The sequence below is a fragment of the Boleophthalmus pectinirostris genome, unplaced genomic scaffold (genome assembly GCF_026225935.1).
Source record: "Boleophthalmus pectinirostris isolate CB_2022bp ecotype Guang Dong unplaced genomic scaffold, ASM2622593v1 HiC_scaffold_2, whole genome shotgun sequence".
Lineage (NCBI taxonomy): Eukaryota > Metazoa > Chordata > Actinopteri > Gobiiformes > Gobiidae > Boleophthalmus > Boleophthalmus pectinirostris.
Window position 1 is genome coordinate 25,753,249 of NW_026571152.1, and position 254,350 is coordinate 26,007,598.

Below are 254,350 nucleotides of genomic sequence, written 5' to 3' on the forward strand. Positions count from 1 at the left end.
CACCCTGCTGCCCCTGCTGTGAATGTGAGTGGAGGTCTTATGAGTGAAAAAAGATCTGAGGCAAATTGCACTGACAGATGATGAAGGTCAAGGGCTGATGGTTCCCATGTGAAAGCTCAGCACTGTTCGCCCAGAGCCTGTCAGAGCAGCCCTGCGATGTTAACAGCTGCTGGGGTCACACTGGAGTCACTCTGTGGTCACTCTGGGGTCACGCTGAGGTCATGGCTATCCAGACCTTGGACTCGTACATGTGACCCTCAGCAGATACATATTCACTGGAATATTTACATGCACAGTATTGCGTTATATGGTTAATTATGGTTTTGTTCTTATTTAAGGGGAGACATTATTGAGTCATCAATTTAAAAAAATAAAATAAAATTAGAAGGAACATTTACTTGAGAAAAAGTTTTTATTTTATACATTTTCTATGGCAAGGTTATGAAACTTATAAACTCGAGTACTTGAGTTTTACAGTATGTTTTTGCTTTGATTACACTATAAATTACAATAAAACATCCTATAATAAATTTGTATTTCAGAAACTACTAGTATATTTCTCATCCAATTCAATTAGGCTTCAACTGTGACAATAATAAAAACAAAACAAACCAAAAACAAAACACTGCAATAAAAGCGTTATTGTTTCACTGTTGCTTAAGCACAGTTTGAAATCTCTGCAAGAATCTCTGTATTGATCGGTCAATCTGTTGTGTATAGGCCCAGTCTGGAGATTTAGGTCTGTATAGAGTGTCCTGGGATGTGTGTGTTCCTGTGCTTGCGTGCGTGTGTGTGCATGTGTGTGTGTGTGCATGTGTGTGTGTGTGTGTGTGTGTGTGTGTGTGTGTGTGTGTGTGTGTGTGTGTGTGTGTGTGTGTGTGTGTGTGTGTGTGTGTGTGTGTGTGAGTGTGTGGGCGTGTGTATGAGGGCAGGTCAGAGCAGCAGATGGACCGAGCAGCCAGTCCAGATGCTTCATCAGGTTTCACTATTCTATACCCATATCTACAGTGTACACACAGCCTGCATTGTAACAGGTTCTGTCCACTTGTGGGCAAATTCAACAGTTAGGCCTCAAAAATCAGGTCAGATGATATTTCACAATTTTTTGCATTTTGTTTGTTCAGAAGGTGAATTGAGGGTCACACTAATGAAGTGTGTAAGAATGGTTCCAGTGGTGTCTTTACATGGTTCTAACCCTGTGGCTATTTTCTTTGAGTCCAGAACACATGTTTATAATATCATATCAACAGGCCTACAAACTTTTAATTACTTTTAAATAGCCCAATAAATTCTTCCCAAATGTATAATGTTAAGCCAAAGGAAATTATTTGTATTTTATAGACTAGTATTGAGAGGAAGTTGCTCCGATGTGATGATAGTAGAAGGCAGACTTAAGACAAAAAAGTGGTTTAAACAAATTTATTAAAGACAGATTTCCATTGTTAACATAAAAAAAACAGTTAACTCAGGTAAACAGAAAATAAGTAACTTAAATACAATGCAACAACCATGTGCACCCACTCTTCTTTCATTGACTAAACCAACCTGCTTTATAATTCCTAGCAGGAAGAAAGAAAGGACCTTCCTCATGTAAGTATACAATTTCCTTGCAGGTCACAGTTGTGTAAGTACCTGTCTACCTGCCATGTCTAAAGCTAGCTGGTTACACGGGCCTAAGTTCCTTCAAGAGTGTTTCAAACTGACTATAAACACTAACCAAATACACAATGAAACTAATGGAACGTAAACCAGTTCTCCCCTCGACATGGTCCGGCCCTCAACCTCCCCCAGAGGCTTTAATGCTCCCTCTTTGTTTGGACCATGTGGAGATACAAGTATGTTTTTGAATGTATAACTGAAATAAATGTACAAATAAAGTAACAATGCATTGATTGATAATTTAACAACAATAAAAAACAGGGTTGTAGGACAGACTGTTTAGTTCAATATAGAGAAATGAGAAATAAACTGAATGAATGTAAATGGGATGAACTCTCCCACTCTGTCACAAATATAAACATGGAAACAATGTATAATCATGTATAACAATGTAAACCGATGACTAATATATTTGACACAATATATTTAGGGTCTTAGTCTCAATTGATAAAGTCTGTTACTAGACAAACAGTCCAAAGTCAATCCACAGTTTCCAGAAATGCTTTTTAATCTTTACCAGTTTCATCCCATTTGAAAAACAAATACCTCTCTGGCTTGTGTGTAATGCTCCCTGGAGCTTTGTGTCATGATGTTGTGGCCAGTGCATTAGCTGCTCTGTGGCCGGACTTAGAGTCTTACCGGACGCTCCAGGAATGCTACTGCGGTACCATGAAGTCACATCTGATGCCACAAAGAGCTGCTAATGACCAGCTCTTCTGCTCTATCCGTGCATATACAAACTGGAGACACACCGGCCTGCTGACTATTGGGGTTTGTGGTGAGGTTGCATTAGTAAATTAGGGCATTAGTGAGGAGTTAGGATTTAAAAGGCATTTCGGATCTGTGGTTCCATTTACGCAGTTCAATAGACAACAAGTTACTCTGGGTGTGCTAACATAACAACATAATGCACCATGGAGTTGTAAAGGGGGAGATGGAGATAAAATGGCCTCAGATAATCAAGTTGGTAGGGATTGGTTTACGCCTCGCTCTGCACTTTAGTCAGATAAGACCAGAGTCATTTAGGTCTTTATTTGATTAATGACGAAAACACGCCTAAGGTGTTTGGTATGGAGTTTTACAAGAAATAGAAAATTGTATTAGTGGTCAAAAATGGCCTGAGAAAAGTATGCAAGAAAATGGAAAATTTAAACGCTGAGTGAGAGTATCAATACTATACAGATGTTAAAGATGTGACGGTAATGTCTAGCTGCTTTTATTATCATGCCTATATTTGTCTTGCCTTGTTTTTATGTACTGTTTTAATTGTATTCTTCCTACAGCGTCTGTTGTAGAGTGTTTATGAAAAGTGTTGTATGAAAATGTATTATTATTATTATTAGTAGTATCATAAATTTTGAGTAGGATCGACAGCAAAAGAAGAAAATCAATTCTGTTAACTAGATAAAGGTTTTTTGAAGACAATTGCAGCTTTTGTCCAGTTGGTGGTGGTGGTAGATGTGTTACCTGATGAGAAATAAATAAAAGAGAAGTAAAATTGCATGAGAAAGAATGTGTATTGTTGACAGGGACCACTCACTTTTGTTGCCACTATCTACCAGTAACTTTGCACAGTGATGTTGTACGTTTATTTTAAATTGTATGCTCCAAAGTCCCCCAGGTTGTGTCTGTTGATATCTGAGTAAATTGGTTTTCAGAGTGATAGGACTGGTCAGATGTGGCCGACTACTTTCAAAAACGTGGAAGGAACCTTACAACAGATACACACTGAAAACATGGAAAGAGAGACAATGTTGTTTGTGAGAAGATGTTGGGAAAGGCAAATGTTGACTAAGGATTGTTAAAGGGCTCATATTACGATCTTTTCTAATGTTGTTTCTTCATCACAAACACACCTGGAGTTGTGTTTTCTTTCATTCCCACATATTTAACACATAAACCCTGCATTTTTAGGCTGACTTCTTTTCTCGAACAGGAAACACTCCACGTTGTTCCACCTTGTGATGTCATGTAATACAGAAAGTGCTCCCCTGTGTTTTTAAACTCCATACACCTTCACAAGAATCATTTGGATAATTTCACTGCTGGAAGTGTCAATCTCTACTGAACTAAAAGTAAAAGGAGCTGTTAACTTGAAAACTACAGCTACATGACATCACAAGAGACTTTGCTTTAAAGGTGCACTGAGTATTTCTTTTTTCTGATGGAGATTCTGCCACCTGCTTGTCTCCATGTAGATGTAATTGCTTTACCTTGAATGTCATATAGCAAGGGTCACGAAACTTTTTTGTCTAGGGGCCACATTATTGCTCCTGACTGTGATGGGGAGTCAGGGTTGTGTCAGCTGTATAACAGAATTGTATGACCCTGACGATGCAGATTATATTCTTTGAAAACCGCCACACAGCACAGTTGTACATATCAGACAAACTGCATGGTCCTTACACTGAATAAAAAATAATCGATGTTCTTCGAAAACTCAGTTCTCTCAGTAGCCATTTTGCTGTCCTTAACTGCACTACAGTACTCTGCAGTCACTGTTTGATCTTAAGCTTATCAGGTGACAAAAAATTCAGCAGCAAATGTGAATACATAATAATTTAAATATAAATACTTCATATAAATATATTTTTTAAATTGAAAAAAAAAACAACAAAATACAAAATACTGATGTGTTATTATTTGCCAAAAAGTAATTTTAAAAAAGCCAGGGCAACTTTGAGGATTGCCTCATAAGGTCAGTTCAAGTAGTGGGGGCAGAGGGGCTGGAGGCCCCGTCAATGGGGCATGGAAGGCCGGAGTCGGCCCGCGGGCCTTAGTTTAATGACCCCTGTTATACAGTATGGAAATAAATGGTTACTACTGCGTGTACAGGTCCACAGTGGCGACAAGTTACTGTCACATCTATGAAGAAACAAGCCTGCACAAAGTAAAAATTTATGTTTTTCAAGGTTTCAAGATTTAAGATATAAAACACCTGTAATTGAATTCTTGCAAGGCAGATGGGTTTAATGCCATACTGTGGAACATTCCATGCAAGGAAATAACATCTTCATAGAGACAAGCAAGTAGCCGGCCCTTAATCTTAGAAGTTATAAAATGCACCTTTAAGAAATAAGTCTTACGCTCTTAGTACAAAAGATCTGAAGTACATCTCTTGACATGTTTTTTTTTTTTTTGTATTTTTTTTTTCATGTGCAATGTTCTAGAGCAGCAGCCTGAGGGAGGAAGAGGAAGAAGAGGATGAAGGAGCAGACCAGCAGCATCCCGGGACAGTGCAGATTACAGCCATTACCAGGATGGATGGTGCCTTAACAAGAGGAACAGGAGACATTAGGAGATCTGAATGATGAAGACTGGGGTAATTGGACTTGGACCATGGATAAACAGAAGAAATGGTAAATGTATTGTGTGTGCGTGGACAGTGGTCTGGTCCATTAATGGATAAAGGGCCCATGGCTTTTACTGCAGCACACTTCATATACTCGTGTATGTTGTCTTTGATAGGACACAAACCAAAGCTGTTAGTGCCAAATGGACCCAACTCTCTGGAAGGATGGCAAATATAACATGAAATAATCCAATAGTCTGGGTATAAGTATATTTATTTGAGCTGAAAGTGTATTAAAGGGAAGGCAGATATGAGGAGGCCTTATCAGAGCAGGCCTTGTGCAGGTAGATGCACTGAGCCTCGTGGGGCGTATCACCCTCAGTATCTCAAACCTCTTTAAGAGCTGTGCATCACCTTCACATCGGGGACTCCAAAAACTACTGTGTGTACAGGTCCTCAAATACTGTATTTTTTTATAAAGCTTACAGGAAAGGTGTAAACTGTAGTGCAGGTTTATGGAAATATTCAGAATACATCTTATAATATACCAACTAATAATTAAAAAATAATTTAATAGCACAGGTTAACACAGAGAATGTTTTGCTCTTCAAATGAATATTTTCTTTCTTTCCTTTATCATTTCCATAAAATATTTCTCTCTATATATAAATATAAAGACATTTTCATTAAAAAATAAATACAAATAAAATAAAAACATTGATAAACTCCAACAATTAACTGCATAATTACACAAATGTATTCTGTGCATGGGTCTGTGCACTGATGTGTTTTAATTCTTACAAGTATTTAACTGCAAAAATAAGCTTTACCGGAGTTTGTTTTAACAGACCAAACACAACATTGTACCCTACAAATATTGACCCTTAAGGATTAACCTGATCCTAAAACAATGTTAAAGTTTAGCAAACAACACCCTCAGAGTTAAACTCAGGGATTAGAGTGACCAGAGCCTCCCAATAGTTTATGATTTATTTACAAAACAACATTGTAATTTTTTTTTTTTTTTATCAGAATTTTCTTATTGTTTTGTCTGTCTTGGAATAGTTGTTTTCATCTATATGGATTGAATAAAGATTTATCTGTGGTAAGTCTGTGCTAATTTTATCTGATGTGCTGTACATTTGTTTCCCACCATAAACCTGATTACATTAATAGACATTCATGCTTCAGTGAGGTTTGGAACTATACTAAATAATTGCATCACTGACCAGGCCTGTGTAACAAAGGTCCTTTGACAGACCTACATTATATAGATTACATATATTGTTATATACACACTATATTCTTATTATATATATATATATATATATATATATATATTATATATATATATATTATCATTGATCAAATTAAAATTTTACAGTACATTCTTCACATGTTGATGTTCAGCTTTATTTACAAAGCACAACAACAAAAAAACAACTTTTTTTTTCTTTTGTGACAAAACGTGCACTTTATTTTGCAGCAAAAAGCACAAATAAAAATAGTGTTTGACAATTAACAATGACCATTTTTACTGTATATTTTGTTATCACTATGTCTATTTCATGTCAGCAACTACCACAAACCAACTGTGTCTTTGTCTTTTTTTAGTTATGTTTTATATTTTTTTTTACTTTTATATCAACATGTATTTTTGTTTTTGTTTAAAACAGGCTCACGTGTTCTTGTGTCTGTTCCTTGCTCTCACAAACACAGTGTGGTGTGGTCCATAAAAGCCCTGAGTGCTCGTGGGCCCTGATAACCACATAAAGCCTGTGATGGTTTGGCCTGTGTGTGTGGCCTCTGATGTCTTTAGCTCTTTTGCTCAGGCCACAGTGAGGAGCGGACCCTGGACCCTCAGGGCTGAGCGGAGAACGGGACCAGGCAGGAAGCGCATGTTTTACAGCTCTGTTAGGGGGAAATGGACTGACACCACACGGATGTTCACTTATGGTTTTTGAGGTTAGATTTGATATGTTACAATGGACAAATTTATCTCATGTTTAGTTTAATGTGGGATAGTGAATTATAGACCAAACTTTATTGATCCACAAGGGAAATTATTTAGACACAGCTCACACATTACAATATTATAACAAAGAGCAACAATATAAATTGTTATAATAAATTCTAAATAAAAATAGCAACAGACTGGTGTCAAATAAGGCATAATTATACAAATGTATGTGTACAAATAAAATATAGAAATATAGTAATACAAAATATAACTCAGCTATATACAAGAGGCCATCTATCTATTACAAAAGGGTGAGGAGTTGTGCAGTTGTAGGGAGTATTATAGTATGAATGTAGACCTGTATCTCTCACTGTTTGAGCTGGGGTGCAGAAGCTTTTTGGAGAATGAGCTCCTCTGTAACTGAAAATGTGTTTTGCGTTACATTTGGACAGAGTAAGTACATCTTCACTTTACTTGAGGAATCACATTTGAAATAAAAGTTAAATTCAAAGTAAGAATACGACATATATATTTTTGCAAAGTTCAAGGTAGCGTTTCCTCATATTCGATTGTTTTGTTCAAATACATTTCATAAACAATTTGGCTCCAACATGTATCTGAAACATTATTTATAGCAGTATTTCTTAAACATCGTACAATGTAGAACACCAGGGTCACCAGTACAAACTGTTGTAGTCTGAGAGATATTTTACTGGGATTGTAATGGTGTAATAGGCCTCTGTGTACCCACATCTTTGCCTGGTTACATTAGTGAGCCAATATCTGTCCCAACCCAAACCACAGGCCTGTTGGCACCATCAATAAAACATGATGTCCATTAATGAAGACCACAGCGCCTGTCTCTAACCTGCAAAATAAATGTGTCCAGCAAAACATTGCTCCACTTCAGCAGCCGCTGTGTAGAAGGACTTAAAATCAATGTTAATCATAACCGTTTTAAGGATAAAACACATATTATGTTGCAATAATGTACTTAAAGGTGCACTGCACAACTTTTCTGTTACCTGTTTGTCTCCAGAAAAAAAATATTGCTTTGCTTGGAATGCTCCATGATATGGCATTAAACATATCCATCTAGCATTTATTCATTACAGGTGTTTCTAAAATACAATAATCCCTTCTGTGAATAGAGGTGACTCTCCACAGATCTGAACTGTAAGGTAGTGTAGTGCTGTGACCTCCTTTTCTCCCTCTTGAAAGATATAGTCAATGTATGCTGTGGAACATTCTAGACAAAGCAATAACATTTCCATGGAGACAAGCAGGTGGCAGATCCTCGCCTTACTCCTTTAACACATAAAAATAATTGTTCAAGTTAAAGGTGCACTATGTAGCTTTTCTGGTGGAGGGTCTGCCACCTGCTTGACTCCATGTAGATGTTATTGTTTTTTCCTGGAATGTTCTACAGTACAGCATTTAAATTATAATTTTTAACATTAACATTTAAATGGAGCAGGCCAAGTTACTGGTCAGATCTGTGGAGAAGTGGGCCTGCTCACAGTAAGAATGCTTTGCAGTAGCTTTGATAAATAAAAGCACCTGTAATTGAATAAATACAAGATATATTTGTTTAATGCCATACTATGGACATCCCAGGCAAAGCACCATGAGATGAGCAGATGGCAGACCCTCCACCAGGAAAGCTACACATTACAACTTTAAATTATCATGGTTACACTTATAGTTGTGATTTTTGCTTTTTTGCAAGAAGTAAGTGCCTTTTTTGTTCTTCAATATCATATGTGCAGTTATATTTGATTTGAAGAGTCTGCTTTGATCCTGTGTTTGTCTTTGACACTATTGTAATGTTATATTCTTTCTCTCGCTTCATGTACTTGTCATTTGGTTGTTGCTGTCAGAGAAAAAACTGAAGGCACGGTGAGCTGTCAGCCACGCCCCTGCAGCGGTCCGTCATGGTGATGAAGGGGATTCTCAGGTAACACCTTCTGTTGTCATGGTAACCAGGTCTGCACTACGAAGCCGTGAGAGCAGCACTTTAACTGAATCACTGTGTTGCTGTTCACATGTGTGACATGTCCACTGGGATCACACACAACACAATAAATACAAGTCTGTTACAACTCTACCGTCACTGGGGCACTGTTCGTTTTGACAACCAATTTTTAGTCCAATGTTTTGCCTTAAAATATTGTTTTTATTATTATTTATAATTATTTGTTAAAAAAAAATTATTTAGTCAAATAAATATATGATGCAGTGAACCAATTAATATATATATGTATACATTTTTGATTCCAGTACAGCTTGATTAGATGGTAATAAATAAAGTAACAGTTTTTAATATCAGAGGAATATACAGCATAGTACTCCATCATGCATATTTGGCCACAAGAAAAACAGTTCTTGTGGTATGTGCATGTACAGTTTGTCCTTCTGTAGTTAGTGCTGAAACAGTGCAACAAACATGAAGCATAAAGCTGTTTTATTCCTCTGTCTCATCTCACATAATCAATACAATTTAAACTCAATGCCACAAGAGCAACAGATTAAATGGATACTCACAGTAGGTTTATGGTCTTTATGGCAAAACAAAACATCAGCTGGAGATGGGGCTCAGTGTAACTGAAGACAGATGAGCTCATGGGTGTGGCTGGGGCGGGGCATATGGCATCAGGCAGCCCAGGTGCCTCCCTCTCATTCAAACTGAATGCGTTAGTTTAATTGTACTTTTTCATAAAAAGGCCTCAAACATTTGTAATTATTTATTTACAAAAATGATGAGAATCAAATGTTAAATTCTCTGTAATTTTTCTGAAATCCTTTGTATGGAACATAAGACCTTGAAGACTTGGGCTGGTCCGGGTGCCTCCTTTGGGCAACAATACTACACTAGTGAAAAAAAGCCTGGACACACACAGGTCAGTTCTTTGTACTTTTTCTACTTTTTCTACTTTTTCTACTTTTTTTTTTTTTTTTTACCTAGGCCGCTTACATGAGTTTTATTGCTACTTGAGTAGTAATGTTATTTTTACTTAACAATTTGAGTTGCCAACTTGTTAAAATATGATATAAAAACAATTAGAATGTAACACACTGGGTTTTATTTGCATTTGTGATGTGTCTAAAATACATAGGCCTAGCAATTAACCACAAAATGGTTTGCTTTTGTAATAGGTCCTGGATTTTTTAGTTAATGACCTTGATGAAAATGTGATTAAAACCTTAATTTAATATTTCAAATTTGAAATTGATCAACCAGTTTTGTACAACTTAGTTTTAAAAGCATCATCACAGTCAGTCAGTGACAATTGGACTGGATTATCAGAACAAAGAAATAGTGAAAAGAGAATCATATCAGGAGCCATCCATCATGAAACCACAGCCTGATCACACACACTACATTAACTCTCCATTAGGAATCAATGATTCATCCATAATGTATTACGGTCAAAGGTACATTAAAGTCGTGGTTGCTCGCAAAAATATGTCACATGACTGGGCGGGGCCAAAAAAATATAGAGTCCTGCTTCAAAACACATGAATCAATCTTTTTACTATTTGGGGAAATTGGCTGAAATTGTATTCTAATCTATTACTAATTCTAATAAACAAACATCAAAATATAGCCTACTGCAAAATAATTACTTCCAACGGTTTCACAAATAGGATAGGCCACTTAACGTAGGTCTGTGAGTGTATAAAAGGAAAACTTCAAAACAGTATTGAGAAATGAATAGCCTGTTTATAACGTGCCCCTAACGTGTGTCAGTCAGTGCACAATGTGGCCGCTAGGTGGAAATGCTTTGGAGTCTACTTCTCACATTGGAGGAGAGAGAGGCAGCGGAGGAGCAGAGACGTATAGGGATGGATGGGTGACATAAGACACTCACTGAAGAGGAGAGGAGACCGCGTGCACCTGCAGAGGGCTGCGTGGATTTGACACGCAACGTGGATGTGTCACGCCGCTGTTTTGCTGCAGGAGGCTGAGGAAGTGGCATCATTAAATCTAACCTCACGTAGGCACGCATTTCACACCTCACACGCACGCGCACCGGTGCTACCACGCGGATTTGGACATGTAGCCTAGAAGACACTTGAACACGGACACAGGGGCAGTGACCACGCTCTGGACATTACGCACGCGGACGCGGGGCTTCTTAGGGGACAGTTACTGAGTGTGGAGTGGGATTGTCTCGGGACACGCTATGGGGGGCTTCGGGGCGGTGTGGAGCGCCCTGGACGGGACGTGGCGGTGGCCGAGGCTGCTGCTGGTGCTGAGCTTGTTGCTGCAGCGTTACCTGGGCTCTGTGTTGGACTGCCCGCCTACCTGCAGCTGCTCGTCCACCGACATATTCTGCAACAAGTCGGACAACAGCAAGTTCTTCCCGCTGCTGTCCTTTCAGGGCCACAGCTCCAACAGCAGCGGGGGCATCGAGGAGCTCTTTCAGAACATCACCTCCATGTAAGTCACGCACACGCTGGTTTCAGTGTGTCTTTACAGCTACAGGCGCTCAGGCTTTGACTTTGAATTATCGACATCTGTGCTGCCCAATCTTACGCGCAGTAGCCAACATAAACGTGCTAAGACGCCACTCACTGACCAGAAGTTTTTTTATTTTATTTTTTTTTATTCAATTATTTTTTTGTGTTTAACAGTAAAATTAAACTAAAATGTTTGTTTAAACCTCATCTTGGATCTACAGTTGGATCTGATGAGGGTTCACGGCGCGGGGCTTTGTGCACGACGCGTTGGGTAAAGACTTGTGTCATAGTTTGCCATGGTTACCGCGTGGGATACACAGAAAAGAAGAAAATAGGCCTATAAATAATAAGCATCTACGACTATTCTGCATGCATTAGCTAATGTGATTCACGAGAAGGGAATGTATAATTAAACAGAAATAGGCCATTGAAGGAACTGCTGCTTTTCTCTATAGATAGCTACTGTTTGTGAAACTGAAGAAAATGGCTGATTTAGTGAAAAAGCTAAAACTGTATTTGTGAAATAAAAGCAGTCATACAAAAATAAGTAGAGGAGTAGCCTGTTTTGTGTGACTAAATTATCACATTCTCATTGGCTGATGTACATTAAACAATATACTATTATAAGTGGTCTTTGGCTTGAGCAAAATCCGATACTGCAGTTACATTTTAGGCACTGTTGAACTTGAATTCCAAACTTTGTTAAAATAATCATCATAATGGCTTGAATTTATACTGTGCGACAGTAGCATCATTTGCTCTCCACATTGGTAGCCACAGCTGCCCTGGGATTCACTGACGGAAATGAGGCTGCTGATTTGCGGCACCGGCTTTTACAACTCTCTCACAAACTCAGAGTGTTGGGACTGGGGCCTGCAGCTTTAAAAACAAAAAAACAAAACAAAAACAAAACAGCAAAAAACAACAACAATTTGCCCATCTTTTGTTAGTCCAGCATCTTTTATTGCACAATTTTCAATCAATGTATGAACAATTCCAGTGTGTAAAAGGCTACTAATTGATGTACTGTCTGTATACTTGTATACCGTAATGACACTAACATTGAAGTAGATCTAGGTTGGCCTGCCCAATAAATAGGCTACTATATCATTCAGTATATGAAAGCTGGAACAATTATTTTTGCTAATTATGTATTGTAACAATTGCATTATTATACATTTGGAATGATTTTTGTGGTTTAAACCTGCTCTTGGGTTATTGTGTGAGTGGCATGTCGTCTGACAGGTCTAGACATAGGCCTGCATAACTTCCATAGCTTTCATTCTAATAATTACAGCAAAGAATTTATTTAGTCAATAATGTAAGCTGTTTAGTTTAAATTATGGTTTGGGTGGAGTTTAGAGCTTTTTGCCTGAAGCTCATATTTAACATTTAGGGTTTATAAATATCCCAAGGTTTAGTCAAGAAACAGCTCTCTATTGTTCCCTAATCTCATTTAAAACCAAAGGCTGCTTCAACAGGTGACTTCACAAGACTAACTTGACCTTGCAGCTGTAGACAAAGGACACCAAGTGCCGAGCTCGAAGAACATTTGAGAGAATACAGTTAGTACATCCTCCAAATCCTCTTTTTTATGTGACACGCCGTAATAAGCTATGTTGGAAATGGCTTTGTTCTCTCAGTCATAAAAGCAGCCGTGATTCAGGGGCTCATGAGCACAAATGGAAATGTAAATGTCACTTTTCTTGGGATTGAGCCAGTCATCCGGATCTGGCCCTCTTCCCACAGCCCAGCACGCAGCAAACAGCATCACTGAACATATATATGGATTTATGAAGCTGGTCTTTTTTCATTGCTTCAATACTAGAGCCCTGCTTTCAAATGATGACATTAGGCAAAAATGTGCATGTGACAGTTTATTCTAGTTTGACAATTTGTGATTAAGATATACTGGGTCACAGGAATTAAAAGTATGATTTTTGGTCAATATTTCCTTGACAACAAAACAATGGTATACCCTGTTTACTGTTTACTTGTTAATGTTTGTGGATTGGCAAAAAACAATCAGACCAACGCCCGCTTGTAAACAGCTCAGTAGTTGTAGTGTCCTCATCACTAAACTTGCTAATTGTTGACAGCGGGGGGTCACAAGAAGCCCACCTGAGTCTGTCCCACTGACTTTTGGTCTAAATTGGGCAACTTGTAACACATTCAGATCTTTGGTAGTTCTTATTCTGACTCACTTCAGTTTTTTTATCTATTGATTGATTGTGTCTGGCATGGATATTTACAGGAAAATTGGTCTTGACATTTGGTAAGCACTTACTGGAACCCTGCAGCTGGTGGAAATGCATTGCATGTTTATTTTCTGGCTGAAGAAAACACACCACCATAAAAATACTTAGCGTATACTTACAGAGGGATTAGTTACTTCCTTAGGTCTATTGCATGCATAGAGAGAAGACAGGTGATGTGATGTGCTTGGCAACAAATAAACAAACACCATTTTTATTTTGTAACCATGTCACAAAATTAAATGTACAATTCTACCTCTTATTACTACTTGCCTTGGTATGATTATGAAAAAAAAAAACACCCTTCAAAAAATCTAATTAGGTAGCGGAGAATTTCTTGTTCATAGATGTTATACACTTAACATAGTCTTTGGTGTTTTAGTCGTATTTGTGGAGAGGAGAGGGCCTCTGTGTATCTAAATGGCCCTGGTGATTGTGCATGCAGGAGCTGTGCCTGTGCTCCCTGCTGGAGGTCTCAGTGATTTCCCTGTTTACATCTGAACTGTGGCTGCCTCCTTCAAAAGATACACCCCTCCGCATCCAATCAGTTTGCTCTGTTAGTGTCAACTGGGCCTGAGGGGGTAAATAACAGTGTTAATGTCTTTGTAGGATTTACCTCGACTTTAGAAAATAAATTAAGTAATCTGCTCGTGCTCAATGACATGCTTTACAATGGTAAGTCAAAAATAATTTCAATAAAAAACTCAAAATAGCCCTCAGTGTAAATTAAACTCAGTTAATGTGGCCAGTGGTCTTTAGAGTTAAATGATATTATGTTACAATAGTATGGAGTTTTTGCAGTTACATAATTACTTATAACAATTGTATCATATTGGGTGATACAGTGAAATTGAATCATGATCTGTTCTTGTGACGACATACTTTTTTGTGATATCTTTTGATTGAGATCTTTTCTGTATCCCCATCCACTCTTCATTTTTAATGAGTAACAGACAGATAGATAGACAGATTTAATCGGTGATATGCTCTACTTGCTAGTGTGACGTGTAGCTATCTATAGAAGGTGCTGACAACTTCACGGCGCTTTGTTGTGATGACATTTACAGAGATATCAGCTCCCACCGGACACCGCAGTTTTCTAACGCAGAAGTCAACATTCTTGATTCTCTTATTAAGTTTGTGTTTTAGAATATTGTGATTTAAAATGTTCAAATTATAACATATTAATGATCGGGTGTAATTGTTTATAACTGTAGAGCAGACACAAGCACAATATGTGTTCGTTGACCAATCACAGAGAAGTATAAACTTGCAATTGATGATATTTATTGTGACTGAACTGAAATGTACTGATCTGAAATGTTTTAAAGTGATCAGTTTTGATGTATTGTCTGGAAAAGGGAAAAGGGGGCAGATAACATAAGATTATTCTTCTTTTTGCTCATTTTAATTCATTTCTTGTATGTTTGATGCTGTGAAACTGTTAATATCTTTTTATACTTTAAATAAATAATCAAATAAATAAAATAAAAATAAACTCCCAGGAGTGTTAGGTGGCATTAGTTGCTTCTAGTTCTGTCACAGTAATTACTAAATTAACCATTCAATAGGTGACTTTTGTACTAGTTTGGAACTATTTGGTATTTTTCTGTACAAGAATCATATTTGAGCTGTAGAGGGGTGAATTAATAGCTATGGCTCATTATAGATACAAAGCAATCTTTTTAGCAGCTCATTTTCTCATTTAATTTTAACAATATTGTAAATTTAGAATATTTTTAGGAGGACTCATTCTGCTTTAAGGTTATTGTGTCAGTGGCATAAAGTAGTTTGAATATTATTGTCGACTATTATATAGCAATATACTCTACTTGAAAATTTGTGACTTAGTTTGGTGACAGACCGAGTTGCTTTTAATGGCATATTTAAAAAATAGTAACTACATGAATCACAATAAACTGTGTTCTAGATAGGCCTATCACAATAATCACTGTATCGTTTTATCGTTCAAAGCTGGAACAAAATATATAGAGGACTGAAAAAATAACTTCTATTGATGATTATTGATTCATTCTGCTATTTATTTGTTGCAGTTCAAGCCTTTTAATGATATTGTCAATTTAAAAATGTGTTTACTTGGATTATATTGCTTTATTTAAATCTTAATCAGTGGCATAAAATAGTTTCAATACTATCATTTATTGCAATATTTCTCTGTTGCAATATATCATGCCTCAAAATGTGTTACTGTGACAGGTCTAGATCTGTAGGCTCTAGAACATTTTTATATTTTTAGTGTATTTCAGACCCACACATTAGATGCTTTAAAGGTGCACTCTGTAACTTTTCTGGCTGTGGGTCCATCACCTGCTTGTTTGTATGGATATGTCACTGCTCTGCAGGGCTGCTTATCATTAAGAAGCTGCTGATACGTATCATCAAATTAAACAATACAATATATATTGATATTTCAATATTTTTGCACATCCCTACTGCTCTGCCTGAAATGTTCCCCAGTTCTACATCACATTTATTAAATTACAGTGGTTTTATAGCTCAAAAATACCTACAAAAACAGGCATTCTGGCTGTGAGCGGGGTTGCCTCTCCACAGATCTGACCTGTTACTAGGTCTGGTTTGGTCTCCATGAAGATAGAAAGGTTTATTGCCATACTGTGAAACATTCCAGATGAAGCAATAACATTTCTATGGAGAAAAGCACTTGACGGATCCTCCACCAGAAAAGTTACACAATCCACCTTTAAATGACTTTCTCAGGGTAGCATTTGGAGTTGCACCCAAGTCACCCTGGCATCAGTGAATAAAACCCCGTCTATCCCTGTCACTGTCACCTGCCTGGAGCCATTGCAAACAGCACATGCACATTAAACATGTTCAAATATTCAATAACGTTAGGTGCCACTGCCATTATGTCCATGTTGGAGTGACAGGAGGCGTCACAGTGAAGGATAGGGCTGGCTGCTCTTTCACACTGTTGGGCCAGTTATGTGACTAATGTTTGGCTGCATTCCTCCAGGCACTTAGCAAGAAGCAGACTGGAATAATTAAAAGGACATATTTAGAGCTGTTGGATATTTGTAATAAAGAGTGGATACAGAGATCAGGCATGGCCCCCTGAAGTGTGCAAACGAAGATGAGAGGACTGGTGTCTTGTGGCGTATGGGTTCATTAGTTGTATGAAGACTTGTTAATGTGTGATATTTTCCATTGATGTGCAAGAGTACTGACCTCTCAACGTAATGAGCATTGTAGGCTAGACTTGGGGCATATCTGACATCTGGTTTCACATTATCCTTGCCTAAATTTGTTGAAAAATCTGAAAGTTTAAATTATTCCACTTCCACATTAATGGCAGTTTTTCTTTAGATCTTTTACTACAATCAGCACTTCATTTCAGGCGTTCTATAAAGCATGGGGCACTACTGTAATGGTATTTCACACTGATGTATAACTTCATGTTTAACTTTCTTGCTTATTACTTCAAATAACAGTTGTGAGAAAAATGCTATAAGTAAATTTGAAGTAATTCAGATAAGAGGCCAAGATCTGAAAAAGTAAATACTAAATATTCTATTATAAGCTGAAAAATAAAACTTCTAAAGAGTCAATCAGTATTTTAAGCCCTAGTTATTATTACTTGGTTGCTGATTTAGATAACTGCAGAGGCTCTGGTCTCGTAGGGAGCAGTGGTTGTGGATGGCCCCGTGTCTCCTTGCAGGTGATGCAGATGTGCTGCTGAGTGAGCAGGTCAGTGCATTTATGCTCATTAGTGCCACGCAGCGACAGGAGCAAACACACAGCACCTGTCAGTGGGCCGACAATGTGGGATTTTGATAGTCGTGCTGTTAGATAAAGCCTCTCTCAAAATGTGGGGGAAGTACAGATAATTATAAAACAGGTACACAAAGTAACTTTTTTCAATTTTTTTGTTTGTTTTCGCTTCCTTTTTTGCAAGAAGTCCATCAAAGCAAACCAGCTTCATGGTGATTAGCCTGATGTTTAAGCTGGATGCCCTTCCTGTTGATTGGTGGGGTCAATGGGGGACAGATCATTACACCTCTACTGCTTCTTTAGCTTGTTAAAGATGCTTCATTAAAGTAGGCCTGTCATGGTAACAAATTTTGATGTGCGACATATTGCACTGACATATTATTAAGTAAATATAGACGGTACTGAGCCCAAACCATAAAGCAGAATTATCCAAAGTATTCTAATATGATCTGCAATAAATTGTAGTATTAGTTTGTGTCTATAATGAGCCATAAAAGTTCATATTTCAACACTCTACAGCTCAAATCTCAACGTAGTACAGAAAAACAAACAAACCAAAAATGTCCCACTAGTAAAAAGAAAAAGCACCAATGATAAATACTGACCTTCCTAAAATTATTGTTTCATTTAACATTTATTAAATCAATATAGTATTTATTGTGACAGGCCTGCATAAAAGAGGATTTTTTAGCGATTCAAGAACAGTTAAATGACAACCATAACTTGTCAACATCATACAAAACATGCCTTCAGTTCATTCCTATAACCACAAAACTACAAATCCTTTTTATGCTGTTTGTCCGTGGAGCTCATAATGAACAACATTATGACAGATGATCAATAAGTGTGAATCTATGTCGTCAATATTAACATGCTGTCCATTACACTTGCTGTCTCATATCTCATGAAAATGAAAAGACCAAGTCAATACTGTCCTCAGTGTGCATTAACACATTCAAAGAGGTCAATCATGCTCACTGTTATGGATGGGCCCAGGTCAAACAAACGTGCTTCTTTACAAGGACATTGAAGAAACTAGTGCCTTGTTATTGCTTATGTAGCTTATTTTCTATTAGGCTGCATTCACAAATTTGATGTCAGGGGCCAATATAACTCTATAGATAATTTCCTTTGAACAGAATACACAAATATTTATAATATTTTTGCTGGAATTGGACCTCCACGTAAACTGCGTTAAATTGTACCTTTCAACTGACAAAAACCATGTCTGTATGTCTGAATAAAGCTCGGAAACAAAGAGTAAAAACCATAAAATATTACTGATAATATTGCAAGGTCACGCCAGGACTGCTAGGATGGTCAGGAATGCGTGAAAATTCCATGTGAATGATCCTGAGCTTTATATTGCCACCAAATTTAATACAAAAGGGTTAAAAACTGATTTTTGTGGGTTGCCTCTCCCCAGATCTGACCTGTAATTTGGTCAATTGTGGTCTCCATGAAGATAGAAAGATTTAATTCCATGCTGTGAACCATTTCGGATAAAGCAATAAATGAAGAAAAGCATTTGAACGGCCCTAAACCAGAAAAGTTATACAATGCACATTTAAGCTTTCCGAGTATCCTATCCATTATTCACTGTGATGAGTTTATAAGTGCTTTCAGAACTAGATTCAGATAGCACACAGTTTTATTTTGACCTCAAGAACTGCATATATCTGTACTGGAGCAAGATACATGCTCAGATACACGGCTTACAAGGCTTTGTATACCAACTCAATTTTATACTGATCGCAAACATGAACACAATCTGCTCTCCAATAAACAACAATAACTAAGCCACAGTGGCACACAAGGCTCACTCTGATTTCAGCGTATTTTAATAATTTATTTAGTCTTCTTCATTTATAGACCTAGTTTAGATTGCTTGTGTCTTGTTTTTGTCACAGTCTTTTTTTAGACTAGATGAAAGTGAGTAACATGTTCTCCTGGGTTTATGAGTCCAACACGTTGTAATATGCACCATAAACTGTCCAGTAATTGCACTGCCCTTTATAGAGACAGAGACAAGACAAAACAGCACCCTCTACTGGTGATCTCCTGTCCGTCTTTAGACTCCATTTTGATGTTCTAATCCTGCTGAAAACTGGGTATGGTAGACTTTGATAGACTTTGAAGAACCTAGATCTAAAAGTTGGAAAAACTAAAGCTAATCGACTTTAAGAGGAACTGTTCAAACCACAGCACTATACTGTTAATGGGTAGAGGCTGAAATTGTGATATTGTCTTATCTTGTCTCTGTTTGACTTTGAAATGCGTTTATTGTGTTTATTTCAAACCTAATCATCTTCATAGCTTTTATTGTTACTTTATTGAGAGCTTTTAAAACTTTCACTTTTATTGCTGGTTCTGCAAGCTTCTTCTCTTAAAGATAAGAACCGTTTGAACAGCGCTGTGAAGATCAGCTGAAAAATCACAGGTGTGCACATGTCCTGCTTAGACGCCCTGTGGTGGAGGCAGGTGGTCCACAAAGCTAAGAGAATATTAGATGACCCCAATGGCCATATCTTTAAGCAGGAGTTCTCCCTGATGCCCTCTAGGCGGTGCTATCTTGCCCGAGCTGCAAAAGATACTCACACTTCTTTATTCCCACACCCATCACGTTTTTTAATTCAGTGGTCAAACCTTAACCGCTGTAGGACGGAGTAGGTGTTGTTTTTAGGCACATTAAGACCAAAAACTGAAATAAACAGTCATTCATTATTTGTTTCATTTGACAAGAGCGCTTTAACGAAGAGGACGTGAACCTGTCTGTGCTGCTGAACTTGCACTGACTGATGTGACACGGTTTCGTCACTGTTATTGTTTTTTCGATCATTTTTTTCTTCTTAGCAACAGCTCTGAACTGAATTGCCCTTTTAGAATGAATAAAGTTATCCAATTGTGGTTCTGATTCCAGCCTTATTCCCTATAATGGCAGGTTTGCAGGTTTGACCGCACAATAGGGCTTGGTGATTGGTAATAACATTTGACTTATGATCTGATATCCGTGACAATCTTTTTTTTGGTGAAATATGTAATGATTCAGTGCTTTTCTGTTTTTGTGCAGTGAATGACCTGTGCGTTTAACCAATCGTATGAACTCGTAGGAGCAGCCAGTATCTTTAATTGCCTCTTATTGGCATATATAAAACTACAAACTACATGACTTGTGATAAAATCGTAAACAATGTAGGCCTAGGTTCTCTCCCATTGGGATCATTTTTAGACAATGATTTTGAAATTTATTTTTACCATTTCAATGTAGGCTTTAAATAAGAACAATAAACACCCACTGTAAATTATTTATCCAATTTAATTTGTGTCATTTCTGCTGTTTGTGTCCAACAGCCATGTAGAAGTAAATTAACATGAACTGTTAGTTTGACTTCTTGCATCTGTCTAGACTTTGCTCAAACAAAACTGAAGATCAAAAGTTGTTCTCGTGCTTTTACCTCCAAACCTCTTCTTGCCCCTGACTGTCCAGTGTCCGATCGAACCTAAACCTAAACCTAAACATGTCTCTGTCTATACTGGGCCAATGCAGATCCGCTCTGTGTGATGAAGGCCTGGACTGCCTCCTCTCAGTGTGTCATGCTTCTGAATACAAAGTGAGAGCGTCGAGCTACACGGACGCAGAGTGGTCTGTTGCCATAGCGACCAGCCACCGGCCACAATATATATTTATCTGCTGCTTCTTCAGTGGGGGCGCTTGTGTTGCACTAAGGCTGTTCCTTCAAGACTAAGTGGATGTACTGTGGGTTTGTGGGATAAATAAGTAAAAAGGCTACTTCTGATGTAGAACTGCCTCAAATCTGCTTTAAATGAAAACAGCTGTAACACTAATATATCCATACTTTAAAGAGCCCATATTACACGATTTTGTCATCTGTTATAATGCTGTTCATTGTCAAAAACATAGCTGGAATTGTGTTTTGTTTCATTCACACACGTTTAACACACAAACCCTGCATATTTAAGCTAAGTTCTTCTCTCAAATAGAAAATGCTCTGTACCACCTTGTGATGTCATGGGGTAATACAGGAAGTGCTCCACGGTGTTTTTAAATTGTGTTTTTAAACCTTCACTGGAGTCATTTGGGTGATTTCAACTCAACAATTTTTTTGGATTTCCAAACTCTGCTAAACTAAAGGTAAATGGTAGGAGTGTAATGGTATCCAAGTCTCACGATACGGTATCGTCACAGTATGAACTTCACGGTACGATATTTAGTACGATATCATGGGAATGTAACAATATCCAAATCTCTCGGTACAATGTTTTCACAACATACATCTCAAGGTATATTTATTGTGATATTTTGTGGTGGGTAACAATATGGTGGGTTAATATGCTACTTTTTCCTCTTAAAATGCCTTGACAAGACTTAATCCAAAGAACTAAGTGCTTTAAAGTGGTTAGAACTGTTATTTCTTCATGTAGTCTACACTGAAATGGAGCAAAGGATCATGGACTATGTAGTTCCCTTTGTCTTTTTTTTTTAGCTATTACTGCACCATAACTATTCATTTAAGCAAAGAGATTTGTAATTCGATATTTTGTGATGGGCCATGATTATTGTGAGAACTTTGACGATACGATATCATGATATTTCGATTACTGTTACATCCCTAATTAATAGTAGCTGTTAACTTGAAACCTACCAGTTTGTAACATCATAAGGTGGAACAGAGCATTTTGAGCTTTGGAGATGTAGACAAACTAATACTAAAGAATTACTCAAACAAACAAAACACAACTCCAGGTATGTTTTTGAGGTAACAGCATTCTAACCTGACTTAAAGCTCACAAGAATCAATTTTGCATAATATAGGACCTTTTATGATATAGACTTATAGACTGATATACACTGAGAGTAGTAACACACTAAACAGGAGAGAATCACTCATATGAACATAAACACACTACCTCTCTCTCTCTCTCTCTCTCTCTGTTGGCCCTTTAGTAAATGCAGTCACATTAATATTTAATGTGCATGAAACCAAACACTGCAATCAATTGGGGCCTTCACACCTCATAGTGCTACAATCTCAGCTCATAAGACTCACTCCCTGCTCTCTGCATCTCCGCTTCCTTGTCCAACACTCTTCATTTGGGACTCAGTGTAAACACATTGCCATGACTGAATACGTAGGAAGCAGCTATCGTAGTTGAGGTTCAAAATTCATTATATATTGAGACAAAGGTGTGAAAGCATTTACAAGCTAAATTGACGCATATTATGAGCATAGTTAAGTAGAGGGTAAAGGTTACAGGCAGCATAAAATCTAAACACAATATTAAAAGTTGACAACTCTGAATAGTTAAAGCTACATTGCAATAGTGAGCTGACATAACTACCATTTCTAGTTTATTTTAACAGACCCATATTACACTATTTTCTGACCTATGTTACAATGTTGTTTCCTCTTCAAAAACATACCCAGAGTTATATTTTGTTTGACACATGTTTAACACACAAATCCTACATATTTACGCTAAGTTCTTTTCTCAAACAGAAAACACTTTGTAATGTAAGGAGTGCTTCACTGTGTTTTTAAAGTCCATACACCTTTACTAGAACCATGTGGATGCTTTCAACCCTGCTGTTAAGCATTTTGAGTTTTGCGGGATGTAGACAGGGTATAAAGGATTACTGACACGTGTGAATGAAACAAAAACACTCCAGGTCTGTTTTTGATAACAATATTGTAAACTGGCCTAAAACTTACAAGACTCAATTTTACATAACATAGAATGTTTAATAATTGGATCTACTTTAACATGTTCTCAAAATTAATATTTCATATCTTTGGCCAAAAAGGGTCTAATCCATCTCGGGTTTAACTTGATATCTTACCTTGCTATAACGTGCGGTTCGTTTGCAACTTTTCTTCAAATGGATGCATTTTTGCTTTCCCTGGTGTTCCACAGTGTGGCATTAAACTTAGCTCCTTATCTATCTCATAAAGACAAGCAGGTGACATGACCAACTCAAGTTACAAGTCAGTGAGACAGGTGACCCTGCTCACAGTAAGAATACATGTAATTCAAGTTGTTTTTGAGTAAAAAAAAAACCCAAACAAACAATATAATGCCATAATGTGGAAAACTTAGGGAGAACAAAAACATCTCAGTGGAGACAAGCAGGTGGCGCACCATTACACAGAAAAGTTACACGGTGCCCTTTTAAACGAATAGGTTTAATCTTCCAGAAATCCTCCAAAAGCAAACGCATTATTGGTTTTGTTTGTTTTGTCTCCCTAACGTATGACAAGTTTCCATGTCAAAACAACCATCTGCTTTCAAACCAAAACAAAAAAGAAATCGTAAATTATTTATTTAGTCTAACCTTATTTTAATACTTGACAGCAGCTGTAGCGTGTTTGTACAAGCGTCTGAAGTGAAATGTGCTGGGTGTGTGGTTTGTGTGAGGAGACTGCTAACTGGTGTCTAAATGGGTATTTAGATGTCTAATTTGATTGATCTCATTTGATTAGGCTGTAAGTCTGTGGGCCTTGGGGGAAACAGAAGCTGTGTCAGGTAAAAAATAACCCACAATCAATGAGCACGCTCCACTGAGTCTGCTCCGGCGCAGACAGGCTCTCGTCAGCCCATCTGTAATCTACATTCACACTTATGTTTAGAGAAAGGATAGAGGCTTGTTTTACTCACTTCTGTTGCTCATGCCCATTTTCAACATCACCATCGTAAAAGTCAAGCCATTTGAAGAAACATGGAAACTAGGATTGGCTTTCATTTTCAGAAAAGATGAAATGCTGGAAGGTTAATGTTTTTTTGGAAGTGTTGTAGAATTAATTTTAGAGTTGTGTTTTTGAGAATATTGCCTTCTCGATGCAATGACTTTGGCATCCAGTCCATGACCTATGCTATTGTTTGTAGACCTGTCATGATAATTACTATATTGACTTCAATATATGAAAGCCGGAACAATATTTTTTGGGGGTCAATATTTATCATGTGTACATTTTCTTTGCACTATTGAGAAATCTATGCTTGTTTCTTGGCTTTATGATAAGGTTTGGGCCTTAGAAGGTTGAATTACAGATGTAAACTAAATACTAAAGTGTCTCATTCTACTGTTTATTTTATACAGTTCATGTTTTATAGATTGCAAATGGTTTTTATGGTTTAAATCTGCTTTTGAGTTATTGTGACAGTGGCATAAATTAGTTCAGCATTAACATTTATGGTCTATATTTTCTTCCAAATTTGTTTCGTGACAGACCTAATTGACTGTGTAACAATACTGCCAACACCCAGAACTCTTTCCGTTGAAAGTGCATGGTAATTGACAGCCTGTCTGATCCATGTGTTCTCTGTCCACAGATACATAGAGAACTGGACAGGTCTGCAGAATTTGAGAGATGTGGACATGGAGCTGTACACCGGCCTACAGAGACTGTGAGTGATACTGCTTTACAATGTTTACACTGTTAATGTTATGAAAGAATACATTATACATTTTACTAAAACATAGTTAAAGGTGCCACCTACTTCTCCATGATGATGTTCTTGCTTTATCTGTAATATTCCACAGTACGGAATTCAACGTATCCATCTTGTATTCATTCAATTTACCATATCTGTATCACTATTGTTACCATTGTTGGTATGCTTATGTTATACTACCAAGCTACAACAGTTGCTCATTATCCCCACTTGTAAATAGTTCACATAGTTTAATGCAAAACGTCTGAAAAATGCAAATGATAGCTCATTGTTTTAGATTAGAAGAGTGAGGGTGGGATTAAATACATTTTCTTCTTCCCACTCTTTTTGGGCAATTTTTTAGTTGTAGTTATTTTCATTTCTATTATGATTTCACTTATGTTATATGTTTCATTGTATAAGAATATAAACATTTTCTTGCCCAAAATATATATATAAATACAAAAAAAAACAACAATAACAATACATTTTAATTGCCCAAAAATACATGCATTCTTACTGTGAGTGGGGTCGCTCCTCCAGAGACTTAACTTGATGGTGTCACATGGATGTTTTTACGGAAATAGCCAAGTCTAATACCATACTGTGGCACTTTCCAGGCAGAGCAATAACATCTCCTTAGAGACAAGCGATGAGCGGACCCTCAACCAGAAATGTTAGAAATGTCAGAGCATCTTTAACATATTTACAAGATTTTGCTACAAATCTTGTTTAATTGTCTAGTCATTTTGATAATTTTACTTCCTGTTTGGACGGGTAGAGGTAATTTCATAATTACCAAGAAATTATTTTAAACAAGGGCCAAAGCTCATCTAATTTACTTAGTAATTTGTATTTGACTCATAAAAATTTTATTTTTATGTAATTTTTAAACAGTGTTGGGTATTTTGTATACTGATGACATGGATTGATTCCTTTCAGTCCAATTACGTGTTTTTTTTTAACCATTTTTTTTTTTTAACTTTTCTGCACAAATTTGACTCATGTAAAAGGATGATAAGTATTTACGATAGGTATTATTCCACAAAACTAACTAAAAATATAAAAAATATGAAAACCTGCCACGGGTACTTTAATAGTCATCGCATTTGAAAGATTTTCTCATTTGAGTTTGTCGGCTCCTTTTGCCACTATGCTTCTTGTGAGCATTTCCCAATAAACTGCTCCTCATTACAGTTTGAACAGGTTGATTTCACACTGAGCTGTGGTAATCCTGCTGAATTCACACTGGTAGAAAGGCAATAGACACTTACATTTCCCTATTTTTGTTATTAATTACACTCAGACTTAGACAAACTTGATCCACAAGCAAAATGATTTGGACAGTAGCTCACATATCACAATATATTATAATAACTAAGAGTAAAAATATAAATGGTAATAATAAATTCTAAGTAACAAAAATAGCAAGAGGCTGGTGTCAGATTATGCATAATTATATGCATGTATGCGTCCAAGTAAAAATAAAATATAGAAACATAGTAATACAAATATATCTCAGCTGTATACAAGAAGTCATAAGGAGAAACTGTGCAAAAATGGTATAATGATTGACAGGACATTGGGTTATCTGTTACATAAGGGTGAGTTGTTGTACAGTTGTATGGAGTATGGTATAAATGTAGTCCTGTATCTCTCACTTGATTTACATAATGAAATTCTGAATTGTGATTTTTGGGGCAATTGCAGCCAAAAGTATTCTGAGAATCCATAAACTCCATTCACCTGTTATAGTGATGCTTCTGACCTTGTGTTTGTGCCGTAGAACCATCACAAGGAGCAACCTGCATTACCTTCAAGCTCGTGTCTTCTCCAAGAACCCTCAGCTGCGCTACATGTAAGTACTAGAATAAGGGAAGCATTACCACTCCATACATTAGACATTACATTGAGCAAATATACTATGTGAATAATATTACATATCATTTCTTCCCAAATCTAAAAGGTTTCAGGGGGAAATTCTGCATTCAAGCAAAAGGAATATCTCACTTTTCCTATCCAACAAACCTTCACACAGATCAACCGGGCATGCACGACTCTTTCCAGTGAAAATTAACCAGTAGCTTTTTTCTAGAACTGTCTTTTCACAAGTTACATAGCACCTTCACCTGTGGGATGACTAGTAAGGCTCACAAAACAATGTCTACTACTGGACCAAATGTTGTGGGTCAGGAGGTGAAGGGCATTTGTTAACACACCTGAAATACTGTGGGCGATGTTGCAGCAAATGACCCTCTGAGGCGTCTGTATGTGCATTGTGCCTTTGTGATCAGATTGATATTCTACACAGCTACAGTTGTCCTTGTGTTTAATGGGCTCAAGGTGAGGAGGCCTGCAAGAGCTGCAGGAATCAATCAAGAACAATATAATTTGTTTTGATGTTTATTTAAATTACTGAGATTGGTTTTGTTTTGTTTTGTAGCTCTGCTTTCAATTTCATTAAGATTTTAATCTTGAATATGGGGCCCAAATACCATTTCAGGAGTACACCTTGAGCCTCAGCCGAATTAATATTATACATTATTGATGTTTTGAAGAGGATTCTTACAAATAATCTGGGAGATTATACAGTATGAATATGATTCGGCCATAACTTGATGAAAAGCGCACTGAAAACTATTTAGAACTGATGAGCCCTGTGTCACATTCAAAGACCATATTTCTTTTTCTAATAGTTTTGAACTTTAAGGGTTCAGATTGTGGTCAGTCATTCTCTTAGATTTTCACCAGCATCCATCGACAATTAGAAATGTAGAGTCAATATAATGATCAGGTCTATGCTAACCGTGCATTTGGAGAAGTGTCTCCAAGGAGAACCGACCAACCAGGGTCTGAGCCGGCTCCACATGAGGGCGGCCATCTTGTTGCTGCTCCTGCTTCCTGAACAGCAGGAAGTGGGCAGATGGTGTTTGTTTCTCTCTTTGTACACTCTTGTGCTGCACAGTGTTGCTAGGAAACATTTTTCATTCACTCAAACAAGCAAGCGCCTGCAAATGTCTTTTTCAGGTCAGATTAACAAACACAGTTACACACACAGTGAATCAGGTTTAAATCCTCATGCTTACTGTTTTTTACAAATTGTTGATTTTTTAGGATAGCTCATTTTGTTTTGAGTAAGTCCAATTTAATTATATAAATATATACAGCTATGAGGGATGGAATGAGGCACATTTTCTATGAGAAAAGACCTGTCACAAATACGATTTTGATACTATTTTTAAATTGTGCCATTCAATTAATAATTTTTGCTTCACAATTTTTTTTATTTATTTAATGTTTGGTTTTGCTGTCATTGCAGCACTGCCTTTTGGTATTACAGCTTCTTAAGAAGAGTTACTCAGCAAAGTTAATCCAATGCAAAAATACAAGGGAATAAACTCTCACAAGATTTTTCTCATGTGTGTACAGTCTTGTGGCAATTTTGACTCGCAAGATCTTAAAGCACCAGATCTTATCCCTTCCTTACACAAAACTGTCAGGCTAGTTCAGTTCAAAAAGGCAAGACATTCTCGGATTACTTGGTCATAATGTTACGCCTGATTGGCTCAGTGGCGTTTCAGAAAAGTAATTTGACAGGCTTTGGCACCAACATGGATCTAATGTGCTCCTGTCTACAAAAGCATTTAGTCAGTGAGGGTCAAATCTCCATATGCCTGGCACACTTTCTCTGGACTTACTTCAGTGCAACATGGCCGTACATGATAAACGGTTTCTTCTGATGTTTTTTTCAAAGTGGCAGCAGTTGTTGAGAAGGACGGTGCGACGGCAGGTGAAGCCACACACTGACAGATGTAATTACTGACACTCCAGCTCCAGGCCCAGTCACAGAGCTCAGAATAGACAGGACTCATTCTGTTTGCGTGTGTCTGTGCCATTACTGATAATAGAACCACGCAGGGCTTAAAGGGGAGATAAAAATACTCATCAAAACTACCGTGGTGGTGGGAGGGATGTTGTTAGCTATGTATATGTCCAGCCCCAGCAAAGCACTCATCAGTACGATTTAGACGAGGTGATATTTAAAATCATGTTAGTACTTGTGGAGGTGGGAAAACATTTTGAAATATGTACAACAACAAAGTTTCTTTTGGGTCCTACATTATACACAGTGGATTCTTGTGAGCTCTAAACCATGTTACAATGTGATTACCTCCACATACATAACTAGAGCTGTGTTTTGCTTCATTTAGTTTGAGTAATGCTTTTTTATATGTCTGTTCACATCTCCAAAGCTCAAAATTCTCTGTTCCACCTTGTGATGTCATGTAGTGGTAGTTTTCCAGTTTAGAGCTATATTTAAACTTTTTTTCTGTGTAGAGATGGGCAATTCCAGAGCTGAAAGTATAGAAATGAATAATGTGACAGTGTATGGAGTTTAAAAACACAGTGGAGCACTTCCTGTATTACCCCATAATATCACAAAGTGAAATAGACTGTTGTCAGTTTGAGAGAATATGCAGGGTTTGTGTGTTAAACGTGTGAATGAAACAAAATGCAACTCTAGGTATGTTTTTGCTGAGAAAACAGCATTGTAACAAAGATCAGAAAACAGTGTAATTTAGGCCCTTTAAATTGTTTTACTGCTTTTGAATTAAAAGCACAAAGTGATCATAACTAATAAATTGCAAGTAATAAAAGAGCAAGGATTACGACATTGTACTTGATACTCCACTCAGTACTGCTATAAAAACTACAGCGAGGCAAAGCATTACTTATCGATATTTACTTCTCACTGACAATACCATCACTCCTTCTGATACTTTGCAGCCGATGTCCTCAACATTCCCTGGGGATGTGCCGCTAACTGAAAGCACTGCTCTGTTAGAAGCTCTGTTACTCAAGTTAGACCTAGGCTACGTTTATATGATGACAGTCTGAGCAGAAGACACAAAAGTGGCATCTTTTTATTCTGCATTTAGACGAGTGTTTTCAGGAGGAAATCTGCATGCATACTATGACGCAAAAGTGTGTGGAATTTGATTGGGTGTGCATGCCAGGTGGCTAGGTGGTGATGCTAGGTGGTGATGTATGTGACGTAAACGCGTACGCGACGTGAGCAGATCTGACTAGAGTTTTGCATCTTGGGCAGTGTAGACGGAAACGCTATGGCGGAGCGTATTCAACTTTTCCTCTCTGGAGGATGGTTTCAGGTTTTTGCGTTTTTTAGCCCCAAAAATGCTGTCTAAACAAAAGGCACTTCCGATAAAATATTTTGTCGTTTTTACCTGCAAGCATTCTTGTGATCTTTATTCTGACTTGGTCTGAGCTGACTTGGTTGGAGCTATAACAGGTGAGATGATTTGTACTGTGAAACAAGTTTCACACATAAAATTACTGTCACAAGCTAGATAGCAGTCACTCTCACCTTTTTTTGTTGAAAATCAAACTCCTAAACAGGACCATGTATTCATCACAGGCTCCTGAAAATGTGTTGTTTAAATCCATTACACTTTTTATATTGGTTTTAAGTTTTGCTAATGTGTAGATTATGTCACCATGGTAACTGTTGAACATTCCGCCAATAGAGACGAATGTAGAACACACACCGCAAAGTATCAATAGCTGTATTTGTTTATAGCTATTACTTAAAGAAAAATACCTAAAAGTACATAGACTTACAGTTACTTTTGTATTTGAGCGGCACTGGAGCAGACAGGTGTCAAGCACAGATGGTGTTTCGGCTTGGCGTCTTGCACAGGAAGTGAAAGATTTATTCAAGAGGCTCATTTGAATCTTCTTATGATGCATATATTTACATTGATTCCCACCATGATCTCTCTAAGCCCTGTTGGTACAAGCAGCAGACCACAGCAGTGACCAGTGACCGCCCAGATCAAACAGCAAGAGAAAAGAAATGATTTGAGAAATGCGTTCGGTCTTGTGGGTTTGTGCGCTGAGAGGAATACTGATGAAGTAGTCTATGAATAATAAAGACAGTTACATCACACCCTGCAGGAGTCAGCTTCAGATGAGCTGCAATCAGACAGACTCAAGCAAGACCAGGAAGCAGAGAAACAGTTGTACTCATCCATTCATGACAGCTCTGCACTGTATAATACTCAAACAACAAGGAGAGCTCATCCATAACAGACACACACACACACACTCACACATACACACACATTTGCACATGTTTGATTAGTCTGTCTACATCTCCAAAGCTTAAAATACGCTGTTCCACCTTGTGAAGTCATGTAGTGGTAGTTTTCAAGTTATAACCTTTTACCTTTTGCTGAGTAGAGATAGTCAATTCCAGGGCTAAAATTATCTAGTATCCAAATTATTCTAGTGAGTAATGAGTGGTGAATTAAGGATTAAGATTTTCATTTTCGTCATCAATGATATAAAATGGATTTAATGCATGACTGTGCAAGTCTCGGTAAATCAGTGTTGATAGAAATTAGGGTAACTAGACTAGACAGGATTTGTTTTCCTTTCAAAAGATATAATACTAGGCCAAGCTATTTTTAATTATTCATAGTTTTGACAACACTTAGGCCTGTCACATTAACAAACTTTGATGTGCTGCTGAAGTAAATATAGACGACAAATGAAAATATAAAAACTCCTTTCTGGCACTGATGCAATAACCCAAGAGCAGATTTAAACCACAAAAACTACTCTAAATCTACAGTATTGTTAAAAAAAACACACACACACAAGCTGCAATAAATAAACAGAATGAAACACTACTTAGTTTGCATCTATATTCAACCTTTTACAGATTAAATATTATCTTATAGTCAAAAAATAACCAAAATTCCCCACTAGAGCAAAGAAAATGTACACATGATAAATACTGACCTTCCAAAAAATTTGTTTCAGCTTTCACATATTGAACAATAAGTGGACATAGTGATATTGGTATTATTGTGACAGGCCAACAACAACAACAACAGTTCTAATTTCTTATCATTCTGAAACCCATGAATAAGAGAACAAGTCAACTTTCCCCAAAAAAAAAAGAACAATATTAATGGCGTTTTTGTTTATAGGCAAGGCAGTAGCCAGGAGGAGACAAAGGACTCTGTTGTTCCAGGCCCCGAAATTTTACAGCCCAGAACTGGACCCTTTTCTTATTAATTTATATTACAGGGGGCCATGTGAGGCTTCTTGCCCCATGCCCCCAAATTTCTGTAAATATGGCTAGTTCTAAAGATGCTTTGCTCAAAAAGTGTATTGCGCTCAAGTCTGGAGCAGGACTATTCCTTCACTCCTTAGTACAAACAGTATAATTTTGCCAGTATGATGATGCAATGGTGCAGTACCTGTGCTCTAGAGGACAGGAGGCCAATGGGACCCTGACTAATCTGAATGCCATTATTAGCATGACCCTTTTAGCCTGGCAGCACATTAACCATGGAGCTGTGTTAAACATGGCGACACGCTCACAGTGTGATGGAGCAGCTCTCATTAGGTTATAATTAAAGTCATTTCTTTGGCTTGGCGCTGATATCTGACAATCACCATGGAAACGCAGAGACAGCTTGACGAATGGGAGTGTGTATGGAGGATGGAGAGCCTGCTGTCTGCTCACATGTGACTGCTTTGGTTTTATCTACTCTGTTTCACATAGTCCAACTCAGAGATAGCCGTGGTTTGGAAAAGTCTTCGTAAAGTGAAAAATAGCTCATTACAGCTTCAAAAACTCTGTAAAGTTTCTGTCGGTCTCACACTAAACTTGATCACAACTTTCAGTGCCAGCTCCTGTTGAATTAAACACAACTGTGATACATCACCGGCTATATTTTTGTGAGTGAGACAAATGTGTTTGTATATTCTTGCCTCTATCTGAAGTTCTGGTAATAAGTAATATAATAATAAATTTCATTAAACGCATGAGTCTCTCACAGTTAGATAACACTTAGTATATAAATAAATATAGATGATAAACAATAATACTGAAAGTAATTTATGCCACTGACACAAAATCCTAAAGCAGGATTATTCCCCAAAACTTATTCTAAAGCTACAATATTGTTAACAAAATACATTGCTAAATAGATAAATAGAAGAATTAAACACTGTAGTTCTTAGTTTGCCTCTATATGTGGTTTAGTCAACCTTTTACGGCTTAAAGCGTAGCATAACGCCAAAAAATAACCAACTGTTTTCCAGTAATGCAAAGAAAATTTACAATCGATAAATACTGACCCAAAAAATGTTGTTTCAGCTTTTATTTATATATGAATGAGAAGTGTATGTATCTTAATTAGGGTGACAGGCCTAGGACTACCTGTGGTGTGGTTATACAAAAATAATCCACAGCAGCCTTAAAATTCTCTCTGACCATGGTATAAATTGCATTATTCCATACTGTCTTGCTGATGTGTATGCAGTGAAAAGTAGATGCATGTACCCCACACCAGCGACTCACACTTTCATATGGGCCTGTTTGCGTCCAGCCTGTGACCTCCATATGTTCATGAGTAATTTGCTGAGCGCTGATGGGAGAGAGTATAACAGAGGCGCCGTGTGCATGGTTTAAATGTGCATTATTGTAGCCAGGTTGACCTTTGTAAAGGACACATCTGCATGTTCACAGGCATGGACACATCCATACTAATGTGTTTTCATTTAAAAACAGAGGCAGCCCAAACGGAAATAATCTCCACTCTCATTAATGTGGAACAAAAGAGCTACACTTTGTTATTTACACCTGGGCCTGAAATACCTGTGTTTTGTCTCCAACGTGTGGAAATACTAAATATAGTATAGTATAGTATAGTATAGTATAGTATAGTATATATATACTACATATCTTAGTTAACAAAAATTTGCCTACTGTTGAGCTGTTTAACTTCATCCAAGAGCGTTGAAGCAGACTACATGCGCAGTATAATGAAAGCGATTTAGGCTGAAACAAATCTTCTTTGGGACATTAATAAAAATGACACAACAAAGATTACAACAACAAAAAAGAAGTACAACAAAAAGAACTACATTGCAATCATTTTCATTGACACAAGATAAATATCTGTTGTAAAATGTTCAGCTGTGTTCACTTTTCATGTGAAATCCAAATTCTGATTTTACACTGTAAAACTATAATGAAGCTGCCTGGATTCAGCTCCCCTCCAAGGCTTCACGTTGTCATGGAAACACACATGTGTGTTTGTGAGACTCACATCTACGGGAAAACTGAGTCATATCTGACCAGGACAATTATGAAGGAACTGTGAAGCAATGCATACTGTAGTTTTCATCATTTCTCTCATCTCCCCACAGTGTTAAAATAACTTTCTACTCATATTAATTGGCTAATAGATCAAAAGTGGTCATTTTGAACACTTACTGAACTGGAGATATCTGGTTCAGTATTTAAAGATACACTAATCATATATTTCTTGACTGTATTCTCATGTTTTTCTTTCCTCAGAAACTTGTCGAAGAACCCCATGTTGACCACACTGTCCTGGCAGGTCTTTGATCAGCTGCAGCTTTTTGAACTGTAAGTAAGTTCTCCATAACCCATCTGGAGACCCTTGAGTACATTGTATTTAATATGATATATAATATAATAATAATCTTAAATGCTGTAAAGAAATCTGTAACTTTATCTGTGCAAGGTTAAGATTTCTCTTAATGGCCACCTTATGTTGTTAGGTAACAGACTTCATGTGTTTTTGGCTGTGTACTTTTCATTAACTTTCATGCCATACAATTTAGGCTGGAGAGATAAAATGATATATTAAAAGCAGCAATCAACATCTTTGATTTTACCACTTAAATGGAATACATCAAAGAGTTGCCATTGTTTGTAGAGTAGGCTATATAGACTTTTCAAGGTCTAAATATGCTTGAAAAGTACCTGTCTCTTGCCCAATTTATGGTGGAACTAAACACAAAATCAACTTTTTTCACTAATAAACTGTGTATATGGTGTTTTAAAAGCATTGTCTACTGTTAGTATGGCATTTTTGGAAATTTTTGTGCAAACAGGTATACATAAGCAGCAAATACGTACTAAAATGAGTATGTGCTGTCTCTAGTGGCCACTGCAATTTTAAGTGTTGGGTGACATCATGCAAGACTGCCCTGACTACTAAACTGTGTATATGGAGTTATAATAGCACTTTTTTGGTGAATTTTGGTAGGTAAATTTGCAGCTTTGTGGTCAAAATCTAAGTTTATGCTACTTGTAGTTTTCGCTGCAATTTCCAGTTGTTGGTGACATCACAAAAGACTGCCCTGTTTACAACCCAATGTTTCAGATTCCAAACACCTGACTGCAGGGGGCGGAATTTGACGTACCTGTTTGACCAATTGTACTGTTCCTCATATGTCTAGACCACGGCCCTCCTCCTCTCTCTCTCTTCTTTAGACCACTGGCACTGTCCAGTTTAGCAGCTCTATTTAAATGTGGTTGTTGGCAGAGTTTAGGTGAAGATATTGGTGCGGGAACGTGTGCAATTGTGGTCAGGATATGTGATTGACAGCTTTCAGAAGGGGACCACGACAAGAATGCTGTTGGAGTATGTAAGAGCAGGCATAGCTGTTCATTAGGCATACAGAAAAAAATGCTGTTGTGATGAATATATATATATATATTTTTTAATATATATAATCCTTTTAGTTAAATGTGTTGACTTTTTAATATTCATTTGTGAGTGAATAGTAAGCATGATCACTCAACTATATTCATTTTATGTGGATTATTTGGACGGCCATAACTCCCAGCCCAGACAGCGCCCCCTGTTGCATTTATTAATGAGGTCCGTACCCTTGCAGAAACTATGCAGCTGTACAGTGTGATTATTAACATCTGAGCAAGGTGCAATTTGTCACACACTTTCTTCTTCGCTCCTTCTCCGACACACCCGCCGTGAAGTGTGAACCTAGTGTTTTATTATAATTCTGTTAGACTTAAATTAGATTTTTTCTTTTTTTGCCAGACGAAATTATTTTCTTGATATAAAGGTAGATTTCCATGGTATTATTTTGGCTTTACAGCTTGATATTACTTGTGTTTGAGTCCTGTGGGTTTTTCCTTCTGCAGACAAATCCAGTTTGTTCTATTTATCAAACTTGAGGTGGGAGGACTAATAATGCGCCTATTGATCTGGGAGCTTGCCGTATCCGTGTTTATGACCAGTGCACTCATACACAGTGTAGGCTGTAGGAAGCATTCATCACAATATGCCCCAAGGTGCTACACACATGTACTGTTCTGTAAATACCAAACAGCCATTTTTGCACATGTTGTGGACAGCTGCGATCACCAACAAGCAAAAAAAACAAGTACTAGCTACTAACTGGAAGTAACCAAAATAAAATAAGATCTGTTGACTCTTGGTAACCTGATTGAAGAGCATATTATGGAGTGTGCATTTTAGTTGAATTTGCCCTGAAAGAAAAGTCTTCGGATTAAGAAGAAAAAGAAAAAAAAAAGCACATTTGTGAAATTAAAATGAAAAAGTTGTTTGATCCGTTATTTCCATGGATGATTTTCACAATATTACTACAAGCAACTCCTAGAACTCAGATGCTTTATTTTACATATTAAAGATCCTATATTACTGAAATTTTACTCTTGTGAGCTTTAAATCATGTTAGAACATTGTTACTTTTGTTACTTTTGTTTCAGTCTTACATGTTTGTAATCCTTTATTATTAGTCTCTCTACATCTCCAAACTCAAACAATGCTCGGTTCTACCCTGTGATGTTATGAAGCGGTAGTTTTCAAGTTAACAGCTAACTTTGACATTTTATTCAGTAGAGATTTCTGTTCTAGAGATGAAATCATCCAAATGATTCTAGAGAAGGTGTATGGAGTGTTTTCTGACTTCTTCTCTCACCGTTAGAGAGAAGAACTCATCCAAAATATGCAGGGTTTGTGTGTTGAACATGCGTAAATGAAACAAAACACAACTCCAGGTATTTTTTTTAATGAGGAAACAACATTATAGCATAGATCAGAAAATAGCATAACATGGGCCCTTTAAATCCTATGTAATAAGTTTGTTTTTAGGGCAGAGAATGTGTAATAGGATTGGGAATTAGGTTGAGCTTTGTATTGTATTCTGTGACCACATCTATGTGCCCAGTATATTCTGTACCAGTGTGGGCTGATGTATACTGTGTTCCCCTGAGTATATAGTCATCTTCAGTCCGGCCATGCATCACCGTCCTCCTGTCAACAACACGATCATCTTCACATATGAAACCTCTTGTTTGGTGGCAGTAAGAATAATGCAGCTCCTTCCTCGTCCTTCACTTCTCTATAATTCTCAGTGTCACAAACATGTCCACAGCTGCGGATAGTGACATGAGAGGGTCCAGCGGTGGAGATGGCTGTCAGGATGATGGGTGGGACCCCCAAAGCAGAGACACTCGAGAGGAGGCGCTGCTGTGTGCGTATATATCAGCCCAGGACAAAGGCCGTAAATACAACAGTAGTCTATGGAGTAAATGTAGCCATGTTAGCACCGCTGGTAGTTAGGGCTGGATTTATGGGAGTGCTCTGTACCCATGATGTACTGTGGATTATGTTATCCACAAAACCTGAATGGACCTGACTGTGTCATGAAGTTACTGCTCTGCTGCAAATGGTTGTACTTTGTGTGTCGATTTCTATTTTTGATGATCAAATTGAAACTGAAGCTACAATTCGAAGGTCGGAGGATCGATTCCTGCTCAAAATAAACTCTGTTATTGTGTCCTTAAGCAAGACACTTCACCCATCTTGCTCAGTATGAATGTGTAAAATACAATACAAGGGTGAGGCATTGTTTTTAGTAAATTACTTTTGTTCAGCTTTAACATTGTAGCCAGGCTGGCACCACCTAGTGCCTCTGCTCAATTTAATTTCTCTCCAGCGACTAGGTCAAGAATTGTAATACACTAGATGGTTTGCAAGAATCCTGGAAGTGCCAATCAGCAAAGTGTCATACATTCTGTGTTAGCAACTATTCCCTAGATCGAGGATTTAAAGCCAGAACAAAGAGAATATTTGGTGAATTTTATCTAGGGGAAAGATGTTATTGCCCTTCTTTCTACGGGATTTGGGAAAAGCTTAATATACCAGTGTGCCCCGTTAGCGGTGCATTACATACAGCACATCACGACCAAATAGCAGCGATTGGTTAGATAAAAAAAAGTACCAGCCTACCGTTGAGTGGTCAGACGGTTTCCTCCAAGTGAAAGTAGCTGATGAATCAGGCTAGTAACATTGTTCAAATGGAAATTAAAATGTTGTTCATCATTGTCTTTCTAGGTAGCCATTTTATGGGGGCCATTTTGGGACAAAAGTCTGACATAGTCTAGTTATCAGATTTGTTTTAAGCATAGCCTCTTGAAATGCCCAATCTTTAGCTCCACAGATAATCTTGGAAGTTAAAATGAATAGATTTGGTTTAGACCAGGGCCGTAAGTCATGAGGCAGTTAAAAAAGGAAGTCCAACACCTCAGCTCAGTTTTTACACTGTGTTATATGTGGGTGTCTGGTCAAAGGGGATTTAGTGTCTACTTCACACAGGCAATAACTGCTTTAAAATACACAAATAATAGATGTGTAATGAGGCAAAAACAGAGAGATTAACAAATGACAGATATAACTACTACATTATACAGATAACATGATACATTGATTGATTGTCATGTAAAATATTAACTCTGAGCCTATCGTCCAAGCCTGTGCAGCCTGATCCACAAGTTTCAGTCTTTTGGTAGGAGAAATGTGTATTCATTACTTGTACTGAATTGCAGAGTGGTCCATGTCATTCAAAGCAAAGATGAAAACAGCACAACATCAGGTCCTGATCACTGAGCGCCTTGCCTGCGTAATGAATTGTGTTGTCATTTTGATGAGTCTAAACCTGCAGATGTCAATGTTGAACTAATCGAATCACTCGTTGTCTGCAGGCATTTGGAGGACGTGGTGTTTGAATGTGGCTGTGGCATCCGGTGGCTGCAGCTATGGCAACAGAGAGGGGAGGCGGGGCTGGGCAGTCAGGAGCTGTACTGTGAAAACGACTATGGGAAAATGCTACTGCAGGACATGAACATCAGCGGGTGTGGTGAGTTCATACATAAAGCTCATGTGGGGCGGGCTTTTAGTCTATTTCAGGGTTAGTGAGGATATTATGGCCAATGTAGAGAGGCAATAAAGATGATAGTTTTGTTTCTTGTTTTTCTTTTGTAAACTGACCTTTATAATCTATCTACAAGAGATCACAAACCAAAGTTTTATCTGTTCCCAGTTCCATAACGAAAGAAAAGCCCCGCATCAAAGCTATGAAGAATATGATACTTATCTCTTCACAGATAGATTCACACTGATACTGATCTTAAAGGTACACTATGTAACTTTTTGCTTGAGGGTCTGTCACCAGCTTGTATGTATGGATATGTCATTGCTTTGCCTAGAAAGTTCCACAGTATGACATTAAACAACGCTACCTTACATTTATTCAATTACAGGTGGTTTTATAGCTCAAAAATTCTGACTGGGAGTGGGGTCACCTCTTCACAGACCTGACGTGTAACTTGGTCTGGTTTGGTCTCCATGAAGATAAAAAGGTTTAATACCATACTGTGAAATATTCCAGACAAAGCAATAACATTTCCATGAAGGAAAGTGTACCCTCCACCAGAAATGTTACACAATGCACCTTTAAAGTATACAATAATAATACAGAAATGTAGCATTTGTTGTTTGTTTTAATGTCATATTCTACTTTTTAAAGTAGTAAATGTCAAATACTATCCTTGTTTACACCCTTTTTGAAATACATTGTCATCATTTGTATCTGACCTGATCTCGTCTCATCCACAGAGCTGCCAGACATCAGTGTGAGCCACAGTAACCTGACTGTGGTGGAGGGCGACCGTGTCATTGCCACCTGTAATGGGACAGGTTCTCCATTACCTGAGGTGGACTGGCCTGTGCATGGACTTAAGTCGATCATCGGCGCACAAGAGGTACCCCCACACCCTCTCTGCACTGGGCGCTGTGGCTAGTTCATACATTATTTATACATGTGTCTGTTTGCATCAATCATCAAAAGGCTGGTACACTCAAACTAGCCTGCATATCGTGTTAGACTGTGTGATAGTGCTGATTCTAATTCAATTAAAGCCTTGTGGACACTATTTACAGCAACTCCTTAAAGAGCCCATATTACACTATTTTTTATTTATTTTATAATGCTGTTTCCTCATCACAAACATACCTGAGGTTGTGTTTTGTTTCAATCTCACACACATCTTCCATATTTAGGTTTTTCTCTCAAACTGAAAACACCCTGTTCCACTTTGACACTTTGCACATCTTGTTCCACCTTTTAAAAGCAAAAAAATCCACAGAGAGCAATCTAAGTGCAGTTAAAAACTATTAGTTTAGAGTATTCATATAATTGAGGACATACAAATCCATTCAAAAAAGGGGAACTTTAATATACAGGTGACAGGAAGTCAAAAAACTGTTTGGCTCCACTCAACTCCCATGGTGCACCTGTACTTGCCTTAAATAAGGAGCCATAGACCACAAAATAATACAAAAAAAACATTCCTTAAGAAAACTTAATTAACATTAGCAGTAATTAATTGAAAGAAAAAATTTAAATTGATTTTTTAGCAATTAATCAACAAATAATCATGTTAACCATAAAGAATTACCAAAATACCAAAAATCATGCATTTTAAGTAAATAATAAATGAAACAAAATAAGAATAGTTATCTCAGAAATGAAACAAATGAAATGAAAAAAATAAAATGGGTTTAGGCTCCCACACATATCAAGTTTTCGAGATGGTTACTCAAACATGTGTAAATGAAACAAAACACAACTCCAGGTATGTTTTAGAGGAGGTAACGACATTATGACATGGCTTAAAGCTCACAAGAGTCAATTGTGTGTTAATATAGGATCTTTAAATTAAGCTCAGCATGGATCACAAGTAGACTGTTGCTGTGTGTAAATCACGAGAAGCAGCATTTTCCAATTCAACATTTTGCTTTGGTGTTGTTTAAAGTACATTATGATACGTTATGTTCTAGATGCAGAACAAAACACAGCATATATCAGTCAAACCTAAAAGAAAAAGATGCAAGATTATAAAAGAAAACAAAGTTGCGATTGCTGTGAAGGACTGTTTTACCTGACGAGTGCTGTGCTCCTATTGTGTGTGTGAACGCGTGCTATTTGTCTCTGAAGGCCACGTTTTATGAGAACACTCACTCGATCAACATCACTCTGGTGAATGTGAGTCGAGATGACAACAACTTCTTATTGACCTGCATCGCCACTAACATCGTGGGAATGACCAATGCCTCAGTCCAGCTCACTGTGCACTGTGAGTAAACGCATCAGTTATTATGACAACAGTTACATTGGAATATGTTTAGAAGGTTGTTTATATTAGTCTTCCTTTGACAACTGATTTAATTTTAATACCAAAATGTACCCTTACATTACTTTGAGAGGGTAGTACATGAGCTCAGCAGTGAAGTGAAGTGAATTTTCCCTTCATTTTTTGCATAGACTCCTTCAAGAGGTTTTTAATTACTCTCTGGGCCCAATTAACTATTGTTTTATTATTTCTCAAACCCAACCCTATATTTACACGTGACCATATTTGTTCTATATAGATGCTGACCATGGGTGGTTTGAGGGTTCAAAGGTATACAATTTATAAAATAGATTGGATCCTGATGCCTGGACCTGGTTTAGTTTATAAAATGACAAACATATATCTGGAAATGTAGTCACTGTTTTAACATTGTTTTTGTGATGAGTGCGCTTCATGTTTTGGTTATGTCAGCCAACAGATTGGATTGATGATATAATAATGACAATATATAATAGTCAGCAAAATGAACACAGGCTCACATTTGGTTGTGAATTAGGTTTTATATAAATAAGTTCAATGTTTTGTCTGTTTTCAACCCTAAAACGTACATCCCAATCCAATTGAATATATATATGCGTGTTATACAAAATAAACTCAGAAATACTTTTCCCCTGGAGATAATTATGACAAGCAGAGTACATGACAAGATGCAGACCTAAAGCATCTGTTTTCAGACTGAACACAAACCACACTGCAGCATGACTCATCTGACCCCAGGCCTGAATAAAAGATGCTATTTTTACATTGAAAGTGGCATGTTGGCAGACAGGTTAGCGCTCCCCCATCACAAAAGACCATCATTGGTTTCTCTTTTTGTGAATTTAGCCTTGATTTAATGTTTGTGCCAATGGCTGTGTGTGATTCTTGCTATTACACTCAAACTAAAACTAAGGAAAGAAGACGGTGTATTCCTTCGTTCTGGGAGTGATTCAGCGTAGAGAAGAGTTCATCGGTGGTCATCTGGACATTTTGCGATCAAGACTTTTCATCTCCCATCCAGAAGCCATTTTCAATTGATGGCTTGAATCATTGGGAATTTATACTAATCTGAGGGTTGGATATACTAGTAGTTACTCAGAGTAGGATAAAATTCCCAGTGCCTCAAGCCAGCTCCATCAATTGAAAATGGCTTCTGGATGGGAGCTGGAAAATCATGATCACAAAAGTCCAGATGACCACCGATGAACCCTTCTCTATACTTAGTAAAGAACAGTTTGTCACTACCCATGAATCTTACAGGTATCCTAATATGCGCAGTAGACACAATATTTATGTTTCATTTCTGTTTTTAATATGTACTAAACAAGTTTTACTATTAAAAGTACTCCTGCCAGTTTAATGGGACAGTAGCAATTCAGTTGTATTATTAATCTGTTACCATTACCAAGTCAAGTTGTTTAAACACAACTAATACAGGCTAATGAAAAGCAAGTTTTATGGCTCTATAGATTATACCCCGCATAAGAGCAGCTCTGAGCATTACATTTCAGATACAAAAGGGCCAATAGAGAAACAAGTTCATATTTATAGGAGCTGAATTTGTTACACATGACAAGGCCTGTCACTATAACTACTGTACTGACTTATCGTTCAATATATGACAGATGGAACATTATATTTTGGGGTCAATATTTATCAGGGGTACTTTTTCTTAGCACTAGTCGGGAACTTTCTGTTATTGTTCCTGTTAGATTTGAGCTGTGGAGGGCTGAATAAATAACTTCTATGACCCATCATAGATAAAAACTAAAGAAAGTGTTTCAGTTTGTAATTTATTTATATATATTCTAAATGTAGACCTGTTACTATAATAAATTTTAATGTGTGAAAAATTATAGAAAATATAGATGATAAACGATAATACCAAAACTAATTTATACCACTAACACAATAATCCTAAATCATGATTACCTCAATAACCTACAATATTATATCATAAGTTGTAAAAGATAAATAGCAGAATTAAACACTTCAATACACTTTTAGCAGCCAAAACCTCCTTGTCAAAGCCTGATCTCATCAGAAGCTAAACTGTGCCTGGTTAGTACTTGGATGGGAGACAGCTGGGAAAATTAGGTGCCAGTGGCAAAAACTGTTGTTGTATCCTTAGGTAAGCCACTTCACCCAGATTGCCTAGTTTGAAAGTGGTGTTAGTGTGAGTTTTGGTGGTGGTCGAAGTGACTGATGGTGCAGTTTGGGAGCCTTGTTTCCATCAGGTCTGCCCAAAGGCAACTGTGGCTACAGTAGTAGCAGGCCATTTAGTATGGAATTAATGAATAATGCACCAAAATTGTAAAATCACTTTGAGTGCCTGGAAAAGTGCTAGACTAATGCATTATTATTACTGAGTTTGCATCTGTAATGAGTCATAGAATTTATTTAGTCAGCCTTTTACAGCTTAAATCTTATCTTATAGCCAAAAATCTACCTAAAATAGTGCAAAGCAAATGTACGCACAATCAATACTGACCCACAAATATTGTTCCAGCTTTCATATACAGTATTCATATATATTATATATAAGTCAATATAGTAATTATGGTGACAGGCTTGTTGGTATGAAGTCTCTGCCATTGCCTTTCATGGTCTGTTTGTGCATTTCCACTGGGGTTGTTCCTAATGAAGATGAGGCATCTTTGCCTGGTAGACATGAAGCCATAAACGAGGTGCTATTGGGTCAGTGAGCGTGACGGGTGGGCTCTTAGACAAACTTGATCTATGTGTGTACTAAAAATGCCTGTTAAATGAGTGACCCATTAAATGAGGCGTGCTGTAGTATTTACAGATTATCATAAAACAAGGTGATGTGTTTGAACAGATGCTGCAGTGCTATTAAACAGGCCGAGAGTGGGTACACGAGATGGGTGCTTCATGTTATATTAATGTGCAAATAAGTTTTTTTTAGACATTATACATATAAATAACCACATTTTAGACTTGTACAACATGGGGTAGTTTTACGATGCAATTAATAGCAGTATATTGCAAGTAATGAATGAGATGTAGGTATTTGAAACAGTTTGTAGAGTAATACACTGCAGTTACAAAGTCAGAAGATAGTTTTGAGAATGCACAGTCCAAGTTAGGGATTCACTAATCTAGCTTTTTCAATTCCAATACGTATACTTTTCCTTTTGATATCGATCGAGAACTGATATTAATCAATACTAGTGTGGGAGCTAAAAAAGGCATTTTATTTCCATCTGAGCACAGATAACTCAATACAAAATTGATTCAATTATATTATTCATCCAGCAAGTAACAGCTGAACATTTTTGCCTGAATAAAAGTTCAAACATTATGAAGCTTTCTACGCCAACATTTGCCAATAAATAGTCTCATTACATACAATTAATCGCCCAACCACGATATCAGCTAAAAGCAATATCATGGAACCAATACCAACACAGCAAATTTTCCTGGATTGGCGCCAATATTTTGACAAATCATTAACAATAACATTGATGCACTCCTAGTCCAAGTTAGACACAGGTTTAATATCCCAAAATAGACCTTGCTGGCATTGGATGCAATAAGTCATGCATCTGAACTATTTTCACATACAGTGTCACTGCTACACAGGGTTTGTACACATCAAAAAATAATTAGTTGTTACCTGACTCAGCCTTCTGTCAATGGATAAACTGTAGAGTCGTCCAGTCACACCTCTATAATGTGCTTTGATTTAGTGTCAGCAGACTGATTGTGGGTGTCTAAGGAGTAGCCACAGAAACTCGAGGACCCTGTACCAGCAGACCACTGTTTACATGCACACAGGCTTCAACAGAGAAACACTAGAACCCTAGTCACACGCTCACACATAACAAATCAATGTGGTGCTGCTGATGAGAGAAGCGCATTAGGAGAACAACCAATTTCAATGTGTCGTCGGTACTTAAATAGAAAATACAGGCTAAGCTTATTGTGAAGTCTACCAGGAGTTGTGCTTGTCAATAATAAAATAATAAAATAAACAAAATAAACATGTTTGAAAAAAACATTGAAATCTAAAAACTTAAATATCTTACCAATGAGGATGTGCCAGTTCAATAAAACATAGTTAACCCCTTGTCTTTGGCGCCCACGTTCCTGCGCAGGATAGTTGGGCAGAGCTTGTACGCAAAGATAAATGTGGGTGATCATCACAGAAATCAAAATGCAAATCAAAATCAAAATTCTGTGGAAAACTGCATTTAGTTACATCATTAGAAGACAATGTCTTATGCTTTGTAATTTTAAGGTGCACTGAGTAACATTTCTAGAAGAGGGTTTGTCACCTTATGTTGCCATGGAAATGTTGTTGCTATGTCTAGAATTTTCCACAGTATAGATTTAAGCTATCTATCACGAGGGAGATAAGCAAGCAACACTGCGGTACATTACAATTCAGATCTGTGGAGATTTGCCCTTATTCACAGAAAGTATTATTGTGTTTTTGAGTAATAAAAAACACCCGTAATGAATAAATGCTAGATGGAAATGTTTAAAGTCATACCATGGAACATTCCAGGGAAAGCAATAACATCTTCATGGAGGTCCTTGACCAGAAAAGTTACTCTAAGGTTACTCTCGTCTGTTGCAGTTCCTCCAACCATAGTGAGGCTGAGAGAGCCCGAGCGTCGCCATGACACCTGCATAGAGTTCACTGTGCGGGGCTCTCCTCACCCATCCCTGCGCTGGTTTTACAACGGAGAGGTTTGTCCAATGCCCCTATACTACTCACTCTTACTATTATTATCTCAACTTGATATGGGTTTGATTTGTCTTTTGTGTCCTTTGTACAGGAAATCTCTCACTCTGAGTTTGTACGTCCAGACATGGATTTTTTCCAGGATTACATTGAGGGCTGTCTCACTTTTAAAAACCCAACTCACCACAACAACGGCAACTACACCTTAGAAGCCATCAACTATCTGGGCGTGGCCAACAGCACTGTGTATGGGCACTTCCTCTCCCAGCCTTTTGAAGATGGTGAGTAACAAATACAACCAGACCTTTAGACTTTTTATGTTTTAAACGTCCTGTGTTATGAAAAATTTACACTTGTGAGCTTTATGCTATGATGCTGTTACCTTCTCAAAAACATGCCTCAGGTTGTGTTTTGTTTCATTTATGGCTGCTCAATTATTGAAAAAAACATTATCATGATTATTTTGGTCAATATTGAAATCATGATTACTCAAATGATTATTTTTTAGTTACATGATGCATTTATTCAGCAGTTCTCTCTCAAAAAACCCAAAACACTTTGTTATTGATAATTTACGCAAAACAGAGAAATTGAAAATAAATTCAGGCACCTAAAAAGTGTAAAACATAAAATGACTAAAATATACTCTCAACATGAAATAAGACATAGAAAAACATAAATGTATCCAAAATAAACTATCCAGCTGTCCTGCAATCTCTATATTAAAAAAAAAATTAAATATACTATATAATTTACAAACTCAAAATGTATGTTCCACCTTGTCATGTCAGATAATGGTAGTTTTCAAATACACAGCTGTCTTTAGTTCAGCCGAGATTGGCAGTTCCAGGGCTGAAATGCTCCAAATGAGTCTACTGAAGATGTTTGGAGCTTAAAAACACAGTGAGGCACTTCCTGTATTACCATTTTCGGAACAGAGTGTTTTCAGTTTGAGAGAAGAACTCAGCCTAAATATATTTGTGTGTGAAACATGTGAACACAACTCCAGGTATGTTTATGATGAGAAAGAAACATTATGTAAATGTTACTGCAAAGTGCAATATAGCCTTGATATTTTATTACAAAATCAGTGAACATAAAGCAAATACAAAATTCAAAATCTTACTTATATTTAGAAAAGGGAGTTCTAGCTCTGTCAGTGGAATCATCTGATCTGTGAGTTGACACCATGGTTGAATCTGTGTTAAAATGTAAATGAACCCTGAGGTGTTAATAATAAAGTCTTATTTTAGGAGTTTCACACACACCTCATTCTCACTTCGCCAAAAAGGGTAACAGTGTAACCGTACTGTCTCTTTATCTCTCCTTCTCCCACAGAACCAGAAATGGACTATGACTACGGTAAGTGCCTCTTGTCTATAAATAATAAGAGTACATGGTTGAAAAAGATTATGGTTTAATATAATTCACCCAACAATACATAATGCAGCACTTTTCCCCTTGTTCATGTAATACTAAGCTTCTTGTACTTTCAGTTACTCCTACTCCAGAGATTCACAAGCCAGATGACACCTTTGGCGTAAGTAAATTTTAATTGAACCTGATTTCAACATTATGAGCCAACCCCACAAATGTAAATATACAGTATATCTTTCTAAATTTGAACCTTGGATCTGGTAACACTGTGCCTTTACACAGTGGTGGAACCATAGACTGTATTAACAAGTGGACTATGCGAGATCATGTAAGCAGGATTATGTAAACGTGTTAATACAAACATTTTAAGACCAAAATAATGAGGCTTACAGCAGCAGTTATGGAGAGAGGGGAGACAGTTAGGAGTAAGAGTCGGAAGAGCCGCATGTGAACTTCTTACTTGAAACACAGCGGCCACTGCGTAAGCTATGTCCATTTATATATACAGTCTATGGGTGGAACGTAACAAAGTAAAAGTAGTTAAGTACTGTACTTAAGTATACATTTGAGGTATGTGTACTTTACTTAAGTACATTTTAAAGTGGATTTTTATTTTTTTTTTTTTTTTGTTTAAGAGCAACAATATACAAAACAAAAATATACAAAGAAAAACAGCTAGGAAAAAAAATATCAATTTTGATTTCTGTTGAACAAATCAGCAAACATTTTAACAAAAATAAAATAAAATAAAATAAAGCTCTATTAGATCTCAAAATCTGTACAAAATACTTTCACTTTTTATTCTTTAAGTACATTTTAAACTGGTACTTTAATGCTTTTACTTAGGTAGATTATGTTCATATGATACTTTTACTTTGTTCTGGTATCTGTAGTTTTACTTAAGTAACAAAACTGAGTAGCTCTTCCACCACTGTCTTCATAGTTTACTGTGATAAAGAATCCACTAAATACAACAATCCTGAATGCAAACTGACTTAGGCTGAACTCTGTCATTCTAAAATAGTTACCTTCAATTTCAGATAGTCAAAATCAAAAATGTCTTGTCTTGACTTTGGAGTAGTCAGACTGATTGTAGGACTATCTTTATTGTGTAAATGAATGAGTACTTTAATGAAACAATTTAAACACAAGAATCTCCAGTTTAATCCCTGTGTTCTTTCTGCGTTGAGTCTATGGCTGGATTCCCCTGGCGCCTCCGAGCCTCAGAGTCGGCTACAAATGTAATTGAGTTCATCTTTTTGCTGTAATTGACTGAGATATGTGCAGGCCTCTTTAGGGGGGGAATCTGCGTCATTGCATTATTCAGTATAATATGATTGCATGTAAGTTTGTATTCAGAATGTCTACCGTACAGTGCTTTATAACACATATTTGAGGTTTTATTTTAAATTTACGTTCTTGTCCTGAAACCCCCAGTTCAGTTTTGTCAAATAAAATATACGTATTTGGGGTTTTATTTTAAATTTCCGTTCTTGTCCTGAAACCCCCAGGTCAGCTTTGTCAAATATTATTAGTTAATGAGCCATATTATGTTATTTTTGATCTGTGTTAATATTTTTGTATACTCATCACAAACATACTTGGTGTTGTGTTTTGTTTCATTCACACACGTTTAACACACAAATCCTCCCCTCAAACAGAAAACCCTGTTCCACCTTGTGGTGTCATGAAGTGGTAATTCAGAAGTGCTTCACTGTGTGTTTAAACTCCATACACCTTCACTAGAATCATTTGGATAATTTCAGCCCTGGAATTGCCAATAATTGAAGCTACAGCTATTGTTTTAGCCTTTTTAGACTTTCTGTGGCAATCCCAAATGAACAAAGGGTAAAACTAAATATTTTTAAAACAGCTTATGGTTATTATAGTGTATTGAAGAGTAAAGCCTTTTGATTGAGGCTAAAAATAGGAGTTAACGTTGAATTTCCACTTGATGACATCACAAGGTGGAACAGAGCATTCTGAACTTTGGCAATATAGACAGCCAAATGTTAGCTACTTTTCAGTGCTCATGTTTCTGCGCATGTGTGGTAGCTTGTGACCCCCTGTTATCTGCTTTGGTGGGCTGTGCCCGGAGACCTTTCTGTTTGCGTGGTCCTCTAGCTATTAATCTGCTTCTCTCATCTTTCTCCTGTTGACGTCCCAGTACTCCACCTTGGTGGCAGCGGTGCTGCTGTCACCAGCGGACCTGGCGGTGCAGATCGAACATTGCCTTGGAACTTGAGAGCCTGTCTGCCCAAGACGAAGTTGGCTGGCTACGTTAGTGCGCATGTGTGGTGCCTTGTGAGACCCTGTTATGGGCTTTGGCTGACTGGTTTCTGTATAAATAAATGGAGACCTTTGTGTTTGTGCGGTCCTCCAACTATTCTGCCTCTCTCATCTGTCTCCAGTTTGGTACATTACACTAATAATACAGGGTTACTCAAACATGTGTGAATGAAACAAAACACAACTCCAGGTGTGTTTTTGATGAGGTAACAACATTAGTTTATTTTGCGTAATAGAACCTAATAAGGAGAGAACTAGTTTTTAGATAAATCCACAAGGTGACATTTGATTGTAGTTTTGATGCCCTGTCTTTGCAGGTGTCCATTGCCGTGGGTCTGGCCTGTTTTGCCTGTGTGATGCTGGTAGTTCTGTTCCTGCTCATCAACAAATATGGACGCCGATCTAAGTTTGGCATGAAAGGTCAGGCTCATTTTTAACTATTTGTCAGTCTTTTGGAACACAGTGCATTGTGGAACTTTTCTGGTGGATGGTTCATCAAATGCGTTTCTTCATAGAGATGTATGGCATAGAACCTTTTTATCTTCATGGAGGCCAAACCAGGCCAAGTTAGAGGTCAGATCTGTGGAGAGGCAACCCCACTCACAATCAGAATTCCTATTTTTGAGATATAAAACCATCTGTAAATGAATAAGATAGTGATTGTCTATATCATACTGTGGAATATTCCAAGCAGAGCAGTGACGTATGCATAGAAACAAGCAGGCGACCAAACCCCAGCCAAAAAGTTACATAGTGCACCTTTGAAGCTAATAGGTGTACCAAAATAAAGTGTCACTGGTGTTTTAGATCCCTCAGTGTCTAACTGTACTCTTTACTGCAGTTTACACTTCATTACTTCATCATTGCTTTTTTTTGGAAGGGCTTTTTTTTAACCATAACCATGATTCTCGTGAGCATTTCCTTTTTATTAGGCCACTTATGTAATTGCAGTCATCAGAGCATTTCCTATTTCTAGCTAATCAACCAAATTGGGCTTGATTATAAACCACTTGATACACCAGCGTCACACGTTTTTCCTTTGTTTATGCAGTGATATGAACTTGATCTAATGTTGCTATTATAGATAGATATATATCGATTAGCTGATATATCTGTTAGTTTGGGTCGATCTGCTCCCTAAAAAATACACAGAAAGCTTTAACACTTAAATACAACTGCACAAAGTAAGACTACACAGTTTTCTTAAAGATCCAAATCAGCCCTACATATTGATGAAAAAAAAATAATAACATATCGGTCGATCTCTAGTTGCTGTTATACAGTAAAACAGTAAGCTAAAGTAAAGGCCACACACACTACAGAGAACTTGCCTGATTTAGGCTGCAATTTGCTTCTCCCCGACTTCGGGAAGGCGTGACCCGACCTTGTGTCTTTGTGTGCGATTTTGAAGCCGTTGCGCTCCTTGTGTGTGTGTGTGTATTTGTGTGCACTTCTCATGTGTGGTGTCAGTGTGACTCTGAGCTGCTCTGTCAGATCATAACAGGAAAACATCACCACGGCATCAAACAATAAAACATCACGTCAGGGGCAGACTGAGTGATGATCACAGAGATACAAAATCAGCAAAAATAATGAGAAGACTTTATTAATCACCTCTCATGATGCTGTAAAGTTATACTGCAGTATCTCATCCATTTTATCCATAAAAGCATTTGTCCTCCACAAATAATGTGCATTCAAAATCATGTATTTGAAGTATTGTACTACATTTCACAAATAATAATAACACAGTTTTGACTTGCATCTAAACTAAAAGTGCAGTGTTCTGATCTTTTGAACACTTAAAGTGAGTTGTTTTACCCTAGACAGAAAACAACTGACACGAGGTGCACTCACAACTTTTAAGCCATATCCTGCAGCACTTTTTGCACTTTGAGATTTAAAATCTCATACAATTCTCCTCGTGCCTGTGGTGTGCACTATTAGTTGCATGTTTAACAATGATTGAAGACTGAAACATCCTGTAGTGTGGCAGCCTTAAGATAAAGTGTTTTTACAGCTGACATAAAGTTTTATTGACCCACTGGGTTGCAAGACCTAAGAAAAACCAAAAAGAACATTGCTGGTTTATTACCAAACCTCTTTTTCTTGGACAGTTACACCAGATTACGCCATACAAAGTGCCCACAGCGCTGTAGCATTTTTGTGATAGTTGTTGTAACTATGTTCCTAACTCAGACTTGTGTCTTCGAGTGCCTCGGGGCCACTCTGAGCCTCTCCATATCTCCATCTGTGGACCTGCTCCTTCTGCTCATTTAGCCCCAGTCACTGCCCACAGGCCCCACACATGATCACTGCTCTTATGGATGAGGCTCTGTCCAAATGGATGCTTTCTGAATGAGGACGAGATGCTGGATGAGTGATGATCCTATCAGACTCCATTTGTCCCCTGTCTGCTCTGGTAGAAATAACACTGTGTCTGTGCGCACTGGAATATTGTCATCTTTATCTGGGAGGCATCAGATTTTAGCACAAGGCAGGACACACTCAGAGATAGCTGTTTCTGGGGCTCTGAAATATGGCATAAAAGAGCCATATTATGCTAACATTTTACTCAAATATAGAGACCGACTGATATGTTTTTTTTCATTGCAGATGCCAATTGTTTAGAATCCTCAGAAAGCACTGGCTGATAAGCTCTGCCGATTTTGATAGTTTTCCCGAAATTATGTAATGTCAGTTTACTACAAACTCACCCTCAGACCTTTTTTTTTTTTTTTTTTTTACCACAAACTCACAAGAGAGCTGTGTAGTCATGTTTTCTGCAGTTTTCTCTTTGTATTAAAATGTTAAAATAAAGCTGTGTGTCTATTTTTAGGCAGCAAATCGACCAAAACAAAATAGACAGGAGAAATAAATAAATGTACAGGAGATTCAAGGCTGATATCCAAGGTGCTAAAAAGTTCATATATATATATATATATTATACTGGTCTATCTCTACTCCATTCCAACTCTTCTTGCCTTAAGAATTGTCAGGATTTTTTAGGACAGAAAAGTTTTCCTTTATGAAATAACCACTTTTGTCTGTGCTGTGTATTTACATGTTGATTATAGTTATCGAAACTTGGAACTAGTACAAGGGCTACACTGTGACACATGTGTAACTGGAATACTCCGAATACAATGAATAATATTCCCACTGTGGTGGCATGGGCTGGATAAAAACTGACCTTAGAGGTGAAATTGAAAAAGGGCAGTAATTTGACAGGCTGGTGAAGGATGCATGAGCGTGGAGCTAACAGCAGTAATAAGAGGGAGCACAGTGCGTACCAGGCTGGTGCTGAGATGAGTGGATCTGAGAGTGAGAGAGGTACTGGTGCCTCTTATCTGTGTGTCTCAGATCACATCGCCATCTGCTGCAGCTTTTATTAAAATCCAAACTGCTCCTTCAGGCCTCAGCACGGAGCACGCAGCCCAGGGCGGGACGTGACCAGCTCAGTTTCCATTGGCTCACATATTTGCTCAAGATTTATTTGGATTTTTAGATTTCCGTAAAATATAAAGTTAAATATGAGGCAGGCAGTGGTGCTTTTGGTAAGCACTCGCTGCATTGTTCAGTCTCGCCTGAAATGTATATAAATGTTCACCCTAGTCATAATATTTTCACTGAAGATAGCTGATGGACAGAACAAAACATTCTCAATTATCAGTCTTGACTTCGCTTTACTTCAAGTGATTGTATCTCTGTTAGAGGGGTTAGTATATGGAATAACCTGACTGATGATTTGAAAAAGTCTAATACTATAGAAGCCTACTGTAAAAGAGTATAAAGCATTATGTTTTGGAAGATAGAGCTCTGTAATGAACGATTTATGCATTAAATTTTGGTTGTTTTAATTTATATTTTGTCTCTTATATATACAGTAATTGGAAATGTTAACTTGCTGTTCATACACTGTTTTTTTCTTGGAATTCTGTCATTGTTTAATAGGGTTAGGCTTTATAAGAACCTTTTACTTCAGCCTAAACCCTTTCGGTCATGATCTAAGGGAGTGCAGCCTATGTTTTGTTTCATAGTGCAGCAAAATGACCGAATAAACTACTATTACTACTACTTAAACTCATCCTGAAGATTTAGCAGCAGTTGAATCATATTACATTAACAATTCCCATATTGTTTTTTTCCCTGACCATATGTTGGATAAACAGTGTCCATGTGTCTCAGACAGACTGTCAGATCAATATTTCAATAAACTGTGATTACGTAACTTGTACATGTGTTTATGGGGTAAAAAATTCAAATGTGATTCAGTCAGCGTTCATTGCCCTGTAGCGCTGGACAACCCACTCGCCCAAATAGTCTCATGTTGTCATCACATTTTCAACTGTAGCTTATGGCAAAGTGAATCATTTTTAGTTCACATTTAGCATTTGTTTTGTGTCGTCCTGATCGAATCCACCATGAGTCATGTGAAATGAGTTGGAGGCTCTCAGTGTCACCGCAGTAAGAGCCAGTGACTAAAGGGACGAGAGTGGAACAGCAGTATTCAGGCATTCTGTCTCATTTATTTACATTTTTATATCTCAGTTTTTCCTTTGCCTCAAATGTAGACTGTATTAAAAAGTGGACTAAGAAAGTGTGACATCACCATAGCGTTCGGCTCCAGTCAAACAAAGCTCACAAGGCTAGCAGTTTTAAGAACGAAATAGTAAAATAAAAACACCAAGATCATGTTGAGCTGGTTAATACAAACATTTTAAGATCAAAAGAGGAGCTGGACTAGCCTGATTCATCAGCCGGATTCAGTTCCCGAAAACTTTTGCGCAATGGTATGCGGGTACTTTTTTAAAATTTAACCAATCGCTGCTGTTTGGTCGTGACGTATGTAATGCACCGCTAATGGGGATAACTGGTATATTAAGCTTTTCCCAAATCCTGTTGGAAGAAGGGCAATAACTTCTTTCCCCTTGATAAAATTCACCAAACATTCTCTGTGTTCCGGCTTTAAATCCTCGATCTCGGGAATCGTTGCCAACACACAATGTATGGCTCTTTGCTGATTTGCTGGTGCCCGGACTCACACTTGTTCTTGCAAACAGTCTAGTATATTCTGATTCCTGACGTAGTTGCTGGAGAGAAATGAAATTGAGTGGGGGCACTAGGTGGCACCAGCCTGGCTACAGCCAACAGCATTTGCAAAGACAGGGATGACATTTTTTTTTTTTTTTTCAGCACAAAGTGAATTGCAACCAGGGTCATCGGAGCTGGAAGTGTGCCCATGGTCACTTCCTACTTGGGACTCAGCAGCTAGCGGGTTAACTATGTCCATTATATATACCGTTTATGGCCTCAAAGTACATTCACCCAGTGCTTTTTTTTTTTTTTTTTCCTTTTTTGTTTTTGTCCATTTTATTAACCATGTGTCTGTGCAGTTCGTGACTTAAATTTGTAATATGTGTGATGTTGCGTATTTTATAATGTATCCTTTGTGAACATGGATTGCTTGTGTGCTTCTGTCTTCTGTCAGACTTATTCGAGCAGATTGCAAACATTTGTTTTTGGAAAAAAGAAAATCTGGAAATTTTGTTTTCTCCCTCAAAGATTACAAAAGCAAAACAGTATACAAACTTGGGTAAATTGAGATTATAAAGAGCATTAAAATTCGTGTCACAGAATACTAATTATACTACACACTTTTTTCCAACCTCTGGAAGTTAAGAATATTTTGTACTTACTTCTGTACATTAACATTCTTTTAAGTGATTTGAGAAACTATGACGTGCAGTGTTTATTACAGCAAAATGCAACTTAGCAATATGCATAAACACTGACAAGGCTAAGTGAACATTATTGCTGAGTGAATGACTTAAGAGCTTACATTATGGATTATTGACCAAGCTGCTTTTTAAATAAATAAGCAAAACGCTCAGCATGACAGGAACAGGGGGTTGGTCCAAGTCAAACTCTGGTGCTCCCAAAGCCCAAAGCCCAAAGCAATTATGAGGGGGAAGCAGGTTTCCACAGTCTGAGATGAGAGGACTGTGATATTTAGCATCACTGAGGGAGGGACAGTCTGTACATGGACTATGGGGGGTGATACTTCAGCACTACATAATGTACAAAGGTGAAGCTATTTTTAAACATGTATTTTCCATTAATAGGGTTTGTTGATGGGGGAAAGAATGGGGAAAGGTGACAATATGACAATTTTCATGTCAGTTGTATACATGTGGAATTTTTATCCCATTTATTACCAATGTTGTAATAACAAGTATACAAAAAAGACATGATTAAAGGTTATATCATATACTCAGTTTTAATTATTTCAACTGAGTAATTTGTAATCCATTATCATAATCAATAATCAGCTGGAGTCTTTTTAATAGGTTTGTCCACAGCCAAATGTGACTTGGAGCAGGGCCCATATTACGCTATTTTCTGGTCTATGTTATAATGTTTCCTCATCACAAACATACCTGGAGTAATGTTTTGTTTCATTTACATATACACAAACTCTGCATAGCTAAGTTGAGTTTTTATCTCAAACAGAAAATACTCTGATGTCATGTGATAACATAGAAACTCCATACACCTTCATTAGAATCATTTGAATGATTTCAGTCCTGGATATGGTAACCTCTGCTGAAAAGAAGGTAAAATGTAGCTGTTTGATTTGAAATTTGAAAACTACCACTTCATGACATCACACAGTGGAACAGCTCTGGAGATGTACACAGACTAATAATGCAGGATTACGCAAACATGTGTGAATGAAACAAAGAACAACTCTGGGTATGTTTTTGATGCAGTAACATTATAACATGGTTTAAAGCTCACAATACAAAACAAATCTTGTGTAATATAGGACCTTTAAACAAAGACATTTGACACTTTTTATTGGAAATGGGCATTTGTAAAGCCTGAATTATTTATGTTCAGAATATTACTATTTAAAGCTATTTGTTATATGAACACTGAAAATTGTCATCAGATTCGATCATATTTTTGTCATAACGCCCAGCTCTTTGGGTCCTGTTGTTCCATCCAACCAGTTTATGTAACTGTGAAATGTGCCAAATACACAGGTTACCCATTGCACATATAAGGGAGCCATTTTACTTTAAGCCAAAACAACAACCAGTGTGTCCAGCATTACGTAACCATAGTAACATGGGCTGTGAGTGGTGAGAGTGTAGCTTGTGTTGAGCTCTATAAAGGGGAGGGCCTAATGGAACTGACACCACTGAGGCGAAGGGAGCTACAAAAGGTGAAGTAATTATAAGCCATCAATTAGCAACAGTGCACCCGCTCCACTCGGGATAAATGACATGCTATCAATTTACACTGTTAGCCCCAAAGGACGTGTGTTTATTTCTGTATAGACTTAGTGGGAACTCATTTGTTCTTGACACCTCGCAGAAAGGACAGGCTGAACTAATGCTTCCCTCGTGACTCTGGGGGAGCTTTGATTTTCAGGTCAGTTGGCAGAATGTTTTAATTGTTGTTTACAAAGATAATTTTATAAAAGGATCACATGACCAGGCCTGTCACAGTAACGGATTGAACAATATTTTCTGGGGGTCCAATCTATTGTGTGTATATTTTCTTCACACTTGTGGGAAATATTTTTTGTAAGTTTTTTTTTTTTGGCTAGATGACCTGATCTGATCTGTGACTCATTACATATGCAAACTAAGTACTAAAGTGTTTCATTCTGCTGTTTATTTATTGAATTTTTTTATTTATTTTTATTTTTTTAACAATATTGTAGATTTAGAATATTTTCTGTAATTTGTAATATTTTTTGGTTTAAATCAGTGTCAGTGGCATAAATTTGTATCGCTTATCATCTCTATATCACACCTCAAAATTTGTTGAACCATAACACATCATTTCTTAATGTTTTTGGTTCAATTTTGGCTTTTCTTTTTAATCATTTTGTGTAGCACTAATTATATATTTATAATTTATTTCAATTTCACATATGTGGTTAACTATGATGATGTTGTTTTTTTTGTTGGTTTTTTTTGCCTTTCTGTTACTGACTAATGACTATTTCTGTTGTAACGTTTGTAAAGCCCTGTGAAGCAACAAAACCAAAACTAATATTTTGAAAATGAATTGAATTAAATTAATTATAGGCATTTATGAGCCATTGCTGTATCTACTGAATCCATTACTCACATATTCATTCATTGTTTAATTTGGACACACAGCTGAAATAAAAATGATTTATATTACTGACCTGATGTTGCCCCCAATTCAGAAACTTTTAGCCTCTTTGTTATAATCAGTCAAAAAGAGGAGCGATGTGTCCCCAAGCTCTCATCAAACACAAGTCAATGAAAAGACCTTTTGTACTGAATTCTTAATAGATTCTCTTCGGGGATTTTCCAGTGTCTAAAGAGTGACATGACATCTCAATAGGTGATTCTGTGTGATCACATGTTCAAGTTAAAAGTGCATTGTGTAACTTTACTGGTGGCAAATCCGTCAAATGCTTTTCTCCATGGAGATGTTATCACTTTGTCTGGAATATTTCACAGTGTAGTCTTATATAGGGATGTAACATTAACCGAAATATCGTGATATCGTATTGTCAAAGTTCTTGCAATAATATCATGGACCGTCATTATATATCCAATCACGTCTCTTTGCTTAAATTTAGAGTTATGGTGCAGCAATAGCTAAAAAAAAAAAAAAAAAAAAAAAAAAGACAGAGGTTCTTAGTTCTTTGGATTAAGTCTTGTCAAGGCATTTTAAGAGGAAAAAGTTGCATATTAACAGTTTCGTTCACAGTCTCCACAAAATATCATAATAAATATGTATGGATGTATATCGTGAAAATATCGTATCGAGAGATTTAAATATCGTTACATCCCTAATCATGAGCCTCCCCACCATATCGTGAGCTTTTTCACGATATCACAATAAATATCGTAACATGAGGTTCATACCGTGACAATATCTTATTGTGAGACTTGGATATTGTTACACCCCTTGTGTTAAACCTTTCTATCTTCATGGAGACCAAACCAGACCAATTTACAGGTTAGCTCTATGGAGAGGCAACCACACTCAAAGTCAGAAAGCCTGTTTTTCTAGGTATTTTTGAGCTGTAAAACCACCTGTAATTTAATAAATGTAAGACAGGGCTGTTTAATGTCATACTGTGTAACATACCAGCCAGAGCAATGACATATCTATAGGAACAAGAAGGTGATAGACCCCCAACCAAAAAGTTACACAGTGCAGCTTTAATGTATGTAATAAACTGTTGTGTAGATGAAGTGTAAAACTGTGGGCACCCATTGGCCAATAAGGAAAATTGAGTGGGTGGCCTAGCAGTAAACTTACAGCATAAATCTCTGAGACTTGGGCACTTTTTGCTCTGTATGTTGGACAAGTTGATTCTGTGGTAGAGGGGACGTACCATTACACTGTTCCAGGAAAATAGACAGTAATTGGGTACAGATGTCCTTGAAAAGTTCCAATGCTCTGCCAACTGTGTGGTATGGCTCTATCAGATCTAACTGTTATAGCCAGTTAGCTTCAGAACATAACACAAGAGTTGGACAAAGTTGTGTCTTCAGTTACACTATATAAAACTAATGATTTCTCGTCAATTCCTTTCAAAAATATGATGTTTTTGGCAATGTTCAATGTCATATCCATTCAAGTCATCTGTCACTTTCTGTTCCTGTCAAAAAGTTGTATACACTGGTAAATTTATTCAGAGCATTCAACAATTTACTACCAAGCAATCTTCAAAGCTTGTTCAAAATGAGAGAGAGAACTCATAATTTTAGAGGGTATGGAAATTTCAAATTGCCAATGTTCAAACCACCCGTAAAAGTTTCGTAAAAACTCTGGAACAGCCTGGATACACATCTTAAGCAGTGCCAAAATATCCATAAATTCAAGTTGTTATATAAACTTATGGTCTGGTCATAGTATGTAGAGAGTGGGTCTTAATATTTGAACAATACTGCCTCTGTAGTGCTGGTTTATCCTTACCATTGCTGGTTTATACTGTCTGTTACCATTGTCGGTATCCTTATGTATTATTGCAATACAGTTATGTTACCAAACTATAACAGTGACTTTTTGTCTGCACTTGTAAATAGTTCATATAGTTTAATGTAAAATGTCTGAAAAATTCTAAAGAAAGCTTTTTTTGTACAAGATGAGAAGAGTTTAAGAGATTAAATCTGTTTTCTTCTTCCCACTCCTTTTTGGGCCAAGTTTTGTTTATTTATTTATTTATTTATTTATTTATCAAAAACATGCCTGGAGTTGTGTTTTATTTCATTCACACATATTTAACACACAAGCCCTGAATATTTAGGCTACTGAGTTCTCTCAAACAGAAAACACCCTGTTCCACCTTGTGATGTCATGTGGTAATACTCCATTGTGTTTCTCAACTCCATACACCATCACTAGAATCATTTGGATAACTTCAGCCCTGAAATTGCACATTACTTCTGAGCAAAAGATAAAATGTAGCTGTTAACTGGAAAACAACCACTACATGAAATCACAAGGTGGAGCAGAGCATTTTGAGCTTTGGAGATGTAGACAGGCTAATAATAAAGGATTACTCAAATATGTGTGAACGAAACAAAACACAACTCTAGGTATGTTTTGATGAGGGAACAACATTATAACATGGCTTAAAGATTGTCACTTCTGCATAATGCCTTTCACATTCATGCTTGTGTTCATCTCTTATGACCTTTTCTGGACATTTCAGACGTTTTGTATTCGACGCATAGAGAAACAAACCAATCAATCAATCAATAGGCTAACATAACCTTCCTGGCCCATTTCATATTGACTGGTCAAGATGAGCTGCTGTTGATGTTAAAGCCTAAATTATCTTTGAAGCTTCATCTTTGAAATGTCTGCTGCTTGTCAAGTTTCTGTATTCTCCATTTCTCTGTCAGTCTGCCTCACTGCGACCTTTGACCTCTGTACTATAGGAAAACTGTCCACTTCACCGATTCTCATTTATTTTTCATTTTGGCAGTTCACACTGGTTTGTGGTCCACTCCATACCTCTTTGACTGGTCCATCCATTACCAGTGTCATCTCCTCATACGAAGCCTTTTCTATTAACATAAATCTGTCCAGTAACTGACAGTGGTCACAGCCCTGATACCAGCACAAACTGGAATGCCACTCAAAACTGTTCTTCTGATGTGACCTTCAAGAAGAATTATGGTTGACATTTAACGTACTGATTAAGGTTATTTGTCAATGTAAATGATGGGCGATTACATGGAATGAATATAGGAAGGATTTACAAATGATTTCCGTTTGATATACTAATTAATCAGGTCAATATAATAGGAGAAATCTAAATGTTCTAGCTGCTGCACCACCATAGACTGTATATATAAGTGAACATACCCTGCTATATGAAATGAGCATGAGTGCGCTGCAGACTCCATCGACTCTAATTCTTTGTTGCCCCTCTCTTTGTAACTACTGCTATGAGGCGCCTAATTTTGGTCTTAAGATGTTTGTATTAACCCGCTCTACATGATCCTGGCGTTTTTATTTAGCTGTTTTCTACGTAAATCAGTTCCTATTCCTTAACTCAGCGTCAATGAGCTTCATTTGACTCGGACAGACTTGGACAAAAAAAAGGTTTATCACTGTTGAGTTACAATTCCTGAGAAGCCATAGTCCCAAAGAGCAGTGCTATAATGACAGTTAAAATATAAAAATTATGTAAAATGCAATCTTGTTTCATTCTCGTGGATCTAATTTTGTGTCTCATCCCATCCTCCAAATTATCAGATAGTACACAGAACTTTCCATTTGAATGTGTTTTTATCTTGTTAAACCTGTGTCATGAGATGTCCCCACACCAGAAGGCTCCTTGAGCTGTGAAACTGCCCTCTGTCCGAATCATTAACAGCAGGTCCTCACACTTGTATGTACTCGGTAGAGTGCATGTACTGTGTAGAGTCCACCAGGGACCACACTGGAAATCATCCCCATGTGTTGAATTCAATTATAATGGCAGCACCAGAGCAGGATACAACCTACATATGTGAACTGGAACATGCCAAGTAAGACTGTATAAGGATCATATAAGTAAATAAGGATCATATAAGTAAACATAAGAATTTAAAGTTGCCTATTGTTTTGATAGCACCAAGTAATAGTGAAATGTAATATTTTCCATTTTTCTCTCTGTTTGACTGCTTTCTGTAATGGCAAAGTTTCTGATTAATAGAGAACTAGAAAATAAATTGTTAAAGGTCCTATATTATCCAGAGTGGATTCTTGTGAGTTTTAATCCATGTTAGAATGATGTTATCTTATCAAAAACATAAATTAAGTTGTGTTTAGTTTCATTCACATATGTTGGAGTAACCCTTTATTTATATCTACACTGTCTACATTTTGGGAGCTTGATATGCTGTATTCCACCTTGTGATGTAATGTAGTGGTAGTTTTCAAGAGATTTTCAACAGTGACCTCTTACCTTTGGTTCAGCAGAGATGGGCAGTTCCAGGGCTGAAATTATCCAAATAATTCTAAAGGATGTGTATGGAGTTTAAAAGCCCAGTGGAGCACTTCCTGGTGAAACACAATAGAACTCCGGATATGTTTGTGGTGAAGAAACATAGGCCCCTTGTGCAGAAGGAAACACATATTATTCTTGAGGAAATGGTCTTAATGCGGTTTCTGTACTTTGTGTGCGTTTTCAGGTCCTGTTGCAGTTATAAGTGGGGAGGAAGACTCTGCCAGTCCTCTTCATCATGTTAACCATGGCATCATGAGTCCCTGCACACTGGACCCCTCCTCGGACGCAGTGGTGATTGGAATGACCAGGATTCCCGTCATAGAAAACCCACAGTACTTCAGACACGGACACAACTGCAACAAACCCACCACCTGTGAGTATCCAACAAACTGTAAAAAATGCCACAGTAATGCACATCAGTTAAAACGTAAAAAGACATTGTGACGCGGAATAGTTATGGTATTGCTTCTAGACAACAATAATCCTTTGAACAACCTCAGATAAAATGTAAATTGCTGTTGTGTCCCTGGGCAAGACACTTCATTGCCATTTTACTAGCACGCTCATGTCATCAAAGGCATCGGTTATATAGTGTTATGTGACTCTGAGCTGCTCTGTCAGATCATAACCACCAAACATCAGCAACACTACGATAACAGCCAATAAAACAAAATGTCAGGGGCAGATGGAGTGACTGACACAGAGGTGCAACATACAAACTCAGAATATAGCGAAAATAATGAGAAGACATTATTACTCACCTCTCGTAAAGTGGTAGATGTAAAGTGCAGCACCTCATCCACATTATTCATAGAAATTGTCCTCCACTAATAGGGGTGTAAAGATATCCAAGTCTCACGATATGATATCGTCACAGTATCAACCTCACAGTACAATATTTGTTGCGATTTCATGGGAAATCTCATGATATGGTTGGGAGGCTCCCGATTAGCAATGTAACAATATCCAAATCTTTCGGTCTCAGATCTCTCGTTGTACATCTCACGGTACAATATTTATTGCTATATTTTGTGGAGCTAACAAAACTGTTAATATGCTTCTTTTTCCTTTTAAAATGCCTTAACAAGACTTAATCCAAAGAACTAAGACTTAAAAGTGCTTAGAACTGTTATTTCTTCTTATAGTCTACACTGAAATGGAGCAAAGGATCATGGTCTCTGTAGTTCCCTCTGTCTTTTTATAGCTGTTGCTGCACCATAAATACAGTATTCTTTTAATCAAAGAGATTAATTCGATATGTTGTGAGGGTCCACGATATTATTGTGAGAAGTTTGACTATACGATATCACGATATTTCAGTTATTGTTACATCCCTATCTGCTAATAATGACATCCAGTTTGAGGCTTTCTTTGAAAGTAAAAACGCAAGAGTAATTCTTCGCATGTGTCTTTTTACATCCACACAGCGCATGGACCGAGGTGAAGCCGCAGATTAGCGATACTGACTCTACTTCCTGTGTACTTTATTTCCAGTCTTTTATGCTTTAAAAATCATGCATCTGAAGTATTGCACCACATTGACTTGTATCTAAACTAGAAGTGCAGTGCTCTTATCTTTTGAACAGTTAAAAGAGTCTCAACGCGAGTGGCTGACGCGAGGTGCACTCACAGCTTTATAGCCTGTGGTTCGCAGCCATATCCCGTTGCAGCCTTTGCAGTTGGAGATTTTAAGTCTCATAAGATTCACCCCATGTCTGTGGAGTGTGCTTTTTGTTGCACGTTTAAAAATAATTTAAGACCTATAAATCCTGTAGTGTGTGCCAGCCTTTACTTTAAAATCTTCACATGTTTTAATGAGGCGATGTTGACCCCATCCATTCATCATTAATCTACTACCACTTTAAAATGAAAAAAAATATTGGTAATTCTTGTAATGTTACATGTTATTATTGTCTATTTGTGCAACTTTGGCTGTGACTTTTAGTTCCATGACTTTTCCCTGACATGTACATCATTTGGAGGACTTTTGGCCATTCAAGAGATATAATATTTTGTTTTGAATTGTTAATTGCTTTGGCAACGATCTCATTTTTCCATTACTCTGAAAAGCTTGTTTGTGAGGCAGAGAAAGCTTATCCGATAGTTATTAAGTTTTATATAAGCTTTATCAATAGTCATTACTTATAGCACTCCTTGTCTTTCTTTCTTATTCACAAGTCTTTGTACGATAAAGGCTATCACCTTGTCTCTTTTCAGCCATGCCTAGAGAAAATGGCCAAAACAAATCATTCAGGCCTTTATTGCCTCTTTGTACGGAAAACACTACACCACCCCAATGCTGAGAATACAGGAGTCACCTTGTGTCATCATTACTCAGCATAAAATCTTTCCATTGCTAGTTTTCAGATGACCACAACATTCTATAAGCCAATATTATTTAATACAGATGGAGGGCAGCTAAAATTAGTATTGTTAAAATGCAGATTTTTGTTGTAATATAGTGAGTTAATCAGTCTAGTCAATAATAGAAATGATTAGGTCCAAGATTTGTGCATTTACTTTTTAGACATTTCATGGTAACGTACAATGTAATCAAGGGAAAACTTACTCTTCCATCTGGGACTAAAACATCAAATCTGAAAACTACCAATTACTACTGAACTAAAGGTAAATGGTAGCTCTTAAAGGGACACTCTGGAATTTTGGACATAGGGCCTCATTTCCTAGTTAGCCATAGTGTTGGAGATATGTGGAGCTGCTTTAAAATATTCCATCCATTTCTTGTATTTGTAGAGGTCGCTGGTGCTAGGCTAGTGCATGTCAATGGCCATAGTTAGCCTGTCACTAAAAACAGTCTTACCCACTCCACAAAACACCCGAAGGAAGACAATTATTACGCCAGACTGTCGATGTAAATGCCTGTGTCAATAGAATAATTTTAGAATTAAAACCAACCTAGCATTTGAAGGATTTATGTCTGAGCAGCAGCAGCGAGTTGTACTTTCTAATAGAAAGGTTGGCAGTGGCGGACTGAGATCACTTATCTTATCAGCAAAGTAAGATTCCACTACTAAAAAAATAGTCCCTCAACATGCTACAATTCATGTGATGCAAGGTTAGTTTTATTTCAAACTAGTGCTGTCATGCGATAAAAAAAATTGAGAGATTAATTAATTATGATCTGTAATGAATTAATCTAATTAATCTCATTTTAATCTCACCTAAAAATTGCTGAGAAAAGCCTTCAATTTGAGATATTTTCATTTAAATTCATTATTACATTATTGTGGCAGATCAAAAGACTGATATAGATTAAAAAAGTGACTTTATAAAGTCATTTATTGTTTAACAAATCTCTTCAAATTGGCTGTTGAGCCCAAGTCTCCATAAATAAGAAACTGTTTGTTGTAAAGTAGCAAAGACGAGGAAATCTGAACATAATAACTTTTGTCTACTTAAAGACAATAAAAAAGTCCAGTCTTTCCTTAACCATATTAAAAATATTATTGAAAGAGAAATGCTTTATATATGAGATCACTGGTTTTAGTCCTGGTTTAGACCTGCTTTAGTCCCACTTTAGTCCTACAGTAGTTTAGTCTTGGAATGGATTAGTCCTGGTTTTAGTCCTGGTGTTAGTTCTGGTTTAGTCCTGGTTTAGTCCTGGTTTAGACCTGGTTTAGACCTGGTTTTAGTTCTGGTTTTAGTTCTGGTTTAGTCCTGGTTTAGTCCTGGTTTAGACCTGGTTTTAGTTCTGGTTTTAGTTCTGGTTTAGTCCTGGTTTAGTCCTGGTTTAGTCCTGGTTTAGACCTGGTTTAGACCTGGTTTAGACCTGGTTTTAGTTCTGGTTTTAGTTCTGGTTTAGTCCTGGTTTAGTCCTGGTTTAGTCCTGGTTTAGACCTGGTTTTTAGTTCTGGTTTAGTCCTGGTTTAGTCCTGGTTTAGACCTGGTTTAGACCTGGTTTAGACCTGGTTTTAGTTCTGGTTTAGTCCTGGTTTAGTCCTGGTTTAGACCTGGTTTTAGTTCTGGTTTTAGTTCTGGTTTAGTCCTGGTTTAGTCCTGGTTTAGACCTGGTTTAGACTTGGTTTAGACCTGGTTTTAGTTCTGGTTTTAGTCCTGGTTTAGACCTGGTTTAGTCCTGGACTGGATAGTCCTGGTTTTAGTCTTGGTGTTAGTTCTGGTTTAGAGGCGCACAGGAGGAAGCGCGGTTTATGCCGCGTACGCGAGAAAACACGATCCACACGCGGCTCACGGGAGCACGTCGGTGTCCGTCCGCGCAGTGTCTACAGGAAGGAAACGTGGTCCGCGCGTTCTCAGGTTAATGACTATGATGAAGGTGTGTGTTTGTTTGTGTGTGTGTGTGTGTTTGTGTGTGTTTGTGTGCGTGTCCCCTCATGTGGCAGGTCACTATAGGACAGTAGTGCAGACATCATGAGCCTATGCAGGTTGTTTTCACCAGTGATATGTAAGTTGTAGGTGATATTATATTAGTTATTTTCTTTTATATTTCACGTCGGGAGAATAATTTCCAAGACACGAATGTGTTTTTACCTGTGCACTGCTGACTCTGTTCTACTGGCTCTTCGACCTCGTCCATTGTGCGACTGACGCCGCCAACGTTAACATGCCGTTTACATCGCTCTTACTGCGCGCATTCTGTGGGGGTTTCCGGCAATGAGTGGAATTACCGAAATAAAAAAAATTATAAATGTGTTTTTTTTGTGTGTGTGTTGTTGTCCCAACAACACATAAAAACAGGTTTTATAATAAAGCAACTCGCATACAGAAACAGTAAAGTTAGAGATTAAAAATGAGATTAACGCGATTAAAAAACATAACGCGCTAAATATGACTGTAATTAATTAATCGCAATTAACGCGATAATTTGACATCCCTATTTCAAACATTATTCTATGAACACAGACATTTACATCGACAGTCTGGCGTTATAATAGTTTTCCTTCGGGTTCTCTGTGGAGTGGGTAAGACTGTTTTTAGTGGCAGGCTAACTATGGCCATTGACATGCACTAGCCTAGCACCAGCGACCTCTACAAATACAAGGACTGGATGGAATATTTTAAAAAGTGTCTCCACATATCTCCAACACTCTGGCTCACTAGGAAATGAGGTTCCTATGTCCAAAATTCCCTGTGTCCCTTTAACTTGAAAACTACTGCTTCATGACATCACAAAAAGAAACTGAGCATTTTGTGTTTTGGAAATGTTAAATATGTGTGAATGAAACACAACACAACTCCAGGAATGATTGTAATGAGGTAACAACATTCTAATATGTTTTAAAGCTCACAGGAGTCCATTTTGTGTAATATAGGACCTTTAATAACAGAGAAACTTGATCGTGGAACAAAACCCATTTCACCTTGACTAAAAAGGTCATATTAACTATTTGGGTTTTGTTTTAAGTTTTTGCACACTGCAGTCCCCACAAGCAGCTATAGCAGATATAAATTGTATGTAGATGATATGGGTCCCCAAGCTCATTATCTTGGCACTAATTGCAAGCCAATAGCGTAACGGTCATCTCATTCTTTTCCTTGCGTTTTGGAGTGGTGGTGTGGGGGTCTGTGCTGGTGTGGGGGGCACCCATGGTAGCGCTAAAGCCACTGAGCCGTGCACTTACTGCTGACAGCTACTGATTTAGAACAGGCCAAAGTTTAACATTAGAGGTCAAGGCAAATAAATGGACACCAATGGAACGGCATTGAGAGACTCTGTGAGGCTTTAAAAATTGTATGTTTTTGTATGTTTCTTACTAAGACTGTACGATTTTTTTTTCTCATCCCTGAAACACAAAATCCATGCTAAAGTCTGGCTAGTGACCCTTAGGACTTGGTCAGTACCTTATTGGTGGTCTGCAAGAGGGTATAGTATTAGCTTCTATCAGGATTAAACAATGTTGTAACTACTGCTGCATGGTTACTTTTTTTAATGACCAGGCAGAACCACACACTAACAAAACAAAACAACAAAACACAACAATACAAAACTATAAAGACGAGTGGATCTGGACCTGTATCTTGTTTCCCTGATTTCCGAGGGCATGATTGACAGGCAGATTAACCAATCAGAGAGACACATGGTCCCTTCGCAACAACAACAAAACTATGAAACAGAAGAAGCAACAATCAAAGCACTAAACTTTACTTATCTCAGGTAAAAGAAGTTATATGTTTTGTTCCGAATGTTATGAGAATTTTGGAGAGATATCTTCCACATTTGAGAGACACACCTGTATTCAAACAGAATACAGATGGAACTGGCTGGTCTGGAAAGTTTTAATGTGCAGGTCTCCTTCTCATGTGATCCTGTGTCTTTTCAGATGTTCACCATATTAAACGACGGGACATCATTTTGAAGAGGGAACTGGGAGAAGGAGCATTTGGCAAAGTGTTTCTGGCAGAATGTTACAACCTGAGCCCCACTAAAGACAAGATGCTTGTAGCAGTCAAGGTAAGTCTAATACCTCCACTGTTTTAAGATCTATAACACATGTGCTAATGAGTGATTGAAAAAATCTAGTATTAAAGTAACTGTTTAAAAATGCACGTAAACATTAAAAAGGTATTTCATGCAGAGTTTAAGAGGTGATAAAACTTAAAATGTAGTGACTTTGATAAAGATTGGAGCTGATTTTGTTTAACAGAAACAATCAAATATTTTTTCTTAGCTGTTTTTCTTCGTATATTTTGTTTGTTCTAATTATGAACATGTAAAAAATAAACAATCAGCCTTTTCAGCAGGTGTCAAACTATAATAAAAATACTTTTACTTTTCAGTCTGGTTCAAAAATGTAATGAAGTAGAAAGTATAGATACTTGATCAGATGTAATTAAGTAAAAGTAAAATATATCCACTTTAAAACACATTAAAATTAAAAATTAAGTAAAGTAGAAATATCTAATTTGTTTTTACTTAAGTACAGTACTTTGTTACATTGCACCATTGGTCATGGCATTGTTCATTTGTCACATCACAACACAGTCCCTGTTGGTATGATTGCAAATGAATAGAGATTGTGACAGATGTGAAGTTAATCTTGACTGTAAAGTGGCAGTGTGATTAATGTATTCACATGAGGTTACATAGCAGGTTATGCTTTCCACAGCTCTTTTCTGTTTCTCTGTGGATGCTTTCTGCTGACATAAACATGGTAGATTTGACCCCAAAAGGTGGAATGCTCAGATGTTTACATGGTCACACAATGAACACATTAGCAAATATAACCAAAACGGTTTTAAAAGTGCATGGTAAAGGGTCCGTCAATTGCTTTTTCTCCATGGACATGTTATTGTTTTGTCTGGAATGTTTCACAGTATGGCATTACAGCTTTCTATCTTTATAGAGACCAAACCAGACCAAGTTACAGGTCAGATTTGTTGAGAGACAACACCGCTCACAGTCAGAATGTCTATTTTTCTGGGTATTTTTTAGCTTTAAAGCCACCTGTAATTGAATAAATATAAGGTTGAGTGGTTTAATGTCATACTGCGGAACATTCCAGGCAGGGCAATGGCATATCCATAGAAACAAGCAGGTGTTTTACCCTCCTCTGTGATCAATAATAATCAGTAATGTTATATAACAGGGACAGAAAAAGTCATCTCATCTGTAGTTTTAGCTAAGTGAGTTCTTTGTGGTCAGATTGTGTTAAATCAAAGCTCAGATAAAAGTCTAACAAAGCCTCAGACAGAGCAGGGTCTACAGTTAGCATCACACCCCCAGCTGCAAGTATTGACCCCTGATCTCTCTGCCCTGGTGCCTTAAATTAATGTATGTATTATGTGTCTGTGTGATACTTGACCCCCATCAACGAGATTAAAGTTAAAATTTGTCCCCATAGTGAAAACAGAGGGATTACGACATTTAAAGACAAATCCCTGAAGACTTAAATGAAAGCAATAAGAACAGTGAAGTGACCTGGAATTAATTGGAAGTTTCCATGGTGACGGCGTTGTTATAAAGCTATTAACAGTAATGAGAGCACTTAAAGCCATTACTGTCATTCACAAGAAGAGAATGGATCAGCCCAATGTCTGTCTATTGTGGGGCGTGAATGGGTCTGGTCTTTCTGTGGTCCTCCAGAATGAACTAATTTGTCCAATATTATATTTGGTCCACCATTTTACACAAATGGTAAAGAGTAGGCCTACAGAGACAATTATCTGAATGTATTAAACCATGGTAGCTACAGTGAACAATGTGGCTTTATTCAAGGGACATGATTCTCTTGAGCAAAAGTAAACAAAACAAATAAACAACATATACAAACAAAATCTAATGGTGCTCTGTGTAACTTTTCTGGTCAGGTGTCTGTCCCCTGCATGACTCCATGGCAATGTTATTCCCTTGCCCAAAATGTCCCACAATACTTCATGGAAACCGTCTGACCTTGCAGCATTAGGTTTAGTTTGCTCGATGGTAGGCGGGTACTTTTTTCATTTAACCAATCTCTGCTATTTTTGTGACGTATGTAATGCGCCGCTAACAGCTCTAACTGGCATGTTAAGCTTTTCCAAAATCCTGTATAAAGAAAGGCAATAACGTCTTTCTCCTTGATAAAATTCACCTAACATTCTCATTGTTCTGGCTTTAAATAATTGATCTCGGGAATTGTTGTCAGCACAGAATGTATGGCTTTGTCTAGATCCTTCTCAACCGCTTTGTTTACTGTTGTGCTGTGTCACACAGCTCTTCGCTGATTGGCCGGTGTGCGGTCTACAACTTCCAGGGTTCTTGCAAACCGTGTATGGTATTCCGATTCCTGACCTAGTTGCTGGAGAGAAATAAAATTGAAGGTGGCGGCGCTGGTGACCCTGGAGCCAGGTCTGGGGTTGGGTTTCAAAAACAAGCGCCTGGTGGCCGGGCTCAGCCCGAAAGGACGATGTGGGGTCACCCTCCTGTGGGCTCACCGCCCGCAGAGGGTTTCATGGGGGTCAGGTGCAAAGTGAACTAGGCAGCAGTCGGAGTGAGGGGCCTCGGCAGCCTAGTCCACGGGCACAGAACCTGGCTGTAGGGACATGGAACGTCACCTCGCTGAGGGGGGAGGAGCCTGAGCTAGTGCAGGAGTTTGAGAGGTACTAGATATAGTCAGGCTCACCTCCACGCACAGCTTGGGCTCTGGTACCCAGCTTCTTGAGAGGGATTGGACTCTCCACAATTAGCAAGCAAAGAACAAAAAACAAAAATCACATTGGACAACTTTTCTTTTGAGCAATAAAACCACTGTAAATGAATAAAAGATAGAGCTGTTTAATGTCATACTGTGGAATATTCCAGACAGAGCAATGACATCTCCATGGAAACAAGCAGGTGACGGACTCTCAACCAGAAAAGTTACACAATGCACCTGTAAGGCAGTGTTTCCCAAACTTTTTTTCTGCTGACCTATATTTTAAAAATCACAAACCTTTGTGAACCAAGTTAATAGACATTATTTGTTAATCACAAAATAAAGGTGGATTTAACCATTATTGAACATTAATGAGGCTATTTTATTGCTGAGTGACAATGTCTCTCTAAACAATTAGTATTACTCAAGTTTTAAACAATGAAAAACAGTAATTGACCCAGCAATGAAAGGATCCAAAAGAAGTGTATTTGGATATTAAATGTAGCCCATTTCGTTTTCTTTGCAGCATTCAATTGAACTAGCAATACTGGAACAAACTAGTCAATAAAATAATTACAAAATGATTAGAAATGATACAAAACATGTCTTAACATTTCAGCATTTCTAATGAGATAGGTAGGCCTGTCTACATTTTGTAGCACGTTTCAGTCTGGGGTACATATCAGGCGCAGCACAGAAAATCCCAATTCACACAAAAATGTAGTAGTGAAAGGAATAAGCATAGAAGTGCTGTCCTTACTGAAGACAGGATATTCTGACAAAATCCTTACCCAAAATGACGATAAGGTCACAGATCCATGTATACAACTGTATATTGCAGACCTACATGCAGATTGTGACAAGGTGACCCCAAAACCATCTCTTGCGACCCACCTGAGGGCGACAACCCAGTCTTTGGAAAACAATGCGTTAAAGGACTTTGTAATGTAGTGTGAGCGCTTTGTTTATTGTCTTTGTCTGTAAATGATGTTTCCACTGTGATCCTGATGAGCGCCTGACCTGATACTTAATTGACCCACTGAAGCACTCATCTTTCTAATCACGCTCCACCATAAATAATGCACTAATTTCCTCTCTCTCTTTCTTTGTTGACAGACTTTGAAAGATCCAACTCTTGCGGCAAGGAAGGATTTCCAGCGGGAGGCGGAGCTGCTGACCAACCTGCAGCACGAGCACATAGTGAAGTTCTATGGCGTGTGTGTGGACGGGGACCCGCTCATTATGGTCTTTGAGTACATGAAGCATGGAGACCTCAACAAGTTTCTCAGGTCAGTCAAAGTGGCCTAGTTTTAGTTCAAACTCAATGTTGCCTTTTTCTGTTTGGAGTAATAGTTGGCTTTTCAAAGAATTTATATAAAAGGTTCCACTGAAGAAATGTTGTTGAGGTTTATACAGTGGTGGAACGTAATAAAGTAAAAATAGTAAAGTTCTGTACTTAAGTATACATTTTAGGTATCTGTACTTTACTGCAGTAGATATTAAAGTGGATATTTTTACTTTTACTTACTTTGCTACATTTGAAAGCAACTACTCCTACTTTCTACTCCACTACATTTTCAACTAGGCTGAACAGTAAGTATTTTTTTATTATTGTTTGAGATTGTCTGAAAAGGCTTTGTAGTTTGAGCAAACAAAAATATACAAATAAAAACAGCTAGGAAAAAAATTATTCCATTGATTAATTTGATTTAAAAAGTCAGCAGAAATCTTTAACAAAATTACTATATGTGATCCTTTAATAGAGCTCAAAATATACACAAAATACTTACTTTTTACTCTTTAAGTACATTTAAATAGATACTTTACTAATTTTACTTATGTAGATTTTTGCATGTGATACTTTTACTTTTACATGAGTATTTTTTGTTCCGATATCTGTACTTTTAAGTAACAAAACTGAGTACTTCTTCCACCAGTGAGTTTGGTTTTACCTTGGCGAAAAACAAGCTGTAGAATATCTAGTATCCGTCCATCCATCCATTTTCTTCCGCTTATCCAAGGTCGGGTCGCGGGGGCAACAGTCTGAGGAGGGCCTCCCAGACTTCCCTCTCCACACACACTTCCTCCAGCTCTTCCAGGGGGATCCCGAGACGTTCCCAGGCCAGCTGAGAGACATAGTCCCTCCAGTGTGTCCTGGGTCTTCCCCGGGGCCTCCTCCCGGTGGGACATGCCCAGAACACCTCCCGAGGGAGGCGCCCAGGAGGCATCCGGAACAGATGCCCGAGCCACCTCAACTGGCTCCTCTCGACGTGGAGGAGCAGCGGCTCTACTCCGAGCTCCTCCCGTGTGACTGAGCTCCTCACCCTATCTTTAAGGGAGCGCCCAGCCACCCTGCGGAGTAAACCCATTTCAAGCGCTTGTATCCGCGATCTCGTCCTTTCGGTCACTACCCAGAGCTCATGACCATAGGTGAGAGTAGGAACGAAGACTGACCGGTAAATCGAGAGCTTCGCCTTTCGGCTCAGCTCCCTCTTCACCACAACGGTCCGATACAGCGACCGCATCACTGCCGAAGCTGCACCGATCCGCCTGTCAATCTCCCGTTCCGTCCTTCCCTCACTCGTGAACAAGACCCCGAGATACTTGAACTCCTCCACTTGAGGCAAAGATTCCCCACCCACCCGGAGAGGGCAAGCCACCTTTTTCCGGTCGAGAACCATGACCTCAGACTTAGAAGAGCTGATCTGCAAACCGCCCCAGTGCACATTGCAGGTCCTGGTTTGATGGAGCCATCAGGACAACATCATCTGCGAACAGCAGAGATGAGATCCTGTGGTCCCCAAACCGGACCCCCTCCAACCCCTGACTGCACCTAGAAAATCTGTCCATAAACACAATGAACAGAACCGGTGACAAAGGGCAGCCCTGGCGGAGTCCAACATGCACTGGGAGCAGGTCTGACTTACTACCGGCAATGCGAACACAGCTCCTGCTCCAGTCATACAGGGACCGGACAGCCCTTAGCAAAGGGCCACGGACCCCATACTCCCAGAGCACCCCCCACAGGACACCACGAGGGACACGGTCGAATGCCTTCTCCAAGTCCACAAAACACATGTGGACTGGTTGGGCAAACTCCCATGAACCCTCGAGCACCCTATGGAGAGTGTAGAGCTGGTCCAGTGTTCCACGGCCAGGACGAAAACCACACTGCTCCTCCTGAATCCGAGGTTCGACTATCGGCCGGATTCTCCTCTCCAGTACCCTGGCATAGACCTTACCGGGAAGGCTGAGGAGTGTGATTCCCCTATAATTGGAACACACCCTCCGGTCCCCCTTCTTATACAGAGGGACCACCACCCCGGTTTGCCAGTCCAGAGGTACTGTCCCCAACTGCCATGCGATGTTGCAGAGGCGTGTCAACCAAGACAGCCCCACAACATCCAGAGACTTAAGGTACTCAGGACGGATCTCATCCACCCCTGGAGCCTTGCCACCAAGGAGCTTGCCAACCACCTCAGTGACTTCAGCCAGGGTGATTGATGAGTCCACGTCTGAGTCCCCAGCCTCTGCTTCCTCCTCGGAAGACGTGACGGTGGGATTGAGCAGATCCTCAAAGTACTCCTTCCACCGCCCGACAACATCCCCAGTTGAGGTCAACAGCTCTCCCCCCGCACTGTAAACAGTGTTGGTGAAAAACTGCTTCCCCCTCCTGAGGCGCCGGATGGTTTGCCAGAATTTCTTTGAGGCCGTCCGATAGTCCTCCTCCATGGCCTCCCCGAACTCCTCCCAGCTCCGAGTTTTTGCCTCTGCGACCGCACGGGCTGCAGCACGCTTGGCCCGCCGGTACCTGTCAGCTGCCTCAGGAGTCCCATGAGCCAACAAGGCCCGATAGGACTCCTTCTTCAGCCTGACGGCATCCCTTACTTCCGGTGTCCACCACCGGGTTCGGGGATTGCCACCGCCACAGGCACCACAGACTTTACGCCCACAGCTACGGGCGGCCGCATTGACAATGGAGGCTGAGAACATAGCCCACTCGGACTCCATGTCTCCAGCCTCCCCCGGAATCTGGGAGAAGTCCTCCCGGAGGTGTGAGTTGAAGATCCCCCTGACAGAGGGCTCTGCCAGACGTTCCCAACAGACCCTCACAATACGCTTGGGCCTGCCAGGTCCCTCCGGCTTCCTCCTCTGCCAGCGGATCCAACTCACAACCAGGTGGTGATCAGTTGACAGCTCTGCTCCTCTCTTCACCCGAGTGTCCAAGACACGTGGCCGGAGGTCAGATGACACGACGATCATCGACCTCCGACCTAGGGTGTCCTGGTGCCACGTGCACTTATGGACACCCTTGTGCTCGAACATGGTGTTCGTTATGGACAAACTGTGACTAGCACAGAAGTCCAATAACAAAACACTGCTCGGGTTCAGATCGAGGAGGCCGTTCCTCCCGATCACCCCTCTCCAGGTGTCACTGGCATTGCCCACGTGGGCGTTGAAGTCCCCCAGTAGAACAACGGAGTCCCCAGTCGGTGCACTGTCCAGTACCCCTCCCAGGGACTCCAAGAAGGCCGGGTACTCTACACTGCTGTTCGGCCCGTAGGCCGACAGCACAGTGAGAGACCTGTCCCCGACCTGAAGGCGCAGGGACACGACCCTCTCGTTCACCAGGGTGAACTCCAACACGTGGCGGCTGAGCTGTGGGGCTATAAGCAAGCCCACACCAGCTCGCCACCGCTCCCCGTGGGCAACGCCAGAGAAATGGAGGGTCCAACCCCCTTCAAGGAGTTGGGTACCAGAGCCCAAGCTGTGCGTAGAAGTGAGCCCGACTATATCTAGCCGGTATCTCTCAACCTCCCGCACAAGCTCGGGCTCCTTCCCCCCCAGCGAGGTGACATTCCACGTCGCCACAGCCAGATGCTTTGTGTGCAGACCAGGCCGTCGGGACACCCGTCCCCGACCGCCGCCCAGTCCTCTATGCACCCGACCCCTATGAACCCCTCTGCGGGTGGTGAGCCCACAGGAGGGTGGACCCACGTCGTCCTTTCGGGCTGAGCCCGGCCGGGTCCCATGGGCAAAGGCCCGGCCACCAAGCGCTTGCATTCGAGCCCCAACCCCAGGCCTGGCTCCAGGGTGGGGCCCCGGGCGACGTCACGGTCCTCGATATTACACTGTTCATATGGGTTCTATGAACTGCTCTTAGTCTGCCCCGTCACCTAGGGCCTGTTTGCCATGGGAGACTCTACCAGGGGCATAAAGGCCCGGGCAACATAGCTCCTAGGATCATTCGGGTACGCAAACTCCCCCACCACGGTAAGGTGGCAGTTCAAGGGGGAGAATATCTAGTATTTTAGTTACAAATATAGAAGCCTCTTTCTATTCATGAATTCGACATGAAATCACACATTTTCAAAAGCCAAAATCTTTTATTTAGGTTTTCATGGGTGTAAATGTGAAGCAGTATGAGAAGAGTGAGGATTTTCTATGAACTTATAGTGAATGAAAGATGGATGCGGCTGTGGATATTTTATTTAAACTATAGTATGCCACCTCCATCATCCTCACTGGCATCTGTACTTAAAGAATGAATTATAGAGGACGTATTTAAAATGTGAGTGGGTGGTATAGGAAATGACAAATATGGGCCTTTTGCCTCTGAGCAGTGTGGATGTGATTTGGTGGTGGTAAGGCTCTGGTGCTCTCTGGAGTGATGGATGAGGCTGTCTGGGTGAGTGGCAGTTTGACAAAGGTTAGATCAGCAAACACACAAACTGCGACTTTAAAGCAAGTACTACACGACATAGACCTAAATGGAGACAGAGCAAAAGTAATATAATGAAAGTACATGTCATGTCATCAAAAATCTGACAAATTCATCCTAAAACTAATATTGAAACTAGATAATAATCTCATCAGATATCTATACTGCAAAAAACCCTGCATGAACAAAAATAGAGAAAAAGTAATATAATGAAAATACAGTCATGAATAGGGTTGTCAAAAGTAATGAAGGACTGATACTAATCAATACTAAAACTAATATTAAAACTATATACTAATTTGAGCAAGTTTTGATACAGCAAAAACGCATTGGCAGGAGTAGTAAGAGTAATATGATGAAAACACAGTCATGAATAAAACACACACATTTACAGGATAAAACAGAGCAAATGTAATATAATGAAAATACAGTCACTAATAGGATTATCAAAAGTCTGATAGTAATCGATACTAAAACTAATATCGAAACTAGATACTAATCTGTAGCATACAGCAAAAAAATGGCAATACCAGGACAAAATTTGAACTTTCCTCAACAGTTTTAGGGTTTTTTCAAGCTTTATCAGAACAAGTATAAGAAAGTATTATTATTTCGTGCATTACATAACTTTTTTTTTTTAATCTTCATTGTGGTTTCATAATTGGTATTGCGTATTGAGTCAATTCCCTAGTATTAATTCAAGTTTACATTTTTAGTATTGTGACTATTCTAGTCATAAATGTATGTTATTGTGGGTTGGTTTGATAGTGATAAGACTCAGAATACAGAATAATAATAATGAATAAAGGTGTTAATGAGCATAAGTCATTGTTTTTAAGCATGTATAAATTTTTCATTTGAAATAACCCAATAAAGCATGCTAAAAAAAAAAAAAAAAAAAAAGTCTCTCAAATGATACAAGACCTCTTGAGCTTAGCTGAACATAGCCTTGGAAGTAAAATAGTGTAGTGTTCCAGTATTAAAATTAATCCAAAATGCATGTATTTATATTGCTTATTGGAACAAAACATTTTTGTAATAGTACTTGTGATATAAAGGGTAAGCACTAATCTCTGCAGTGTAGTCTGAACCACCCACTAAAAAACACAATGGATAAGCACACACTCTAAAAGCTCTAAATTTGTCCATTGGACTGGTGAACCAATGAGCTGCATTATGACCGCTTTGATTAGATGTTATTTGTTCCCATGATGCTTTGCTCCACAGAATAGAACATTGATGCTTAGTCTGTTGCCAGGAAGTGAAGTCAGCCAACGCTTGTGTCTGAGTTCCACTGAGTCGCCCTGTGCCTCGGATGCTAATTTCAGCTCCCTAATTGTGCTTCCATTAAAATGCTGGCATCAATTCATCCAGGACACAGTGCTAATTTAGCTCCTGCCCACTGCCCTCCAGAAACCACCTCAATCACACGACTCTTCACTGGCACCACATCCTCCAAGAGAGAGGCTTAACGCTCAATGAGGCTGTAAAGACAAATGTATAGGGCCCCATTCCACTGGACTTTATAAGCTAATATCTGCAGCCCTGGATGTAGGGGCACAAGTGGACCGAAAATTGCAATCTCAAACAACACGATTTTGGGATTGTCAAAGCCACATTTTTTTTCAGTGCTTCTAAAGCCCAGTTTATATAGATTTATGGATCTGATTCAATGTCTATGCTGCAAAGTAATTCACCGCCACAATGCGAGGACGCTAGGATTTAAACCTGGTGTTCGTGTAAAGTTTAACATGAACCATCAATACAAAATATAAGCACAGAACATACTTACCATCATCAGCACATCCTCTGTCACAGAAAGAACACTCATATTCCACTGAGTCGTGTCCTTTAGTCTGACAGAAGCTGAACCGCATCAATGCACAAGGAGCGATCTGTTTTTTTTGTTTTTTTTTTGTGCTTACAGTTTATACAAATTAGCCATGTGGTTTTAAGTTTCGTTGCTGTAAAACATAAACAAATGTTCGCAAAGCTGCATTAAACACATTATTATTTAATGTATATTGAAAGAAACGAAAGCAGAATACAGGAAATGTTTGTAAAGCGGTGGTAGAGAGGACCAATCATAGCCCTTATTGTCTGCGTCGCTTCCCCCTGCTGTCTGCGTCATCTGCACATAGTTACGGTCCAGCATCAAATCATTGGTGCAGAACTCTGGTATGATGTAAGTTTCTGTGATGTTTGCAAATGTTCATGTGCACTGAAACTTGATTTGAAAAAAATCGTGGATGAAATCGAAATCTCAATATCTGCCAGAAAAATCGCAGTTTCGTTTTTTCTTAAAATTTATTTATTTATTTATTTGAGACAGGGACAGCGCACAATTTTCACATTAACTGTAACAGGAGAGATGCCAGGTTGTACCAGGTTGTAGCAGCAGTGCTAATTTCCACCTGTAGTTCCTGGGCAGATTCATTGATTGATTGTATTTAACTGACCTTGGCTATCAACGGTTCTTCCTAGAGACCTATGTAACATGTTTTGGGTTGATCGTTCAGCCCTAAGCACAAGTATGCATGGAGAACTCAAAATAGCAAAAACAATGATAAGAATGTCTATATGTTTCTATTTTGTTGGTTTATTCTAGCATTTGCTGTGTTACTGAGAGCAGGCAGTAGGGGGCAAGAGGGTAAAATGGCTCCAATAAATTCTCATTCTGAACTCTGCCTCTTTGAGTGTATTGTACCATATTGCAAACCTATTATGAAAACAAGAATCAAGCGAATCAGTCAAAAAGACAGTATGGTCAGCAGTCTTGTGAGGTACACCCAATTTGAAGGTAATGGACTAAAACATGCAAACCAATGGAATAAGATGGAGCATGTCAGGCTACATTACTTGAGTGTGTTTTTCCTGACTCGGTGCTTCTCTGCAGAGCTCATGGGCCGGATGCCATGATCCTGGTGGACGGGCAGCCGCTGCAGACCAACGGGGAGCTGGGCCTGTCCCAGATGCTGCACATTGCCAGTCAGATCGCTGCAGGGATGATCTACTTAGCATCCCAGCACTTCGTCCACCGAGACTTGGCCACCAGGAACTGTTTGGTGGGCAACGGCCTTCTGGTGAAGATAGGAGACTTTGGCATGTCCCGAGATATATACAGTACAGATTATTATCGGGTAAGTAAAGAATAAAGTCTGTATTCTTCTGTAAAGTTTATACACAGCGGCATCTCTAAAAACAGGCATAAAGTACTTTGAAACGATATTAACTCCTTTTTTGAATATCTTGACAGGACTGGACTTGACTTTTAGTTTGGTTGCCAAGTAGATTTTGTGTAGTTTTGTGTGTGATGAGTGTGGAGAGAGATGGAAGGGTCGTGAGAGGGTTTTGTTTATTTTTTATTTATTTATTTTATTATTTATTTATTTATTTATTTTTTGTCTCTTTTTGTTTATGTTATGTATAATTTCAAAATTGAAAACTAAAAATGTATACATAAAATAAAAGATGCTATTCTCTAAAAGTGATTAAGTGGTAACATATTTTAACATCCAAAACAGTCTATCTTAAATATCCACTAGGAAAAGTAAATAACATTTAAAGAGCCCATATTACGCTCTTTTCTGTCTATGTTATGTTTCCTCATCAAAAACATACCTGGAGTTGGGTTTTGTTTCATTCACACAAGTTTAACACACCAAACCTGCATATAGAGTTCTTCTCTCAAACAGAAAACACTCCTTGCGATGTCATGTAGTAATACAGAAAGTGCTCCGCTATGTTTTTAAACTCCATACACCTTCACTAGAATCATTTAGATGGATGATTTCAATCCTGGAATCTCTCTTTTGGATCTCTACTGAACAAAAGGTAAAAGGAGGTGTTAACTTGAAAACTACAACTTCATGACACCACAAAGTGTAACAGAGCATTTTGCAAATAAAGTTAAATATGGCTTAAAGGCAGAGTAAAAAAAATCCTACATCTCTTTGCGTGACAGCAGAGCCCATTTGATATTCATGCAACCATTTCAGCTTCATAAAAGCTGGTTCGACCTGGTCAAGAATAAGGTGCTGATTTACTTGCATTTTCACCGCACTCACTGACAGCCCGATCATCCTCCTCTGGGCCATTGTTGCCTCCTCCGCCACAGCTCTCCTCCGTCGCACTAGACTTTGGCAGCTGAATAATCCAAGACAACCTGGATTTGAGGGTCAGACAGAGTGCACTCTCTGTCCTGAATCCTGATCTGCTCTGGGATTCAACACAAAAGCCCCCAAAGCATTGTACTCTTCTTCTGCTAAGCCCAGGTCTGGTTGGATCCAGGTTTAGGAGACATAACAATAGAACTGCAAGGAGTTGTGTAGTACGGCCAAAAATCTATCCTGTTTTTCATGTCCAAGGATTTTTAAATTGGAATCAGCTTTCCATCTCAGGACACATAAACTACCAGTCAAAAGTTTGGACAAACCTTCTCATTCAGTTTTTTTTTTTTTTTTTTCTTCATGTTTACTACTTTCTACACACACACACACACACACACACACACACACACACACACACACACACACACACATATATATATATATATATATATATATATATATATATATATATATATATATATATATATATATATATATATATATATATATATATATATATATATATATACACACAGAAGACATTAAATATATGAAGCAAGATATATGGGATTATGTTATTTAAAAAAAAAAAAAAAAAAGTCTAATATATTTTGTTATATTTTAGATTCAAATTCCTCAATAGCCACCTTTTCCTTAGTTGACAGTAAATTCAACTGCTATGGTTTTCAATTTACTAGAATATTTGAATGATTTTAGCCCTGGAATTGCCGCTCTTTACGGAACATAAGCTAAAAGGAAGCTGTACATATATATCATTTTTTATTTGTATACATCCTTTTGATCTCCATAGAACAGAGCTTGTAGATGAAAATAGACAAATAATAAAGGAATACTCAAACATGTGAATGGAACAAAAGACAGCATCAAGCATGTTTTTGGTGAGGTGGCAACATTATAACATGATTTACAGTTTACAAAAGTTAGTTTAGTATAGAACCTTTAAAATTTGTTATCGAGACAGATCTAAGTATACACCAGTATATCTGTTGTCTTGTTTTATTAGGACTGCAAAAGTTCAAATGTCTTTATATTTATGCTTTGTACATTTGTGTCTCAGGATATGTCTGATTTAGAGACCTGGGGTTGTAGGAAGGACAATTATTTAGCAGTGCAACGGAGGACATTCAATTTGAGGTGGTTCTGATCAGGAGACACATATTTGACTGGATTAGTTCAGCTGCAGATGATTTCACAGCAGGACGACATCTCTGATGAAGAATGACTCTGTGTCACCATCAAAGAGCAGAGGAGACGACTGCTTTGTACGCCTGCCCATATCTTTACCATTAGTCATGTTTGATTAAAGCACAGATCCACCAGTGTCACTAACTCACAAGATGGCCGCCCCAAGAGACATAATGATCTGCAGCCGGAGAAGGCCTTAAACAAAGCCACTAATGAGTCTAATAGATTTAATTAGGTTAAGCTGGAGACTGTCATGACGACGCTTAAGCAAAAGTGACAGTACAGTATTACCCACAATTAGCTGCTGGCTTTTTATATAAATTAATAGAATTAATTTGAATGCATATTCATGTGTTGTTAAGATGGTTTAAAGGTGTACTGTGCAACTTTCTCTGGTAAAGCTCTCCATTTACTTGTCACCACAGAGATGTTATTGCTTTATTTCCAATATTCCAAAGTATGACATTAAACTTTTCAATCTCCATAGAAACAAGCAGAACATGCCACCAGGCCACTTTACAGAATTCATGTTTTTAAAGATATTTTTGAGAAATAAAAACACTCTTAACTGAATAAATGCATCTTGGATGAGTTTAATACAGTATTGTGGAACATTACAGGCAAAGCAATAGCAGCAGACCCCTAATCTGAAAAGTTACATAGTGCACCTTTAAAATCAGCAGGTTCCTTTTGCTCAGTCTGTCCCTGAATGTATTTTCTTCTCATGTTCTCAGGTGGGGGGTCACACCATGCTGCCTATTCGATGGATGCCTCCAGAAAGCATCATGTACCGAAAGTTTACCACTGAGAGCGACGTCTGGAGCTTTGGCGTCATTCTGTGGGAGATCTTCACTTACGGCAAACAGCCCTGGTTTCAGCTCGCAAACAACGAGGTACAGACCTTCTGTAATGTCTGCTCCCTTTTATATTGTACTGCCTAGGTGCAGGATCACTATTATTATGTTTCACTGTGTGGATCATTGACACTGAAATTAAATCAATTTAAGGATAAAATTTTAAATGTTCTTTGTTCAGCTGGCTGCTGTAGACTAGTCTTGTTTGTCTGACTTTTGGATATGTGGCCTATGCTCGTGGCACTGGTCTAAAAAAGGTAATAATCAAACTGAACCTGGATTACCAGTGTCTTACCTGCATTTTGATGACACAAATACAAGTTTTGCCCATTCTCAGTATATGGCTGCAGGGTTTTAGTAGGATTCAGATCAGAGAGAGTCATTTTAGGTTTATTTCCAACTGGTTTTAGTAATAGAATCTGGCACCCCAAATGTGAGGCTCATTCTGTTTTGTCATTGGATAACCAGCTGGAGAAGTAAAACATCAAATGAAAACATCAACAGCCTTCATGTCCATGTTTTTGTGATTAAGAATTCATCAGCACAATAATTGTTATCAGTAAAAGCAATGTTTGATGTCTGATGTGTCTAGGGACATACATAGTTTATGTTTATGAATTTTAAATATAAATGATAGTACATTACCTTTCTTTAACCCTGTGGCACCGTTAAAAATATCGTCATAAAATGTGCACAGTACTTGCACATTCAGGAAATTTTTTTCATTATATTATTTAACTTTTTTGGGTTCATTCTTTTCAGACAGCTTTATATTTTGTAAATGCTATTTCTTATCATAAAAAGACCACATTTTGTGTTGGAAAAAGCACAAATTTGATATTTGTCCAATCTGATAAAGGCAAGATGCAGATGATTTTCTGCAGTTTTCTAGCAGCTTGTGCATTCGTAAAACTTGTGTGGTGTGAAATACTCATGCTTGTATCGTTAAACGCATAAAATGTGCATCGAATTTGGACATTCATAAAAAAATGTTTTTCATTATTAAATTCAACTTTCTTTGGACTTTAAATTCCCTTTTTGTTTTGATGAATCGACCCTGATTTTGGTTGAAAATTACAAAAAAAATAAAAATTCAGAAATGTGAAATGCAAAGCAAATTGTTTTGAGCTCTTTTATTGCAGCCTGGGGTAGGTCAATAATTAGCAGCGAATTATTTTTTTTTTTGTGTAATATTAAATGCGCACACTTGTATTGTTGGGTGTCTACAGTAGCCATTGTTCACATCAATGGTGCATCAATTAATGCACCATTGATGCGAAATCCAAAACCTCAGTTTGAATGGGTTTTGTGTAATTTTCAACCAAAATCAGGCTTGATTCAAAACAAAATTTAAAGGGTTAAAATATTAACAACTACAATAATAATTTGTATAAATATTTAGAGCAGAAGTAACTGAAAAGAATGAGCCCAAAGAAAGTTGAATATAATAATGACCAAAAATGTTTGATGGATTTCCAAATTTTGTGCACATTTTTATTACCGTGACAATCTGATGAACACAGTGAACTGATGTCCTGATGTGGTCGATGAGTAGGAAGCCACCACCTAACCACATTTCATGCTATTTGGATGATAGTGGACAAAATAATCAACCAATCAAAAGTTAAAAGCATGAAGTATGCCAGAGGGTTAAAGGCACTAGAAGTTAAATCTCATCTCACTTGTGGGGCCTGATTCTATTCATGATCATTTTCTTGTGACCCACTTTTTACTAAACCCATTTATTTGACTAAATTATTTTACCGTAACCTTGACAGATCTAGTTTAAATTCACTTCCATCCTTTGGTATAACTAAAACAATACTTCAAATAAGGACCCACTTTGGATGTTCTCTTGTTTGTTTTGGGCATTTTTTGTGTTGTTTTTTTTTTTTTTTGTATCCTCTCCTGAAGAGGCTCAAAATTAAATAAACAACTTTATATACAGGATAAATCAGAATGAATGAATGAACTCCTGTGCAGTATTTAATCAGTAAACTATATTATGCAAAATTTACTCTTGAGAACTTCAGCCTATGTTTGAATGTAGTTACTGCATCAAAAAATATACCTGGAGTTGTGTTTTGTTTCATTCACACATGTTTGAGTAACATTTTATTATTAGTCTGTCTACATCTCCAAAGCTCAAAATGCACCTTGTGATGTCATGAACCAATAGTTTACCATGTTAACAGCTAAATTTAACCTTTTATGTAACAGAGATTGGCAATTCCAGGGCTAAAATTGTCTAAATGATTCTAGTGAATGTATATGGAGTTTAAAAACATAGTGAAGAACTCAGCCTAAACATGCAGGATTTGTGTGTTAAACATGTGAATGAAACAAAACACAACTCCAGGTATGTTTGAGATTATTCTAAATATTATAACATAGATCAGAAAGTAGTATGAGCCCTTTAAAACATTTCTGTGATACTTGAAATGATCCTGTCTCTGTACTTTCAGGTGATCGAGTGCATAACTACAGGCAGAGTGCTGGAGCGGCCACGGGTCTGTCCCAAAGAGGTGTATGACATGATGCTGGGCTGTTGGCAAAGAGAGCCCCAGCAAAGGCTCAACATTAAGGACATTCAAAAGATGCTGTTCACTCTCATGAAGGCCACGCCCGTCTACCTGGACATACTGGGATAGACATTGGTATAGACACTGGAAATGACAGTTGTTTTTTTTTGGCTTTCTGGAGTCAGGGTTACTTGGATGCTCACAAGTTTTGGACCAGACTTCAAGAACGGGCAGGTAACTGAAAATGAGACCGATTTCCCTCCAACTTCAGGAGAGAGAGAACTGAAATGGACTCAAGAATCAGGATTACATTGCAAGGATATGCCCATGTGGTACTGTGGTATGATTACTAGTTTGGTTACTAGTATTTTAAGCTATGAAGACATTTTCTAGCATGGACTATTCAGCAGGATTGGGTAAAAATGATTGTCTGACTCTTCTCAACACCTGTTTCCCATACCTATGCATTCATACTTCACTAGTTCACTAGAATGGGTTTTTTTCTTTTCGCAAATTCTGTTATTACTTCACCACCCACAGCAAGTTTACAAAGAACATTTATTGTTTTGATGTCTGAAATTTAGTCAAGCCTCCTCGTGTCCTCGTGTATTTCTCCAGTTAAAGAGCAAAACACTTTTACCCCATATTTTACTTTTTTGGGCTTACTAACTTTGAAGTTTCACCTACTAACTAATACAATACATTTTACTGTTGATGTCATCTTTGATCTGATATAGGTGAAAAAATATTGATTAGAGCAACAAGTTAATTTGAAAGTGATTTGTTTACGTTACAGGTTTACAATATAGTGACACATTTTATATTCAATTAGATTCTTATTGATTGGTTTTGAAAGGTTTTGTTTGTATTTGTTTATTTGGTATTTCCATTTGCAAAGCCATGTTGACATGTGATTCTGAGCAGACCGTGTTGATGTGGGCAGTGGCTCTGTCTGTCGCCATAGACCTAAAAGTGCCTCCTTCTTCTTTCACTGGGGACTCCAACAATAGTCTTTTATGATAAGAGCACCTTTACTGTACATTTTGTTTACCTGCTTCAAATGTACACTAGATGTTTCTTTCTGTCTTTTACAACAAATACTACAACAGGAAAATTACAAAAAAACTTGAAATCTTTGAAAATAACCCAGTAGGGGAGGACAAAAAAGTGCTTTTTCTACTCTTTGCAGCTTAACATATTGTGAAATACCTGAAAGATGAGTTACTTTCTGTTTGTAAAAGTAAATACAGTATATATGTTACATATTTTCTATTTATTTTTTATTTGAATTCAATAAGTGGACCTCTGCCATGCTCCAAAGCCATTTGAATATTTTGCTACAGGCTTTCATTGATAAGCTAGAAATGAATAAATTCATTTACCAGGAAGTATTGACATACTGTATGACCAACACTGTTCACATGACAACCACGCGCAAATAAAGTTTTGTGGCAAGAACAAAAGATTGTTAAAGAACAAAGTTGTGTTGCTTTGATAAAGAATGTATATAGTGTAAATTTCTCTATGTATGGGGTATGTTAACTTATTTTGAGTTAGTTTTGTTCCTTAGTATGTTGTTATAAAAGTATGTACAAACAATATATTTTGATAATCTTCTTTACAAATATGATAACTGTCTCATCATGCCATCGTTGCAGCCATTTTGAGTTTAAAATTTGAAGATAGAGTCAAGGACAAAGGACAAACTTTCATTTGCTTATATATTATAGTTTATGTTTTGGCAAACTTGGATGTGTGTAGTCAAGAGCACTGAGATTATCTGAACATGTAACAAGTAAGCTAAAGTAAGCTAACGTGTGTGAGTGAACTGCTACATGAGCTTGTAGAACACAATACATGGACCGTATGTTGAATGTAAAAACAATGTTGACGGTGAAGTATCTCTGTCACTAAAACCGAACACAAATGTCAGCGTAACCTAAAGCCAGAGTGATTTACTGCTATAGGAGTTAAATTCAGACTATGGTTCTCTGTGTTAGATATTTAGGGTGTGTTGATCACTATGAAAATATTGGCTTGTTTCTAATATGGCAACAAATGTCAACAAAAGCCATAGAAATGACCGCAAACTAATAGATACAAGTTTGCCCTGTGTAATTGCAATAAAAGTACTATTATATTAGTACAACTGGACTTATTGCCATATTACTGAGTGTACAGACTTCAAATGTCACGTATCAGATGTTCCCTTAATAGTTGAAGCATTAGACTTTTCTATTTTATATTATTTGTCATAATTTATTATATGTGATTATATGTAACAAGTAACTCATACATGAAAAGTTCATCTGTAATTATTATTTTAACATGCACCAATTCTCATTTGTTTGCAGTGTTCATGTCACTATATTTCATGAAATCTTTTTCACTGCTCTTGCCCCTCTGCATCTGGATAACATTGTAGCCTGTTTCCATTTAAAACTATGTATTCAAATCCTTTGATAACTCATATAGAGTCCTTTTAAAATGTTGAGATGTGGTGAACTTTTGAGGTGGCTTTGTGTATGAATTTGACTCATTAAAATCTCCATCATTTAACCCAATAACCATTATGTCTTCATTATGTTAACATTATTTAGGGCAGAGGTGTCCAGCTGTTTTTGATTGAGAGACACCAACACATGTGGAGAGTCACAGACTGGTGGTCAGTACAGTGTCATTCAGATGAGTGCGTTTAACATGAAACACCTTTAATAAGGTTTGGAATGATCATTTTAGTGTAAATGTGCAGGGGGAAAAAATCTGTTTATGATCATCTGGGCCAATTCAATGAGATCTGAGGGCCAACAAAATTACTTTGAGGGCTGCAATTGGCCCCTGGGCCTTAGTTTGAACAGTCCTGATTTAAGGTATGAATTACAATATACTATCTTGTTTTGTCCTTAGAAATGTTTTTGCCCTACTGCAGTGGTTTGGACAAGCGCATATGAAAATTGCGCCTCAGAAAATACATTTTGCAGCTTTTTCAAAATTAGACCAACAACATCAAGTTAAGACACAAATGAGCTCATTTAGACTAAGGTTAGATGAATAGTGATCAGAGTTTGTGTTAGGATTAGTCTCCAAGAAATGAATCTAAGTCAATGGACATGTCCCCACAAAGCATGGAAAGCTAAGCTGAGTATGTGCGTGCTGTTCACTCGACAACAGCGGCAGACAGGTGACCTCTGGGAAATGAGGATCTCAGTCAGGGCAGGCGGGCCAATTTGTTCAGAAAAGTGTGAGCAAGTGCCAGAGAGAGACAGCTAAAGATAAACAATGGAGGAAAAGAGGAACGATCTGAGGCTTTCTCCACAAATATTTGGACCAGATGTTACCAGTGTTATGTGGGACAGGTGGATTCTTGGTTTGATGGTCTTGGTCATGTTGGTCATGTTGTCCGTGTAATGGAATAACTAGGATTTAGAAGCAACAATAGCATGTGTATGTAAAAGAAAAATGCAAGGGGGAACTATAGTCAACACAACACAGTGATGCATCAAAAAGTCTCTATATTTATATTAAAGTTGAAGCAAGAAATTGTTACAAATAGTCACTTTCCTCAACTCTAAGATTAAAGGTCCCATATTATGCAAAATTGACTCTTGTGAGGTTTTGTTCCCTCATCAAAAACCTACCCAAAGTTGTGTTTTGCAAAGCTCAAAATGCTCTGTTTTGTTTCATTTGCACATTTTTGACAAATCCTTTATTATTAGTCTGTTTACATCTGCAAAGCTCAAAATGCTCTGTTCCACCTTGTGATGTCATGTAGTGGTAATTTTCAAGGTAACAGCTACTTTTTTAACCTTTTGTTGAATAGAGATCAGCAGTTCCAAGGTTAAAATTATCCAAATGATACTAGAGAAGGAGTGGCATTTAAAAACACAGTGGAGCACTTCCTGTATTCCTGTATGAATAAGTGGTGGTGTGTTCTGTTTTAGAGAAAACCCAGGCTAATTATGCAGGGTTTGTGTGTTAGACGTGTGTGAATGACATAAAACACAGCTCCTGGTAAGTTTGTGATAATAAAACAACAGATTTTATCAACTTTATAACAGATCAGAAAATTGCGTAATTTGGACCTTTAATAAAGGAAATGCTGATATGTGTATTTTTTTCCATGACAATCATCCTTAAACAGAAAACTAGACCTTTAATTATTTACTTAAGTTCATTCACATTTCTATTTGTATCACTTGTACAATTTAAATGCACTGTTAACCACTCGGCCTTACACATTTGAATGTCTATTATAAAAGACACATGTGGCCTGTAATGGATCTTTCTAATCAGTATTCAGATCTGGAGCCCTATCTGTCTCAGTGTAATTAAGAAGGATGTGGAGAGGTGAGACGTCATATGGGCTCTCAGGGGGGATCTGGTGTCATCTCTGAAGACCTCCATGTTTCACTGAGAATGATAACTGCAGCGTCGTATGGCACCACGTACACTTTCTATTGATTAATGTTAAAGTGCCATTGGACAATTTAGCTCTGTTCTGGGTGTAACACTGAAATCTAAATGCAATCTGATCCTATGTTCATTTCACAAGAGTTTTTAGAACAATAAACAAGAATAAAATGTAACTTGATTTAGCACACAGAGAAATCAGCAAAGTGCTTCTCAGCTAAATATGCACCTAATCACTCTTTCTCATTTCTTCATTTAAGACAGCACAGGGAACTTAACTTAAACCAAACTCATGAAGTCAAGCTGTGAAAGCAGATCAGCTTTTTGAGATCAGTTGCAGATACAGTTTGAATGGAAGAGTACAGTAATGGTCCATATTAGATGAACTGCTCCTTTTCTTGTGTCCTGGCCCAAAGCCGCTCATGACCACTGATCCTTAGAAAATGAAGGTGTGAACAGGTGTGGCACTGAATGGATGAAATATAAATATGAAAACAATAAATGCAATTATGGGTTTGAGTTGTTAATGTCTTGTGTAAAACACAAACCTCTTTACTGGTTTATTTCCTGTAAGACATCTCTGCACTGTTGAGCTTTGAAGTGGTCCCTAAATGCCACACAGATCTGAAAATCCATACTGGACCTGAAGAGGCAGAACGATGCTCCATGTGTAGAGTTACTCTCAGTGCAGGGGCCTGACCTCTCAGATACTGTTGCGCTTTAACGACTGCTTGTCAGAGCAGGGGACGGTCCCAGGACAAACGCATCAGTAATGTGCTACCAGACCTGATTTTAAATTGTTTTAAAAAACAGCTGTAGGTTCACTACAGCTAAAGCTTTGTTTACTTTGTTTGCTTGATGATATACAAATACATATCCTAAAATGCACATATATAAATATATATATATCATATGAATTTGTTTTATTTGTGTGTCTACACATATGAATAGTCATGATGACAATTCACTATGGAGATTTCTCATTTTAGATACTATTTTGTTTACTTTAACTGAAATATCAACAATTTTATATTTCCATATCTTACTAAAGACTATTACTTTACTTACTGAAATAAAAGTTTCCACAATATTCTCATTTATTGACGTGCAGTGGTGAAGCCAAAGTTTACCCAGTATCATGTTGTCCTCTGTGTCTGGAAAAACCTCGGCCTCAGATGGCTTTTCAATACTCAACTCAATTTGTGGTTTCTAGAGTTTCATTCAGACATATCCATTTTACTATAACTGTTATTATCCAGTGTGCACATGCTCTGTGAGCCTGAACAGTCTGGCTGGACTATCAAACTGTGTACGCACCACAGGCACAGTGCAGCAGCAGTACATTACACTATTCCTTTGCATACATGTTTAGTAGTGAAATTGTAATTGCATCTGAATGAAATGTTATTCATGAACGTGATCAATATCGCAAGATTTTAAAACAGTGTAGACTTATCAGAAATAATTTCTTAGTTGTTACAACATTTTCCATTTTTGCTAAATAAAAAAGTGATAAAGGCATACACACACATTTGAGGGCAGAATTGCATTATTTATAAAGTGCACCTATGTAAATAGATGCTCTGCATATTAGCAGAGAGGTTGATAACCTTGTGAAGTCTGACTTCATGGGCCTGTTCATATCAATATCTGTGCCTGGGCCCTGGCCTAGGCTGGATTACATTTACATGACTCACAGTGCCCCTGGGCAATAGGCCTTACCGTAGGACCAGAGGCTTTCAGACTACTAAATTATTCACTCATCACAAATCATAGTACACATTTACCACATGCTCCAGTTTCACATTTTGTTTTGGTAAAAACCTGATATTAGAGACTTGGCCTCAGAGGAGTGGCCCCTGAGCCAGGAAATGTGATCCTAAAAACCAAGGCCTAAGGCCAGTGATACATGTTTCTTAATACAAACATATTTAGTATTTTGACCCACATGCTACAGTGATCCCAAAATCAAACACAGGACTTGCTGAATAATAATTTTATGCTTTTTAAAAAGCCACATCAGAATATAATTATTCTCCCATTGAGTACATATTCCCCATTTCAGCTTATTATTGTTTATCCCTGATATCACTGGTATCAAGAAAAACATGCTGTGTTGTGGATGTTAATGTAGGGAGTATTTGGGACTTCAAAGATGTGAAGAGTGTCACTGAAATTGTGTGTACATTTGTGATGACTGCAGCAGCAGCTGTTTTCTGTGGTTTCTCTCATCCCTCTCACACTCTCACACAAACTGAAACCATAGCTGTGCTGAACAGGCCTCTGGGATTGGACAGTTAAACGTCCAATTAACAGAGGCGATCAATAGCTCTCCCTCCTGACTGGGCTAATTAACTGCTACTGTAACAAGAGAACTGCTCCAACACTGCCATGTTTACTCTGTTCTACACAGATAGGTCTTCAGGGGCTACAGGCGTTAACATATTTCTATACAACCATTTTTTAAACACACAAAATGTCCAACCGATCCTACTGAGGGGGGACAGGCTAGTATGTTATATTCAACGGCATTAGCCAGGAAAATCTTGGGTGTGAACATTCTTAACAGTTAAAACAATTTCATTATTTAAGTCACTCACACAAATAACATAAAAAACAGTGGCAGGAATCAGGCCCAACTCTAGTCTGCTGAATTTGAATGAGAAGAAAATTTTGGTGAGAAAATGTATATTTGCCTTAGATAGTAGCTTTGATTGGGCGCTACAGACGGCCCTGACAGGAATATGAACTACAGAAGCACATTCATCAGTATTTATATAAGCACACATTATTTAGTGACTGTTTCATTCACCAAACACAGTCTTACAACATCTCATAATACAGACTGCTATTTTTACTTTGAACCACATGCACCATTCAACCACTTTATTTACAGGAATATTCTACACACTTTTAAACTCTAAACTATTTACAACATTTCATGTTAATAATGAACCTGGTTTCTTACTGACAGACCACACACTCAACCACACTAGCACCTGTAAAACGTAAGAAGCCTCTTACGTAAACATAGATATGTTTTCTATATTTGCATACCCACATAACAATTGAAAATATAATTAATTTTTATTAATTATATTTTAACATAATACGACATCACCAGTCCAACCCATGGTTAAACCACATTGTGTGGACTTTACTTTAAGTCTTCACTGTGTTCACTCTGTCCCGATGGAGGTCTGTGAGATGAGGTGGTAGAGCCTGGTCTTCATGCTGTTCTGGTGAGACGGGCTGAAACTATTCCTCTGGTGCTCTTCCTCACACTCGTCGTCTTCATCGGAGCACTCCATGTTGTTGTTGACGTCTGAGTCTAGGTCAGCTCCTTTTAGAGTGGGACAGTCTTTGAAATATTCAATTTCCTCGACGCATGGAGGCTCATCGTCTTCATAACAGCTGCAGAGAAAGAAGCTTATGGTTGGAATAGGGCAGATTTCATAATTAAGTCAAATTTTTATTTTAATTATAGCATAAAACTAGTTTAGTATGTCTTTTATATCACTTCCAATCCATTGAACAAAATAAAAACATGGTTCAAATATGACTTCCTAAATATAAAATTATGTATCTTTTTCCACACACAATTAAAATAAATTATTGTGAAATTAATTGCTTAATAAAATGTGACAAAATGGTAAGTATTACTCTGAAAAGAATCCAGGGATTAGACCTTGAATAAACGTGTTAGAAATAACGTTGTCACAAGCAACAGGTACCAAATCTGTAATAAATGACTCATTATTTTACAAACTATTTTACATAGTCACCAATCCCCACAATAACTATTATTATTATTTAAGTTATTGTTTAAGATATTAGTTAATTCTGAACTGTATTTAAACTGCACATACACTACACTCCATGTGACCTTGGGCTCCTACAGTTGTAATGATTGACAGGTGACAGTAACGCTCATATCCAGTAATCTGATTAGCCAAAGCCTGTGGGACTGAGAGAGAGGGAAAAAGAGAGAGGAGGAAAGAGGTAGAGAAAAAGAGTGAGAGATGGTGTGGGCGCTCGTCAAAGGGGCATGTACAGACACACCAGGACTCCACTGGGATGGGGTATGTGACACGCACACTGATTCTCATTTTGGAGTGTCTGAGAAGAAGCACAGTGAAAAGGGAGAAGAACGGGGACTGAGAGAGCACCCAGACACGCTCAAAGGCAGCGTGAGGGGCCCTACACAGAATACCAATGTGGAGGGAGATTAGCAGTGGATTCAAGTCTGCCATGGATGTCAGAATACTGGATATAGTCTTTCAAAATCGCCAGAAATAGATAGTAGGGTGGTACTGAGAAAGTGTTTTTCTTCCTAGACATAAAGCTGTCATGGTGCTCATTTTCCTTGAGTTATTTTATTATCCTAAAGACGGTTTTATCTGGTCATTTCTGTAACTGTACATGTGTTTTGAGTTTTACTTCTTGTTGTGTTTATTTGCCCCGCCCTAATGTATCCCACCCATATCTCCTTCATCTGTGTGTGCATATATCAGTGTCATGTCCTGTTTCCATTTTGAATTTTTGTTTTTGGTTTTACTTCTGGTTGTTGTTTATGTTATATTAAAGAACTTTTCAAGAGCAGTCCTGAGTTTTGGGTCCTCCTTCTGTTTAAATTATGACAAAAGTTAGACATAATTTAAAAAAGACACATATAAGTACACAAAAAATAATCATCTCCAAAACAATTAATTTCACTTCTTTCTCCTATGGGGCATTATTTGAATTAAATAAGAAACATACAGATTATTTATTTGGCTCAGGTAAAGTTGCACTTTTTTGTCACTGTAGTTAGCAGTTTTATGTGCCCATTAAAACAGCATTGTTGGTTTGTGTGGTTGTTTGTACAATCATGGTGCACTTTGAGCTTTGTTTTGAGCACATGTTTTTTTTAACTACAAATGGCAAATAAACTAACTTAACCTAACCCAAGCTATAAATTGTACCATGCATTGTCTGTAGAGCTGTAGTCGACTAAATAAATTCTTGGTTGACTACAGACACGCCCTGTACATCGATCTACAAAGAAAAGTGGGCTAGAGTTGAGCTGGCAAAAGCTTTCAAAGTTATTAGGACATGGTGCAAAAACAATTATGTATGCAAGGACGTACTAGTAAACAGCATGTTAAGTGAAAAGGTAGATTAAACTGTCCAGTCATTCACAAAATCACAGCTAACTCACTCGCATGTCATCTCCTGCTGTTGTCCATATAAATCCTTTTAATCCTAATAATATAATTAATTCACAAACAAAAGATATGGCTGACTAAGACACTATAGAGTGATTGTGCTATTTATCCCTATAGCTCCGACTGCACATGTTTCGTATCATGACGGTTACTGAATAAACCCGCTTGAGCTAAATGTGGAGTTATTATTTAGACTAACATAAAAGATCCAGCCCTAAATATCTGACCTGTAAGAGTAAGTGATATTTATAACTTACTCATTGGACGTGTGGTCCAGAGTGTTATGGTCCAGGTCTATGTGATTGATGAGTCTCCTGCTGTAGAGGGTCTTCACGTCTTTGGAAACTGACAGCAAACTGTGGCAGAACTTGAGCCCCATTTCCTGCAGCTCTTTGGTTCCCAACTGTAAGCCCTGGTAACAAGGACAGTGCGATTTATTATAACCCCCAAAAAACATGCACCATAGATACAATCCTCCAGCTAAGCTCCTGAACAAGATTAGCAACAAAATCATGGAGATCAGGAGCACTGTGGTGCCCACTGCTCCTGACAAGTTGCCCCAGCAGAATGGGTCAAATGAAAAGGGCAAATTTCCCTAAGGGGGCAATAAAGTGTATCTTTATATATTCTATAATGTGCAGACAAAGACACTCTTCATGGTCAAGAGTGTCACTTCACAGAGTTACAACTGTTTGCCAGACTGCTGACTCTTTTTTTTTTTTTTTTTTTTTTCTTACAATTTTCTTCCTAATTCAGTTTGCTCTTTTGTATTACCTGAAGAATTAGGAACTGTTTTATCATGCCTTTTTGAGCTATTGTGTCCAACTATTTTCACTTATTCCATACTAAATATATCTAATCTCCATAGAGGCAAAATTACAGGTAAGATCTGTGCAGAGTAGAAATAGAAACAAGCAGGTAGCAACAAAAACAAAAAAATCCTCCAAAACAATACTGTTCTAACCTTGTATATTCCCTGGTCACAGCCGTTGTAGGTGCTCTCCATGGTGTAACTTCTGAGTACACCAATCTCCCTCCAGACCACCACTCTGGCCGTGGCTGAGCGAGATTTCTCCACCTATCACAAATAAACGCCCAGATCCATCAGGGAACTTATTCATATGAAAAATAAAGCATGTTTTCATTTATTTTACCAGGTAGTTGCAGCTGTTGAATGAAAACGCAGGAGCTATACGGTCCAAGGTCTTTGGAATGGTCTGATGAAACAAAGACATAGATGACAGTTCAACATGGCTTCACATCTTTGTATGTGTATTATCTAGAAATACCAAAATACTTTTCTACAACACTAAATAAATAAAGATGTATAGCAGAAGGTAGAGGTGAACAACTTATAGCGCACAATATCAGAATTGTCTTGCAAACTTACAGTATTGTCAAAATTATTTTTTTTTCTTAAAGAGCCAGTATTTTTTTCATCTATGTTATAATGTTGTCTCCTCATCAAAAACATCCTCGGAGTTGTGTTGTTTCATTCACACAAGATTAACCTACAAACCCATATTTAAGATGAGTTCTTCTCTCACACAGAAAACACTTGGTTCCACCTTGTGATGTCATGTGGTAATAGTGGTACGGAAGTGCTCCACTGTGCTTTTAAACTCCACGCACCTTCACTGAAATCCTCTGATTAATTCATGCCCTGGAATTTCCAGGCTCTATTGAAGTAAAGGTAAAAGGTAGCTGTTAACTTGAAAACTACCACTTCAGGACATCACAAGGTGGAACAGAGCATTGTGAGCTTTGTAGATATAGACAGACTAATAATGCAGTGTTACACAAACATGTGTGAATGAAACAAAACAACTCCAGGTATGTTTTTAAGGGGGAATATTATAACACTTAAAGCTCAAGAATAAATTTTGCATAATATACCTTTACATTTTTTGAGGGATTTCATTATTTAGAGAGATGATAAAACAAAATATCACTCAGTCATCACCGAGCTAAATGTATAAAAGCACACAACTCCATTCAACATCTGGTACAAAGAAGATTCAGAGCATGTGTACCCTGTAGCCAGGGTCCTCCTTCACACCCACAGTGTCCACCGCAGACTGCCACAGCGTCTCCTTCACACTGCAGCCGTACAAAAACACATTCTTCTTCCTCGAGTGACCGTGGTAGTCACAGTACACCTGTGTGCAAAACAATCTCTATTTATTTATCTATTTAGTTATTTTGGGACAAATTATGGACATAAGCATTGTCTAAAATTACCAGCCCTACCCTTTTACGGAAGAATAAAATACCTGTAATTGAATGATAAGTTTAATGCCATACTGGGGAAATTTCTGGGGTACCTTAGTAATCTCCTTAATGTCATCTTTGCTCCTCCTCCTAGTTACTTTTCACTGTGCCTCTGTGCTTCACTGAGCTGGGAAAATCTACCGTTTCCTACAGAGCACCATGGTCTTGGAATCATTTACATAAAGATCTTAAACTGGAATCTGTGGTGTCACTTGATAAATGTAAGAAAATTGTAAAAAGTGCGGTGACTGAGATGTGTATGTTTTTCTTGAGAAATGCGAATGGTTTTATAATGTGACATTTTTTGATTTTACTGTTTGTATTATTATTAATCTTTATTAAGGACACAGAAAGCACATATGGTCCATAGTTAAAATTCCCCAATATAGATATATATTGCACATTATTAAAAAGAAACAATATTACATAAAAAAGCGATACATAGAAGCAATATTATAATCTCTATTCCCTTACAGTATACATGAGCCAATAATGCCATATTTTGGAGATAAAGCTCACAGAGCTGACCACAGGACAGACTAAAACATAAATAACAGCATTAGAAGAGTCTAGACCAGGGGTGTCCAAACTTTTTTCATCAAGGGCCACATATCTAAACACAGATGAAGCAGAGGGCTGATCAAGGGCCGTAGACTGGTGCTCAGTTCAGTGAATAATTGAAATATGTGCATGCTTAACATGTTAGTATGAACCATCAGTCTTTATTCATGCTGAAATCCTTATAATCACACACTAAATATGAAATATAAGCTTTATCAAGGTAGATTCTCAAAAAACTTGCAGTAAAAAAATGATTGATTGTGATCAGTTAAATAAAGGTAAAATAAAATACTGTGGAACATTCCAGGCATTTTCAGAAATTTCCTCACAGACAAACAGGTGTAATATCTGACAAATCTAGTCAGATAAGCTATATATTCAAACTAAAAATATTTTCACATAAACCGCTATTGTTAGGTACAAGGTAATTCTTCAGTGTTTTGCTCTGAAAGTGCAGAGGCGTGCAGCTTGTTTTCAGTCTACCGTTCACTTGATGAATTGGACTAAAACACCACATCTCTCTAATCTTAGCCAATTAAAACAGCCAATGAAGGTCAATTCATTATAAGTCTCTCTCATTAACATCTCATTACATTTGCTTCAGCAGGTGCAAAGCACAAACATAGACACACCTTTCACACACCAATTGGGACAATCAGACATTAATTTGATTGTTAATAAACTTTTCATTGATTAGAAAATGTGCTGCTGATGGAATATCTTCTATGGTAAAAATAATCAAGAAATAAAATTGGATTGACTGGTGGTATCAACTCAGGTTAGAGTGAGATTGACTTTATTTATTTTTCCATTTTCTTTATTCAGATAGTCACAGTTTTGAGTTTCCTTTGGGACTGATGTTTCTTATCAGAATACCTTTAGAGCGCCACAGATTACATTAGTAAATAGGTGTGTTTTTGAAAAGAGATTAGTTTTATATTCCATAAAAATTGCCATAGAGAAAATTATTTTTCATTAAAAATCAATTCAGTTTGGAACTTTTCTTTACAAATTGCTGAGGGTTGAAATCTGTTTTAGCAAAATGTTTTTTGCTACATAGTTAAACACATTTAATATAAATAATCAGAGTTTGTTTGCCTGATGAACAACTTATCAGTATAAAAGACACCTGTCCACAACCTCAAACAGTCACTCCAAACTCCACTATGGTCAAGACCAAAGCGCTGTCAAAGGACACCAGAAACTAAACTGTAGACCTGCACCAGGCTGGGAAGAGTAAATCTGCAAAAGGTAAGCAGCTAGGTGTGAAGAAATCAACTGTGGGAGCAATTATTAGATAATGGAAGACATACAAGAACACTGATAATCTCCCTCGATCTGGGGCTCTACACAAGATCTCACCCCGTGGCGTCAAAATTAGAGCTGGGACCAAAGTAACAAAGGCTACCATCAGTATGACACTACACTGCCAGGGAGTCAAATACTGCAGTGCTAGACGTGTCCCCCTGCTCAAGCAAGTACATGTCTAGGCCCGTCTGAAGTTTGCTAGAGAGCATTTGGATGATCCAAAAGAGGATTGGGAGAATGCCCTATGGTCAGATGAAACCAAAACAGAACAGCTCTTTATTTAACAGTCATTTCACTCACTTCATTTATGTTGGTCACCTTATTTATTTTGGCTACTGTTGTGCTGAAAAGACTGAAAAGTGTCTTTTGGATGCATGCACACTAAACGTCATGTTGCAGAAACCGGGATACTGATTATACATGCACCATGACAAAACCGGGATACTCAAAAAACCAAAATGTGGAAAAGTTACCCTCTAGTTCAGTGGTCTCAAACTCACATAAGGGGCTCCGTGACCTGTATAATTCTATAATACAGGAAAATGTGCAACTAAAACAAGAGCTGGCCACCCCCAATGAAGTCACAGAAAAGTCTGATGAAAAAGACTTTGCAAAATTTACTTCTACTCTCCAGAAGAAGTAAAGCAACTACAAGACCTAGTGAAAGCACATAAGGAGATCCGGTACCTGTATAATTCTAAAGTACAGGAGCATGTGCAACTAAGGCAAGAGTTTGCCAACATCAAAAGAGTTAGGGAACAGATGAATGAAAAAGACTTGGAGTTGAAAGAGCTAAAAGCTAACCTCCTGAAAAAAGAGAAAGAGCTGGAAAACCAAGTTCGTGCGTACAAAGAATTAAGATATCAGTACAACAATACAGTGGCAGATGCTGTCCAGCTCAAACAAGAGCTGGCCAACACCAGGAAAGTCAATGAGAAGTTGAAAGAAAAAAATTAAAGAACCTACAATGGAGACTCAAACTACTTTTAATGACGTTGGTGGAGATCAAACCAACAATGAAAATGAAAAACTGTCCAGGAATGTGCAAGAGCTGTCTTCTGAACTCTTTTCAAAATGAGAGGAGCAGCATTTCCTGAAGCTTCATAGTGAACGTGAAAGATTCAGCCGCCCAAAAGGAGCAGCTGTAGTGAAGCAGCAGTGGAGGGAGTATAGGCGTCAACAGCGCTAAAGCACCTCCAAACATGACCCTTTGCATGCATTAATAAAAATAATGACAAAAAATATTTTAAATGTGTGGTTTGGCCTTTATTTAGTTCTTATTCATGTTTTATTGTTTGTTTTTTCTTCACATTGTTTAATTCAAATGCTAGCCACATAGCATACTGCAGTGGCTTGTTTTTTTCATGATAAAAGTCAAAAAAGATTAAAATGTGAATGTTCACTTTTCCCCCTCTAAACTATGATTTATTGCCTGTTGGAATCAAATGTAATGAGAGAGAGAAAGCTACAGCTGAACAGCTTAAACATACTAACATTGCAAATAATCAATAATCACAAAAATAAAAACACAAAAGAAATGAGTTTTTTGATGAGTAGATGCAATAGTTGATTTTATTCACAGTTTTTTTTATTGCTTACTCCTTCAACCCAGTTCGGTCTTAGTACAAGTTTTAATTTTGCTCAACTTATTGAGTTAAAATCAAAATAATGATATCATATAGTTTGCTATACAACATATAGTTATCAAATATCTTTATCTCATATCATGTGGCCCTTATCAAAGGTATCAGACTACACATTGCATTCATGTTTACTCTGTGTGAGACTCCATGATAGTTTGGTGGTCATACAGACGTGGACAAAATTGTTGGTACCCCTCTGGTAATGAAAGGAAAATCAACAATGGTCACTGAACTAACTTGATACTCCTAAAAACGTTTGTAAGTAATTGGACAATAGGGAAATGTTCAACTTAGGTGTGTCCTCTAATCTGCATCACAGGTGTCTTCAAACTTGTCCTCAGTCAGTGTGCCTGTTTAAAGGGGGACATGTGTCACTGTGCTGTTTGGAGACATGATGGATACAACGTTGAACATGGACCAGAGAAAGCGAAGAAGAGAACTATGTCAGGAGACTAGAAAGAAAATGATAGACAAGCAGTTTGATGTTTCTGTGGTTATAGTTATACATGTTATTCAGAAGAAGGTCCACAGCACTGGAGCCAACCTCCCTGGACGTGGCCGCAAGAGGAAAATTTATGACAAATTCAAGAGCTGGATCATACGAATGCTAACCAAAGAGCCCAGAACAACCTCCAAACAAATTAAATGTGAACTTAAAGGGCAAGGTACACTGTGTAGCTTGTGAGTTGGTGGGTCCGTCACTTGCTTGTCTCATAAACTCATAAAAATACAGTAATTCCATCTGTGAACAGGGGCGACACTCCACAGATCTGAATATTAATGTAGCGTAGTACCTGCTTGTCTCCCTCATGATGACAGTGCACCTTTAATATTATTTATTATATTAGTATTTCTACTCTTAGTATTTTCTTCTCTGCTGTAAATATTAATCATGTGCCTACTTGTGTGTAAAGACAGTTCATAAAAGAATCCCATACCAGAGGTGTCCTTCCTATGCTGTTGAGATAATAGAGAAATCCCTTGGTGTGGTAGATGGTTGGACTGAGGACTGGGTCGGGTTTAGACCATTGTCGGTTCAGATCCTCACTGTTCAGATTACAGCGGTTTCTGCGGACATATACAAATGGACACAAATTAAATCAGAAAGGACATAATTACTATACATTATGAGATTTTGCAGACTTTCACAGATTTGTTTAAATGAAAATAAACTTATCTTAAAATCTAATTACCACCACTCATAATTGGACACAGTCATGTTAAGTCATGTTACCGCAACAGTCGTGTTTTGTGTCATTCACACATATTTGAATAATCCTTTTTTATTAGTCTGTCTACATCTCCAAAGCTCAAATGCTTTGTGCCATCTTGTGATGTCATGAAGCAGTAGTTTTCAAGTGAACAACTCCTTTTACCTTTTGTTTGTTAGACTTTGGAACTTCTGGGGATGAAATTATCAAATTAAATTATTTGAATGCAGGTGTATGGACTTAAATACATTGTATTACCACATGACATCACAAGGTGGAACAAAGTTTTCTGTTTGAGAGAAGAACTCAGCCTAAATATGCAGAGTTTGTGTGTTGAACATGTGTGAATGAAACACAACTCCAGTTATATTTTTGATGTGGAAACAACATTATAACAGATCAAAAATACAGTATTATGGGCCCTTTAAGAGAATTGCAGCTACTATGTAAACGCAGGTAAATCAGTATGTTTTTTCAGTGGCTGTACTCACGTGCCGTTGATGACGCCATCCGGGTTCAATATTGGGATGATCTTAAAGACAAACGTTTCCCTTAAACTCTGGGCTACTGGGTCATTACTGCAGAGGAACTCCAGCGTGCCCTTCATAACCCAGCTGGCATTGGACTCACCAGGATGGACCCTTCCAGTCAGCACAATGTAGGTGCGATTACCTGAAGAATCACAACATCTACTCAAAACAAGTCAAAAATGGAAACACAAATTGAGTGTGGGTCAAATGACAAAATAAAAGGAAATTATAAAATGCCCCTCTCACACTCTGGGATCTATATATATTACATTATATTGTAATTTGTGGCATTTCTGTTTAGTGCAGGTCAGTGCTAAAGCAGATATTATGTCTTATTGTTCAACCTCTAAGGGTGAGTGACAGTCAAATTCAACCAATCACAGCGAGATGGGAACTCTTTGAAGAATTTTATAACTCTAATTACCACCTAAAAATAAAGCTACTTCTCAAAACCTTAACTCAGCTAAACCCTATACCCAGAAATACACAAATAAACATGAAGATATTAAACTATTTCATTTAAATGCATGAGTGAAATTAAAGATACACTATGAAAGTTTTCTGCTTGGAGATGGTTTTCCTTTACTTGGAATGTTCCACAATATGACATTAGATTATTAACCTTTTGGACAGGGTGACAGTAGCTCAGTTGGTTAGAGTGTCCACTGAACAGATGGTTGGTGGTTCAAATCCTGCTCTTAACATAAACGTCTCTGGTTGAGCAGTCAGATCCACTGATTCACAGACTGGGTGTATGATTCTAACTCCCACAGATGAATGCTGTCATTGTGTCCTTGGACAAGACACTTAATGCACCTTGCCCCTAGTGTTTGCGTACACTGACGTATAAATGTGTGTGTGAATGGGTGATGGTTCTTTGAAGTAAAGCGCTTTGAGTGTTTTGAAGGTGGAAAAGCTCTATATAAGAATGGGACCATTTACCATGACCATTTGGTGGTAGAAAATGCCAGACAAGTTATCTATTGCACCTTTAAAATACTAACATTCTAAAACATGTTCTGCATTTGACAGCTGGTAATAAACAGCCAGCTCAGATCTGCATCTGTGCCCCTGTGAAACAGAAGCCAGTGTAGTGCTCTATAATAGTTTTCTAATATGGAAATGCAGTAGTGACTCTTGTGTGGGTTTTTTTTCTCAATAAATAATCTCTTCATATTTCCATAAGCACAGGATCACTGAGTTTCAATCTCCCACTGCAAAGTAAACAAAGCGTGGGATATCGGTCTCTGTCAGGATGTGGTTTGCAGTATACAACAGCAGAAACATCTGTGGTCACATAGACGATAAATAAAGTCACAGCACACAGGTAAAGCCATCTCATATTGACTTAATACATAGGATAACTATTCTAATAAATTGTTTCTGTCAGTGGAAATCTCTTTTTCTCCATGCATGATGAACAAGAATTACACTATGAATCGCACTTTTATCCTATTCTTAGACGTATTTTAAATGTCTGTGAGCATACAGTAGGTTCAGTGTTTTGTAGACTATGAACACCAGTACTAGAATTCTGAAATTAATCTGTTAATCTGTAATTGTGGTTTAGAGCAGAGTTTGGAAATTAATATTATTTAAAAAATTTATAAGACAAAACTAAACCAAACAAAAAATTGTGAATGAATAAGAGGTGAATAGGAGGTTTTTGGACATAAATCTAATCTAAGACCAAGCTAAGAAGCAATACATTTAAGTGTTTCAATCAATATGAGCAATAATAATCAAGTAGTATTAAATTTTAATGTATTCAAGAAGGTGGAGGTTTTAATATAAGCCCTTGTTTTGTTTTTTTCTTTCTGCACCTACTTTTTTATCTAGTGTGTCTTTTTATATAGTTATATGTTATATATGTGTCTTCCGTGTACTCAACTTCAAGTGTTATTTATTGCTCTAAAAACACCATTTATTCATTGCTCTAAAAACATCCATTCTTACTGTGAGTGGGGTCACCATCTAACCTGTAATTTAGCTGACAAATATCCATGGAGACTCTTAAATTACGGCCACACTGTGGAACATTCTAGGCACATCGCCACAAAAACAAGCAGGTGAAAGACCCTCCAGCAGACAAGTTACACAGTGCACCTTTAAGTTAAGGATTTTTATATTTTTATTCATGTCTTATAATAAATGTGGGCTTTTCCTTTTCAGCATAAATAGCTGTGTACTTACGTAGCTGATGTAGGTCCTTCCATCCCCGACTGGCCGGACAGGCAGTGATCGTGACCAGTGGACAAGAGTTTTCTGCCAAAGACCCACACAGAGTCTGCTGCCGGAAAAACACTTTGGCAGGATCCACTGACTTTTGCAGCACCTTGAGATGGGCCTGGGACACAGTTTGTACAAGTCAGAAATCATTCTAAACAGATCAGGAATAGTAAAGCTCCTGAAGTACCTTCAGTGCAGAGTATGAGTATGGATAGTGGTAGGCCAGGTAGCACACGTCCTCACTGTGTTTGAACGTGACGCTAAATGTCAGTGTATAAAAATTGGCAGTCTTACTGCCTCGTACAGGGCAAAAGTGGTTTCTGCAGGATACAACAATAGTGGACTAAATTAACATAAAACGCCTACTGAAAAAGGAAAAATAAAAACTCCAAATACTTATGACTTTACAGTATTTGTACCTGTAGTAGCAGATTTCAGTTCCAGTTCGAACCCAGTGAGGTCGACCTTCTAGAGCCTCTCTCACAGAATACAGGACTGGCTGCATGCCTGTGATACAAAGACACACACTTTTTATTTACAATGTACACTACTTTATGAAAAAAAAATTATCCCACCAAGATGAGAATGAGTAGTTGTACATTATTAAATAAGCAAAGAACAAATTTAAAACCTCAAAATCTACCATTATTCTAAACACTACCACCTCTTACTCAATAGTGAAAGTGGGCTAAAGACATACCCCAAGATTATTTAAAGGTGCACTGTGTAACTTTTCTGGTAGAGGGTCAGTCACCTGCTTTTCTCCATGGAGATGTTGCCTGGAGTGTTCCACAGTATGACATTACACTTATTTAGCTTTACAGAGACAGCAGGTGACACCATAGTGTCAAATTACATGTCAGATCTGTGGAGAGGCGAGCCTACTCACAATAAGAATGCAAGTTTTTTTAAGTCAATAAAAACTCATAATTGAGTAAATGCAAAATGGACATGTTTATTGCCATACCAGGACATTGTAGACAAAGTAGTATCTCCATGGAGACAAGCAAATGGCAGACCCTCCACTAGAAAAGTTACGTAGTGCACCTTTATTGTTGATGTATTGCAAATGTACTAAATGTGCACAAAAGATGATTATTAAATAGTTGTTTTGTAATAACAGTGCACAACATTGCAATCTGTTTCATAGAAGCATATTTTGTGATGGCTTTGACGATGGTGGGATATAGTCGCTGCTAACAGAGGGCCCTTTTTTGTTCAACAGCTGGAAAGCCTTTGCTCACCCCCAAACGCATCAACATTCAGAGGTCCAAAATACAGTTGACTTTCTGTCTGTCAGCAAATTACAACCTTTCAGAAGAAAAGTCATTTTCGTAACAATACCTAGGGTCTATTTGGGAAGACAAGCCTTTCTTCTATTCATTCATCCCTTCCTGAGATGAAAATGATTTCCTATGGGACGTTATCAGAGGCTATTTTCTGCTACAAAGGACACTGCATAAATGAGTGTGTGAGGAAGTGTATTTGAAACGAAAGATGCTATGGGAGAAATGCCCTTTTGTAAGTCCATTTGTGCACGCCTTAGAGGTAATAGATGGTGTATTATGGCAGCAGAGATGTCTGTACAAAGCTCCATCAACTGTCACTCAGCGAGAGGTCAAAGGGCAGGGGCCACACCAAACAACTGTCTCCATCTGACAGAAAGCTATAAGAGGCAGTCATTGTTAGCCAGAGGCAGTCTCAGAACAACCCGTCTATTCTGGCAAAGAGACTCAACCATTCATAAAACATGTTATATGTCAAGCATACATAGTTTAAACATACAATATCAGTGTTATTCAATTGTGTTAAATGAGCACAACTTGACTTTTCTGGCTTTCGCTTACCATAGTTGAACTGGCTGTTGGTCTTTTCACAGTTGATGATGTTGAAGCGGTAGGGCACACCTGGTTCCATGTTACTGACCTCAAAGTAAAACCACTGACTGTTCTGACAGCTGTTCACATCAGCGTTCAGAATCAGATCATATTCATATCTGAAGAGGGTAAAATGATCATATAGTCTTTTCATATACTTTAAATTTATTATAGAGCTCAGGATAGCGCTTACCTGCGGACCTGAACAGCTTTCCGGAGGTTTCCACATTCAAACTTGGAGAAGAACTTGAGCGACTCTGTGCTGTCAGATGGGCACTGCAGACTGACAAACAGAACTTTTCCTGAGTCTGGCTCTACAGCATAACATTGTACTGTATAAGCAAAAATACATGTCAGTCACATACCTGCTGTCGTTCACGTCAAAAATAACCTTGTTGATGATGTCATCTTTATTCAGGAAGCGCTGGACATCCTCCAACACTTTCTGCCTAAGAGAGAAGACAGTGTCTCCAGTGAATGACTTGGCAAGTTTAACAATGACAAACTCCAACAACACATGGGGTCCAGTTACTGTGTACTACACTGTAATCTGAACACCTTTAGTAAAGGCAGAATAACAGTACTTTTTTATAGTAACAGTAACAGCCCTTGTTTTTATAGGAGCTCTATGTAACTTTTCTGGTAGAAGTCCCCATGGAAATTGCTTTGCCTTGTCCAACAGTATGGTAATAAACGTACCCATTTCCAAAGAGATGAGCAGGTGATGCCACAGGGGCAGTTTACAGGTCAGATCTGTGGAGTGACAATCTCGCTCTGCTACATTCTGCTAAAAATTTAGAAGGTTTTTCTTAGCAATATAAACAACTATAATAGAGTAAATAAAAAAAAAGGATTAAGTTTAAGTGGAACATCCAGGCAAAGCAATAACATCTCTATGGTAACAGACCACTACCAGAAAACTTACACTTTGCACCTTTGAGAGACAACTTTAAAAATGTTCCTTCCAAAGAAATCCGGCAAGTTATATCTACAGTAGCTGTGGTAGTGACAATACCACCATGCATATTTAGTAAATGTGGTCCAGACATGAGTAACTATGGCAACGCGTTAAAAAAATCCTTTACATCATGTCTAATTTTACATTGCACCTGGGACAATTTTCTCATAATGCCCCCTCAGAAATGGCACTGGCATCCGCTCTGTTAAGGGACTGCAGGCGCCTAAACATGCTCTCTTTAGATGAGCACCAACAAACTGGCAACATAATTAGATTAAGGTCAAAGGGAAATTGCATCTTTAACATTTTTAAATGTCAGCATCTGCCGACCTCTTGAAAATGCTGAGAAAATGTCTCAGAGGAGCCCGGTTGAAAGGCAGTACACACACTTTATGTTCAAGTTCAAATACAAAAACATAAGTAAAACCTTCCATTGTTTTACTCCTGGATTTTAGCATTTAAAGATTATGACTTCTGTTACTATAGAACTAACTATATTTTGAACTAACTAACTATTTTGCAGTGACATTATGCTGGGGGTGTTTTGGCAAAATATCCATCAGTTACCATGGTGAGGCAATGCACACATTAGCAAACACAGCGAAAAAAGTTTTTAGGACCCTGTGATCAATATGAGCATGCTTGTGACTGTAATGTTATTTCAGAGGGACTTGTTCAGCAGTACAAAATCAGCTTACCTTTTGTAGTTCCACTTAAGTCAGTTCTTTTTGGTCAGACTGCGTTAAACTAAAGCACAGGTTAAAGTTTACCAAAGTCTCAGACAGAGCAGTGCCTACAGTTAGCATTGCTCCCCCAGGGAATGTTGATGACATCACTTGCAAAGTATCTAGAGTAACGCGGTAGACATTGTAAACTGGCATCCTCTTGATGTCATGGAGCAACGGCTCTACTCCGAGCTCCTCCTGTGTGGCTGAGCTCCTTACCCTATCTCTAAGGGAGCTCCCCGTCATCCTGCGGAGGAAAATCATTTTGACTGATTGTATCCATGATCTTGTCCTTTCGGTCATTACCCAGAGCTCATGACCATAGGTGAGGGCAGGAATGTGTATTGGCTTTGCATTTCCCTATTCACCACAATGGTCTGATACAGTGACCGCATCACTGCCAACGCTGCACCAATCCGCTTGTGAATCTCATGCTTCATCCTCCCCTCACTCATGAACAAGACCCTGAGATACTTGAACTCCTTCACTTGAGGCAGGGACTCTCCACCCACCCGAAGAGGGCGAGCCACCTTTTTCTGGTCAGAACCATGGATCCACGGATTTGGAACCCAATTCCTTGATTGTTATAAACATTAACCCCCATTTTATATTTTACAAGTGATGAGATGATGATCTGATGATGATGAGGATGAGTTGAATAATTCTAGCTCAAACACCAAAACAACAAGCTCAGACGCTGTACAGTGGTGGAATAAGAGTTATGCATGTACTTCCTTTGTTTACAAGGCCCTGCTGGTGGTGGGGACTTGAAATAAAAAACACTGTGGCACTCACTCTCAGCAACAATCAGCGTAGAGAAGAAGAGGGTTCCGTTGAGAAGCACTGTAGAGTTTTACACACTGCTTTAAACAAACAGTTGTATCTTTTTGGCCTTTGTGTTTGGGTCATCTTCAGGTACAAATATACCCAGGAATGATCCAGCAGGTTTGTATTATAGCCCCCCACTTTAACATCCACTGTTCTGTGTTCCTTTTGCTGTCTATTTAATGCAATTCTTTGCAGCCCTAACAGCAAAAAATATGAAGTTAAAAGAAATGCTAAATCTACCTTCTTCAATGTAATAAGGTCCCAGTCCATAAATTCTCATCCTTCCTTTACACATCTCACTTTTTGCTGTGAGACAGTCACTCTCCTTTTTCATGTGATCTGATCATCTCTAAATGAACTTAATTGAGGCATTTTAACAAAATTAAATTAATCTGATTACATAGCCATATGGCATACTAGTCCCCAAACAAACAAAAATGATTTAATGAGCACAAAGTTAAATAATAATGTTTGTGGTATTCTTCCAGCAGCTAAATCAACAAACATACCATTAATGTTTGTGCAGAGACGAATAGACCACAGTACAATAAAAGTATTAAAGACATATAGATGATGATAATATAACATGGATAGTCATAGATACACTGAGGCCATTGGAGAAGACACAGGCACAGCTATAGAATAAGGCTTTCCTGGCTGTCAGATCAACTGCAGAGCAGAGAAGATGGCGTAATAAAAGAAGAGATGGAGAAATAATGGAATGTGACAGGGAGCCTGAGATATCGGCGGGGTGTGGGAGACGGTAATAAGTGAAGAAAGAAGTGTGTGTGGTGGAGTATGGGACAGGTGCAGGAGGAGAGGACACAGTGATCCTGTTCTGTCCCACTACACGCTCTGTCTGACGGCCGCTCTGTGGGAAATCACATCCAACTGACTCGCGGTTTGTGATTCAGCAAACAGCATCTGAGAGCTTTGTTCTGCACAGTTTGACTCTGGATGTGACTGTCCCACACATTTAGGTCTGCTGTGACACATTATATTTCATACAACAAAATGAAGACACTACACACTTCTGCAACAGATCGCCTCAAAAGACAAACTACCATAAAAACTCCAAGACTGCTAAGGTAAAGCAATTTTTGTTGTATTAGTGAAGAAAGATAGTGCACAAACATTAAAATACATACTTATGATGTGTTTCGATGTTTGGGAATCTGTGGTGTTTATCACAGTAGATCCTTGTTCTCCATATTTACAGAACATCAGTGCAAATGTTCACAGCTGAAAGAGCCTCATGCAACAGTTACTTGATATCTGTGTGTCATCAACATTCACGGGGTGTGTGAAGCTAATTGTCTGCACTGGTCTGTCTGCAGCTCTGTTACTCTGAGTTTAGTTTTAAAACAATCTGACCAGAAAGAACTGACTTACCTGGAACTACAACAGGTGATTTTTACTGTTAAAACAAGTCCCTCTCAAAAAACATTACTGTCACAAGCTAGTTAGCATGAGCCAACAGTTTCCCAGTTAGTCGCTGTCACCTTTTAGTTGAAAATCAAACATTTACACAAGACCATGAACGCTCTTATTGATCACAGACGCCTGAATTCAAATTCATTTGGCATTTTTTCTTGAGTTTTTTTGGTAACTATTGCTACAGGATCATGATAACTTCTGAACATTCTGCCATAGTGAAAACAACAAAGTTAAATAGTACCTCTGCACATTGGGTTTACGTGGAGCCATCGTTTCGTGTCCTTGTGGTGGAAGGTGACCCCAGAAGTCAGGAAAGCCCAGGATGTTGAAGTCAGGAATGGACTTGGTTTTGGAGGCAGCAGAGCGGTACAGCTTGGGGTCGTGGTGAGGGATACATGAGGCATTTCTCTCCAGTAATCGATCTATGATGGTCTGATGGCAGCTCTCATCTCCTGTCTCCTCTTCGTCATTATGACCATGGCCATTTTGATGCAGGAAGTTGTCTCCCCTTTAAAAGAGAGAACAAAAATTAGCACTGACAAATTATCTTTCTGGCTTTAGAGCAGTTTCTGATTGTGCATCATGACAGATATGTCCAGCTCTGTGTTTTAATGAGGAGGGTATGGACCAGACCATACAGAGCATCAGACAATAGCCCATGTGTTTCTCTACCTTTGTAAAGAATGGCAAAAGCATGTGGTCTTTGCTGCCCAGGCAAACATCAAGTGTCTTGGAATGTGCTGTATTTAAAGCTGAGCTAAAGAGAGATCCTTTTTACTGTACCTTGAGTCTTTTGGCGTAGTTCTAAAACTAGGACTGGTGCCAAGGACAGTGGAGCGAATGTGAAAATCACGAGAATCTGATTGTGCAGCACCTGTACAATAAAGAGCAAGAAAAAATATAACTAAATTGTTGTTCAGAATGGTATAGTTTGTAAAAGATGGACTTTGTAGTTAATAGATATTGTATAAAATATAACTAAATAAGCTTCTAAGTCTAGTGCTGCATTATGTAATTCCTCCCACCTTTAGAGTATTTCCCCTGGAATGGATCAGTCCCATGTATTTGAGAGCCGTGAGGTGAAGAGCTGTAGCAGAGCTCATCTTCCTCATCTGATGAAGATGCTGCTGAACTTTTCTCTGTTTCTGAACCCAAATCTAGCTCCTGTGGCAAACAAAAAATTGTAGTATTTTTTTTTTTAGAGTTAGTTACAGTGCCTGTCTATACTGTCATTTTCAACAACCTGGTATTAATAAAAGAGGTTGTCTGAGATGCATAACAGGGATATCCAAACAAACATAATCAAAAGACCTAAGAAGTTAAAATGAATAAGATAATGTTAGCATGTTTACAGTTTCTAAAATAACCTGTAAGTTTAAAACAGTCCTGCAGAATCTCCATTAGTCTAAAAGGAGAACATTAATCAAGAGTTGTGTCAGACCAGATCCTGTGTTGTATGACATGAAATATTACCTCAGACGGAGACACTCATTTATTATCTATTCCACTATTTCTGTGTCTTGATGCATGGGCACATTTATTCTCATTTTAAGATTGTATCTTAAGCACCATGGCATGCATATCAGCATGTAGAAAACAGGTCAACCCCACTTTGCTCCCAAAAAAACAAAAACAATGCCATTCACTCTACAAAAAGGCCCTGAGTTGAGCCAATGTAAGATCTAGTCTGACCTCATAAGCTAAGCATTGTTGGGCCTGGTTAGTACTGGGATGACATACCACTGAGAATACCAGGTGTTGTAGTGGGGCAGCAGCAGTGCCTCTAGAGCAAACTGTTGTTGTGCCTTTAGGCAAGACATTTCACCCACATTGCTTATGTATAAATGTTGAGTGTGAGTGTAGCTGTAGAGTATGGGATAAATCAATAATGCACAAATCTGTACCATGACCTTGAGCATCTGAAAAAGCGCTATATAAGAGAGATATGGAGGGTGAGTTATTACCTGAAAGTCATGGTAGAGCTCAGGGCAAAAAACGTTGTACTGTGCTAGGGCCTCTTTAGGTCTGTCTGGCTCAGGCCGATGGCGTAGTTTATTCAGATCAATCTCCAAATCTTCATCCTTAATAAGACAATTATTACTGTTATAAATGCATAGTATAGTGTTTATGTTGCCATTTTAGTCACTATTTTATCCCAAGATGAACAAATAAAAATACAAATGACTATTTATGAAATCATGAAGATCAGATGAGAATTTTTAAGAGACTGTGGCCACAGAATACACAGGTTTGATGAGGCAGGTTGAGTTGGAGGCTGTGTGCCTGGGAGGAGCAGGGAAAATGTCAAGGATTAGTGGGATCAGAGTGTGCACCTGCTCTGATACAATACACCACAGGGAGCAGTCGCAGCTCAAACTGCAAACGAGTGGTAAAACCATATATAAATAACATAAGATTAATAAATGCAAATAAACAAAGTCTTCTGGTGGCTTAGTTTGTCTAATGATAAAGGGTGTGTAAAAGTCAAAATAAGGCAACTGCACCACCACATTATTGTAAGTAATGGCATTTAGTTTGATCTCTGGGGAATAGACATCTAAATGTTAAGCACCCATTTAAACATAATTTAATATAAAGAGTGATGTGAATTTGCTAAAAGAGCACCTGTCTTGTTAGATAAATACCATGTGGATTTAAAAAGAGTAATGTATTATATATATATTAATAATGTAATATTTTAGCATATATGTCGTCTTCAAATCATGTAACTGTATGCTTGAAGAGATACAGCACTCACAAAGTTATTGTTTTCAGTCTCCTGATTTTTCTCAGGTTCCTCTTCGTCGCTGTCCCCACAGCTGTCACCTACAACAAGAATAAAAAACACATCCCATTCATATCCATATCCATATCATATCCATATTAAGAAATACAGTATACAGGGCACCAGTGTAATTCCAGTGTAATTTGTACCGAATGCAATGTTGACATGAAGGTCAGAGCGGGGTCGTCCTGGTATTGGAAAGGAGTATGCAGACAGATCTGAGGTCAGAGGAAGGCGGGTTTTAGGCAGACATTTTCTCATGAGCTGAACTGAGGGCTCCACGAGACAGGAGAGAGCTTTATTCATCAAACATGTCTGCACAGAGTAAAGAAGTAATAGAAACCATGTAAGCTGTAATAAAAAAAATAATGTAAAGTGATGCTGTCACATTGTTGAGTCATACAGAGACATAAATGTGAGTGGGTCACCTGTGTTGTTTGGTAGATGAGGCGGAGGCCTCCGAGTGAAAAGAATGCCTCTCTGCCTGCAGTACTGTAAGTGACCTTATGAAGGCAACGCAGCAGCGCATGGCGGATTGCTATGGCAACATGATGAGTATCCTTGCAGTGCCAGTCTTCGTAAAGCCGCAAGAGTCCAGAGATGTAGCCTTTAGATACCACCAGGCAGACGTTAGCCTCTGAAGAGAAAGAGGAGAGGAACAGCATTACAACCATATCAAACCTGTGAAACTGAACAGACAGCATTCAAATACAAGTCATTCATGGTTGTCAAGGAACACAGTTATTAGTAACTGTTGGACCATATGTTTAGCCTGAGAATTTGTGTTTTTACAGATAACAGGGGTTATCTAAACACTACCTCAATTAATCACTCCAATACAATTAATCCTCTTTGAAACTTTCCTTAAGGCCAACAACAACTTCAACCGCAATATCAAACTGGCATACAGACTGCTCAAATGCTCTAACAATCTACAATGCAACACTGACCCCTGTGGGACATATATAACAGTTGCATATGAGACATGTCTAAGTCAAATAAACTTACTTGTGCAGAGCACAGCCGCAAAAGCATTAATGGCTGCCCTGAAAAAGAATGATGGTAGTTAGATCATCATCACGTGTGTGCGAATGTCTATATATATATATATATATATATATATATATATATATACTATATATATATATATATATCTATTGTGTAAGCTGTAGTCACAGTGTTATTATCTGAGCTGGTGTTGTAATTGTCACAAATAAACTATGACTGGTCATAGATGATTTTAAATAAAATTGTTTACACTGTGTGGTCTGAAAAGGTGTCTGTCAAGTCAACCCACCACAAGAAATATCCTTTTGCACAAACACGTGCTTCTATGTAGACATGCATTGTACGCATTATATTACACTATTGGTATAATGTTGCTGTCAGTAAGTAAACTGGGCCTCAGTGGCAGGAGCAGGGTCAACAGAGGCCACAAGTTCACACATGGTTCTAAGGAAAGGGCAGTCAGTCTGACCTCAGTGCACTCTAATTCATTCTAACTCATTCATTCACTCTAATTCATTGTGAATTTAAATTTTTGCACACAAAAAAAAATTCTAAAACAAAATAAAAATAATAATAATAATAATAATAAAGTTAAGTGAATAAAATAAAAATAGTGTTTAAAAATATGTAAAATATAATGACTGAATTAAAAAACAGTGTAGATGAGTGTGTGAGAAGACTATATTTCTCGGAAAGGTTTCACAAAGGGTACAATGTCAATCATTTGGGGAGCCCAGAGTAATGAGGGCTGCTGGTGACAGCAGGAAATTGACTTTATCCATAGATTTAGCTGTAGAACATCGGACAGCTTGACTGATATCACTGTTTTAACGTGTGGACAGCAGTCAAGCAGCACATTCAGTGGCACTATGCTGCATAGATCACTCTGACTGACGCATCACACAAATGCCTTGTTTCTCTGGTTACATCAAAGGCATTCCCAGCTCCCAATTAGTCAAAGTCAAAGGAGCTGCACGCGTTGTTATGGAATCTCACAATCTTCCCAATAAGTTAGCTCCTCGTGTCATGTGTGATATGCACAAATGTAAACTTGGGCACTAAAACATTTAATGTCCCATGAAACGACATATTTACGAGGTGCAATAGTGAGTGCATGAATATGGCAGGGAGCCAGACCTCTTGGCTCTAACTTCAGTAAGCTACTTGAGCCAATGCTTCTACTTTTGACATAGATAGATGGGAAGATATCAGATGGACCTTGTCTTCTTATGTAAGAACCATGTTGCACCAAAAGTAAATTCTTCAGTAACATGAGAGTGACCATTTTAACTCAGGGGAATAAGACTTACAACCTACAGGGTGTAAATTCACAATAAACTTTGCATGGGTTCAATAGACACAAATATACAGTATGTGATGTCAGTTTACTGTATATGCTGAACAAGAAAATATAACTGAGTGGCCATCAGTTAAACTTGCAACACATGAAAAAAAAAGTTGTTTTTCACTACTTACAGAGGGACTTATTTGAAACATATTTGAAAGTTATTTCTTGTCATTAACCCTTCAATGGCTGTGCTCTGGACGTGTGAGAAAAGGATCCAGTGTCACACAGGGTCAGTCCTGGGGCATTACACGTGTCATCTATCATTCATAGTTGCTGACACTGCCAGCTACCAGGAGGCGTTGAGTTGACAGAGTGATATTTTTAAGACAACTCTGTACTGTACTGCACTGTTGTTAAAAATACACTGGTCAGAGCCATGCAGAGTCTATTTACAGATTATTGTGTGTTGCACTAGTATCGCCGGTCGAGGTACATACTTGATAGTGTGAAGGTTCTTAGTGGTATAATGCGGGATGAGGCGATATATGACATCTAGTCCACAGTTTTCTCCAATCAGGTTTGCTGTAGACACTGAAACACAGAAATTACTACCTTTCATTACCTTTCATTTGTTCCAACACAGACAACTTGTGGTCATAGTTATTATTAGTTATTATCAAAATGCTCTTTTCCACATTGTGATGTCATGAAGCATTAGTTTTCTAGTTTACCTTTTATCTTTTGGTTCAGTAGAGATTGACAATTCCTGATCTGAAATCATCCAAATGATACTAGTGAAGGTGTATGGAGTTGAAAAACACAGTGGAGCACTTCTTGTATTAGCACGTGACATCACAGAGTGGAGTGTTTTCTATCTGAGAGAAGAACTCAGCCTGAATATGCAGAGTTTGTGTATTAAACATGTGTGAATGAAACAATGATAAAAAAACATTAAAACATAGATCAGAAAATAGCATAATATGGAAACTTTAACTCATGCTGTTTAGAATATATGGGTTAATACAGTATGCATGAAGGAATTGCAGTTGCATGAAAAATGTCCATAGTTTTAATGTTTGCATGTATTCAAATAAAAATAATTAATGGGATAACATTATTTTACCTGAAGAAGCAAACACTTGAATAACCCAGAGGCAGGCAGCAGCTCGTTTGGCATTTTTGAGATTTTGTTTAAGCAGATTTAAAGTCAGGACAACAGCACCAGCATCTTCTGCCTTCATCCCAATCCGGCGATCTAAACGATATACAAATTAATTAGCAAAAATACACAATATTGAGTCCTGTTACAGATCTAGTACCTCTGTGTCCCACTTTGGCCAGCAGATGCAGCAGGGGGAGAAGAATGGTGTAGTTGGGACTGAAGCAGCGGGCTGTGTTGACTAGTGCAGTGAGCAGAGCCTCGCTTCCTCCTTTACTGATCATGTAGTAGATGCGACGATCTGTGCCTAATGACAGATGAAGCTGAGCACATGTACAATCTAAAACACAACATTTAAAGGTGCACTGTGGAACTTTTCTGCTGGAGGTTCTGCTACTTTCTTATATGAGATGGTATTTCCTGGGATAGACTGACAGAGAGGCTGCCCATCCTCACCATCATCCCCCTCCGACCAACACTCATGTTCACAGCTCTTTCATACTTGGCAATGTGGGTGAAGTGTCTTACCTATGGACACAGTGTCAGTATTTGTGCTTCACTGTGGCACCTAGAATTCCCAACGGTCTCCCATCCAAGTACTATCCCAGGCCCTGCCCTGCTTAACTCCTGAGGTGTGACAAGATCTGGCTTTGACAAGGACGTCTGGCCACATAACACATAAGCACATGCTTTATTATATGTAAAGAGATGGACCGATATATATCTTAGTCAATATATCGGGCCAATATTTTCACGTTTTATCGTATTGGCTATCGGCCATAAATCTCCAGCATCAATATTTTCTTTTGGTCAACAAGCCTAAAAGAAATACATAAAGCTTCATTTGAACATATTAGTGAAAAAGGACACTGCACAAAAGGTGACTAGACAACTCTCTTTCAATTGGGTGTAAAACAGGATGTAAGACGAGATTGCAATCAATTAAAAATGTATATTTGGGGAAAAAATATTAGCTAAAAACTATCAGTAGACATTATCGACGACTGGTTTCTTGCCATGAAAAAAAAAACATTTATCAGTTTACCTCTTTTTGAGCAATTGAAATAAATGTAAGATAAATGTAAGACAGATATAATCAATGCCTTTTTTTTCTAGGAAGATTTAGGCAAAAGGTAAACATGAAGACAAGCAGCAAATACCAAACCTTCCAAAGGAAAAGATACATAGTGCACCTTTAATACTTTGCTTTAAAACTTTAATACTGATACTTTTCTGAGAGCTTACCAGCCGACAGAAGCTCATCTAGAACACTGAGAATGTTCAGTGTGCTTTCCACATCTCCAGCATTCTGCACAAAGAAGAAAACAACAATAACATGTATTAAACTGAGAATAGGTTGTATTTTGCATTACGGATATTAGTCCTTGCTAATTTTTGACACAGCAAAAAATACTGAGCATATCCAAAAGAAACTCATTCTTCTATTGCTCTTTTCACTAGAATCACAATGTGGTGGCAGTATTAAATCATAAAAGCATTGTTCTTGTCAAGTGAAAAGGCTTCTAAGTGTTATGCGGTTAGGTTAGATGTTTAGTGTTATAGCAAGTGTCGGCAATAACTTACAAAATGATACTGATCATTTAAAAATTGTAAATTGCAAGAAAATAGAGAAATATTGACTTCAAATGTATGTATTTGTCTGAACAGGAACAGTGGACATTAACAATAATTCTGTAAATGTGCCAATTTTAAATACAAAGATAATTTTCAACTGTAGTCAAGGTGTAGACATGCCAGCAGAAGATTAACCGAAAACACAACACTATAAATTATAACTACACAATTACTTTGATTAATTACATAAGTTTGTAAAAGTTTGTAAGCTGCATAAAATCATCTACAGAATAAAAAACAATATTAGCAGCAGTAAGACAGTGTGGAGCAGTGTAAGAGATTGACAGGTTCTTGCAGCACAGAAAACAGGAAATGAGCATTCACTTTTCATTTAACTCTCAGGACATTTTCTCTGGTGAGTAGAATCAAATCCACTTTATTTGTATAGCGCATTTTATAAACAGACCAAAACTGCTGCAAATGTATAAATGCTCAGATGCTTAATCTTACTTTTTCTAAAAAAAATAAATAAAATCAAATAGGAGCAAACAATAAAATAGCAATAAATGCATAAATAAATTGTTAAGATAAATAAAAGACAGAGGACTACACAATTCATGCGGTGTTAAAAGCCAGAGAATAAAAATAGTCTTAAGATGAGACTTGTGCAGTGTAACTTTTTTAATTGGGGGTCAATCACCTGTTTCTATGAATGTGTCATCATTGCTCTGTCATCAATGTAAACAGCTCTGCCTTACATTTATTCAATTTCAGCTGGTTTCATAGTTTAAAAATACCTAAAAAAAAACCAAAAAAAACAGGCATTTGGACTGTGAGTGGGGTTGTCTCTCCGTAGATCTGACCTGTAACTTGGTCTCCATGATGATAGAAAGGTTTAATGCCATACTGTGAAACATTCCAGGCAAAGCAAATACATCTCCATAGAGACAAGTAAGTAGTGGACCATATACCAGACAAGTTACACAATGCACCTTTAAGTCTCGTCTTAGGCACCACGATTACAACGTTGATTGGTTTGAAGTAAGATTTTAAATCGGTCTTTAAAGTACTATAATCTGAGATAATAAATTATAACATTATCAAATGCAAAATTGTGAACCACTTTGACTGTAAGTATTATAGATAAACCAGATCTGAGCTTTTGGAGGTAAGAAGCACAGAGGGGAAACGCAGACACAGGGAGATCATGCAAACTCCACACAGCAAGACCCTCCAGTTAAAGTGTCAAAATAGGACCTTCTTACACTGAGTGTCCTATCCACTATTTGGTAAATAAAGTAATTCTAAAATCATACAGTGAACAGTACATGTAGGGATGAAAATTTTGGGAAGAATAAAAAACTGCAATTTTTCTGACAAGCATTGCAATTGCAGTTACACTGGCAAATAAGGACTCTTTAAAGTACACATTTTAAAAGTGTCCTGAAGAACTGGCATACTGAAATATGAGGAATTGACAAATTAATACAAGAAACGGGGCTATCAGTTTTCTACGCAGCGTATAACAGGGTATTTTGTTTTTTCTGGAGGAAATAATGGTACTTAAACATGCATTATGTAACTTTTCTGATGGAGGGTCCACCACCTGATTTTCTCCATGGAAATGTCATTGCTTTGTCTGAAATGTTTCACAGTGTGACATTAAATCTTTCTATCATCATTGAAACCTAACCACAGCAAGTTTCAGGTCAAATCTGTGGAGAGGTGACCCTGCTCTTTCAGAATGCAAGTTTTTCTAGGTATTTTAGAGCTATAAAGCCACCTGGTAGGTAGAGCTGTTTAATTGTCATAATGTGGAACATGTGAAGCAAAGAAATGATATCCATGGAAACAAGAAGGTGATGGACCCTCAACCAAAAAGTTACATAGTGAAATCTAGAACACTAGATTGTTTATGATTTGCAGCCAAATTGAGATTTTGATTCGATTATGAGATTTAGAGATACATTTTTTCATTAACATTCAGAATGACCTGCATCTACTCAGAACTTTACCAAAATAAATGCAGGATTAAATTCTGCAGTTTCAACACGGGGTCCTCATTAAAGGTGAATTGAAGGAAAAGCCAACTATGTGTCTGATATTAATACCTGTGTGTGTGAGACAGAAGGGGCCAACAAACTCAGTGTTTACAGACAAACAGTGAGAAGATCTGTTGAGCCACTGTAATAAGAAGCTGGTGCTAAACACAGACAGAGCTCATAGTTATGTAATAGATCCCATTAACCTGCTGCACAAGCCCACTACTTACAGAAGTGGCCAAGTAAAGGGTCAGGCGTTTGGCACAAGTTTACATGGCGCTAATAGGTTGTTCACACGGTTCTATGCACAAGTGGAACAATCAGATGATAAGTAACAGTAGCAAAAGTATGGCCCTGTTTGTTGTCTACATTTTATTTTAGTTAATATTAATATATCATAATATATCATATCATCATCATGTACACCTGATGCCCTTCCTGATGCAACACTGTTCATCCTTTGGGTTTGGAATTGTCTCAGTTCATTTCTAGGCGGTAGGAGGATGTATGTTATGTGTAATTAACGCTGTTTTATTTAATATATTTAGGAATATTTGTATTAGTGAAATACAGTCGGAAATGACAGTTTGGCTTTTATCGGACACAGACATCTGAGTGCATTTGATCATCAGTGTTGATACCTTTGTATGCGTCAAGCGGCCCTAAATGTTTCCTACAGTAATTTAACACTAGCACATGTAGTGTGGAACTTTCAATCACGTAGTTTCCATTTGAAATGGCGATTTCTAAAGATAGTGCCGTTTCAAAGTGTAGAAGTCCATATGGGTTTTAACATGTATAGCCTTACTGATGCAGCTGAGGGCAGTATGGCGGTGATAGTACATTCAGGTTCATTCTCTGGACCTGGTGTTTGAGTTTGCATGTTCTCCCTGTGCCGTGTGATTGCCTCTAGCAGCTTAATTTTCCCTGTAAACATCTACGCCCCCCTGCGTCTTTTCTGGTTAATTAAAGATGCTTTTGTCGAACTAAAACATACAATTGGTACATTAACAATATAAATTCAATATACAGACCAACATACAGTTATATGTCACACTGTTTGTTATTCCTGTGATCTCTGTGTAATGAGCATTTTGATTAGCTCCCAGTTTCTTGAACCAAAACCACTTCACATTTTGGGTGAATGAGCCTCACTCTTACATTTTATTGTGGTCAATTGACACAACTCTGAATTAAAGGGGACATATTATGTAAAATTTACTTTTATGAGATTTTAAACATTACAATGTTCATCATCAGGTCAGATTGCTGAATTCCTCTTAAATGTATAGCCACTTTCGTAAGCACAGCTTGCATCTATATTAGAATTTTTTTTTTTATCTAAAACTATTACGTCTCTTTTATATAAATAATAATTATATTATTTAATATTGAGCTGTTGATTTTTGATTCTGTGTGGAGCACATCTGTAATCTTCTAACACTATCTGACCATCTGTCTATCTGAATGACAACAAAGTTTGTCTTAGTATTGTGATTGTGATTGATTCGTTTGAATTATCCTGTATTATTCTACATTTAGGGGCTGAAGTTACCTGCACACTGCTCAGTTCTTATAACTTACATTTTAAATAAAACAAGTAAAATCAATGAATGAGTAAATGAAAAATCAGCTGCTTGTTCCAATGAAATGAAGAGGTGAACTTCTGCAGTCAACAGGTCAATGGACTTGATTTAATACTAAGACGTTTTATATTATTTATTTAGAATAGCTTTAACTTCTCTGTATGACTGCCTGTTTTCATCTTCCCTGTATTATTTCTTTATTGCTCTTTTGACTGTTTTAATATTTGCTGTGTAAAGCGTTTTTTGAGTGTCCTGAAAAGCGCTATATAAATAAAATGTATTATCATTTTTAATTATTATTAGATTACAATTGTATTGTCATTGCAGAAAATACAATAATTCTTAACTCTCTGAGGCCAATATTACAGCTAAATTCAATTTTAAAAAAATTAAAATCTGATCTATGCATTTAAAAAATAAATAATAAATAAATATAAAATAAAACTAACTGAAAAAGGCATATTATGTCTTCTTTAAGGGCACAGATGGTGGAAACATTTAAGTTCCGTTCTCACCGTACAAAACAAAAATGGTGTGATCTATGATAATACTGAGCTGCTTTGCACTAGAAATACATTTGACTCGTACTTTTAACGATAGAGTTTCACTACTCATCAAAATCAGACCTCATTAAAATTAAATTGATGCAGTTGCATGATGCATCTAAAACCACAGTGTTGACGGGGGCAGGTTGAAAATGTATTTGCCACTTTTGGTCAAGTGTCAACCACAGAAGCCCATCACGAGAACTTGATATTGTACATATACAGAGTGGGTTAGCTTTGATGCACATTCGATACCCTGGACTAAGAATAACATGACATCCTATATCCAAATATTGCACACATGTCATTGTTTTGAATCTAATTCTGGGAGAAAACACACAGAAGTGAGTATAATGAGTTAAGTTTATGTTTAGGAAAATGTTGCTTTTGTTGCTCATTGAGAGACTCTGTGGGTTTAGATTGTAAACTCCTGCAGAGAGTGTGAATGTTAAATCCCAGGCCTTGACCTTGGCAGGGATTAAAGCTGGATGAATTTGCAGAGAGGAAGCAGATTCAATATCAGCTGTCTCGGAGCTTGTTAGTGGTGAAAGCTGCAGGAAAACTTAGCCCCAGTGACATACAGTGTAACCTACAGCTAAGACTGTAAACACACATGTTTAATGGTGCGGGCATCAATGCTATACAAGTTTACATTTTATAAGGAGGATTAATGGGTTATTGGAGAACTTACTGAACACACTCTCCTTTGTGTTAACATATTTGCACTAAAGTCTGCCTGGAAAATCCATTGCTCCAGTGTGGTCAAATGAAGCATGAATATAAATGCTGTTGTTTTGAACAATAAACGAGAAACACTGCAGTTTTTATCATTGAGCATCAATGAAAAATATTTTCATAACTCTCTAATTTGCAAATCATGAATTCCTTAGAAAATATCAAAATAAACTCTCTCTCCTCCAATACACTCATCTTCATGAAATTGATATGTAAAGTTCTCAAACTGTCTTGCATTGCCTGTTCTTGTGTGTTTTTATTATATATCTTTGAACAACAAGCATAAACTTTGACAACAAGCATCACTTTATCCACATTCTCCATAACCATAAAACAACATAATTGTTTTCTATGAAGTAAAAAAAATGTAAATTCAGCAGTAAACAAGCATAAAAATTTTATTAGGAGCATTTACGGACAAAACTGATTTATAAGCTTAAAGCTTACTGCATGTTACAGATGGCATTTTTAATAATATTAGTGTTTTGAAAGCAATGAGTTGAGCAGGAAATTAATGTTTTGGACAGCAGCATTTTTGGTTTTCATTGAAAGTTTTAATTGAAAGTTTTTATTGGAAGTTTTCATTAGAAGTATCATTTTCCAGTATTAAAGTAATAAATAAATAATCTGCACTTAAACAGTTAAAATATAAAGTAATAATTCCCTAATGAATGAAGATATGGTTATTTCATAGTAATAATTTGTACATTCCTACCTGCAGGGTGGACAGCAGGACCTCCAAGCCGCTGGACGAGCTGGGTGAGTCAGTCATTCTGGAGCGGCGTCCCTCTGTGGCAGTGGATACGGGTCAGACACAGACAGAGAAGAGGAACAGTTAAACAGCGGGCACTGGAGTGGACAGGTATGTGGCCGGACAAAATGGATCTGAGTGGAGCGCGTCGTCAATCAGATGTATGAAGACAGCAGCTCTCCACGGCAACAGCTCACCCTAGTGTTTCTGTGGGGCTCACGTCAAACGCCAAGCATCTGTCTCTCGTTTCCCTGTGAATGCCAACCACGACACACGCAGTGCTCACTGTACGGAGGGACACTACCCCCCACGGACCTCATGGGAAAACCCAATAGCACTGGGCATATGAACTACTCCACAATCTGTCCATGTGTGAGCGCATCCATAAAAGTCACGCATTATCAAAACTAAATGCTGGTAGTGAGCTCATATTTGTGGCTCACTGATCAGGGGAGCGGTGAAATTATGTTTTGTGTTACGTTCTTGAGTAATCCTACCCTTGAGAACAAAGTGCTGGAGAAAACATTTGCGCTGTGGTGTTGAGAAGACTGCCTCTATAAAAAGGCCTTGACAAGATCGGCTAGGCAGCTGCATGCCAACTATATACACACAGCTTCAACAAATATGAAAAAAAATAAAAACATCCAGAATAACACACATCATACATGACACAGACTTAAACATGTCTTTGGTCACTAATCATGTAAATGAGGAGGTTTTGAGAAGCTACAGTAACATCATTGAGATGGCTTGCCTCAGGGTAATTTGGCAGAGGGTTTTTTAAAAAAATGTGATTTAAAAGTGCATTGCTCAACTTTTCTGATGGGGGAGGGGTCCGCTACCTGCTTGTATCCATTTGATGATATTGCTTTGTCTGGAATGTTTCACAGTGTGGTATTAATCCTTTCTATCTTCATGGACGTCAAACCATGCCAAATTGCAGGTCAGATCTGTGGAGAGGTACCCTTACTCACAATCAGAATGTCTGTTTTTCTAGATATTTTTGAGCTATAAACCACTTGTAAGTTGATAAATGTAAGCTGGAGTTGTTTATCTACATCTAGAAACAAGTAGGTGAAGGATCCCCAACCAAAAAGTTGCGTAGTTAAAAATTATATTTAAAAAGTTAAACAACTTTTTAAATATAATTTTTAACAGTTTATAACAAAGCAGTGTTATCAGTGTTTATCGGCCTGTATAAATGCGTCCTGGAAGAATGTGCTGGGTTAAGTTCCCCTTTTAAACTTTGCTCTCAACGAAAGCTTAAGCTCAAACCAAACCACACCAGTTTAAATCATCCTAAGTCTTCAGTACATATAATATAGGCCTATGACTGTTATTCTATCGGGTAGTAACTAGGCTCCTGGCTCTATAGATGGTGTCACCCTAACTGGCTCTCCAAGCATGTGTGTTTGAAGACAGTCTAGGTGAAGCTGAAGGTCACTGATTGAGAATACCCTTCCTTAATCCTCACGTTTAGCTGTTGAGCCCACGGACTGCTCTCCAGCCCTCATCGACTTAACAACAGTTCATGCATGCCAAAAATCACAGACGGACACGGGTCTCTCTCTCTCTGTCATGTCCACACTGGCAGTTTGATGAAAAGAGATAGTAGTAACTGATCTGAAGTAAAAACTGAGTGAAAAAGTGAATAGAAACCGGATGCTGCCATTTCAACCTAATACAACTTTTCTTTAAAGGTGGAGGGTCCATCAGTTGCTTTTCTCCATGAAGATGTTATTGCTTTGTCTGGAATGTTTCACAGTATGGCATTAAACCTTTCTATCTTCATGGAGACCAAACCAGATCAAGTTACAGGTCAGCTCTGTGAGAAGCAACCCCACTCACACAAAAATACCTGTTTTTCTAGGTATTTTTGAGCTATAAAACAATCTGTAATTGAATAAATGTAAGGTAGAGCTGTTTAATGTCATACTGTGGAATATTCTAGGAACATCAAGGGCATGTCCATAGAAACAAACAGGTGACGGAGCCCCAACCAAAATGTTACATAGTGCACCTTTCATTCGAGATTTGTTTTTCCTTTTTCTTCAAATATGTAGTGATAAATTTACAGTAATTTACTACTATCTATACTTAGTTGGTTAATACTCCCACTAAAGTGTAAAGTAGTGAGTTGTTTTGGTGTGTGACGTTAACTCTCCACCTGTTGCAGTAGAATCAGATAAACTTGGACAAGGACACAGACAGTTGTACAATTAGTCTAGCTTTAAATGTAGCTTAACTGGGCATTGAAGATATTGAATGACAAGAACAAATGTGACCAAATCGAAAAGTTATGTGAGCGGCCACTTTTGAATCCACTGTCAACAAATCCTGAGTCCTCATTATTCCTAACAGGCCTTTAATCTAGGAAAGCTCACATAGGACAGGATTCCCCGCTACACATACACAAATACACCCTTGCACACACGCACATGCTTCGTGGGGACATTTCCTGGACACTGATCTTAACCACAACCGCAATCAGTAACCTTAACCTAAACCCTAACTTCAAAATAAACTTCCATGAGCTTTAAATCATGTTATAAAGTAGTATTTTTGATTGATTCATGTATGTTTGAGTAGTCCTGTATTGGCATTTGAGGCTTGGGTGCTCAGAAAATGCTTTTAACTAAACCCTCCCATATCTCTGTGCTTAGTTGAGATAAAAAAAACTTTTTTTTTTAAACTTATAAATGACAGTTCAGTGTTTGATCAGGGGAATTAGTCTGACACTAGTTGGGGGGCCTAGGCCTACATTTAGTTCTGTAGTTAGTTTTGAAACACAAAGACACAAAGATCTGGTTTATGATGACCAAAGTATAAAGTAACTAGAAAAGCACTCAGAGAGCGCAGACCTCCGCCAAGGACTACCCCCATTTTTTATATAAATTGCGATAAAATCAGTCTTCTGGATCAGATCCGGATCAGCCTTTGGAATATGAAAGAGGATCCCATTGTCCATCCCTGAGTCAAATTTCATGGGGTTTGGTCAATAATTAACCGAGATATTGAGAAACAAATTTTTTGGCCCCATTTACCACAAAAAACTAAAACTAACTAACTAAAATTTCAAAGTGATCCAGAATCCAGGATTTCTTCCGGATCACCCCCAAAATGAAAACAGTTCTTCCTTTTCACATTTCCAACAAATTCTGAAAATTTCATCAAAATCGGTCCATAACTTTTTGAGTTATGTTGCTAAAAGACAAACAAACAAACAAACAGACAAACGCCGGCAAAAACATAACCTCCTTGGCGGAGGTAATTATCTATGTAAGCAAGTACTCAATATTGAAAACTTCTTCCTATTTGTACTATAGCTTACCTTTAAGTTATTGTTGGTAGCGGTGTTTCCCATTAATAGACAATGGTGACCCAACATAGTCTAAAAACTATCTGAGAAAAAAAGGTTTAAAATATATATATACTTACTTTGCAGTATGATTGTTGTATTATCATAAACATATAAGTATAGAACACATTTTAAACTGTAATCAATGTTTTTTTCAGTTCAGTTGAGGCAATAAGTGAAATTTATACACAGGGGTGTGCAAAAAATATCGAAATATCGCTATATCGTATCATTTAATGTAATGATACAGTATCAGTATTGTGGGCTGCTGTATCGATATATATCACCAAGAGTATTTTTTTGGTTTATTTTACTAAATTATTTTGTTACAGCGCTACAGATTTGTTGCTTGTTCTGAGGAAGGAAACTCATTTATGCGACAAATTTCTATTTTCTCTGTTTATCTTATTTAAAATGTTTGTGTTTCACATTAAATTTTGCACAAGAAATGTTTTAACAAAGACTTTTAGTATCACAGCCATGATTTAGCCATTATTTTCATTTAACCATATTGAATAGATTTTCAATATATCATATTGAATTGAAAGCTCACTCTATCGAGATCTGTATCGTATCATGGTCTGTGTATCGAAGTATGAATCGTATCGGCAACTTGTTAATGATACCCAGCTCTATATATATATATATATGTGTATATATATATATATATATATGTGTGTATGTGTGTGTGTGTGTGTGTGTATGTGTGTGTGTGTGTGTATATATATATATATATATATATATATATATATATATATATATATATATATATATATAGTATTGAATAAATATGGATAGAAAATAATAAAATATGGATCACTTATGCCACCATAGTCTTAGTATAAACCTTTCTAGTATTTTTTTGTGTCCGTCTAGTATTTAAGAATTTAAACTTTGTCCCCAGAAGGAATGCATGCCCCATAAACTGACTGTTCAAAGACTTTAGTCCCCACAGTCTGATGAGTACAGGTCCACACACACTCCCGCACATAGACAGACATTTGGTGGCGTTGAGGGAAGACCTGTGTGTTGTGTCAGCTGTGCTCCTTATCTCTTCTCCTGGTAACTACACACAACAGGCCCAGTGTTACTGTGGGGCATAAAGGAAACATCAACAGCTGAGGGCCACTGACATTTCACTTAACGACTTCATCACAAGAGCATCAGCTGTAACCAGGTTTCCAAAGCAAGTATAATTATCATGGAAAGAGAAGACGGAGATTTAGATCATTTATTTATTCTTATTTGAGGTGGGCGATATGTCAAATGATCAATAACACCGCAAATGTTGTTATAAATACATGAAAAGTTTGAAGATTGGATTCATTAGTTGTTGTAAGTAACAATCTCAAAAGAGAGCTGTGTAACTTTTTGGTTGGGACTCTGTCACCTGCTTGTTTCTATGGATATGTAACTGCTCTGCCTGGAATGTTCCACAGTATGACATTAAGAAAGCTCTACCTTACATTTATTCAATTAGAGGCTTACAGGTTTTATAGCTCAAAAAATACCTAGTAAAAACAGGCATTCTGACTCTGAGCAGAGTTGCCACTCCATGGATCTGACCTGTAAATTGGCCTAGATTGGTCTCCATCATGATAGAAAGGTTTAATCCCGTACTGTGAAACATTCCAGACAAAACAATAATATCGCCATGGAGAAAAGCAGGCAGCGGACCATCCACCAGAAAAGTTGCACAATGCACCTTTAAAGATATGAAATATTAACATTGAACATAAACATTGGATTCATTGTTTATTAGAAGTAACAATCTCAAATGTGGCAAAAGAGAGCTGTTTAAAATGAAAGTGGAAAACTTCACTGGACGTTGATGCCTTTTTTGGACATTTTGACAGAACTGGACTTGACTGACATTTGATGTTTCGTTTACACAGTGGTCTTTGTGTAGTGTTTGTGTAAGTGTTGCGGGTGGAGACAGGTGGGGTGTCTATTCTTGTTTGTGTTGCATTTATTCTTAACAATGAAAAAATAAAATACAATCTGCACTGTCCTTTTCTAATTGACACTTAAAGCTCAACCCAACCTAATACATTTTAAAAAGTTACCTTTTACACAACATCAACAATAAACAGACTACAATAAACAGACTACTAGTGAAAAGTTTGGACACAACCATCTCATTCAATATTTTTTCTATATGTTTGCTACTTTCTACATTTTATATACATATAGAAGACATCAATATATGAAGCAAGAGTCATAGAATTGTTTAGTAAAGAGAAAAGTGAAATAACTAGGGATGTAACAATAACCGAAATATCATGATATGGTATCGTCAAAGTTCTAACAATAATATTGTGGACCATCACAATATATATCGAATTACAAATCTCTTTGCTTAAATTAAGAGATATAGTGCAGCAATAGCTAAAAAAACGACAGAGGGAACTTCATAGACCATGATCCTTTGTTCCATTTCAGCGCAGACTACAAGAAGAAATAACAGTTCTAAGCACTTTTAAGTCTTATTAGTTAGTTTAGATTAGTTCTTTGGATTAAATCTTAAGGCATTTTAAGAGGAAAAAGTAGCATATTAACAGCTTTGTTAGCCTTCACAAAATATCGCAATAAATATCACACTGTGAGATGTATATCGTGAAAATATCTTACAGAGAGATTTGGATATTGTTACATCCCTAATCGTGAGCCTCCCCACTATATCATGAACTTTCCCATTATATCACAATAAATATCGTACCGTGAGGTTCATACCGTGACGATATTGTATTGTGAGACTTGGATATCGTTACCCTCCTAGAAATAACTGAATATCTTTTGAAGGTGTGTAATTTAAAGATTTGGTTCGATTATTTTTTTTTTTTTTTCCCTTGCTACATAAATCCATACATCTTACTCCATATAAATGATGTCTTCTGTAGGCATATCAAAACTAGTAACCATATAGAAAAAAAACATTAAATGACAGGGTGTGTCCAAACATTTGACTGACTGTGTATATGTCGGAATACTCCAAAGAATATCTTAATGTTTTTGGAGAAGGACAGGTCTCTATTTAAAGCATTGCCATTTCTAGCTTTACACGAACAATCTATCTATATCTTTTTAACAGTGTGAATGTTTATGGTCATGGTCATGGTGTCATGGTTCTGGTGACGATACATTTGACCAGGGAAGCTGATGTGTCTTTAATGGATTGCTGTAATATACACAGTAGCCTTTAAGTGTCAGTAGTGAGTCTATATTCTCATCATCATGTAGTTAAGGTTCTTCACTCTCTTCCACAGCAGGCAGGATTCTGTTCTTTTTGCTGTAAAGCCAATGTCACCTCTTAAATAAATCACAGCTATTGAAACCTGAGGCACAGGAGGTCCCCAAGTCAAGTCATAAATCAAAATCCGTGCTGAAAAAAACAGGTGGGCCTCACATTCAGATCACTGTAGCAGACTGTGGCGTCTCTGGTCTCGGATTAAAATTAGCAAAAGATGGTACCTGTGCTAAAAGAGACTAAGAAAACACTAACCTGGACACGCGCCATGGCCAGCTCCACTATCTGCAACCCGAGCCCTGAACAAAATGCTGCCACAATCCTACTTAGCCAATCACTCACATGTCACCTGTGCATGTGAGGCCAATTATCATCATGCCATCTGCAGCGTCCATGATATGTACGACGAATGACAAGTGCAAATGTACATATGGGAGCTATGACAGGAGAACTCGATACAGGAAACCATTATTCCTGGTAAAAGTAGTAGTACTCTGACAACTTTTGGACAACAGTACAGTGGTAAATATATTGTTACAGTGCAAGTTTTAATGTATTATAATTATTACATCATCTATTATGGAGCTCAACAGTGACCGCCCACCCCACAGTTTTGGAACTAAATTTTCCATTCATTTTTCTTATAGAGTTACATTAAAAATAATAATACATAAATCAAAGTTCTAAAGCTTGCTCAGGGATAATCTGCTAAATTTCTGATAAAGTTAACACGTAGCTGGTTTTTGAACTCTTAATATATATATATATATATATATATATATATATATATATATATATATATATATATATATATATATATATATATATATATATATATATATATATATATATATATATATATATATATATTCAGCCTCACATTTTACTATAGGTAGTTTTATGTATTTTAGCATGTAAGTGTGTGTGAGTGTGAGTGTGTGTGTGTGTGTGCGTGTGTGTGTGTGTGTGTGTGCGCGCACGTGTGTGTGTGAGTGTGTGTGTGTGTGTGTGCGTGTGTGCGTGTGTGTGTGTGTGTGTGTGCGCGCGCGCACGTATGTGTGTGTCTGGGTTGTTTGGTTGTGTGGAGTCGGGCAACTATGGAGTTGGGTTGGTGGGTGGGCGGAAGGAAGTGTGGGATTGTTTTTAATCACTGTAAAGCACTTCTTGTTGCATTTTTGTATGAAAAGGGCTTCATAAATAAAGTTTGATTGATTGATTGATATATTTGTTTTTTGAAAAGTGGAAATATGAAAAAAAATTTGCAGAAAATATACTTCTAGAACCAAAGTGAGCAGTCACTGATAAGCTCCATTGTGCCTGTGTTAGATACGAGCCAGTTTTAATCTAGTCAAGAGGCAGTTTGTGAAGAAAATCAGACAGAAATTGGAAATTACAGGATGCAGAGTCATCAGTACACAAAATGCAAGGACAGTTTACAAACAAGGAGCACAATTTTCTGTCCATTTAATCATTCATTTAATAAAGTGTTGTCATATATATTTTATATATATATTGTTGACAGTATGGTTACCAGAGTTATAGAACCGAACAGAAACTCTACTTTGACACTGTTTAAATCCAGTGTATATGACTGAAAGGTTTTTATAAAGGTTTTTATTCTGCATTCTTCTCTTTTAATGTTTTTATTATGATGATTAGTTATGCTTTGATTTGTTTGAATTGGGATTTCAATGTCTTTCTTATTCTGTAAAGCACTTTGAATTACTTTGTGTACGAATTGTGCTAGACAAATACACTTGCCTTGCTGAAGTTACATGTGCTTTGCCTAAATTGTCAAACTAAGAAAAACAAGATTTTTACAAAAATACATATTAAATGTAAATATATTAACTTCCTTATATACAGGTGACTCTGTAAACTATGATCTCTAAATGTATGGCCTCAATAATTAATTTCCATCAGCCTGTTTATTAGAGCTGCGTGACATCGCCATGGAGATGCACAGAAAAGAATGACTCCAGGGTCAGGAGTAAGTAACAGGGTCGGGGTTAAACCACTTTAGATACCAGTCCAGCTGAGGAATGCCAAAATCTGCATAACACACATTTCACTTTTGGCATTTCTAATGTGAAGGTGCAATGAGTAACTTTTCTGCATGGGTGGTCCTCTACCTGCTTGTCTTCATAAAGATGTTATTCCATTGCTTTGAATGTTCCACAGTATGGCTTTATGTATTCATCTTGCATCAATTTCATTACAGGTGTTTTCTTTTTGTTTGTTTTTGTTTGTTTTTTGCTCAAATTAATCATGAAATGCATTCTTTCTTACAGTCATAGATTCGACTGCAACTTGGCCTGTTGGCACCACCTGCTTTTCTAGAGATAAGTTAGATTGATAAGTTTAATGCCATACTATGGAACATTTCAGACAACGCAATAACATCTCCATGAAGAAAATCAGAAGGTGTACCCTTAATCACAAAATTTACATACACCTTTAATAAAAGGCCACTCCATGAGAACATAAACTACCACAAAAGAATAACTTGTATTTGTTATATTACAATATCTGATCTAAATTGAGGTAACCAAGAAAAAAATTTACTAAAATCGTACATTTCTGGGGTACTTGCTTAGCATTTTATTCCAAGAATGACTTCAGGATTTTGTAAAATGCCCATAATTCTAACACTACAGACATAAAACTGCTTCTAATGAGACACTAAACTACCCATGTATAAGTACAGCCATCACTGGTAATACAAACTCTGCACAGTGTTCCAGTTAAATACTACTGTTTACTGTTTACAACTGTGTGATCAAAGTCCCCATGTATTCCCACTATAACACATATAGGTTTCAAACGCTTGATAGCAGGGCTCCATAGCACAATGATTTATTTAGCATTCTGCAGAAGCTCATAAATCAGGAGAGAAGCTAAAGACATTGGAGTGTGCGTGTCAGGGTGAAAGTGGAATTCAAACCAGAGGCTGCCTTTTCCATCTGACTGATATAGAAGCATAACATGATCCAGCAGTTAGGCAAGAGCCTCTTAACATACACATTTCTTCACAGCAGCTCTAAATTGTCTGGTGGTAGCATGAACAGTAACTTAAAATATCACTGGAGATTAAGTTGACAAAATTAACCAAATTTTAAAGTATATCTGCTATTCTAAATTCACATGTTATTGGAGTCTTGAAACACATTAGATTGAAGACTAAAATAATCTATACTTTCCCCAAATTACTCCACTCCACTTTTCTTTTCTTTTTTTTTTTTAAACTCTTTTTGAACTCATATTTGCATGTAGTTGTAGAAACTTGTACAAATAAAGGTAAGAATAAATTATGGTTCACAATAGCATCAGTTATCTAAATTATTGTGATTTTGTTAAAGGTCCAATATTACACAGAATTGACTAACATGAGTTTTTAGCCATGGTTACCTCATCAAAAATGTACCTAGAGTTGTGTTTTGTTTCATTCACACGTTTGAGCAACTCTTTATTATTAGTCTTTCTACATTTCCAAAGCTCAAAATGGTCTGTTCCACCTTGTGATGTCATGAAGCTGTAGTTTTCAAGTTAACAGCTACATTTTATCTTTAGTTCAGTAGAGATGGGCAATTCCAGAAGTGAAATCATCCAAATGATTCTAGTGAAGGTGTATGTAGGTTTAAAAACACAGTGATTGATTGACTGATTTATTTTGGTCACAGGTATATTCTGATATTATTTCACAGACAGTCATATTTAACATACACAGACCAAGCAGGTGTAGGCTGAAGCTTGAGCTTGTGGTGCCTACCCTTTATTTCAAATGGAGCAAATGGAGCGCGTCCTGTATTGCCAAATGACAACACAGGGTGGAACAGTGTTTTCTGTTTGAGAGAAGAACTCTGCCTAAGCCTCTGTAGGATTTGTGTGTTAAACTTTTATGAATGAAACAAACGCAAGCACACAACTTCAGGTATGTTTTTGATGAAGAAACAACATAACATAGATCAGAAAATGTGTAATATAGGCCCTTTAATATCCCAGGACCCAGAGCTCTATGAAAAAGAATTCATGCTGACATTGAAGACATAGCTGTGCTGCATAGCACAGATAACTCTGACACTTGATCAGACGAGGCTTGTCCAGCCAGCAAGAAATATACAACGTTGTTATGAATTTCTCCTCAGTCAGCTAAGCAGGTTTTGAAGAGACTGGTATGTAAGTGTCCTCCTCAGGTGAGTGCCCATGAGTCGTAAAGCAAAGTTTTTGAACTATATGCATATATGTGTTCAAAAAGAGTAGAAAGGTAAGTAAAAAAAGTATGTCAGTAAAATTATTTGAGCAAATCTGGATTATTTTAGTGACCAGTTAAATGTGTTTCATGAAAGACTCCAGTAATACATGAAATAAAAAAAAACAACATTATTTTAACACCACAAAATTACATTACCATAAATATACTTTTTTTAAAGCCTGAATTTCAAATCAACCATTTAACTCACTATTATATGAAAAAGAAATAACCAGGAGATACATGATATGAATTAAAAATTCCTATTTAATACTTAATAATATCCTACTGATATAAGAAGCCCCAAATCCATGTAAATAAACTGCACAAAATAGTTTAAAATATATATTTCCTAATATTTAATTGTAAATCTGAATCAGTTGCGTATAACCACACATACTACACATTTCAGATACTCTCCCATACTGATCATAGGCCCCATAGTTGAAGAGTCAGACTGGATAACAAGAAAGACAGTGGCTCAGCTGAGTTCTCTGCCAACATTCACACAGCCACAAGAAGAGTGATGGGTCTAATACTACATAGTTAGTATTAAGAGCGGATTTACCTTTGCAGACAGATGAATAATAGGAGCCCTGCAATTCTTTGAGAGTCCCATTCCAGGTAAAATTACTCCGGCCAAAACCAAACATTGTAATTTGCTACTTAAACAAGCCCAATTATAGTGTATGCGAGTGTCTGAGTTTTAGCCTTTCTGCTACTGTTAGGCCTAGCTCCTGCTGTGAGTTGGGAGAGCTTGCGGAGCACTTTTAAGCACCTGGCTCAGTTTTAAAAAGGCGCTTGTGCCATTTGCTAGAGGCCTGGGTTTGAAGTCCAAATGTCACCATGAGTGTGGCGGTGGCAAATGAGGATGGGGTGGAGATGGGGTGAGCCTGTGATGTGTGTGTTTGTGTGTGTGCTTGTGTGCATGTGCGTGTGTGTATGTGTGGGACAGAGCGCAGAGGGCGCGTAAATCAGACCCTGTCAACAAACGCAGCCAGAAGGTCCACTGTTTCCTACTGACAACCTGCTGTGGAAAGCATCAAGAGGTGAGAGAGAGGGGGGGGACAGAAAAGAGAGTAACACTGGTGAAGAAAGAGGGAGGGAGAGAGAGGGCCAGAGGGGGGAGAAAGCGGGAGAGACAGTGAGAGAGAGAGGGGTAGTAGAGTTGAAGGAGGGCGAGAAAAAAGGAAGAAAGGTAGGGAGAGGAGTAAGGAGAGAGGAAATGGTGAAGGTGAGAGTGGGGGAGATAGAGAGAGGGAAGGGGAAGATAGAGAAGGAAAGGGGAGCAAAAGAAAGTGCCAGAAGGAGGAGAAAGAGGGGGAGAGGAAGAGAGAGGGGGAGAGAGACAGAGAGAGAGGAAGGGAGATAGCATGAGATAGAAAGGGGATTAGAGTGGAAGAAAGAGAGACAGAGAGAGACAGAGGGGGGAGAGGGGGAGAGAAAGAGAGGAGGAGAAAAATGAGACAGAGAGAGAGGGGGAAAGAGAGGGTGGGAGAGTGGAAAGAGGGGGCGAGAAAGAGGAAGAGAGACTGGGGGTGGGAATGCGCATGTGGTGTTCATTTGTCTTTGATGAGATTCCAGGGGTTTACTGTTGCAGCCCAAACTCTAAGTGGTGTTACAAAAATAGTCAGCCATTTTTAATTCGTGCAAATGGATTTCAAACTGTTACGATATTTAAATAATGAGTGTTATTGTTTTGTGGCCAAGATTACTGTATTTTGATAAAGGCCCAGTTTTAAGCATTAGCTCCTGGTAACTGTAACCAAACTACACTAAAAAAAATACTATATTACTTGCCTGGTCAGTTCCATACACTTTTGGCATATGTAGATTCCTAACTAAATATCCACATTTGAACTGCTCTAATATAATGTTGTCTGATATTAAAGGCCCTGTATACCAGATTTTATTTCACATGTATGTCTTGTCCCCAGATCAGATACATTGCATAAGCAGACTAAAATAAGTCCACTGCGTGCTGTATGCATCCAACTACCATATATATATATATATATATATATATATATATATATATATATATATATATATATATATATATATATATATATATATATATATATATATATATGATAACCAGGAAGTGCACGTTGTTAACTTTATTGAAAGCACATGGTAAATAATCAGGACGCTCAGAATTAAAATGAAGTTGTGTTTTTCATGTTTTTAAGACATTTTAAAGGTGCATTGCACAACTTTCTTGTGGAGGGTCCGCTACCTGCTTGTCTCCATGGACATTTTTATGTTCTATTGTATGATATTAAACATAGCCATAAGCGTGGCGAGGAGAAAATTCAGTTTGTCGACTGGACAAAAGTTAGTTTGGTTGAAGACGTTTCGCAGCTCATCCAAGCTGCTTCTTCAGTTCAGTTCTCCTCGACATGGATTCTACCTGGACGACTGAGGGATTCTTCACACATAGCCATAAGCCTTTATTCATTACATATGTTTCTATTACACAAAAATACAACAATTCCTTCTGTGAATAGGAGTGACTCTCCACAGATCTGAACTGTAGTGTAGTGTAGTACTGTTAGAGCCATAATTTAATTTATTAAATAGTTATTTTATATTTTACCATAAATTCATATTTTATTATACCTTGAAAACAATTATTAAAATATTATTCTTAAAATTATAGAAATGTTAAAATGATTTATTTTCAGTCCCAATTTAAGTTACTTCAGTCAATTTGTCTTTTGGTTTATAGCGTAAGAGAGTGGGTCCACGTAAGAGGGTGTGTCCTAGGTAGGTAAATTAGGTCAAATAATCAGGTCAAATAGGGAGACAGGTGTTTGGGGAGAATGGCATTGTGGAGGGCGACCGACACGGTCTTTGACCGCACCGCACCGCACCGCACTGAACTGCATACGCTGAAAATCTGCAAATAAAAGAAATCAAACGAACTACGGACTACGTGAGTTTTTGTACATTTCGTGTGAGTCAAGAAGCGGACGCCCCAAGGATGGTTATTTACATGTGTTACAGCTCATGTTAAACTAGAAGCCATAACAAGTACTGAAACCTGCTTTTCTCCCTTGTGATCGATAAGTTTAATCTATACTGAGGAATATTCTAAACAAAGCAATAACATTTCCATGGAGACACGCGGGTAGCGGACCCTCCACTGGAAATGTTACACAGTGCACTTTTAATATTGTCATGTAGTCAAAATGGCAAGCATCGTTTCTCTGGTGAATTCACTCACCAGGTTTGTACTTGTCCTGATTTAACTTCTTTAACTGTCCTCCATTCATTTTATGGTCTTGTCTTGGCATCTTCTGTTTCATTAAAGACGTGACTTGGCTTAAGTCCTGTTGATCTGTATTGACACTAGAACTCTCTTATAAAGATCTATTACAAATAAAATGATATAATGTATATTTACTAAACTAAATATAAACTTTGATTGGTATATCAAATAGCAGTCCAGTAAACAGAAAATATATAGCTGGAAGTTTCAAATGCATTTTAAGTTGATGACCAAGTTTGTTACTGGTCCGATATTGCACCAATTGATACTTGTGAGACTGTCAGAATGTTGTTCCCTCATCAAAAACATACCTGGAGTTGTGTTTTGCTTCATTCACACATGTTTGAGTAATGCTGCATTATTATTCTGTCTACCTCTCCAAAGCTCAAAATGCTTTATTCCACCTTGTTATGTCATGAAGCAGTAGTGTCCATGTTAACAGCTACATTTTATCTTTAGTTCAGTACAGATGGGCAATTCCAGAGCTGAAATTATCTAAATAATTCTAGTGAAGATCTATGGAGTTTAAAAACACAGAGGAGCACTTCTTGTATTACCACATGACTGTTCTGTTTGAGAGAAGAACTCAGCCTAAGGGGATGTTTACATGAGAACGTTTGCAGGTAAAAACTACAAAATATTTTAGTAGAAGTGCCTTTCGTTTAGATGGTGATGGTGTTTTTGGGGCTTAAAAATGCAAAAATCTATAACCACCCTCCAGAGTGGAAAAGTTGAATATGCTCCGCCGTAGCGTTTCCGTCTACACTGCCCAAGACGCAAAACTCTGGTCAGATCTGCGCATGTCACGTCACGCGTTTACATCACATACATCACCACCTAGGGTCACCACCTAGCCGTCTTGCATGCATATCCAGTCAAATTCTACACACTTTTGTGTCACGGTATGCACACAAATTTCCTCCCAAAAACATTGTCTAATGCGGAATAAAAAGTGAAGACGCAAAGCCACATTTGCATCTACTGTTCAGACTGTCATCAAACAAAAACGTAGCCTACATGTGCAGGATTTGGGTGTTAAACATGTAAGCATGAAACAAAACAAAACTCCAGGTATGGCAAAAGGAGAAATTCAATTTGTCAACTGGATAAAAGTTTATTTGGTCAAATACATTTCTCCAAGCTGCTTCTTCAGTTCTAGTCAGATGCTGGTGGACACTTACTTATATCTGCCTGAAAGGAGGAGCTAATGAAACTACTCTGAAACTTACACACCTACTTGTTTACAGTTTTTGTTTATCAGTTAGGCCTATTGAACTTGCACTGAGCGTGGAGTCTTATTATCATAATCATTCAGGGCCGTAAGGGGTGCTTTCACACCTCTGGGCCTGATCTGGCTATCCCTATTGTTCTCTTTGTTTATTTTGATTTTGGTCTGAGGATTTAGTTGTAAATAGAAGATAGATGGTGTCTGACTTCTCCATTTCTTAACTCCCTTCTCAAAGCAATTCTTTTCTCTGGCTAAGATCTGTACCTCACTGTCCTCAAAGGAATAGCCCGTGGCTTTTAGGTGGAGATGGACAGCAGACTGAGGTCCACTGCTGCTCTCTCATCTTTGTAGGTACATCCACCTGTGAAGTGGCTGTTTCCAATGTAGCACTTAGTGCAGTCTTTGCTACACTAAATGGGGTCTAAACGTATTCAACCAAATAAACTTTTGTCCAGCTGACAAACTGAATTTCTCCTTTTGCCATGGATTCTATCTGGACAACTGAGGGATTTTACACAACTCCAGGTATTGTTTTGATGAGGAAACAGCATTGTTAGGATTTGTGTTTTTTGTTCTCTCCCCCTCCCTTTTCTGTTTCAGAGCTTGAGTGTGGCAGGGGGCGTGGCTGGCTTTTTCCGGAGCAGACGAGACACACCTGCAATCAATCCCTTCATCTACCTCAGTATTTAGCCCTGGTCTTCTCATCACCACTTTGCCAGATAATTCCGTCCTGTTCGGTAGCGTCACCAGGCTCTTGGATTAATTCCCGTATTGCTTCTTGTTTTGTCCTGGATTTACCTACTCCTGTGTTCTCCCAGGTGTCTCCTGATCGTCTGCCTTTGCCTCCGGAGAAGTTGGCCAGCTCCCTGCCTCCTCAGCCTGCCTGCGTTTGTACAATAAACTGCTTAAACTTGACTTTGTTCCGATTCTGCTTTTGGGTCCCTCGTCCCCCACTTAACAGAATTATCTGGCAAACAATGGACCCAGCAGAACCCAACGAGTTGGAGAAGATCGTTGCCACCCAAGGAAATTTACTTGGCCAGCACCACAAGTCACTACTGGATCTCAGGGAATCAAATCAAAATATCGGACTCCAAGTTTCAAACGTAACCAGGTTGGTGGAGCACCTTTCAAATCAACTCTCAGCCCAGAATCTCTCTCAACCCAGTAACCCCACTTCCATTGCTGCCTCTGCTGGTGCCTCCGCTGTACACCCTCCCCGTGAAACTCCAGTTCCTCATCCTGAGCCATACAATGGGGACCTGGGTAAAACTAAGGGTTTTCTCTTGCAGTGTAAGACTGTTTTTACTTGCCAGCCCTTGACATTTTCTACTGACCATTCCAAGGTAGCCTTTATTACGGGGTTGTTGCGTGGAAGAGCCCTTGACTGGGCCGAGGCTATGTTGGGTGGCAGGGGCGTTGAAAGTGTCAGTTATTCAGAATTTTTTGCGGACTTTAAAAGAGTTTTTACTCACCCAGATTATGAGACGAATGCTGCTAAGGGGCTTTTAGATCTCCACCAGGGAAACAAGAGTGTGGCAGACTACTCCATTCAGTTCCGAATCTTGGCTGAGGAATCTGGGTGGAATGACGCAGCTTTAAAGGGAGTTTTCTGGCGGGGATTAACTGACACTCTAAAAGATCAACTAGCTGCCCGTGATGAAACCACCTCTTTGGAAGAGCTTATCTCTCTAGCTATCCGTTTAGACAACCGCCTCAGGGAAAGGTGCAGGGAGAGAACAGCTAGGCAAGTTTCCCCTTTTCCACACTCCGGAGGGGTGCTGGTGAGCCACACACCCACAGACCCCTCCTCCAGTCGAATTCAACTCAAAGGTACTGTCTCCTGGCTTCAGACCTTTCCCTCTCCTAGCCCTGGTGGATTCCGGTGCCGATGACAATTTCATTGATTCTGCGTTTGTTTCCCTGAACAACATTCCTACAGACCCTTTACCTGAGCCCAAGAAAGTTTTTGCCATTGATGGTAAGCTACTTGCCTCAGTAACTCATCGAACTGTGCCTGTGTCGTTACTGCTCTCTGGTAACCATTGTGAAACCATCACATTCTACATAGTCTCCTCACCCTCCTCTCCATTAGTCTTAGGTCTCCCTTGGCTTAAACTCCACAACCCCCACATAGACTGGTCTACTCTGTCCATAGTAAACTGGAGCATTTTTTGTCACTCTAATTGTCTCCACTCTGCAGTGCCCAATACCCAGACTGTGTTAACTCTCCCAAACCCGTCGATCTCACACTTGTCCCCGCTGAATACCATGACCTCCAGGAGGTTTTTTCCAAGGACCGAGCCTTATCACTTCCTCCTCACAGGCCATATGATTGCAGCATAGACTTAATACCTGGTGCCCCTCTTCCTACCAGCAAACTCTATAACCTCTCCAAGCCAGAAGGGAGGCTATGGAGGAATACATTTCTAGTTCGTTAGCTGCTGGTTTAATCCGACCCTCTTCGTCTCCTGTGGGAGCGGGTTTTTTCTTTGTTGATTAAAAAAGGATAAATCTTTAAGACCATGTATTGACTACAGGGCCTAAACGACATAACTGTTAAAAACAAGTATCCCCTGCCTCTCATAGACTCTGCCTTCAGCTCCCTCCATGAGGCCACTATCTTCACCAAGTTGGACCTCCGTAACGCCTACCATCTTGTACGAATAAAAGAGGAGATGAATGGAAAACTGCTTTTAATACTCCACTTGGACATTTTGAGTATTTGGTAATGCCATTTGGATTAACTAATGCCCCAGCTGTATTCCAAGCTCTCATCAATGATGTTCTGAGAGACATGTTAAATAGATTTGTGTTTGTTTACCTTGATGACATTTTAATTTTTTCGTTCGTACCAGGAGCATGTTTCAACATGTTAAACTTGTTCTTCAGCAGCGCCTCCTTGAGAATAGACTCTATGTTAAAGCTGAGAAGTGTGAATTTCATGTGTCCTCTGTTAGTTTCTTGGGGTTTGTTGTGGAGAAGGGGCAAATTAAGTCCGACCCAGCTAAGATCCAGGCTGTGGTTGAATGGCCCACTCCTACAAATAGAAAGCAACTTCAAAGGTTTCTGGGATTTGCTAACTTTTATAGGAGATTCATTCGTGACTATAGTAAGGTTGACATCTTTGAAAGAACCATTTCTGTGGTCAGCTGAGGCAGAGACAGCCTTTGTTAGGTTAAAGAGTCTTTTTTGTTCTGCACCTGTTCTGTCCATCCTGATCCCTCTGAACAGTTCATTGTTGAGGTGGATGCCTCGGACTCTGGCATCGGGGCAGTTCTCTCTCAACGCTCCACTTCAGACCAGAAGCTACACCCTTGCGCCTTTTACTCTCGCCGATTGACCCCTGCAGAGAGGAATTATGATGTGGGCAATCGAGAGCTGCTGGCTGTTGTAATGGCGCTGAAAGAATGGAGGCACTGGCTGGAGGGCTCTACTCAACCATTTTTGGTATGGACTGATCATAAAAACTTGTCTTACCTTCGTTCCGCCCGCAGGCTCAACTCTCGACAGGCTCGGTGGGCGCTCTTCCTGGGCCGTTTCAATTTCACCCTTACCTTCCGTCCTGGGTCCAGGAACATGAAACCTGATGCTTTGTCCCGTCAGTTCGCCACCTCTATGGATTCTCCTGAGGAACCCATTTTGCCTGAGACCTGTATAGTTGGAGCAGCCCTCTGGGAGGTTGAGAAGGTGGTCCAGGAGGCCCAGGTGAGTGACCCCACGCCTGAGGGATGTCCTCAGGGTCGCCTATTTGTTCCTCCATCAGCTAGGTCGGTGGTGCTTCAGTGGGGTCATGCGTCCAAGATCTCCTGCCATCCTGGGTTCCACCGCACTCTGACCTTGCTCCAGCAGCGCTTCTGGTGGCCATCCATGTCGTCTGACACCAGAGACTTTGTTTCTGCCTGCTCCGTTTGTGCTCGTAGTAAGTCCTCTCACCGTGCTCCAGCTGGACTCCTCCGCCCTTCCTATCCCCCATCGGCCTTGGTCGCACATTGCGGTGGATTTGTTACTGGCCTCCCACCTTCAGAAGGTAATACCTGTATCCTTACGGTAGTAGACAGATTCTCCAAATCTGTTCATTTCATCCCACTCACCAAGCTGCCCCCATCTTTGAATGTCCACCCTGCCTTTCATGTGTCTCTCCTTAAACCTGTTTCCACGAGTCCCCTGAGCCCTCCAGCCGAACCACCTCCACCCCCCCGGATTATTGACAACCATCCTGCTTTCACTGTTCGGCGTTTGCTGGATGTCCGGAGACGGGGCCGCGGTTTCCAGTACCTAGTAGACTGGGAGGGGTACGGTCCTGAGGAGCGGTCGTGGATCTCCCGCTCCCTTATTCTGGACCCCCAGCTACTTAGACTTCTATACTCTCCATCCGGACAAGCCTGGTAGGACGCCAGGGGGCGTCCCTTGAGGGGGGGGTACTGTTAGGATTTGTGTTTTTTGTTCTCTCCCCCTCCCTTTTCTGTTTCAGAGCTTGAGTGTGGCAGGGGGCGTGGCTGGCTTTTTCCGGAGCAGACGAGACACACCTGCAATCAATCCCTTCATCTACCTCAGTATTTAGCCCTGGTCTTCTCATCACCACTTTGCCAGATAATTCCGTCCTGTTCGGTAGCGTCACCAGGCTCTTGGATTAATTCCCGTATTGCTTCTTGTTTTGTCCTGGATTTACCTACTCCTGTGTTCTCCCAGGTGTCTCCTGATCGTCTGCCTTTGCCTCCGGAGAAGTTGGCCAGCTCCCTGCCTCCTCAGCCTGCCTGCGTTTGTACAATAAACTGCTTAAACTTGACTTTGTTCCGATTCTGCTTTTGGGTCCCTCGTCCCCCACCTTAACAAGCATTCTAATATAAATAAGAAAATATTGGCTCTTTAATTCTGCCTCGCACTGTTTTGATTCACATGGAGTTGGACACTGTCCCAGCAGCTACAGTACACCCTGGACAGTTGCCAGTTCCTCCTGTTTGAAGTTGTTTTGTTATTTGCAGTTGTTGTTTGTTTAAGTGAGATATTTTTGGGAGTGGTGCTGAAAAAGTGCAAATGCTCAGAAAAAGCTACTGAATAAAAATAATTCAGACACTAAGAGTGCTATTTTGAAACTTAAATATCAAGTAAATATGTTTGTGTGCATAGGTTCATCCAGTTGAAGTATAGTACACCAATACAATGAGTACACCTCCTGTTTCCCATTTCTGTATTGGGGCATGGAGAATGATGTTTTTTCTCTACATATGTTAACATTTGTATTGGATTAAAACAGGTTAAGTGCTGGTCTCTAGTAGGTGTAGTTCAAAAAGTAGGTGTAGTTCAAAAAGACAGTGCTACAAATATGACAAAAAATATTTTCATTATTCGGTAATAAATTATCTTAATTCTCTAAATTGGTTAAACAAAAACTAATATTCTGATTGCTTCTTAACCTTACCTTGTGACTGATATTTTCAACTTTCTTCAGAGACTCCATTACATCCTGAGGACCATTACCAAAAATATATAGTTAAATATTGAGTGAGCTTAGCTTAAAGTTAAGTCTTCCTCATTATTCACCCCAGCTCTGGTCAGACAGAATAAAGAGTAAAATCATCATTTAATGTCATCTACAAATGGATGACCTTGAATATAGATTTATTCTTTACAGACTTGGACTTTAGAATCAGAATAAGTTTTATAGCCAAAGTGTACAAAATTCACAAACTACATACACAAACTTGCTTTGGTGTTTATAATAATGTTATAATACAGAGAAGAAGACTACTTTGTGAATCTGTGAGCTACCTTCATTCTCCTATGCCAACTTCAGACCTTTTCAATAAATCAACCACTATAATATTTTATAGCAATACCAAATTATTTAGTATGAAACTACTATCAAATCAGATACTGTCAACACAGTGCACTACTCTGTAGTGAGCCGAAACACACGTCGCCCTCTGCTCCTACTTGAAAGCAGACATATTGGCCAACTGATCTCTATCTGTAGTGAATCCTGATGAAGCATAGTCTACATTATGATCATGACAGTGTCCGCAATGACACAGTCATAGAATACTGTCAGAGTGCCCCCATCTCTCAGTGTGTTTCTCAGTGAAAGCCCAGTGGAGGGACAAAGATATCTTGAAAGGGCTGCTCTGATCTATGCGTCTGGCAACAGAAAAAAGCCAGCTGAGTCGGACTTTGCAAAAGGAAACAGCATTTGTACACAGTGTTATTGCATAGCAACATGTGCAGGAGACTCCAGGGCTTCAGGCCTAAACTTTAGAACAACAACAACATCCTGTCCCAGCTATGAGAGTCACTGAAACAGACATGAGAATGGTGTCCACTGGTTTAGTAGTTTTATCTGTTGAACTGACAATGTGTCCTTAGGTAAACACCTCAGTCTCATGCATGTAGTACATTAGCCTGGCTGTGGCTGATTGACTGTTGGTGCAGAATGGCAGTCACATCTCCACCACTCTGCCCTGGGGCAGCTGGGGAATCAGGAGTTATTTAACACCAGGTTGGACTGAAAAGTGCATGATGAATGTAATTGAAAAGCACTTTGAGAAGCTTGTGAAGTATGAGGTACGTTACAAATCTGAGTTATGACTTATGTGTTCATTTGGAAAGTAATCTGGATGGCTATAAGCCTATTCATATTTCTTTTACTGTATGCACTAAATACCCGTGGAGTATAATTTATCAGTTTTATAGTTTTATATTATTGATTTTTAAAATGGCTTGACTGCCATGTAATTCCAACTGTGCTATTTTCTTGTTTTCTTAGTTTTCCAGGAGAGTCAATTTAGCTATCAGATAAGACTGCTGAATTTTGTTATTCTAATTAAGAATAGGGAGTAGATTAGACCAAAAACCAAAGAGGGTCCTACTGAGGCATACTTGTCATCTCAGTGGCTTAACAGAACATCATCTTGACATGCAAACCACGCACTGGAGCTGGCTCCAGTTTCCTGCAGCTCACAGCTTGACTAAACAGGTAGAGGTTGGTATTACAAGAACTGTGATTAATGACTGTCTAATGAGTAAATACATCACAGAATCTCTCGAAGACATTAAGACATTAAACAACTTAATTGTGGTAGTTATTAATCACATGTCCAGCAAATAAGTTCAGTTTAGGTAGAAATTTAAATACAAATTATATATTTTATTAATGATTTTATAAATAAAAATTGGTAGTAAGCCTTACCATGAAGAATGGGCAATAAAACATTTTGTATTAAAGGCTTTCAAATGTCATTAAACGTGCACTGTGTAACTTTTCTGGAGAGGGTCCACAACCCGTTGGTCTCCATGGAGATGTTAGTGCTTTGAATGAAATTGTCAACAGTATGGTGTTAATCTGGTCTGTCTTACATTTATTCAACTACAGGTGTTTAAGTGCTCAAAAATATCTTAAAAACATTCATTCTTACTGTGAGTGGGGTCCACAAATCTAACTTGTAATTTTGCTTGAAAGTCTCCATGGAGATTCTTAGGTTTATGGCCGTACTGTTGAACATATTAGGTATGTGTCCATGAAGACAAGCAGGTGACAGCCCCTCCACCACACACAATGCACTTTAACTGCAGTTCATATCAAATAATGGAATTTTGAATCACTTTTTCAGTTATGTGCCACTCATGGGTCCTGCAGTAATCCTTTAAAGCCCGTAAAGGTAAACCTAAAAACATCTGTCAGATCTATTTTGCTCACAGCTCTCATTTGTTTGAGGTGCCATGCCAGGGCAAAACAGTTGATACAGCTTTAAATAGCCTTTGGTGTAACTTAGTCTTGAGTGAAAATGCTCCTGCTTCATCACTTGAATTGGATTTGGATCGTTTTCAAGTGGATCAGATAAAATAGTGTCTGTGCAAATAAGTGGGTGCTATGGGGGCATGGACATGGGGTCCTGCTGAGATTTGTCCACTGTCACACAGTATGAGAGCTTTGATTTCACTTTAGTCACTTAGATGGACAGGTAGGATGTTATGTTTTTAACCTTTGCCTTACAGATCTAAAACAAAGCTAAGATGCTCAAAATATTAAAGACACTGTAACTTACAGAGTAACCCTCATCTGTTTGAATCCATGTTATGGATTTGACAGGAATTTCCCCTAGAGACCATTTAACTTATCCTGTCTTACATTTATTCAGTTGCAGGTGTTTTGATTGCTTTCCACGGATCTGACCTGTAACTTGGTTTAATTTAGTATTGTGGAACATTCTAGGCAAAGCAATGATATATCCATGAAGACAAGCAGGTGGGGTTACCCTTCAACAAAAAAGTTTAAACAATATAAATTTGACAATGGGAAGAATATATTTTCACCCAACAAGCAATCATTTGTAAAGATTTAAAATGTATTGTAATAATTGCATACATGATAATGATAAGAGTCAAAAAATCTAATGTAAATTGTAATATAATGTAAAAATTTTATCAGTGTATCAGTATAATCTTGTTTGACTTTTCTGGTGAAAGTGAATCCTAGGCCTCTCGGCGTCCTCTGACGTGAGCAGCGATCTATCACCGCTCAGGCTGTAACATGAGTTTGCATTGATAGTCTGAGCACTTGTCATGCCGCCCTGAAACCCAAGCACTTCTCAGGCTCACTGCCCGTTTCCAGGACAGACACACAAGAGCAAACCGAGAGAAGCCAAGTGAGCCATGTCTACAGCCACTGCTAATGAAAAGTACAACAGGACAATGAATTGTACTATATGAATTGTAACAGTTACTGTATTCTAATACAAAAAAAAAAAAAAAAAAAAAAAATCAATTATATACTTGGGTCTTTTAAATTATGAGGTCCACAGCTGAACAGCTGATCCTCTGTCAGTAAAATCAGTGGTTTAGAGCAGAATTCATATTTTGGACGAAGAAATTTGACTATTGTTTTGTTTTAAATGGCAAATAGTCCATCTAGTCTATTCATGGTTGGGAAATTAATATGGAAATCCATTTGCATTTTGTTGTTTTCTTTGTTTAAGAATAAAATCAAAGCAATGATTGTGATTGATCAGAACAAGGAAAAAAAATCTCCTTGCCCCTGTAGTTGTTGTAATCCTGCAGCAGTTGAGCCAAATTTATCTTCTGCAAATGAAAAGATCTAATCCAGTGGCTCTCAAACTTGTCATATCAAGTACCTCCTAGAAACATATTTGGTCTGTCAGGTACCACCAGTTCTAAACCAGGTCTCAAAGAGGAGCAGACTACATCATGTCTACAGTGGTTCTAAACAATCCAATCCACTTTATTACTATAGCACGTTTTACTAACAAAAGCAGTTTCAGAAGTACTGCTCATAGTGATGTAAATTTGATTAACTGAAAGAGGTAAAAAATTTACGCAAAAAAAAACCTTGTAATTGAGCCTACAGTAGACCTGCAGATGGGGCTATAAGCAATATGACCAAAAAAAAAGAATTATTTTTTCCCCTTTAATTTCATTTTGTTGTTGTTGTTGTTTTTGTTTGTTTGTTTTGTTTTACAAAAACAAAATAAAACCAGTTTCAATATTGATTTCATGACAAATAATAATTAAGAGATAAGATTTTTTTTTTTTTTATAAATATTATAATGTTGGCATTAGATTATACAGTTTCCTTCTCCCTTTGTCTGACATTTGTTCTGTTTAGTTCATATAAGTCTGTCAGTCCGAGGGGTGAATGAGTGCGATGCCGATGATCTGAAGCCTTGTACTTGGTTGTTTATATTTAAAATAATATTTACACCTTAAGTCATGAACTGTCATGAAGTTGCATTTGTTGCATGTATATTCTTGTTTATGGATGTATTATGTGTTAAATTGCCCAGTGAGCACAATGGAGAAATATGAAATGCCTTTTAATTTTGTTGATGGTATAAACTAAAATAGTTAAAATATCTTTTAAATAAACGTCCTCTTATGTGCATAAAAGTAACAGTAAAAACAGAATACATTTTCAAATAAAAATTCAATCTACTACATGTACTCACCATGATTTGTTTAACAGCTGCACATCTTCACTTGCAGAAGTTCTGGTCATGTCTTCTTGATCTGAAGGTAAAAAGATTTTTAGTTTTAGTAGAAACACATTCCTCATTCAATTTATAATGTATATTCAGATGTATATTTCAGTATCTTAATTTATATTTTATATTTTGTTAAAGGACTGTCTGAGTTGTCTCTTTCTCTGAAGGTGGATGCTGTAAAAATAGACAGAGCTCTAGAGTGTCAGCCACAGGATTAAGAAACTGATTCATGGTAAAAGTCCCTGGGTTGAGGGTCTCTGGGGTTAAGAAAGGCACGGTAACTTTAGTTAGACAAGTGTTCCATGTGTGGTAAACGTGCATGTTTAAAATAGGTTCCATAATCTTTCCTATAATCCACAAAGCCTAGCTCTAGCTCCAAAATAGTCAATGTATCCTTTATCAATTTAATGAGTGCCCAAGATAAATCACACTATCTCATCCAATATTTATCTCTCTGTTGCTAATGTATCTGTCAAGGATACAGGCTTATTCTGACATACTGCTATGAGTAATTATAGGTCTATGAGTATGAGATATGGGTTACTACAGTGAAAAGAATACTTAACCTCCAGGTACACAAATCCCAAACCAAAAAATAGTCTACCAAACAAGGAGTGAGTAAGAAGCAAATTTAAACCACAAAAACGATTCTAAGTAAGTTATCTATTTATATAGAGCTTTTCAGAGACAAATGTCACAAAGACGCTTTACAGAGCGTTATTCATTCCCTCCATACCTGGTGGTGGTAAGCTACAATTGTAGTCACAGCTGCCCTGGGGCAGACTGACATAAGTGCAGCTGCCAGTCTGTGCCATCAGGCCCGCCAACCACCACCATCACTCACACACACCACTTTCATACTAGGCAACATGGGTGAAGTGCCTTGTCTACGGACACAACATACTTGGCACCTGAGTTTCCCAGTGGTATCCCATCCAAGTACTAACCAGGCACAGCCTTGCTTAACAAGATCAGTATGGCCATACACTAAAAATATAATACTGTTAAAAAATGACAAAACAAAACAAAAAATAAGATGTAATAAATTATTAGCAGAGTGAAACACCTTAGTACTTACTTTACATCTGTATTAAATCATACTTATTGATTATACCTTAAAAAAAAAAAAAAAAAAAAAAAGCACCCACGATATCAATACTGACCCCAAAAATATCAAGAAGAAATCAAGTCATATGACATCATGTGACATCAAGAAGAAATCAAGTCATATGACATAATGATTCAAGAACTACAGTATTTTGATTACGCTAAAGTAATTAAGTCACAAACGCAAAGATCCATGAAATAAACACAAATTTTTTCCTACCTCGAGGAGGCTTGGGAGATGTCTTCCGGACCGGTAGGCGGCGGTAGAGCGCCTCGCCACCGCTGGACAGAAGAAGTGACATGAAGTTTGAAATTTCACCGGGAACATATTTAGCACATTTTTAACGATTTACAGGAGGAAAAACTTCGAATATTTATGTAAGTACAACACCACGCTATAGGTTTATACATTAAAACAATATATTTCTCGTTTTAAAAGCCTCTCAATGCGTTACTTTTCTAGGTTATTTTGCATAAGTGTCAGCACCACAAAGCACTCATAATATTGTCCGCATTTCGCTTTGTAAAGTGTTGTTGTAAACTTGTGTTACAGGACCATGTCTGAACTAGAGGACTTCTCTAAACGTATTCATGAAAGACTGGCTTCAATTCAACGAATGCTGGATCTGTCGATTATAGGTAGGCTTATTACTGTTTATTTAGTGCAACAACATGCACAAAACGGGTCATGATGTGCATTCAAAGCACAGCACTATTTTTTTTTAGACTTGCCTCAGAATAAGTTGAAAAAACTTGGTCAGGAGCTGTTTGCTATTGAAGGAATTTTAGACGAGTCTGAGAAATATGTTAATCGCCAGAGAGACCAACTTCAGCATCTGAAAGTAAGTCAGACACATAATGCTGATTTTTTTGTGAAATATTGCCATTTTATGAAGTATTTGGCATTTCACAGCACACCTTCTAAACATATCCTGGAATGTTAACATTTGATTGATTGATAGCATGCAGCAGTTTGCAGCCGAGTGTGAAGGGGCTGGGATGAAGATCAGCTCTTCTAAGTCTGAGGCTATGGTTCTCGACCGGAAAAAGGTGGCTTGCCCTCTCCGGGTGGGTGGAGAGTCCCTGCCTCAAGTGGAGGAGTTCAAGTATCTCGGGGTCTTGTTCACGAGTGAGGGGAGGACGGAACGTGAGATTGACAGGCGGATCAGTGCAGCTTCGGCAGTGATAAGGTCGCTGTATCGGACCGTTGTGGTGAAGAGGGAGCTGAGCCGAAAGGCAAAGCTCTCGATTTACCGGTCAGTCTTCGTTCCTACTCTCACCTATGGTCATGAGCTCTGGGTAGTGACCGAAAGGACGAGATCGCGGATACAAGCGCTCGAAATGAGTTTCCTCCACAGGGTGGCTGGGCGCTCCCTCAGTTACACAGGAGGAGCTCAGAGTAGAGCCGCTGCTCCTCCACGTCGAGAGGAGCCAGTTGAGGTGGCTCAGGCATCTGTTCCGGATGCCTCCTGGGCGCCTCCCTCGGGAGGTGTTCTGGGCATGTCCCACCGGGAGGAGGCCCCAGGGAAGACCCAGGACACGCTGGAGGGACTATGTCTCTCGGCTGGCCTGGGAACGCCTCGGGGTCCCCCCGGAGGAGCTGGAGGACGTGTCTGGGGTGAAGGAAGTCTGGGAGTCTCTGCTTAGGCTGCTGCCCCCGCGACCCGGCCCCGGATAAGCGGACGAAAATGGATGGATGGATGATTGATAGCATTTATATAGCGCCTTTCAAGATACCCAAAGCGCTTTACAGTTCATTATTCAGTCACTCCACACTCAGTGGTGGTAAGCTACTACTTTAGCCACAGCTGCCCTGGGCAGACTGACGGAAGCGAGGCTGCCAATCTGCGCCATCAGCCCCTCCGACCACCACCATCACTCACGCTCACACCAATTTCATACTAGGCAATGTGGGTGAAGTGTCTTGCCTAAGGACACAACGATAGTTTTTTTTGCCACTGGCGCCCCACTGTGGCACCTTGAATTCCTAGTGGTCTCCCATCCAAGTACTACCCAGGCCCAGCCTGCTTTTGGATAAGTCTAAAATATACAACATAGCAAATTCAATAATCCCATGCATTTGTTGAAGAGGTGAACTGAAGAGAACTAGAACGGAACCAAACCAAGTATCAGAACAAAACTAGCCATCAGTTGCTCTGGTTTCTACTTTCTAAATAGTTGTCCTTAAATATATATGTATACACATTGGTCAGATCTATACCCAGTACTAAAACAAATGTTGGTCCTATTCAAAGATAAATCGTCCATGCATGAGAGGTGTGAGTTTTCATCTTTTTGGAGTTGTAAATCTGCTTTTCCTGTTTTTCAGACACTTGAAAAATCATCACAAAAATATTTAGAGGACCTCCGTCACCTTCAGGACAACATCCCAGAACATTTGCCACAGAAAAAGAACCAAGTAAAGTGAGTAACAAACCAGTAATTCCTCTCTTCATAATATGATACAGAATGGATTCATTTTAGTCTTGAAACTGTTAATTATAACTTTTTAAAATGCTGATTATTATTTTACCATATGCATAGTTATATATAATTTATTTACCTCTGTAATTTTAGTGTAAGTGAGCCAGTAAAGGCCTATATAAACACAGAAGATACCCAGTCACGGCAGCCTGAGAAGATCAAAAAAGTTTGCAAGGGGTACATAAAGGAAATGGATTTCATCACCATCCCTGAGTATGAGAGCATCCCTCAGTAAGTACTGTAGCCATCTGTGACTATAAAACCATTTTGCACAAAGAGTGACCCCTAGGGAACGGTTGAGGTGCTTGCATTAATAAATAATAATGTTTTTGTTCCTGCAGGTATATGAAGGGGAGAGTGTCCTATGATCAGCTTAATTCTGCTGTGCGCTGCATCAATGCGTCTTTGTCCTCTAAATACAAGATACTGCATCAGCCCATGAAAACTCTCAACAACCGTTCACGCAAGTTACATCAGCGGTTTAAGGAGCAGGAGACCAAAGACACAAAAGGTAATGGTGAAACAACACAATAGTACACAGCTCTTGTTTGAATGGATCTAAATCTATTTTTAATATGTTTAGGCCAATTCTTCATTGTTGAAGCTGACATATGTGAATTTACTGAGACAAAGGTTGACAAAAGGTTTCAAGGGATTTTGAACATGCTGCGGCATTGCCAGCGCCTAAAGGAGCTACGAGGTGGTGGTATTACTCGCTATGTTCTGTTATAAAAATGTTTTTGTATAATTAGCGTTTTATACATTTTAAACCACTCAGCTTATGTAATAAAAATGTAAAAAGGCAATTGTGAGAGCAAAGAAAGTCTGACTGGTTACACCCCAAACTAAATAGACTTTACAATAACTAATTTAATTAGAGCATAGAAAACAAAGCAGAAATATTTAGTATTTTTTATTTATCTTTGTCATTTCACCAAAAAGTTTGCTGCATAACTACATCCAAAAGCATTCATTATTGTCGTCACTGTGCTCTATCATTGCTCAAGTGACGATAGTGTGACATCATCAGTGCCGCCATGACAACATAGCGCCACGGCATGGCTCAAACAGCAGGACAACATCTGACAGTGTTTCCCATCAGCAGTCATCAGTAAAAGCATTGTCCATTACCCCTGGAAAAGCAAAACATTGCACATCAATTTAAATAGCATAGCATCCAGTATCTTTCTTCAAATACCTTCTGAGAAACCAAACCCACCCACTAGCCCTGTCTTGAGTTTTACAATGAAAACTGTTATTCATGTATGTTTGTATGATTTCACAAAGTAAGACAAATATTGTGATGTATGTAAATATATGCTTAAGTTAAAGGTGCACGGTGCTAATTTTCTGGTGGTGAGTCCGCTACTTGTCACAATGGAGGTGTTATTGCTCTGCCTGGAATGTCCTATAATCATTTCCATCTAGCATTTATTCATTATAGGTGTTTCTATTGCTCAAAAGTACAAAGATTGCTTCTGTGAATAGAGGTGACTCTCCACAGATCTGAATTGTAATATAGCATAGTGCTGTAACCTGCTTGTTTCCCTCATGATGGATGGTTTAATCTATACAGTGGAACATTCTCAAAAAAGTAATAACATTTCCATAGAGATAAGCAGGTAGCAGACCTTCCACTAGAAATTTTACACAGTGTACCTTTAAGTCAGCAAATATGTGGGCAAAATGAATGTCTACTTGTGTAATAAATAAATAAATAAAATAAAATCTGAAAATAAACTTTTTATGAGGTTTGGAGTTCAGCATTCAATCCAACAATGTCTATGGTGCCATCTACAGGCTATAAACACAATTACAGAGCAAAATAATACATTTTTGGCTTCCAATTAAAACATTTTCTATAAATGGAAGTACAAAAAGGAAAAGGATCAAGTGACTCATCTTTGCACAGCCCCGTTCAGATCATAAAATAGCATTCTGTTTAAATTCATCATATACTTTATACATTTCCTTCTAACTACAGTCATATACTTTCATCGGCTTCACTTGTTTTTCCATTTTCATTGTACTTGGATAAATATCTAAAGCTATCATGAATTCATGTCTGCTCTGATCAACCATTCTCAGTATATTATCACTTAATGTGCTCTAGATAATCCTCTGTTTCTCCTCAGAAAAAATGAGGTCAGTTGGCTTTGACATTCCCTTCAGTAAAATTGCATTTATTTATCTATATAATATCTGCACTGGCAGTCAGATTAACCTTATACCATTCATCCACATTCTTGACTCTTTTTGACTCACTCTTTTCACGAGGCCTCTGTTAAAACACAGTTGTAATCTCACATTGTAGGCCCCATGGTTTCTGTCAGTGCTCCAAAGAATTTGCCACTATTTCCATGAATTCACTCACAGTCCTGCTTAAATGTATATTGTATATGTAATTCTATAAATTCAAAGTAATATAGCACATCCTTCTCCAAAGTGCAAAGTTGAAGTTAATAACAATTGAAGTAACCATTTTATACTGATGTACCTAACTCATTTAGTACGATATAATAGTATGTAATAATAGGACCACCCTAACCTCCATGTAAGTACATTGTTGCAGTACCATGTACTGCAAATTAAAGCATGGCCAAATGTTGATGAAATATGTCCTGCATACCCTCCCACGTAACTTGCATAAAACTCTTCATTAAATCCTCTGTTATGTACAGCAATACATTAAATTCTTACAGATTGGTTCCCAGTGACCCTCAATGTCTCAAAACTTTACCAAAATGTGGTGTCTACTTTCCATCAGCGCTAAAAACACAAAATCAAATACAGTAGATTACAGTAGACAAGTTTAAGTAAAATGTAGAAGAAACTAAAACAAATCAGTTGAATGCTAATGCCATCAGTGTGTTTTTATACAACTAAAAAGAGATAATTGAAATACAATGATTTGTTTTGTTTCTAGACTTGATACTAAAACTGGTCTAACACTAAACTGGACATTAACATTCTTAAAGCCAGACAATTTTGAGCTTGTTTTTGGAGTCTGTTCAAAATCAGACAGCAAAAAGTAATCCAATGATTACACAGTGATGAGTTCATTGTGTTTTGTTCAATGAAGGAAAATTAAAAAGACTGAAAAATATTTTAAGAAGTACAGAAATGCCATTGGAATCACAGACAACTATAAGCCATCGAGTTCTTTGCATTTTGCCTTAAAATATAGCAAGTGAAAGAGAAACACTTCTAGGTCTTTTTACATAAATAAATTCATAATAATTAATGCACAAAAGTAAAAGACAAAGTACACATATATCCAAAAAAATCAATTTCAGACGTTTCAAGACAAGATTTTTTGTCCTTTTGGGGTTTTTTTCATACACATATTAGTCAGCGCTAGATGGTCTACATAAGAAAAAGCACAGTTTGAAGTCCAACATCCTGGCTGTGATGGACTTATGTGAGAAGTCCCAAATACAAATGGTCCGGTCCAGAGGAGAACTGGACCAATGGCCAATGGCTGATTTATTCCGCCATGTGCTGGGCAGACAGCAGTTTGTGTTACGCTTTAGTCCGACTGTGGCTGGGTCGGTCCAGCAGCACGAGGGGCCTGCCATTTGGTGCCTTGACAGCACAAGTCTCCACAGAGTTGGGACTCACGGGCTCAGGAGCAGAGAAGATACAAGAGCAGATGTTTTTGAAGTTTTGCATCACTAAGAGAAGCAGTCCATGGTGTAGGGACAGTATGAAGAGCCAGATAGAGGAGCAGGAGGAGGACCTGAGCGGGAAATGAACGAGGGCAGGAATGAACCAAGAAAAGATGGCTGCCATACCACTAACACCTGCAAATAAAACAGAGGTACAGTGTTTTAATGCTAAATAAATAACAAACTATAATGTCAAATGTGTTTTTTTGTTTTTTTTGCGGCATCTCACTGCATTTAGGACTCGCAATAAGTACAGTACTGTATGTGTGCACTGTGTGTATGCAGTGTGTTAAAGAGTACTCACTAGAGTTTGCTGCTTGCACTCAGTGTCAGGGCTATGACACTTCAGCAAATTGTCTCCAGGTGTCGTGAGTTCTGCTGTAAATGATAAAAAGCACAAAACTGACAGTGAATACAGATGTACATTAAACGCTATTATATATTATATAGAAAATGAGTCTTACAGGAGCGTCACTCCACTGACGAGGGAGGTCCTCTGGTTCAGGGGGGTACGACATCCACGAGGGGCTGCGGTATGACGACGGCGGGGACATGACAAAGTAGTCAAGGCACCCGGGCCGGTTGGCTGATATAGCATACACTGCTGTGATTGGGTTTCCTGTGAGTAACACAGACCAGTACATGGTTCAGGGGGCTAAACAAAGAGTTGAATATACATGTAAAAGTCCCTAGTGACTTACCTGTAGCTGTACCTGAGTATGTACTGATAGACTGATCAACAGTGACAGCGGGGAATGGGGTTCTGGACAATGGCAGGTAGGGGGCACCATTGTGTTGTTGAGCCTGCAGCTCAGAGGCCTCGGTCACACGAGGCTTGAGGCTCATGTCAGGAGTGGAACTGCAAACACACACAAGAGCATATCTACTTTACCAACAGAGATACACAATGAACACTGACTGTGAAAGTTTGGAACATGTATCCACTGTCAAACAGACCCAAAGCTTTAGCTGAGGTGTGCGAGTTAATGAAGATACTTGAAATTTCTCCATACAAAACATTTCAGTTCAAATCACAAAAATGAGTCATCAGATTACAAGTTAGTATATTATTTGAGATGAGCATTTCTTCCACGCTCATCTAAATATTTTTCAACTACAAAATATATGACGCATTTTCCCTTGAGGCTGCACTATTGCTCAATGAACTGACATATTTTAATTTTCACAGTGACATGAACATGAAAAGTCATCAGAATCATCATTGTTTTGATCTTCTGTGGCGCCCAAAGGCAAACTGCATCGGTGACTTCACAGCACAGAGAAGGAGGATGGTGTCAGAGCCATCAGAGCGCAGGACCAAGATGCACTGCTCTCCCACTTTGAATACTAAAGAGACTAAAGAGGCAACAGCAGCTACAGGAGATGGAGAAGAAGGAGCTGACTGATTCAATATGGCTGCTGCTTGTTTGAACACTGACACCTTTACTGTTGTAGTAAACTGCTTTGTACTGTATTACCCTTGATAATGCTAGGCAATTAACTTTTATGTGAAGTACTTTGGTCAGCTGAAGTTACAATGGTAAACATCACATGCCCTTGAAATTCTGTCCTTTTGCTGATGAATCCAGGATCAAAATACAAAAAATATACTTATAAAAATTGTGTATTTTTTTGCTTACTCATTAGAATTTTTATGCTTTTTCAAAACATGCTCTGTCTTTTTTTATTTTTTTATTTTAAATGCTATAAATTTTAAATGTTATAAATTTCTCTTAAAATCGCATTGATAAACATTTCATGTCCTTGAAATTAAATCTTTGGACATTTGATTGATTTTGCTGATGAATCCAGAATCAAAACATTGTGACAGTGGAAAAAATATTACTAATTATGTGTTTTTGCTTTGTAGGGATTTATTTTATTTTTTTTAATTGTTATACATTTCTCCCCTGTTTCTCACCATGGTAATCAATTGTGTATATATTGTATATATTTTTGCTTCCTTATTAGAATTAGTTAAAGAAAAAAACAAAAAAAACAAACAAAAAAAGCATGCTCTCTAAGTAAATGCTGAATTGAAAATAAGTTATGTGCTGCACGTGAGCTCAGAAGACTTCAAAGTTTTTCTTGAGTTTTTTGACCACTAGGTGGAAGTGCTGTCCCTTGCGTGGATTCAACCTGCCTGCAGTGAAAAGTGCCCAGCAACCCAGCAACCAAGCTCTCATCCACAGCATCCAAATGACCGAGCAGCTCAGTTAAGATGATGCAGCCAAACACATGAGTGAGAGAGCAGGGCCATTAATATTCTGAACCTCTGATCCCCCTCTCTGATCCAACCAACCCCAGTTTCATCATTTATACATAAATGTAGTACAGCAAATTAACTCAGCCTCTGATTGGCTGAGCTTCGTAGAGAGATTTTGAAGGCCTTGTGTTGGTATTTATGAGATCTATCTTTTATGAGTCTCACATTTTTACATAACACACAGCTTCAGACAGAAAGTTCAAGAGGTTCATCATATTTCTCTTCACAGAAAATATTATGAACCCATTGTTTAATGTTACACAAAGCAGAGATAGCACTCCCAATTATAAAGTGTAATTAAAGGTAACGATTCTTCGGGAGGGTACACGACACGCTAGTCTCGATGTTTTAATTGTTCAGCCCGGAATGTTTCACAGTAGGGCATTTAACTAATCTGTCTCCATGGAGGCGAGCAGGCCAAGGTACAGATAATTTTCGATAATTTTTAATGTGGACATACCAAGCAAAGCAACAACATTACCGTAAAGGAAAAAAATGTGGCATACCCTCCACCAGAAAAATTACACAATGCCTTTAAAAACCTTTAACCATGTAAAAATGAATCATGTAATGCAAGCCAAAAGAGTGTGTTTTGTACCGTCGTATTGAGGTCCCAGGTGGAGGTCTTGAAGGGACCAGGGGAGGAGGTGGAGATCCTATGCCCATGTCAGGCAGCTGGGTGAACCGGAAACCCTGAGGAAAATTACAAATTAAACAGTCACTACTTCATAAATCTGGATTCACAAGCAGCATGTCTTGACATATATTTTTAAAAGCATTTCAATAAACCAAAGAGAAGTATACATTGTTTGTCCTTATCTATCTCTTGTATATAGCTGAGACATATTTGTATTACTATATTTAAATTTTTTTTTTTGTACTTGTACATTTATATAATTATGATTTATTTGACACCACTACTTATTTTGAATTTAATACCATTTATATTTTTGCTCTTTGTTGTTATAATGTATTGTGATGAGTGAGCTACTGCATCCAAATAATTTCCCTTGTGGATCAATAAAGTCTGTCAATGTGTAAGTCTAAGTTTTTGTATCATCAGTATTTATAATATTGATTAGAAAGGTAAATATATTTTTTAACAGACAAGCAAAAGCTCCTGATCCGTTGAGAACCTATGATGTGCACTGAATCTCTGTACCGGTTTTGGGAGACTGCACTGGTGCATGTCCTCATAGGGCACACTCCTCTGTCGGCCTCCACACGGATGGTTCATGGTCCCTGGGGCGCTGGTCACTCCATCACTGTAGTGGCTCACATGGGATGGGTTATAGGCGCTGTGGGCATGGCGATGGTGGCTGCTGAAAAATGAAATATGTCATTAAGAATATAATTATGCAAAAGAGTTAGCTAACTGAAGTAAAAACATAACTAAATGTCAAATAAGTACATTATAAATGCACAATAATTAAGAATTAAGAGGATTAACTAAAGATTTGTGCAGGTCAATCCAGTTTCAAACTATTTTCTTATTTTAAATAAACTGAAACAGCACAATCCTTTTGCTGCTGTTATTTCCTCATGTTTTCTCTGCACTTTTAACCGCTTCTAGCAGACATGGGAGTGTGTGGGATCTGAGTTCAGGGCAGATTCCTACACAAAACAGAAATGATAAAAATGCTGAAATATGTTTTGAGCAGTGCATAAGCGTACTTAGTCGGAGGAGATGGTGGGTCATGGTCCGGAGGTGCCAGGCTGAAGGCGTTGCCAAGCAACATATGCATCTGTGTGCGGACCTCGTCAATGGACGGCTGAGAGCTGAGTGTGGAGGAGTCAGAGCCGCGGTGAGCTTTGACTCCCAGGCTGCCGGTCCCTGTGCCCGTGGAGCCCCCACCGAAGCCCAGAGAAGTCATCAGGCGGTCCACGTTTGTCTCTTCAAATGGCTCCGGCTCCCCCTACAGGTCAGGGACACACATCCTCAAAGTCTGCCACCAAAGCACTTACATATACTTTTGATTACAGAAAAATTAACGTAATATTTTAGAAAATATGACGCACATGTTTCAAAAGAAAACAAAACACCCTGTTAAGGCTGGTATTTAGGCTCTTGTTTAATAAATAACCAAACTCCATGAATATGAAGCGAAGGACCTGTGTTTTTCTTCAACACAACCTGCTGCCACTTCCTATTAGACCTAATCTAGTGAATTTACTAATTTATCAGCACAGCGGGATATTTAATTACAGTTTCTACTAAACTTGGCTGCTTCCACAAAAAAGTTTAGACAAAAAATAAACAGAAAAACACCCACAGTGTTTATGAATTGCATAAGGCCAACAGTTCATTGATAAGCTCCAGGGCCTAGACGGTAAATGGTTTTGTGCGTATAATAATTTAACACAGAACAATGATTATCTATATGTGGAGGCAAAGTATGCGACAACTCTGAACTAATGGATGGCTCCAAAGAGGAATGTGCTGGCACTACGTAATGATTCATTATTGACTTCAAATGGATGTTACAGGGTTGTTTGGGTGCAGTCCAGTCACTGCCTGCTGGACCCAGTCAAATGGACAAAGTAAGACCAGAAGTTTACAATCGAGAAAACAAAATATAACTTTTTACATGGCTTATTCAGGTCAATAATAACTGCTTTCTAATTTACTGCCATTTTATTAGCTCTGTGTAGCAAATAATATATTTAATGTTAAAGTCTATGAAATGTTAAAGGGCCCATATTACACTATTTTCTGATCTATGTTATAATGTTGTTTCCTCTTTACTAACATGCTTGGACACACAAATCCTGCATATTTAGGCTGAGTTATTCTCTCAAAAAGAAAACTCTCTGTGTGTGTCTCTTTGTGATGTCATGTGGAAACTCAGGAAGTGCTCCACTGTGTTTTTAAAACTCCATGCACCTTCACTAGAATGATTTGGATGATTTCAGACTTGGAATGGACCATGTCTACTGAAATGAAGGTAAAAGGAGGTTTTAACTTGAAAACTACTGCTTCATGACAAGTTCGAACAAAGCATTTTGAGCTTTTGAGATATAGGCAGACTAATAATAAAGGGTTACTCAGACCTGTGTGAATGAAACAAAACAAAACTCCAGGTATGTTTTTGATTCTAACAAGGTTTAAAGGTTACAAGACTCAATTTTGGGTAATATTTAGTAATAATAGTAACATTTATACTAAAAACATTTTTATGGGGCTGGTCAGACACATCACTTTCCATAAAAAAAACAATCCAGTCCTGAAAATACGTTTCAGTTTCTAGTTCCAATTTGTCTGCGTCATTTCACTATTTACTCCACTACTACAGGTAAATACAAACACACACAGTCCCTCCTGACTGCTGTCTTTTCCCATTTGATTTTGGTACATACAGAACCATTAGACACTATCCAGCCTCCATCTGAATCATTAACATTCAGCGTGGAGCCACATGCGGATGCTGTTACTGTGGTGCAGGAGAGATTTCACACGTATTGAGCTCATTTTCTCCTCTTTCCTCTCAGCTTTCATTTCTTCTCATTTTGTGGCTGCCTGTGTCATTGCTCATACTTTAATATCTTCTACTTTGTACGGTTTAGTGCAGATCTATTCAGGTTCAGCTTAAGGTCACTGGTTAGATCATAAGGTATAACCCCAACTCACCAGAAAGTGAAGGAAAGGTATGAGTAGAAAGAATTAAACTAGCACAATGAGAAGATTATCCCATTCAATTGTAGTAAAACCTGTATGGTTTACTTTGCACACACATTAAGATCAACTGGCATGACTAGGGGAAAACTCAAAATGTGCACTTGTTTCATTTTACAGTGGTGGATATGAACTGAAATGAAGATAATACATTTGATCAAACTAATAAAAATGAGGTGAAATGTATCGCAGACGTACATCGTAGCCGTTATTGCGTATGCCCCTCCTGGACCTCTCTCTAAGCACAAGCAGGTCCATCTCTGTCTCCACCGGGCTGGGGCTGCTCAGAGACTGCCTGCTCCAGTATGTGGGCTCCCGCGGGTGAGAGTACCTGGCACACACACCATTTACAGCCGTTAGATAATTATAGTTTTGTTGGATAGAAAACCTACTTTTTGTCAAGACAGAAACTATCTTTACAAAATTGCTATATTTATAAACTCCAGACAAATAATAACATTTTGTACATTTACACACTTTTGTACATTTACACACTTTTGTACATTTACACACTTTTGTACATTTGCACACTTTTGAACACAGTTTGAATATTTTTAAGGCATTTGCTTATAGTCAAGCCCAGACTCCATAGACATAAACTTTAACAATAACTGGGTAATTTGAAAGTGTTACTTTTTGATATGAATAAAGGCATAATGATGTGAACACAGTGTCTGGGTGTGTTGCTAAGCAACTCTGTTCTATCCCATCGAGCAGAAACTCAAGCTGTCACCAAAAACACATTTAAAATAGCCCTTTAATTATTATTGATTAAATTAAACAATGAATAGCATGAAACCATTGTTCAATACAGGCACCATTGTGTGTCAAGAACTCTTCTTGTAAAAGACATGGTGAAACATAGTCAAGTTAAACATGGGTTAAATAATACATTTTCATTTCAAATCTTCTTATGATAACACAAATATTTAGGTTTTAAATTTTATCTTCCATGTAGAGACATTTATATGAGCTTAAGTGAAAACAGACACACTTTAAATGAAAGTGCACAGACCTCTTGTGGCAGCCGGCGAACGAGGCCCTCTTCTCCTCAGCGGTCATGGGCTCCTTTAGTCCATTGCAGCTGTACTGGCGACGGCCGTATCCGTGGCTACCACTCTCAGACAGAGAAAACTCTCCGTAGCCTTTCCTCCGAGGCTTCTGCCGCAGTTTGTTTCTGTAGTGCTCAATGTCAGGCTTCGGCTTCAGTCCACTGTGATTTGCCTTTAGTTACAAAACATTCAATAGTGAATCCATAGTAATTGTTTGTTTGTTTTTTAAAGATAGATAAATAATCTAAACTATACAGCATAGAAATGTTATTATACATTATTATTATACATATTTCTGAGAGTTGTTACTATTAAGAAAATGCCAAACAAATTCTATGATAATAATTAAACTTGAGCGACAAAAGTACCCTGCATACAAACAGTGTCATAAACGATATGCTGACAGTAAAACAGTCCATTTCCCCTCTTTCACGTCATGCAATTAAAAGTACATTATGTGCTTACACAAGGCCATTAGCTAAAATGTGGTTAACAGAGAGTTGAAGTATTAATACCTCACTTCACAGATCATTTTAGCATGTTCTTGAGCTAATTAACCCCTATCTGCTCTCCTATGTGCACAGCAAAGTGAAAGCTAACACTCATCATTAACTGTGCTGTTTCCACCAGGGGCTCACAGGACATAAAAACATGTGGTTGGGTCTGTTCATTTGTCATTTCAAAGGGAGGATTTATTTGTTAAATCTCAGTGGAGTCAGTTTTACTCTGTTCCTCAAAATAACATGTGTCACAAGCCTCAAGTCACTCAAGTATGTATTATGCTACCAGTACCAGGTGAATCACTGAGACTAAAATATATAAGGTATGATACAAGTGAATATATTGATATTTTGCAGTCACATCATGCTGGGGGTGTTCTACATGTATCTCTATTGGCAGAGTGTTACTTACCATGGTGACGCAGTGAACACATTAGCAAACATAGACAAAAAAGTTTTTAAATTGTCTGAAAATTCACAAAAATATATACAAAATAGATTTAAAGGGAGGGACTTGTTTGACAGCACACATCACCTCACATGTTGTAATGCCAACTCAATCAGCTCTTTCTGGTCAGATTGTATTAAAATAAAACTCAGATTTCAAGTTAGCATCACACCCCAAGGAAATATTGATGACATCTGCTGCAAAGTATCAATCAGACACCATAGCCACGTTTTCTGTTGGCCGGTGTGTATCTCAACATGATGTGGTTTTAACTTGTGACGAGTATGTATCCAGACTCACATCTCCATTGGGTAACACAGAGTCCTGGCTGTGGGACGAGGATGTAGGGTAAGAGTAGGTAGGCTGAGCTGTCATGGGTTTGATGGTGATGAGACGCAGAGAGCTGGAGTGGTCCTCATAAGGGTCTAAAAGAAGAGGAAAGAATACAACTGTAAGTTCAAAATACACTAGGCAATATGTAGTGCTTATATTAAAACAATATAGATCCTTTAGAACTTTGTAAATGGTTAAAGGTCCAATATTACACAAAATTGACTCTTGTGAGCTTTAAGCCATGTTAGAACATTGCAACCTCTTCAAAAACATACCCAGAGTTGTGTTTTGTTTCATTCACACATTTGAGTAACACTTTATTATTAGTCTGTCTATATCTCCAAAGCTCAAGATGCTCTATTCCTTCTTTTGATGTCATGAAGCAGTAGTTTTCAAGTTAACAGCAAAATTTTACATTTAGTTCAGTAGAGACTGGCTATTACAGGGCTAAAAGTATCAAAATGATTCTGGTGAAAGTGCATGGGGTTTAAAAAGACAGTGGAGCACTTACTCTCAGGACGTCACAAGATGGAACACAGCCTAAATATGCAGGGTTGTTAAACATATGTGAATGAACTAAAACACAACTTCAGATATGTTTTGATGAGGAAACAACATTATAAGTTTGATCAGAAAATTGTAATATGAGCTCTTTAAATGTTTTAATCTGGAGCCAATTGGAGATAAAAATGATAAATGCACATGGCAGGTTATAGACTAATCAGTAGGGATGTAACAATAACCAAACTATTGTGATATCGTATTGTCAAAAGTCTGCCAATAATATCGTAGACCAGCACAATAGATCAAATCACAAGTTTCTTTGCTTAAATTCATTGTTATGGTCCAGCAATAGCTATAAAAAGCAAGGGAACTACATTGACCATGATCCTTTGCTCTGTTTTGGTGCAAACTACATGAAGAAATAGAACTTCTAAGCACTTTTAAATCTTAGTTCTTTGAATGAAGTCGTGTCAAGGCATTTCAAGAGGAAAAAGTAGCATATTCACAATAAATATTGTACCATGGGATATATATCGTGAAAATACCGTACCGTGAGATTTGGATATTGTTATATCCCCAGGTATCAGGTTACTATACGCATACTTAACATAATTATATAATCAAGATTCAAATTTTGAAAAGTGAAGTTTTATCTAATTTGACTATTTTTATGACGTTTTTAGTTTTACCTCCTACAGAGACGTAATTCTATTATCAATAAAAGACTATAAGAAACCAATACAATGCTCCCTCCCTATCATGTTTGAGGAGCCTCACAAATTCACCTTATAAAGTTGTGTATCTTGTTTGAATATAAAACAATAGCCATACACATTCTTTGCTCCTATAGAAGGCTGTTGGAGTGGAGCAGAGAGCAGCAGATGGAGCGTGTTGTCTTGTACTGGCTCTGACTCACTGCTGGCTGACATCATATGAACAGTGCTTTATTGTGGGGCCACGGTAGTTTGTCATTAGCCTAGTCCCAGTTCGCCTCAAATGGCCACTTTTAGATGTATTTCTTGTAAGTCCCGGTGTGACAGCTAAGGTCAGAGGCTGAGAAACCCAATTGGAAAGCACACTCATGCATGTAGACAATATTGTGAACAGCCAAACCTAAGATATGCCCTCCTTGCTGAAATAAAACGCTTTTCTTAGCTGGTAGTGTTATACAGCAGTGGAAGAAGTACTCAGTTTTGTTATATAAAGGTGCACTGTGTAACTTTTTCTGTATGTCCTGTATGTTACTGTTCCACAGTATGACATTAAGCTAAAAATATATATTTTATTAATTCAATTACAGGTGTTTTTATTTCTTAAAACTACAGCAAAAAACATGCATTATTACTGTTAGTGGGTCCACTTCTCCACATATCTGACCTGTAATTTGGCCTGGTGATGTGGCCTGCTTGTCTCCACAGAGATAGTTTCATAAAATGCCATACTGTAGAACATTTCAGGAAAAAAACATGGAGTCAAGCAAGTAATGGAACCAGAAAAGTTATACAGTGCACATTTAAGTAAAAGTACAAATACTGGACCAAAAAAATAAAAATATCACATTAAAAACTGTACTTAAGTAAAAGTGTTTAAGTATCTGTATGTAAAAGTACTAGTACAAAATGAATTAGAGTGGAAAGTACAGATAACCGCTCTCAAATGCAGTAAAAGTAAATGTATCCACTTTAAAATCCACTTAAGTAAAGTGCAAATACTTACTTTTTTAACTTAAGTACAGTACTTTAATATTTATTCTTTGTTCTGCTCCACCACTGGTTTTATGTAACCTTTTCGTGGAATAGAACAGCTCTATTTGCATTCACACCAGGTGTTTGTTTGCTCTAAACCAAACACTTTTGCTATCATTTATCTCAACAGGACACAATTGCTTGCTTGTTTTTCTGATATACATTTTAATCTTTCATTTTCTTCAGCCTGGCACCGCAGTCTAATCTCCGCTGCCTTGCCCATCCAACGCGTAGTAAGAAAAATGATGCAATTACTCGTCCGTTTTTGTAGGTATTCAATCATCTGCTCGCATAAACACAGCAGATCACACAGAGTACAGTGGTTTTGAGATGAAAAATGTCACAGATCAGCAATGCCGGCATTATCAAAACTCAGGGACATGTTGCCACGGAGATCTGTGTTTCTACAGGGGCACTACATTAACAACCAGCACCGAGCGTAGGCCTGTCAGGATAACACATTTCGACAATAAACAACATTACTGAAACTAATTTATGCCACTAACACAATAATCCAAGAACAGATTTGAACCACAAAACTATTCTAAATCTACAATATTGTTAAAACATGAGCTGCAATAAACAAACAGCAGAAAGAACATTTGCATCTGCAATGAGTCATCATTATTTTCAAGTTGTTAATTCAACCTTTTACAGCTCAAATCTAATCATAAATAACCCAAAAAATAACCACAAATTTCCCAGTAGTGAAAAGAAACTAACTATACACATGATAAATTATGACCCCCAAAAAATATTGTTCCAGCTTTCATATACTGAACGATAAGTCAGTATGACATGGTATTCTTAACATTGTTTCAGTTTTGGTGTTATAATAAGCTCTCAAAGAAATCACTGGGTTGTCAGTACATGACTAGACTATTCGCCTTCAGTGAATCAGCAGAATAACTATGAAACATCCATAGTAAAGATATCACATCATAGCCATAAGAAAAACAGAAATCACACTGTGTCCTTGACTTTCTGTATTTTTCCCTTGTGAAAATCTGTCTGAATCTCACACATTTTCCAGTGAGTCATCGCACTAATACAGGACCGTATGCTCTGAGCTGTACAGGTGCAAATGTGGCTGGCCACTGTCACCACTGTCTGTACATTCTCCTCCCACTTCCTTGTATCACAGTGATTCAGCTCCACATTCACTTGATATCATGAATCAGCACTCAGAAAAGAAACTCCTTCCATCCTAAAAACTGTGTTATAGACAGAAACACAGACTTTCACCATTGCAGGAGTTATCTTTAACAGTATTTTACAAACCCCTCAGAACATATGATATTGGTTTAAAGCTTGTCAAATTGTCAATGGAAACTTTTAGTCTTTTTGACACTCAGTGAAAAAGATCTGTTTGAGTAGTTTTGGTTGTCAATAAAACAACTAGCTGATGAGAGTATCAAGCTGTTAGCATTGTGTTCGGGCTGTCAGAATACAGACCGTATATAAAAATGGACATAACTAATGTTTAAACCACCTTGTTCCAAATAGGAAGTGGGCAAGGGAGTGGGACTTTTGAGCTCTGATTGCAAATGACTCCTAATTTTTCACCCCTCTCTCTGTAACTGCTGCTGTTAGACTCATCATTTGGTCATAAAATGTTCGTTTTAACCCGCTCTACATGAGCCTGATCTTTTTATTTCACTATTTTGTCCCTAAATTAAGGTATGAACCAATCCGGTGCCTGTTTCGTGTTAGATCGCTCCCAACAGGACAGCAACAAGGATTGACAGCATGGCTAAGTGCCCCCCTAGTTACTCACTGGCTCTTTGGATTTCCAAATATGGTAGATTGTAGATTATGCACATTAACCGCTGTAACTGCTAACCTCGTTGAGCTTCATTTGGTTGCAACCGAACGCTATGGGTGATGTCACACTCCCTTAATCCACTTCTATTATACAATCTATAATTAGGTCTGAAAACAAAAAGGTACTGGGTTTGATTCCTGGACTTGGTAACTGTACTGTGGTTAAATAACTTTTACATTTCTCAATAAAAAATCAGTGATGTTGACTCTGTATCTTATATTCTTGCACCCTGATTCCTGATATGATAGTTTACAATCCTGCCTCCTTCTCTTCTCTGTTTGGGGTTTATGTACTGTGCCAGTCCTTTTCCTGGCAGGCCTTTCTCTGCACATAATCTCCTAATCTTTTCCTCACCGCTCCTCTTGTGCAGCTCCTCTTTGGCGCTCTTGCTGATGCTACCGTTGGTGGTTCTGCGGGCTGAGGAGCTCTTGCTGGTGTTCAGTTTCCCAGAGCCATTACTCGAGACGGAGCCGTCCTCTTCGCTTGGCAACCGTCTGTAGTAGCCATAGCAACAGAGACAGAGGGGAAAAGAGGACAGGAGAGGGTTTGTGAGTCTGGGCATGTACACAAAGAACAACGCTGGCACCAACACATCATTATGGAGAATTATTGTAATCCTTCAAAGTGTCCATAACACCGGTACAAAAGCATTTTCAATATCTAAACATGTGTATGCCAAAAGAATAAGCGTGTACTTCCACTGCACAAAAGGGACTTGAAATGTTTAAGAATGGATTCAAAACGCATATGACATCTCAATTTGCACGTAAGACAGGCTAGATCAATAGTCATATAACTGAAATATCTTAAACAAGAGCTTAAACAAATTACTTTTGTCAACTTTAAAAGGTCCTACATTACACAAAATTGATTCTTGTGAGCTTTAAGTCATGTTAGAATGTTGTTAACTCATCAAAAACATACCTGGAGTTGTATTTTGTTTCGTTCACTTTATTATTAGTCTATCTACAACTCCAAAGCTCAAAATGCTCTGTTCCACCTTGTGATGTCATGTAGTGGTAGTTTTCAAGTCAACAGCGACCTTTTACCTGTTGTTCAATAGAGGTTGAAAATTTCAGGTCTGAAGTAAATATGTATGGAGTTTAAAAATGCACTTTCTGTATTACCACATGACATCACAAGGTGGAACAGTGTTTTCAATTTGCAAAAATATGCAGGGTCTGTGTGTTAAACAGGTGTGAATGAAATAACACACAATACGTTTAGATACGTTTTTGATCATTGTGAGTTTTGGTAGTAAATAGTAAATTTAATCTGCCTTTTTACATCATGAAATTCAATAGTATTTCTCTGTATGCATCATTATTATTGCATCTTGTGAGTGGAGCTGGGGTCATATATACCGTATGACACTTTTTTAAATATTCCATTCGGTCCTTGTATTTACAGAGGTCACTGGTGCTAGGCTAGTGCGTAACAATGGCCATAGTTATCCTGCCACTAAAAACAGTCTTACCTGCTCCACAAAACACCCGAAGCAAATCTATTTTTATGCCAGACTGTCGATGTGAATGTCTGTGTTCATAGAATAATGTTTGAAATAAAACTAACCTTGCATCGCATGAATCGTCGCATGTTGAGGGACTATTTTTTCAGCAGCAGCAGTGGAATTTTACTTTGCTTCTGCTCAGACATAAATCCTTCAAATGCAAGGTTGGTTTTACTTTTTTACTGTTTTTAGTGGCAGGCTAACTATGGCCATTGTTACGCACTAACCTAGCACCAGCGACCTCTGCAAATACAAGGACTGGATGGAATATTTTAAAAAGTGTCTCCACACATCTCCAACACTCTGGCTCACTAGGAAATGAGGTCCTATGTCCAAATTTCCGGACTATTCCTTTAAATAAATAAAAAAATCACACATGTTTAACACACAAACCCTGCATATTTAGGCAGAGTTCTTCTCTCAAACAGAAAACACTCTGTTCCACCTTGTGATGCCATGCGGTAATACAAGAAGTGCTCAACTTTGTTTTTAAACTCCACACACCTTGTCTAGAATCATTTGGATGATTTCAGCCCTGAATTGTCAATTTTCTAATCTAAACGTAAAAGGAAACTATTAACTTGAAGACTTGAAAACTACCACTACAGGACTTCACAAATTTAAACAGAGCATTTTGAGCTTTTGAGATGTAGACAGACTAATAATGTTTTTGAGGAGGTATCAGCATTATAACATGGCTAAAAGTTCACAAGAGTCATTTTGTGCAATATAGGACAGTCTTATATATAGTCTTACGCACTACATCATGCCCTCTTTTATCAAGTAATGACTGCTCTGGGCAAGTCTTTAGTCAAGCAGGAATTTATTTAGACAAATGCAACCCTAAGTGTGTTTATATTCAGTGGAAAATACATGTATTCTGGTCACTCACTGCCCTTCCACTCCAAATCCGTGAATCTAGTTGTGGACAAACATAGAAAGCCTGTGGGCATGTAAGATACAACCGTGTCTCAAAATGACAGGCTAGTCTACAGGTGGCGGCAGGAACAAGAGATAGAGATAGGATAGAGAGGATAGAGAGAGGAGGAGAAAGAGAATGAAAGATACAGAGAGAGAGAGAGAGATACAGAGAGAGAGATACAGAGAGAGATGGTGAGAGAGATGGAGAAGAAAGAGAGCCGCGGGGTATTTCACACTGGTCTGCAAGGGCAGAAGCAGTCAATGTACGGTCAAGTCATCTTGAATCAGGCTATGTGACTAATGTATATAATGTATATCTGGGAAAGTACATGGTTTCTCTTTTTAGTTATTTTAATTGATGTATGCACTGTGTGTTAAGAGCAACAAAATATTTAAAATGTCCTGTATTACGCAAAATTGACTCTTGTGAGCAGAGGTGGGGACTTGGAAGTCGTGACTTGCTCTCAAATCACTATTTTTAGGACATGAGACTTGAGTTGATAAAATACATAAAGACTTGGGACTCGACTTGGACTTGAAGGCCAGTGACTCGGGGATTGACTTAGACTTGAGCCCTGTGACTTGAGAAGACTTTCTATTCTAACCGTAATGATTCATAAAGATCTTGACAAGAAAAAAAAAAAAAACATTTCTACAACTCTTATATAAATACTCATATCTAAATAAACCATTTTAAAGTACAGTTTAGTTTAAAATTCATATAAATTGCAAAAATCTAAGATATATTTGGTACTTTGGTTTAAAGACTTGAAATGACTTGAAGCTCAAAGCAGACGACTTGGACTTGACTTGGACTTATGGGCCAGTGACTCGAGACTTGACTTGGACTTGCCTGTATTTGACTTAGACTTGACTCGGACTTGAGGTCAAAGACTTGAGACTTACTTGAGACTTCCAAACCAATGACTTGGTCCCACATCTACTTGTGAGCTTTAAACAATGTTATAATGTTGTTACCTCATCAAAAACAGTTTTATTGTTTTATTGTTTGTATGTTTGAATAATCCTGAGTCTGTCTACATCTCCAAAGCTCAAAATGCTCTGTTCCACCTTCTGATGTCATGAAATTTTTAAAGTTTTTTTTGTTTGTTTTTGTCATGAATAGTTTTCAAGTTAACAGCTACCTTTTACCTTTAGTTCAATAGAGATCAGCAATTCCAGAGCAGATATTCTCCAAATGATTCTAGTGAAGGTGTATGGCATTTAAAAACACTTCCTGTATTACCACATGACATCACAAGGTAGAACAGAGTGTTTTTGTTAAAGAGAAAATAATAATGTAATTATGCAGGATTTGTGTGTTAAAGAAAATGAATGAAACAAAACACAACTTCTGTTTTTGATGAGGAAACATTATAAAATAGATCAGAAAAAGAGTGATATTGGCTCATTAAATAAGTATCTACTACTCCCTCAAAATACCACAACAGTACACCTCTGTACTTGAAGACATGCTTTCACTTCACAGTTGGTAGACAATGGAAAACAAACAGTGTCCTCGCCCATAACATACTGAGGCGAATCATATATACTCAATACATTTTCTGCACACTTCTGATATTCTTGTACACAGCTTGAGGCCTTGAGATTAGCATTCAGGCTGCACTTTTCTTATGCTCCACACACAAGTGAATAATGTGCTGGGATAATTGCAGTGGTTCTGAAAGCTGTTCCACTTGTTACATGTTCAAAACAAACAAGCAGTTTCAAATGAGGCAAAAATGATGAGGCTTTGTGTTGAGACAAAAGACCAATCTTCAGAATTAGCAGGAGGCAAACGCAAGAACTTCATCTAAATATGATCAAAAGTGAATATGTGATTTACACAAGTCTGCTAACGACAAGCTAATAATTTGTAAGAGTCTGAAAGCTGGCTATATTTCTGTTCACTTTTTACTTCAGACACACAAAGAGAAGTGGTAGGGGGTAAAAAAGAATAACTCCCATAACTATTTTATGTGAAGACTATTTTTTTCATGTCTGACTAAAATAAAAGTATCTTCTATATATTTCAAATGAATTATTATTCTATTATTTAATTGATTTATAAAAATTTATTATTTTAGAGACGTCTTAAAGGTGCACTGTGTAACTTTTCTGTTAGAGGGTCTGCCATCTGCTTGTCTCCATGGTGATTTTATTGATTTGCCTGGGATGTTCCACAGTATGGCATTCAACAAATATATCTTTTATTTAGTCAGTTATGGGTGTTTTATTTTCTCAAAACTACTGCAAAACCCATGCATTATTAACATGAGGGGGCACTTCTCTACAGATCTGACCTGTAATTTGGCCTGGTAATGAGGTCTGTTTGTCTCTATGGAGATAAAGCCAAACTGTAAAACATTCCAAGAAAAAACAATAACATCTACATGGAGTCCAGTGGATGATGGACTCTTCCAAAAAAAGTTACGCAATGCACCTTTAAATGGCTAAATGTGAGCTCATAATTTTTTTCATTCTGTAACACAAAACATTTTGTTTTTGCAATTATTTGTGTCTACAATTCTTTTTGCAAAGCTCAAAGTGCTAATTGTGTAATTGTTGTAAGTACATGTGTCTGAATATCCCGATTCGCCACATTCAAACATCTCTTATAAGAAATGTGAGCGCAGCCCCTCACAGCAGCTTTTAAATCTGTGATCAGTGCCGCTCCCTCAAGCAAAGCTGCATCCAGCCAACCTTCTAAATATACATGTGTTTATCATCCCCCAGAAGCTGAGCACAGCTAATCCTGCCCCCATTCATGTCAGTTACAGCGGTGTAAATACAGGGCTTTGTAGTGAGTGTCCACATTTGCATTTTAAGAGAGGAGGAATCTCATTTCTGATTCCGAATATTCTTGGGAAAACATGTCACAGTTGGCTGGAGCAGAGCAGAAGTCTTTGGGGTGAAGTTTAGAGCATGGTTTCTTTCATTATGTGGCAAACAGTCATAGGGTATAACAGCAGAGACAGTAATTTAGCTCAGTTTCACAGTGTTGTTTTGTATCTATGGAAGCAAGATCCAACCATCCATTAATCATAATAAGCACTGCACTGTCAGTATTCAGTCACATTTACAAAAATGAAATGTGATATTAAAATATTTTTTGTTCCTGGAAAATTAACAAGGTCATTTTCTTTGTGGCTTTGTGAAATTGGGTACATTTCCTACACTTGAGCTATTATTTTCAGCTGATGAAATATAACCATAAACTTTTAGACATTTACAAGCAACTGCTAGAGATTTACTATGGATACTTTCTGTGATATGGGCAAAAGTTTTGAGTCAGCGTTTTGTACAAAAGCATAAGTAACTTAAAATGCTCAAATATGTCAACTCCAAACAGCAGCAATAGGGTTGTATTGTTATTGTGCAGTGGTCAGTGCTGCACATGGTCATAAATATTGGACTGGGCATTATTATGAGCCAGGGCAGGCAGCTCAGTGTTGTGCCTCCACAGTGAGAGACACTAAGGTCAGACACTTAGGTCCTGTCCCAGAAATATTCAAAGACACTGGTTAATATGGCAGGAGGTGATCTCATCTTTGTGTTTCACAGTGAGTTTGCTATTGTCTCACAACAAAATAGCGGCAATTAAATGGTTCGTTAAAACATAATTATGTGTTGAGTCTTCAGTTGTGCAGTTTATTATCTTATTACTGTATAACTGAGACAGAAGGAGCTGTGATCCCAAAAGGACACTGGATCCAGACACCTGAGAAAGCTGCGGAGTGTAAAGTCATTGTGAGTTATTTATTTTAATGCTCACCGTTCTCGCTCTTTGATGATTTTTGAATCTGGCATCAGAGCAGTTGTGAGGCAGACATATTTATGTGTATCTTCAGGAGCTCCTCGTTAACACAGGACTTATGTTCAGATCACATCAATCTGCCTGACTGTGCTCTGCTTGCACTGGGCTTCTGTGTGGTTTAGCTCAGACACTCTCAAACAGACTCTCATGTCAGAGACCGCACGCCTCTAAAGCTCGGGCTTTGTCTCCGTCTTGTTCGCTCACTAAAACAGTTGCTTTAGAACTGTGTGGCTTAAAGTGTAACAGCTCTCTGCAGGATACAGTATGTTCAGTCTTTAATAGTGTTTGTGAAGAGAAACCTGTTTTAACACAGCACATTCAGAAAGACATTTTATATATTGATTTTGTTCAAAGGTTCAAAGGCAAAGCAGAAAAAAGTATTACAGATTCAACTATGTGCAGAGTGGAATTTGCTTTTTCTACAATATGTGGCCAAAGCCATAACGTAAAAATGTTTATGTATTTAAATATTTATGTATTTTTCTGAAGTTGTAAGGTGAAAAATAACTACAATGCCTGTAGTTTAAACTGAGCTGGAGGTCAGGTCAGGATTCAGTCACCGTCAGCTGATATTATGTGCTGACTGAAAATAATTTGTAATTCATTAATTAATAACTGGGCCTATGAAACAAAAAATGGCACAAAGTTGCTTTAGAACTTTTTGGCTTTAAGTTTTAACACACCACATTCAGAAAGACTCTCCCTTCCCACAGGCTTAAGTGCTATGTTTTTATTGATACCTTGAGAAATACCAATAACATTAAATAGTTAGTTGAGGTCAGTTAAAACAGAAATGACCAAAGAGCAATATAACTTCCATACCCTCCTTTGATGTCTGTCGATGGGGGTCTCTTGCCGCCCGTCCCGTCCTGGAGCACCTTCTTGTCTAGAGACATGGACAGAGGAGCGTCTCTCACAGGGAGACCCAGCACCAGCGTCTCTTTTGTCACTGAAACAGCATCATCTGTACGACCCAAGTGCTTTTTAGCGTAGTCAAACCCCTGGACAGGCTGTGGAAAAAGAACAGGTTTTGATTAATGTTAACAAATAGTAATCTTGTAATTATTGTGTGCAATGAGCAATGAGCACACCACAAGAAGCAGGAAAAACAAATAAAAAAACTAACATAAAGATGGTATATGTTTGATGTATTTCAGTAGTCATTATCATGAACAACACCACATTTCTTGGTATCAATGACAGAACGCAACCATGATAATGCTGAATTTAACTCCTTTCAAAAACAGTTCAACCCTGCATAACTGTTTGCCTGACCAGCCAGTCCCTTCTGCAATCTGCTTGAATCCATAAGGGACCAGATAATAAAGCGTGAAAATCCTCCATCCAAACTTGAGACGATCCAACCACAGCCGTTAATTTATAGCATGTGCCTCTCAAATGCAGATGACATCTTCTCCACAAAATTCTCATAACATTCAGAACTTAATATACAAAAATATTTTTTTACCCGAGATAAGTAATAGTTTGGTGCTTCCAAAGGTGGGACTTGCAAGTCATGACTTGGACTTGAGTCAGACTTAGGACACTATTTTTAGGACTTGAGACTTGACTTGATAAAATGGACTAAGACTTGGGACTCGACTTGGACTTGAAGGTCAGTGACTTGGGACTGGACTCGGACTTGAGGCCTGTGACTTCAGAAGAATTGAAAAGCACTTTTAAATCTGAATTCTTTCTATTCTGACCGTAATGATTCACACTAAGATCTTCTTAAAACATTTAAAAAAGAAAAATTTACATTTCTACAACTCTTATATAATCTATAAATACTCATATATAAATATACTATAATATTTTTAAGTACAAGTTAGTTAATTGAAAAATCTGAGCTATATTTGGTATTTTGGTTTAAAGACTTGAAATGACTTGAAGCTCAAAGCAGACGACTGGGACTTGACTTTGACTTATGGGCCAGTGACTCGAGACTCGACTTGGACTTGACTGTATTTGACTTGGGACTTGACTCAGACTTGAGGTCAAAGCTTGAGATTTACTTGAGACTTGCAAAACAATGACTTGGTCCCACCTCTGGGTGCTTCTATTGTTGATTATGTAAAAATTGACATGGTTTCTCAGTCCTCTTTGCTTTTTTCCCCCTTTTTTTACATGTAAAGTTGTAAAGTTTTGTCAAAGTGTGTGGTTCTGGCTGACCAGGTAACATGTAGCTACATCTATGCTGGTCATGTGGTTTCTTTTTTCCTTGGTGTGTGCGTAAAAAAACAAACAAGATGTGCTGTAGTTGCACAGAAGACAATACAAATGATCACCACTCCAATGAATATCTTAAACACATTTGACCAAAAGGACAGCAGACGTAAGCCTTTCTAAAGCGCCTGAAGTGGACACGTCTTCATTACAGATAAAGGTAATTGGATGGACCCGGACTTTTATATCCTCATGCTCCAGAATGAAGATTACAAGCACCTTTGAAGTTTGCAGCTTGGGTATAAAGAAGTAACATTAAAAAAATACAAATCCACTTAAGTTTGCAAGACCTCACTTAGCTCTTTGGGTGGTTAAATGCCTTTTAATTTAAGCAACTGAGATAACTGGGCTAAGATCTCACTCCAGTTACACAACAGCGCAGACCCAACTCTAATCCATCCCCCCTTTTCTATTTTGGGAACACTCTAAAATGGGATGCCTAATGCGTTTGATGATGTGCGCTGAATTGGCAGTGCATGCGAGGTAAGGAAGCATCCAACGTCCATGTTAATAATTCATTTTTTTGTACACAGTATGGTGCCATAGAAGAGTTGAGCTAACAGATGCGTACATGCTAACATACATAGAAATCTCCAGTAGCGTAAAAACATGGGCTGTGGGAGGGTGTGCGCACATGTGTGGACTGAGGTGATGTATGGTGACAGCTGCGGCTCTGCATGTGAAAGATGTATGCGGACTGCAAACAGCAACTCGCCCATGGCACTGTAGCATTCCCATGGTGACGCAAAAGCCCTCAGACAACAGTTGGGTTCAAATGCGATGGGAAAAAAAAAAAAAATATATATATATATATATATATATGCACTTAGACTTAGACAGACTTTATGAATCCACAAGGGAAATTATTTGGACTCACACATCACAAAATATTATAATAACAAAGGGCAAAAATATAAATGGTAATAGTAAATTCTAAATAATAACAAAAATAGGAAGAGCATAATTATACAAATGTACAGTATATGTATAAGTAAAATAAATAAATATAGTAATACAAATATATTTCAGCTATCTACAAGAAGTCATAAGGAGAAACCATGCAAAGATGACATGATGATTGTGCATTCTTGTACAGTTGTAGGGAGTATTATCTGTTACGTAAAGGTGAGTTGTTGTACAGTTGTTTGAAGTATGGTATAAATGTAGTCCTGTATCTCTCAGTGTTTGAGCGGAGCTGTAGGAGCTTCTCTGACCCTCTACAGTCTGGTGCAGTGAGTGAGCAGGAGTGTCCATGATGGAGAGCAGTTTGTCCAGTGTCCTTCTGTCCCTCACTGTGACAGATGTCTCCAGCTCACAGCTGATACATATACAGTATATTACAGATTCAACTATGTGCAGAGTGGAATTTGCTTTTTCTACACATACATATGTGTAGAATATGTACATATGTACAATGTAATCTATTTAAATATTGGTGTTTTTTTTCTAAACTAGTAAGGTGAAAAATAACTAGAATGTCTGTAGTTTAAACTGAACTGGAGGTCAGATCATGAATCTATGGTAGAAATTGCTGTTTGACCGTCAGATAGCTGATATTTTGTCCAGATTTATGGTTAATATCTCTGTAATTTGTCATCTAATTACAGGGCCAATCCACATGAAAAAAAAACTTGGCACAAAGTTCAATGTCTGTCACCATAAATCAACAAAAGAAAAAATATGTTTTAAAATAACAAACAATAAAATAAAACTGAGTTATATAGGACCCTGACCTCCATTTAAATACATACAATCAAATTCTATAGGGAACACAACCTATAATGTCTATACTGTGTATATTGTGTTTGTTTGTTGCTTTGAAATATTTCTATTATTTTAAAAGATATTATGTAATACAAATATGGGCTAACTGAAGGTCATTTTCTCAAGTGCTGCGTAATTATCAAATATAATTTTTACAGTAAAGCTTTCGTGAATAGTGGGGTTAGTGGGATTATGACTTGACTGGGTATTTGTCATTTGAACAGTTCAACAAACCAAATCATATCTAGATTACATATTTTCCACATAGAATTTCTTAAATATTTACAGAAAAGGTAAAAAATGCACAATGTTAGTAAAATGTATTAACAAAAGGTTATATGGATTTTAGTCCAGAACGTGAATTTTACAGATCAATAACATAAGTGCAGTGCTATGGTGCATTTTAGTCAACAAAGTCAATAAATTCTGCCGTGAACACATGAGGTCGGGTTGGCACACAGCGGTTACATCATCCAGTGGCTTATGGGTAATGGCTGTCATCCAGGAAAATGGTATAGATTCTCAGAAATGACATGACCAAGGGCCATAACCTTGAAATGAGCATGTGGCCTTTCACGACGATGCTCTTTTATAACGCTGTGTCCTCTCCTCTGCTTCGCGCACATCCTTCTCTTCTAATTACTTCTGCTCCTCCTCAGAACCCTTCTCATCTCTCTGTAACTGCTGACAACGTTGACTTAACCAATGACCATCTTTCATCTCACACAAGCGGCTTGGTTTAATAAAGGCTTAGATTGGGCCCAGGTACCTGTCTGATCTAGCTAGACCTGTTAAAAAATGCTTTGGTTAAGCTAGGCCTGTCACGATAATTACTATATCGACTTATCGTTCAGTACACGAAAGCTGGAACAATATTTTTTGGGGACTCAAAATATATCATGTGTACAATTTATTTGCAATAGTAGAGAGCAAAATATCGTGCTTCAGAATTTCTTACTGTGACAGGTGAAGTTTAAGTGTTACTATGGGTGATGTTTGGTTGTACATTCTATATACACCACTTTTCCTTGGGTTTAAAAGGCTGATAATTTATGAGTTTCCATCGTTAGGGTCCACTGCAACTTTCCCCTGGGATACCCCCCCCCCCCACACACACACACACACACAAATGCTCCCATGAGACTCTTGGCAATTAGGATTCAATTGGTCTCCCTTTAGCGTTTCATAATCTGAACATGAGTGTAAAGTGACACCGACAGTACTCTTTAATCACACAGCGCTAATGGCTATAAATAAATTAAGTCAATTAAGTCAAAGCTCAACTGTTCTAAAACATTTTTCAGGTTACCTTAATGAACCAAAAGGTAAATTCAGTTTCACTATGCAAGCAAAACACTCAAGAATACTGAAAACTGGTCTAAAAATACCTGGAGCTGTGTAGTGTTTTGTTTCATTCCCATATGTTTAACTCACAATCCTACAAATTTAGACTGAGTTCTTAGCCAGGCTGGCGCCACCTAGTGCCTCCACTCAATTTCATTTCTCTCCAGTGAATAGGTCAGGAATCAGAATACACTAGACGGTTTGCAAGATTGCAAGAGGATTTAAAGCTGGAACAAAGGGAATGTTTGATAATCAAAAGGAAAGAGACTATTGCCTTTCTTCCTATGGGAGCTGGGAAAAGTTTAATATACAAGTTAGCTCCGTTAGTGGCGCATTACATACGATACGACCAAATAGCAGCAATTGGTTAAATAAAAAAAGTACCTGCAAGCGAACGAATCCTAATGCTGCAAGGTCAGATGTTTCCGCGAAATGAAACCGATTGATGAATCAGGCTACTGGGTTCTTTCCTCGAAAAGAAAACACTCTTTTCTTTCCTCTTTCTTCCACTTTGTAATGTCTTGTTATAATACAGGAAGTGCTCCACTGCGTTTTTAAACTCCATATACCTTAACTAGAATAATTTGGATAATTTCAGCTCTGGAATTGCTGATCTCTACTGAACTTAAGGTTGACTTGAAAACTACAGCTTTGTGACATCACAAGAGGAATAGAGCATTTTGAGCTTTGGATATGTGAACAGACAAATAATAAACAATTACTTACACATGTGCAAATGAAACAAAACATAACTCTAGGTATGTTTTTGATGAGGTAACAACATTCTAACATGACTTAAAGCTCACAAGAGTCAATTTTGTGTTATATAGGACCTTTAAGACACTTTACAATAGGCATACGGTGACTGGCAGGAAAGCATTGATCACTTATATGTCATAACCTGCCATACTAGCCCATTACAAACACTCATTTTCCCCACTTGCCCTATCACACAGACGTCTAATTTTAACTTGAGCTACAGCCAACAGAGCCCTGATGAGATGCAGCAGATGGACAAGATATGCTCTACTCCCCTGGCGACCATATTGATTTAAATTCAGATAGAGCAGGGAGGACGCTGAAGTGCTTTCTGAAAGATTCCCAAAGAATCGGTGTATCTGAAATGAGGCACAAACAGCATTAGAGGTGGAAGATGTTAAATAAACCTCCTCTGGGCCAGGTGGGCTATGATGCAGCAAAATGTAAAGTAGTTCAGGACCTTGAGAAATCAGTCACATAGGAGCACGTCCAATAAACATCAACAAATGAAATATGGATTACTACCTGTGCGGAATCCACCCATATCGTAATCAGTGTTGGGAAATAACTATGCATGTAGTGGAAATGATACCGTATTGTGAATATTAATTTTGAGTAAACTTATTCCAGTATAGTCAGGCACGTCAACAGAAATTAAGGGGCCTGGGGCAAGAAGCCTCATGTGGACCCCCCGTTATATAAATTAATAAGACAAGGGTGTAATTCTGGTCACCTTAAAACCCTGAGGTCCGGGACAACAGACCCCTTTGGCCCCCTTCTCAAATTAGACCTAAGTGATGCATGACAAACAGGGCAACAGAAATAAAGCAGTTTGTAATATATATAAATGTAGTATTTTTTTTTTTTTTACTATAATATAATGCAAATTGTGTAAAAGTATTTCAAGTATTCAGAGGCCCCATCCACACTAGTACATATTCGAGTCGTTTTTGTTGCAGATGCAGTGTTCATCCACACTAATCCGATGGAAAATGGCTCCAGAGATGGAACGATCTGGTACTGCCAGCTCCCATGAATTCATATGAGTATGGATCTGATCCGGCACTGTGTGGATGTCTAAAAACATTGATACACTGACGTAGGAGCTCTAGTTGCCGTCCTTATTGGACCACGTCACTGTGATTTGCGCCTTCCTGATTCGCTGTTTAAACAAAACAGTTTAAACAAACCATAGAACTGAAAACAGCGGAGTTAGAACTACTTGCACAGAACAGACTCACCATTAGCAGAATCGTGTCCTTTTTAAGTTTGACAAAAGCTGTTTTTTGAATGCTTAGTTTATGTAAATAATCCATGTGGTTTTAAGTTTCGTTTCTGTAAAACATAAACAAATATGTGCAAAGCTGTGAGGATAGGGAAGGCTTGTGGACACAGAAACGATGTGTCTGGACACAGATCGTTTCCGATATGGTGATACAGTGATTTGTTTCAGTGTAAACGTAACCAGAGTACAGTACTCTGACTGGACCATGTAATCAAATATGTTACAAAATACATATTAATTCAGGTATTCAGTATTCTGTAACTAATAAACAAATAATTTATCTGGGAATCTGTGACTATTGAGAGTTAGAACAAAAGTAGAAATTTGGAGCAATGTCCCAGATTCCCAGCAAAGCTGAAGTCGGCACAATAGCTGTTAAACGCACAAACGCACACCTCATCAGGCCACAGTATTGATCTGAAGATAGTCTGCCCAGTGAGGTGATGAACGCCAGAGTAGATTATAGGACAATGACAATTCCACAAGAGCAATTAACAGAACAGCTAAACACTATTATGGCTAAACATAGACTAAATGTTGGAGAATTACATAACAACAAATAAATGAACAAAACTTCTTCTTATTTATTTAAATTAAAGCGTTTTTTCAATAATATTAAACACCAGTTAAGATAGAAGAGATTATAAAGCAGTTAAGTCTCTTTTTAAGTGGTCACATTAGAGGAGCCTAAATGTATTTGTAGACAAGTAATAGAAGCCTTATGGCGCCACTTGTGAATAGCTCTTAGTTTGGGACTCATTAAAAATGTATGCAGCCTCTTGTATTACAAAACACATGTGTTTAAGGAGCATTTACAAAACAAACCCATCCTCACAGCTTTAAAAATAAGTTACAACAGAAACATTTCAATAGGTTGGACACAAATGATGCTTGTTGTGGTATAGTTTTAGTCAACTAAAAAGCCTCTTCCTTTTCTCCTTTAGTTAATAATAATGGCCAGTTTGCAATCGCTACGTTCTTGCAAAACATATTATTTCACAAGATTTTACTACCCACTTTTAACTCATTGCCAAACAAAACATTCAACTGACTAAATCTGATAAATACTTATACCTCCTTACAGATAAACTACCATAATGAACCCAGTTTGTTCTGAATCAGTCTGTAGAATGGAGATTAATAGAGATTAACACTTAATCCAAATATTTAACTCAACAACGTAATGAACGTAATAATAACGTACTGAAGTTAGGGGAAAAAAAGATTATATGTGAAGTGTGGCTCCTCCCACGATAACCACTACACACCAATCAAATGTTTAGTTTTTTGTGAAATACACAAGAGAACAACTTTAGATCCTTTGCCTAAACTGTGAGTGAATATTTAAAGAGCCAGGGGGCTCAAACCTTGTGTGGTTTATTTTACTTGACAGCTCAATATACCTGACTTCACCCTAGATTTAGCATAATACCCCCTCTTGAGTTATATTATGTTATAAGTTATATTATGTTATAAGTGTTATATAATACCAATTTTTTTCTTCTTTGTAAACATGTATAATATTGTTTGTTTGCATGTACATTTGTTTGCTTGATTATTGTATTTTTATAAATTCTGTTCAAGATTCTGTTCAACTTATATTATTACTTGAATATATGTGTGCATTTTCCTGTTAATAATTATATTAGAGAAATGTTTTATTTTACCAGACAAAACATTAAAAACTAATTAGTTTGGAGGGCATGCATTGTCATCAATGAGTACTTAAAAAAAAAAACATAATTTCTTCTCGAGAGACTTGACCTGTTTCTGAATTTTACAAAATCACAAAGAAAAGCTTCACCGTTGTTTCATGAGGTGTGTTTGGTGGTGCCTCATCAAGATTTTACATCAATCATGTGTCTGTGTTGTACATCACCCGGGACCTTTTCTGTTTGATTTTAAGCATCTGTGTTGATATAAAAGTAGATAAATGAAATAAAGAAAGAGGAGGGGGGGAATGCCTCTGAGTGCCAGGCCGTCATGTTTCATCAAAACACATTGGACTGCATTTCCTATCAAAGTTTGGGCTTTGTAGTCCTTTGTCATGGGTCCATGGAGATGTCTTGTTGATTGCTTTGTCTGGAATGTTTCACAGTATAGTATTAAACGTTCTACCTTTCTTTCTAAACCAGACCAAGGTACAAGTCAGATCTGTGGCGAGGCAATCCCGCTCACAGTCACAATGTCTGTTTTTCTAGGTATTTTTGAGCTATAATATCACTTGTAATTTAATAAATGAAAGGTAGAGCTGTTTCTGTGGAACATTCCAGGCAGAGCAGTGGCATATCCATAGAAACAAGCAGGTGATGGGCCCCCAACCAGAAAGTTTCATAGTGTACCTTTAACGCTTCAATTTGTAGGTTATACCCTACCTTAGGCTCATAGAGACCCACGGTGATCAATTATTAATACATTTTCCTGTCTTGTCCAAAATACACGTGTATGCATTGCACCACCATCCACAGAGAAAAATCGGTGTGGCAGGGATTTGTGACACAATATGGGATATATATATATATATATGTGTGTGTGTGTGTGTGTGTGTGTGTGTGTGTGCGTGCGTGTATATATATATATATATGCTTGCTTGCTTTGATCTGGCTGTCATTTTACTCATGATGCATTATATAGGTCAAGATGCATCATGAGTAAAATGACAGCCAGATCAAAGCAAGTCCTAAAAGCCCTATTCATCCATTATCCTTCCTGATTTTTCATCTCCACTGGCCTAATTAGACAGAACTCAAATAAAATATGTTATTCTCTATCTTTGAGTAATCCTTTATTTTTAGTCTGTCTGCATCCCCAAAGCTCAAAATGCTCTGTTTGTGGTAGTTTTCATGTTACCAGTTACTTTTTACATTTTGTAGGGATTGGAAATTCTAGCACTGAAATGATCTAAATGATTCTTGTGAAAGTGTGTGGAGTTTAAAAACATAGTGGAGCATTCCCTGTATTACCACATTATATCACATGGTAAAACAGTGTTTTCTGTTTGAGAGAAAAACACGCAGGATTATTTAAACATGTATAAATGAAACAAACCAGGTATGTTTGTGATGAGCAAACAACATTATAAGATCAGAAAACAGCGTAATATGGGCACTTTAAATACTGTAAAATACCCTAAATCAAACACACGAGTTGAACTTTTTAGCATGCCTTTTTCTATATTTCACGATAGCGATATGTATGATCCTAAAAATAACTGAACACCAGCTGGCACGTCCCACCACAGCAGTCTGAGCCACAGGGACCGTCCCCATGTGCTTCTGATGCTGTTTTCAGAACATAAATACTCTCTTATTTGTTTTGCATACGCACTTTTGATCTATTGGAGGCACCGGGGCTATTTCATTTCACTGCAAATCACAACCAATGAAGCTATGGAATTTCAATGAAAAAGACCGAGCAAAATTGAATAGGCAGTGCAGACTCCTGAGCTATTTTATGAGAAATAAAAATAGATTGCCTTAGTTCACAGGCTTTTCATTGTTCTGTTTTGTAAGAACCTAAAAATATTGTGTACAGGTTCACAAATAGTCCTCATTAGCCTGAAATGGGACTTCCTTATTTATTTGGGCTATTGCCTCAAAGCAAAACAATACAATACTTATAGATCGTGTAGTGAATTTTAACGCCCCTATTATAGTTTATACACTTCTCCCACCTAAATATTGATCTCCAATGGTCAGCGAGGACAAAGGAATAAGTCACGTCCAAGCAGTCACATGCAGAAATCTACCCAGCAACAAGAGTACACAGAACACAGATTCACACTGTTTAAGGAGCGTTTCCAGGGTTTGTGAAATCACAGACTGAGAAAAAAGCCAAACAAAGACAAAGCAATGCAGCAATATGCTCTCATACATTCATGTATTCAAACAAAGCGTAGCGACGGGGAGTACCTGGTGGTGGTAACTGCCTTCTCTACGATATGAAGTCTAAACAGAGAGAGGGACAAAGGGGAAAGGTCAAAGGAAAGAACAAGACAGTAGACAACAGACAATAGGGCTATGTTAAATGAAAGAGTGGGCTTTGTATTGTTATAAGAAAATAAATTTTACTTTTTCATTGAAGCAATAGCTGAAAGATTGCTAGATTGCTGTAGATTTTTGAAAGGAGAAAAGATATGTGCAGTTCTCTTTCACATCAGTCTAATCACTGTCACAGCCCACAGAGTAGAGCTGCTAAAGTTGACTGTGTCATATTAAGTTTATATTGATTTAATGAAAGGTGCACCTTCATTTCTATGGAGATGTTATAGCTTTTCCTGTAATCTTTCACAATATGGCACTAAACCTCTGTCTCCATGGAGACAACTTAAAGGCAATACTGTGGAACATTTTAAGCAAAAGCATATACATAGTGAAAAACAAGTTATATAGTGTGCCTTAAATGAAGATATAGATTAGAATGAATATTAAAAGTTTGACATATCAAACCCTGTGTTCAACACAGACATGAGTCTCAGATCTGTATCTAGACAGCCACAAATGGCACTTTAAATAGCTAGACCATTTTGAATAAGCTCAGCAGGAATGCTACCTGCTGTTAGTGCTAGCGCTGGGCTTGTGGGCAGCCTGTAATCAAACACAGATATATTCCTCATACATGACTAAAGAACCAGATTGCTATGTCTGGTTTAAAAATAAAGTGTTGGATAATAACATTAAATATTTTACACAAAGTTGGCTTCAAAACGAAGTCTGCGTGACCTTAAGTAAACTGGAGGAGGTCTGCAGTCCTGAGTGTACCTCAGACTGTGGAGAGGAAACTTAATCAGCTCTCCAATCTAAGCCTGCTCTGGCGCAACAAAACACTTGTGGACTAACAAGTTTGGTCTGGGTCCAGTTTGTTTACTTCTTCACTCAAACACAGACAACTCTTCAAATAAATCCCATTAACTTGACAAGAATGATGTGATTAACTGGTGACTCACATTTGTAAGATTTTGCCTTAGGTTTGTTTTTGTTCTTCAACAAAGCCCACTTCCTTTTGGCTGATTGGTCTTTCTTATCACACATGATTAGCCTTGACCAGAGGCTACTGGACAGAGAGAGTGAAACCGCCACAGATGGCTCTCGGTTTAGTGACCGGAAGGACTGAACACAATCACTTTGAAATGTGATGTGCAACACCTTATGTAATATCGCTTCAATTTTCACACTAGATTTGATCCGGCGGCCATATCTATTTGAAACACTGGTGCGTGGAGTTTAGTAGACAGACAGACAGAAGAAGAAGGGAGGGGTGGAAGACATTTATGAGGCTTTGGTTTTAGGCTGTTACCTTAGAGCGGGACTTGAAGTTTCTGAATGGGCCTGTTTTAAAAATGACTCTGTTCCGTTTGCAAATGATGTAGGCCACCATCCCGATAACCACCATCAACAAGAAGAGAGGAGTGAGCACAGCCATGATCCAGAGGTCACTGGGCGGGGTCTTTACCACAGCTGCCCAAACACAAAAATATAATAATTAAGACTTTAAAAAATTATTTTCAAGAAATAATACTTCAGCAGTTGTATGTTTTTATATACAGCCTTCATTCTTGTGTTGATTCCAATGACACATATGCCTTCATACCTTTTTTAAAAAATGTTCAAATAAAATGAACTCTTAACCCTACGTCCTGTCATTTTCGACATATTTTACAACTTTTCTTGGCAAATTACTTCTTATTTGGTGTAAAACTATAACTTATTTTTACAAGAAGTATAATCATACCACATTAAGTCAAAATTAGAAAATCAGTCAAACCTGTCACGTTAAAGGTGTACTGTGTTACTTTGCGGTAGTGGGTCCATCACCTTCTTGTTTCTGTAGAAATGTCATTGATGTTGTCTGCCTGAGATGTTCCAAATTATGACATTAAACAGTTCTACCTTATATTTATTCAATTAGAGGTGGTTTTATAGCTCAGAAATACCTTGAAAAAAACAAGTACTCTGACATTCTGTGAGAGGGGTAACCTCTCCACAGAGCTGACCTGGTTTGGTCTCCATGAAGATAGAAAGGTTTAATACTATACTGTGAAACCATGTGATGGACCCTCCACCAGAAAAGTTACACAATGCACATTTAAGACAGTAAGTTAGGAGATGTATTTACCTTGCTGAATATGTCACATGGCTACAACATACAAGTGCCATAAGTAGTAGTTCTTTGCACAGTATTTAGGCCTGGGTACTGAGTGTCCCCTGGTTAAATGCAGAGTAGGTGGGTTTTGTGAGAACAGAGTGCTCCCTGCATGGACACACTATTGTTTTAGGTGTAAAGGGCTCTCATGGCTTTCTCTTCACAAAATTATAGATTCAGGAGGAAAAGAACAGATACAGAGAGAACACTGTGTTCTATTATGCAGGATCCATATTTACTTTCAATTTTCAGATAATTATCGTACATGTACTTGGGGTAATGCAAGAGTTGTAAGTCTTAAATGACTTATCTGTGTGAAGCTCTGTTAAGCTCTGTTATGAAGGGATTACAGGACATTTATTTCAAATCAATCAGATAATTAATCCTTGAAACTGTTTGGGTAAATATTTGATTGTCTCTGTTATTTTATTGTCCGGTTGTTTCAGTCGTTAATGTCAACAGGAGAGTCAGGTCATGTTAGTTTAAAATTTGCACAGATCTGGAAGAAATGTATTTACTTTATGATTTCAGCAATAAATGAATGTTTAAAGGGCCCATAATATGTATTATTGTATAATGTTGTTTCCTCATCAAAAACATACCTGGATTTGTGTTTAGTTTCACACCAGTTTAACAAACAAACCCTGCATATTCAGGCTGTATTCTTCTCTCCATAGTGTTTTTAAATTCCATACACCTTCACTAGAATCATTTGGATAATTTCATCCGTAGAATTGCCCATATCTACTGAACTAAATGTAAAAGGAGCTGTTAACTTGAAAACTACCACTATATGACAAGAGGATTTTGAGCTTTGGAGATGTAGACTAATAATAAAGCATTACTCAAACATGTGTGAATGATATAACAGAACTCCTAGTATGTTTTGAAGAGGCAACAGCATATTATATACGACATATTATATTATAACATGGCTTAAAGCTCACATGAATCAATCTGATATAATCTACGACCTTTAATGTTTTGTTCTGATAATGAAATTCAAACTCACGTTCAGCCTGGACTTGTACAAAGTAGCCCAGGGTCAGAGCCATGGTTTGAGAGTCCAGGCTGCTCAGGGTTTTGGCGGCAGTGGTCCCTGTGATGGGTGCTCCGTTGTGCTGGGCGTAGTAGGTCATCTCCGCTGGATTTTTAGGGCCAGGCAAACGACGAATGCTGACCATCTGGCGAGACACAAGACAAAAGTACCTTTTACAATCATGTACATTTTATATAATTTTGTATATAAAAGGAAATAAGACAAAAGACAAATAATTACTAGTTAGGCTTCAGCATATTTATAAAGTTCTTCTTAAATAGTTATTGCTAGAGTTGCTAAATTTGATCTTATTTGCTGAAAAATTGTCACTTTCAGTTAAAGGTACACTATCAAATATTCCACAATATGACATTAAACATTTACAGGTCAATGCAATCAATCACAAGTGGTTTTATCGCTCAAAAATACCTGGAAAAAAACAGGCATTCTGACAGTGAGTGGGGCTGTCTCTGCTCAGATCTGATCTGCAACTTGGCCTGATTTGGTCTTCATGATGATAGAAAGGTTTAGCGCTATACTACGAAACATTTCAGACAAATTAATAACATTTGAAGAAAAGCTGGTGGCAGACTCTCCACCAGAAACGTTACACAATGCACCTTTAAAGTAAAAGTGAAAGCTGGATTAAAGATGGATTAAAGGGACAGTTCAGAATTTTGGACATAGGGCCTCCTCGTTAGCCGATGTTGGAGACGCACTGAGACACTTTTTGAAAAATTCTATCCAGTCCTTGTGTTTGCAGAGGTTGTTGGTGCTAGGCTCGCGCATGTCTTACCCACTCCACAGAGCACCCGAAGCAAATCTATTATTACACCAGACTGTTGATGTAAATGTCTGTGTTGATAGAATAATGTTTGAAATAAAACTAACCTTGCATCGCATGAATCGTCGCATGTTGTGGAACTATTTTCTCATATATCAGTCCGCCGCTGCCAAACTTTCTATCAGGAAGTACAACTCGCTGCTGCTGCTCAGACATAAATCCTTCAAATGCAAGGCTGGTTTTACTTCTAAAATTATTCTATCGGCACAGACCTTCGTATCGACAGTCTGCCGTTATAATTGTTTTGCCTCTGGTGCTTTATGAAGTGGGTAAGACAGTTTTTAGTGACAGGCTAACTATGGCCATTGACATGCACTAACCTAGCACCAGCAACCCCTGTAAATACAAGGACTGGATGGAATATTTAAAAAAGTGTCTCCACAAGTCTCCAACACTCTAGTTCACTAGGAAATGAGGTTCTATGTCTAAAATTCCAAACTGTCCCTTTAAGTACCAGTGTAAAAGTGCCTATAGAGCCATATATCAGGACCTCACAGCTTGAAACTAAGATATATAGAATCCCATATTGCACCCAATTCAATCTCTTATCTCTTAATATGCTTTCGGTGTAGAAAGATAACGCAGAACCCAGTCTTTCCAATCAGGATTCAGCATCGTCTAGCTTACTCCTCGTACCGACTAGATAAGTACCCTCTGCCAAGACACTCAAGGATAACTGAGCCACTTGAAACCCCAATTTCCTCTTCATCATACATCAAACACATTTTTAATATGGTCAACACATCGCACCTTTTAATCAAGTTCAGTAATTTGATTTTGCCATAAAGAGAAGAGACATGTGTTATTAAAGGGCTGGATGGATCCTCTTCCCCCTTTAGCTCTATATGAGTATAAGCTACTTCCTCCTCCATCACCATGGCGATAAAAAGCACTCATCTGTGACTTCTCGTAAAACCTCGAGGCAGTGTTATGTGCATATCCCAGGAAGTTGTTGTCTTAATTTGAACAGTATATACAACAGGTGTGGAGGAAAAAAATACTAAATAACTAACACAGATGAAAGAATTTGAATTAATGGTAATGGAGATTAATGGTGCAATCTGTAACTTTTCTGGTAGAGGGTGCTCCATCTGCTTGTATCCATACCAATGTTGCTTTTTTTTTTTGGCTTGAATGTTCCACAATATGGCATTAAGCTTATGTGTAATGCATTTATACAGTTACGAGTGTCCGCTCAAAAATATATTGAAAAACATGCACTCTTCCTGTGAGTGGGATTGCCTCTCCACAGAGCTAACCAGTAATTTTGGTAGTGTCATCTGCTTGTGTCCATGGATATAGACAAGTTTAATGCCATATTGCGGAACATTCAAGGCAAACAATAACATCGGCATGGAAACAAGTAGATGGCAGTCCCTTTACCAGAAAAGTTACACAGTGCACCTTTCACTCTAAAAGTTTCCAAAGCAATTTCGAGTCCCAGACATGAGCCAGATATAATCAAGGGGAGCGACTAATGGCTGCACAATCTGCTGGTCTATTCAGTCAATTAATTAATAATCACTTCAATATAATGGAAATAGCAACAACTGCCGAAGCTAATTTCCGACTGGGGCTTTTGTGAATTTAAATGCCATCAGATGATAGGAAAAGCACAGACAAAGATAATTGGATGCCATTTTTTCATCCCACTGTTCTTTAACTTGCTGTTTGTTATCAAAGGGTATCAGGTTGACTAAGTGAAAGGCAGACAGTTTATCATGTGGTGAATTGTTATTAATGATTTGTTCATTTTTTAAATAATATAACATACATATGGAAAAATACATGTACTATTGCAAATATAAAAGGGTTTACTACTACTAGTTTACCACAACTAATACTACGAAAACTATTACACTTATTTTTTCACAGGCTTTTATATTGATGGCTATAAAAACATATTTTAGAGTAATAATGTTGAGGCAAACACTGCTGTCCTACATAAAGAAAAGACCTCTTCAGTTACTATTCACTCCTCCTCTGGAGCTGTCCATGGTGCTGAATGTGTGGTGCTCACAGACAGGACTGTGTGTACTGAAGACTTACAAAGACTTTTATCTTTCTCTACAGAGAGTATTGTGTTTCGACGGTCAATGAAATCTTGAATTAATTATGAATATGAGTATCCTTTTCATTAAAAGCTTTTTTATTGATTTCACTTTCTCATGCTCATAAATTCCAAGTGTTGTGTTTACTCTAAAATTCCAGTTTTGTACTGTGGCTGTTGGGTTTAAAATTTTTGGTAATTCAGTATATATTTTAAAAACCTCTTCTACCGCAATCCAGTTTTGAATAATTATTCATTATTGTGCTGTAACAAATAATGGAACTGACTGAACAAATGACCATAAAACCTCTTATTGTTGAAAATTAGTCTCTTCAGTGAATTTCATGAGAAATTTGACCCTCGAGGTTTGCAGGAGGGACTTGCAATCCAATCATGTGTGTCCTGTAAACAGATCCATAAAGGGGCAGACAGACCTGCACAGTGTAGCCCCCCACAGTGGTCGCGCGGCGAGAGCGAGTCGTCTGGGAGCCCTGCCTTCCTGCCACCAGGAAGAGCTCTGCCAGCCTCTGCTCCATGAGACTGGCAAAGCTCTGGTAGTTGGCCTCCAGGGAGGAGCTGTCTACATCCTGGATCACTGTGTGGAGAGACAGAGGAGGGTTAAGAGGTCCAGAGGTGTCCAAACACGTGAGAGGAGAGAATACATAAGAGGATCGAATAAGGACAGCTGCAGTACTTAGAGACAGGAGATGAATGGGCACTACAAAGAACAGTGTGATGGGACAATCCATTTTAAAGCTGCTCATCCAGAAACCTTTAGAACAGCTGCAGTGACAAATGCATCAAACACAGTCCCCTGCTGGCTAACTGTGGAGAGATACCTGCTTTAACCAAAGAACAAGGAAAAGTCTCCACTCCAACTGTATCTTATATCTGCTGTATTGTCAGTGATTGATTCTACACTCTTGAGATTACGGATTTGCATGTAATTAGCATTAGAGTGTCGCAGGGAATGTAAAGTGATTTGGCAGAAGATGTAGAAAGAAGAAAATTAACCTTCAAAGATAAACAAAACTTTTAGCTTTAAACCACATGTAAGTATTCCTATATCCATTCCTCAAATATTTTGGGTAACTACATTTAATTTAGTGTCTCATTCACTAAGGGAGCTGTGGTTTCCAATAATAGATGAGACTACAGTGGGCCTTAATCTAAAATTCTGCCCAAACCTAGCTTGTGTTATATTGTGTTGCATGTTCTATTGACAAAACACATACTGTCAGCCTCACACTTTTTTATGCCTTCTGTATGCTATTTGTATGCATTTTGTATTATTGTTCTTTGCTGACTGACTAACTTATACAGATTCTGATACCATAGCCTCATCCAAACCTATAGGAAACAAGGACTGAGTATATGTAAGCACAAGACATTTAATTTATTTTACTTGTGTTTTGAGCTACTTTACAAAGATGTGACAACCAGGATAATAGACATACGTCAGAGCCCCACACCCGGTAGTGATATGATGTGAAGCGATCTCTCTCTGTGCCCCGGTCAGGAAGCAGTGAATTATACATCAATACTTCTTCACTGGAACACAGCGGTTCGGAGCACAGGGGAGAAGGAGGCAGCACAGTGGGGAGAGGAGATTCTGCTGAGCTTCACAAGCATCAGCGCTAGAAAGGTTTACTAACTGTAGTTTAGTCTAATCGATGCAGCTCCTGATTAGCACTGATCACCCTGCATCACCACACGCTGTGCAAAAGCAAAATCCACTTACCTGTTATGACCCAATAGTTCCTTGTGGCGGTTGATGTGTTGAGATTATGGTATTCAAGGGCTGCACAGAAAAGAGAGAGGAGAAAAGAAAAGTCATGACCGTGAGATGAATAAACTTAGCCTTAAAAGTGCACTGTGTAACATTTGTAGTGTGGGGTCCGTTGCCTGCTTGTCTCCATGGAAATGCTATTGCTTTGTCTATAATGTTTCACGTACAAATTAAACCTGTCTATCATGAAGGAAACAAGCAGGTTACAGCACTACGATACATTACAATTCAGATCTGTGGAGAGTCTCCCCTATTCACAGAAGAAATTATTGTATTTTTGAGCCATAGAAACACCCGTAGTGAGTAAAGGCTGGATGGAAATGTTTTAAGTCATACCGTGGAAAGCAATAATATCTCCATGGAGACAAACAGATAGCAAACCTTCCACCAGAAAAGTTGCACAGTGCACATTTAATAATATAATATAATATAATATAACAACAAAGAGCAAACATATAAATGGTAATAATAAATTCAAAATAAGTGGCAAAAATACCAAGAGACTTGTGTCAAATAAGGCAAATTGAGAAGTATTGAGAAGTAAGTTTGAATAGGGTTTATATACAGAAGGAGAACTTGAAAAATGTAAAGATTCAAACCTTTACAAATAGGAACTTAATCTATGTCTGTAATCCTTGGTCAAACCTCATTGTTAAAGCCTGATCCCGTCAGATCTCAGAAGCTAAGCATGTCCGGGCCTGGTTAGTACTTAGATGGGAGTCAACTGGGAAAATCAGGTGCCACTGGGGAGCACCGGTGGCAAAAACCGTTGTTGTGTCCTTAGGCAAGACACGTCACCCACATTGCCTAGTATGAAAGTGGTGTGTGCGTGAGTGTTAGTGGTGGTTGGAGGGACCAATGGCACAGAATGGCAGCCTCACTTTCGTCAGTCTGCCCCAGATTGTCTAGAAAAACGCTACATAAGACTAATGCAATAACTATTAGTATTAATCAAGATTTAATGAAGAATATGCAGTGTTTTTTTTCTCCTTTTGACTATAAAAAGTTAACATGCATCATTTGTATCTCTTATACAGCATTTTGTAAAATTATTCACACTTTGTAACTCTGCAATATTTAATTTTGCAAGTTGATGGTTGCCATGGGTTTATTTAAGGTCTGTATCATTTGATAAAAGTTTCAGCCCACAATTTCCTTTTTGCCTAGAACCACAAGGCAAATTACTTTCTATACTCAGGCTCTTTGCTTTGAAATTGAGTTTTGAAATAGCCTTGCATTTATTCATCCATGAATTCAAGCTTGTACTGAACATATCTGTGGTTCATACAGCAGACCTTTTATAGAACTGTGCTTGGGCCTGTCACGATAACAAATTTTGAAGCACGATATACTGCCACAGATAATATGCCATAAATGAAAGAAAGATAACTGATAATAATCAAACTATTATGTCACTATCACAGAATTCAAATAAAGTAGGATAATCCCAGTAAACCATTTTGAAATAGACAGTATCATTAAAAGGCATGAGTTGCAACAAATAAATAGCCAAATGAAACCATAACAGTGACTTATTCAACTCTCTACAGCTAAAATCTTATTGTATTACAACAAATATCTCCCCACTTTCAGAAGAAAAATTACCCATGATAAATACAGAACCCCAAAATACATGGTTCCTTGTATTATATATTGAATTATTAGTTAGTATAGCAATTATCGTGACAGGACTAACTGTGCTGAAATGCTTTTCCACTCTTCATCTAAACAGCATCTTACATTTTGCAGCATAAGACAATTAAACATAGCCTGATTTGTGTGTAGCAGGCAGATTATATTTTGGAGCCCACTTTAATTTCCATAAAAGGAACAAAAGATTGCATTGCATTACAATGAATCAGAATTAGAATCAGAAAAAGCTCTATTGTCATTGTTAGTGCGCAAAATTCACAAACTAAAATGGTTAGAAAACAAAAGCATGTTGTGGCTGGCATACGACAGATTTCCTTGAACACAATACAAGATCTATTTTTGTCTACAGGTCTCTTTGGGCCTCTTGTTCATCTGTCAGCCTACTTCTCCCCATCTCCTTTTCTGCTCAGCCTGTCTTCTCTAAGCAGTAGAAAGGTGGTGCTTGAGTTGATGCATATCCGTTAATAGCATCGTGTGTTTGTGCTCTGGCCCTGTGTTGTACGTGAGGGCATTAAAATTCACTGGCTTGCTCCTGAACTTCCGTAAGTTTACATAAACAGACTGAGAGCTAAGGTTAATCCTCAAATCGTGACCTATGAAGCTTCTGTTCGATCCACTGAGCTCACTGTGCACAAGTCAAAGGGATAATCATTTACTAAAATAATACAAACACTATCAATTGTTTTTCATACATTTTTTTTTAGTCTGCATGTCAAATTAAAGGTCTTATGTAATGCAAAATTGACTCTTGTGAGCTTTAAGCCATGTTACCTGGAATTGTGTTTAGTTTTATTCACACAGCAACAATTGTTGTTGTTGTTGTTGTTAGCCTTGTCAAAAGTCAATCATTATTTGTTTTTATCATTTTATTGATTCATCAAATTAAAAGTAATGTCTAGCCTTGTTTATATATCTGTTGCCGTTATGGACAATTTATAATAAAACCATGTTATTCAGGTTCTTTTTTAAGACCAAGAGTTTGTTTTCATACCTGAGTTTCGACTTCCTCAGAGTCATGTGATGTTGTTGTGCCGTTTACGGTCAGCTGATTTATACAGGTTTTGGAAATACAGAAACATGCCTACGGGACGATAAACCGGGATGAGGGGGCTTTTTTTTATCTCACACGCCTGGGATACTGTCCTAAGGATGTCTCCACCTCCACCGGTGAGAAGACAGCACTAAAACCTGTATAAATCAGCTGACCAGCAACATCGCGTGACCACTCTGTCAGGTATGAAAACAAACTCTTGGTGTGAAAAAAGAACCTAATAAAAATAAATAAATTATGGGAAGACCAAATGAAACTCATTGAACAACTTATAATAAAACCCTTAATAACATTTTGGGAGGGATGAATACACCTGTGTTCCATAAAACCTTCAGAATTGTATAATTTGTCTTTGCTGAGAATCTCTCAAAACCCTTTCCTTTCATTGTTACCCTGAACAAACCAATCAATACAAAAAATAAAAAATATTTTATATTTCATAACCAACCAATAATATTACCTCAACACCAAAAGTACGACCTCAATTAGTGTCTGTTTTGCGACAACAACTGTTTTCCACAACACTGATTTAAGTGCTGCTAAGCCCTGGGGTGTTGATAGCACACACAAACAGATACTAATCTAATCTCAGTGGGGCTAAAATTAGCTCGTTCATGGACATGGTCGACAGTGGCCCCGGGCAGGACTGGGGCAAAAGGAGGCGTACAGCTGTTTGTCCCGCCCTAGGCACAGATGGCTGCAGTGGGACCAGATCATGTGCACATATCTGAGGTCACTAGTCTTTCACTCAGTTTTGTAACGTCAAGGCGTAGCTCAAATGTCTTAGCCAGTGCTGGATGAAGTACTCAGTTTTGTTACTTAAAGGTGGATTGTGTAGCTTTTCTGGTGGAGAGTCCGTCAAAAACTTTTCTTCTTGGAGATGTTATTACTTTGTCTGGAATGCTTCACAGTATGGTATTAAACCTTTCTATCCTCATGAAGACCAAACCAGCCCAAATTACAGGTCAGATCTGTGGAGAGGCGACCCTGCTCTCAGTCAGAGTGCCTGTTTTTCTAGGTATTTCAGAGCAATAAAACCACCTGTAATTGAATAAATGTAAGGTAGAGCTGTTTAATATCATACTGTGGAACATTACAAGCAGCACAATGACATATCGAGAGAAATATGCAGGTGACGGACCAAAAAGTTACATAAGTTACATTTTAAGTAAAAGTATAAATACCAGAGCAAAAAAAATAAAAAAATTAAAAAAATAAAATTATGAAAAAATCAAAGTATCACATGAAAAAATCTACTTAAGTAAACCTATTAATGTACTGTAACTGTAAAAAGTAAAAGTATTTTGCATTGATTTTGACTGAATAAAGCTATGAATGTGTTACAAAAATATAGCCCCTAAGCCTTTTCAGCAGGTCTCAAACAATAATAAAAAAAAACCTTTGTCCTTTTAAAAAATGTAGTAGAAAGTACAGATACTTGTTCTTAAATGAAGTGAAGTAAAAGTAAAAAGTATCTGCTTGAAAATGTACTCCAGTCCAGATAATTAAAATTTTTACTTGAATACAGTACTTTACTTTTATTTTGTTACGTCCCACCACACTTAGCTTGCGGTGAAATGAAGCATCAGAGACAGAAAATGGCCTTGTCATTTAGAGGAGCTCATGGTGTACAGAGCAGAACCAGAGACAAGGGAATGCCAAACGCTACATTAACCTTGTGCTGCTGGAGTTGTATTGATATGAAAGTGCACTGATTTGCATATTGGTTTGGCATATGGTTTTCCCCATCTGACCCTCTAGATGCAGTCTTTTGATGTGTTGGTTGTTTTCTATATCTGATCATGGTGAAGAAGGTGCAACGTTACAATATGTTTCATTATTAAAAGCACAATTGATTTTGTTTGAATGTGCTGGTCACTAAATTAATCAATTAAACATTTGAATATAAATACATTTGTAAAAAACAAAAGCTGATACATTATTAAACTGCTCAAGTGGCAATTTATAAGAACCCTCAGTAATATTTTATGGACAGTTACACTGCTTATATTAATGATGAATGAATAAACAACAACATTTAATGGTCAGATTTAGTAGAAGATTTTGCAACGATTAGAGTGATTTAGAGGTTGTAATAAAATGGCTATTTATCAGGCAGTTGTTCCTAAAATGGAGGGTTGGCAAGTGAATATGCAAAGAGCTAGAGCAGCAGTGGGTTCAGGGAGCCCTGGGGCGCCTCAGAGGCTCTGCAGGGGGACTGTCAAAGGTTGTTCACACAATAAGCATAAAAGAAAATTGAGTTTTGAAATCAGCTTTACATAATATTTTTGGTTACATTTACTACTTTATATTAGTATTAAGCCTACAGATATAATTATATTGTTTTAAGTGTTTTAAGGAAAAAAACATGACATTTTATATTAAATTTATGTTAAGTAGAGTAAATTATTATTCGGGGGGCCTGTGGGATCTTTACATCGACGAGGGGCCACGGCACTGTAGACATTGGGAATGGTTGAGCTGAACGGGAAAATGCTTTATTTTTTATGTTTTTATGGATGTCTTGGTGCACTATATTAGCATAACACAATTAACAGTTCTGTAATTAGAGAGGCGAGGGGGTTGTGTCTCAAATGCTCCCCAAATGAATCATTAGATAATTACATCATTAATCAGTTTGTTTCTGTAGTTTCTGTTTTTTTAAGCACGAAATAGGAAGACTGTAATAGCTGAGACTGATTTGTGGGGCAGGTGACTGCAGTGGGCCATAATTTTCCCTATTGACTAAAAATGACAATGAAGAAGTCTAGTGCTGGCTTTGGCAATCAAAGCAGGTCAAAAGTGCCATGAATCATGCAGTGGTGTGTGGAGTCAGCAGTCAGTGCAGTGAAGCTCTACATGTGCCTTACAGTCTGTTTGAGCACAGCACACAAACCAGAGCAAAATACAGGTTATGCAATGACACAAAATGAGCACAAGGACTGAAGCAGCTGTCCACGCCGAAGACAGTGGACCACACTGGCCTCATTACCAAAGAAAGCTTTAACCATGGAATTCTGGGTTTTTCCAGGGCATGTCTCTGTGTCAGGACTAAAATGGATCAGAGCTGCCGGGCGTTTAGTTCTCCTCAGTCTGGTGAACACTTCACAAAACACACTGTTCTTTTCAGAGCCACAGCCTCCTCCTCCTCCTCTGTGACTCTGGAGACATTTTGGCCGTACCATCACAGAATTCACATCACTGTATTTGCACTGTGGCTACCAGATCTAATCAGATTAAGTGAGATTGATCAATTATTCAGTTAATAAATTATTATCATTTATAAATTGTTAAACCAATTATTAAACCAATTAAATTAAACTAATAAATGATTTCAAGATTAAACACAGATTCTCAGACCCTGACAGAAACCTTTTTTAATCAAACATCAGTGCGGTGAACAAAATAATATTTGGTGATTTCGATTTAATTGAAAAACTTTTCCTTGTCTAAAATTATCAATAAATCCTCAAAGATCATATTTCATATTTACAACTTATAAACAGCTTAATTGATTGGCAAAATAGTTTAAGTAATACTACTAATACTAATACTAATACTAATATTAAAGATCTTACATTATGTAAAACTGATTCTTAACAGTATGTGTCATGAAAACATTGTAATTTGTTTCATTCACACATGTTTGAGTAACCTTTTATTATTAGTCTCAAAAGCTCAAGGCTCTGTTCCACCTTGTGATGTCACGAAGCAGAAGTTTTAAAGTTAACAGCTACATTTTACCTTTAGTTCAGTAGAGATTGGCAATTCAAGGGCTGAATCAAATGATTCTAGAGAAGGTGTATGGAGTTTTAAAACACAGGGGAGAACCACATTTACCACATGACATCACAAAGTGGAACAGAGTGTTTTCTGTTTGAGAAAAGAAGTCAGCCTAAATGTGCATGATCTGTGTGTTAAAAGTGTGTGAAAGAAACAAAACACAACTCCAGGTATGTTTGTGATGAGCAAATAACATTATAAAAAAGATCAGAAAATAGTGTAATATGGGCCCTTTAACTGTTCTGAGACACAGCAGATGGGGATTTATTTGTGGGACCAAATGTAGAAATTGCACATTAAACATGATTTATGTCTTGCTCCAGAATTAATTAGTATTTGGATGTTTGAAAGAGAGCCATGAGCTAAATGAGCGAAAATGTCCAGTAGCTGTGATGCCAACTCATGTGGCTGTTGGCGTCTCAAAATACCCACACAAGTTTGCCAGCTGACCTCACCGCTCAAAGCTGATCATTAATTAGATCAACATGTCAACGCCACAGCTAAACTAAAAGGCGCGCTGTGTAACATTTCTAGTGGAGGGTCCATCACCTGCTTGTCTCTATGGAAATGTTATTGCTTTGTCTATAATGTTCCACAGTACAGATTAAACCTGTCTACTGTATCACGAGGGAGACAAGCAGGTTACAGCACTATGCTACATTACAGTTCAGATCTGTGGAGAGTCGCCTCTATTCACAGAAGGAATTATTGTCTTTTTGACAAATGACAGACAAGAAGGTAGCCGACCCTTAACCAGAAAAGTTACACAGCGCACCTTTAACCATAAATTTTAAGCATCTGTATTTTACTTGAATACATTTTAAAATGAATACTTTTAACTTCTACTTCACCACATTTGAGAGCAGGTATCTGTACTTTCTGCTCCACTACTACATGAATACATGAACAAATCTGAAAAGAAAAGTGTTTTTTATTATTGTTTGAGACCTGCTGAAAAGGGAGTCAAGTGTTTTTTAGTACTTTTTTTGTTTGAGCAAAACTGAACATAAAGCAGCTCAAATCTTTATCAAAATCACCACATTTAAAGTTTTATTAGATCTCAAAATCTGCGCGAAAAACTTGTACATACATTTTATTCTTTAAAGATGCACTGTGTGACTTTTAGGGTAGAGGGTCTGTCACCTACCTGACTCCATGTTGTTTTTCCTGGAATGTTCTACAGTATGGCATTTAATTAACTATCTCCATGGAGACAAACAGGCCACATCACCAGGCCAAGTTAGAGGTCAGATCTGTGGAGAAGTGAGCCTGCTCACAGTAAGAATGCATGTCTTTGCAGTAGTTTTGAGAAATAAAAACACATGTTATTGAAAAAAATACAAGATATATTTGTGGAAGATCCCAGACAAAGAAATAACATCACCATGGAGATAAGCAGATGGCAGCTCCTTCACCAGAAAAGTTACACAATGCACCTTTAAGTCAATTTTTAAATGGTACATTGGTACATTTACTTACAGTAGGTTGATTTTTTTCATGTGATACTTTTTACATTTTTTATATTTTTTTTTGCTCTGGTATCTGTACTTTCACTTTCACTTTCAATTGAGTACTTCTTCCACCACTGCCCTCTGTACTTAGAGTTTGTAGTGTAGTTTACTCACGCTCGGCGATGATGAGGGGTGGGTAGAAGAGGAAGTACCCAACCAATTCTGCAGTCAGCTGGTTCAGGAGCCCGCTGGAAATGGTCCCATTGAGAATTACGTCTTGGTTTTTCACAAGGTAGATGAGAGAAACCGAGGGAGAGCCTGGGTCCTGATGAACACTGAGGATCTGAGGAGAAATACATAAAAAAATACATTCACAAAAGAACAATTCAAGAGCAAAAACCAATATTTTTCTCAGATTCACTAGGTCATATATAAAATCTTTAAAATCATAGTACAGGTTCTCTGTGAAGGCTGACTGAGATGAAGATCATCTAGCTGGTTGAAACACTTGGCATCCCTCCCCATGTAATAAAGGACTTTTAATATTTTCGGTTGGCATACCTTGAGTTTGTACCTAGCCCATTTTTACATTATTAATAAAGGGCCACATACTGCAGAGATATATATATATATTTTTTTTATTACCATCTGCTACAGATATTGAAAATGAAAATAATGTAAACTAGATTTTATCAAGAGAGGATGGAATAGTAATTTGATTGCAGTAAAATGCATGTATGCTTTTGAAAACATTTCTTTTATACCTTTATACTTATTTATGTTTTGATTTGTTTGTATTGTGGTTTTAATCTTTATTGTGTACAAAATGCAACGTTTTGTTAGCCTGATTCATCAGCCGGTTTCACTTTGTGGAAACCATCTGACCTCACAGCATTAGGATTCGTTCGCTCGACGGTAGGAGTGTACTTTTTTATTTAACGTGTTGCTGCTATTTGGTTGTGATGTATGTAATGCGCTGCTAACAGGATTAACTGGTATATTAAGTTTTTCCCAAATCCTGTAGAAAGAAGGGCAATAACAACTTTCCCCTTGATAAAATTCACCAGACATTCTCTTTGTTCCAGCTTTATCCAGCCTGGCTAGTGTTTTGTTACAAGACAGTAAATTCATGGGTCTCGTCAGTAACAGGTTCAACATTTGTGATTTCACCTTTTGGTATTTCATGGCAAAGTACAATGTCATCAATAGGACAAACTGTCTCTTGCCCCCGGCTGAAAGTGTGACGTCATCACATTTTATAATCTGAAAAATCACAAATAACGATTCTACAAGATGTAATATAAAATTATCTTTCTCTGTGTGTGCTTGCTTCAAAGTAAACTGTGTATGAACCAAATAGTCTAAATAAATACAATTTACCAAGACATAAAAGTGTAAATAGGGACTTGGACAAACATGTCAGTAATTATTACCCAAAATAAATTGAGCTGAGAGCACAATTTGACCCTAACTGCTTTATTGTCACAAATTGTATCAGATTTAATGAGAATGGACACTTGCTGGAGCTGCTGTCATAAACCTCTCGTTTGACTGCACCGCCATCTGATGAGGACTATAAAGAAACAACACCATCTGTTTGACATTGGTCAGATTTGACTAAGTACGCGGCAGCAGCAGACATGAAATGGTCTAATCGACTGACATTACGTAATAGATTTTGGTTATACAATTTTACACCAAAGTAATTATTTTTTTATTATTTTATTTTTTCAATTTGTAAATTTGAAAAAACAAAACCCTCCCACACCCCACCCCTCTCTCCACACCCCGCAGTCCAGAATATCACAGATACTACACACATACAGTTACACAAAAAGTATTAGATATTCAACCATCAACACCAAAGTTCTAAATCTAATGTAATACCAGGAACAGGAGAAACAGGGACACTGGTATAGCTCCATTTAGAGGAGAAAAAACAAACTAGTATTATTAATAGGTCTTGGTTGCACTTGGTTGCATCAGTACAGTATATTTTATTGAGAACTTCAGCTTAGGTCAGTATCAAGTGACAGGTTGCTTTTGTTTTGATCAGATTGAAATCATGCAGTTTTACCGTGTTTAAAGGGCCCATATTATGCGATTTTCGGATCGATGTTATAATGCCTAATAACTGCAACAGCTTGCTGCAGCAAAACTTGAATGGTGTTATGATTTGAATGGCAGCGGGTGCAGTCGTTGTCTACGTATGGGATGGAGAGAAACATAATTTCAATTCCTTTGTATGTCTAGTACACCTGAAAAAAAATGACAATAAAGCAAACTTTGACTTTAATGTTGTTTGCTCATCAGAAACATACCTAGAATTGTGTTTTGTTTCATTCACACATGTTTAGCAAACAGGGCCTACATATTTAGACGGAGTTATCTCAAACAGAAAACACTCTGTTCCACCTTGTCATGTCAGGTGGAAATACAGGAAGTGCTCCACCATGTTTTTAAACTACATACACCTTCACTAGAATCATTTGGATAATTTCAACTCTGGTAAAAGGTAAAATGTACAAACTTGAAAACTACCACTACATGACATGGCAAGGTGGAACAGAGCATTATGAGCTTGTGAGATGTAAACAAACTAATAATAAAGTGTTGCTCAAACATGTGTGAATGAAACAAAATATAGCTCCATGTATGTCTTTGAGGTGGTAACAGCATTATAACATAAATAAAAGCTCACAAGTTTGCGTAATACAGGACCTTAAATAGATCTTGGTTGCTTGGTTGAATCACAGTAACAGTACAGTGTATGTTATTGAGGATTTTATCTTAGGATCAGTATCATGCCACTGGCTGCATTTGCTTTGATATACTTGAAATTATTATTTTATCATATCATATTTCTTCAGTAGATCCAACAGACAATAGCATATTTATATAGAAATTATACAAAATATAACTCAAATTCTAACATTTTTTTACATATTCACAGTTCATATTGATCTTGAGCTCTTCTTTCCTTCCTATACCGTTCTGCAGCAGATATATTATTCACCATATGCATGCACAGATATAAGCCTTACACATATCTCTCATGCCCCAGAGAACAGCATTTGCAAGCCCCAGACCATAGACAGCCAATGCCCCAGACACAATATGACACTTTGAATGAACATTGTCTTTATATGCTATAAAAGGGGCCAGTGTGTGGCTTTAAAAATAATGGCAGTGAGTCACCACAATGCATGGATGAAACAAGATACAAGAAATTATCCTAACACACACACAGGCCATGAGTGTAAATATTTCAGAGAATGAATTATGAATGGGCCCTATATCTGCTGCTACATGCCGAGACCTACTTATGATGATGACGGAAGATGGTCTCTGTGTGTAATAGATAGAGTTTGGACACAGAGCAATAATAATTCATAAAATAAATGGTCAAAGTACAGTCTAGATCACAGTTACTCTCTGTTAAAGTATTTTATATATTCATTATTGGTCAGTGTAGTAAAGTACTGTACATACACTGTATACATTTTAGGTATCTGTACTTCATTTAAGTACAAATGGACACTTTTTACTTTTACTTGACTACATTTGAGAGCATGTATTGTATCTATACTTTCTAATGCACTACATTTTTAACAGGACTGAAAATAAAAGTATTTTTTTATTATTATTTGAGACCTGCTGAAAATGCTGAGGGATAATTTTTAACACATAAACAAAAACATACAAATAAAAAGAGCTAGGAAAAAATGGTCAATTAATTTGTTTCTACTGAAAAAAAAAAATCTGAACAAATCTGTATCACTATATTTGAAGCTTTATTAGATCTCAAATTAAGTGCAAAATACTTCTACTTTTTACTCTTTAATACTTTTTTTTTTTAGAGTTTTTCATGTGGTTCTTTTACTTGAGTATGTCTTTGCTCTGGTATGTGTACTTTTCCTAAAGTAACACAATTGAGTACTTCATCCACTACTGTAATTGCTATTATGCAAAGACTAAAAGTAGATATTTCTTCCTTTAAAAGCTACAGCACAAACAACCAGACCAAATATGTTTTACATTTTTGTCAAGAAACTATGGAACAGTTTTGCATAAATATAAGTTCCAATATTATGAGACCTCTAAATAGTCTAATTACACTAAATGACTAACCTTTTGACCAGTAACTTATATCCTGGAACCAGTACCAGATCCAGTTTCTTTCTGCATCAGAGCCAATAGCCCAAAACCACCAACAAACCCCATTGAATCTCTGGATTGATTTATAAACTTTGCTGGTCGCCTGTTCACAATAGCCTTTTCTAACCTCTGCAATCTTCCATTGTGATGAAGAATAAATGCTCTTACCATATCAAGGAAACACATTTTCTTGTAATATAAAATTTGTTTTCATTGAAAATTGCACCAATTTCGTTTCTTGGCAAAATAACCAATAATGGTTCAGTCAGAGTTTTGCTTTGTGTTCCATCCACTCTCAAATAGGGATGGGACAATAAACAATAATAAGGTTTATCCTGACAAAAAGGATAGACCATAATCGATCGTGGGAATGTGCAGAAAACATACTTATTCAAGATGAGCCCTTTTGAATCATTATTGTTTTCACTTAAGACAAAGTACAAAACTATAACAATGGTTACATATGGAACCTATTCATAATATTTCAATTATAATTATTAATATCCATATTTTTTACTGTCAGCAATTTTAATAATTATCATGATATTGCAGTGGTAAATGATGTATACCTTGATGATAAACAATAATCAATTTGCAAAGGCTGGTGAGGTTATTAAATACAAAAAAGATTTATTCTTTATTTCAGCAGATGGTACAGCCCCGGCCAGAGACCCCCTAAGTCTCTCTCCTAGAGCAACTGTGCTCTAAATATTTATACCAGAATTACAAAGCTACAGTTATATCAAAGTAGAGTGACTTTTGTTTCACAGCCATGAGTTAATCACAGGCAAAACAACAAGGTTTCCTGGAGAATGGAGACAGTTGTGTCTGTTAAGATTTACATTTGTTAATGCCTGGTCTGGGTCTTGGACAGAAATCACCTTCATTTTACACAAAGATAGACTATGATGGAAATATTGTATTCACAATATGAAATTACATCACAATATCATTGATAATTGCAATTATTTTGGCCATAACACCAAATTTCAATATGGTCTCATGCCTACTATCAAATCAACTCTTTCTAATAAAAAGACCATTCACTGAAAAATCTTGCCTGGACCTGCTTTAATTTCCATAATACAACATACAACACAATGAACTGGATCAGTGTGTGTAACAGTGTATCAGAGTTTAACAGTTATAGGCTCATAGCACAGGCTCATTAGTCACATTAGCCTCATTAGCATGCACATGTAAATCTGACACACTTGGCTGTCTGCATCTTACACTAAAAATAGTTCATGTGTCGACCAAAGTGAGACCTACCTCCACACTCAGCCTGCTGTACGTCTCCAGCACTTTGTCTTGCGCCTCATCAAAAGCATTCTCCAGCCTCTGCTCCAGAGTTTGGACAAAGCTGCAGGAGTAGATGTGGTCTGTAGGGCCAACAAACCTCAAAACTGTAGAGAATAAAAAGACAAGATTAATGTCACATGGGTCTTATTACAGGCAGGTTTTTTTCCATTAAGATTATTGACTATTGAATATTGGCACAGATACTGGAAAATTTGCTGGATCAGATCTTGGTTTCCAAATATCATAATATTATTTCCTGGTTGTACTTGGCCCAGAAGGTCTCAGAATGTGTGAGCTTTTTTTTATACGGCGCTGTTTTGTAGTTACCTTAGACATAAATAACAGCTACATAACATATTTGGATCAGTTTTCCAACCCAGTCCTACTTTATTTGTTTAGCACATTTTATAAACAAGACAATTTCCAAAGTGCATTTCACAAAAATCTAAAAAGTCAGCAGAATTATGTTCTGGACAAAAGAACTAATAAAAACAATAGATAAAAATAATAAAATCAGTCAATAAAAATAAGTAGTTTTGAAATTTTATTTTTGTTTAAAAGAAATAAATGCTGTTTTCAGTCTCTGCAACAGTATCTGTTTATATCGGAGATCAGCAAAGCCATAGGACTGAAATCATATTGAAAGCTGAAAAGGCTGGATCTATATTTTCCTATACAAAGAAAACATGTAGTCTGGGGTACTGTCTTATCTCCCTTCAGCTGAGTATGACTGATGGTGGATTAGTCAATCAGAGAAACATCTGTAAGTATCAAAACAAATGATGTATGTGTAAAAAAGAAAAGAGAAAAAAGTAACAGACAGAAGAGAGGAAAAAGATAACAAGCGTTTGCAAAATCAATGAGCGAAACACTAAACGCTGTCAATCAGAGGTGAGTGAATAACAGACTGTACATCTTATACAGAAGATTTCAATCTGGTCTTAGAGTTAGAGATAGACTTACTTTATTTGAACATTTTTAAATTAAAAAAGCACAACATATACAGTAGTCTCTATGCTTGCAAATCTTATACAGAAGTTTGGTTTAAACAGCAGCTTTTCCCCTAATAATGAATTTGCATTATCCTGTGTGGCCCTACTGGGAATTATGTTTAATTGCTACACAAACATGCAGAGCTGTCAAATGTAAAAGCAAAAGAAACTGGTTTAAAACTTTCAATGAACTTAATCAGGTTGCTATTGGAAACGGGGCTGCTAGTATAATTAAAGTAGTGTCTCATTATGTGTGACTGAACGCAATAAGCCTAAGTAGTGAAAGAGGATTATAGCGGGCGGTGAGAACAACCAAAAGAGTTCTGTTTCAGCGTCAGTGGTGAGGATCAGGGTAAACAATATTGAGTCCATCCACAGATTATAGAGCCTGTTATTAAATGATGTGTGTCCTCACTCTGTCCTCTATCTGTCTCTGCTGTAAAACCTCCAAACGACAGGCGCTGAAAAGATGGAGCCTAGATTCAAATCACTTTTTTTTTTCAATTTCGGCACAAATTCCAAAATTTACCACTCAAGGAGCAAATGTTCAGTTCATGTTGGCACAACTGTGTTTCCATTTTCAAGCGTTAACTCTCAGATCAAAACTATTGCAAATGTAAGATTCTCTCTACATTTGCTACAGTCTGTGTACTCTTACCAAAGTCCCTAGACCAAACACACCGGGGACAAAACTGAACACAAAGGAATCACTATATGAATAGACTTTACAGACAGAAACAGAAGCACTAGAAAGCACAAAATTACAAGGACGCACAAAGACTTCTGTGTTTTATTAGGAGACTTTCAGGTTCAAGACTGACACAATTCAGATACCAATTTAAGTTTATAAATGTGATGATTGTAGTTTTATTTTAACCACAAATTGTCCTTTTTTTTTAAGAGTGTTTTATGTTTTGTTCTCAGTGTTTACTTTTTCCAAACAATATAATTTGTGTTGAGCCAAAGCTATTGAAAAAAAAATTAAAAATATCATATGAAAGTCCTCTGTGTTCTGGGACATATAATATTGACAGTGGTTTAATGTAATTATCTAGACTGATGCCTGGCAACTATACACACTAATGCATAAAAACTATTTGTGAGCTGGGAAAATGTTATAGATTTTTGTTCAGGCTTCAAGTGGCCACTTTGTACACAGCTGTATTCTAACAACTGTGCCTATCAATTACACACAAAAACATGTCAGTTATGTAATTATGTGCACTTCATCTGTCAATAGCAAATGGGAACACAAAGAAAACAGCAACTATTTGTGCAAATTGAGTCTGAGCTACAGTTATTATTGTAAATGTTTGTATGTGATAAACAATGTGAGACATAACTGTTCTAAATACTCAAGATGTAATGTTTAGTTAAATATATCTTTGTCAAAACTGGTATTGAACCTAGAGACCTTTAACACACTTGTGAATGAGCCTTGGGCATGCACAATCACTTGCAAAATCACAACAAAATTCTAAATATACTGTAACTAAACCCTTTGCTCCATTTCAGTGAAGACTACATGAAGAAATAACATTTCTAAGCACTTTTAAGTCTTAGTTCTTTGGAGGCATTTTAAGAGGAAAAAGAAGCATATTAAGTTCTGTTAGCCTCCACAAAATATCGGAATAAATATTGTATCACGAGATGTATATCATGAAAATATCGTACTGAGAGATTTGGATATTGTTACATCCCTAATCATGAGCCTCTCCCCCTTATCGCGAGCTTTCCCATGATATTGCAATAAATATCATACTGTGAGGTTCATAACATGACGATATCATATTGTGAAACTTGGATATCGTTACACCCCTAGTACCAGTCTGTAGTCTGCCAAACACACAGCTGGTGGGTACACTGGAGCACAGAGTTGTGTCAAGAGCGTGGATATCATTTAAATGGGATGTGATTGTGTTTGCTGTAACAGTACAAGCAACTATGGTAATAATAATTTGGCAAAGCAAATCAGAATTTAAAAGTTAAGCAAAGGAAAGTGCAGTGACCTCAAGTTAACATTAGCCGTACAAAATAAGCCTGTCAATCTTTGTAATGCAGATATTCTCCCCCTAGTTCCCACAGGGCTCCATTTAGAAGTCTGCGTGCAGGGTTTTTAAAACGTTTAAAAGGCTGACAAAACAAATAGACCAATCTGGTTTAGCTCGGCTGTGATGGAGTTTTGTTGGGATTTAGGGTATCAAAGAGGAGCAGAGGGGAAGAGACGTGTAATCAGAATTTTCTAATTTGGGCCCTGCTCCACTCTCCCCCAGTGAATCCAGCTCAACACTTCTATTGCATCTTTATCTCTCCTTCTCTTCCGATTCTTTCAGCTCCTGGATGAATACGGCTAACTAACCACTCTCAGCAGAAAGACAGTGAAAAGGACTGACTTATATTTATTTAAGAACATGTGACACCCATGGATTATTATCTTATAATTTGCAGATTTTAAACTGAAATATTCATTTTGTGACAGATAAGTTTAATCTATGATGTGGAATATCCTAGACAAAGCAATAACATTTCGATGGCGACAAGCAGGTAGCAGACCCTCCACTAAAAATGTTACGCAACATTAAAATAATTATAAATTGGTGGAAAAACACTATATCTATAATAATCTTAACACAAACGTATTGTTTCCAAATGTATTCTGCACGTTTTTGAAGTCTGAGCTTGTGCTTGGACTCTCACCTGTTTTGAGCTGCAGATGGATGCTGGGGTTGGGCATCAGTGCTGCCACAGGGACCAGCACAGCCTTGACCAGTGGAGTGTGCTGCCGTATTTCTGACAACAACTTGTCAAATCCATAGACATTCAGAGCGTCCACCACCACAGAGGCGATGTAGACAGTTTTACCACTGGTCACGTAGTAAACCAAGGTCACATTATGGGGGCCGCAGTCATCACGCTCCACCTGTAAACAACACATGCATTACTTGACACAATGAACAGAGGATCTAATGTGAAGGCAGCTCTGAACAGCATCGCTATCATTTTGAGGCTCAACGCTATCTCCCATCGCATATGACTCTCTCTTTCAGGTTCAGATTCAGTCAACTTTATTAATCCCACCAGGGGCAATTTGAGCAGTGATAAAAACACATAATGACAAACAAACATTCAACAGATGGGGCGATTCTGAGCAAAGAGGAGCTCTGAGGACTAAAAAGCACCCAATAAAAATACATGACATCAAGATATAATTTAAAAAGTGAATGGCAGTAGGAATGAAAGATTTCAAATACCCTAACACTAATTTTGAGTAACTGTATTTAGGTACTTTTTAATCTAGTGGTGTTCAGAAGTTACTTTTCTAAATTCGTAGAAATACATTGCTGTGCTTGATCACACAATTTTGGCTTCAAACTGCTTGATATTGGAGAGCTAAACAGAAAACACTACTCTTATGCTGAGTGCGTGTGCAATTTTTCCATCTCCACTAGACAAACATAAACAAACACAAAGCTGTTTTTAATCTTATGTTGTGTTTTTACACTATAATTTAAATGCAACTAGATGTAAAAGTAGTGTTATGTTACAAAATACATTTTAATGCAGGTATTCCGTATTCGGTAACTAAATAAATTTTCAAAGTATTCCTCCATTACTGTCTATAGTATGATTTTAGTCATACCAATAACCTAAACATTATTTATTAGATTCATGTTGGACACATTTGAAAGTGAGCCAAACAAATACGAGAGAGAAAAGCTGGGTCCAACGTGAAAACTAATATTTTATCTCATGCATCTTCTTCTGCAACATGATTTGAAAGCCTGTGTAAAGAATGCAAATGAGTCCTCCTCTGCTATGAATATTTATCAAGTTTAAATAGAATAGTTAATCCTTGGACTTGCTGTATCTTACTTGAGGGCATGTTTTTAAGCTGGAGCATGCCACCCTCATAAATCTGAGTAATTGTGTTCTGGAAAAAGCAACATCCAGACAAGGATCAGTTGAGTCGAAGCCTGTTTTTGCGCAGAGATTTCCACCTCTCTCCATCCTTCATCGCTGCAGCTGGGGCACTCATGGCTCCTCTTCCCCATACCTCTCTGCTGAGTCTGTGGCTGTGCACTGTGGGACCCTGGGGACTATTCTTAGAGGAAAAGTTGCTTTAGATAAAACTGTTTCTTATTCTCTCCTCATCTTTTCACTCAGAAATACGCTACTCAGGACGTATTGTTCTAGCAAATGTGTTTAAAGCACGATACATGTTTAGTATTGATTCACAAGGATTCGTTTTGGAAAATACCACACCCCACTACTGTTGTATATGGAAAACATTTACCACTTTTTGTCATGTGTCTAATGTTAAAGGGCCTATATTACACTATTCTCTGATCTCTGTCATAACCTTGCTACGTCATCAAAAACATGCCTGGATTTGTGTTTTGTTTCATTCACACACACATGTTTAACACATAAATTCTACATAATTGGGCTGAGTTCTTCTCTCAAACAGCAAACACTCTGTTCCACCTTGTGATGTCATGTGGTAATACAGAAAGTACTTCACTGTGTTTTTAAACACCATACACTTTCACTAGAATCATCTGGGTGATTTCAGATCTGAAACTGCCTATCTCTTCTGAACAAAAAATAGTAGCTGGTAGCTATTAATTTGAAAACTACCACTACATGACAACACAAGGTGGGGAGCTTTGCAGATGTAGACAAGACTAATAAACCAGAATTACTCAAACATGTGTGAATGAAACAAAACACAAATCCAGGTATGTTTTTAAAAAGCAAAACAGCATTACAACATGTCTTAAAGCTGACATGAGTCAATTATGTGCAAAATACGACCTTCAATATTTGTTTAAACATCCATTATAAACACAATTTATTATTATTGTTACATTTAAACATAGAATGGCATGTCATAAAATTGTTTACATTTTTATCCATTGAGTTCCGTATTCATGGTGAAAGTTCAAGATACAAAGATTTATTTGCTAACCTCAACACGCCCCGACTTAAACTTGCACAGTGTCCAATTACTGAAGCAATTTAGTCATAAACAGTCAATAGGTACTGTCAGCTCATTAAACGGAATCACATATCTTTTTATAGCATTATTGTTTAATTTCACAGTAATGAGAGTGTGGTAATAAGATGCAGTGTTTTTCAGAGAGCCACATACACAGAGACCCCTGGAGAAGGTGCTGCTGCTATTGGACCAGTGCGTGCTTATATAAAAAACAACTGTGGATGTAACAACACAATATGACCTTGCCCTCTTTTTCTCTCCTTTTTGTGTTTGTTGTTTTAAAAATTACAGGGAAAGAGAGAGAGAGACTGCTATTTTTAATAAGCCACCACATAAAGGACCATGCACAGTATAAAATATATAACAGTTATTACAGTGAGTCGCTATACTGAACAGACTATTGTGAGAAGATACAGTTAGATATTAGCCTGCCTCCAATAACTATGAACTCAAACGTGAAAAATTACTATTACACTTGTGTTTAGCTAAATTGCAAAACCGTGATTTGATTGGTTAGAGTCTGAGTTACAACAATAGTAGTACAAATAAGTGTCAGTGGTACAATAAACTACAATAAAATAGCCTCTCGTATACATATAAATGTGGGAGCACACAATTTCAGTACTTCAATACACGGTAACAGACATAGTTAACCCGCTAGCCACCACATTCCAAATAGGAAGTGATAATGGGCACACTTCGTTCAGTCTGGCTCCAGTTGACTTTACACTGAAAAATTGTCCCCCCTCTCTTTGTAACTGCTGCTGTCGGGCTCCTCATTTTGGTCTTAAAATGTTCGTACTAACCCACTCTACATGATCCGGGTGTTTTTATTTAGTTATTTTGTTGGTAAAAGAAGATATGAGCATTAATCAGGGACCTTCTTTCCCGAGGTTCTTCCCTGTCAAACCAGTGATGCAGGCGGGAATGGGCAGTATACCGTCAATAGCCTTGCTCCGTATTGGCTTTTTGGTTCCTATGATATTCAAGGTTAAAATTCCAAATATGGAACTTGGCCCTGAATTCACCCTTTTAACTGCAAGCCTCAACAAGCCTCATTTGACTGAAGCAAAAAACACTCTGGGTGACATCACACTCACTTAGTCCACTTCTTTATACAGTCTGAGCTGACCCCTCAAATACTCACAAAAGTATGTATGCTAGTATGAATTAGACCTGTAATGTTTTGATGCTGTAAGAAGTAGAACAGATAAAACGAATAGCATAGTCATTTTAGGCACCCTGTGATTTGCTGTACCTTGCTGTTCCTGTCTCCAATAGGCTATTACCCAGTGATGCTGTGCTTTATCTAATGCGAGGAGTGGTTTGGTGAATGTTTGCATCAGCGCGTTGTAGGGTGCAGATGAAAGTGGACTAGAGCTCAGAGACTCTGAGTCACTCCCTGTGCAGGCTCACAAACAACAGGATAAAAATAGCAAAAGGCGGCAAGGGAAGACAGACTGACAGAGACATGAAGCCAGGCAGGTGGACGCAGAGAGGCGAGAATCAGCACACGCAAACTGACAGTCAGGAGAGAGAGAGAGGCAGCTCTGTGCTGAATCAATACAGCAAAGATATAAGGCAGAAATCTGATATGGGTAAGATGGACCAGAGCAGGGGTGTAAACAACACTCCAAAACTGCAGTACATTTTACGAGCCCTGCCTCTTGTCAATAAAAGGAGGGAGTATTTGTTAGTTTGTTCAATGCAAAAATAAAATTGCCAACAAACCAGACAGTAAAATATGGGGCAGTAAAACCAGTTTAACTGTGTTAAAATATTTTCATCAGACTAGCTTCATATGATTTATTCCTACTCTATTGGATTCTTGGATATATGTAAAGGTCCTATATTATGCAAAATTGACTCTTGTGAGGGTTTAGCCATGTTAGAACCTTGTTACCTCAGAAACATACCTGGAGTTCTGTTTTGTTTTATTCTCTCATGTTTGAGTAACCCTATACTATTAGTCTGTCTACACTTCTTAGAATGGTCTGTTCCATATTGTGATGTCATGGAGTGGCAGTTTTCAAGTTAGCAGTTACTTTTTATCTTCAGTTCAGTAGAGAATGGAAATTCCAGGGCTTCCAAAGGGTTTGAAAACAAAGTGAAACACTTCCTGTATTACCATATGACATCACAAGGTAGAACAGAATGATTTCAATTTGAGAGAAGAACTAACCCTAAATACACAGAGCTTTGTGTGTTAAACATGTGAATGAAACAACAACTCCACATATGTTTCTGATGAGGAAACAATATTACAACCTAGATCAGAAAAAAGCATCATATAAACCCTTTAAATATAATGGTTCTTGAAGTAATATGGAGTGACTCAGACTAACACTGCTGTCATGAGTCAAGTAGTGATGCTGTTTCAAGAACCAATCAAATGTGACCGGCAACTACAAAAAGAGCATATGGTTTATTGCTGTTAAAAATATCTTGATGATGTCACGTACAAAGTCATCAGTAGCAGTTTTAGAGCAAGAGATACCTCATTGATCTCGAGGGAAAGTTTTGCTGTAGAAACATTTGCACTGCCTTTCTCAGTCAAAAGTCTCTGTTATTTCTGTAATTAGCACCGTACTGTATATGACAATAAGTGGGGCACCATATGATATTTAAATTTTAACAGTTATAATGCAAATAAATCTCACTTTTTATAATTCATTTGGCATCAATGAAAATGTATGACAGAGGACATGGATGAACAGAAGAGGTGGTCAGCCTAATGAAGTGAAAAAAAACATACAAATTATAAAACAGGAATCATGTCACAAATAATAACATCCCAAGAGCAGTCAGTATCAAAATGATAGACAGACATGCAAAGGCCACAGAGCTATAAGTTTACATGTCCAAAAAGGAGTGAGAAAAAGTAGAACCTTGAAGTCCGTCTCACCTGTGCATACGCTGAGGAGTCATTGAGGGCTCTCTGAAGGGCGTGGCTCAGTCCTTTGGCCAGGTTCTGCTTCAGGATCAGGTCCAGGCGATTTTTGCGCAACTCAAGAGACAAAACTAGGAGAAAAAATAATCACTGTACAATATTTAGCATTTAAACAGGATTAATCTTTGTATCAAGGTGTTGCTAGGCCTATCACGATAATTACAACAAAACTTTAGGGGGCAGGAGTGCAACTTGGATGTGTAGACATTGTGAATAATTGTCCTTTTGGTACATAGGGCCCAATCTTAAATACAAAGATGAAAAAGCTGAGGCACTAAAAATAAAATTACTCCAACGCATTTCAGCCCTTCGGCCTTCATCAGGGAAAACTCGAGATGGCTTTCAATGATAGTTTTAATTATTTTGTGCTTTTTGAGTGCCTCAGCTTTTTCAGTGATAATTACTATATTGATTTATCTTTCAATGTATTTCAGATGTAACTATAATTTTTGGGGTTCAGTAATATCGTTTTTTCTGTACCATAATAAGATTTGAGTCTTAGAGGGTTGAATAGCCTAAATAACCTCAGTCATTATAGATACAAATTAACTACTGTCAGCGGCAATGGTTTAAGTTTCAGTATCACCTTTTATCATCAATATTTTCTTCAGCAATATATTGTACTTGAAATTTTGTTACAGTGACAGGTCTAGGTGTTGCTAATCCTGGACTTTGAAAACTTGCTGACCAGAAAAAGCCTTTAATATCAGGCTTACGGTAATGAAATCTAAGCATCTACTGAAACTGTGCCTCAGGAAAAAGTAGTCCTGCTTTGTGCCACTTTTAATTAATTTGCAGCCTGTAATTACAGCATGGGCACACATTACCTACTTTGTGTGTTAGCTTCGGAAATTAAATAGCAGAAGTAGTGATTATTACTGTTGTGAATTGGCTCTGTGCTCCCACTGTGCCTGGCCTACATAGTTTTTCTTAATATACTGTATATTCTTCCCATTTATTTCCTGGATAATGGATAGTATGCCAGTTGAATAATGAGATGAAGAAGCAACAAAAAAGGCCTATTAAGAATCTAATTTTAGTCTCATGGTTTTATTTGGGAGTTTGATAAAGACAGAATTTGACTGGGAATTTGAGGGTTTTAGCTTTATGTCTGACATGCATAAGAGCTTCATTTAGGTGGCTGAGAAAAAAATTTAAAAGTTATTTTATCACCCTTTATAACTGAAGATGAATGTGTTTTTCATTTCTACAGTTAGATAACATCTGAGTGAATGTGAGAACAACAAATGCAGCTCTTCTTTAATACACTTCCACCTGTATCATAGATGGTATATATAAAAGTACACAGCTAACACAGGGTCAGCCCTATGTTCCCTCATTTCTAAGATTTTCCTCAAAATGAAACTCTAAGTCAAGTAATTTTTATTTCTATACCACATAAAAGGGATGATTCAGAGTCATTTCAACTTAGGGTCCTTTGCACCATGACCTCTACATTAGATCTGTAGTCAGTTACTGCTGGATAATAGGTTGGGTGTGATTATCAAATTGGGAGAAATTATAATAAAATCTGCTGCAAATTGATGATAAAGATAACTGAGGGATCATAGGGCCTAATTTTGTATATAAAAAATAAAACAAAAAAAACAACAACAAAAAATCTCAGAAATGAGGGAACATACAGCTGTGGGAACATAGGCACGCTCCCACTAACACACCAGTCACAGCGTTCCAAATAGGAAGTGATCATGGTTGCGCTTCAGGCTCCATCGACTCTGACAATAATTCACTTTACAAAAAAAATTGTCACTCCTCTCTCTGTAACTACTGGAGTGAGCCTCGTAATTTTTTTATTTCGCTATTTTGTCCCTAAATCAAGATATGAACATTAATAACAGACAAATCAGGCACCTTCTCTCGCTGAAGTCACTCCCACTAACATTAGTAACAAGTTTGATTGACAGCGTTGCTAGGGCCCGTTCCCTGCTAAATCAGAGGTGAGAGCAGGAAGGTGCGTTACCTTCAACAGTCTCACACCCGATTGGCTCTTTGGCTGCTATGACACTAGCAGTGGGATTCCAAAAATGAAACTCGGCTACAAATTGTCCTCTATAACCTCCAGCTTCACTGAGCCTCATTTGACTGGAGTTGAACGCTATTAGTCTGCATCTTTATACAATCTATGATCTGTATAAAATATAAAATCTACAAGAAATGGCCCAAAAATCCTACCTGTTTTGACGTAGTACTTCTCAGTGATGTTGCAGGGCAGAGCACTTTCTTCAATGCTGGTGCTGGACGGTGGTTCTGTGGTCGTGGTTGAAGGAGGAGTAGTTTGAGTAAAGAGAGGAGTAGTAGGAGCTTGTGTTGTAGTAGTAGTAGATGGTGTAGTCGTCGTCGAAGTAGTAGTAGTAGTAGTAGTAGTGGCAATGGTTGTGGAAGTAGTCGTAGGTGGCTCAGTGGTTGTAGTAGTTGCTGGTGTAGTAGTAGTTGTAGCTATAGTAGTTGTGGTAGTAGTTGTTGGGACAGGGGTAGTAGTAGTAGTGGGGACCGGTGTAGTTGTTGTAGTGATGGTGGTGCTAGATTCAGTGGTAGTAGTGGTCAGCTTGAGAGTAGTACTTGGTGCTTCAGTTTTAGCTGTGGTTGTATCTAAAGTGCTTGATGTAACATTTGTAGTTTCCTCAAAATCAGTCACAACCATAGTACTAGTCGAAGGCGTTGTCATGGAAGCCGTCGTCAAAAGTTGCCCATCACTTGTCACAGCGTCAATTGCAGCTGAAGTAGTAATATTGGATGCAGTTGTTGATGTAGGTGTTGGAGTTAAAGCTTGCGTTGTCATAGTACTAATTGTCATAGAGATATTTGGTGTGGTAGTAGTAGTAATCATAGTCGTCTGAGAGTCTGTGGAGGTGGTTTTTGGTTTGGCCGGTGCCGTTGTGTTCCATTGGTATGTGGAGAAGGGGCTGGTGACATTAGCGGGCAGAGTGAGGTCATGGTCACCCACTGTGGACAGGAGAGACTCTGGGACAGTGGGGAGGTCCCAGGCTGGCAGACTGTCCACTGAATCATCTGAGAAAATAGATCAACATATTTTACAAATTAACTAAAAGTAGTATAGTACAGTTGTCAATAGAAATAGATAATCTTTGTCTGATTAGTATGTATGCTCTTTTTATTGTCATAATCAAGACAAAATGAGTTATCAATTAAAGCTTAATTTGAACTTTTTTGTTATTTTTTTATTACTTTAAACTTAACAAAAGCCTAAAACATAAGATAAACATACGCTACCAGTCAAAAGTTTTAGAAAACCACACTTTTTCCAGTTTTTTACTGTTTATTGTTGACCAAAGTGTATTCTAAACTTTTGATTGATGAAAATGGCATGCTTTTTACAATAGAAATCATATTCATATTCTTCAGAAAGTTCTTCCCACATCTACAGCAGAAGTTCCCATAAATGTGTGGCACTTGTAGGTTGCTTCACTCTTCTGTCCAGTTCATCCCAAAACCAGCTCGATGGGGTTTAAGTCTGGAGACTGTGCTGGACACTCCATGTTTTCAAGCTCACCATCTTGTTCTTTTTTCCTGAGGTAGTTTTGGCAGAGCTTGGACTTGTGTTTTGTTATCTTTTATCTTTTTTTTTAACCTCTGACTGTTCACTAATTATCTCAGTACCATTTCAAGCTCTTCATTGGACTTGCACGACTTGAATTGCAATAAATAACTGGAAAAGTTAGGGTGTTCTAAAACTTTTGAATGGTAGTGTAACTACATAGTTTAAATTGCATAATATTTTGACTGTAGTGTGATCCTGACTTTTTATAGGCATAAATGATAAATGAAGAAGTATAGAGAAGATTAGGATGTACGGTCAAACTGAAAATACACAAAAGAAGATAAAGTGTTCTATCTTTGCATAAGAAATGAAAATCTGAATTCAGTGCACAAACCCCGTCTTCTGACTGAACATTGACATAAGTGGAGGTCGATGAGAGGAGGCAGTGCAAATGTAATCTATCTCCTCAAACTGAAAAGAAGCCAGATTCACCTCATAATACCTTAGGCTGATTTACAAGTGCTTTAATTTAGCTGAAACTAGCCTGGGCTGCCTTTTATTTGAAATACTGAGAAAAACTTATTATTTAAAATTGGGAGAAAATATGAGAAATGCATGATTGCTTAGATTTATGGTTCCTCATCAATTTCAAATACATTATAATAAATGAAACAATATAGCACCAAATTTGTTCAGTGCATCAAGGAGAATGATCTAGAGCTATCATACCCAGAGTGAAGCTGCTGTTGCTCTGAGAGGAGTTGTTGGCACTCTCTGGAGGGGACGTCTGGGTGCTCTGGGTTATACTGGCTGTGCTTGTGCTGGTGACAGGAGGAGAGCTGGAGGTGGTGGGAGCTTTTGTTGTAGTTGTGGAAGAGGAGGAAGAGGAGGACCTGGATGAAGATAAAGAGGAGCTTTTGGTCCAAGCTGCTTTTGATAACAGCCCCAGAGGTTTGGCCTCCACTGGGGCCTGCAGCTCGCCTGTGCCTGCCAACATGCTGATCATTGACGAAAACGAAGCCTTTTCTCTCAAACCCTGTCCGTGTGTGGACCGCCCCAGCCATGAGTCCTGGGATAAGCCTGCATCCACAGGTCTCCACTCAGCTCCCACTTCAGTCCAGCTCCGAGCCCCGGTCAAAGTCCCGGATTCTGCAATGACTTTCCCATCAGCCCCTGAGCGCACCTCTTCCTCAGTCTCAGTCCACACGGCTGTTTTGGCCTCAGAGAACACTTTGAGCTCAGCATCTGCTCCATCCATCACAGGTTTGTCTGCAGTCCCCAGTGCACCAGAGAGGTTGGAGGGCACTGTCTGCTCCCGGGGCATCACCAGCCTCATTGACTCCTGTCGGCTTGGGCCAGCTGCACCAAACACACAGAGGGAGCACAGTATTAGAGACCAAAAGGCACAAACACACTCACAGTTTAATTGGTAGTTCTGGGCAAGAAAAAAATGTGACCAATCTGTGAGTCATCTGTCCCACAGGCTGGACCAAGCGTTCTATTTCTAACTCTTTATAAAACACACTTGAGTGCACAGTGACACTGCTAAAGCTGCGATCATTAGTCCTTATAATGCCACCACAACTGTCCAACTGCACGAGATTGACTGGAAAAGTGCCGGGCTCATTCAGATTTATGTGTCCTGCCACTCGGATACATTTACGCAGCACTAGAAATGATGACAAATCGCAGAGGAAGCCAAAATAAGGAGTTTTAAGGCAGGTTATGTTTTGACACTTCAGTTTAATTGACATTTAAGTATTTTCAGGATGTACAGAGCTTGTCTAAGTTATCTATGAGAATAAAATGTCCGAACTCACAATATGACAGGCAATCAAAAAGTGCAGCCCTTTTTTACATTTTATTCAAATTTGAACAATAAATGATTTCAGTACAGCAGTAAATTCAGTATTTTTCTACACTTTTGATGCAATACAGATGTTCAAACTTAAAGGTGTTTTGTGTAACATTTTTGTTGGAGGGTCTGTCACCTGCTTGTTTGTATGGATATGTCATTGTTCTGCCTGGAATGTCCAACAGTATGACATTAAACAGCTCTGCTTTACATTTATTCAATTACAGGTGGTTTTATAGCTCAAAAATACCTAAAAAAAATTTTTTTTAAAAAGCATGCATTCTGACTGCAAATGGGATTGCCTCTTCACAGATCTGACATGTATCTTGGTCTGGAAAGATTATTAATGCCATACTGTGAAACATTCCAACACAAAGCAATAACATTTCCATGGAGAAAAGCATGTGACGGACCCTCCACCAGAAAGGTTACACAATGCCTCTTTATTCAGTAAAATATCTCACACAATATTAAAATAAAATGAGAAATAACAAGGAAGATAAAGATTTTTCAGCAAATTCCCAGTTTTTCACACTCTTTTTACTACAGCGGATTAAATTAAATCTCACTGCGGTGGGGAAAATAGTAATAAAGGCAAAAGTAGGTCGCTCATGTTTTAAATCAGGGAATTAATTGAAATATTCCAGAGTGGGCAAATTAGGACACACATCCACACAGCCTCATCAGCAGTGATTTCACAGATATTAATCTGATTTGGCTCAGACACAATTTGACATGGATTTCTCATTCCTAGAGCCTCCACACCATACTTTGCTCCTGGTAATAATCTAATATTAGAAGATAGTGGTGCTATCTTGAAGAAGATTGAAGTCGTCATGTTTAATAATCAGAGACTGTATATATATATATATATATATATATATATATATATATATATATATATATATATATGGACATCGCTAACCCACTAGTCGCAGAGTCCCAAATAGGAAGTGTGCATGGGGGCGCTTCAGGCTCCATCCGCTCTGACTCCAACTGACTTTATATTGAAACATTGTCACACCTCTCTGTAACTGTTGCTGTGGGGTTCGTCATTTTAGTCTAAAAATGTTTGTATTAACCTACTCTGCATGATCCCAGTGTTTTTATTTTGCTATTTTACCCGTAAATAAATATGTTTTCCTAATCTGGCTCCAAATCCACCCCATAAGAGCGAGCATTATGAGTTTCATTTGACTGAAGTGGACCGTTATGGGTGATGTCACACTCTTTTTTATCAGGGGTGTGCAAAAATACTGAAACATCAATATATTGAATCGTTTAATGTGATGATACAGTATCAGTATCGGAGACTGCTGTATCGATATATCACCAAGAGTATTTTTTTTGCTATATTTTACTAAATTGTTGACATTTGACATTTTCACTGTTTTGATGATTAAAATGTTTGTGTTTCATATTAACTTTGCACAAGAAGTGGTTCAACTAAATTTTTATTATCACAGCAATTATTTTTGTTTCAACCGTATCAAACTGATTTGAAATAAACCAAAAATGCACTGTATCGAGATATGTATCGTATTGTTGCCTATGTATCGAGGTATGTATCGTAACGGCAACTTCTTAATGATACCCAGCCCAATTCTTTATACACTCTATGTTAATACTGTGACAAAAGGTTAAATTGTGGTGTATTTGAAAGTATGAAAACTTGAAGTTATGGTTTATAAAAATAACTACATCTAATTACAAAGCTCTGGAGAATGGTGTCTGATTGCGGTTTTGTCCAAAGATATTAAAGGGTCACTGGTACGTCATCATTGTGGTATAATTTACTAAAGAGGTTTAAGAAAAGCCAACCTGAATGAGGCCAAAGTCTAAGAGCACAACAAATGAGCAGATGTTATATGTCTGTCATGTATCCGACTGGCCACTGAGGTTTCCATTCTCTGCCTCTTCTCATCTCCCACCAAAGCAGGTCCCTTTAACTCCAAGCCTATTACGCAGTTGAACAGCCTATGTGAAAAACTTATGAGCTTTGTGAAGGCTTCAGAAAAGATGAGGACAGTTCCCTGAATGGAGATAAATGCTGAAACTAAATGCTTTGACTGCATGCAATATTTCTAAGTGAGTCATTTCCCTTTCCAAAACAGACTAACAAAATGATTCCTTTCCTTTGTGCTTTTGAGAAGAGTTCCTTCACAACAATAGACTTGCTTTTCATATTAGTCCAATCATTTTGTGCTTTTGACAGCACGATAAACCTCCATATCTGAAAACTAAAAGCAGCTCCAGATAATAAACATGTGGCGAGGCATTTAAGTTTGTGGTAAATATGAAATAATTCAGAGGTAAATGCTCTATTGGTTAAGCTTTAATGGTTCTATATTACGCAAAATTAACTCTTGTGAGCTTTAAGTCATGTTGTAATGTTATTACCCCTTCAAAAACATACACAGCTGTTCAGTGGAGACTGGCAATTCCAGGGTTGAATTATCCAAATGATTCTAGTAAAGGTGCATGGAGTGTAAAAACACAGTGGAGCACTTCCTGTATTATCACATGACATCTGTTTGAGAGAAGGCCTAAACCTAAATATGCAGGGTTTATGTGTTAAATGTGTGAATGAACAAAACAACTCCAGGTACATTATAACATAGATCAGAAAATAGCACTATGAACTAGAGCCCGACCGATATGGATTTTGGCCGATATGAAACCGATATAATGGGAGTTGGCGCTGCCGATAGCCGATATAATCGCCGATATATTTAGTGATGTAAAAATTCACTGTAAATGTTGAATTGTTTAAAAAACTTAGGTTTGGCTCTGGTGGATTTTAAATTGGGTTTATTTAGGCAACATTTATTGTTATTCTGCCTCTTTACATCATATTTACAGACAGTAGGTTGGTTTAATGGCATTTTTGCATCGCATTCTAGACACTAGTGATGGGTATTCCAGTTCTTTTTAGAGAACCGGCTCTTTTGGCTCGGCTCACTAAAAGCTGCTGGTTCTTTTGGCTCCCAAGCGGCTCTTCAGATTGTTTTGTTGCAAGCAGGTCTAAAGCAGGACTAAAGCAGGACTGAATCAGGACTGAACCAGGTCTAAACCAGGACTGAAAAAGGACTAAACCGGGACTTATTTATTTTATGCTAAACTACAGCCAAATATGCTCCTTTTTTATCCTATGCACACGCAAATTTCTCAAAGTTTCGTTTTCAGCCGCTGCTGCTGTCAAACCACGAGTCTGCACGCGGCGTGAAGAGAAAAAAAGTGAGAGAAAGAGAAAACACGACTCCCAGTAAGGATCAGGCTCCCGTCGTTCGCTTCAAAGAGTCGGCTCTAAGAGTCATTTCGTTCGCGACCGATCCATAACTAGTAAAGAAACAATCGCTATTAGCCTTTAGCCGTAAATACGTGCGCGCCGCGGTAATTAATTATATGCGCAAATGTCATAATTCACACGTCTATTCACAGCTCATTTACATATCAATGCAGGTCCAGTAACAAATATACGGCCAATACAGTCACTTTACAATATGCCAATAGAAAACAGCCTGTTTATGTGCGAGAGCTACAGCAGCTAACCCATAACAAATCACCAAAACTAGCTTCAAAGTCGACATATTTCCAACACTCACCGCTCACACAAGCTCCTCCTCACATCACAAGTCTGCACTAATAAATGTCCTTTTAATCCAGATTCAAACCGATTGTCCGTAAAAAGAATATAATCTCAGTGTTGCGCACCGCTGCGGGTGTAAACAAACGCACGTGAATGACGCGACTCTGGTGTGTTCAGGGACAGTATGGACACACACAGACAAATAACTCCGTAGATAAATACTGATGCGGAGCCACATATTAGGACATTTATCTGTCTGTAAATTGGGTTAAATGAACTGAATGTAGAGAGTCTAAGATTTTTAACGATGTATCACATGCTCACGTGAAATATCGGCCCCTATCAGCAAGCATATCGGCCGATAGCCGATATGCCTCCAGGTGCCCATATCAGCCGATAATATCGGCCAACCGATATATCGGTCGGGCTCTACTATGGACCCATCAAAAACAAAAAGCTTTGCAATTTTTATGGGTTCTTCTTCACCACCAGAACCAGCCTAATAATAAGGACTGCACTCTTCTTCCCACACGCCTTTTCTCTCTGTGGACAACTGATTAATTAAAAGCCAGCGATTGTGGACAAGTGGGGCTTTAGTGGACCGCGCAGAGCTTAGCTGCTGTATATCCTCTGGACACCTGCTATAAAGCATCGCCAACCAGCCAGCTATTAGCCACAGTAACCTAACAGTGTGTTCCCTATTATGGAATGTCACATCACAAACGCCATTTTAAAAGGACATTAATCCATTTTCAATTTATATACTGCAATTTTCTATGTCTACGCCAAATGCATGCAGTATTATTAACAGCCTCTGCTTCATATTAGTGACAAAGAGGATTTGTCTGGCACTACACAAAGAAGCAAATGCTCATTAAATGACCAAAGTGGAGCTCAAAAGTGATGGCCACTTTAGTTCCTGAGGTAAATTTTCCATTATTTTTTTCCCATAGACCTTCTGAACATTTCAAGTATTAAGATTTAAAAGACATCGCTGAGGCTAGCCAGGTACAAGGCACATTAAAAACGCAAGATTCAGCAAAATACTTTAATAACTTTGCAGTTTATAGTTTCAGAAATATATTTTAAATCACATAATAGACCTTGTGCTCATTAGTCACCATGTAGCTGATTACTGAGCAAGCTTTCAAATTTGCTTTTTACATTTTATTATCATTTTATTTTATTTATTTATTTATTTTATTATTTTTTCTTTTTTTTTCTTTTTTTTCAGAAAATCTTTGAGAAAAATTTATGAGTAACTCTATTTTTCAGTTTATACTTGCGGTTTAGCACATGGATAATTGAAGCCCTAAATCAGCAAAAACATAACCTTGTCAGAATATCCAGCCCTTGTAATTTATTCAATGCCAAATTACATTCACAGTGATTGCAGGACTGTTCCAGGACCACTGAGTTAATTTCACATTCCTAATTCAGGGCCATACCATATGTAGAACAGTTAGCCGTGTTTTAGTGTGTTCTCCTCCAAGCGCTAACCACCTGCTCAGGCTGAGAGCAGCATATGTGATCCCACCAGACCCCAACATGGGCAGGATCTACGCCTCTAAAACAGAAAACCCAAAATGTGGATTAGACCTGGATCACAAGAGGCCTAACCCATTTTATTTGTTATACAGGGGCATTTGTGGATGAAAAAGATCATAGAGCTTACACAGAGATTAGCAGAATTATCATGTTGAAACAGTGCACTAAAACAGCGGTCTGTTTACATTGCCATAGACTAATGTTGTATTACTGTTGCATATTGACCATAGCGCTGTGTGTACTCTGATATCCCTGTGAAGCGTGCCAAGCCTCTATCAGCTTACATTAGCTGCTTATGGGACATGGGTTTTCACCATCAACATCGGGAAAAACTGACCCCAAGGTGTCCATTGTGGCAAAATCCACAATGTAAACAGAGATTGTGTGTGGTTTTGGCCCTCTCAGTCCTGTGAGGTGTATTTAAAGCTATGAACAGGCCTGGCCCGACAGGTGGGTAGGAAGTGTGACTGTGCTGAAGGCCAACTGGCCCAGTTTAGAAAAGCTCACACAAAAAGAGTGAAGCTCCTACACATGGAATACAATCAATCGAAAGGTCTTTTTCTAAGGGTACATTCACAATTACAGATTTGGCACCAAACCTGAACTGGACCAGAACTTAACAAAGATTAGAACAGAACCAAACTAAGTCTACATCAGAACTAAAATGGGCTCAAATTAGGACCTGATATTGACAAGTGTGGATGCATTCTAAGTCCACAGTATATTCAACTCAGTTAACATTTTGACATCTTACCACAGAATACCCCATAGTAACAGTGTTTTAAAGTGATTTTTTTGTGATTATAGGATTGAACTAAAAGTGTTTAATTAAACAGGTCTGAAGTGAGAGTGGGAGTAGTGGAAACTCGCTGTACTCTGTGTAACTCTGTGGGAGTGAAGATGGTCCTGGGCCAGTAGGCATCGTCCAACAGGAAACACTATTACTTCCTGGATCCATTCAAACATAAACCAGTGTGTTACTGATATACTAATATACTGATATACCAGCAGTTCATATGGACAGGTGCGGGCAGATCATTTACACTACAACATTCCCTGGCTTTTTGTGTATGCCACAGCAACAGTGGCATTGATTATTAGACTGATCTGTGTCTCAGAGTCTCATACTCTGGTGCAGTAGGCAGTGTGGGTGTAGTGTCTTTGGGACAAACGAGTACTCATACGAGGTCCAAAGAGCAGAGCCTCCATAGAAGACAAAAATAGCAGTGACACATTCGTTACTGTCTGTGATCATATAAAGCAAGAACAACTTGTTCAGAGTTTTCAAAATGAAGAAGTACAACAGCAAAACTATTTACGGTTTCTGAAAAATGCTTTTGACCACACTGTGTATTGGAAAAATGTTTTAAGGTTAACGGATAACTCACATAACAACTACTTCGAAAGGACAGACTAATAGCTCTCATAAAGTCAATGGTCCTTTCTCATAATTGCAACAAATGTCAGCTAAGTTACTTTACAACGCATTTCAATGTTTTACAGTCAGAAGTGCCAAAAACAGAAACTGCCTGGAAACAAGTGCTGTTGTCAGGCTCCTCATTTTGGTCTTAAAATATCTGTAACCCACTCTACATGATCCTGGTGTTTTTATTTTGCTATTTTGTCTCTAAATCTATTCCTATTCTTCTATGGCACAGTAGAGTAATGTTTAACTCACATACACAACACACATAACCACTACCTCTTTCAAAGGACTTTTACTTACTACTATTACTTACAAAGGACAAACTTTCACCAAGTCACAACAGTTTCAAATTAGAGGCTATGCTAAGGTTGTGGTAAAGGTCAGGTTAAGAGTGCGTTTGTGTGTTCACTTTGTGCTGTTTGTTTTCGTTTGGGAGCACAAAATGTCAAACTGAAATGTCATTTTTACAGCTGTTTAGCCAAACATTGTGGCAGTATGACTCTAGACTCAAACAGATAAATAGCTGTGTCAAGTTTAAGTATTTCTTTGTGTTGTAAAAAGTTCATGTTCCCTCTGTGATTGAAGCGTTGTCACGGAAATAACAGCCTTAAATGTGTGGCAATGGGAGAGAGCTTAAACAAATGTCACCCAGTCAAAAAGTCCAGTAATAGAGCTGTAGCGATAAAACAGACAGCATTTCTGTAAATTCGCTGTTCAACTCAGCACAAGGTTATTTCTGCGAAGTCTCCACGGCAACCGCAGGGATGCTGTCACCACGGCAACATCATCACAGATAAAGAAAGAAACCGTGTGTACTGGGTCTATAAATGATGCGTGCTGACATGTAACGTCATGAGCGAAGGAGTGCTAAAACCCCACATGAACACAGCAGGGAGAGATAGGACAGGTGAGCTTTTATCATGCACTTTTTCAGTATGTTTAAAGGTCCTATAATACACAAGGGTATTCTTGTGAGCTTTAAACCACGTTATAATGCTGTTACCTACTAAAAAACATACCCGGAGTTGTCTTTTTGTTTCTTTCAAACATGTTTGAGTAACCCTTTATTATTAGTCAAGCACAAAATGTTCTGTTCCACCTTATTTAGTGATAGTTTTCAAGTCAACATGAAGCAAAATACAACTCCAGGTATGTTTTTCAGGAGGAAACAACATTAGGGTTAGAGTCAGAAAACAAATCAGATATCGCCAAATCACTGCCTGCATTCACACAGCTTATAATAAGAACCAGGATCAAAACCCATATGGAAGCTTAACACACTGGCTCCCGATCAAGGATAAGTGGAAATGGACTCATAAACTCTTTATTAATCTATTAAAATTAAAATAAAAAACATGATAGCTGGGAGTGTGGGATTATGGACTGCCTGGAGTATTTTGACTATTTTAAGAACATGTTGGGTTTCAGATGACATCACAGTACTATATTACTATAATACTATAGGCCAATATTATTTAATACAGATGGGGAGAGCTAAAATGAATATTGTTCATCTGCAGATTTTTGTTGTAATAATAATAGCATTGTCTTGGGCAGAGGTGAGCAATTATTTTTTCTATGGGAAAAGAGAAACAGAAAATATATTCTTAACTCAGTTCTCATAATATTAATTGCATTTCTTAAAAAAAAAAAAAAAAAAGCAGTAAATAGCTTTATTTGACAAGCTGGTAAGACTGGTAAGAGTTTATGTTATGACTATACAGGTTCAGTTCATGCATGAGATAAAATTATAAAATATGGTTATTGTGTAATTCCAAATTAGCATAAAGGGACCGGTCAGAGTCAACCAAAGGGCCGTATGTGGCCCAGGAGCTTTACAATGTCCAGGTCTGGTCTTGGGTCTAGTGAATAATAGAAATGATCAGATTCCACATTTGGAAATTTACCCTTTTTCATGAATTTACAATGTTTCATGGAAAAGTACAATGTAATCTATAGAAAAAAAAAAATTACCAAAAGGTAAATTCACAAATGTTAACCTGATACATTCATTCCATGCTCCAACTGTACAATAACTCACCCTTATGTAATAGGTAACGCTATGTCCTGTCAATCATCATATTGTTGCGCTGTTTTCCTTACAACCTCTTGTATGTAGCTGAGATATATTTGTATTACTATATTTCTATATCTTATTTTTACTTGTACATATACATTTCTATAAGTATGCCTTATTTTTGACACCAGCCTATTGCTGTTTTTGCTACGTATTTAGGCCTGAGCCTCGACAGGGTGTAGGGCCTATTGCTTTCGCTACGATGAACGCACGTGCAATGCTGAGTGCATCGGCGAATACGCGAGGACATTGTGTAGCTCTGTCCTCTCTGTCACCCCTGGCATGAACAGCAGTATCCTAGTAACAAGTCAATGGGAGGTTATGGGGTGACCCTGACAAGATGGTGCAGACGCACCTGTCATTCACCAATGACCCCACGGTAACGTGGGGAAGGTCGAGAGCTTTCAAAAAACATATAATATGTTCCCATGTTAATGGATATATTGTTTTTGCTTGGCGCACAAATTTAGAAAAATGGCAGGGTTAGGTTAGGAGTTAGGGTTAGGGCTAGGGTTAGAGTTGGGGTTGGAGCTATGGTTAGGAGGCTATTCGACACCGCTTACAGCTTTAATTTGAATTTATTATTACCACTTTGTTTTGTCTTATTAAAATCTCTCTGTCTCTTATTATAATATATTGTGATGTTTGAGCCAAATAATTTCCTTTATGGATCAATAAAGATTGTCTAAGTCTAAGTCTAAGACAATTTCTTTTAGTGCCCATAACTCGAACGCAAGGCTGGCGCCACCTAGTGCCTCCACTCAATTTAATTTCTCTCCAGCGACCAGGTCAGGAATCAAAATACATTAGACGGTTTGCAAGAACCCCAGAAGTGCAAGTTCTGGCACCAGCCAATCGAAGAAGAGCCATACATTCTGTGTTGGCAACGATTCCCGAGATCAAGGATTTAAAGCTGGAACAAAGGGAATGTTTGATAAATTTTATCAAAAGGAAAGACACTATTGCCTTTATTCCTATGGGAGCTGGGAAAAGTTTAATATACAAGTTAGCTCCGTTAGTGGCGCATTACATACGACACGACCAAATAGCAGCAATTGGTTACATTTTAAAAAGTACCTGCCTACCGTCGAGCAAAGGAATTCTAATGATGTGAGGTCAGACGGTTTCCACAAAGTGAAACCGACTGATGAATCGGGCTAATAACTCCCTATATTAAAAAAAATCATGAAAAAAAAAAAAAATCTGGAAATCATCAATATACAGTTTAGCTGTCCCTATCTGTATTGTGTCCATAAACATTAAGAGTCTGAGCTTCAGCAGCAGATAAATGATGGCCTTGTAGTCTTCTGGCAGAGTTCTTACCGTGAGCTCAGTTCAAACGGCTCACTGCTGGAGGTGTCTTTGGCTCTGGCTCTACCTGTGCTTCTTATCATGAGTCTGTCTGGCACGGCTCTGACCAGCTGCTGCTTTATGCTCAGAAAATGAAAATGTTATTGTGCTTTGTGTGTGAGAGCAGGAGGCCAGGGACAGCGTGCTCTGCTCATTACCTGCCATTGGCTCACGCAGAGCAAACATGGCAGCCAGACACACAACAGACCGCTAACAAGCCCAGAGGTCAGTCACCCTAAAGGGGGTTTGTGTGTACACAGAAGCACTAACTGTTTACTAACATGATTTATTCTTTGCTTTTAATGTGTGGTTGAAAATAGTTGGAAATGTAGTAGACTGAGTATAAAAAAAAATAGCACACAGAGAGAAAAATTGCTAGAGATCGACCGATATGTTTTTTTTTTTTTCATGACCAAAGCCAATACCGATTGTGAATCCAGAGAAATCAATGGCCAATAAGCTCTGTTGATATTTCTGGGCCGATATTTCTGGGCCAATATGTCGGGCCAATTTAGGTAATTTTCCCAAAATAATATAATTTGAATTGTGGACAAACTCATCCATACTGACATACTATAAAATGTATCACAGAACATTTAGTGCAATGTCCTTTATGTAGTGTTCAAATTGTTCAAATAAAGCTTTATGTGGATTCTTAAAGCAGCAGACTGGCTAAAACTGTAAGGCCGATATCCAATATGCTAAAAAGTGCAAATATCATCCTGGTATATCTCTAAAAATAGCCATAGCGTAAATACCATGTGCATTAAAATCTCATGTACATATTGTATCTGACACATTTGTGAAAACCTTCTCTAGTCTCCTTTACTTTGAGCCTGAGGACTTAAGAGTCATACGCACAAAGCTTTGAGTTCATCACCAGGAGAAACAGCACAACGTTTATAAACAACACGCATATGGAAAATAACTACACTGTACTAATTAAGAGGATAACACATGTAAACAGAGGATACTGCGGCAGACAGAGCAGTGGTGCTCACAGTCATGTGACCAGCCCCGGGCACTGCTCGGTCATGAGGTCTGGTTATAAACAGCAGAGAAAACCTTCACATTTATACTGTAAAAGCCCACTTTATATTTTTATTACAAACTTCATACATATTTTCTGATGGTCACAAGAGTGTGATACAATTCTTATTCCAATACAGGACTATATTACAAAGCTCCTAAACTGTGTGCTTAACGACCCAGGGACCAACCCAAGTTTATCTTTAGAGTTCTTTAGAGTCAAAAAATGTAACTTAAGATTTTCTGGAGCCTATCAGTTATTATTTCATTTTTTTTTGTATACATCAAATATCCTTTCACTAGGAGAGATGTCTACAACTATATTAAAACCACTGTCACATCTGAGCTTTACATTGGCTCACCAAGGGGAGGACTGGGTGAAGAAAGGAGTTTAAGAATAGAGCCATATTTAAAAAAAGAAGTAATAATAAGAAGAAGTAAAAATATAAGTGAAGCATAATATGACAATTTGTCCTTGTTGTTTTTAATGTTTCACTGTTTATGTAGCAATTTGAGATTTAGGTACAAATGTAAATTATGAATGAATAAATTGCATTATTAATATTAATTTCATAAATTGTCCCAGGGATTAGATCACAAATTGGAGACCTTTAACATTAAGTGATTCTTGAAGTAAACTCAATCAGAAATCTGAAAAAATGGCAACAGGGGGCTGAAGCCAGTATGTGCTGCACACTGGTCCACTTTCAGCTTTTTGCACATGTTTTTCCAATTTGGTTTTAATTACAAATGACAAAAAACTAACCTAAAACTGAAATATTGGAAAATATGAAAAATAACAAATTATTTATTCATGATATACAAAATAAGATGACCTGATATACAGTAGTAGTGTTCAAAAGAAAATAAGCTGTGTTCACCTGACAGAGATGAAAGAGGGCTTGTTTTGTTCCCATCAGCCCTTGCGTGTTTCAGAGTGTGACTGGAGCAGAGCACACAGGAGCAAGCTGCCTCTTCTGTGTCACTGTGGCTCCTCTGTTATTTCATGATTATTTCACAGTGTGGGCCACATCCATTTTGAATTTCATTTTCTCTAACTGCTTCTATAAAAAGCCTGGCCCCTTTATAATACCATGCAGAGGCACATTTGTGGCTGAAATGCTTGCGGTGTAGCTGTAGAGAACGGGTGCCGTAAAGGTCAATAGATTCTCCCTCTTCTAATATGGTCAAATCCGCAGCCCAGATCACAGTAAACACAGCTAAATGCTAATCCACACAAGTAGAGACAAGGCCTGTCACAATAACAAATTTTGTATGATGAAAATATAGACTATAAACAATAATATTTAAAGTAATTTATGCCACTGACACAATAAACCTAAAGTAGAATTATCTCCAAAAAAATTCTAAAAGTATAATACAGAAAAAAAACACCAACTGCAATAAATAAATATCAGAATAAAACATGTAAGTACTAAATTTGCATCTAAAATGAACAGATATTATGTATTGAACACTCTACAGCTGAACTCTTATTGTAGTACAGAAAAATAATAAAAAGTTCCCCACTAGTGCTATGAAAAAGTACCCGAGATAAATATTGACCCAAAAAATTATTGCTCCATCTAACACGTATAAAACAATAAGTCGAAATTGTATTTATCATGATAGGTCTACGAGAAACAAAAGTGAAAAAATGTATAGCACACTCAGACTCTAAAAAACGTTTCGGTAAAAAAAAAAAAGCCTTCATCAGATTTTTTTCTTGCTTTGGACCACAGTATTACCAGTCTACCAAAAACAACAGTACGGGCTACTACAGGCACTGACTAAATGTAGAATTTCACCAAAACATGGATTATTCCATATGGACACTTCACACAGTTTAAATTATCTAAATTAAATGTAGCGTAAATGGCCGATTTTGCACTGTTTTCTGATCTGTTATAATGTTGTTTCCTCATCACAAACATAACTGGAGTTGTGTTTTGTTTCATTCACACATGTTTAACACACAAACTCTGCATATTTAGGCTGTGTTATTCTCTCAAACTGAAAACACTCTGTTCCACCTTGTGATGTCATGAAAACAACAACAAACAAAAGGTAAAGCTGTTAACTTGAAAACTAGCATTTAATCACATCACAAGGTGGAACAGAGCATCAGTATTGTTTTATGCGTTTTCAGTGCTTGTCATTGTGCATCCTGTGATGAGGACACTAGTGCAGTTAAATTGGCTTCATGAGCTGTTCACAGAGTGCACAGGTCAGCATACGAACGCCTCTGGGACCTGCCCTCAAACACTGTTTTTCTTTTCTCGCTTCTACAAAATAATATGTTCAGAGGTAACACTCTGGAGTTATGAGGTCAGAGAAAGATCAGCATCAAACTGCACTACAACTAATGAGATACAAAATACAGGTATTTCAATAGACAATGATATGATATTATATTTTATACAATGATATTATGTTATAAATAATAGTCATTCTTGATCAGTCCATAACACCTATTCTCAGAGCTTTTATCCATGTTATAGTTCTCATTTACTCTCCTGAAGTTGTATTTGGAGTGATTCGTGCATGTTTGAGTAATCTTTAATCACTTATTTTTAAGACGCCATATTACCAATCAACTCAATTTTCACTGCCACCGGTACACACTCACTGCTCTGTACTTACTTCTGCTTATACTTAACATATGTACTTACCATTTTATTTTCTTAGTCGTTGATACACATAGGATTAGGCTCATAACTATAGCAGACTCAAGCTCAGTATGTGCTCTTTAAAGTGCCACATATTTAAACATGGCCGGTGTCTGTCGACTGAGGTGTTTCTGAAGTGCTGCCAGTTTATTACCGGTATCAGTAAATTTGTGAGGCAACTTGGCACAAAAACTATACTTCACACACAAGACCTGTGAATGAGTAAACATCAGTGTGTAATTAATACTGAAGAAGGAAGGTGTTTGGCACTGGGATGTTTTCATTCATAAATAGTGAAAAATAAAGAGACTCTAATCAATCAGTATCAAGGGTACACATTCAAGTTGTTAATGATCTTTGAAACACAATTTTTCAGATTCAGATAAAGGTTAAAAAATGCTAAAACATATTCAAAGTAGAGGCTTCTAAATGAATAATACTTACAAATAAAGTCTATTATTGATAAAAGTCACAAATATTTAATTATTTTTTGCCACTGTAGCGATCCAATAATGCCACTGCTTTTGTTAGAAAATATTTACTTGTTACTTTGTATAGTCCAGATAATAATACATTAGTTGCAGATATTCAGGTTATGTGTTGCTGCCTTAGTGTATGAGTGACATCAGAATAAATAAAAACAGATACTGTTAATTGAAGGATCTTTTAACAGTGTTAGCTCTAGCATGGATTTTCAACCAGTAGGCTTTATGCTTTGAGATTGCCAATTGGAAAAATATCTAATTTGAGTTAATGGATTAAAACAGTTATCTATTGTAGTAATTGGACATTTTTGAGTACCCTGAGAAAACTACTGAAGCAAAAAAGACACAAAAAAGAAAGACACAAAAATGATCACCAAGTCTCTAGTCGCTAATGACATTATTTACACCTTTTTGTCAAGCATTTAACAACAGAAGTGTGCCGAGATGTTTCACAGTATGTTATTAAAACTTTCTATCTTCATGGAGACCAAACCAGACCAAGTTACAGGTCACATCTGTGGAGAGGCAACACCGCTCACAGTCAGAATGCCTGTTTTTCTGGGTATTTTTGAGCTATAAAATCATCTGTAATTGAATAAATGTAATGTACAGATGTTTATTGTCACGCTATGGAACATTACGGACATCTCCATAGAAACAAGCAGTTACGTAACGCACCTTTAGTGAAAGTTGAAAAACACTACACTATAGAAGTGAACTGGATATTGAATGAGTGGAGCTCCTCTGTTGACCTGCTGTTGTCCTGCATTGAGCACAGTGGGACATTGTTCTCTGGCTTTAACTTTCCAGCAGAGTTTTGCACTGGGGTTAGAGAGCAGGTCATTTGAAGAGGAAAAAGTGTTGGATTGTGTCCAGCTCACTGAAAAATACTGTATGCTGTGTGTTATTGATCGGCAGAGGAGAGCTGGCTGCTATTACTTTAGACTGAGTAATAATATTTGGTCCCCTGTGAGGCAAGAGACGAGGTTTTAAAAAGCATTGATTTTAACCCAAAACTTTCTACTGTAGCTCTGTAAAAGATTGAATAAAAGTAATCTAAAGGTTATTTCATTTCAGTTTTGTTATATTTTCGTAATTCTATTTCACTGGCCATTATAGAGAACTTTTCCTTTATTTTTGTTATTTCACAGGAGGCTGAGTGAAGTTTATAACGACCTCTTGTATAACTAAGATACATTTGTATTACTATATTTTTGTATTTTATTTTTACTTGTACATATACATTTATATGATTATGTATGATTATGACAAGACTGGCTCTTGCTATTTTTGCTACTTATTTTGAATGTTTGAATGTTTTACCATTTATATTTTTACTCTTTGTTATATATTATGACTAGCCCTGGTAAAATGCAGCGTTTGCAATCTGGTGGGATGGAGTCTATTTCTGGAGAGGACAGCCGCTGCTGGGCTAAAATTTAATAACAGTTTGTTGTATCCAGGCAAGCTCTCCGTGATAAAGTAGATACAATAGATACACTTCAGTTTGGTCTTACAGATACGATGAACGGAAAATTAATATGAGGATCTTAAGACAACCTGAAGGCAAAACCAAAAATAAGAAATTAAATTGGAATTGATATTTCGCAGTGGAGGCGTTAGAGGTGTTCTACATGTATCTCTATTGGTGGAATATTCAACAGTTACTATGGTGACACACTGCACACATTCGCAAAAACTCAATAAAAACACAAAATGGATTTAAACAACACATTTTCAGGAGCCTGTGATCAATACAAGTGTTCATGGTCCTGTTTAGGAGTTTGATTTTCAGCAAAAAAGGTGAAAGCGACTAATTGAAAAACTACTAACTCGCTTGTGACTGTAATTTTATGTATGATGGATTTGTTTAGGCGCACAAATCATCGCACCTCTAACAGTTCCAACCAAGTCAGCTCTTTCTTGTCAGATTTTGTTATAATAAAGCTCAGATTATGTCTAATTTTAGACCTTAACAGACCTTGAGACAGAGAAAGATGTGTTTTCAGTTAGCTTCACACCCCTAGGGAATGTTGATGCAAAACTGCAAAGTATCAATAGTTTAGACTGAATTATTTACAGTCAATGCTTGTTTATCATTAGTTTGTACATAGACTATTATGTTACATGCTTGAACAAAATAAACAAATTGTGAATAGCAATAGAAATCTGTATAGTCACAATACTAACATTTCAACTCAATTTTAGTAGTCAGTACAGATTATGACACTATAAAGACACAAAAAAACAAACAATATAACATGTTATTTGGTGTAAGAAATTAGAGATCAAGACCATTCTAATATACATACAACATATTTGTATCATTATCATATTATTTGTGGCTTTTTCAAGTATTAATGTTTGTTCAAATAAGTGTTGTAGCGTCTTATGGTCATGAATGGACGAATAGTTTACAAGATGTCGCTTTATAGAAAGAACTGAATTGGTTACTGCCCTCTGTAACCACGCCAATACAGTCAGGTTAACAGTCCAAAAGGCCCGGCCAAAACTCAGACCATGTTGCTCTCTCAAACCAAAAAATTTTTTTTTAAACCCTCCTCTAAACCCCTCTTCTTAACACAAGCCCAGCCTCCCCCAACTTTCATTCAATCACACAGGCCATAAGCTTAACATAACACATAAAATTACAGTTATAAAAACAGGAACAAGGTTTTAACAATTACATTATTGCAGGTTGCTACACTATGTTGTTCTAATAACAGTTTTCGTATTAATTACCAGAGGTGGGACCAAGTCGTTGTTTTGCGAATCTCAAGTAAGTCTCAAGTCTTCGACCTCAAGTCCGAGTCAAGTCCAAGGTCAAATACAGGCAAGTCCAAGTCGAGTCTCGAGTCACTGCACCATAAGTCCAAGTCAAGTCCAAGTTACGTTCAAGTCGTCTGTTTTGAGCTTCAAGTCATTTCAAGTCTTTAAGCCAAAGTACTTAGATTTTTGCTATTTATATGACTTTTAAGATAAATTATTCTTAATAAATCATAATATGTTTATATATGAGTATTTATAGACTATGTAAGTTGTAGAAATGTAAATTTTTCCTTTTTAAATGTCATGTCAAGATCTTCATTATGGTCAGAATAAAAATAATTCAGATTTAAAAGTGCTTCTCAAGTGTTCTCAAATCACAGGCCTCAAGTCTGAGTCAAATCCCAAGTCACTGACCTCAAGTCCAAGTCGAGTCTCAAGTCTTAGTCCATTTTATCAAGTCAAGTCTCAAGTCCTAAAAATAGTGACTCAGGTCTAACTTGAGTCCAAGTCACAAATTGCAAGTCCCCACTTCTGTTAAAACTATACAAATCACCCTTATGTAATAGATAACCTATTATTATTTCATCTTTGCATTGTTTCTCCTTACAACATCTTGTTTATAACTGAGAGAAATATTTGTATTACTATATTTCTATATTTTTATTTGTGCTATGCTTATTTTACAGCAACTTCTTGCAGGTTATTACCATTTTTATTGTTGTTATTATATTATATTGTGATGTGTCAGCTACTGTGCTCAAATAATTTCCCTTCTGGATCAATAAAGTTTGTCAAAGTCTAAGTCTATCTGTTTTTGTTTTTGTTTTACAGCCAAATAGGACTGTAATAAAGTGAATTTCTTTTTTTATAGGCTTTATATACACTCAAGTCACACCTATTTCTGTTTTCACCTTGCTATCAGTTGTAGGAGATAGTGTGTGGTTCAATAGGACAAGATAAGAGGACTTTTATTTAAAGCTGAGAAGCTGAAAAAAGACTAAAACAGGTCAAATTTATGCAGTCAGAAACACACATGTACAGCAGTGATAAAACAAAGATAAGTCCTAAAGCTCCAATTTGTCCCTGAAATCCTTTTAAGTCAAGTGGACCATTAAACACACTCACATACACTTAGTCAGAGCATCGTTGTACTAAAAAACCCCGCTCTCTGATGGAGGACTTTAAATATTACATGTGTGAAATGCTCTATCGATTTGGCTGTAAAACACAAGCCAAAACTACTGCAGGATGACCATGTGACTGCCTCGGCCAATCAGAGGAGAGGGATGCTGTGATTGGCCGTGAGCAGCTCCTGGGGGTTTTGCCCTTACTGTGTCCCCTGTGGAGACGCACTGTTGTATGAGGCTGAGTGCTTTATCATGTGGGACAGAGCATGAGCAGACAGCCACTGATGCATTTACTGTATTAAGGACAATCACTCTGACGACGCACAGAGATGATGACAAATAACCAGAAAAACTGAGCCAGTGTTTCTTTCTCTCTCAGTGACAAAGATGAAGTGGTCTGCAAAACAATACTTTTTATTGTGTTGTAGCTCTAAAAATACAAGGTAAAGAATAGGCAAAAAAATAAAACTACTTAAGGGTGCACTATGTAACTTTTTGGTTGGAGATTCGTCATGTTCTTGTTTCTACAGATGTCACTGCTCTGTCTGGAATATTCCACAGTATGACATTAAACACTTCTACCTTACATTTATTCAATTACAGGTGATTTTATGGCTCAAAAATATCTAGAAAAACAGGTATTCTGACTGTGAGCAGGGTCACCTCTCCACAGATCTGACCTGTAACTTGATCTGGTTTAGTCTCCATGAAGACAAGGCTTAATACCCTAATGTGAAATATTCCAGACAATAACATTTCCATTTTATAATCCTAGAGCCCAAAATGACCTTGCCCATGTTTTATAAATAATCATTATTAAAGGCTGTATGGAGGATTTTTTTTGTTTTGTTTTTTGTTTCAAGTTGTCAATGATAGCATTATAGAGGTGCAGTAGCCTTGTAATTATGATGACCAAAAAAAAGAGAATAAAAATTCATCAACTCTGGACGTGGTGGGGCTAAACATTTGCCAATAGATAACGACACTGCCTCGTTATCTGTTAGCTGACAGGCTGTCAATCAATCTCCCTACATTTCTAGCGTAACTGACTTGCCTGCGCGCCGCCGGTACGTGGTTTACGTACGCCTGTCACGCAGTCCACAGACGCAAGACGCACAGACGCTGTTTACTCCACCAACGCAACAGTTCTTAGCGGCTTTTTTTGACCTATATCTTCCTCGCAGTTCGCACAAAGTTTGTTGCAATGGCAGACAAGAATCCAGGAGCAGTTAGCCGCAAAAGAAAGTCCGTTTTTGAGGTCGCTGAAAGAAGAAGACAAGGGGAAAAGCAGCGAAGCCAAACTAAGGTGATTCTTGAAGATTCATTCCAGCGATGGCGCAACTGAAGCAGACGCAGGGTCTAAAGACTGACGCATTGGTCGCCAAATTACTCCTGGACAGGTCACTTCTGCTTATTATGAAAACGTACTTTATTTCCAAGAGCTAGTCAAACGTTTTTCAGGACACGAAAGCGATATCCTATGTCTGAAAACGTAATTTTCAAGGCAAAGAAAGAGTCCGCTTGCTGCTGCGTGTTGTAGCTAGTTCATTCGCACGGAATCTCCGCGCACCCTTCTCTGCACCCCTTTCCTGCTCCTGTCCCCGCTGCCCGTTCCGCTCTTCCCCCTGCTCCTCACTTCTCCGGGCACGGAATCTCCGCGCACCGCTCCCCTCTCCTCTCTCCCTGCTCCCTGCTCCGCTCTTCTCCCTGCTCCTCACTTCTCGTCCGCGAACGAAATGTCCGCGCACCCGCTCCCCCCGCTCCTCACTTCTCCGCCTTGCCTAACCAACACTGTAGTTAGTTGTTTACAAGTCATGTGCAGCGCACCGGCTGTAAACAAACCTGTTTCTGGCGTAAGGAGGAGGCGGGAGGAGGCGTTTCTACGTAGGGAGCTGTAGGGGAGGGGGGGTGGTTTCACGCATGCGCAACATTTGAAAAAGGACAAACAGTCGCTGGATTTCTCGTTCCTTGGAAAATCCTCTATACAACCTTTAAGTTATTATTAAGATTAATGTAACAGGAAAACCTTCTGGCGTAATGAAAAGTGTCATTTGAACATCATCAGGACAAAAGTAGTCTCCTCATGGCACATCTAAAAATAAGTCCACACCAATTAAAATATCTACAGTAAATGAAAGTAAACTTTAAACATTACATTTGTAATTTTAAAACTTTAGCTTTCCGACAGCTTTGAAAAACATAAAATGTTCCAACTCAAAGAAAGGCATTCAGATTAAACCTTTCAAAGACATTCATTACGAACTTAAAACTTCCAGGACATTTTTCACATTTCAGAACATTACATAGCCACTGTGTCCTATCAAAAGGAGCGCAGAAACACGAATAAAAAGACTCCAAGTTAATACGTGTCTTTTAATGTTTTAGAAAATATATTAAACTTGTACTTTTCCTAAGTTTTACACCATTAAAACTTAGAATTAAACTATTTTTTGCAGAATATAGCTGTAAAATGAACAATGGGCTTAAGTTTGACTTTCTGTTAACACTGATGATAAGTAACTGCAGATCTGAACATGATTAACCAGATAATTTAGTGAAAGATGCACTATGTAACTTTTTGGTTAGGGGTCCGTCACCTGCTTGTTTCTATGGAGACGTCATCACTCTACCTGGAATGTTCCACAGTATGGCATTAAACAGCTTTACCTTACATTTACTTAATTACATGAGGTTTTATAGCTCAAAAATACCTAGAAAAACAGACATTCTGACTGTGAGCGGGGTCGCCTCTCTACAGATCTGACCTGTAACTTGGTCTGGTTTGGTCTCCATGAAAATAGAATAGGCTATCATACTGTGAAACATTACAGACAAAGAAATAATTTCTCCATGGAGACAAGCATTTGACAGATATCTCTGCCACAAAAGTTACACAATACACCTTTATACTACTATCTCTTATTTTTTTATTATAAGCACATAAGATTTAAAAACTACAGTGTTTTAGTCTAAACATCTTTCTTACCTTGTGTGACTCTCAAAACTTCTATTTTAACACAAACATTCACAACATCACATTACAGTATTAATATCACTATGACTAGACTGTTGCCAGTGCCTCATTGGAGCGGCACATGCACAGATGGGAGCTTCCTCACACCTAAAGTAGGGCTAGAACAGCATGTATGTTTATGTGCTGTGAGAATATTTCAGGTTCAGTCTTTCTGGGGCTGGTAAATAGAGAGAGTTCATCAAAAACATTGAGTTTGATTTACCGGAGGAGAATAATAACCTTTTTCAACAAAAGTAATTGTTCTGCTGACAGTAACACAAGAAATATAACAAGATGCAAGAAAGCCTCTGATGGGGGTTGAGGGCCTTTCATTAAATAAGCAAAGGAAAGGTGAGAAGAATAGGAATTAAATTTAGGGCTGGGTGATATGACCAAAAAATTTTAACAGCAGATGCAAAGAAGATAAACATTTTCATTCTTATCATATGCTTTTATTTAAGAAATTGTAAACTGCCTTAAATGACCTTTGTATAGATTGTAATTGCACAATAGCCCTGCTTTGCAGCTAAGAAAGTCAAGAGTTTCATCCTTAATTTCAGAATTTTGTAATTTTTCAAAATCTTGATTATTAAAAAGACAAATTAATAGTATTACTTTGATTAACTACCCAGCTCTAATTCAGTGTTTTTCAGACACATCACTGTTGCATTGTTTACGTTGTTAGAAGTGAGGACTGGTTGCTTAAATACTTAAAATAATTCACACTGGCTTCATATATTCCTCACATCACCATGGAAACAGCATAAGCTACCACTCCTGAAGAAGAGGAGCTTAAAGGCTAATACCATCACAAATGCAGCACTCTGATCAAATGTTATTACTTCAGCCTGACACTGAAAGATGGCAGTCTCATTTAGGTTCATAGAAGCACATATTAGACTCCAGTAATATAAAAATTTTGAGTTCTAAAAAATATTATCTGTCACCACTCATATGTGAAGTTGAATAATGGAGTTTCAGTCCAAAATATCTAGTCTCAGAGACTATTCTCAGGTTTCAGTCTTTTTTCATAAATGCCATTTTGAGCACTTTTCAATGACAATATAACAGTGTATGCTGTATCATTAGCATCTTTGTGACCTCCTGCCATCTCATAATAGTACTCAGAATATTTTTTTTAATTCTGTATCTACATTTTACTTATCCTTTATTAAACTTAACAACTTAGAAAAAATAATAATAATAACTTTGTTAAAGGTCCTATATTAGGCATAATTAAGTCTAGTGAGCTTTAAGCCATGTTAGAATGTTAGAATGTCATCAAAAACACACCTGGAGTCGAGTTTTGTTTCATTCACACATGTTTGAGTAACCCTTTATTATTAGTCTGTCTAAAAACACAGTGGAGCACTTCATCATGACATCAGAGACAAACTCAAACACAAATATGCAGGGTTTGGGTGTTAAAACACAGCTCCAGGTACGTTCAAACGAGGCAATGAAAACAAATCTACTCAAAATTTCACTTTATAATCTGATTGTGTTTCCAGTTCATTTGTGTAGAAAAAAAGAAGGTCCTCCACCCACCGACACTCATGGCAGCTCTGTCTGCACTGACCCGTGATATTACCAAACATAATTATGGCCAAGGCAGTCAGTGATTTGTTGGTGTAATGAACTGAGGGAGAGACAGCCCCGATGCTCTGGTAACTATCCATCAGAGTCTGTGTATGCACAACTGAACCTCATGTTTAATTGAGTAGAAACTGAGGAATTAATCAAACAATGGCTGCATCAGTATTTTGTGATACTTCTTCCTACAATTGTTTTCACCCCAAATTTTGACATTGCTAAGTCTTGGAATGTAAAAAGTATTGTGAGCTTTAAGACATGCTACAATGCTGTTGCCTCCTCAAAACATACCTAGAGTCATGTTTTGCTTCATTCACACATGTTTGAGTAACCCTTTATTGTTAGTCTGTCTACACCTCCAGAGCTCAAAATGCTCTGTTCCACCTTGTGATGTCATGAAGCAGTAGTTTCATGCTATCTTTACCTTCAGTAGGGACTGGCAATTCCAGGGCATAAATTATCCAAATGATTCTAGTGAAAGTATATGGAATTTAAAAGCACAGTGGAAGACTTCCTTTATTACCACAAGACATCACAAGGTGGAACAGGGTGTTTCCCATTTGAGAAAAAAAACAAAAATAAAACTAAAACAAAAAAATCAATATGCAAGGTTTGTGTCTTAAACATGTCTGAATGAAACAAAACACAACTCCAGGTCTATGTGTGATGAGGAAACAACATTAACAACATTAACTGGAAAAAAGCAGAGGGACCACATCACTCCTATTCTTAAATCCCTGCCCTGGCTCCCTGTACATTTTAGAATCCATTTAAAATTTGTAATGATTGTTTTTTAAGTGTCTTACTGGCATGGCACCTTCCTATTTATTTGAATTCCTTCAGCCCCATGTCTCATCCAGAAGTCTGCGCTCTACAGACCAGCACCTCCTGGTTGCACCCAGGACCAGGCTGAGGACCAGAGGAGATAGGGCCTTTTCTGTTGTCGGTCCACACCATAGACTGTATAAAAGAAGTGGACTAAGCTAGCGTGAAGTCACCCACAGCGTTCAGCGCCGCTCAAATGAGGCTCACGATGCTCAAGGTTACAGGAGTGAATTTGGAGCCAGGCTCTATGTTATGAATAGGATATTTTTCAAGAACAAAATAGCGAAAAAAAAAAAATTCAGGACCATGTAGAGCGGGTTAATACGAACATTTGAAGACCAAAATGACGAGGCTCACAGCAGCAGTTACAGAGAGAGGGGCAACCACATCCCAATGTAAGTCTATTGGAGCCAGAGTCAGAAGGAGCCGGAAGAGCCTCTTGATGAACTTCCTATTTGGCACGTGGCGGCTAGTGCGTTAGCTATGTCCACTCATACATACGGTCTATAGTCCACACTTTGCCTTTGCACATTAGAATTGCACTGGAGCACTTTAAAGCCTTGCTCAAAATGCAACTTTTCTCCTTGGCATTTGCCTGGAGTTAGGAAGAGACACCTTGGCATATTGCTATTATTATTATTATTTTTATTATTATAATTCTGCTTGATTGGCTTATTGTACATTTTATTTCACTGTAAATGTTGTTCAGCACTTTGGTAAGCTTTGGTTGTTTTAAATGTGCTATACAAAAAAATTAGATTTGATTTGATTTATAAAACAGATCAGAAAAAGCGTAATATGGGCCCTTTAACATTAAATCCTTTGACATTTACTTTCCCAAAAATGATTACCTTTTGCTAAAATAAGTTGTTTTTAAGCCTCTGTCTCCTTCGAGCTGAGAGCTACACTATAGATGTGCATAAACCTATAATGGATATGGGGCTTTAATGAAAGAGTAAAATATGAGTCTGTGATCATGTGACACAGTGGGGCCTGAAGATAGATGGCGAGGAGGGGTGGGTGATACATGAGGGCTGAACCTTGGGGGCCAAACACCGTAAATTCTGACCACTCCCGCTCCCGCTCCCGTTAAGAAGCAAGCCCTGATTAAAATTTCATTCTGTCTCACACCTCCTTCTCTCTCTTCTCTCCCTCTAGCCCCATTTATTTTTGTAGTTGAAAGAAATCCTCGCTGCTCGACTTTTGGGCTTGTTCAGGGGCTTAAAAAAAACTCCTTCGAGACTGATAACGTTTAAAGACTGAACTCAAACGGCTCATCTCTGAACCAGCAGATTTTTACTCCAGACAAAACTTCTGTGTGTTCGAGAGGATTTGCTGAATTTGGGGTTTACACTAAAAGATGAGTGAGGAACTTTTTCTTGTTTGCAATGTGTGTGTTCAAATGTTATGTTTTAAATCTAGGCTATGTATAAAAGCAATGTACAGTATTATGTTGGGATGGGATCTGATCTCGTGAGCCAAAATTGCCATAAAAGGGTTGAAAAAATGTGTTACCAAAAGACCATATATGTATATATGTATATGTATATATATATATATATATATATATATATATATATATATATATATATATATATATATATATATATATATGGACATAGCTGCTGCATTCCAAATAGGAAAAGTTCATGGGGGCACTTCCAGCTCCATCAACTCTGTTTCCAATTGACTTGCACTGGAAAATTGTCACCTCACTCTCTATAACTGCTGCAGTAAGCCCTCTTATTTTGGTCTTAAAGTCTTTGTATTAATCCGTTCCACACAGTGTTTTTATTTCGCTATTTTGTACGTAAATAAAATAAGTAAGTAAATAGGGATAGCATATAGATTATAGTCAAAAGTCTCACAATAATACTGCAGGGCGTCACAATATATCAAATTACAAGTCCCTTTGCTGTTTTTTATAGTAGCAATAGCTAATAAACATCGGGAACTACATATCCTATGATTCATTTCAGCGCAGACAACATGAAGTTATAGGTTTTTTACTTGAATTCTTGGGATTATGATGGGAATAATTCACATCAAATTCTTGTCAGGGTATTTTAAAAGCAAAAAAGCATCCTATCTACAATTATATGAACCTCTCCAAAATATCACAATAAATATCGTACTGTGAGATTTGGATATCATTACATCTCTATAAGTACATAAGTAAAATAAATTCCTATTCCTAATATGGACCTGGCTCCAAATTCACCCCTATTGAGAGTTTCATTTCACTGGAACCGAACGCTATGGGTGACGTCATACTCCCTTAGTCCACTTCTTTATACAGTTTATGGTGTTAATCCTTCTGTCCAATCCAAATATATGTGTATGTGTAAACTGCTAATGAGTTAAAACCTGTATAAATCAGATGACCAGACACGTCACAGCAACATCACGTGACCACTCTGAGGAAGACTAGTGAGCAGTCGAAACTGTCAAGTATGAAAACAAACTCTCTGAAAAATGAACCTAATACCACAAATTATCAGAAGACCAAATGAACTTCATTGGACTACTCCTTAAGAAGCTCTAGTTCCAAAATGACACAAACACAAAAAAATACTGAATAAAAAGCATAAAAATTGTAAACTGCATTGCTCAATTTATTTACTGCAATTTATGTCAAAATCTTGCCTTGTCTCATTCCTGTGGACTCAATCTCGTATCTCGTCTCATTCTGAGGCAATTGTGTCTCATCCCATCACTAGTTTTATATATAGCCCACAAGAAGACCCCCTTAAGGCATTCTTACATTCTCTAAAAACAACCTGTAGAGCCTGGGATTTTGTTGTCACGCCACAACAAATCCGCGTCAGTATAATGACCCAATAGAGATTTTAAAATGTAAATGACTTGTTAGGGTTTTCACAAATGTATTCTGCTGCTACTGTCTTTTACATGTACTAACTCCATAGGCAGGCATGTCACAATAACAATTTTGAGAGAACTACTGCGCTAAACTATAATATTTAAACTACTTTATTCCACTGACACAATAACAATAAAGCAAGATAATTCCAGTACAGCATTATGTAAACAGACAGTGTCATTAAAATGCCTGAACTGCAACAAATAAATAGCAGAATGAACCAATAATTAGCCATAAAAGTTACTTATTCAACTCTCTACAGCTCAAATCATATGATATTACAACAAAAATAACAAAAGTCTCAACAGTAATGCAAAGAAAATGTACACACGATAAATATTGAGCTGCAAAATATATTGTTCCATCTATCATGTATTAAACAATAAGTTTATATAGTAATTATCGCAACAGGCCCAGCCATAGGTGGAGAAGATTGGTTTACTTTTTATATTGCTGCTTGATTACCAGAAACCTGACAGATCTTCCCTTAAAGGTGCAGTTTGTAACTTTTTGGTTGGGGTTCAGTAATCTTATTTCTATGGATATGTCATAGCTCTGCCTGGAATGTTCCGCAGTATGACATTAAACAGCTCTACGATACAGTTATTAATAGGGATGTAACAATAGCTGAAACATCGTGATATTGTATTGTCAAAGTTCTCGCAATAATATCATGGACCATCACAATATATCCAATCACAAGTGTCTTTGCTTAAATTAAGAGTTATGGTGCAGCAATAGCTAAAAAAAAGTCAGAGAACTACATAGACCATGATCCTTTGCTCTATTTCAGTATATACTAAATGAAGCAATAACAGTTCTAAGCATTTTTAAGTCTTAGTTCTTTGGATTAAGTCTTGTCAAGGCATTTTAAGAGGAAAAAGTAGCATATTAACAGTTTTGTTAACCTCCACAAAATAACTCAATAAATATCGTACCGTGAGATATATATCATGAAAATATCATACAGAGAGATTTGGATATTGTTACATCGTGAGCCTCCCCACCATATCATGAGCTTTCCCATGATACCACAATAAATATCGTACCATGAGGTTCACACCGTGACGATATCGTATCATGAGATTTGGATATCAATACACTCCTATTTATTGAATTACAGGTGGTTTTATTGCTCAAAAAAAAACCAAAAAAAAAAACAAAAAACAGGCATTCTGGCTGAGAGCCGGGCTGTCACTCCACAGATCTGACCTGTAACTTAGTCTGGTTTGGTCTTCATGAAGATAGAAAGGTTCAATACCATACTATTAAGCATTCCAAACAAATCAATAACACCTCTATGGAGAAAAGCCTTTAAAAAACCATCCACCAGAAAAGTTACATAATGCACCTTTAATGTTCTCTGTATGATACAATGTCTTTACTGTCATCTATATTTAGAAACAAATTTCTCCAGTAACCAGTGACAGAGGTAATAAATGCAGCGGAGTTGTTCTCACGCTGTCAGTTTTCTCCACGTGTCGGCTGACTTCACATTTAACCAATCAGAAGCGAGCGCTCGAACATGTCTGATCCTCACTGTCACTTCACTCCAGAGTCCAATTCCACAGCTGACACTTTATCGGAGCTCTTGTTATTACAGGGGACAGTGTGTCCTCTCAGTCGGGGGGAGAACACCAATTATTTGTCCCCATAAGAGAAGAATCACACCCGCTCACGGAAATTACAGCGAGATGGGGTCATCCAAATGCCTTTTTATCAATTCAATCATCTGACGCGACATAAGCGGCGTGCAGAGAGCGCCACTTCTGCGCCTCGCTTTAATGAATAGAGAACCTGACATTGAAAATGAGCTAATACATTCTGTGGACTGGACTGGACGTATATTAGTGCAATTTCACAAAGTTATTATGATTGACACTGAGATTTACATATGTCTACAGAGGGAGAGTTTGACCAGACACTGAGACATGCAAAATCCAACATACAAAAAGACAAAAAATTACACAACTACAATTTTCAATATTCACCACTAATTTATACAATCACAACACTTTACTTTTGGTGCACTGCGTAACATTTCTAGTGGTGAGTTCATTTTTCAGGAGGTAACAACATTATAATAAGGCTTAAATCAGGGTTTCCCAAACTTTTTTTCTGGGGACCCATATTTTAAAAGTCACAAACCTTCGCGACCCAAGTCAATAAACATTATTTGTAAATCACAAAATAAATCTGTGACCGTTATTGAACATTAATGAGGATATTTTATTGTTGACTGAGTGATAGTGTATCTCTGAATAATTTGTATTACTGAAATTTTAAACAATGAAAAACAGTAATTGAACCAGCAATAAAAGGTTTATTATTTATATTATTTAAAAAAGAAAGACCTTGAGAATTATCACCAACAGTTATTGTAGAGAGCCATCCAACCCTTTATTTGTTCAGCTTCAAGTGTTGAAAAGCATGACATTATTGACTTAAGTATCCTCAAAGTCATGTATAAAGCAAAGTGCAATGTATTACCTGTAAATATTCAAAGACTGTTTGAGATGAGAACAAACCACTACAACTGAAAAGGAACCTACATGTTTAAAAAAAAACAGATTCAGAACCAAGGTTATGGAGCGAAACATTGCTGTGAAAGGAGTTAATTTATGAATAGGCTTGACAAAGATATAAAAGAATCAAGTACAATGATCACATTTAAAAAACACATAATATCAAATGCAAAGTGTATGTATGAAAAAGAAAACTAAATTGTTGTGCATAATAGTGAAGATTTCTGTTTGCAACTGATTAATAATTGTGCCTGAACTGAAATGTACTGTTTTGAAATGTTTTAAAGTGACTATCAGTGTTGATGTATCGTCTTGAAAAGGGAAAAGGGGGCAGATAACGTACTTTATTACTCTTCTTTCTGCTAATTTTCATTCTTGTATGTTTGATGTTGTGACACTGTTGATGTCTTTTTATACTTTATGAATGAAATAAATAAACAAATAAATAATAATACAATTTGTTTTTTTGTTTTTTTAAAGGTATTCATAAGTCGCTTATTTGGACACATTTCTTTTTCTTTTTCACATTCAATTTAACCAGCAATATTGGAACAAAATAGTCAATAAAACAATTACAAAAAGATTAGAAATTATACAAAACATGTCTTAACATTTTAACATTTCTAATGAGATAGGTGGGCCTGGTTTTGTAGCTCGTTCCAGTCCGGGGTGCAGGAGGAGAGCGCAACACGCATATCAGGCAACCCCAAAAAAATCTCTTGACCCAGCCTTTGGGAAGCAATGGCTTAAAGCTCATAAGAGTTCATTTGTTGTAATATAGGACCTTTAATTCAAGTGTAATTCATGAAAACCCATTTTTTTCAGTCAAAAAAAGAAAAAAAGAAAGAGAAAAAAATCTAAAGCATTGTCAGTATAGCCGGCTTAGTCTAGTTAACACTGCAGAACTCTTGTGGCCAGTCAGCGGCAGTGAAGCAATTAAAATCTGTCTATTTATCTACACAGGAACATGTGCAGAAGTCATTAAATGCTGCACACTGGCCTGACCACTCCACCTCCTCCTCACCCACATTAGCACATAGCATGACACTTGAGACTAGACTATGTATGCACACACACGACTGCTTTTCAAACAGGAGAGCTCTTCACATGTTACCAGCGCACCTCTCCTTCCTATGAAATAATAAGCCTGAAACCTGCTTAGTCTCCCGTGCTTTGGGGGCAGTAGAGAGTGTGACTAATTTGGATTATAAAAACGATTTACCCAAAAGTGTCCCTGCCTCCCCATGTGTTGTAATGCAGAGCTGCCATGCATAATGTATTCACTGTACTAGCTGGGGAGATATTTACCATCTGCATATGAAACACTTGCCCCAGAAATAGCTTTAACTCTGTGTGTAGAAAAGAAGCTCTAGTCTAGTGAATGTGGTTAGAAGAAGGGACGGCCAAATGGGACTTTTTAGTTTAGATACACTTTATTGTCCCTTTATGAGGAAATACAGTGGAAAAGTCTGGACTGGTTTTCTGCTACTAATGTATTTACTTTAGCTTTCTTATTCACTCAGCTAAAATTGACAGTGACCAAATCTCCAGACGCATAACACAATACAAAGTGAAGAATTATTTCAATATTTATAAGTCCCAAAGAACTGACAAAAAGAGGTTTATTTTGTAGTTATTTTGTAGCCATTTGTAGTTATATAAAAAAAAAAAAAAAACACTTTGGAAAGCTCACAAAAAGCTCAAAGTGCACTAGAGACATTAAAGGTGAACTGTGTAACATTTCCCCCACCTGAAATCTCCTTGGAAATGTTGTTGCTTTGTCATGAATGTTCCATTGTATAGATTAAACCTATCTACCATGAGGGAGACAAGCAGCACTACAGCACTATGCTATATTACAATTCAAATCTGTGAAGAAGAAGGAATTATTGTGTTGTTGAGCGAATGAAATACCTGTAATTAAGAAATGTTTATTGTCACACAATGGAACTAGAGGTCTGCACGGGACAGAATTTTCAGTCCCACTCCTGACCGTGCCGGCAAAAAATTTTAATTTTTATTCCCGCTCCCGCCTGCAAATCCCGCAAGATGGGAACGTTCGCTTTCTTAAGCTTTGCCAAACACGGAGAAGCGGAAAGGAATTGTCTAAAATGTGCGCAAGATTAGATCCGCAAAATTTTCTGCAAAATTTTTCCAAAAATTATGCACAAATTATGATATAGGCATACATTCATCATTTGTATATTTTACTTTACACTCATATTTAGTTTGCGGGACTGCAGTTTATCATCCCACCTGCCCGTGACCGCAATGAGCTTTCAAAATGTGTCCTGTGTCGCACTGTTGCATCGAGTGCAGAGCTCTATATGGAACATCTCTATGGACACAAGTAGGTGGTGGACCCCCCACAACAAAAGTTGCAATACACCTTTAAAAAGACTGAAGATGAGCTGAAAAATGAATACAAGAATCACATTTCAGAACATGTTTGTATGCAGATCTAAATTACAGGATTTGCGTTTTTTTCAGCAGGATTTTCATTAAAATTTTTTGTTTTTATTTGCTTAAAATTGCAATTAATTGCAACTTATTGCAGTCAATTTTGCAATTTACAACTGGCAGCTAATCCGCAAATTATAATTCATTTTAAAATATATTCAACATTATATTACAGATTGTGTAACTGCATTCTTAAAGAGCACATATTACGCTGTTTTCTGATGAATGTTGTAATGATGTTTCCTCATAGAAAACATACCTGTGTTTTGTTTCATTCACACATGTTTAATACACAAAACCTGCATATTTAGGCTGAGTCTTTTTCTCAAATGGAAAACACTTTATGATGTCATGTGGTAATACAAGAAGTGCTCCACTGTGTTTCTAAACTCCATATAATCTATCAATCATTTGGATATTTTTAACCCTGGAATTGCCCAGAACTAAATAATAAAATAATAAAACCAGCATCAGGCAGTCACACCATTAAAATGCATAGGTGCCTCTTGGCAGCGCTCCCTACCTAGCAACAGACCAAGAAGTAGAAATGTACTTAAACTTCCCAGCAGGCAGCATTACA

At 37.8% G+C, this 254,350-nt stretch overlaps 4 protein-coding genes across 4 annotated transcripts; 2 read left to right on the forward strand and 2 right to left on the reverse strand.

The window, feature by feature from the left end:
• Positions 1-11,098: 11,098 nt before the first annotated feature.
• LOC110169490 (NT-3 growth factor receptor-like) lies at positions 11,099-86,210 on the forward strand. The gene is made up of 18 exons (XM_055155888.1): positions 11,099-11,355; positions 24,734-24,808; positions 26,622-26,693; positions 34,236-34,307; positions 38,721-38,875; positions 39,634-39,779; positions 41,015-41,153; positions 45,793-45,905; positions 45,995-46,181; positions 47,245-47,262; positions 47,397-47,440; positions 49,884-49,986; positions 62,259-62,447; positions 68,374-68,504; positions 72,280-72,452; positions 79,782-80,025; positions 82,935-83,093; positions 85,520-86,210. The coding sequence occupies exons 1-18, from the start codon at positions 11,099-11,101 to the stop codon at positions 85,703-85,705; spliced, it is 2,463 nt and encodes an 820-aa protein (XP_055011863.1). The 3' UTR covers positions 85,706-86,210.
• Positions 86,211-93,165: 6,955 nt separating this feature from the next.
• LOC110169491 (cytosolic carboxypeptidase 4) lies at positions 93,166-149,605 on the reverse strand. Its single transcript, XM_055155889.1, has 28 exons — positions 149,561-149,605; positions 124,210-124,283; positions 118,257-118,320; positions 117,172-117,318; positions 116,976-117,107; positions 116,350-116,443; positions 114,565-114,602; positions 113,985-114,193; positions 113,706-113,871; positions 113,530-113,597; positions 112,736-112,852; positions 112,499-112,576; positions 111,797-111,935; positions 111,555-111,645; positions 111,013-111,279; positions 107,189-107,272; positions 107,017-107,106; positions 106,794-106,942; positions 105,366-105,453; positions 105,134-105,266; positions 104,911-105,064; positions 102,679-102,859; positions 101,915-102,044; positions 97,227-97,352; positions 96,348-96,410; positions 96,158-96,271; positions 95,451-95,605; positions 93,166-93,400 (listed from the first exon to the last, which is right to left on the reverse strand). The coding sequence occupies exons 2-28, from the start codon at positions 124,264-124,266 to the stop codon at positions 93,166-93,168; spliced, it is 3,369 nt and encodes a 1,122-aa protein (XP_055011864.1). The 5' UTR covers positions 124,267-124,283; positions 149,561-149,605.
• Positions 149,606-150,974: 1,369 nt separating this feature from the next.
• ska1 (spindle and kinetochore associated complex subunit 1) lies at positions 150,975-154,941 on the forward strand. Its single transcript, XM_020935033.2, has 7 exons — positions 150,975-151,081; positions 151,257-151,342; positions 151,430-151,545; positions 153,033-153,127; positions 153,281-153,418; positions 153,529-153,698; positions 153,771-154,941. Coding segments are annotated over exons 1-7 (756 nt in total). The 5' UTR covers positions 150,975-151,079; the 3' UTR covers positions 153,920-154,941.
• Positions 154,892-219,979, reverse strand: kiaa1549la (KIAA1549-like a). Its single transcript, XM_055155942.1, has 22 exons — positions 219,223-219,979; positions 216,985-217,100; positions 211,778-212,000; positions 208,059-208,192; positions 202,803-202,971; positions 194,643-194,702; positions 193,336-193,496; positions 189,981-190,152; positions 188,123-188,283; positions 186,739-186,774; positions 176,272-176,459; positions 169,556-169,695; positions 165,095-165,219; positions 163,810-164,018; positions 162,993-163,125; positions 160,796-161,037; positions 160,284-160,440; positions 159,720-159,814; positions 157,557-157,714; positions 157,320-157,474; positions 157,160-157,233; positions 154,892-156,990 (listed from the first exon to the last, which is right to left on the reverse strand). The coding sequence occupies exons 1-21, from the start codon at positions 219,875-219,877 to the stop codon at positions 157,201-157,203; spliced, it is 3,522 nt and encodes a 1,173-aa protein (XP_055011917.1). The 5' UTR covers positions 219,878-219,979; the 3' UTR covers positions 154,892-156,990; positions 157,160-157,200.
• Positions 219,980-254,350: the final 34,371 nt, after the last annotated feature.

Excerpts from the sequence above, each read along its gene's own strand:
- LOC110169490 (XM_055155888.1), top strand. The coding sequence starts at position 11,099 with ATGGGGGGCTTCGGGGCGGTGTGGAGCGCCCTGGACGGGACGTGGCGG. Across the intron at positions 39,780-41,014 it reads CGATCATCGGCGCACAAGAG|GCCACGTTTTATGAGAACAC; the intron begins GTACCCCCACAC and ends TTGTCTCTGAAG. Across the intron at positions 72,453-79,781 it reads GACCTCAACAAGTTTCTCAG|AGCTCATGGGCCGGATGCCA; the intron begins GTCAGTCAAAGT and ends GCTTCTCTGCAG.
- LOC110169491 (XM_055155889.1), bottom strand. The coding sequence starts at position 124,266 with ATGACTGACTCACCCAGCTCGTCCAGCGGCTTGGAGGTCCTGCTGTCC. Across the intron at positions 116,444-116,975 it reads TCAAGTGTTTGCTTCTTCAG|TGTCTACAGCAAACCTGATT; the intron begins GTAAAATAATGT and ends TCTGTGTTTCAG. Across the intron at positions 107,273-111,012 it reads CGTAAACCCAATGTGCAGAG|GCAGAAAGTGTTGGAGGATG; the intron begins GTACTATTTAAC and ends CTTCTCTCTTAG.
- ska1 (XM_020935033.2), top strand. Across the intron at positions 151,546-153,032 it reads ACCAACTTCAGCATCTGAAA|ACACTTGAAAAATCATCACA; the intron begins GTAAGTCAGACA and ends CCTGTTTTTCAG. Across the intron at positions 153,699-153,770 it reads GGAGACCAAAGACACAAAAG|GCCAATTCTTCATTGTTGAA; the intron begins GTAATGGTGAAA and ends TAATATGTTTAG.
- kiaa1549la (XM_055155942.1), bottom strand. The coding sequence starts at position 219,877 with ATGATTACTACTACTACCACACCAAATATCTCTATGACAATTAGTACT. Across the intron at positions 164,019-165,094 it reads CTGTGTTACCCAATGGAGAT|GCAAATCACAGTGGACTGAA; the intron begins GTGAGTCTGGAT and ends TTGTAACTAAAG. Across the intron at positions 157,475-157,556 it reads ATACTCAGGTACAGCTACAG|GAAACCCAATCACAGCAGTG; the intron begins GTAAGTCACTAG and ends TGTTACTCACAG.